Genomic DNA, 288,358 nt, shown 5'->3' with positions numbered 1-288,358 from the left:
GAGCAAATGTAAGCAGCACATTTCACCAGGAATGTGGAAAGCCTTATCACTTTGTTGAGTATGCTCTAATCTCTGTTTTACACAAAACAGGAAAGAATCAGTATGATTGTTTTTCTCCCTGGCCTGCTTCCCCGCCACAGGATCTGCTGGCTCAATGGCCCGCCAGACGGATATGCAAAGGTATCCGAAAATTATCAGCAAAGGAAAAACTCAATGATTTGCCTCAGAGACAGCGTCATTCTATACTTGCATCTGTGGACCTTTAGCAATTGGGCAATATCACATTATTAAAGAAAATAAATTTAAGTAAAAATGTGAAAAAAAGCTTTTCAGACAAGGTGCTATGGTTGACTGACTCAGTTCTAGCTCAAGCTTCAATGTGATATAACATTGTGAGAAGGTAACTTGCCTCAGGTCACACAGTCACTTATAAATATGGAGAATATAAAAGGTGAAGGTTGCTTTTATTATTACCTTTTTCTTTGACATCAGCACATATACATGTCTTTTCAACTCAATCCTAAGCTGTATCATTGCAGAATCTTGCTGTTAACTTTTCAACGACAACAAATTATATTTATATATTTCATGTTAGAAGGACATCCCAAGGTGGTGGACAGTTAACAGTTGCACCTGAGCTGGGGTTGGAATCAAAAGGGTTGGAGGGTAGGGGGAGTCTAGGTGGGAGTGTGGCCGAAGGCAAGATCAAACAGGAAGATCTTGAAGGAGGCGAGGGAAAGGGCTAGGCGGGAGGTTTGGGGATGGAGTTCCAGAGGTTGCAGGCAAGAAGCTGAAGGCCCAACCGCCAATGGTGGGATGGGCAGGGCAGGCAACAACAACAACAAAATTACATTTCTAGAGTGCCTTTCACATCGGGAGGACATCCCAAAGCGCTGAACAGTTAGGTGTCGGGGCCCGAGCATGGGGGATGGGTGGTGTAGGGGTGAGGGAAGGCAGAGAGGTGGGAGGGAAACCAAAGGCACGATCGAAGAGAGGGTCTTGAGACAGCCTTGAAGGAGGCAAGGGAGGAAGTGAGGCAAAGGGACCGTGGGATGGAGTTCCAGAGTGTGGGGCCAGAGAGGCTGAAAGCCCGACCACCAATGATAGGGCGGGTCGGGCGGGAGACATGGTGCAGACTGGAGCGTGATGAGAGGAGGGAGCGGGCAGGTTGGTAGGGAGTCAGCAGGTCAGAGAGGTAGGAGGGGGTAAGGTCATGGATGGCCTTGAAAGTGAGGACGAGGAGCTTGACATCAATCCTCTGGGGGATGGGGAGCTAGTGGAGTCAGGCGAGGGTGGGAGTGATGAGCCTGGTGCCTGAGAGTACACGAGCTGCAGAGTTTTGGATGAACTGCAGCTTGTGAAAGGAAGCGTTGGGAAAATGAATCAGGCTAGTGCCCGCCGAATGGAGGGAGTGGACAGCTTGATGTTAGTGGTTGCAGAAGTAGAGGGGAGCAAAACCATGGAGGGCTTTCAAAGTAAGGACAAGGATTTTAAACTCCATCCTCTGAGGGATGAGGAACAAATGGAGCCGGGGTGAGGATGGGGGTGATCAGTTCACGGAGTTTGGCATGGGAGAGAAGACTAGCTGCAGAGTTCTGGATAATCTGGAAAATGTAATAATTCTCCACAATTCTGTATGATCTTCTGTTTTAAGACAATTGTCTTAAGGCTAAATTCATGAGGCTCTGACTTAGACTATGTGAGGAATGGATGCAACATTTCTATTTAATTGCAATATCTGTCCAGGTTTGGCTACACTGGAGCATCCTATACACCCGGACATGGCTTTCCTTCTTTCACGAAACACCAAGTTCAAGGGAAGGCTTTGATTCAATGGTCTTGCTTTGAAGTATTGCACCTGGAATTATCCTGATTGTGTAAATATAGGAATTGATATTCCTCCACTCGCTAATTTTGCAACAAACTTGTTGAAATACATAAACAGAAGGAGAATGCTGGAAGATCGTGGATGTGAATGCTATAATAATAATAATAATAATAATAATAATGCTTGCACCTGACCTTATCATGTCATTGAGATGTCTCAAAAAATATATTGTAAAGTGGATTGAATGTGTATTTTGTGGACGAAATACACAGTTAAAATAGTAGGGTTAAGCCTGTTTTTAAACATTTGTAAAAAATCTTTTAAGGAGGAATTCTTTCAACACTGGGAAGTTAAAATTATATGTTTATAGCGACTTAATTTTTCCTTAGTTTGAGCTGGGGAGAAGTTAAATCATGAATGGAATTGTATAGCCAAATATGCTGCCTGACTACAGCAGAAATGTTGGGTGAATGTAATCAAGAAATTTGACATGACAATTTATTTTCACCATATCTGTACTAGACTAGGTGACCACAAATTTAGATTTGTCCAGATAAAATCCTGAATTATTTATATAATATTTTGTAGTTCAAAAATAAATGAATAAATAACCTTTGCATTCGATACAACACCTTTTAGGGGGACATCTCAAAGCACTTCACAAGATTTCCTGTAAATTGTAGTGATTACATTTTTTAAGTAAATACAGCAGCCAATTTGCGCGGAGCAATGTCTCACAAACAGTCAAGCTCAAAGTCACAAAGCCAAAAAGACTCTCACTACCTCAGTATTTCTCTTCATCTTCTGATAAATTAGTATCTAACCAATACCCAACAACTAAAATCACAAATAACAGGATCTAATTTGCAATATTTCATAATCGGAAGCTTTAATAAGAAATCCAAGTCAAGCATATGGAAATTCTTCCCACGTTGGAAATATGAGCAGCATGAACACCATTCTGATCCAATCTACTTCCAGAATGGAATTCCCAGGAGTTGACATTAACAGATATGACAGATTAGACACTGTTACAACCAGAATAAGCACCTTCAGTTTTAAAACATATACTATTCTAACACTCTAGGGGAGAAATTTCACCTGCATCGAGATTTACTCTATGAAACATCTTAGAGCTGTTCAGAAGCAGGCAAATGCAGTCTTAACCTTGAAGTTATTCTTCCTGTAGGTTTTAAAAGAATTTAAGAATTTGCCAATGTCTGTATGCTCTAAAGTGATATAGAAATAGAGTAAAGCTAGGCCCAAATAGCATTTCTCCCTTATTTTTAAACTGGCTGAAATAGATTGCAGACTGATTTCAAAGTATTTTATCAGTGGCCCCTGAGGCCACCGAAAGCCTCATACTCGCACTCATCACCTCAAGGCTCAACTACGGAAACTCCCTCCTTGTCGGCCTCACCAACTCTTCCCTCCACAAGCTGCAGATCATCCAGAACTTTGCAGCTCACATCCTCTCCCATACCAGGCTCTGTGACCGCATCCTTTGGAACTCTATTCCACAATCCCTTCACCTTGCTTCCTCTCTTGCCTCCTTCAAGGCATGACTCAAGACCCTCCTTTTCGACCATGCCTTCAGCTGCACTCCTATCTCTCTACCCTCCCTCATCCCATCCCTGCCCCCAGCCCCCCATGCTCGGGTCCTGATCCCTGACTGTTCAGCGCCTTGGGACATCCTCCCGACGTGAAAGGCGCTTTACAAATGTAATTTTGTTGCTGCTGTTGTTATTTAAAGGCTACCGTGTTTTGTACATTTGCTCTTTTACTTTTCCAGCAGCATGATGTTGAGGAGGTTAAATGTGGGCTTCAACCTGGGAAAGATTTACAGATAACAAGCTACGATAGCCCATATGCTAGGAAATTTAGCAGGAGGTCCTATTAGACTTGCACAACATTAAAGTCTTTAACAACTTTATTTACGGGAAAGAACAATTTTGGAGAATCGACAGTTTGGCTTTGTTAAATGTTTCCTTAATGTTTTACATTCAAAAACAACAATCGTCACATTGTATTCAAAATCCACTGAAGAAACCTAACTGGTGTACTTCTAGGGCATACAGAGGGTCTTCTATTGTTTTATTGAAAGTAGACTGGGGGCCAATATAATTTTCCAGAGATGGAAAATTATACATTTAGAAAGATCTGTAACTTAAATTTAACTTTGGTATCTTTAGAGAACTAAAAAAAAAGCTTGCATGTGGACACTATAAATATCCCTCAGATAAAATTGGTTATTCACTTTATGGCGGTTTGTGGGCCATTGTTGTGTGCAAATTGGCTGCTGTATTCACTTTCAAATTACACAGTATCTACACTTTACAATAAATCCTTTGAAGAACTTTGAGATATTGTTCCAATGTGAAATGCGCGATATAAAATGTGAAGATTAAAAAATTAAATATGGGATTTACAGTTATGATCTTAATGGACTTTCCATTTTACTTGAATTCTCAATTTACCTGTTTCTTATTTATTATTAATAATAATCTTTACTTTCGATATTTTATAATAATACTTGCATTTGATATAGCACTTTATCACATCTTCCAGACATCTCAAAGCACTTCACAGAATATGCTGTTAAGTGAATTGACTATATGTTTTGTGGGCAAAATACAGCAAATACAGCAAAAAATGCGCACAACAGTGTCCCACAAACAGTCGTGGATTAAGTGACCAATTTTTTTTAAGGGATTGTTGCCCCGGAAAAGCAATCCACCAATCGACTAACAACCAGGTTCCAACTTACTGCTAGGTAAACAGAGGCGTTTGGAGTAAGGAAACTTGCCCAACATTTCACCCTGCCCAGGTTCTCCAGCTTGTGAGGCAAGTGCTCTAACCACTAAGCTATAGGAATCCACAGTCATTATATCATCAAACATTTCTTTGGCATTTCACAAGTTTTACTGTAAAATGTAGTGACGTACATTTGCCGGCAAATGTTAAAGAAAATTGTCAAATTCCACAAATAAAGTTGCAGAATCAGCATTTAAATGTATTACTTTGAATCATTTGGAAATTCTAAACATAGAACTATCTAAACAACAGTTGAGATTATTGGGTTTTTTCTAAAAAAACCTCTCCGATCTCCTCGCACCACCGTTCGACTAAGCACCGACCTCCTGCTCGTCCCTCGTGCCCTCCGCTTCACAATTGGAGGTTGCACTTTCAGCCACTATGCCCCAAAACCGTGGAACACTCTTCCTCAATCCCTCTGCCTTGCCCCCTCTCTCCCCTTTTTCAAGTCCCACCTAAAGACCTTCCTGTTTGACGGTGCCTACAGTCACCTCCCCCCCATCCCCACCCAGCTCGGAGTCAGCCTCCGCCACTGTTAAGTGCTCCGAGATGCTACCCGGTGTGGAGGGCGTTGTTGTTGATGAGGTTGTTGTTGACTTGTTCAGAACAATCCAGGTGTGGGTGGCATCAGTAACTTTTTTTTCTTTATCAGTTAATCCAAATGGTATTGCGACTCTCAGCATATACTACTGGACAGTGGAAATGCAAGTCTGCTATACCGCAGTCTTGAAGTTATTTCAGGCTTCAGATAGAACAGAAAGGGCTTTATTTCACTTCAAGGAATAAGACATTTTACTATAATATTTTGCCACATTTGATTGGCACTTCTGGAATTTTACAGCTGGTGTCAGTTCTCAGCAAACTATTTGTTCTCTGGTGAGTGAGGCACACTTAGAAAAAATTACACACACATTATAGGGGAATATCCGAACCACTTTGTTCGGAAGAACAAAAGGAAGCTTAAATGAAAAACAGCGTTGTTTGAGCATTGCGGTATCTGTGCAGCTACTGTACAGGAAACCATTAGACAATCGGGCTCAATCCCTTCCTCCTGTGGCATTGAATGCAAGTTATCAGTCGTAGACTTGGACATCAGTGACCTCATGCGACCACGTATCCGGCCCATGTCCAGATCACAATACCTCCAGGCCACAAACAGCTGATGTGGCGAATGAATGCACTGAATGCAGGGGCAGGAAGGAAAAGTCTTCAGCATTCCTAATATATTACATATAGCACAAAGAAAGATAACATTGTATGTTTCATTTAAAAATACAAAACACTCAGTTAAGAAAGAATGTACCAACCTGCTTTGTAATAACTGAGGCGTCCGAGACAGCAAACGCCTCCCCTCTGCTGCCTCCCCTGAGCCTCTCCCCTCAGGACCATTCTGCCTTGTTGCCTTGTTGACTGACAGGGTCAGCTCCCGGCAGATAGAACAATTTGTAACCGATCCCCATCCCCACGGCTCACATTTTAAAATAACTTCTAGAAAAAAACATCCTACTTGATAACTCTCACACAATTTTACCAAATTGACTGGATTCTATGTTATATCTTGAGTCTATCCCTAAGTTTAATGTGCAGCCAGTGAACCTTGATTATTATAATAAATAATAACCAAAATCCTTGTATTTGATATAGCATATTATCGCGTTGTTGAGACGTGTAAAAGCACTTCCCAGAATATATTGTAAAGTGTTTTGACTGTGTATTTTGTGGTGAAATGTGGCAGCCAATTGCATATAGCTACGTCCCACAAACAATCACAGATTGAGTGAGTAAATTATTTGCTTATTTTTTTGAAGGGATTAATACCCCCAGGAAGCGATCCACAAATTGACTAACAAACGGGTTCTACTTATTGCTAGGTAAACAGAGGTGGAAACTTGCCTAAGGTTTCACCCTGCCCGGGAATCGAACTTGGGTCCTCTCGCTTGCGAGGTGAGCGCTCTAACCATTATGCTACAGGACTTCATTAAAATTAAACAACTCCCCTGAAAGGACTCTCATACTCGAATGGGAATTACAACATAACCTTTAAGTCTCTCTTTCAGCATTATGAGAAAGACTACATTCAAGGGCCCAAGGTAAAATATACAATTCCAGCACCTGGAGGTATTGGAAATACAGATGGGTTAAATTGCCACCAGCAATGTTAAACTCTAATAATGATAATCATCATCCTTTCATTTGGTATATCACCTTTCACATCCAGAGGACGTCTCAAAGCACTTCACAGGATATGCTGTAAGGAGGAGTGATAGTGTATTTTGTGGGCAAACTTGAGAGATTGTTGGTCTGAACCCCAGGAGAAACTTTTTGAAGAGAAGAGGAATGGGATCTTTAACATCCACCTAACGGGGGAGGAAGGACAGCTGGGTGTCGAACCGGGCAACGGGACCTCAGCTTAATCTCTCATTCGAAGAATGTTTCATTCAAGCAGTACACTTTCCCAGATTCTTTCACCTGAGCAGGGTTAGAGTGCTACTGCAACTCTGCTCTAAACCAACTACTGATCATATCACCTATAAGTTGGATGCTCGTCAAAATTCACTCCCAGTGAGGTGAGACTGAGCCTTATGAGCTGCCAATTCTATAAGATATCATTTTATCAGTGCAGTGTTGCTAAAGATACGGAGAGAGGAGCTTCTGAAGACTGCCCGCACTCCGAGACCAGGTGTGACGAATTGCAGGAAATGAAAGAAGTGTAGGAAAACCCAACCTTGAAAGAGAATGCTCTAGTAATTTTTAAGATTGTAAATCTACAAAGACCTTAGCCTCAAGTTACCTAGTGTCATTCAACAACAACAACTTGCACTTATATAGTGCCCTCCACTCAGGGTAGTGTCTCAGAGTGCTTAATTATGGCAGAGCCTGACTCCAAGCCGGGGGGGAGGTGGCCTTAAGCACGGTCGAAGAGGTAAGCTTTCAGGTGGGACTGAAAGAGGGGAGAGAGGGGGCAAGACAGAGGGATTGAGGGAGAGTGTTCCAGAGTTTTGGGGCGTAGAGGCTGAAAGTACGACCTCCGATGGTGGAGCGGAGGATGTGAGGGTTTGGGCTGCATTTGGGGTAAGGTACTGTAGCTCAGTGGTTAGAGCACTCGCTTTGCAAGTGAGAGACCTGAGTTCAATTCCAGGCAGGGCGAAACCTTGGGCAAGTTTCCTTACTCCACACAGAGCCTAATAATAATCCCTCCAAAACAAAACAATAATTAAATTGGTCATTTTCAATCTACGACTGTTTGTGGGACATTGCTGTGCGCAATTGGCTGCCGCGTTCGCCCACAAATATACAGTCAATTCACTTTACAGTGTGTTCTGTGAAGCGCTTTGGGACGTCCTCCCGACGTGAAAAGCGCTATATCAAATGCAAGGATTATTATTATTATTATTATTATAAGGTACGGTCGGAGGCGGGCAATGTGGCGGAGGTGGAAGAAGGTGGTCCTGGTCAGGGACCGGATGTGGGGCAGGAAGGACAGCTGGGGTTCAATCTGGACGCCTAGGTTGCGCACTGGGTTGGTGAGTCTGAGGGAGAGCCCAGTGTGTACAAATTTGTGGGCTGAAGTCCTGGTTGGCATTAAACATGGGTGATGTGTGATTTTTATGGGGGGAAATTCGATTATTGGACAACATTACCAAAACACAATGTGTAATGCTGAGTGGAATTTCAACCCAGTGGTGGGGTAAAGAGATATCCTATTCTGACTATGCGTACTGAGTACTCCATGGCCCCGAAATTTCATCCAGTCTTACCTTGAAGACCATTTTGTATTACAATTTAAGATTGTGCAGAAAAGTGTGGAAAATTTTCAATTCACTTTAAAATTTATATGAATTTGTGCATATGGATTTTTTTTGTCAAGCATGTCCCATAGAGGCTCTTCTGACCTTCCTATCCCCCCCCACCACCCCCGCCCCACCAAAGGCCTGGAGAAAAGGCGTGTAGAAGACATGAAGTGAACTGCATGATCAAATAAACTGGCAGAGCAGGCTCATCAGCTGGCTGTCCTCCTCCTGTTTTTACATTTCTAACTTAATCTTTGCAAAGCTGTGAATATACTGTTGAGTCCCAGAAGCAAAGAGAATTTAATATTAACCTTAAGCTGTGGTAAAGGTATACAGATCTCAGGGAGCGACAAGGGAAGGCATTAAGCTTCACTAATTTCACAGTGTTTTCTACAATGTAGAACACTTGTCTCATCAGTATGGGGGATTTCCACAGGGTGGCTCAGTGCAGCCCCGAATCCAATCCTTCTTCACTGACAATTGTAAAAGGGTCAGCAGTTGGCAGAGCTAGAAATTAGTTTGATAAGGAATTCTTCCCCTGGGGCACGAATGAGACTCAGAGATAAAAGCGTCTCACACTTCTTACCTCAAGGCCACAAAGAGGCCAAGTTCATTGCCAAGAACTGAAAAGCCTGCCAGTCACGAACGTCAGCACGGGCAGCACATACGCTCTGCCATTGTGTCCTTATTGACGTGCTCTTAAATAACACTGCTCATTTCTTTGGGCTGAGGTTATTCTGGAAGGTTGCCTGTGTTTGTTTGGCTCATTCAAACACTGCTTTAAAGAGATTGGATTAATTGTGTCTTTTTTAAGCAGACTTTACTCTGAAACCTGATGCCTCACCTGTTGTACCTTTTTTATTCATGGACTAGAGGTAGGTTCAGTTCTAATATTTGACCTACACAAGGAAGGGATGCTGTCTGTGAAGTAACACATGGGACGAGAGGTATTTGTCCTGGTTATGCGAGCACAGGGAGATGTCTCTGTACAATCCAGACTGTGCAGAATGTTGCTGTGTGATCTGATCGCCAACTGTGCAGTGTGGAATCACAGAGTCCAGCTGGATGTCCTCTGACTGATAGTATTGTTCACACTTAAAGATTTTTGGTCAGAGGGTGAAGCCAGCAAAGGTTACGGCAATAATAAGGCTCCAGACAGTCTATACTGGACTTGTTATCATTAAGTAACTTTATAATTATAATTTATAAATCAATAATAATTAAAGAATTGGAAGTGAATAAAGGGCACTTTATACATAACAATAATCCTTATTTGATACAATGCCTTACACGTCAGAAGGATGTCTCAAAAAGCCTGACAGGATATGCTATAAAGTGTAGTGATTGTGTATTTTGTAGGTGAACGTGGCAACTGAATAGTGCACAGCAATGTCCTACAAACAGTCATAAAGTAAATGACCAATTTAATTTGGTCAGAACACCTGGCCACATGGAAAATACACATCATAAGGTTGTAAGTGTTGGAATCCTGGAAATATGTGATCTCAGCCTATCAAGGAACCCTGACTGGTTTTATTCCCCCTGAGTCAGCCTAAGTGCCCCAGGTCAGGGGGAATAAAACCAGTTAGGGTTCCTTCGCCTGGTCCTGAAATCCTGTAACATTTAAGGTTACGGAGAACAGTGGACAATTGTAAAAGTCGTAATTTGGAAGCTGATGTTAGCCAGTTCTTTAAAAGAATGTCTTCCAAATTAAGCCTGAATTTAAGAATTTCCACCATTCAGTGCAGTCTTAAGGTAAAATGGCCTTCTAAGATAAGCCTGGGTGAAGTATCAAATAGCAGGACACTTATTGCTATGCTGAGATCATGGCTGTTAGAGTGAATGTTCAGTGAGGACAGGATTGTGCTGGCTGTGATGCCGTGTGTGGTCGAGTTGTCTAACAAAATTCAACATTCAACGTGAATGATGGAGACCTAGACGAGGGTGATCAGCACTTTGGAGCCGTAACCCAGTCAAACCTCTTGGTGGGCAGAGAAGGGGAAGGGAAAAAATTGTCATAAAAGTGTGCAGTAACAGAATTTCCAATGCAGTGCTGGGGTGCGTTGCATTGTCAGAGGTGCCATCCTTCGGATGAGATGTTAAATCATCAGATGTCTGCTTGTTCAGGTGGATGTTGAAGATCCCACGGCACGACTCAAAAAGTGAAGGGAGTTTCTCCCAGTATCATAACCAATAACTTCTCAGATAAAATTGATTACTCACTTCATGGCACTTTGCAGGACATTACTGTGCACTAACTGATTACTAGATTTGGCTGCAAATCCACAATCACTGCACTTCACAGTACAAAACAGCGAGGCACTTTGAGACGTTTTGACGATGTGAGAAGGGGCTTTATCAAATCCAAAGATTAATAATTACTGCAACAGCATCTTTCATGGTTACTGCATTCCATACCTTGCTCCCTATTCACACAATGCCCTCCAGTGGCCAAAACAGTGAGGCAAGTGATTGTAGCAAACTCCGAAATGTCTTATCTCAAGCCTGGCTGCTTTTATTTCCATTTGATTACACTAACAAATCTTGGAATCCCGCAATGGTGTAGCCAGTTGGATGAGTTACTGTGTTGTGAGTGTGGGAGAGCCTATGTGCTGCTATGAACTGGCACCAAGTAGAGACCAGACACCCTCCCAGAGCAGGTGAAAGGGGAATCAACTGAGGAGTCATTGGGGTGCTAAGGTATGAAAATAGTACTGATTTGGCAGCACATCACTCAGCACTCTCAGGCCTGGACAGACATAGATTAGAGGAAACTTTGGAGAGATCTCATCCCTCAAAACAACAACAACAACAAGATTGCATTTGCATAGTCGAGCCTGGAGGTGATGAAGGCATGAACAAGAGTTTCAGTGGCCTGAGGGGTGAGGTAGTGGTGGAGTCGGGCGATGTTATGGAGATGAGGGAAGGCAGAGCGGGTCATGGCTTGGATGTGAGGAAGAAAGGACAGTTGAGGATCGAACAAGACACCTAGGTTCCTGACTGGCTTGGTGAGTTGAAGTGTGCAACCATGGAGGTTGATGCTGCCGGAGCCTGAGGTGCTGAGGCGCTGGTGCAAGCCAATCAGGAGGGCTGAGGCACAATGTGCGAGATTTGCAAAGGAATATGTGAATCCCGCTGGTACCCAGTCTGTCATGTCAACCTGCATCCAACCAGGAGAGAGGGATCCCTGCATACCAGGCACAGGGACATATTGCTTATAAACTTTTTATAGTTTATCTTGGAGACTTTTAAGCCCAGTGATGGATTTCTGAGTGTGTCAGACACCCAGCTGACCAAAACAAAATGCCTCTGAGGCTGACCATCTGGAACCCCACTCAAACGCCAATTGAAGCCAATTTCCTGACAGCAAGAAAGCAGAATTCTGCAAGGATGACCTCAGACTTATCGAAGTTTCACTGTTCACAAATTTGTGGTGAATTTAGCAAATTGGACGCCAATATGGTTGGGAAAGTATTGGTTAAAGATAATTGGTTAGTTAATTGGAGGAAGATAAGAGTTTCCAAAATGACAGATACTGGTCCAGAACCAAACCTAAATGTCAAGTTATTCAGAAAGCACACCTTCCAGTCATCATTGGTGTCCTATCCAGACTAAGGTTGAACAACAAGGGAAGTGGACTTCAGCTGAATGTATTTGGGAGTTAGGGGTCCCACTATTGGACAACAATGGTACTGTAGCCTTGTGACCATAGCTCCTCCAGCTGTTTCGAAGACCCCTGCAACAGAGATCAAATGATCACAAGATGAACAGGAATGTGTGAAGTCGGTTGTCCAAAGCTGTTTGGGAAAGGACAAACAAATGCTGTATGAATTGATCCTGTATCGTCTATTTTAGGCACAAAAATTAAATATATGGTGCTATTAAGACATTTGGCCCTCTCCTCTTTAATATCTACATGCTCCCCTTGGTGACATCATTCGCAGACACGGGTTCAACTTCCATATGTATGCGGATGACACCAACTCTATCTTTCTGCCTCCACCCTCAACTCCAGGATCACTGCTGTCCTGACAGATTACCTGTCAGACATCAAGTCCTGGATGAGGGCAAATTTCCTACAGTTGAATGTGAACAAGACTGAGGCCCTCCTGATTGGCTCACACCAGTGCCTCAGCACCTCAGGCTCCATGGTTGCACACTTCAACTCACTAAGCCAGTCAGGAACCTGGGTGTCTTGTTCGACACTCAACTCTCTTTTCTTCCTCACATCCAAGCCATGACCCGCTCTGCCTTCCCTCACCTCCGTAACATTGCCCGACTCCACCACTACCTCACCCCTCAGACCACTGAAACGCTTGTTCATATATTCATCACCTCCAGGCTTGATTATGCAAACGCCCTGCTTGTCGGCCTTCCCAACTCCTCCCTCCACAGGCTGCAGATAGTCCAGAACTCTGCAGCCTCTCCCGCACCAAACTCCATGACCCCATCTCCCCCATTCTCCCCTGACTCCATTGACTCCTATCCTTCAGAGGATCCAGTTCAAGATCCTGGTCCTCACCTACAAAGCCCTCCATGGCCTCGCCCCACCCTACCTCTCCGACCTCTTAGCCCCCTACCAACCCGCCCACTCCCTCCGCTCAGCCGGCTCTGGCCTGCTCCACGTCCCCCGATCCACCCGCCCACCATTGGTGGGAGAGCCTTCAGCCACTCTGCCCCCAACCTCTGGAATTCCATCCCCCAATCACTCTGCCTCGCCCCTTCCTTAGCCTCCTTCAAGTCCCGCCTCAAAGCCCTCCTCTTCGACCATGCCATCGGTTACCCCCTTCCCCTCCCCTCCCTTCTCCCTCCCTGACCCCAGCTTGGGTCTGAAATGCAGTACACTGTCCAGCGCCTTGAGATGCCCTCCCAATGTGAAAGATGCTTTACAAATGTAATCTTGTTGTTGTTGTAATAACAACAATTATTGTTGTTATTACAACAACATTACAACAATTGGCTATTGAAGTCAATCCTACTACAATATAACAACAACAAAATTACATTTGTAAAGCGCCTTTCACGTCGGTATGATGTCCCAAGACGCTGGACACAGAGTTTCGGACCTGAGCTGGAGGTAGGGATCGGGGAGGGTGGAGGACAGAGAGCAGGGTAATCGAAAACACGATCGAAGAGGAGGGTCTTGAAATGGGTCTTGAAGGAGCCAAGGGAGGGGACGAGGTGAAGAGACTGTGGGATGGAGTTCCAGTGGTTGGGGGAAGAGTGGCAGAAGCCGAGTGAGGCGGGGGATGTGAAGCAGAGCAGGGCCCGCTGAGCAGAGGCAGCAGGCAGGATGGTAGGGGGTTAGGAGGTCTCAGAGGTAGGGAGCAGCAAGGCCATGGTGGGCTTTGAAGATGAGGACCAGGATCTTGAACTGTATCCTCTGTGTGATGGGAAGCCAGTGGAGTGGGCAAGGATAGGGGTGATAGGGTCACAAAGCCTGGTGCGGGTGGGTATGGGCTGCAGAGTTCTGGATGATCTGCAGCCTATGGAGGGAGGAGTTGGGGAGGCCGACAAGCAAGGAATTTGCAGTCAAGCCTTGATGTAATGAAAGTGTATAGCAATACATTATAATTTACATTTGTGTAGCATTTTCATATCTGGAAGATGTCCCAAAGTGCTTAACAGTACTAGTTGGGCACTTGAGCTGGAGGAGTGAGAGCCGAAGACGGTGGGGAGGGAACAGATGACCAAAAATGCAGACAAAGGGATAGGTCTTGAGGCAGCCTTTGAACGTGGGGAAGAAGGGGGAAAATTAACCTGGTAAACACTTAAAGATAGGTAAAGCTGTGTAGAATTGGTATTGAAATGAGATTAGAGCAGAGAGCGCCAGTGGGAAGTTATCATAACACAACAGAAAGGATGTACCAAATGACCTCCTGTTTTGAAATTTCCATGTCCTATGATTTTATGATAAAAGTCAAAGAACTCCCTGAAGTTGATTTCAGTTATATAACACTGGCGCCTGTGTGGATTCTTTCCTAAGGTGAGGCCCAGATTTATTCCCTCAGGAATACTTCAGTCTTTCTCCTGGTGCCTTTGAGTTTGACCCAGGTAAAATAGGTCCGACACTTCATGGCTGTTTGTAGGACACTGCTGTGCACAACTGGCTACCACGTTCGCCCACAAAATACACAATCAATCAGTATATTCTGTGAAGCTCTTTGAGACATCTTAACGACACGATAAGGCACTAAATTAAATGTTGAAATTTGCTTTTAAGTACCTATGGAGTCCTGTAGCGTATTGGTTAGAGCACTCGCCTCGCAAACAAAAGGATCCAGTTCAATTCCCAGGCAGGCCGAAACCTGAGGCAAGTTTCCATACTCTACACGCCTTTGTTTACTTAACAGTAAGTCGGAACCCGGTTATTAGTTGATTGACGGATTGCTTTCTGGTGATAATAATCCCTTAAAAAAAAAATGGTAATACTAATTTGGTCACTGAATCCACGACTGTTTGTGGGACACTGCTGTTGAGCAATTGGCTGCCAAGTTTCGCCCACAAAATATACAGTCAATTCACTTTACAATAGATTCTATCAACAACAACAACAACAACAAGATTCCATTTACAGAGTGCCTTTCATGTCGGGAGGACGTCCCAAAGCGCTGGACAGTTGGGTCAGGGCCCGAGCAGGGGGGCAATGGTCAGGGTGAGGGGAGGGAAGGAGGGAGTGAGGAGGGGGTAGAGAGTCGAGAGGGGAGCTGAAGGCACAGTCAAAGAGAAAGGTCTTGAGACCGGCCTTGAAGGAGGAAAGGGAGGAGGCGGCGAAGGCACTGGGGGATAGAGTTCCAGAGCCTAGGGGCTGAGAGGCTGAAGGCCCGGCCACCGATGGTAGGGCGGTTGGGGCGGGGGATGTGGAGCAGACCGGAGCCAGAGGAACAGAGGGTACGGGCAGGTAGGTAGGGGGATAGTAGGTCGAAGAGGTAGGAGGGAGCGAGGCCGTGAATGGCCTTGTAGGTGAGGGTGAGGATCTTGAATTCGATCCTCTGGGGGATGGGGAGCCAGTGGAGGCGAGCGAGGGTGGGAGTGATGTGGTCGTGAAGCCTGGTGCGGGACAGTACACGAGCTGCAGAGTTCTGAATGACCTGCAGCTTGTGGAGGGAGGTGCCGGGAAGGCCGGCGAGGAGAGAGTTCCCATAGTCCAGCCTTGAGATGATGAAGGCGTGGACCAGTGTTTCAGCCGCGTGAGGGGTGAGGTAGTGCCGTAGTCTGGCGATGGTTCGGAGGTGATGGAAGGCGGTGCCAGTTGTGGTGCGGATATGAGGAAGAAAGGACAGCTCAGGGTCGAACAGAACCCCGAGGTTCCTGATTGGCTTTGAGAGGTGGAGAGTGCAGCCTTGGATGCTGATGCTGTCAGCGCCTGAGGTGCAGAGGCGCTGACGTGAGCCAATCAGGAGGGCCTCAGTTTTACGCACGTTGAGCTGAAGAAAGTTGTCTCTCATCCAGGACTCAATGTCAGACAGGCAGCTGTCAGGACATCGGTGGGCGTGGAGTTGAGGGTAGAGGAGGAAAGGTAAAGTTCCATCAAGCGCTTTGAGACATCTCCTCAATGTGATAAGTCGTTTTATCAAATGCAAGAATTATTACCTGAAGTAGCACAATGTTACCATCGGATACAAATCTACAGTAAACAATATGCAAAATGCAAGGGTTAATATACTAGTAATGTCTTATCCAAAGGATGACACCCTAGAAGATGCATTATTCTCTCAGCTCTCCATTAGAGTGTCATCTTAGACTATGAGCTCAGAGTTTTGATGTGGGTCTTGGACCTTCTGACTCAGAGGAGACGGTGCTATTAACTGAGCCAAACTAATACCTAATAGGTCATTTGTTTTGCAAAATATATATATTATATTGAGAATAATACAGTATATACATATATTTTAGACACAACATATAATAAAACAACTTAACAAAACATTTACGCTGCTACAAAATTCATCGCCTGAGTCTGCAGTTCTTTATTCACGGCAAGTAGGTACATCCAGTCTATGGGGTCAAACCTAGCTCTGCTATGCTATTATTACACGCTGCAGTTTCTTTCTATAGTATTTTATGCACTGAGAATCTGATATGGTGAGGTTTTACCCTAGGTAAAGCAGAGGTGACTTGAGACTCTGACATAGATATGGCAGTCTGACTGCTGCTCATTGTAGCATGTGATGGCTTGTCTGTGAGGACAAACCTCGTTCCCAAAGTGGAACGTTTTGGTCTAATTTGGTTAATGGGAGTGAGCAGGCCTAACCTCGCTCAGCAATAAAAACATGTTTTTAAAATAAAAATGTGATTCAGTTCAATTCCAGGCAGAGAGCGAAACCTTGGGCAAGTTTCCTTACTCCACACAGAGCCTAATAATAATCCCTCCAAAACAAAACAATAACAAATTGGTCATTTTCAATCTACGACTGTTTGTGGGACATTGCTGTGCGCAATTGGCTGCCGCGTTCGCCCACAAATATACAGTCAATTCACTTTACAGTGTGTTCTGTGAAGCGCTTTGGGACGTCCTCCCGACGTGAAAAGCGCTATATCAAATGTAAGGATTATTATTATTATTAATGTGACATGCTAAATCTTTGTTAACCCCCTCCCACACATGTCACCCAACATTTCATAGCATTACACAGAATGATACAGCATGGAAAAAGGCCATTTGGAGTCCTGTAGCTCAGTGGTTAGAGCACTCGCTTTGCAAGTGAGAGACCTGGGTTCAATTCCAGGCAGGGCGAAACCTTGGGCAAGTTTCCTTACTCCACACAGAGCCTAATAATAATCCCTCCAAAACCAAAAAAAACAATAATAAATTGGTCATTTTCAATCTACGACTATTTGTGGGACATTGCTGTGCGCAATTGGCTGCCGCGTTCGCCCACAAATATACAGTCAATTCACTTTACAGTGTGTTCTGTGAAGCGCTTTGGGACGTCCTCCCGACGTGAAAAGCGCTATATCAAATGCAAGGATTATTATTATTATTATTATTATTTGTGCCAGTATTTATACTTCACACAAACCTCTATCCCATTCCCCCTCCTATAACGCTCTACTTCCTAATCACATCTCAATCTATGAAAACATTGCCACCAATAACATTGATATGGTATCTATAAATTCTAAGGCATGGCTGCCTTTCAGCAGCTGGTCTGCGATAGTCCAGCCAATACCCATACAATTTGAATTCTGTCAAGTAAGTTCTGCACTATTCATACTGCGTCAAAACAATGCAAACAATGACTTAAATTAGACTGCTTAGCACCTGGGAATGGAGCAATGAAGCAGATGTTTTACCCTGAGTTTTTTCTAAGTGGTTTATTGACATAAAAGAGGGAGATTTAGGCGAAGACAGGCGTTTGGCCCACTTGATCTGTTCCCTTCACAGTACTCAATCTACCAGTTCTCACTCAGTTCTCATTGCTACATCCAGTCTGCGCAGTAATAATGCCAAATACTGAACTATTGCTTGATGCCAGTAACCTGCCAGGCACAATGATACAAGGCTCTCAGTGACCTGGCCACAGTGCAGCAACACAAAACATATTTAACTTTATTGCACCAAGTACATTCAATTAATATTTAATATGATGTACATAACTGGCAGAAATACAGCTGCCCAAAAGTAAGTAAAGGCATCGTCTGAGCCACAGAGAAAAGAGGGCTATAGATCCAATCTTTGGGCAGCTTCAATTAGCCTCAATGCTCGGGAAGAGAAAATCCATGATGCCCACTCCTAATCACGATCCATTGACCCCTGCTGGAAGATGGACTTGGGATGTGGGATGAGGGCAGAATCAGATTTGAGCTGTGATCCCCACCCCCATCCACTGCCTCAGTTCCCATGTGAAAAATCTCTGGAATTTTATTGTGTAGGTGGGATACATGGAACTCTCAGTTTGGTTTGATCTTAAACATAGTGATGGGTTGCCACATGTGTCAGACCAAATAAAGCGTGAAAAATGGCCACTTGTGTGAGGTACTGGAGGGTGGTCAATGCTTCTAGAACTCTATGCTGGCAAAGAATCAACACCTTCAATGGAGGGAGGGAGAAAATTGGCAAAAATTTTCTAAGACTCCTACTGTGTGGAAATACAGTAGGAGTCTCAGCTGATTTGCAGGCGGTGGTCAAACAGTCAAATCATTGCACAGGTACTAGGTTCAGCTACCTCAACTGGGCTGTCCATTAAAATGAACACAGCAAAGTTTGGCACAAATCCCTTGGTGGCATTCCAAGCCTAAAGATAATATCTCCTCCATAAATCTACAGATTGAATGAAACAATTTGTCCCCTGAACACTGTGTTTTAAACTTTTGTTTAGAATCCCGATTAGGAGGGAGAAGGTATTAAGGTTTTCAGGTTATACAAATCTATCCATCAAAACATGCAATAACTCAATGTCGTTCGCCCCGGGTTGGACTCTGCAGGCTGCTGTTGAAACCATTCCATGGTAACAACAGCAGACTGTTTATACTCGCATACAGGAAACGATGAGAAGAAAACAGGATCTGCATGGCTCCGGCTTAGCTAACCCAAGAATTCTAGGAAGTTTTTGCACTTTTAAGTGGCCTTGTGGTCTGCTAGATGTCTGTAGCCTGTAAGGTCAAGTCATGTCTTGTTTCTATAGAAACATTTCAGAAAGAATGCAGGGTTTCATAATGGTAAGAAATGAAAGCTACATTGCTCAAACAGCAAATGCACAACCTAATGCAACTTTTCATCACTGCCCAGTGCTGCATTAAATGGTCCATTGTGCTGGTGCACAGAAAAGTTTGAATAATAATAATTCTTGCATTTGCTATAGAGTCTTTCACATTGGGAGTACGCTTCAAACTACTTCACAGGATGTACTGTAAAGTATAGTGACTGTGTATTTTGTCGAAGAACACAGCAGATAATTTGCACGCAGCAATATCCCACAAGCAGCCATAAAGTGCATGAATAATTTTATCTGAGGAATTGTTGGCCAGGACACCAGAAGAAACTTCCTTCTCTTTTCCAATAATACCATGTGATTAGTTATTAATCAAAAACTTGGCATCAACTTTCCGTGATTTCTTAACAACTTTCTTAATTAAGAAATACAAGTGTGACAGCTTTTTAATGAGACACATGTATCATGTCAATCTGAAAATATCCTGCACCAAAAGTAATAATAATAATTCTTGCATTTGGTATAGCACCTTATCACAACTTTGAGACGTCTCAAAGTTCTTCACAGAATATACTGTAAAGTGAATTGACTGTATATTTTGTTGGCAAAAGGTGGTAGCCAATTGCACACAACATGTTCCACAAACAGTCATGGATTGAGTGACCAAATTATTTCTTTATTTTTGAAAAGGTTATTACTCCAGAAAAGCAATCTGCCAATCAACTAACAACCGGGTTCCTACTTACTCCTAGGTAAACAGATGCGTGTGGAGTAAGGAAACTTACTCAATACTTCGCCCTGACTGGGAATCAAACCCATGTCCTGAGGTCCTTTCTGTGAAATCAGACCACGGTCAGTGGTCAGTAACACATAATAATTAGACTGGGTGCTCTCAGGGCTTGCTGGATAGAGGAGAGCACCTGTGTTCATTCATAGGTTGGTTTGTTTCTTTTCCTGAAGATAAATAAAAACTTTAATCGATTTTAATTAAAAAGGATGTTGTGACTGATACTGTGAGCCTGCTTCAAAACCTCAGTCTCTGTTCAATGTTGGCTGTTCATGGTGTCTAGTATCTTGCAAATGCTTGCATTTTTGTACTTCTAATGTATTCTGTTATATTAAAAGATTCTGTGTAACCAGAACTGGGTGGCCTGGCTCAGTTGATAGCATTCTTGTCTCTGAGGTGGAAGGTTGTGGGTTCAAACCTGACTTCAAGAAGTTGAGCTCATATTGTCTAAGTTCTAATGTAGTGCTGGGGAAGCTGTCGGAGATACTGCCATTTGGTTGAGACATTAAACTCAGATCCTGCCTGCTGGTTCAGATGAATGTTAAAAGATCCCATGGCTCTATTCTAAAAGTGAAATGAGTTTGTTCTGGCCAACAAACATCCACATAAAATTGGTCATTCATTTCATTAAGTGGAGTTCTGTAGCATATTGGTTAGAGAACTCGCCTCGCAAGCAGGAGGACCTGGGCTCAATTCCCAGGCAGGGCAAAATGATGAACAAGTTTCCTTACACCACACATCTCTGTTTATTTAGCAGTAAGTAGGAATCCAGTTGTTAGTTGATTGGTGGATCACTTTTCCTGGGGTAATAATCCCTTCAAAAATAAATAAATAAATTTTAAAAAATTAGGTCACTCAATCCATGACTGTGTGTGGGACACTGCTGTGCGCAATTGGCTGCCGCGTTTCGGCCACAAAATATACATCAATTCATTTTACAGTATATTCTGTGAAGAGCTTTGAGACATTATGAAGATGTGATAAGGTGCTACATCAAATGCAAGGTTTATTAACTGTTTGTGGGGTATTGCTTTTCCCAAATTGTGTTTGCATAAAAATACACAGAAACTATGTGAGGGTTTTGGAATACTATTGGTACTATATTAATTCCATTCATTATTATTTATTTATCACAACGGCAGTGAACACTGCTTGGCAGTAATCCTGTGGTGCCCAGGGGGATGCAGATAAAGCTCGACTGCTCAGATTTAAGCTGACAGATAATAATAATCCTTGCATTTGATATTGTGCCTTATCGGGGCATCTCAAAGCATTCTGCAGAAATTACTCTAAAGTGTAATGACTGTGCATTTGTAGGCAGAGCAAGTAGTCAATTTGCTCACAGCAATGTATCAGCTACTAAACGATTGATGCAAATACACTAATCCCTGAAATGAGAATCGTAGATAGTTTGCAGCATAAAACAAAATGAGCCCATTTGATCATTATGGCTCTGCTAGTTTTACCTTCACCACTGAACCTATCCACCATCATCTCATTTCCCTGTTCTTCTTCATATCTATACTTATTTTAACATTTTTTATTATTTACTTCAATCTCTTGTGGACTTCGACAGCTATTTGGCATTTCACATTGTAACATCCATCTGAGGAAACAAATTGTTCAAACTTCCCCCAATTTTTATCCTATTATAATCCTCTATTTATGCCCTCCCATTGCTGATTCGATGATTAATGGGAACAGACTCTCTTTTTTTTTTAACCATTCATGATATTACAAATCTTTATAAGATTTCCTCATAATCTGCTCCATCAAAAAGATTGCCATCTTTCAAGTCTCTCCATAGAATTGTATCTTCTTCTTTATGATATCATGTCCACTGTGCCCTCTCCAGGACCGTAAGGTCCTTCCCGCAAAGTGGTGTCTAAATCTGGACGCAATGTCCCAACTGTAGCCACATCAGTGTCATGCACAAAGTTAATGCTACTTTCTTTACCTTGTATTCAGGATTGATTAGGAGTGTTATACTGGCTTTGGCACAGTTAAAATTGATGTCTATATTAGGTCACACACTCCCTCAACTCTATTTAGAAGTACGTGTGTTGTGCTGGTGAACAGACTGATACTATTCAAATTAACATTCACCTTTCTGACATGGACATTTCATTACAAACCCTTGTTCCTGAAATTTCAGTGCTAGCCAAGAGCTGCAGTTTTCCTGCCAGTGTGAGAGTTGGACCATTTAAACAAGGCGTCATCAAGTCATTCTGCTTCATTGTTTCTGCCCTTAGACCATAGAGTGATGTCTCAAAGCACGTCAGGGGATATATTGTAAAGCGCAGTGACTATGTGTTTTGTGGACGAACTCAACAGTCAATTTGTACACAGCAATGTCAACAAACAGCCATGAAGTAAATGACCAATTTTACTTGAAGGATTGTTGGCCAGGATACCAGAAAAACTCTGTTCCCTTTTTGAATAGTGCCATGGGATCTTTAGTGTCCATCTGATGAGGCAGACATGGCCTTGGTTCAAGGTCTTATCTAAAAGAATATACAGGACCAGAAGAGACCACTGAAGTTAATTTAGCCCATCCCAAAGAAACAACTAATAACTCTACATTGCTCCATCTCTCATACTCAATCCAATTCTTCACAACTGCTCCTGCTGACCCATTTCCAAATGCCACCAGGTAAAATCATTCTCATATTCATGCTCAACAGTAAATCTACTTCCAGAACTCCCGTGGGTTGTCGAGAATTTCTAGAGATCACAAGAGAGGTTTGAATGAAGTCTGTTTGATCTTATCAATAATAAGGAATGCTGTTAGAAATCTTGCATTTTAGATCCCATAATACTCAGTTTCTAAAATATAGATGATAAGATATTATCTCTATATAAGGAATCAAACTAGATTAGGCTCAGTTTGTACCTTCTACTTCTGCATTCATGCTTGCAGCCTGAGGGTAATGTTATTGCAGTAAACCTGAATTCATTTTGTATGACCTAATAGTCTGGACCCAAGGAGGAAAAATGCACAGGAGAGCTGTGCAGGGGAGCTCGACTGCTGGAGTGAGCATTGGTTGTGGGGAGGGCATCAGAACAGGTATATGCAGTGACACAGCAATGTCAGGCATCAAGGAGCAATTTGGCACCGTATCTGGCTGTTGATTTTGTGATTAATAACCCACGAACAGACATTGTCTGCATTCTGGAACGTCTTTAACACCCAGGGAGTTGCATTCTTAGTGTAAGATTTCAGAAGCCATTAACACCTTATTGTGGAGATTCTGACCAGCAGCATCCTACAGCAGCTGATTCATAGCCTCCTCAGACCCAGCAAGGTGTCAGCTGCTATTATAAGGTTATCTGCAGCAGACCCTGTAGGTGAAGCTGATATTTCACCTTATTGTTTATTAAAATGAAACACCATGAAGATGTGAAGGTGTCCCATCTTATTACTTTTCCTGAGGCCCGAAATTCCACCTATACAAATTCTGAAATTCAGTCTGAATTTGAAGTTGATGCTTTTTAAAAGCTGTGGAAAATTGTTTTTAGAATTAATACTGAATCCAAACATTTTCAACAATTTTGCTCAATCTTAAAATTAAGATAAAATGATCTTATTAGCTAAAACAAGGTGGAATTTCAGGTCAATTTCTGAACTCCTCAAAAGGAGTTATAACAGCTATTTCAAAACACTGAGCAACTTTGAAGATGCATGTGCATACTGTTTTTGATTTGGAATGGGAAGCACGAAATTTGACTTTTGCCTTAGCAACAGCACATACAATTTAAGTTTGCTCACCACTGTCAAACAAACAGGTCATCACAACACACCCTCACTGGACACTGCTATCCCTATGCAAGCCATTAACCAGGATCACCTTCACCCATTTGTTTAACACAACAACATTCATCACTAAGGGGATAGAAGGGAGTGTTTAGCAGGTCAGGTATTTGTTAGCAATAACAATAATCATCCTTATGTTTAAGATATACCTTTCAGTTAGGAGGACTTAACAGGCTATGTTATAAAGTGGAATGAATGTTTTTTTTGTGAGCAAACAGAAAGGTCAGGGGAAAATGTAACATGGCTTAATTATCACCAACAAGATTTACAGAACAGTCCCAGCACAGAAGGTTGTAATTTGTTCCATTGGGTGTGTGCTGGTGCTAACTCCGCCACTGGTCCTATCTACCCTCTCCTGCTTTTTCCCTATATCTATGAATATTATTTCCTCTTTATCCATTTTAAAATTGTAATGGACTTGGATAGAAGTCATCTGTGGTAAGGCATCCCATATTTTAACATCCTTTTGTGTAAAATACATATTTCTTCATTATCATCAATTCATATCCTGTTAGTGATTTTACTCATCAGTAGACAATGTCTCTCTAATTTTACCCTATTTAAACCATTCATAGTTTGGAAAACCTCCATGGGTTCCTTTAACTCTCTCCACTCTGTTCCAGATTAACAAACTCCACTATATAGCTAAAGAAAGCTCTTGCTGCCTAGCAGAAGATCAGTTTCAATCAATTTGGGAACAGAATTCCAGAAGGCCAGTCTTTGACATGCCCAGGTGGCTGCAGGATTCTCTGGTTACAAATTAATTTCTGACGCTTGCAAATTAGTTGTTTGTGTTAAACATATTTTTAGAGAAGGTTTAACTGGTGGTATCAACCTGGCTCAGTTGGTCTCACTCTTGCCTCTGAGCCACAAGATTGTGGTTTCAAGCCCCACATCAGGACTTTGAACTCATATAGTCGACGCTAACACTCCGATGCAATGCTAGGAAATTGCTGTTTTGCTACAGGTGCCATCTTTTGGGGGCGATGTTAAACTGAGGTCCCATCTGCCTGTTAGGTGTCCATTAAACATCCCATGGTGCTATTTGAAAATAGGCGTGTTTCTCCCTGTGTTCTCGCCAACAATCATCAAATAAAATTTGTCATTCACTTAATGGCTGTCTGCAAATATGCTGCTGGATTTCCCAACAAATATAAAACAGTCACTACAATTTACGATAAATCCTGCGAAATGCTTTTCGCATTTCAATGAAGTGATAAAGCGCTATATCAAATGCATAGATAATTATCACTATGTTATTTCATCTACTAGAATAATGATTACATTCTGTTTCAAGATCTACCTCTTTAACCATGCTTTCGGTCTTCTTTCCCTTCTCCAGCCCCTTGACTCCCATCCCCAGCTCAGGTGCTAAGCCAGTACTATTAAGCATCTTGGGACATCCTCCCGACGTGAAAGGCTCTATCTAAATGTAAATTTGTAATATACGTTGATACGAACTCCACTGAACCTTCTCTTCTCCAATATGAGCATTCCCAGCTTCCATAACTTCTTCTCCTAACTTCAGGTGCCTAATTCCAGCTATCAATTTATTAATGGTAATAATGTGTAATACATTTACTAAAATAAAAGTTGCCTGCTTTAGAGGTCTTTGTGAAATCAGTGAATAAATAATATTCTGTGACAGAAACAAATGCAAATCTATGGATATATAGAATTCGCTCAGTTTGAATGGACACTGGGATCTTTATCAGAACGATTGGGAATCTCTTCAAATGTGCTTGTTGAGGTTTAAAGCCTGAGGAGAGGTGCGCTACTTTTCTGGCACACCTGTTGGCCTCTCTCAGCTCTAATTACATTGCCTTTGATTTGTTGCTGATTAACAATACGGCCGCAGTTGAAAGCTGACAAGCCGAACATTAAGAGCAATTCTCAGTCAGCCATTGGATCCACGTGCTTCTACCAATTTCATACAAATGGCTCACAACATGATTTAACATTGTCATTGGACCAAAGTTCAACATACAAAACAATGAAGGGAGAAGGAAAAGAAAGAATTCTTTGTTAAAAATAATCTTGGCGTCTGGCAATGGCTTTTTAGGGGGGTTGTATTGTGATGGTGACCAGGTTCAGCGTTGCAGTGGGTGAAGGGAACACTTACCAAAGATTAATAATTAACAGGATAAACCATTCTGTGATGTTTTAATGGAAATCTAACTGAATCCCACATGAACCTCTAGGATTCTGAAATATTGTTTGGGAAAAATACCATTCAAGAAAGGACTATCAGCCAATAATGACACATCTACAATGCTAAGTGTTTTCCTCTTCTTCAGCAACTGTTTAAGCTGCTGAAATTCAAATCTCTGTGAATAGAGGAGTGGCGTGTACAATTCAAAGTGAGAATGACTAACCGGCAAATCCAAAATAGCAGATTTTAGAATTAGGCTCTGTCAATCCTGTTAGATATGCTAATTGTGCATGTCAGGTTCCAACGGGCAAATAGGCCAACAAGCGATGTGGTCAGCCTTCTCACCTCAGGCGTTGACCACAGTGACCTCCAGGGATGCTCACTCCACATCATGAAGCTGGTCAGAAACTTGTTGACTCATTTGACTCCTCTAAATCTTTTATAAACCCCACATACCATCTTGCACTCAGTTAGTGTTCCATGATTTCCAAGACGATGCCCTCCTCTGCCGTTACTACTGTATCTAGACTTCCAAATCCACAGTTTGCCAAAGTACCTGAAAGACTCCTTCACAAACGGTGGTCACTGAGTATCGAGGGCAAAACAAAGCTCTGGATTCAGATTTGGCTGAAGGGAAGGAAGCAGAGCTTGTTAGGGGAGCTCGGTCAAAATAGGAGCTATGTTAAGTGAAGTTCTGGCAAGTGAAGTTTAATACTGATAAATGTAAGGTCTATACTTAAGGAAATAAGAATAGAAAACACATGTATTCAGTGGATCGGATAAACCTTCGCAAGGGGGAAGCTGAAAGTGATCTAGGGGTGTTGGTTGATTTGTCACTCACTATGGCAAAACAGTGCGAGGCAGCAATAAACATGACAACCAGTTAACTCAACAACAAATTACATTTCTATAGGTCTTTCACGTTGGGATCACATTCAAAGGCACTCACTATAATAATAATAATAAAATAATATTAATCCTTACATTTGGTATAGTGCCTTTCACATTGGGAAGATGTCCCAAAGTGCTGCACAGGATATATTATAAAGTGCAGTGACTGTGTGTTTTGTGAGCGAACGTGGCAGCCAATTTGCAAAGCAGTGTCCCACAAATAGCCAGGAAATGAATGTTTTTGTGGGGGGGAGCAATTGTTGGCCACGACACCAGGAGAAACTTCCTTCTTTGTTAGGCATGTTGAAAGTAGCAGGATTTGAGATAGGGCTTAAAGACAGAATAATAATAATAATAATAATAATATAATCCTTGCATTTGATATAGCGCCTTATCACATGTTCAAGACATCTCAATAATAATTATTATTATTATTGAGAGAAAAATAATAATATTTTAATAATAATCTCAGATAGGGAGCAAGACAGAATGATAGAACATCTAAAACATTGCTTGATGCTGTGATGGGAAGATAGTCTCATGGGTATTCTGGAAGGATGAGATCAAATGTGCTGAAGGGCCTTTTTATATCCAAAACAATTTTGTGATCTTGTGACATTTGGTATCCAAGCATCACAGAGTAAAGGGTTTAGCTAATTCCCTTTTGCTTCTGTTTGCCAGCTCTGCATTCCCCATTATTCTGTACACTGCCCAAAGCACCTCGTCACCATCCCTTACTTTTTCAGGGAATTAACAGCAGTCGTCGTAACATAATACATACATACTCCAATGTAGAGAGTGGTGCATTGCTGGAGATACCGTCCTTCAGATGAGATGTTAAACCAAGGTCCCATCTGCCTATCCACATGGAAGTTGAAGATTCCACGACACATTGTCATGTGCAAATTGACTACCATATTTGCCTACAAAATACATTTTATACTAAATCCTTTGAAGCAGTTTGATACATCCATTCAACACGAAAGGCACTATATCAAATAATAATAATAAATAATAATCCTTATATTTGATATAGAGCCTTATCACATCTTCAAGACGTCTCAAAGCGCTTCACAGAATATACTGTAGAGTGAATTTACTGTATTTTGTGGGCTAAATTCGGCAGCGAATTGCATACAGCAATGTCCCACAAACAGTCGTGGATTGGGTGACTAATTTTTTTTAAGGAATTATTACCCCCGGATAAGCGATCCGTCAATCGACTAACAGCCAGGCTCCTACTTACTGCTAGGTAAACAGAGGGGTGCGGAGTAAGGAAACTTGCCCAAAGTTTAGCCCTCCCAGATCTTTCACTTGCGAGTCAAGTGCTCTATCTGCTGAGCTATAGGACTCCACAGGATTATTATTAAATAACAGACCAAATTATGAGGCACTGGATGGACTCTCCATTCTCATACAAGTTGTATGCTCACATTTGTGCCAGTGAGAAATAAGATAATAATGAGGGTAAAGGTGGGATCCATGCAATGCTCAGCTGATTCCATTTGAAGAGATATGAGACGTGTTTCCTCTAGAAATATTGACCACAGTACAATCATAGCATTCAGGACTCTTCATTTCCTCCTTATATTACAATTGCCAATAATACGCTGAGGAGGCAATGACCTCTATTACAGTTATTATTGTTCTTAGGGTACGTTGACTCAGGGTCCGTTTCCCGGATCATTCCAGGCCTGTCCTGGCAGGACTTTGAGGTAATATAACAACATCCTTGAATTTCTCTCACAACACAACAAATACTTTGCCCTTACACACTCATTCATATTTGACTGATTAAAATTCTTTCCTGTTTTTCCAGTGTCGAGGTGCTGAACACGGAGGTATTTCTCATGTTGTTTCCTCTTCTGAGCTGTGTGATTAATGTTTGCCAATGAAATACCATTCAAAATAGGTAATAAATTAGGAGGAAGCTGATTTGCTTTCATGTGTGTAATCTGGGTATTATTTAGATAATGTAGCAACTTTACAATACAAGTGGTATGATTGTCTTTCAAAGAATGCTTCGGGGATTTGATTAGAATCTGAAAACAGCTAGTGACTAGCTAGTATTGAATGAGCATGAGGGTTTCCAAGGATTGTATTCTGTTACTTAAAAGCAATTTGGTCACTCAATCCATGACTGTTTGTGGGATATTGCTGTGCGCAATTGGCTGCCACATTTTGCCCATAAAATATAGAGTCAACTCACTTTATAGCATATTCCATGAAGCGCTTTGAGACACCTCAAAGGAGTGATAAGGTTCTATATCAAATGCAAGGATTATTATTATTATTACTTTAGACCTGCCACATCATAATCTCCGTGCCTTATTGGAACACTAACACTCACTGCTGAACACTGACTGACCAGTCGTGCGGCTTAATCTTATTTATTTCCCCCCATCAGTGAGGATATAAGACTGATGAGGGTCACTATGATGGTCAGAGAAAAGATAATCCCTGTTTGTACATTTCTCCCACAAATATACAGTCAATTCACTTTACAGTCTAGAAGACGTGAAAAGCACTATATCAAATGCAAGGATTATTATTGTTATTATGATTAAACCCCTAACTATAAAATTCACAAGCTCACTTGGCTGACCAAATTTCTTCAAGCCCATCTGATCTAATTCTTCCAGAACAATCACCTGACAATCTCACCATTATAGCTTCAAGCTTTTTTAAAAAAATATATCCGTTCCCGCCCTCCACCTGGTCCACTTCCTGGTAATCTGGTACAGTTGTTACTTACTTTTGTGTTAAGATATACTTCATGCATCTGACCTGAAATTGTCTTTCATAAACTTGAACCTGTGCCAACTTGATTTTTTTAAACAAAATATATATATTTATTGATATATATTTACGCTTATCTCAGACAGTATCAGTAACGGAGTCCTTTCGCTCAGTGATTACAGAACTCACCTGGTAAGCGAGAGACCTGGGTTCAATTCCCAGCAGGGTGAAACATTGGGCAAATGTCCTTACTCCACACGCCTGTTTACCTAGCAGTAAGTAGGACCCCAGTTGTTAGACGATTGGTAAATCACTTTTCTGGGGATGATAATTGTTTAAAATAAATAATAAATTGATCCCTAAATCCACGACTGTTTGTGGGACGATGCTGTGCACAATTGACTGCCATGTTTCGCCCACAGACTATACAGTCACTGCACTTTACAGTATATTCTATGAAGCGCTTTGAGACGTCTCAAAGATGTGATAAGGCGCTTTATCAAATGCAAGGATTATAATTATTATCAAACCCATTACAGAAAAGAATGCAGCATGTTATTGTTCTGCTACAGGACGCAACAGACTCGACCCCCTGTGGCGGGGGTGGCCTCTGTGCACTCCACTTTGGTGAAGGGGCCAAGACTTCTCCGCCTTGGGGTTCTGCCACCCTTTGTAAGGTGCAGTTACAATTGAGGTTCTTGTAAACCCCCCCCCCATCTCTCCCCTCTTAGTGGGGAGTGCGGACAGCTTCACAGCACACAGGTAATGCACACATATTTTTTCAGACTCTCCCTTTAAGACAGTCCGGAATTGCCCCTGCATGCTCTACATCCATGTGTTTTGAGAACCCTTATGGATTACCCGGTGAGCACACCCTGACATCTCCCTCTCACTGGTAGAGATCCTGGGGCATGGGGATGTGATGCCAATGTGAGCAAGACGGGCATAGGAGGAGCTACGGCTGGGGTCAGGCCCCATCCAGCCTTTACCACGGCTGAGCCGAGCTTCAGCGTATCCCTCAGTATATAGTCCCTGATCCTAGCATGTGCTAGCCTAAGGCAGGCCCTCTCCATTTCCTCATTCTGCTGCTCAAAGGCCAGATCTGGGCCACGTACAGTAACACCGAGAGCACCTCATACTTTATACCAGATTTTTCCCAGTGGTGGACAGCGAGTCCTGGTGCAACATCCTCAGTTTCTTCCTCACCATATCTAGACTCTCTTCCCAGTTTTTTGGCATGCCCTGGCCACCCCAAACCAGATGCTGAGGACCTTGATGTAGTCTGGCTTCACCGCAAATGGAATGCATCTACGGTCTTGCCAGTTCCCAAAATACATCACCTCGCTTTTCTGGCGGTTGACCCTGGCACCCGAGGCCTGTTCAAAACGGCCGCAGATGCCCTCTTGTTCTGCTACTTAGTGTATCTGAAAATATGTTTATAGGTGAGGCCAGTCCCATTGAGCATCTTATTCTATTCCTCCAAAGGACCCTCTAAGGCAATGTGCATTAACAACTACATAGGATAGATATCTTCACAAATACAATGGGGATCAATGAGCAGGGAATAAAGGAGGGGGAGCTTGAAGGTTTGAAGCATCTGTTTTCATGGCTGAAGATCTCAGTTTATTGTTCCTTGTAGCTCATCAGAAAATCCTTGCTGTAGATAAAAACGTAAACATTTTCAACACAGGAAGCCATTCAGCCCATTGTGTCTGTAGCACTGCTTTCCATCTGATTTTCTAAATCATCTCCTCTTGTTTGTCTATAAATTTGTAATCACTACACTTTACAGTAATAAACACTTTGAGACATTTTGACAATGTGATGAGGCAATGTATCAAATGCAACGATTATGATTATTATTATCACATTCCAGCTCATTCTCCATACCCCTTAATGTTTTTACTGCCAAAGTGTTTATCAAGTTCCCTTCTGAATGCTTCTGTTTATCCAAGACTCATCAGCCACTGGTGAGAATGAATTCCAAATGCTCATAACCCTCTGAGTGAAGGAATTTATTTTAATCTCTCCTCTGCTTTTTCCATTAATAACCCTGAGACCTATGCCCGGTTTCCCAAGCAAAGAAAAATTTATTAAAACCTAAAACAAGAAGAAATGAAGAAGGGTGGAAGGTTTTGATGTTTGGTGATGGAAAAACTCAACGATAATAAGAACAACAATTTGATATTTATATAGAGCCTTTCAAATCAGGAGGATATCTCAAAATGCTTCAACAAAGTACAGACTCAGTTGGAAAATCATTGACTTAGCAGATTTGAGCAGATTGTTATGAAGCTCGGTATAGGTGCTTCAACTCATCCAGTATTGCTGAAGAGGAGTTGGATAAATGTTTGTGAAAGAACCATTTCAACCATATTAGAGAGTAGCATATGGTGGTTTATCATCTTTGGACCAACCATTTTGACTGCAATGGTCTACACATTCAAATGTTGTTGTGCTCTCTGCCCATGAGGCTATGACTTGGTCTTTGGCTCCCTCTGGTGACTTCTAGCTTCCTACTCCTCATGAGATTATTTTGTGTACTTTCAGATATAGTTAAATGCATTTGTTGTGAGCTCGGACATTACAGGCAAGCTCCAATTGTTACATTAAGAATTGTCTCGACATTGCCCCATTCTCCAAACAATCCCTTACCATGTCTTGCTGAGTTCTCATTGAGACATTTCTGCGATGAGGTACACGTTACCATGGCTACCAACTTCACAAGCGTGGGATTGCAACAGGAGGATGCACCTCCTGAAACATGGCAGACATATGTAGTCTTACCTACATACACCAAGCACATTTTTTGGCTTGTATTTCGAGAGGGACAAAGGTAAAACTGAAATGTTGTCCAATTAATTTACTGTTTACTATGTCAATCTGGCTTAGATAATAATAATAATCAGTGCATTTGATGTAGTGCCTTATCACGTCTTCGAGACACCCCAAAGCGCTTCACAGAATATTCTGTAAAGTGAATTGACTGTACATTTTGTGGGCGAAAGATGGTAGCACTTTCAACTCTGTGTCCTAAGGTCGTAGATTCAAGCCACACGGAGTGACTTTGACCTCACAATCTTGGCTGACACTCCATTCCAGTAATGGGGAATCTGAAGTCCTTGGGATGAAATGAAAATCAAAATCCTGTCCACTTGGTTCATGTCCTACAACAACAACAACAAAATTACATTTATAGAGCTCTTTTCATATGGGGAGGACCTCCCAAACGGAGGGAGCGGGCAGTTTGGTGGGGAGTCAGCAGGTCAGAGAGGTAGGATGGGGCAAGGCCATGGATGGCCTTAAAGGTGAGGATGAGGATCTTGAACTTGATCCTCTGGGGGATGGGAAGCCAGTGGAGTCGGGCTAGGGTAGGAGTGAAGGGGTCACGGATCCTGGTGTGTGATAGTACACGAGCTGCAGAGTTTTGGATGATCTGCAGCTTGTGAAGGGAAGAGTTGGGAAGGCCGATGAGGAGGGAGTTCCCATAGTCGAGCCTTGATGTGACGAATGAGTTGGTGAGGGTTTCGGCAGCCTGGGTGTCTTGTTTGACCCTGAACTGTCCTTTCTCTCCCACATCCACGTTATGACCGGCACTGCCTACTGTCACCTCTGCAACATTGCCAGACTCCTCCACTACCTCATCCTTCAGGCTGCCAAAACCCTTATCCACGCATTCGTCATCTCAGGTTCAATTACGGAAACTTCCTCCTCATCGGCCTTCTCAACTCTTCCCTTCACAAGCTGCGGATAATCCAAAACTCTGCACTCGTGTGCTCTCGCGCACCAGGCTCCGCGACCCCATCACTTCCACCCTCGCCCGACTCCACTGGCTCCCTATCCCCCAGAGGATCGAGTTCAAGATCCTCGTCCTCACTTTCAAGGCCATCCATGATCTTGTCCCCTCCTAGCTCACTGATCTGCTGACTCCCTACCAACCTGCCTGCTCCATATCTCCCGCCCGATCTGCCCTACCATCGTTGGCCGGGCTTTCAGCCTCTCTGTCCCCACACTCTGGAACTCCATCCCACGGTCCCTTTGCCTCGCTTCCTCCCTTGCGTCCTTCAAGGCCGGTCTCAAGACCCTTCTCTTCGATCGTGCCTTTGGTCGCCCTCCCTCTGCCTTCCCTCAACCCTACATCTCCCCTCCCCATGCTCGGGCCCCGACACCTGACTGTTCGGCGCTTTGGGACATCCTCCCGACGTGAAAGGCGCTCTATAAATGTAATTTTGTTGTTGTTGTTGTTGATGTTGATTAAGTGGACAATAAAGATCCTCTGGCACATTCAAAATGAGAAGGGAGTTTCTTCTGGTGTCCCGGCCAACAATCTCCATGGCTGTTTGTTGAGCATTGCTGTGTGCAAGAAGACTGTCACATTTGTCTACAAATATACAGGCAGTAAATATTGTGAAGTCATTTGAGATATTTTAATGATATTATAAGGCAAGGATTATTATTATTATAATTATTATAATTCTCTCTCTCTCCCTCTGTGACTCTCGCTCCGTCTACCTCCTTGTCCTCCTGGTCTTCTCCGTTGCCTTTAACACAGTCATACTCCTCGACCGCCTCTCCTCCTTCATCCAATTTAGTTGGATTGCACTCTGCTGATTCAAGTCCCACTTAACCAACTGCCATCACTTTGTCTACGCAAAATTTTTCCTCCGCCCCCTTCATCCTTGGACCTCTCCTTTTCTACATTTACATGGTCCTTCTCGGTCATGTCATCCACAGACATGGGTTAATTTCCACATTTATGTGGACGACACCCAAATCTACTTCTCCTCCAGCTGCAACTCCAGCTCCACCGATAACCTGTCAGCTTGGTTGTCCGACATCAACTCCTGGATGAGTGCCAACTTTCTGCAGCAGGATGTTGATAAGATGGAAGCCATACTCCTTATTTCCATCAATGTCTTCTCACTTGTAGCTCCAATCTCCTTAACCTCCACAGCCTAACCCTCAGACGTACTGAACCTGTATGCACTTCTCACGCAGACAAAACCCTCATTCACACTTTCATCACCTCTCGCCTCAATTATTCCAATGTGTTTCTCACTGATCTCACCATTCATCAAATCCAATTGATTCAAAACTCCACTGCCTGTATACTCACCCACACCAAACTCAGTCCTTGCCAGGCTCCTCTGTCTCTCTATTGCAAAACATTACAAGATTACAAGATCCTCACACTCATATACAAATCACAAATATACAGTCAATTCACTTTACAGCATATTCCGTGAAGCACTTTGAGACATCTAGAAGACGTGAAAAGCATTGTATCAAATGCAAGGATTATTATTATTATTATTATTCATGTCCTGGAACCTCTCTACATCTCCAACCTGCTTACACTCTACTCTACTCCCACCACCTTTGCTCAGCTGGCTCCAGCCTCCTGTATGTCATTGGACTCTCCGTTTCACTATTGCCAGCCATCCTTTCTGTCACCGTATTCCAAAACTATGGTACTTTCTGCCTCAATCCCTTTGCTTTACCCTCTCTTTGCCTGTCTTCAGATCACATCTGAAGACCTTCCTCTTCGACCATGCTTACAGTCACCTCGCCTTCTCCCCGGCTCGATGTCAAGCTCTGCCATTATTAAGCGCTTCCCTGTGTGAAGGGCACTCTATAAATGCAAGTTATTATTGTATTATTCTTGGAGGGGGCGGGTCTTCTATCAAATCACAATCGATCTGGGACACTATTTATATTATTTACGTTTAACTATTTAAACCTGGAAATTTCATTTTGAAAATATAGTTGGTAACTGTGCACTTCTCTCAAGTAGCTCTGAGATTTCCTGCCTCGTTGTTCAAAAACCACTCGCTGATTGTAAGATCATTGCTCAGTCTCTGGCTCCCTCTGGTGACTTCTACCTCTCTTTACCTCATGGGACAATTTTATTTAGGTTGATATGGAGCAATAGACAGTTCAAAAAGTTTACTCAGATAATTTTCTCCACCTTGACCTCCTCTCCCAAACAACACCATGTTAATGGCCCTTCCGCCACCCCCAAATATTCAGCACAGCTTCCAGTCAAGAAATCCCCAGTGATAATTAAAAAATGAATGAGTTTGGGAATATCAGAATTTTAAACTCAATAAGTAATAAAACACCACCTTCAGATTTGATATAGAACCTTGGCACATCATCAAAATGTCTTCACAGAACTGTTTGCTGTGAAGTTTAGTGACTGAATTTTGTAGGTGAATGCAGCAGCCAATTTGCGCACAGCACCATCAGTCATGAAATGAATAATCAATGTTACCAAGAGGATTGTTAAACAGAGCACCAGAAGAAGTTGCCTTTTCTTTTCCTTTTTTAGTAGTACCTTGGGATCTTTAATCTCCACTTGAACAGGCAGTCTGGATCTCGGTTTAAGGTCTCATCGTCCACTATCAAAGTAATATGAAGTGAGGGAGGAGACAAAGGCATAACTCTATAATGTTTCAACAATTAAGTGGAAAAAGTGGCATTTCACAATGGGAATTAGAGACTCAGAGTTACTAATGAGAAGGCCAGATACTATCGATGAATGAAATTGCTTTTTTGCCTCCAGTATATTTTTAACCTTGTTAAACCTTTTAGAGGACATCAGAGAGATCCCATCTCAGATCTCTCTTGAATATTAGAAGGCAAATCATTCAGTTGATATCTGGCAGAGACCCACTATTACACAAGGGTTGTTTTATCTCATATAAATCATGCATAATACATGAGCTACAAAACATAGACTGTGCAGTCAGTGATAGCTCTATCTTAGAAAACTATCTCTTCTTACTAATCATCTGGCTATTTTGCTTTCCAGACATTTTTTCACTTTACCAGCAACTTGTGCATGTTACCTGAATCTTTACCAGTGTTAGTCTGGCTCATTTAAAAGTAACAAGTATAATATTGTACACAATATAAGGAAGGGCAGGGAATGGTGGTGAATGAACTTGCACTTTGAGACATCTCGAAGACATGATAATAATAATAATCCTTGCATTTGATAAGGCGCTAAATCAAATGCAAAAATGATTATTATTATTATTGTAACTCTGAGGCACAATACTTGTAAAGTGCACTGTATAAATGCAATTGTTGTTATTGTTGAATGTGTCCTGTAGCTCAGTGGTTGAGCACTCGCTTTGCAAGTGAGAGACCTGAGTTCAATTCCAGGCAGGGCGAAACCTTGGGCAAGTTTCCTTATGCCACACGCCTAATAATAATCCCTCCAAAAAAAAACAATAATAAATTGGTCATTTTCAATCCACGACTGTTTGTGGGACATTGCTGTGCGCAATTGGCTGCCGCGTTCGCCCACAAATATACAGTCAATTCACTTTACAGTCTATTCTGTGAAGCACTTTGGGACATCGAGAAGACGTGAAAAGCGCTATATCAAATGCAAGGATTGTTATTTTGTGGATGATACATAAATCTACTTTTCTACTTCCACTTTTGATTTTAGATCCAATGATGTTTAGTCCAATTTGTCGTCTGTTTTCAAAAGCCTCACTTTCTCCTAGTTTAACATGAATAGTGTTAATGACATAGCAAATTACCTCCTCGGCTCCCGCCAACATTTCCATGGTTGAACAGGTTTTACATATTTGGTGGAGGAAACAGGCTTGATGGGGTGAATTTTCCTATTTTTAATCTCCTTTTGCTCTCAATTGCAGTGCAAGCTATTTTAAGTACTGCACAAGATTGCAAGTGATTCAACAAACATTGCCTTGTATCACATTAGAGCATTCTTTGAAAATCTGTTTCAGACCAATGTACATTATTTTTAGACTCATTATCTGTAGCAAATTACAGGCCTCAGACACTTGTGCCCATGATATACGTTTAGCCCTGTCTTTAAAAAGCACATTGTCATGACAACATAATAAAAACTGAGAGTCATATACCTCTCCACTGAGAGCAGAGGAGAAGAATATACCTCTTCATTGAGAGGAGAAGAATATACCTCTCCACTGAGAGGAGAAGACAATGGCCATACTCTGACTTACAGATCTACCACTTGAAGGTATAATTCGGTTCAAGAATCTAACATGTATCATCTTGATATGGAATGCAAAGAAACCTGTATATTAAGATTTAGAACCCTGTTAGATTTCGATACATGGGGTCAATTATGAGTGATGTGTAATTCTAATTGCCTGTAATTGTGTAATGAAAGGATTTTGTGTTAATCACATAATACAGTGCAATATTACATTTGTAAATAGCCTTTCAGGCCGGAGGATATCCCAAGGCGCTGAACAGTCAGGGATTAGGATCTGAGTGGGGTAAGGGAGTGGGGGTATCAGAAGGAGTGGAGGGCAGAGAGGGTAGGAGGGTGGCCGAAGGCACGTTTGAAGAGGAGGGTCTTGAGGTGTGCCTTGAAGGAGGCAAGGGAGGGAGCGAAGTGAAGGGAATGTGGAGTTCGAGAGAGTGAGGGCATAGAGGCTAAAGGCCATACCGCCAATAGTGGGGTGGACCGGGCGGAGGACATGGAGCCTGCTGAGCAGAGGGAGTGGACAGGTTGGCAGGTCGGAGAGATAGGAGGGGGTAAGGCCATGGAGGGCCTTGAAGGTGTGGATGGGAATTTTGAACTCAATCCTCTGAGGGATGGGGAGCCAGTGGAGCTGGGCAAGGGTGGATGTGATGAGGTCTCAGTGCCTGGTGTGGGAGAGGACACAAGCTGCAAAGTTCTGGATGATCTGCAGCTTGTGGAGGGAAGAGTTGGGAAGGCTGACAAGCAGGGCATTGGCATAATCAAGCCTGGTTGAAATGAAGGCAAGTATGAGGGTTTGGGCAGCCTGAGGGTTGAGATAAAGGCGGTGTCGGGCAATGTTGTGGAGATGGGAGATGGCAGAGCGGGTCATGGCACAGATGTGAGGGAGAAAGGACAGTTGAGGGTCGAACAAGATGCCTGGGTTCCTGACTGCCTTGGTGAGTTGGAGTGTGTATCCTTGGGTGCTGATGCTGCCCATGCCTTAGGTGCGGAGGCGCTGGCGTGAGACAATCAGGAAGGCCTCAGTCTTGCTGACATTCAACTGTAGAAAGTTGGCTCTCATCCAGGACTTGATGTCTGACAGACATTCTGTCAGGACATCAATGGTCCTGGAATCGAGGGTGGAGGCAGAGAGATAGAGTTGGGTGCTTTCGATTGTGCTTTCGATCTCCCTGCTTCCCCCCCCTGCCCTCCCCCCTCCCAAACCTCAGCTCAGATCCAAAACTCTGACTGTCCAGCGCCTTGGGACGTCCTCCCAACGTAAAAAGCGCTATATAAGTGTAATTTTGTTGTTGTTGTAAATCAGATTTGAGCCAAGTGCGTTCATCGGCAAGCATCTGACCCTTGAGTGAGCGGAGGTGGCTGGTACCTGAACGGTACCTGTCATTCCCTTTGTTCATTGCATCATTAACATCTCTTTAACCCATCATCCCCTGTCCTCAATACATCTTCTCCTTTTGTCTTTCTTGCCCCCATCTCCCCTCTTTGTTAGTCCATAAAACCTCTCCCTCCCAACATCCCCCGGTTCTGACGAAGGGTCATGGTTCCGAAACGTTGACCCACTCTCCTTTTTCCATAGCTGCTGCCTGACCTGCTGAGTGTTCCCAGCGATCTCTGTTTTTGTTTCAGATTTTCAGCATCTGCAGTACTTTTTGCGACATGTGTCGCATAATGTATCTTATCGTGGCAGTCATGGTGGCAGCTGCCCTCAATTTCTTCAGCACAAAATCCATTTGAAGACATGTTTGGATCAGCCATGCTGTCTAAATGTATTATTCAACTTTCCAATCCACCTTTCAACAACCCTACAAAGTACAATACAATATAATTCACATTTAATTAGCACATTTTATGTTGGAAGGACATCTCAAGGCGCTTTACACTTCTAGCTGGGCCCCCAAGCCAGGGAGTGGAAGATAAAGGCTGGTGAGGGGAAAGATGACCGCAAGGGCAGTCAAATAGGTAAGTCTTGAGGCAGGCGGGAGGAAGAGAGCGAGTCAGAGCGAGTCCAATATGAAGTTCCAGAGAGCAGGGTCAGAATGTCTGAAAAGCCTGCATGCCAATACTGGGGTGGATAGGATGGGGATCATGAAGCAGGTTATTGTTCGTTGAGCCAAGGGAGTGGCTGGGTCATTAGGGTTGTAGAAGGTGGCAGAGGTAGGTTGGGACAACACTGTGGAGGAATTTGAATGCGGTCAAAATAGATAGATCAAATATCTCAATGAGGATTCAGAGCCAAGTTAATATCAATAATTTGAATTTGATTAATATCCTCATTTTATTTTGGTCAACAAGGTGTCTACCACACCCAAAATTATGGAACGCTCGTCCTCAATCTGTCCACCTTGCCTCCTCCTACCCCGTCTTTAGAACGATCACCTGAGGATGTTGCCCTGTCTTCAGATCACACCTGAAGACCTTCCTCTTCAACTGTGCCTACCATCACCTATCCTTCTCTCCAGTTCGACGTTAAGCTCCATCAATGTTAGTGCTTTGAGATGCAATATAAATACAAGTTGTTGTTGTTGCCATGCCATGATATCCCCCACCTTCATAAACCCATGCCGAATCCCTCTTGTAATCCTATAATTTCCAGGTGTTCCTTACTCCATCACTGCATTTACATTCGTTGAGAAGTTATTTATTCTGATCAAATTCCTGAATAAAGCATTTTCGCTTTACTTCAGCATTTGGTGCCATGAAAGATTCCCATCTGGTGAGTGTAAACACCTACGGTCAATTTTTTATGGATTTCTAGTTTAGATTAAAAGTCAGATAGCTGGTAATTTAATAAAACACTGTACATCTATTCCGAGTACAGCAAAATGATATATTTTAGCAGTAAAACATCATCATTCTGTCAGGCATTATTACAACTTCAATCTGCCATCCTAATTATAAAGTCTTTCTTCCTGCCCCACGCTGTGTATATGGCACAGTGAGAGAGAAACTATTGCAATATTCTAATCGCAGCCAGCTCGCTGCTCACCAAATTGACTTCAGAGCAAATCTTTCAAATGCTGACAATGTTTACCCCATCTTCTGCAAACATAATCCTCTTGATACCTTGAATGAAGTTTAAAAAGTAGCCATCAACATCTCTAAGGCTTTCAATAAATTATATTGTTTTCAATCTGGCTGTTGTGTTATAATAATAATAATAATAATAATAATCCTTGCCTTTGATATAGCGCTTTTCACGTCGGGAGGACGTCCCAAAGCGCTTCACAGAATATACTGTAAAGTGAGTTGACTGTATATTTGTGGGCGAACGCGGCAGCCAATTGCGCACAGCAATGTCCCACAAACAGTCATAGATTGAAAATGACCAATTTAATTATTGTTTTTGTTTTTTGGAGGGATTATTATTAGGCGTGTGGAGTAAGGAAACTTGCCCAAGGTTTCGCCCTGCCTGGAATTGAACTCAGGTCTCTCACTTGCAAAGCGAGTGCTCTAACCACTGAGCTACAGGACTCCACATGCCTGGTGAGCCTTTGCAATGGATATGTGACTTACTTGGAGGATACAAACCGTCTTAATAGGCATCCATTTTTCTATCTCCAATTTTCTTCCTTAATTCTCCCTCCCTAAATCTCTGCTAGCGCACTTATGCTCCGCCGCCCATATTGTCATCCACGCTAAACCCCATACCCCCATCATACCAGTCCTTGCCAACCTCCAGTGGCTCCCTATCACAGAATGGATTGATTTCAAGATCCTCTCACTTGTCTACATATCCCTTCACACCCTGGCACCTCCCTACCTTTCTGACCTGCTTTCTGCCTACTTCACTACCTGCCGCCTCCACTCAGCCGGGTCCTTTGTTTCCTCCGCTCCACCATCGGCGGCCACACTTTCAGCCACTATGCCCCTTAGCTTTGGGACTCTCTCTCCCAATCCCTCTACCTTGCCCCCTCCTTCCCCTCTTTTAGATCACTACTGAAGACCTTCCTCTTCAACCGTGCTTACGGTCAGCTCCTCCTTCCCCCTGGCTCGGCGTCAGGCTCTGCCACTGTTAAGCGCTCCGCGACACTGGCCCACATGGAGGTTGCTACATAAATGCAAGTTGTTGTTGTTGTTGTTGTGACCAGGGCTGTCTCTGTCTCCTCGACCTCTCAGCCACTTTCAATACTGTTGATTATTCTTCTCCATGACCTCTCCTCTCACCTGCACCTCAATGATTCTGTTCTTGCCTGGTTTCAATCCTACCTTTCCTACTGGCTACACTTCGTGGCCACCAACAGCTTCTCCTCTGGCACCCACAGTGTCAAGTGTGGTATCCCTCAAGGCTCTGTCCTTGGCCTCTCCTCTTCAATCTATATATGCTCCAACTTGGTGATGTCATCTGCAGTCACGGGGTCAATTTTCACATGGATGTATGAGGCTACCACCCAATCTGATCTAGCCGCCTCTACCCTCGATTCCAGGACCATTGATGTCCTGGCTAATTGTCTGTCTGACATGAAGTTTTGAACGAGAGCCAACTTCCTCCAGCTCAACGTTGGCAAGACAGAGGCTGTCCTGCTTGGCTCCCGGCAGTACCTCCTCACCTTAGCCGCTGACACTTTTACCATTCAAGGCTGCACTCATCACCTCACCAAGCCAATCCGATACCTCGGGGTCCTTTTTGACCCTCAGCTATTCTTCAAAGACCACATTCATGCCATAACCCATTCTACATTTCAACACCTAATCAACAATGCCCACCTCCGCCACTGCCTCTCACTACAGGCCGCCGAGACACTGATCCATGCTTTCATTGCGTTCCGGCTTGACTACACCAACTGCCTTCTTCAGGTCTCCTGCATTTCCCACCCCACCATTGCCAGTCAGGCATTCAGCATTTCTGCCCCCACACTCTGGAACTCTATCCCGCAATTCCTCCACCTCACCCCCTCTCTTGCCTCTTTCAAGTCCCGTCTGAAAACCTTCTTCGATCTTGCCTTCGGCCACCCTCCCACCATCACCCCTCCTGCTCTCCTCCCCTTCTGACCCCAACTCACAGCTCAGGTCCAAAACCACTGATTGTCCAGCGCCCTGGGACATCTTTCCAACGTGAACAGTGCTATACAAGTGAAATTTGTTGTTGTTTTTGTTGTATGCTGGTGTTTGCTTCCATGTGTACCAACAATCCCTCTGGGCCCTAGCGTAAGTGACCATTCTTTATCTGTGTCCCTGGACAGTAATTGCTGCCCACCTATGTTTGCATGGAGAACATTGTAACCAAAGCTGGTGCTGTCCTTAAATAATATATACTTTCCCACAAGCATCCAAAATGCTCATTATGTTCTCAGGCTTAATACCCCATTGTCTTAAAATTTAAAATTGTGAGCAATTTGCAAAACAGTTTTAAATTCAGTGTTCATTTGGAAGCTGATTTTTAGTGTTAATTTGGAACCACCGTTTACAAATTAAAACTGAATTTAAGACTTTTTCTAAAAAACTTCAATCGTAATACTCTTAACAATATGAGAGATGATGAGCTCCAGGAGCAGGAACACTAGCTGATTTCCACTTCCATAGTCAAGAATGGAGGTCAATTTTAATCCAATAGAAATTTACATTAAAATAGCATCAGGAGAACGTCTCAAAGTGCTGCATTTTTAATATCTCACCACCACCTGGAGATATGGGACAGGGTTGCTAAAGCTGCCTCCGCCAGGTAATAACCTAAGTAGCACCGCAAGAGTTACATGCAGTGGAGTTAATGACAGATTCACAAACTGCTTTTCAACATCTGTTTGTGTTCTGCGGCCCGTTCATAAATTAACACCAGAGAAGTTTCACACCCTTCTCTTGGCTGTGCAGGAATTGCTTTGAAGCAAGAGCTCTATTGAAGGGTCTTCTACTCCCTATACAACTCTCATAGATAGGGGGGTCTATCAGATGCCAATCATTTTGTTCCTTCTTTTTAGTGGGAAATCCCAATGCAAAGAGGTAATAAAAAAAAACCTATTTTTAGCAATGAGCCTATGATTGTCCCCAATAGGGCTACTTGTAACACTCTTCAAAGTAAATAAAATGCCAAGTATGCGATCACCTACTGGAGAAGGGTTGCTGGATCATGCAACACCAAAAACAACTGCATTTATACAGAACCTTTCATGTAAAAGGGACATCTTGAAGAGCTTTAGAAAATGCATTGAATGAAAGTTACAATATAGGCAACATGGCAGCAAACGATTATGCTGCAGGAAATCTGTAGCTTTCTCATTGGTATCCCTGAAGATTCCAAGTATTTTTTTGCTCTCAATGACAAATGTCCTTATCACATATTGCTCTAGCTACACACTTTATTCTACTACTAATAAACACAATAATTGTCTCATTGTTCTTCATGTCAAATGGTGTGACTGTAAGTTTTTCTAACTCAAACGGCTCCCTAAGTAAGTCTGATTTCAGTTTCATATCTCAAAATCTGACATAGGGTTGGGGGTTAATTTAGCAATGTATCCATTATTCATTACACTAAATATACTCAGATATGCCCAATTGCTAGTTTTTATTTCATTAACATGCAGCATGTTGCAGACTGAACTAAGGTAAGCTCACGTGTTAATATTTAGCTGTATTGTGTATAAAATACACAACTGATAAATATAATGCCTTGGATAGTTGGTGCTGGTGAATCTAGGATATCCTCTGAGCCCTTGACTGATGACACCTTCATGGCATCCTAGAACCCAAGTGGTGAACCCAATTGTTATTTTCATTGGTAGAATTATGTTAAACATTGCACATCCAGCTTGTGGATTGTATTCGATTGCTGATTGGTGGGATACTGGGTACTTTGAGATTTTTGTTTAGTAAAATGCTATAGAAATTTGCAAAGAAATTTATTGCACATAAGAAGGACATTCAGCCCAGCATGCCAGTTTTATATCTTTCTATTGCAGAATCTTTTGTGAGTAGCTCAATGATTAGAGCACTCGTCTCGCAAGCGAGAGACCTGGGTTTGATTCCCGGTAAGGTGAAACCTTGGGCAAGTTCCCTTATTCCATATGCCTGATAATAATCCCTCAAGAAAAAAAATAATAAAATTGGTCACTTCAATCCACAACTGTTTGTGGGACACTGCTGAGTGCAATTGGCTGCCGTGTTTCACCCACAAATATTCACTTTACAGTATATTCTGTGAAGAACTTTGAGATGTCTCGAAGACATGAAAAGCACTATATCAAATGCAAGGATTATTATTATTATAATCCAATCCAGTTTCCAGTTACAGTATGGGTAAGAGACTATAAAAGCTATTGTCGCAACAAGGACCCTTCCATTCCATTTCATTGTTGAAACTCATTGATACTTTAAGTACCAGAAACAATAAGATCATCCATTCAATCCCAAGGAACTGAAAAGATAAGACATGAATAATAAGGTTAGAAATTAAATTATGCAGTTCAGTGACGACTCTTGGGAAACTTTTCCTGCTCTGACTTGCTGGACTGTCTAGACTGTCTTCAAGAGGTGAGGCATTTAAAATCTAATCTTCATCCAAACTGCTGCCTTGCTCCATGGCAATGTTACGTGGTGCACAACAGGCTAGTATTATGCAGCCATTCTTTACACTCAGTCAAGGGTTCAGAGGATATCCTAGATCCACCAGTATCATCTATCCAAGGCATTATATCCATCAATATAGGAGTCAGGGTCCTACCAATTAAATTTGCCAATTTAAAAAAAAGGAAAACCCATTGGAAAAAGGGCTGGAGAAAACCTGACACAATATTACAAGAGCAATTCAGATGAAGGAAGCTTTTGGGCCCATTTATTCTTATCTTTCTAGAATATTCACTCTATCATCTTTCCGTTACATGAAATCCATTATAAATCTGTCCAACATCCTAGCCTCAACCACCCTTCCTGGTACTCTGTTCCACTCATTAATTACCCTTTGGGTAAAGGAATGCTTCCTGATATGTGTCCTCAAATTGGCCTTTGCAACTGTCTCAAAATTAAGACTGATTCTAGTGCCAACATTTAAAATACCAGACAATTTAAAGTCACCACAGTTACCAATGATGTGATCAATGAGACCATGAGGAATTTTGCCCAAGATTCCTTCAATAAATTCATCTCCATATATAATAATGCTAAATACTTTAAATTGACAGAAACTTGACAAGGTTTTTTTAAGCTTTCTTGTTCCACCAGCTTGTCTTACGTTCTTTTATTAACATATATCCTGCATTGCCGATTCTCTTTTGTTATCCATATTTTGAAGATATGACCCCTTGTTCTTGAATTTCATAAGGAAGTTGATGTAAGGTACTCTACAGAGAGTGTAGGTTTGTGAAAGATCAGCTAAGGTCAGCTGCAGTGAGTACTCTTCTTTGTTTCATGGATTATTTTCAAGATGGAAAAAGAAACTGCTAAATCCCAGTGTTGATTCCAAAGTTAAACATCTTCAGCAGAATTTATCAAACCAGGATGTTAATCAGAACTGGTTCACTCAATACAGGTACAAGGCATCTTCCTAAACTGAAAACTATTCTATAAATGAATGGATAAAGCCAGGCAGCAAAGCTTTTATAAACACACTACGGTTGTTGTAGAAATTAGGGCCAGACTTCAGAATAAGTAAATGATTTTGTAGCTGTGAATTATGACCTCTTAGGGTTGGATTAAGGACCAAGTCGGTTTTCTATTCAACAGACTAGTCGCTGGACGTTTTATATTCAACCACCTGAGGAGAGCAACAAGCATGATGAGTAAAATTCCACCTGGATCTAGATGTATTCTGTCATGTAACATTTCAGAGCAACCAGAATTTGACCAATTCTACAGTTTTCATTTTGAAGCATTTTTCTGTAAGTTTTTTTTTAGAACTACAGAAAAATAGCTTCAACGTTAAGGCTGAATTCAACAATATTCTAAATTCTGGGCCCTACAAAATAGATTAAAGTTAGACCCAGGTGGAAGGTTACCCCAATGGCTTAATGAGCCTTCTGTGACTAAGTTAGAAAAATAAAAATAAATATGAAGTGATTTAATTAGAGAAAATAAGATTGAGGGGGATACATGATCCACTTCTTTAAAATGTTAAGAAGCATAGATAATATTGATTATTGTATTTAACTTATCTTCATCTGGGAGCAGACTACATACTTAGAATCAAACTTCAACACAGATCCCGAGAGTGTCATGGATAAAAACATTCCCCCTCTCCCCCCACCCACCTCGCACACCAGAAAGATACAAATTTGAATCCTAGTCTGGGCTGAGTTAAGGGCAATGCAATTGGCCTCAGTCCCCTTTGGGAAAATTAGCTGGTGCTCTCATGCCTAACTGCTATTTAGAGCCCACAATGTGGATGCCAAGGGCCTCTTGGGCCTCTGAGACCTCTGGGTATCTGTGTCAAGTCAAATATGGCTGGAGTGCCAACTGGGAACCACCCAACCCCTCTCTTCCTTGTTCCTTTGTTCATGTATTTATTTCTATCAGAAATCCTTCAGGAGAGGAAGATATGAAAAATTGTCAGAGAGAGAAAAGATGAAATAAGAATTTCTCATTTGTCAAGGAATTATTTGTGCTGGGGAAGAGAGTGGTGGTGGGGGAAGGAGTTGATTGAATGCTTAAGTTACAGGCACCGAGTGAAAGCTACCCTAACCCGTTCCCTCCCTTTAGTATGGTAATAATTCCTTCAAAAATAATAATAATGTGATCACTCAATCCACGATTGTTTGTGGGACTCAATTGGCTGCCGCGTTTTGCCCACAAAATTTCAGTCGATTCACTTTACAGTGGAACGCTTTGAGACATCTCAAAGACGTGATAAGGCGTTATATCAAATGCATGATTATTATTATTATAAATATGCCGATGTATGGAACAGTTTTCTATGAAAAACAACTGATCAATAGCTGTGATGATCATGCCCATTAAAAAGGAACTGCATGAATATCAGGTTGGGAGGGGGATTTAAGATTAATGGAATAACATTCAGGCTGAACAATAATAATCCTTGCACTTGATATAGCGCCTTATTACTTCATCACGACGTCTCAAAGAGCTTCACAAGGTTTACTATAAAGTGATTTTTAATGTATTTTGTGGAAGAAATTCAACAGCAATTTGCCACAAACAACAATGGAAAGAGTGACCAATTTTATTTGTGGGATTATTAGCCAGGACACCGGGAGAAATTCCCTTCTCCTTTCAAATAGTGCCATGGGATCTCTAAGGTCCACCTGAATAAGGGAGCTCAATTTAACGTCTCATCTGAAGGACAGCACTTCCCAGCATTGCTTTATAAGTTTAGTGATTCTAAGTGATTTCAAAGACATAGTGAAGATGTTTCCACTTGTGGGAGAGACCAAATCGAGGGGCCATCAATATAAAATAGTCACAAAGAGATCAAATAGGGAAGTTAGAGGAAATGTCTTCACACACAGAGTAGTGGGAATCTGGAACACGCTACCACAAGGAGTTGTTGAGGCAAATAGCATAGATGTATTTAAGGGAAAGCTAGATAGGTACATGAGGGAGAAAGGAATAGAAGGTTATGCTTGAAGGCTTAGTTGAGGAAGGGCAGGAGGAGCTCATGTGAAGCATAAACACCGGCATAGACCAGTTGGGCCGAATAGCCTGTTTCTGTGCTGTATATTCTAATGTATTCTAATGCAAGTCTCGAGGTGGATCTTAAACCCACAACCTTCTGACCCAGAGGCAAGATTGCTACCACTGAGCCAGGATGACACTCTACAGCCTTACTTCTCTTTCTATTTAAAGATTGATGACCAAATATTGTATAGAACATGATGAATCCTAGATTTCTGACACAATGGACAGTGTTATCTATGGAGGGATTTAGAGAGATGAAGATGGATAGGTATTCTGAAGCTGCTTCGTTAGCTTTGGGGACCAATGTTTATGTAGAACCATTCATTTACATGGAGTATAGTTTGACAGGTTAGATTTGTGGAAGCATCAGATTTTCTCATTTCACACTTTCTTATGTTCTTGAAACATCAATTGTCTGGTATCTTTATTTAACGATTTATGAAAACTTCAAACTTCAAAGTCATCTATTCACTATTTAGCTCTGTAGAAAAAGGTATTATGCCAATCAAGTTATAAAAGAGAGCTCTTGCAGTTCATGCATCTGCCTAAAAGTGACTTTTGAAATGCAAGTAGTGTGCTGTATTTTAGTTAGATTCGTTTGTGTCCATTTATAGGAAAATGGCAAACTTTTCTATAAAAATTAAAAGTCTCAAATGTGGCACAGAAATCAAAAAACAGAAGAAATTCTACTGAGAACTCAACTGACAGAATAGTCTAAGCTGACATTCCAATGCAGTGCGGGGTGGTTGGGGGCCGGGTGTACATTGTCCAAGGTGCTGTCCTTCAGCTGAGATGTTAGTCCCATCTGCCTGTTCAAGTGAATGTTAAAGATCCCATGGCACTATTCAAAAACAAAACAGTTTCCCCCAATGTCCAGGCCAACAATCCCCCAGATACAATTGGTCATTAATGGCTGTTTGTTGGACATTGCTGTGTGCAAATTGGCTCCCTCATTCACCTACAAAATACACTGTCACTACATTTTGCTGTGAAGCACTTTATTTCTAATTGGTAATATTACTTGCAAGAAATGTAACTAAACAATGATGCATGTCTGGATATGCAAGGTGCTATATAAAATGCAAGTATTATTATTGTTATTATACAGAAAAATGGTTTCAAAATTAAGATTACAATTAGGAGTTTGACAAATTCTGCAAACTCTGAAGCATTAATATGTAATGTAAATCAGGTTCCCAGGAGGAACTGTATTTCTCCAAGATTTCTCATTCTTTATCACACACTTACAGCCTTTGTCTCAAAAGATAACAATTTACAGAATTTTGGAATACGATCTTATTTTGGAGCTAATTTATCTCAATAGTAAAAATAACTGCAGAAAATCAGCTTCCAAATTAAGACTCTTTCTGAAATTCCACATAATGTTAAATTTTAAGACAATGGTCTTAAGGTTGAGGTCATGAAGATTTTGATCCCCTAAAATCCCAAAACTATAAAGCCTGCTGTAATAAGAACTTGTACTCGTACAAAAATAATGACTCAAAGTATGAGAAATGTTGTGGTTCCTGCCAAGCAGTGAAATAAAAGGACTTAAGAGCACCAAAGGCACTTTCAAAGAGTTATGGTTATAAGAGATTTTCAAAGGCAGGTGGTTTTAGATCAGAGTTCTAGAGTTACTCCACACATCTCTGTTTACCAAGCAGTAAATAGAAACCTGGTGGTTAGTCGATTGGCAGATCGCTTTTTGGTGGTAATAATCCCTCAAAAAAATGTTTTCACTCAATTCACGACTGTTTGTGGGACACTGCTGTGCACAATTGACTGCTGTGTTTCATCCACAAAATATAGTCAATCCACTTTACAATATATTCAGTGAAGCGCTTTGAGAGGTCCCAACAATGTGATAAGATGCTATATCAAATACAAGGATTTTTATTATTATTCACTGATATGAAGACTCAGGTACAATAGTGGAGCAAATGGAGCTGGGAGAGAACGGTAGAGTTGGAAGAGGAAGAAAACATACTGGAGTATAAAGCTGAAGGATCGACTGATAAGTTGGAAAGTGCCCTTGTAGGAAATTCAAGTTAAGGACAAGGCTATTACAATGAATTTTCTGAGGTACTGGGAGAAAATGCAGCATGGTAAGGATGGATGTAGTGTAGAGTCTTGTAAAGAAGAGAAGTTGGTCAAACAGATTTGTCATCTTCAATAATAATAACAATTATAATAATCCTTGCGTTTGATATAGCGCCTTATCACATCTTCAAGACACCTTCAAAGTGCTTCACAGAATATACTGTAAAGTAAATTGACTACTTTTGTGGGTGAAATGCGGCAGCCAATTGCATACAGCAGTGTTCCACAAATAGTTGTGGATTGAAGTGACCAATTTATTTTTTATTTTTTTGAAGGAATTATTAACCCCAAAAAGGCGATCCACCAATTGATAACCCGATTCCTACTTTTTCATCCTTGACGTCTAATAGGATTTAATTTTCCGTCTCACACAGAATCTCACAGTGATTCATTTTATAGAAACAAGGCACAAAACTCTGTGAATGGCACTCTCTACCAGTAACCAGAACATTTTCTGTATAAGTAATGGTTTAATATTCATCTTACTGGGCCATTAATATTTGCCTTCACTTTATCCTCCAACTTACTTCAACCAGGATCAAATAAATTATTGGCAAAAATCATCTATTGTAGTCTCGTCAAAGCAGGATGTGCTGATTGATGAATGCTAAAGATTTGTATGATCTTTCATTGTTGCAAGGAGAGGTTAATAAATTGATGTAGAGATTATGTCTTTAAAATGTAATGTTTACTGTGCAGAAAATAAATCTCTGATTCTGAGAAATACATAGTTGTCCATTTCTTTTAATTGATGTAACTAGTCTTCTCACAGAATAACTATCACAAACACTGCTCCAACTGGTCTTGAATAGAGAAATAAACCAGGAGAAACAAATGACATGTTTGGTGCTCAACAATTTGGAAGGAATTATCCAATGTGCTGCCTGACAGAAAAACTATTCTTTTTAACTAAAACTGTCAGGCTAAAGAGACTGAAATTTCCACTACCCATCTCTTTTTTGTAATTAGCCTCCACTCTCACTGTAGTAATTCTTCTTTGAGGTTAGGGTTATGGTACATTGGGACAGAGTAGAGGTATGTTTGCTCTGTGTGTATATCACGCAATATCTCAACTGGAAATTTTTTAACATTCATGCTGAGCAATTATAACAATAATCCTTGCATTTGATATAGCACACCTTATCATGTCATTGAGCCGCCTCAAAGCACTTCACAGAATATACAGTAAAGTGAATTGACTGTAAATTTTGTGGGCGAAATGCGACAGCCAATTGCGCACAGCGGTGTCCCACAAACAGTTGTGGATTGAGTGATCAAATTCTTATTATATTTCTTTTGAAAGGAGGACATTCCAAGGTGTTATATGAATATTCATATTTATTAAAAAAAGGACCCAAAGTAATGCACCAGTACTGTTGGTTAATGCTTTAACAGCATTAAATATGCTGTTAAAGATTTGGCGATGAGCTGAACCAATGGAAAAGTAAGACCACAATTTTTTCGCAGAAACCGCTAGAAACCCGCAATACAGTGTGATTTCTGGCCCCAGGTCTCTTGAGTCTGTTTCTCTCCCTCCTCTGTATGTATGTGTTTGTGAGTGTATCTGTGTGCATCTCTTCTGTATGTGTACATGTTTATAACAATAATAATAATCCTTGCATTTGTTATAGCGCTTTTCATGTCTTCTAGACATCTCAAAGCGCTTCACAGAATAGACTGTAACGTGTATTGACTGTATATTTGTGGGCCAAACGTGGCAGCCAATTGCGCACAGCAGTGACCCACAAACAGTCATGGATTAAAGTGACCAATTTATTATTGGTTTTTTTCTTGAAGGATTATTATCAAGCATGTGGAGTAAGGAAACTTGCCCAAGCTTTCGCCCGGCCGGGAATCGAATCCAGGTCTCTCACTTGTGAGGCGTGTGCTCTAACCACTGAGCTACAGGACTCCAGTCCTGTATGCGTGTCTCTGTGTGAATGTGTATGTGTGTCTCTTTGTGTCTCTGAGTGTCTGTGTCTCTCTCTCTGAGAATGTGTGTCCTTCTGTGCCTGTGAGTTTGTGTGTCTCTCGCTCTGGGTGTCTGTGCCTGTGTGTGTCTCTCTCCGTGTCTGTGTATGTCTCTCCCTGTATCTGTGCCTGGTGTGTGGTGCTGGGCCCTGAGAGGCAGGAGGTGATGAGCTCCTGTAGCCCCTCAGTCAGGACACCGGTCCTGAGTATCTGTTTTTTGTCGGATCTCCAGTACCTTTGGGCCTGCGGTGGTGTGTGTCCGGCCCCCAACAATGGGCCACCTAGTCTTTGTTGAAGAAGAAATTAATAATTGTTTTTCAACAATCTAATATGTGTTATTTCCTCATGTTTAGTTTTCATCAGTTAAATGTACCTAATAGCACTGATCACCTCCACTGCCCCTTCCCCCCCCCACCTGCAATTTTCTGAAAAATTCATAAAATTGCCCTGCAGTTTTTGGCAAACATGTCCACAATTTTCTATTGGCCCTGTTGATGGGTGCTTTAAGGCAGGGTGGTCCAACCTTTTGGTTGACATGGGCCGGATTCCCTATTTGAGAAAGATCTGCAGGCCACATCCAGCACAGGCCAGCTGGCGGCCCGCGGGCCACAACTGTCACGGTCAACCCTTTTTTCTATGTCTATCTGTCATTTAAATATATTGAGTAGGGTTTTAAATACTTTTTTTTAATGCACATATAAGGGTGATAGAACCATCTTACATCCGGTTCAAGACCATTTACAACAATCCAACTTCCGCTCCCTCCATTCCTGGTGAACATCCTCCCAGGTTAACGCAGGAGCCAGTGGTTGGGAGGACACAGCGCAGAGAGTGAAAATAATACTGGATGTTACTGCAGTCTGTCATGAAGGCAAGCCTGTCTCTTACTAACCTTAGCAACTGCTGGTTCCTGCCACTGTAGATAGTGAACCACCCGGCTGATTGGGAGAGAGGGATTGAGAGGGTGGTGAGAGGGCAAGAGAAAGGAGGAAAGGGAAGGGGGTGTGAGAGAGGAAGGCAAGAGAGAGGAAGGGGTGAGAGGAGGAAAGAGAGAAGGGGGGGAGAGAAGAGGAGAGGGGGGGACAGAGAAGAGGAGGGGACATTCTCTCCTTCTCACACATACTCCCCCTCCCCTGTTCTCCCCCCCTTTCCTCTCTCCCTCTCCCACCCTCCCTCTCTCAATCCCTCTCTCTCCCAATCAGCCATGCAACAATCACTATCTGCAGAGGCAGGAGTAAGCAGCTGCTAAGGACACGGTTGGTAAAAGCCCGGCTTGACTTCCTGACAGACTCCAGTATTATTTCCACTCTCCACGCTGCATCCTCCCAACCGCCAGCTCCTGCCGCTGCCCTGGGGTGACATTCACCAGGGAGGGAGGAAGGGAGCGGAAGTTGGAATGTTGGAAATGGTCTCAGGCCGGATAAGATCACCCGCCGGGCCTGGTGTGACACGGAGGGTGATTTTATCCGGTCTGAGACCATCACCTGTTGGACCACGCTGCTTTGAGTATAATTAAGAAGAGATGAGATAGACAATCAAGAGTTGAACAGAGTTGAACTTCAGTTTTCATGATTGATGACTGTGGTCAGATTCCAAAACCAGTTGTCTTGACCCAGGAATCAATTACAAAAGAAGACATTAGTTGCACTCATGTTATGAAGCAATTCAACAACCTTGAATATCAATTGACAACCAGGACAGACAGCATACTTCAATGAGTCTCTGGTTATCTTCAGGAGTTCGATAAATACTGCTGCATACTTGAGAGCTGTGTCATCCTATCATCCAAAGAAGAGCAAAATATAAGCCTAATAGAGCACTAAAAGTCTCTTTTTTCCATACTAATCTCTTGATGTAATATAAAATCTGCTAACAAGCTTAATAAGAATGAAAAACAACAGCAACAGTACTATCAAGAGGAGAAAAAACATTCTCTACCCCCATTAGTCTTCTCTCTTTCGTTTCCCTTGTCTTACAAGCATTTTTTCTGTGAATAAATGTACAAATGACTAGCATTTTGGTTCCCCGTTGCCACTTCTCCAACCTGGGTGCATTAAATTAAATCGCTTGTCCATAGCTGACCAGATCAATCAGACATAAGGCAACATATCATTTTACTAAGCAATAAGGCCTCCGGAATTTAACAGGATTGGATCTATCAACCAGTGAGAGGATATTTATATATCCAGGCAGCTACATTCATTCTCTTCTTCAGAGCAACTAATAAATTGTTAGCTTTAATGAAATGGTAAAGTTAAACCTTCAGTCAACACTACGCACAGGATTTATGCACTTGTTGCATGGTGAATCTATGCCCTTGGTGGTGCTAGCAATGTTATTCACTGTTGAAGAATCTTCCTCCCTCCGGCTGTCCCAACTTCCCCCAGGATCCATCCAGTGGTGTAAGTGGTGACAGCAATAGGGAACGTAACTCACTAGATCCCACTTTACATCTATACACTAACACACGTTGAAGGTTGAGGGGTGATCCCATTGAGGTGTTTAAAATGATAAAGGGATTCAATAGGGTAGCTACAGTGAAACTATTTCATCTGGTGGAGGAAAACAGAACAAGAGGGCATCATTTTAAGATTAGAGCTACGCCATTTAAGAGTGAAATCAGGAAGCATTTATTTACACAAAGGGTAGTGGAAATCTGGAACTCTCCCCCAAAATGCTGTGGATGCAAGATCCATATAAATTTTCAAGACTGAGGTGGTTCGATTTTTGTTGGGTCAAGGTATCAAGGGATATGGGGTAAAGGCTGGTAATTGGACTTGAGGTACAGATCAATCATTATTTAATAGAATGTCAGAACAGGCTCGAGGGGCTGAATAGCTTACCCCTGTTCCTATGCTTCTAGGGCACATATCACAAAAGAAACTTGCTTCAAGCTATTCCTACCATAGATACACAAGAGCCTATTATTGAAGATTAGAGGAGATGAAATGGTGGACCTTAAGGTATAATATATGAGAATGCCTGAGAATATCTGAGTTGATGAAGTTTTTTAGCTCATAATGTCCTCATTGGTTGCTTGTAGATTTACATAATAAACTTTGTCAACATTGTAAAAGCTGTTGTACTGTTTTGAGAGAATAGTTGACAACAAATTGTTTCTACAGTGATTGGGAATATGAGTGGCATCTTTGAAACTTGGGGTTCAGAATGAAGGTGCAAAATCAATCTATTTTTCTCTCCCAGTGCTGTGTTTCTGTGTGTTTGTGTCTGTAATGGTTATTGTGGCTGCCACACAATATGTTTAGTAGTGTATGTTCTTGTGTCAGCCTGGTTTAGCTGGTAGCACTCTTGCTCTGAGTCAAAAAGTTGTAGGTTTAAGTCCCATGTTAGGACTTGGAGTTCATTTAGTCTAGGCTGACACTCCAATACAGTGCCTGGAGTACATTGCGATGTGGGAGGTGTCGTCCCTTAGATGAGATGTTGAGCCAAAATTCTGTCCTCCTGTTCAGGTAAACATTAAAGATCCCATCGCACTATTCAAAAAGAGAAGGGAGTTCTCTCAGTTTCTTGGCCAACAAACCGCGAAATAAAATTTGTGATTCACTTTATGGCTGTTTATGGGTCATTGCTGTGCGTAAATTGGTTGCCATGTTTGTCTACAAAAAAACACAGTCACTGCACTTTAAAGTATATTTTACTAAATTTTTTTAAAGTATAGTTTACTGTGTATCTTCTGTGTAGACACCTTTCCTCTCTAAAAGGCACAATATTAACTTCTAGTAATTTGTATGATTTATAGCTTCACCATGTAAATCTTTTATTTCTTGGGAAGAAATGTATGATGCTGGAAATGAGAAGGTGATCTCTACCATATATTCTGGTAATCTGTTACAGCCACTGATCAACCCCTGTGTAAAAAAATACTTACTGCTTATCTGTCCTGAAATTGCTCTTCTGAGCCCTCCCCCTGTGTAATGCTTGTCCTCTAGCTTTGACGAATCTGAAAGCATTAATTTCCTGAAGGTGCGTATTGGCCTTGAGTTACACAAATCTCCTTGTTCATTGATGATATCCAATTTTTGAAGAATCCAACTATTAATGCTCCTCCACTAGCAGAATTGATAATTAAGTTCTCAGCGTGTCATATTAAATGGGTCACACTGGAGATGTAACCAAAATCACACAATGTTTCCCTGGAGCTTTTTAATTCAGTAGCATCAGGAAGGTTTTATGGGTTCAGGATAAAGTCCTAATAACTCACTGCATATGATTTAAACTCAATTATCCCTCCAGTTCCAGCAACATTTAGCTGATCTACTAAGATATGAAGGCTTTTCACTTTCACTCTGGGGGAAGATGGATATCATTTAAAATATTGGTGTTAATTGGATTAGATTATCTCTCCCAGGAATATAACATTTTTGTGTTATATTGTTCACTCATCAAAGTAGAAGACAACTCTGTTGGGAAATGAAACACTGAAACTGGTCAAACTAATTTCACCTACAGTACTAGAAAGAAGATATGATTATTCCATGAGTCAGGGCTGGGCTCAGGTACAAATCCTTGAGGTAAAAGAACAGTGTACTAACCAAAGCATCCAGCAATTTCTGTTTTCAGAACATAGGGTGACGTTTGTAGTGTTTCATAATATTTTTCATGTCATCACAAGAAACATGTTATAAATTGTGCAAATTTCACCTTTTGAAAAAAATGGTGGATTTTGTTACTAGACTTAGAAAGTCCTCTTTTGTGGCAATGGTTGTAGAAGGTATTGGCATTTTTATGGGTCTGCTAAATGACTGACACATGCAAAAACCCATCACCAACCATGCTTAAGAGTATTCAAACTAAACTGAAAGTTAATCCTTGCATTTTGATATAGCACCTTATCACGTCTTCGGGACATCTCAAAGCGCTTCACAGAATGTACTGTAAAGTAAATTGACTGTATATTTTGCATGCATCCCACCTATATGTGGAAATTCATGTGACTAGAATGGAATGTGCACTCTCCCCCTTGAATGTCACACCCTCCTTACTTCATTCCAGAAAGTATTAGGTTCAGGCTGGCAAGAGCCAAGGCTTGGGGACCCCAGCGTATGAATTTGGGATGCTGGTGGGTGTACTAAAACTGTATAGCTTGCTATTGAAAACACAATCTGGCAAGCTTTCCCCCTGTTTGTCCAGTTAAGACCACACAACCTATTGGGGCTTTGACTTGCAGTGTTAACAGGCACTGAATGGAATAATTTCTGGCCTAGTGACTTGTTTGCTCCTCCAAGTCCTAACAATGAGATAGGCTGGTCTGTCATCAGCAACGCCCTGGAATGTTGCGGACCCTTGGCTAAGGAACTGTACTGAGACCACCACAGAGAGTCGACTCAATTTCATCAACCCCATGCTAAGGATGTCCTCCTTGGAGCCAGTTCAGCTCCAAGAAGATCCTGCTTATCCCCCACGCCCCGCCTTTCCCCCTCAACAGTTAGTCTGCATTGACATTTACGGGTATTCTGTAAATGAGGATTGACCTTTTATCTATAAATATAACAAGCACAGCCTAGCTGCCAATTGACTTGAGTTCACAAAGGGCATATCCAGTGGCAGACTATTAGGCCAGGGAGGTTATTTGTCCCATGCTGTTTCTATTTACTATCAAGATGGAATTCCAACCAGTTTTAAATCTCAAAATAGCTTGTGATCCCATCACAATAACCAATAGAAATGAACATCATGGATTATTGGATACCCAGTTGTGTGTGTGTGTGAGGCAAGGAGGGACATGTTTTAATTGTGATGTGCAGATAAATTGGGATCATTAGCGTCTTCACTTTTGCACAAATAGATATGGTAACATAAAGATAAGATTTCCACTTTTGCACCATGTAGGGTTAAAATCACATAGACATAGAGTAAAATACATATATAGAGAGAGAGCGACTCTAAGAGAGGGAAAGTCACATCGAGAAAAAACAAAGAGAAAGAGAGCAGTAGCTTTAAAAAGCATTAAGTTTCCAATGCAACAGCCAACAGAAATGGAGTGAAAGGAAACACTGTTTCTATTTGCATTTGCACAGAATTCCACCCCTTTTTGAGACTGGCCTTCAAAGAGAATGGGATATTAGACAAGATTTTGTTTTTTAGCATCCTCCTTATTGAAGGAAGGAGCATTCACTGGGTGGAAATACACTGCACTTATATATAGGTCATAGTTTGGGTTTCCTCTATCTAGAGCATAGAATTGGCATTGCAAATAGGCAGGAGGTTGGTGTCCATTCTGAAAGGACAAGAATGTTTTCAATCAGCAGACGGCAGACAGTATCTATCTCTTTAGGAGGAAATATTTTCATTTAGGCTTGCCCTTGAGTGTTTGAAACCTCTTGCAAAATAATTCCTTCAGAAGAAAGCAATTTTATAGCAAACATAAGTAGTACTTACAATGTAAGTCAAGGTAACGGTAAGAGCATAAGAACATAAGAATTTGCTAGGCAAAAAAAAGCCAAGGTTCATCCAGTTCACCTTCCACCATCCTGACATTCGCATGACATGTCTTGTCCCCAAACTATACATTGTATAGTACAGAACTTTTGTATTATGCAGACAAACTAATATGAGATATACGACCAGATGTTCATATTCCCTGAGGCAATCTCATTCATTCTTTGTCACCCAAAGCAAAAGACGTTACTTAGATCTTCAAATGAAGCTGCATAGGCTCAAACATCTGTATCACCTTCAAGGATATTTTTATTAATCTCTCCTGATAAAGGGGTTGTGTAGCATATTTGTAATTTTATTCAATTTAATTTATGAACATATCTTTTCCTTCAATAACTTGTAAAAATATTAAGAGGGCATTATTGGCACATGTATCGACTGTTTCTTTCAGCACTCCAAGACGCTGCCCAACGTGAAGCATGTTATATTAAGGCAAGTTGGTTTTTTTCCTATAAATTTCAAAAAGTCTTGTAAAAAATTGAACTGTCTGGTATCAAAATGCTTCCGAAGTACAATCTACTTCCTAGGGCTTTGGAAAACCTCAGCACAATGGTTGAATCCAGGCATTTCTTTGCTCCAGTGAGGCTCCCAATCATGGAGATTGTCATTTTAGTGCAGCAAAAAGAGGATAGCAACATAACTCAGTTGGGTATACCAGAACTTAGAGCAAATTTGAATGGTCAACATAAGATCACAAGTTTAGTTTAGTATGAAGAATGCCCTTCATCCCACCAGAATACCCACCACTCCATTGACCTCCCATCACAGCATTACATGTTTTTAAATGATTCTCGTGTCCTGGTTTCAACCACCCTTCCTGTAACCTGATCCAGTCATTAATTGCTTTAAAATGTGATGACTATATTTTGCAGGCAAAACCTTTCTTAAACAGCTGATTTTAACCCCAAAACTATAAATATCACATGTTGCATTGGACTGATCCAGGTCAAAGGCAATTTCATGTATCGCTGGTGAAAATAGAGTTACCTAACACAACCGAATGATGCTGCCTGAATTCATACAACAACAAAATCTGATTTGTGACAGCTGCCCTCTTTGGTCTTTATGTTGACAACCCACTCAAAACGCTCCTGAATGTTGTGGGTGGTGAGAGAAGTCACACATCTCGTAAGCATTCTGCATCCTGTCTAATTGGAGGGCAGTGTGGGGTCGGAATGGCACTCTGTGTTGTCAGGGTAACATCCCTTGGCCAGTTTTTACAAGATGATAGCAGGAAATGCGTATTATGTTATAATTTATTCATCAGGATTACAATTCAAACAATCCGAACTGTTTGCTCACACCGAGAACGTTGACTGAGATCAAAGGACCACAGTCAGTGATGGTCTGCTGTCACTAACACTCTGCCATTGATCCTCTTCTGTAAGTATGATTTTAATACAAGAGAAATTCTAATTAAAGGGAATAGCTTTTGAAATCCAGGTAGAACTTTAATTATCTTATATGTCTTCTTGTCCATTTACTGCAGCTTTTCCGATGGAAAAGCTTTAGATCTCACCAACAGAATAAAGATACTGTGTGTACTTACACCTAACATTGTTTTTAATTATTTAATATGTCAACGATCTGTGTGAAGCAGATCTCAGGGAGGATGGACTGATTTACCAGTAGCTCTGTTTGCAAGTCTTTCTTCAAGGAGTTTAACATTTGAGACATTTTCTGTAAGGGAGGTGGTTATTCACTGCTATATTTTGAACAGTCTGTTTTTGTCTGATCTAATTGGATGTCATTTTCCCAGGATAGAAGAAAGAAGAGGCTTAATTGTGCATTCAAGGCATACAATGAATCCGTGGATAACTGAATACATACTGGACAGAAAATGCTTGGAGCGCAGATTGTTCAGCCGAGGAGCAAAAGGTAACCCCATATCATCACTGCTCTTACTGTATTGTCATTCTTATAAAGCACATGATTACCAACATGTCTGTGTGTGTTTTCTATCATGTTCATAAGGAGCTTAGCAGCCAAAATTTGTATGGCAGAAGGAGAAGTAATTGTACTGCTGGTACTCAACCAGGTCCCTTCATTCTTGCAATTATATTATTGACTGCCTGAATTTAACAACAACAACTTGCATTTATATAATGCCCCACAGGTAGCACTCCAAATTGCTTGGTGGTGGCGGAGTACGATGACGAGCGGGAGGAGGGGGGGAGATACAGTTAAATAGTAAGGTCTTCAGGCGCGACCTGAAGATGGGGAAGGAAGGGGTAAGGCAGAGGGATAGAGCTAGAGTGTTTCACACTTTCGGGGCGTAGTGGCTGAAAGCGCAGCCACCAATGGTGGAGCGGATGGCACGAGGGTCATATAGGAACCCGGTGCCAGTCGAGTGGAGGCAACAGGTTGTGGGTTAGGAGGTAAGCAGGTTGGAAAGGTAGGGAGGTCCAGGGCATGAAGGGATTTGAAAATGAGTGAGGATCTTGAACTTGATCCGTTCAGCAATAGAGAGCCAGAGGAGCCTGGCTCCAACTAGTCTGATAGGAGTATGGAGTTTAGTGTGGGTGAGTATGTGGGCAGTGGAGTTTTGGATTAGCTGGATCTTGTGCATGGTGGAGCTGGGGAGAATTGCGAAGGAGGCATTTGAAAAGTCAGGAGTGACGGACATATGGACGAATGTTTCAGATGCATCTGGGTTAAGGTATAGTTGGAGGTGAGCAATGTGGCGGAGGTGGACGAAGGGGTCCTGGTCAGGGACTGGATGCGGGGGAATGAAGGACAGCTGTGGGTCAAACCTAATGCCTAAGTTGTGCACTAGTTCAGTGAGTCTGAGCAATAGGTCGGGGAGGTTGAGGAGGTCAGAGCCGAAGGACAGAAGACAATAACGGAAACCAAGGAGTATGACTTCTGTCTTGTCAACATTTAGTTGTAGGAAGTTTGCGCTCATCCAGGACCTGATGTCTGACAGACAAGCCGACAGAAAATCGGCAGACCTGGAGTCACAGCTGGAGGAGGAACAATAAGAACTTACATTTATATATAAAGCCCTTCACATAGGATAACATCTTGGTGCACTGTGAGGTTGTATGCCAAGGAAAGGAGAATGGTAGAGGGGAGATGACCGTAGGCATTGTCAAAGAGGTAGGTTTTTCAAGATTGATAAAGAGGGGTATGAAGCAAAGGAGTTAAGACAGGGATTTCTAGAAATTAGGGGTATAATGGCACAACCACAGATTATGGCGCAGAGGGGTTGGGGGACATGCAGCAGGTCTGTGTTAGCTGAGTGAAGGAGATGGGCATAAAAGTGAGGTACAAATAGATTAGAGAGCTAGGGTGGTGCTAGGGCATGAAAGGATTTGTATGTGAGGAGGAGGATCTTGAAGTCGATCTTGTTCAGAGTCAGGGAATCAGTGGAGCCTACTGAAAATTGGTGTGATGGGCGTGTGAAGTTTGGTGCAGTTGAAGTACAAAGAAGCTTGCCAAATAGTGCTCTCAATAACAAGATTTGCACTTTTAGCTGGTTAGATTCCATCAGTACCTGAGCAGGCACTCTGGAGACTCACCAACCTACAACTAATAGTCTCTGGATTTAGTTAAGCAGAGTGCAAGGTGAGATGCATTCTGCTTACCTAATTCCATTGCAGTCACAGGGAAATTTGCATGTGTATGTCGCTTACATGGAGCTTAGTGGTTAGAGCACTCGTCTCACGAGCGAGAGGATGTGGTTTGATTCCTGGCAGGGCGAAACGTTGGGCAAGTTTCCTTACTCCAAATGCCTCTGTTTACCCAGCAGTAAGTATGAGACTTGAATTATTCTGCAAATAAAAAATCAATTCTTGTCCTCCATGATTTTGTTTGCTTGTTAAATAAAATATAATAGACACTTAGCTTACATCTATTTATCCTCAGTGTAAGACTTCAAATAGAGAGCAGAAATGTGAGCTTTGTCCACATACAAACTGTGCCTCTTATTTCTGAAGCAACTGGAGTGAATAGAGTAAATGTGTACAGCAACACCTAGCAGCCCTTTGGTACCCAAAAAAACAAATATGTTGTGGATTCAACATTGAAAAAACATTGAAAGAGGGAAAAAAGAGGTGAGTCAAAGGGACTCCAGGATGGAATTCCAGAAAGTGGGGCAGAGTTCGCTGAAAGCCTGCCTGCTAATGGTGGGGGCGAGGATGGCGAGGATATAAAGCAGGTCGGTGCCCGCTGAGCAGCGGAAGTGGCCAGGTTGGTAGGGTTACAGGAAGTCCAGAGGGAAGACCAATGATTTACAAAAAATGTACAGCACAGAAACAGGCTACTTGGTCCAACTATCGCTTGCTGGTGTTTATACTCCACATTCCTTATTCCCTCTCATATCCTTCTATTCCCCTCTACCTTATATGAAAATCTGGTTCCTCTTAAATGCATCTATATTATCTGATTCAATCACAGCTTCAGGCAGCGAGTTCCACAATCTCACTATCTCTGAGTGAAGTAATATCTCCTAAATTGTCTTTGAGATCCCCTTGTCACTAATCTTATATTCATGTCCCCTGGATAACGGACTTCTAACCAGTAGAAACAGCCTTTTTATGACAACTTTATACACCCTTTTACAATTTTAAAGATTTCTTCCCCCCCTTAAATGTCTCTTCTTTAGTGAACAAAGAATCCAGTCTATGCTGACAGCAGTAACGTATGGAATTTTGTACTGAAATCATCTGCAGTGAATTTGTTACAGTACAACTTTCTGGGAATCTACCCTATGTGAGGGGCTATATAAATGCAAGTTTTGTTGTTATAAATGAAGCACATTGTGTGCATGGGATTACTTCTAAACATAGATAAAATAAAATAATTCAAGAATGAATTCTGGAAAATCATCAGAATTTTTCTTCTATCATTCTTTTTATTGTAAAATTAATTTAAAGCAACATTTTCAGTGAAATATTCACTGAGTGTCAAATGTGGTTATACTATCATAATGTAAAACACTGTACATGCAGGACAGGGATGGGTTATAATTGGAAATACAGTACAGCATATGACTTGTATCTTGTATCCAGGCTCGACCCGGCTCTGGCCTGCTCCACATCCCCCAAACCACCTGCCTCACCATTGGCGGGAGAACCTTCAGCCACTCTGCCCCCAATCTCTGGAATTCCATCCCCCAGTCACTCCGCCTCGCCCCCTCCTTAGCCTCCTTCAAATCCCGCCTCAAGACCCTCCTCTTTGACCATTCCATCGGCCACCCCGCTTCCCCTCCCCTCCCTTACCACCCAACCCCAGCTCGGGTCTAAAATGCTGTACTATGTCCAGAGCCTTGGGACGTCCTCCCGACATGAAAGGCGCTATACAAATGTAATCTTGTTGTTGTTTTTGTTGTTGTATCATTGTCTTGCTGCACTTGAATATATTACAGAACAAGTGGTTCTTTAGTTTTACAAAATTAATTTCATTGAATTAACAAGGCTTTTTACAAAGCCCAAGGTTTAGGTTAATACACTGTCAATGACAGAAAATTATATATGTAACACATATATTTAAAAATTCAGACCACAAAGAGAATGTTTTCTAAGGTTTAGAAGAAGAGATACAAGACAGAGGCTGAATTGTTGCTTAGTCCAATGAGTAATAAACTTTTCATGATGAAATATGTCACTGCATCAGAAGCATAGGCGTTTAAAGATTTGACTATTTAGTGACTAGGGCAGAGGTAAATAGGGTCTCCTTGTAGCTGAACTGTCTCCAAGGTGACGTGCTTGCCAACAGAACATCAGAATGGAGTCAATCCCCTGTGGTAGTCTTGGTAATCTAGTTTTTGAGCCAGGCAGGTCTGTAGTATTCCAGGGCACTGCTGATGACAGCTCAGCCAGTTTGACTCAGCAGCAGAACGTGGAGGGGCAGACCGGTCACTGGGCTCAGGGACTTTTTGCACTCAGCTACCATTAACCCTGAAAGTCAAAGCCCTAACTGGGTGGTTCTAGCTGAACAAGCAATGGGAAGCTTTCCAGACACTACTTTCAATCCCAAGCTTTTCCAAATCTAGCTGGTTAAACATCAGCAGTACCTTAGTGCAGACTCTAAGGTTTCCAAACCTTGGCTCTTGCCAACCTGTGCCTAACATGCTCCTGAATTATGTAAGTAAGGGGGCGTCCCTCTGAAAAGAGAGTACACATTCCAATCCAAACATGGGAATTTCCATATTAGGTAAATTTTCACATGACATTTTCTGACCAAAAAAAAGGAAACAACATTGATGGAAACAGATTCAATAACAGCTTTTATAAGAGAATTAGACAGGTACTTGAAAAGGAGAAATTTGCAAGGATATGGGAAAAGAGCAGGACTGATTCGGTATCACTTCCAAAGAACTGGCACAGGCAGGATGGGCTGTCCTCCTTCTGTACTGTAACATTCTATGATTCTACGATTCTATCAAGTGAACAAGCTGTGAAGTATTCATCTCAATCTACGTCTTCAACTAATGGGTTCAACTCCAGCCCAGTCAGATGCATTGAAAGTCTCTCCAATGTGCCAGACAGAGATGCCCCACACAAAATGGCTTTCAACAAACTCAACCACGTGCAACATAGAATTGCTCATTAATGATCTAATCTAATCTTTATCTTTGTAAGATCATAATGATGGCCGATGCAGGAAATGGAAGAATTCACTGGTGCATTAAGCATTAACTTTCTGATGTAAGGCAAAGATGCAATCTTTGAGCAGAATAGAGGAAACTTTATTCTGCATCTAGCCATGCTATGCCTGACCTGGATGTTGATATGTCGTGCTTAAAGTGGAAAAATGTTCCATTTCCCAGTACTGATGATCCTGATTTCACTGAACGATTTATCTTCAGAAGTAGCAGTTTCTTGTATTTGCCCCTATAGGGTCGAATAAATTAATAGTAAGAAGACAAATGAATTCTATGTGACATATGAGCACTAATCCAGTCCCACTTACTCCTTCACCCAAGATTTTATTGGTATTCTTTCACACCTATTTTCAAAATGTTTCAGTTTCATTCAGTAGGCTCAGCTCCATATATCTCCACCATGCATAACTCGTTGGAAACATAAATCAATACTTAACCATCAATTGTTAATTTTACTTGGTTCGGAATTATAGCATGTTTCTACCACATTCTCCCTTCTCTTCCACTGTCTCTCTTTTCTTTTGACTTCAGTCTCCATTCATCCCATTCTTTATCTCCTTGTCTTCTTAACTTTGACTTTGTACTTTTCCATTTCATTCCTCTTGGGGATTGTTGGCGAGGACACTGCGCTTAAATTCCCCTTCTCTTTTTGAATAGTATTATAAGATCTTTAACACCCACCTAAAAAGATAGATGTGACTTCAGGTTAACTGAAGTACAGTACCTCTGTCAATGCATCAATCTCCCAGCATTGCACTAGAGTCAGTGCAGATTGTAAGCTCAAAGTCCCAATGGGGCCTTGAACTCAAAATCTTTTAATTCAGAGGTGAGAGTGTTACCAAATGAGCCATATTAACACCAAGGTCCCTAAATTACAACCTAGCTAAAGCTGGAGTTTGGGCAATTTCTATCTTGACTCATCAGGGTGGTAGGGGGATAGGGATTCCCAGCTGAACATTTGCATGGAACATAAAAGACACAACAATATTGTATGACCTGAGATGGTGAATTAATGGATCCAGGCAACACAAATTGCTTGTGCCAGCCATAGGCCTAATCCACGTGGAAAGTGCACAGATGGAGCCAGTTTCACATAGAGGCTTGGGGCATGTGAGGTACCACAGGCGGTGTGGATGGCAGATATCAAGGATGAGCTGATTCTGTGCATGGACTATCTCAGGGATGCCAGAGAGAGGATGAATGTGGGAATTGCTCACTGGGTCCTCAGGAAGAGCAATTCCAAGTGGAAGCCCTCATAGTACTCCACTCTGCTCTCAATTTCTACCCACAGGGTAGAAATCAAATGCATCAAATGCAGGCCAATGACACCCAGATCAGAGAGAGTGCCCTGCTGGGAAATTCCATCTCATCATGGAACACAATGATGACTAACAAACATTTGGAGGATTGGGCGAGCCCTGTGGGAATTTGCCAGTCTGACCAACCTACAAGCTAGATCCTTCAGGGGAACCCTGACACAAAGGATACCAATCACCCAAGCTTTTTGTGGATATAACCATCAGGAACATCAGCAGAATCACAAGATGGGCATTATCCCCAGCGAGGTTCCCTCTGGAAAAATTTGAAAATGTCTAAAAGGCAGATAATACAGGAAAGTTGGAGCAAGAAGTTCTGTTCCATATATTTTGTCCAACTTTCTATCCATGTTACTATTTTAATTCCTGGCACCTTATTTTTTTCAATTAGCCTCCTATGCTGAACCTTATCAAATATTTTTTGAAAATCCAAAATTACAACATCCACTGCATTCTCTATACCAATACACTCTGTCATTTTCTCAAAGAGTTCTGTTAAATTTGTCGAGCAAGACTTGCTTTTTTCAAATATAAGCTGGCTATCTCTAGCTTCTTCGTGAGTCCAATGTTTGTCAAGTCTTCACAAAACTCGAGTGTTTATTGAATACATAGTAGAAAATGTGAGATTAGAAATTTCTTCAAGTAACATTTTGATTTTTTTAAAATAAAATCTGATTAAATTTAGAATTTTTAAATCTTTCTTTGTGTAGAATTGTTGATTTTCATTTTACTGTATTTGGCAAAAGTATTTTTTTGTTTCATAAATTGTGTACAGTTCACATGGTTTTAGTCTGAATTGCTCAAATGATGAGGGACAAGTATATTCCTCCTTTCAGAATTAATGTTAACATGTTTGACTAACTCCACAAGGAGATGTCTATGTGTATAATGGATGTCTTCGTTCAGAGGTCTAAGAATAAGAACTTGTTAAATCACAAATTTCAAACAGTCAATTAGCAACTCCAAAACAAGAATCTAATATTCTTTAGATCCTTTCAACCAAATACAGCTAGGAAGGTTATTAGAGAAATGAAGGTGGGATCAATGGATTGCGCCACTCGAAAAGGGAGCACAACTACACAAGAATGATCCCAAATCTTTCTTCCGCTGGCTGAAATCTGTCATCGGTCATGGCTGGATGGGCTACTCTGGGCTTGTGCCAATGTTGGACAAATCCAATGTTCTACAACAGAGCCATGAGCGGCTGGAGGGAGGATTATGTAGATTTGCCATCTGACAACATGCCATAGCATAGCATGGAGGTTGGAAGAGCTGCCGAGAGGTGTGAAACAGATTGATGGTCTTAATGACCCAATCCGTTGGGAGAAGGTAGACTCCACATGGTAGCCCCTTGCCAATGCCAAGACAGTAGGTGCAGACGGCATTAATGCTGAGTTTCTAAAAGCTGCTCTGTGGTGGGGGGTAGGGTCTGGAGAATGATGAGGATATTGTACAGATCCAAGCCAGAAACCTCCAACTGGTCAACAGGATTCTCTTTGAGGCATGCACTCCATCAGTATTCCAGAGTGCAATTGTAGTTTCTATCCATAAGAATGGTCACCCTAGTGAAAAATAGGGATCTCTGATGTTAGTGGCTCTTCCGGATGGTGGTGTTTCGGGTAGTTTTTGCACGCATATGCTACACATTGGAGGCTTCTAGTTTGATCAGGAAGGAGCAGGTTGGTTTCCATTCTCATGAGAATGTGGGGGACAGGTTGTAGCTTTGTATGAGATTGCAGAATGTCGTTTGGCTAAGGGGAGACCCACCTACGCTGTGTTCATCAAATTCCGAAAGGATTTTGATCTAATGCCTCATGAAGCACTCGTGATGAAGCTGGAATGACCAAATCTAGCATTTAATCAGGAATGTGGATTCCAGCTCCAAGATTTATGTAAGGGTTGACAGTGGACTCACTGAGTCCACTCCTCTTGAAAGGGGGGTAAGAGAAGGCTGCCCTTTGCTATCCACCCTATTTGATGTATTCATCAATGACATGTTCGATGGCACTGAGGAGGACGTACTTGATGTATTTGTTCCAGGCCTCTCTGAGGATTGCGGTATTTCTGTTTTTGCGGATGATATTGTGCTGTTGACACACTTCCCTGGGGACCTTCAGCGCTGGACCTGCCATCTTGAACACTGAGTCATCCGGTGTGACATACGGTGGGTACCTGAAATACAGAATCATGGTTCTGCATGACTGAAGAGAAGACATCAAGCATATTGATTGGAAAATATAAGCAGCATCAGTTGCATTTGTTGATTCTTTTTGATTTGATTCAAATTTGGAGTTGAGGTACAGATCACCATGATATCTAATAGAATGGCGGAACAGGCTCAAGGGGCTGAATGTCCTACTCCTATTCCAATGTTCCTATGTCTTAAAGAACAACAACAACAACTTGGATTTATATAGCGCCCTCCACGCCGGACGGTGTCTCAGAGCGCAAGAACCATGCAGAGAAGGGGAGAAGGGCACTCTGGTCATACTCGTATCTCTGCAAGGACAACAAGGTCCCAATGTAGGTCAAGCTTGTGGTATATAAGACCTGTGTGCTAACAGTCCTCCTTTATGGGCTTGAACTTCTGGGATGCAATTGAGGGATTGTTTGCAAAGTCCAGGATTGAAAAAGTCCAGGGGTTGAATGTGTGGCAAACACAGCAAGTGGCTGAAAGGAGGGAGGGCTCTGGCCTATGCAGACCTGTCACTAAGCACCCTGGAGGAAGAGGAGGCTACACATGAGGCACGTCTATTTGTCAAGGGATTCACATGAGGAAACTGGATTAAGCAGCTAGTACTGATTAAGCCTAGTACAAGGTATTAAACCTAGGCCTCGAGAACATCAAGTTGGCAAGCAAGTCATAAGCTGTCCTGCAACAGTCCTCCCACCAAACTGAAGGCAGATGCCTGCCAGAGACCTGATGAGGAAACTCCGAGGCTTGCGGCAACACCTGCTGGAAGGCGTTATCTGGAGTCCAAGTAGGTCAACAACATCTGGATAGGTTTGCAGAGAGATAAGCAGCTCAAGCTCTAGTCCTCCCACCAGTGGGATTATCACTCAATGGGAAGGGATGTGTGCCTGAGTTGTGGACAGGAAGATGGCAGTAATGATCTCATTACTGCTGAGGTGCGTTGCCCACCAGGAAGCTCGCAGGGAGTTCCTGTTACTACCATTCACCAATTGAGAGCTCAAACCCACACTTGGCGGATGTCAAATAACCAACTAGTGAATATCCTCTAGCGGTGGGGGCAGTCTCGGTAGTCCAGTTCCTGAGGCAGGCTGATCTACAGTACTCCATAAGAGTACAACATCTGTTTGCCTATGCCTGCCTGTTCACAGACAACTTGGCTCATCGGCAAGACTTGGAAGGACAGACCAGTCACTGGGGACATGAACTTTTCCCGTTAAGCTTGCAAGTCAAAACCCTAGCTGTACAAGCAGCAGAAAAGTTAGTCAGGCAGTGCTCTCAATGGCAAGCTATGTGATTTTAGCTGGTTAGTCTCTAGAAGTATCCTAATGCACACTCTGGGGACCTCAGGCCTTGGCTCTGAGCAACCTATGCCTAATATTTTCCGGAATTAGGTAAGCAGGATGCATCCCTGCAGAAAGAGAGTGCCCATTCTTTTGCTATGAACATCTCTGGAATTTCCATGTGTAGGTGGGATGCATGGAATTCTCGGTTTGGTTTGGATACTGCTAAGCATGGTGATGTGTTTCCGCACGTGTCAGACACCTGACTGACCAAACAAAAACTCTTCATTAAGCACATAATTCACTGAAACAATGCTTTGGGACATCCTCCCGACATGAAAAGCGCAATATGAATGTAATTTGTTGTTGTAGTACAGCATTATTATTTGTTTGAAATACACTATGCCCAAACAAAAATATTGATTAAAGTCACTATTTCGTTATAAAGTGATACGGAATTTTTTAAATATTTTTGACCCAGGAGCACAAGAGAACCGAACCAGATGAATTTGATCATTATTTGTACTTGTAACATTTCTTAGCACGCTTCCAAAACATACACCAGTAAAACCGTATTTTGAAAACAAACTAGAAACGAATCGAAAATGTGTTTAAAAATATGTTTTGGTGAATAGGCAAAACAAGCTTTAGCACCTGAGCCCAGGAGCCTGTTTAGTGAAGCTATATTTCATTATTTATTCCCCCCCAGAGTCAGAACATTGAATATTGTAAGAACTTCTCCATTCATTCAGCCATTTGCCTTCATTAGCGTTTGCTTTGATTCTTTCAAATAAATAAATTGAGTTATATCAGGTCAAACTTGTTTCGTGTGTGACCCTGAAAGTTTGCAGGTTCATTGCCCTTGAACAGTGTACCTGAGAGAAAGAATTAGATTCCGCAACTTACTGTAACTTGCTTTCCAGTTAATATTGTTCCCTTGTCTATGAAAGGATGGAATACAAACGAAACGAAAGAAAGTGATACAAAACATTGCAAAATTAAGTGACTTCCATGAATTGTAACCACTGTTAAGTGCAGATTGTCAGGTGTGTTATTGCTTACAACAAGTAAGCGATCTCCGACTGGAAACGCGGTTGCGAGTTTATTGCAGTCCATGTGTCCAGGGCTCAGTCAGTCAGTCAGACAGACAGGCAGAGAGTGGAGCCCGGGGCGGGGTGCCGGGCTGGGTGGGTGCCAGGGTGGGTGCTGAGTTGGGTGGGTGGGTGCCGGGTGGGGTGCCAGGGTGGGTAGGTGCCGGGTGGGTGGGTGCTGGGCGGGGTGCCGGGGTGGGTGGGTGCCGGGCGGGGTGACGGGGTGGGTGGCTGGGTGCCGGGGTGGGAGGGTGCGGGCGGGGTGCTGGATGGGTGCCGGGGTGGTGGTGCCGGGCGGGGTGCCGGGGTGGGTGGCTGGGTGCCGGGGTGGGAGGGTGCCGGGCGGGGTGCTGGGATGGGTGCCGGGGTGGTGGGTGCCGGGCGGGGTGCCGGGGTGGGTGGCTGGGTGCCGGGGTGGGTGCCGAGGTGGATGGGTGCCGGGCGGGGTGCCGGGGTGGGTGGGTGCCGAGGTGGGTGGGTGCCGGGCGGGATGCCGGGGTGGGTGGCTGGGTGCCGGGGGTGGGTGCGGAGGTGGCCGGGTGCCGGGGTGGGTGGGTGCCGGGTGGTGTGCGGGGGTGGGTGCGTGGGGTGGGTGCCGGGTGGGGTGCCGGGGTGGGTGGGTGCCGGGCAGGGTGGCTGGGTGCCGGGGTGGGCGGGTGCCGGGGTGGGCGGGTGCCGGGGGGGGGGGGTGCCGGGGTGGGGGTGCCTGGGGGGGGTGCCGGGTGGGGGGGGGGGTGCCGGAGTGGGTGGTGGATGCCGGGGGGGGGGGGGGGGGGGTGGGGGTGCCGGGGGGGGGTGCCGGGTGGGGGGGGGGGGGTGCAGACTGGTGTGGGGGGAGGGGGGCTGTGCTGGGTGTTTGGGGGGTGGGGGGAGGGGGTGTATTGTGTAGGGGGTGTGGGCGGGATTTCCTGCCATCCCCTCCAGTTTGTGTGTAACGCTGTCCCTGTCTCCCCCTCCCGCCCCCTCTCCCCCCTCCTCTCTGCCCTCCTCCCCTCCTCTCTCTCTGCTTCGCTCCCGCATCCTCGGTACGGTGTTGCCGGGGGCGGGGGCGGCGCGGTGCAGCTGCTGCCCGCCGGCCGACCCTCATCGCAGCCGATACATTAATGGCGGCCTCTTCGGGGGAGGAAGCAGATCGCCGGCCCATCCGAAGAGTCCGGTCCAAGAGCGACACCCCCTACCTCACCGAGGCGCGCATATCCCTCAACGTGGAGACAGGTAAGCGGGGCTCGGCTCGGGCTCGGGCTCGGCTCGGCTCGGGCTCGGGAAACCGCGGCTCTTTGTTCGGGTGAGTGAGCGCCGGGGAGAGCTCTGACAGGGGGTGTGGGGGGGGTGTGGGGGGGAGAGCTCTGACAGGGGGTGTGGGGGGAGAGCTCTGACGGGTGTGGGGGGGAGAGCTCTGACAGGGGGTGTGGGGGGGGTGTGGGGGGAGAGCTCTGACAGGGGTGTGGGGGGGGGGGGGGGAGAGCTCTGACAGGGGGTGTGGGGGGTGTGGGGGGGAGAGCTCTGACAGGGGGGTGTGGGGGGGAGAGCTCTGACAGGGGGTGTGGGGGGGAGAGCTCTGACAGGGGGTGTGGGGGGGAGAGCTCTGACAGGGGGTGTGGGGGGAGCTCTGACAGGGGGTGGGGGGGGGGGGGGGGGGAGAGCTCTGACAGGGGGTGTGGGGGGGTGTGGGGGGGAGAGCTCTGACAGGGGGTGTGGGGGGAGAGCTCTGACAGGGGGTGTGGGGGGGGAGAGCTCTGACAGGGGGTGTGGAGGGGGTGTGGGGGGAGAGCTCTGACAGGGGTGTGGGGGGGTGTGGGGGGGAGAGCTCTGACAGGGGGTGTGGGGGGGAGAGCTCTGACAGGGGGTGTGGGGGGGGTGTGGGGGGGAGAGCTCTGACAGGGGGTGTGGGGGGAGAGCTCTGACAGGGGTGTGGGGGGGGGTGGGGGGGAGAGCTCTGACAGGGGGTGTGGGGGGAGAGCTCTGACAGGGGGTGGGGGGGGTGTGGGGGGAGAGCTCTGACAGGGGGTGTGGGGGGAGAGCTCTGACAGGGGGTGTGGGGGGGAGAGCTCTGACAGGGTGTGGGGGGGGCAGTCAGTCTGACAGCGACCACGACCCCTCCCTCCCCAGACCGGACCAGGACCAGACCAGGACCCCCTGGAAATAACTCCGCGCGTTGCCTCCATCCGAACCGCTGGAATAGGTGCAATTTTTCACATCTGTGCAGCAATGTGCAGAGAGAGTGGGTCCGGGGGGGGGAGGGGGCGGTGGGGGCTCTGCTGTGTCAGTGCTCCGGTCTCAGTCCAGTTGTTTCCAGAAACCCAGACAGTTTGGGAGCCTCAGGTGCTGGGGGGGGGGGGGGCTGTGATTTCCAGCGCTGTTTAGAGGCAGCAGCTTTGCTTTATTTATGTCTGATATTATTGTTATTCCTTTGTTTATTTGCTTCCCTTGTTTTTCTTTCTCGGGGTGGGGGGGGGGGAGGGGGGAGTGGGGGGTCTCCACGGCGGCGAGTGCACCTGTTCGTCACCCCCCTCCCCCTCCCCCCCCCCCGCGGTGTGCAGACTGCAGCCGCCGTCTACTCTGAGCTCCTCAGACCTGCTCCAGCTCCTGCTCCTGCTCCAGCTCCAGCTCCTGCTCCAGCTCCTGCTCCTGCTCCTGCTCCTGCTCCAGCTCCTGCTCCTGCTCCTGCTCCTGCTCCAGCTCCTGCTCCAGCTCCTGCTCCAGCTCCTGCTCCTGCTCCAGCTCCTGCTCCTGCTCCTGCTCCTGCTCCAGCTCCTGCTCCAGCTCCTGCTCCTGCTCCAGCTCCTGCTCCAGCTCCAGCTCCTGCTCCTGCTCCAGCTCCTGCTCCTGCTCCAGCTCCTGCTCCAGCTCCTGCTCCAGCTCCAGCTCCTGCTCCAGCTCCTGCTCCTGCTCCAGCTCCTGCTCCAGCTCCAGCTCCTGCTCCTGCTCCAGCTCCTGCTCCAGCTCCTGCTCCAGCTCCTGCTCCTGCTCCTGCTCCAGCTCCTGCTCCAGCTCCAGCTCCTGCTCCAGCTCCCAGACAAAAACATGGGAATGTTTATCCAGTGCACAGTCATCTGGAAGATCTGAGTAAGAGGCAGTGATCTGTATGTGAACGATGATCTGTATACAAATGGTGCAATCTGGTTTGCAATCTTGAGAGGGATAAAAGATCCTTCTGATTTTAGTGAGACACCTTTTGGCCGAGGTGAGTTATATTGCTGTGGGTGAACATCACGGTAAGATAGGAAGTGCTTTATTGTTTAGCTTCGGATGATGCTCGGGTGTGGGTCCTCTAAGCTACTGTGCTGTATCTGAAAGCAGGGAGTCACTGTGGCTGGTAGTTTGGGTGGTGCTGCTCAGGAATCTGTATGATGGAGAACAGGCTGTTTCTGCTACATGTTTTGATGTCTGGCGACTGAAGGGCAAGGCAGGGCCAGAGATGTTTTTGAGAAATACAGTAAACCTCACACATCAATCGTACCAGTTGGGACCATACATTAAATACGACTTAGGCAAAGTATACCTTCTGAAACTTAGGAAATAATAGAAAATTCTACAATCAATGTGCACGGCACAATAAAACAGCAAAATAATGGCTCAGACTGATATGGTGATTGAAATACGGTGAAATGGTGACATTTAATTGTATTGCACCAGTCTGCATTTCCTCCAGTTCAGGGTCCAACCTTTAGGATTCCCTGTTTGAAAAAGGTCCGAGGGCCCCGTAAACAATATTTTGTGTTTCCCTACCAGAAACATAACAACATTGATGTAGCACCTTTTCCTTGTTGGAAGGTCAAAGTGCTTGACACTGCCGGCTGGGACCCTGAGCTGGGGCGTTGGAAGCCAAAAGAATTCGATCTTGAAGTGCCTTGAAAGAGAGGAGAGAGAAAACGAGTTGGAGGGGCACCAGGAATGGAGCTCCAGAGAGCGGGGGCAAAATGGCAGTGGTGAGGCAGATGGGGTGGGGGGACATGAAGCAACCCGGTGTTTGCTGGGCAAAGGGAACGGCCAGATTAGGAGATCGCAGGAGTAGCGGAGGGAGGGGGTGGAGTGGGATGAAGGACGTAAATAATTTTATTCGTGGGGAAAGAGGAAGCTTTCTGTGAGGAAATCAGTGGGTGTCTGTCCTCAGTCCCCACCGCAGCGACTGAGGGAGACTCTCACTCTTTTTATTTCTCTCTCTCCCCTCCCTCATGCTCTCTCTCCCTATTACTCTCTCTCTCATTCTCCCTCTTCCCTCTGACCCCCTCAATCACTCTTTCCCTCCCTCTCCTCTCTCTGATAATCACCCTCTCTCAATTTCCCCCCCTCTCTCTCTCTTTCTGATCTCTTACTCATACTCACACACACTCTCTCTCCCCTCCCTCAATCACTCTCTCCCCCCTCTCACACAGTCTCTCTCTCTCACTCCCCCTTTCTCACCTCTCTCTCACACACACCTCCACTCACACACTCCCCCTCTCTCCCACCTTTCACTCAATCCCTCTCTTTCACCCCCTCTCTTTACCCCTCTCCATCCCTCACTCTCACTCAATCCCTCTCTCTCCCCTTCTCCCTTCTTTCCCCCCTCTCTTCCCCCCACTCACCCCCCTCTCTCTCCCTGTCTCTCTCTCCCCCTCTCTCAATCCCTTTCTCTCTCAATCAGATGTACGGTTCTCTATCTGCAGTGGCAGGAGCCGGCGGTTGCTAAAGACACGGTGGATAAGGAGACACGCTTGCCTTCCCCTCAGCTCGGGAATACACTGTAATAATGGCCAGCGTTATTTCCACTGTCTGCGCTGCGTCCTCCTAGCCTCCAACTCCTGCCGCTGTCCTGGGAGGATGTTCACCAGGAAGAGAGCGGAAGTTGGAATGTAGGAAATGGTCTCGGACCCGATAAGATCACCCGCCAGGTCTGATGCGGTCTGCGGACTGTTTGTTGGGCCACACTGCTCTGGTTAAGCTGCTTTTCTGAACAACACTTTGAATACGTTAAAGTGGCACAATATCAATAAATCATTGTCGTTATTTCCTTGATACAATTGAAATTCTTTTAAACAATATTAAATCACTAACTGTCACAGAAACTCTACACCAATGCTTCTCAGCAGTTCATTACTGTATATTAACAATTATATTCTGTATGTAATTCATTTTCAAAGTGATCTCAATTGTTGTAATAATGATGTTGAGCTATTATTAGCAGAGCTAATATGAACAAACTACTGTAGGATACAGTACAAATTTACATCTCTATAGTGCCTTCCGTTCATGTTGGGAGGACTTAGTGTGGCATGTAAAAGTTGTTTACACAGTGTACAGAGAATGAATATCAATGAATATCAATCTGATTTCTTTGCTAAATGAGAAATGGTCTAAAGAAATACAACTATTTTGTTGTTAAAATGTCCTATTCCTTACAATTTTGTGGCTTTTTATTTCTTTTACAACAACAAAAACTAAAGAAAAGGGTCTCTTTGACAGTGGGGATGTGGGGGGGAGAAGTTATCCACATTTTAATTGGTAATGTTAGTCGATTAATTTGTTATGCTGAGCGCGTGCTCCATGCCCAGCAGCAGCTGAAGAAAATACTGATAATGTAATTGACCCTTTCCACAGTGTTTGCTGGGTTTTTTTTCATAGAGTTTCAATCAGCTGATTGTTGCATTGTGTAGCTTCAAACAGGAACTCGGGTGATTGCTTCCCCGTACCCAGCATCAGCATCCACTGCTGTCAAAAATAGTGTGTGTGTGTGCTGTGTGTGTTTATTTGTACGAAAACACTAGATGTTTTTAAAAGGCCAATAAATTGTCACAGTAAGGGGAATTTTACCCAGAAAATTTATTTCTCCTTTAAGCAATCTTGAACAGTCGGCATCAGTAATCTGGGCACATTCAAGCAGTTTTAATTTTTAATGTCATCAATCTGCCACAAGCGCATTGATTTGTTCAATAGTATTAAAGCAAATTAAATACTCTTGGGTATTGCTGTTGCTCACATGAAAGAGGATCTAGTGCTTTTAAACAATTTGATTTTGAAGGCAGCTACTTTCATATGACAAAATCTTTAGGGTAATCTGTTGCTGTTCTGGGTCTGAGATAGGGAACTCTTGTTTGTTGGTTCCTGCTTTAAAAAGCAAGTAGTTCCAAGGAATTATGAATAGGATTTATAGAGGAAAACAGTCATTGGGATTCTCCTCATCCAGCTCCTGTTAATCCTGTAAACCCAAAACCCCAATGGGCAGAGTGGTCCTAGCTGTGGAACACTTGCTTTTTAGCTGCTTTTAGCTTATTTAACTCCAGCAATACCCCCCAAACACAATGGAATCTCCAAGAGTTATCTCTTGCCAAGATACACCTAAGCTACCTGGATTTAGGTAAGCAGGGTAGGTCGCTCTGGGGAAACAGTGTACACTCCATACCAGATAAATGGAAATTTCCATATTAAATAATAAAAATAATCCTTGCATTTGATATAGCGCTTTTCACGTCTCCTTGACGTCTCAAAGCACTTCACAGAATGTACTGTAAAGTGAATGGACTATAATATACTTCCAGTAAAACTCTCAGTAGTTTAATTTGGAAACTCTAAAGCAACATAATAATCCTTTTCCTTTGTGTGTCAGAGGAACACACAAAGAACACACAAAGATATATTACTACTACTTGTTCTTTTTGGTCAGCTTTTTGGTAGTAGTAATGCACCTTTACACTGGTTTTATTAGTTGTTGTTTCCTTGTGCAGTTTGAATAATTTCATGTAAGTGAGTGCCACTGAGCACCTTTTCAAACTATGCGGAGAAATAAAACACAGCACTTTGTAGCGCTTTGTTCAGAGCTTTGTTTTCAGGCAAAGCAATTTGTGACCCACAAATAACATATGAGGATTTATAGCTAGACCAAAACTGAGAGTACAAAATAATGTGCCTGGTAAATTTGTAACATTTCTTAACAAATTTCTTAATTAAGAAATCCAAAAGTCTATGATGCTAAATCACAGGAAATGCAATCACACTCAATCTACATTTGGAACGGGATGCCCTTCAGTCAGAAATGCATGTGAGACATACATCTAATTATTGTTTGCATTGCATTCTAAATTAAGAAATCTGTGAATACAAAATTGACCCCAATAATAATCATCCTTACAAAGCACTATTTGAAAGAGAAAGGAGTTTCACCTGGTGCCTTGGCCAACAATCCTCCAAATAAGATTGGTCATTTACTTTATGGCTGTTTGTGGGACGCTGCTGTGCGCAATTGACTGTTGTGTTCACTTACAAAATACACAGTCACTACACTTTAGCACTTTGAGCACAATATCAAATGCAAGGATTATTATTATATTTGATGTTGTGACTAATATGTTGAATGTCTGAAAGTCCCTCATAAAGTTTTTTAAAAAGGGTAGGGACTGTGAATTTGTAGATGAATTGCAGTCAATTTGCAAGTAATCAAATGAAAATTGATTAGCACAGTGGTTCTCAAATTAAATGTTTTGGGTGGCCTCAGTGTGCGGTCACCAACACTTAATAGCGGCCACAGTGCGACTTTTCTGTAGCTCAGTGGTTAGAGCACTCGCTTTGCAAGCGAGAGACCTGAGTTCAATTCCAGACAGAGGGCGAAACCTTGGGCAAGTTTCCTTACTCCACACAGAGCCTAATAATCCCTCCAAAACCAAAAACCAAAAACAATGATTAATTGGTCATTTTCAATCAACGACTGTTTGTGGGACATTGCTGTGTGCAATTGGCTGCCGCGTTCGCCCACAAATATACAGTCAATTCACTTTACAGTGTGTTCTGTGAAGCGCTTTGGGACGTCCTCCCGACGTGGAAAGCGCTTTATCAAATGCAAGGATTATTATTATTTTCATAATCTGCATTACATAATAATAATAATCCTTGTATTTGAGATAGCGCTTTTCACATCTTATAGACATCTCAAAGCACTTCACAGAATATGCTGTAAAGTGAATCGACTGTATATTTGTGGTCGAAACGCGGCAGCCAATTGCACACAGCAGTGTCCAACAAACAGTCGCGGATTGAGTGACCAAATTATTATTGTGTTTTTTTTCTTGAGGGATTATTATCAGGCATGTGGAGTAAGAAAACTTGCCCAAGGTTTCACCCTGCTCACCCTATTTGCCCATTTAATCCATCTAACTAACTTCCCAAAAGATTCCTCCAGTGGATCCATCTGGCCATCTGATCACATTATTAGAAAACGTCATTTCACATTGAAGCCAGTTTGGTAATATCACAGAGAGCGGAGAAGCACAGTGAACCTTATTACACTGTGATTTTTTTGCAAAAAATGTTTGCTGCATACATAATATAAAAAGATATACCAAACATGCTGTGGACATCAGTGGTCCGAAATTCCGAAATTCCACCTCGTTTTAGCCTTCTTCCCTTCTCAAGCACGGGGCAGAGACAGAAAGAGAGGGAGGGAGAGAGCCTGCGCATGCAGGCTCAACTGCCCTTGTGGTATTCCCTGGCAGCTGTAGACCTTAGGGCTTATATTTGAATATTGTTAATGGTTGAGAAGTCACCTTAATTCTGGCTTTAAGGGACTTGTGTGAAATCATATTGGAAGTGTGAGTTTCGCAGTACAGACCCACACCACATACTATCCACAATTGACAGAAATGTACACTTAACTGGAAATCTTGCAGCATGATACAAATTATAGATGTCGTGGGAAGTGGAAAAAATCAAGTGTTATATGGATAGTTAATGCTGTAGCAGAAGAATAGGAGCATTACTCTGCATCTATCCCACATGTGCCTCCCTAGCAGTGTTTGATCACAATAAAGCTTTGTACAAAGAAGGTCCTTTGGCCCCTTTGATCTCATTCTTCCAGAATACCAACTTCACCATCCTCCTATCACACTATCAAGCTGATTTTTAAATGAGTCCAGCGTCCTGACCTCTACCACCCGTGCTAATAACCTGTTCCAGTCGTTAATTACCATTTTGGTAAATAAATATTTCCTGGTGTCTGTTTTGAAATTGCTCTTTCAACCCTAAATCTGTTCCCTTATAATCTGTCTCAGATGATTCTCAGTGCAGCAAAGTATTGTGGTGGGTTTATTTTCACAATACCATTTAAATTCTAGTACAGTAATACCCGCATAAGCCTTATCTGTATGAATCGTATAATCACCTAAGTCGTACATCCACAACAACAACAAATTACATTTGTATAGTGCCCTTCATGTCAGGAGGACTTCCCAATGTTCTGCACAGTCAGGGATCTGCACCTGAGCTGGTTGTTGGGATCAGGAGGGGTGAAGGCTAGGAGTAGGAGGGTGACTGAAGGCACGGTCGAAGAGGAGAGTCCTGAGACGTGTCTTGAAGGAGGCAAGGGAGAGACAGAGCGACTGTGGGATGGAATTCCAGAGGGTATGGGCAGAGAGGCTGAAAGCCCGCCTGCCAATGGTGGGGCTGGTAAGGTGGGGGGCGTGAAGCAAGCCAGAGCCCGCTGAACGGATGAAGCGGGCGGGTTACTAGGGGATTAGGCGGTCATAGAAGTAAGGAGGAGCGAAGCCGTTGAGGGCTTTGAAGGTGAGGACGCGGATGCACCCGAGTCCCGTTCAATTTCCTACTAAAACCACTTAAATTTATATGCAATAATTGCATAACTTGTAACTCCATTACTGCACTTGATGCTACCGATGTTACCGACTGCCAGGACAAAACTTTTTTTGGTTTTGTTTCCCCCACCTGCATCAAATGGAACACTGGATATGCACAATCCAACACTTTTGTTAATGTCACTAGCTAGTACAATAATTGTGAATTTTTTATGTGTTAGTCATAATAATAATAATCCTTGCATTTGATATGGAGCCTTATCCTGACTTTGAGATGTTCTCAAAGCGCTTCACAGAATATACTGTAAAGTGAATTGACTACATATTTCGGGAGGCAATTGTGCCCAGCAGTATCCCACAACCAGTTGTGGATTGAGTGAAATTACCAAATTATTATTATTATTCTTTTTTGAAGGGAATATTACCCCAAAAAAGTGATCTGTCAGTCGACTAACAACCGGGTTCCTACTCATTGCTAGGTAAAAAGAGGCATGTGGAGTAAGGAAACTTGCCTAAAGTTTTGCACTGCCTGGGAATTGAACCCAGGTCTTCTCGCTTGCGAGGCGAGTGCTCTAACCACCAAACCATAGGACTTATGCAAGTTTGCCATAACTCATACTTTGCATAAGTCATATTAAATGTTATGACTCCAACTAATACAGCTTAAATGAGTTTTACTGCACACAAGGTCCACTTGAGATGTTTCCTTTCAGAACCAAAGGGCCAAGCTTGTCTGATTGTTTCTCATAGTAGCTCAATCCTCTAACACTGGAATTTGTTTTTTAAAAATGGAAAGTGTTCTATTTCTGTACTTAACAAACATACAAACTTAATTAAAAGGCATGCATTTTATGAATGTGAATCGATAAGTTGTTTCAATGTCTTTGCTGCCACATTTAGCATGTTTCACTCAGACTCCCTAACCTCAACTCTAAAATTATCCTCTTGCTTTTCTCCCTTGATTTCCAATCCTTTCCTCAATCTTGGATTTGTCCTGTTTCTTTCAAGAAAATATCAGACAATTGACAATGCCAAATGAATTCTTTAGTCAGTCAGACGCTTCAACAGTGAAAATATCGGCAGGTGTGAAAGTGAAAGCCAACTGTGGCTCAAGCATCTCCACAGCTACCGCCGTTTTTTGACACATGCAAAAACAGCCTTCTACTCCAACATCATCTTGGAGGCTAAACACAACCCTAAAATCCTTTTTCCACCATCCCCTACCTCCTTCATGCCCCTCCTCAGGCCTCCTCAATCTTCATATCAAATGCCAAGTGCGAGGAGGTCATAGACTTCTTTTCATCTAAAATACATAACATCCGCCAGGCAGCCTCATCCTCCTGCCTCTTGTCACCCACCACCATGCCCCCTCTGTCCCCCTCCCTGTCCCCATCATCTGCCCCTACCACCACCCCCATCCTACATTCCTTCCTCCCCATCTCTCCCTCCTCCCTCTCACCCACCATCATCTCCATGAAACCCACCACCTGCTGCTTCGACCCCCTCCCCACCAACTTGCTGGTGACCCAGCTCCCCCTCCTCTGCCCACTACTGGCTGACGTCATTAACCAGGCCCTCTCCTCCGGATCAGTCCCTGCCCCCTCAAAACTACTGTCATCAACCCCCTCCTCAAAAAACCTTCCCTAGATCCCTCAGACCTACCACCCTAACCTGCCCTTCCTCGCAAAAGTCCTAGAACGTGTTGTTGCCAATCAACTCCACGCAAACCTCTCCTCCCACTCCCTCTTCAAACCCCTCCAGTCTGGTTTCCGCCCACAGTACAGAGACTGCGCTTGTGAAAGTCACAAACGACATCCTCTCTATCTGTGACCAGGGCACCATTGTTCATGATTTTCTGGGATTATCGTGTTTTGACATAGCAAAACTCTAAGCCTACATTTCAAATTCGTAAAAATTTCAAAAAGAACCCAGTTTCAGAAAAGACCACGCTGCTGAAATTTTCAGAAAGAATTCAGTGAGTAGTAGCTTTTAACGTGTAAGGGCTTTGAATATCTTAGAAGTATAGAAGGCTTATACCGAACACCTTTATACGTCTGCACTGACACATGGTAATATTTATTGTAAGAAGGGTAAAATAATTAGTTCAGCTAACAAAAGTGCACATACTAATAAAAGATTTTACAGGTCCAGAGAATATTGCAGAATAAGAATTGTTTTCCCAGAAGTTTTACATTATCAGTATATTGCACCTACAGGTGAAAATGTTCTAATGCAACGTTTATATTTCTGAAGTTCATTTGTATCATTGAGAAATTTGGTACACAATTTTGAAATAGTGTTCTAGTTTTAAATATAAACATAATTGGGTTGGTAAAGAAAAGCCACGTAATCTGTGTTAATTGGTTTGCACCAGAGGCCTCAATATGCTGTGTGAGCACACAAAACACTGGTACTTAGTTCTCACTATTTGTTAACTATCACATAGACTGTTTGGGGCATGGAACACAAAAGTAGCAGAAATTAATCTGTCATGTTGATGTAGTTTAACATATCTGTGGGTAATGATTCACAGTGCAATTACTGTGACACAAGATGGTATTTAAAAACAGGTAAATATTGAGTAGAATTTCTTTCAGTGGTGCAATAATATTTAACTACAGATTTCGAGAGCTACCTCCAATGCACACTTTTGCTGTGGGATTGCAATACACGATGACGGGCTCATTTAAGAAAGAGCTTGATGTTGCAATGGGAGTATAGTAGAGTGTCAGCCTGTCTTAATTAGTACCACTCTTGCCTCTGACTTGAATGGTTGTGGGTTAAAGCCACAGTCTGGTGGAGGGCTGCATTGTCTGAAGTGCCATCCTTCAGATGGTAAATCAAGGTTCCGTTTGCCTGTCCAGACAGACATTCAACATCTCATGATACTTTCAAAAAGTGAAGGAAGTTTCTCCTGGTATCCCTGGCCAACAATCCCCCAAATAAAATTGGTATTGGCTTTATGGCTGTTTATAGGAAGGACATTGCTGTGTGCAAATTGACTGCTACTTTTGCCTACAAATACAGTCATGCCACTTTTCAGTAAACCCTGTGAAATATTTTGGGACTGTTAATTGAAATAGTAATATTTGAGCAGTTGATCTGTGCATTTTGATCTTTTAGCGGCAGGCAACTTTGTTTTTTAATTGCCACATAGATAGGTGTTTGAAAGAGCAGGTTGTTAGGTTGCACAAGAACTATCTTTGCACGACACTGGAGAAACAAGAAGCATATTCATTAGAGGAATATATATTGCACTGAGAAAAACAATTGAATCAACCCGCTGTGAAAGCAATATCAAGTGAGCCAAAGAGTCTGAAAAACCTCAATACTGTGTTATGTAGATTGCTTTCTGTGCTTTCTCACTGATGTTGTAAGTAGAAACAAAAACTTTTCTTCTTGTGTCTATTATAATGCAAAGCAATAATAATAATCCTTGTATATGACATACCACCTTATCAAGACTTTGAGACATCTCAAAGCGGTTCACAGGATATACTGTAAAGTGGATTGACTGTTTTTTGTGGGCGAAACGGGGCAGCCAGTTGCGCACAGCGATGTCCCACAAACAGCCAAGGAGTGAATGACCAATTTCATATTGGAATATGTTGGCTCGGACACGAGAGAAACTCCCTTCCCTTTTTGAATCATCCCATGGGATCTTTAACATCCACCTGAACAGGCAGATAGGACCGCTGTTTAACATCTCATCGGAAGGATGGAACCTCTGACAATACAAAAGCCCCCAGCACGGTCATGTCCAAGTTCTGACGTATTTCTTGAAATCACAACCTTCTGACTCAGAGACGAGAGTGTTACCACAGGGCCAGGCTGACCAGATATAAGCAAGATGTAACCTATTCAACAATAACAACAACTGTTAGCATTTGTACAGTGCCCTTCATGTAGGATAACATCTTCACTTCACAGAGACAAGTCAGACACTGATCAAGGGTGAAGAGCAAAGGGGAAAGAGGGAGTGGGAAAGGGAGGGGACCATGGGCTCAGTCACAGATACATATTTAGGTGGAATTTAAAGACAGATTGGAGGGGTAGAGGGAGGGAGTTCCAGAGGTTATTGGCAAAGTAGCTGAAGACTTGGCCACTGATGTTCGTGTATAGGGTGGGGCATGAAAGGAGTTGAGGGTGTGGAGTTTGAAGTGAATAAAATAATAATTTACATTTATACAGCACCTTGCACGTCAGAAGGATGTCAGAAAGAGCTTCACAGCTTTAATGACTGCCTTATAACTATAATCACTCTGTCGTTTCCCTTTAATACAGAGAAGCGATTTGCATTTCCCCTTAATACACCATTTTTTAGGTTTTACAAACAGTAAAAGAAACACATTATACTTAAAGACTGAAGGGCAGTCTGCAGTTTCTCATTATAGTTGTCATTGTGAAAGTAACGGGTTAGAAGGTTAGACATGTGATATATAAAATTACCTGGTCATACTGTAATGAGCAAATCAGGTTTATGATATGCAGATCCATATTGAAGGCACTGCCGAGAGTGATATGATATTTCCTTTGTGCAAGCCTTGAGCAGTGCAAATGCAGAGATGGATTAATGCACATTGAGACATGGCCTTTCTAAAAATACACTGATACCTCAAGTCTGCTTTAACCCCTTTGTTGACAGATTAGCATATAACTGTTACAACAGCTCTCGGTAATGCAGAAATGTAATATGTCCTTGAATTTATAGTGTCCGTATCTTTATTGAATAAGAATGTTTGTGACATTATTTCTGATTTGAACTTAACTTGATGTACAGAGGTGAACTTATTTTATTATTGATACAAAATTAATCAGAAAGAAGGCAGATCTGCGGTAGCTCTCTGAGCTAACATAAAGTAAACATGGAATATTCTGACAAGTCTGAGCAAACCTGAGATTGAGCTTTGCATGGGTTGTGTGTGTGTGTGTGCGTGCGCAACTGTTTGTGTGAGTGTGAGTTAGACGGTGTGCAGATGCAACTGGGTATGTGTGTTTGTGTATGTGTGTGAGTTATAATAATAATCCTTACATTTTATACAGTGCGTCATCGCATAATTGAGACGTCTCAAAGAGCTTCACGGGATATATTGTAAAGTAGTGTGACTGTGTGTATTTTGTGAACGAACGTGAAAGCCAATTTGCACATTGCAATGTCCTAAAAACAGCCATGATGTGATTGGCCAATTTTATTTGGGTGATTGTTGGCCAGGACACTCCCTTCTCTTTTTGAATAGTGTCAGGGGATTCATGAAATGTATTCAATTTATGGCTGTTTATGGGGCATTACTCTTTGCAAGTTGCTGCAATGTTTGCCTATGAATACACAATCACTACACTTCATGATAAAATCCTTTGCGATGGCTCAATGATGTGGATAACGTGCTATATCAAATGCAAGAATTATTAATATTTCCAAAATAAGTCACCACCTCACCATACTTCCAACTTTACCTGTCATAACTGGTGTTCACTTTACTGGCTTTTTCCCTCTCTCCTTTAAGAATACTGCCACAAAAGAAAAGTCAAGCTGGCTAATTAATCAATAATTAAATATTGAACAGATCAACACATTAGTTGGAATATAACTCTTCAACTTAGAGTGGGTGGTTTTGTTTTGAATGCTTTTGATATTGTCATCCGAAATTTGCATTTTTGATGGATTGAATGTGTTTAGTATTAAAATACTTGATGGAGAAATGTTTGTTTTATGTATTCATCTTGGACCTGGACCAAATTTGGTCACTCAATCCATGACTGTTTGTAAGACATTACTGTGTCTTAAGTGGCTGCGTGATGAGGCACTGTATAAAATGTTCCGCCCACAAAATATACAGTCAATCCACTTTAAAATATATTCTGTGAAGAGTCTTGAGACGTCTCAATGACATTATAAGGAGCTATGTCAAATGCAAGGATTATTATTATTATTTGGATGATGTTGGCAACACTAGGATTTATTGTCCATCATGGTTGTCCTGAGATGGTTGTGAAGAACTTGCACTTCAAACCGCTGTAGTGATTGTGCTCCACAGTTGGAAGTTCCAGGATTTTGATTGGGTGAGGATGAAGATGGCTATGTGTCCCAAGGCACGATGGTGAGTCATTTCGAGGGGAACCTGGAGGTGGTGATGGTCCCATATTACCACTGTTCTTGTTTTCCTGGATGTGGAGAAATGCACTGTGAAAACTGCATTTCTTGTTCCACCTACAGTTGTGTTTTCACAGTGCTGTTTGCTTGTATGTGAAGATGAACTTTTCTCAGGAAAGGTTGAAAACCGGGGTTCGATGGCAGTGACTGAGCAAGTAGTGAACAATTGTTGCTGACGATTGTGATTTCTCATCTTAGCCAAGGGGCACAGTGTCCAAAAGAGTGTAACAATATATGTTAATTACATTTCTGTGTTTTATTTAGTCAGTGGTACATTAGAAGATGAAAATGTATTTTTATGTCTGCTTACTGTATAGCAAGGAAACTTCTGACAATATTGAACCATTGATCAAAGCCATTTGTCCTCACAACTACCTTATCACCATACGCCCATTCTGTTTAATATGCTTTGCAAATGACTGCAGCATTATGATTTGACATTTATTGCAGGTCAAATACGACAGGCCTACACTTGTAGTTGCTATGAACATTAGCCTTAACCAAAATGTTTGGTTCATCCACCATTATGTTACCTCCTTTTATAAGAGAAAATTTCTCAGGTATCCATAGCAAGCCCTTGAAGTTGCGAAATGCATCACCTCCTCTATTGTCATCCTTTTCAGAATCCCAGCATAGTGCTTTAAAAATCAGAAGCTATATCAATAACATGTCAGTGGTTATTGAAATAGATTCATCTCACCTCAAAAAATGGAATGCAAATCTATTACTGCATATACTTTGCAGTGGATTGTGGAGCAGTGAGTGGCTCCTTCATTGGATGAGGCTGAATAATGCTGGAGTTATTGATGCTGAGTCAACACCGAACGTTCTGAGACTCCATCCGGCATGAAGGTCGCTATATAAATGCAAGTTGTTGTTGATGTTGTTGAGTCAGTAGGATAGATGTTGCAAACAGATTGTCATTTGAGTTGAAACAAACAATTCAATGTATTCTTTCTCTTCTGCTACCACCAATGGATGAAGGAAGCAGCTGGGTTGCTAGGGTTTGAGGAGATTCGCAGGTGGCATGAGACCAGGAGGGATTTAAGAGTGACAACGAGGTTCTTGAACATGAACTTTTAGTTTACTCGCTTTCTAGAATCAGTGGGAGGGAGCTGCTGCTATTGCTTGGAGAAGGGGAGAATAATACAATGGGAGACATGTTGATATACACTAAAATCCCAGCTGGCTGGACTAATAGAGGGGTGGGGCGGGGGGAGAGAGAGAGATTTGGGAGAGCAAGCTGAAAGTTCCATTTAATGCCAGTACCAGCATTTAACATCATTTTTCCTTGTCCACTTTTTTCATTGCCGATAAATGCCTGATACCGAAAAGTCTGACTTTTCCAATGGTAAAATCAGTGATAAAGGAAAGAAAACATCAGATAGATGTGGTAATTTAACAAGACGCTTGTGTGTGTTGGCGTCTGAATAATTAATGGACCTATTGTGGGAGAACAGGGATATAAATCGTGACAGGCAGCACAATCCTACTGTTGCCAATTCGATAGAACCATAGAAATTTACAGCACAGAAGAAGGCCATTGAGCTCCTAGAATCCAGTTTCTACCCCATCCACAGCCTTGGGACTGCCTTAGTCAACAACACGAACAACAAAATTACATAGTAAAGCGCCTTTCATGTCGGGAGGACGTCCCAAGGCGCTGAACAACTGGGTTCAGGACCCGAGTGTTGGGGGGGTGGGGGGCAGGGTTGGGATGAGGGAGGACAGAAAGGTAGGAGGGCTGCTGAAGGCACGGTCAAAAAGGGTCTTGAGTCGTGCCTTGAAGGAGGCAAGGGAGGGAGCAAGGCAAAGGGAGTTCAAAAGGGTGGGGACAGAGAGGCTGAAGGCCCAGCTGCTGATGGTAGGGCAGGTCGGGCAGGAGACATGGAGCAGGCTGGAGTCTGCAGAGCAGAGGGAGCAGACAGGTTGATAGGGGGTCAGCAGGTCAGAGATGTAGGAGAAGGCAAGGCCGTGGCCAGCCTTGAAAGTGAGGATGAGGATTTTGAATTCTATCCTTTGAGGGATGGGGAGTCAGTGGAGCCGGACGAGGGTGGAGGTGATGGGGTCATGGAACCTGGTGCTGGAGAGGACACAAGCTGCAGAGTTCTGGATGATCTACAGCTTGTGGAGGGAAGCGTTGGGGAGGCCGACAAGGAGGGAGTTTCCGTACTCAAGCCTTGAAGTGATGAATGTGTGTATGAGGGTTTTGGCGACCTGAGGGGTGAGGTAATGGCGAAGTCGGGTAATGTTGCGGAGGTGGGGGAAGGCAGAGAGAGTCATGGCTTGGTGAGGTGGAGTGTGCTTCTGTGGACGCTGATGTTGCCAGTGCCTGAGGTGAGGATACACTGGCGTGAGCCAATCAAGAGGGCCTCGGTCTTGCTGACATTCAGCTGTAGAAAGTTGGCTTTCATCCAGGATTTGATATCTGACAGGATGTCAGTTGTCCTGGAATCGAGGTTGGAGGCATAGAGATAGACAAAACTCAAAATACAGCTGATGCTGGAAATCTGAAACAAAAGTAGAAGTCACTGGGAACACTCAGCAGGTCAGGCAGCAGCTATGGAGAAAGGAAAGTGAGTCAACGTTTCGGGTCCACATCCCTTCATCAGAACTGGGCCATGTTGAGAGGCTTTTAAGGGCTAACAGAGAAGGGAGAGGTAGGGCAAGGAAGACAAAGTAGAAAATGGGGTAGAGGATAGGGGATGATGAGTGAAAGAGGTGTTAATGATGCGAAGCAAAAGGGGGTATTGCAACAAAACAAGGGTAAAGAGGCATTAATACTGCAAAACCAAAGGGGGGAAAATTACACCAAAACAGGCAGACGAGAGAGAGAAAAGGTGTGTCTAGGACCTAGATGATGTGGTAATGTCACAGAAGAGGGGGAGGGGGAAGGTGAGGTGTTATGGTCTGGAATTATTGAGATCAGTATTGAAGACAGAGGGCTGTAAATTCCCTCGCAGATAAATGGGGTGCTGTTCCTTGAGCTTGTGCTGCGGTTTCATTGGAACAGCGAAGGAGATCATGGATGGAGAGGTCAGAGTGCAAGTGGGAGGGAGAGTTGAAGTGGCAAGAAACCGGAAGCTCAGGGTTGTGCTTGTGACAGAACAGAGGTGTTCGGCAAATCAGTCACCAATCTGCGTTTGGTCTCCCAATGTAGAGGAGTCTTTACAGGAGGTGGGGTGGGAGGAGGTGTAGTCCAGGCTTGTAAAAGGTATCTGTAGATAATCTATGCTCCGAGATGGAAATGGTGAAGTTGAGGAAGGGAAGAGTCGGAGATGGGCCATGTAAATGTTATGGAGGGGAGGAAGGGAAATTGATTAATTTTTCCAGCTCACTGCGAGAGTAGAAGCAGCCCCAACATAGTTGTCAATGTCTGAGGAACAGGTCAAGGAGTGGAGTGTTCCAGGTGGCCAACAAACAGGCGAGCATAGCTGGGACTATGCAGGTTCCCATAGAGACACCTTTTACTTGAGGAAGTGGTTGGAGTTGAAAGTGAAGTTGTTCAAGGTCAGAACAATTTCAGCCAGGCAGAGGAGGGTGGTGGTGGAGACTGGTTGGGCCTCTGTTCGAGGTGGAAGCAGAGGGCCTACAGACCATCCTTGTGGGGGATGTAAATAGGAGACGGTCAGGTACAGGATAGAGTTGGGTGTCATCCACGTACATGTGAAAAATGACCCCATGTCTGCGGATGATGTCACCAAGAGGGAGCATGTAGAGGTTGAAGAGGAGGGGATCGAGGACAGAGCCCTGAGGAACACTGCACAAGACTATGAGGGGGCTGGAAGAGAAACCGTTGGCGGAGACAAATTGGAGACTGTGTGAGAGATAAGACTTGAAGCATTCAAGGACAGAACCTTGAAGGTTGAGGTGAGAGGAGAGGTGGTGGAGGAGAATGGAGTAGTCAACGGTATCGAAGGCAGCAAAGAGGTCGAGGAGGACGAGGAGGTAGAGAGAGCCCTGGTCACAGATGGACAAGATGTTGTTTGTGATCTTGACCAGCGATGCAAGGAAACCCGATTGGATGGTAGGAGAAGAAGGAGGGAAGCTGGGAAGCAACGACTGTTTCAAGGACCTTGGAAAGAAAAAGGAGGTTGGAGATGGGCCTGTAGTTAGAAAGCAGAGATGGGTCCAGGGAAGGATTTTCCAGAATGGGGATGATTATAGCTGTATTTAGATGGAAGGGAATGGTGCCAGATGATAGGGAGAGATTGATGGTGTCGGAGAGAGAGGGGCGAGGAGGTGGAGCTGGGAGGTAAGGAGATGGGTGAGGATGGGGTCAAGAGAGCAGGTGTTGTGTTTCATGCTGGATATGGTGGTGCTGAGAGAGGAGGGGTAGACAGGTTTGAAAATATTTTGGACTTGAGGAAATCCAGCATCTCCTCACAGTCGGAGCTTGAGGAGAGAATGGTGAGGTGTGGGAGGGTGGACCGATGGTGGTGGAAAATAGGACCCTGGGATTGTACTTCGCCTCCAAAATTAACTTGGAGTAGAAGGATGATTTAGTGGAGGCGAGGGCTGAGCAATAAGTTTTGATGTACGTTCCGTTCCTTGAGGGAACGGAGGTGACTGGTGTACCAGGGTGAGGTGCATGAGTAGGAGGCAATTCAGGAGGTGAGGGGGACAAGTGAATCGAGAGTGGTGGAGAGGGAATTGTGGAGGAGTGTGAGCAAGGAGGATAAGTTAGTGCGGGAGGTAGGCCAGAGGGGGAGGAGTTCAGATGACTTCAGGACAGCGGAGAGGGATTGCGGGGAGATGTTTTTTCAGGGGCAGTAAGAGATGGGGATGGGTTTGGTGGCAGTGAGGAGGGGGATTGAGGAGTTAAAGGAGATGAAATGGTGATCGGAGATGGCTTTGTCTGTTATTTATGACTTGCATTAAATCAAGAAATATTAAATCAAGAAAAATATAGAAACAAAATATTGATTGAAAACAGACTCACCTAGACTAGTGCAAATGTTCGGTAGGCCCCTTCTTGATGTGCTGTAATATCTTGATGATGTTGTTTGTGAATTGCTAGAAGACATTGTCCTATGTAAAGAGTATTATATAAACACAAGTTGTTATTGTGAATGACAATTCCATTTCATTATGGTTTTAAAGTGAAAGCAAAAAGTATTGTAGCTTGAAAAAACCTAATTTTACAAATCCTTGCTTAGCAGTCTTTGCATGCCATGACACAGTCCACACAGAGGCCATGGAAATTGTTGAAGCAATGGATTCATATGACAATTAAATGCTTTTTGTTGAAATATAACTTTTGCGTAGCTGCTGAAGTCATTCACTGAGTTTGCAAAATCTTTCCCCCCTTCCTGCCATGCACTGTTTCCAGCAGAACAGGCAGATGGTGCAGTTGCTCGCACTTCTCCAAGCTCACTTTTGAAATTCATGTGTTTGTGCCAACGAGTGACTTTCCTATGTTCTTGTGGAGTGCTGTCTAGCTTTTATGCAGTACCTCCTCCTCAGGATGATATGGCTGAGATTGATAAAGATTTCATGGCCCTGCAACTTGATGGAGCAGTTTGTGGGTCTCCAATGCATGAGGGATCCTTTCTGAAGTCCACACACTGCAAAGCTTCCCTCGTCCAGATCACAACCTTAACCTTAGTGCTGAAGCAGATACTGTATTGGAAGTTCCCAGGTTTCGGTCTTTCTCTCTCCCTCCCTGTGGGAAAGTGTCTGGTCTATTATTTAGTACCTGGCTGTAGTGGCATGGTTGAGATTGGAAGTGTAAATGAGCATTCCTGAAATTATAAACAAAAATAGTTGCTATCAACAGAAAACAATTTCAGAATTGAAAATCATTTCTTAATTGATTAGTTTTCATAATTTTGAAATGGGGTATGTTGGGACTGTGCATTTTGGGTCAGGACCCGAGCAGGGGGGATATGGTCATGTGATAAATTATGTTTAGCATTTTATTAAGTTCAATAATAATAATAATAATCCTTGCATTTGATATAGCGCTTTTCACGTCAGGAGGACGTCCCAAAGCGCTTCACAGAACACACTGTAAAGTGAATTGACTGTATATTTGTGGGCGAACGCGGCAGCCAATTGCGCACAGCAATGTCCCACAAACAGCCGTGGATTGAAAATGACCAATTTATTATTATTTTTGGTTTTGGAGGGATTATTATTAGGCTCTGTGTGGAGTAAGGAAACTTGCCCAAGGTTTCGCCCTCTGCCTGGAATTGAACTCAGGTCTCTCACTTGCAAAGCGAGTGCTCTAACCACTGAGCTACAGGACTCCAATAAGGCAGTATTTTTATTCTTTGAAGAAACTCACAGGCTTGTTTTGAGTTGCTGATGTGACTGCAGCAGGATTGGACGTGTGAGAAGGAAGGGAATCTTACTCTTCCTGCTGCATTCTTAGTTTGATTCCCTGGTGAAAACCTGGAAGAAATGATTCTGCTCTTCTCCTACTTAGCCAATACTGTTGTCCATAAAACCCACATCATCTCATCNTTTTTTGAGGCTGAAGAGTCCTTGCTCATTCAGGTCGTTTTTCATAGCTCATCATCATCATCATCGTCCTCATTATTGCTGTTTTCTGCATTTTTCTAAGGGTTAGGTAGTTCTTGTATCCGGTGCCATCAGGTCTGCACATTGTAGGTGCACCTAGCACTGTACTGCTTGAGTACCTCATACACGTTTTCATTACATCGAGGCTTAACTATGCAAACTCCTTGCTTGTCGGTCTCCCCAACTCCTCCCTCCGTAGGCTGCAGATCATCCAGAACTCTGCAGTCTGTGTCCTTTCCTGCACCAGGCTCTGTGAACCTATCACCCCCATCCTCGCCCGACTCCACTGGCTTTCCATCACACAGAGGAAGAGGAAGGTACTCACCTTCAAAGCCCTCCAAGGTCTTGCTCCCCCCCTACCTCTGCGACCTCCTAACCCCCTACCGTCCTGCTCGCTCCCTCCATTCAGTAGCCTGCTTCACGTCCCCCACCTTGCTCACCCCACTATTGGCAGGCGGGCCTTCTGCCACTCTGCCCCCACACTCTGGAACTCCACCCCGCAGTTCCTCCACCTCACCTCCTCCCTCGCCACTCTCAAGACCCTCCTCTTCGACCGTGCTTTCGATTTCCCTGCTTCCCCCCCTACCCTCCCCGACGCCCAGCTCATGTCCGAAACTCTGACTGTCCAGCGCCTTGGGACGTCCTCCCGACGTGAAAGGCGCTATACAAATGTAATTTTGTTGTTGTTCTGAGAGTCTGAACTATCATGCCAAGCATCCTATTTGCCTTGTTTATTTCCCCTCACACTATTTGGACATGTTAACAGTAACCTCTTGCTGTTATTGTCCATTACATGAACTGATATAATGATTTTGGCCAATACATTCCCTTTGTCTGATGTTGACTCCAGTTATTCTTATCCTTTGTTGCCTTTTCCTACCTACCCTCTCTTTGGCCTCTCTGCCACCATGAAGGGCCTGCTCCCTTGCCCTGAGAGTGGGGAAGAGGACTCACTGCTTCGCCCCGGGCGGGGTGGGGGCACTCCCTCCTTTCTCATCAATTCACTAATTAACTACACTGCTCCCATTCCAGAATTAATAGGAGCAACATTGGCAGGACATGACCCAGGCTTTGTGTGAACTGTTCCTTGTTAATTTTTACATGGGGGTAAATTCTACATCTGTATGATTTTACATTAATTCCAAACTTTCACCTTAATTGACAATCTGAAAGCAATTATGCAGATTGGATGTTGGTGGTATGAAGATTTATCTGGGCCACATGCTTGGACTTTACTGGCGAATCATGATCCTTTACGTTTAGTCTAATATGAATTAGCAGTAGAAATAATCTGTTTTACAGTGCAATTATGTTTTTGGATAAATTCCTGAGTCTCATTCAAAACGTTCTATTTTAATCTGAATGAACTTGCACTGACTGTTCATTGTTGATTCATATGATGATGATTCCAATCTTCTTTTGAAGTGGTTTTACAGCCTGAAAGTTATAGATATTGTTTGAATAAGTAAAGGAACTCCAAGAAATGGAAATAGTATATATAGAGGACGTCTTTATGTTCCTGATGCTCTCGCCATTCATTTTATTTGAATGAAACATGGTGAACTTTTTTTTCATCAGCTCGGTGCGTAAATGTACGCCGCAACAACTTGCCATAAGATCTCTTGTCTCAGATGCTGAGAATTCACGGAAACAGAGTTTATATTTAGCAATTCTAGGCTGCAAAATATATTTTTCCTGAAGGGGGATCCCATGCGGCTTGTCTAAGCCCATGGGAATCACCATAGCTTATGCCAAGCTGGAAAGAGGTGACTGAAGGCGCAGTCGAAGAGGAAAGTCTTCAGGTGTGATTTGAAGATGGGATATCTATACTAAAGACAAAGCAACTCTTATAATAGAAAAATTGTTATACTTGATGTAGCACCTTATCACATTTGTCAACATGTTTCAAAGTGCTTTTACTGCCAAGTGTAGTGACTGTGTGTTTTGTGGGCAAACATGGCAGCTAATTGTGTGAATAGCAATGTCTCACAAACAACCATGAAGTGAATGACCAATTTTATTTGGGGGATCGTGGCCCAAATATGGAGTGCATATTTGGAGGAATCCCCTTCTCTTTTTGAATAGTGCCATGGAATCTTTAATGTCCACCTGAATAGGCACACGAGACGTCAGTTTAATGTCCCATCTTAAGGTCGGCACCTCTGACAATGCAGCACTCCTCCAACAACAACAGCTTGCATTTATCTTATGTCCTTCAGAAAGGATATCACCTCGGAACACTACAAACATAGGAATGGAGAGTCTTATTATTGTCCATAATTACCAAGGTATCTTAATTCAGTTAGTCAGTCAACAGAGACTTCGCCACACGAAATGTCAGCAACTTGCTGAAGAGTAAAGCCCAGATCCAAGATAAATTGATATTCTTGCATGTTGCTCCTTGGCAGCTTGCTTCCTACATTTGACCATTAGAACCATTAGGATCACAATAGTTGTTACCTTTCACCACTTCCAAAACATCACAGATGGTTATGCAGCTTACTTCAGAGTTTGTACTAAGAAGAAGCATTCGAAATCTGTCCAAGTATAGGCACTATATCAAATACAAGGATTAATGTTATAGGATTATTGTTACAAAAGAGACAGAATGCAAACTTCTATCCTGAAGAGCATTGTAATTCAGACCTTACACTATACTTAAGTACGGTCATCTTCAGAAGAGAAGATTTTGAATTCTTGATTGATGTGTAGCTGTGCAAGAAGATGTCACCTGTGTTCATAATCTTCAGACCCTGGATGTTGTAGGAGGGTCTGATCGATATGACAACATTTCTAAAAGAAGAGAGGCAAAACCCTGCATAATTCCTGACAATAAAGTGAAGGAATTTGAATTATTTCTGTTTGTATGAATTTTTTATGGTGCCTTGTGCAGAAATTCTAGATCTTTTGCTTAGAGTTGGACCATATTCAAATATAGACAATCTCAACTCAGAAAAATATTCAATTACCTTTTCCCTGACCAAGGAAAGTTATTTTGCTTTAATGTGTTTCAAGACTCACAAAATGACCTAGGTAAAAGTTTATAAGTGCAACTTCCTATAGAAATTAGATATCTATTGGAATTCAATCAATAAAACACTTTGTTAGACTTGTACCTTCATATCGTGGAATTTTCATTTCTTATCTGATGCATGAGAATTTGGAATTTGTGTAGCTGAATTAAAAATAATAATCTTTGCATTTGATGTAGCACTTTATCACGTCTTCGAAATGTCTCAAAGCGCTTCACACAATATACTGTGAAGTGAATTAACTGTATATTTAGTTGGTGAAACGTAACAAGAGAACGGGGTGGAGGGGGTTGGTGGGATGAAGGGAAGAGAGAATTTTCTTTGCATAGGTGCTTTGGATGCAATATTCTTCGCCACAAACAAACAAGAGATCTGGAGTATAAAAGGAGTTGCCAGCAACAACAACAACTTGGATTTATATAGCGCCCTCCACGCCGGACGGCGTCTCAGAGCGCTTTACAGTTTCGGATCCCGGGACTGAGCCAGGGGGAGGGGGGGGGGAAGGTGATCAAAGGCGCGGTCGAAAAGAAAGGTTTGCTACTCCAGTTATATAGTTTTCATTACATCGAGGCTGGACTATGGAAACTGCATTGGCAGGCGGGCCTTCTGCCACTCTGCCCCACCTTCTGGAACTCCATCCCGCAGTTCCTCCGCCTCACCCCGTCCCTTGCCTCCTTCAAGACCTATTTCAAAACCCTCCTCTTCAACCATGCTTTGGATCTCGCTGCTTCCCCCCCTGCCCTCCACCCTCCCCGACCCCGACCCCCAGCTTGGATCCGAAATTCTGACTGTCCAGCAACCTTGGGACGTCCTCCCGATGTAAAATAATAATAATAATAATATAAAAGGCGCTTTACAAATGTAATTTTGTTATTGTTGTAGTAGAGTGCTCGTCGGATCTCAGTTGGAGTATTGTGTTCAGTTTTGGTCATCTGATCCCAGCCTCGGAGGGTGTCCAGCGACTCTTCACTATGTTAATACCTGAGGTTAAGTGACTGAACCATGATGAAAGTCTGGTCACCCAGCGCCTTGGGATGTCCTCCCGACGTGAAAGGCGCTATCTGAATGTAATTTTGTTGCTGTTGTTATATTATATATACATATATACTGTGTATGTATATATAATAATAAAATACACAGTCAATTCACTTTACAGTATATTCTGTGATGCGCTTTAAGACATCTCAAAGCCATTATAAGATGCTATATCAGATGAATATATATATATATATATTTATTCCTTAGTGGTCGGAAGAAGTGACTTAAAAGGTATTTAATAATGAAAGGAAATGACAGGTTAGATAGTGGACAACTCTTCCCTCTAGCAGAGGCATCTGTAACGGTGGAAGGAGGGAAGGAAACAACAACAACAATAAAATTACATTTGTAAAGCGCTTTTCACGTTGGAAGGACGTCCCAAACCACTGGACAGACAGAGTTTTGAACCCGAGCTGGGGGTCGGGATCGGGGAGGGTGGAGGGCAGTGGGGGAAACAGGGTGATCAAAAGCACAGTTGAAGAGGAGAGTCTTGGGATGGGTCTTGAAGGAGGCAAGGGAGGGGGTGAGGTGGAGGGACTGTGGGATGGAGTTCCAGAGGGTGGGGGCAGAGTGGTAAAAGGTTCACCCGCCAATAGTGGGGCAAGCGAGGGGGGGACATGAAGCATGCCAGATCCCACTGAGCAGAGTGAGCAGAATGGTAGGGGGTTAGGAGGTCGCAGAGGTAGGGGGGGAGCAAGACCATGGAGGGCTTTGAAGATGAGGACCAGGATCTTGAACTGTATCCTCTTGAGTGATGGGAAGCCAGTGGAGCCAGGTGAGGATGGGGGTGATAGGGTCGCAGAGCCTGGAGTTGGAGAGGATCGTTGATCTGCAGTCTGTGGAGGGAGGAGTTTGCGTAGTCAAGCCTGGATGTGATGAATGCGTGGATGAGGTTCTCAGCAGCCTGCGGTGAGAGACAATGGCAGAGCGAGCATTGTTGCGAAGGTGGGGAAAGGGAGAGCCGGTCTTGGCACGGATGTGGGGGATGAAGGACAGTTGAGGATTGAAGAAAATGCCGAGGCTCCGTATTGGCTCCATGAGGTGTAGAGTGCATCCATGAAGGATGATGCTGTCAGTGCCCGAGGTACGGAGTGGATAAATTTACATGCAAAATTCCCATAGGCTGTTTGCATTGATTTTGTGGAAATACAACTATGTAGTCCAAACCTGGAAAGGGTCTCACATTTTCTCCTGTTCTGGGAGGTGTTTCTTAAAATAAGAAATTGTGTCATTTTGAGAGTACCATTAGTGCCACATAGATGCAGCTCTTTGGAGCAGTGTAAACTCTGGGTTCATTTGGTATTTTAGACTACAAGGTTTGGTATAAAGATATCTGCGGAGGAAGTACAAACATAAAACACAGAGAAAAGTTTAATGACTACAATTGACGCTCAAAATATTTGTTTAAGTATGATGAAAGAAATCTCTGTACATATTTATAACCCTACCAATGTCCCTATCATCAGTGAACTTTTCTGTGTGTTTCTTCGTCCTAGTTTCCAACTGCTGACTGCTCCTTGTGGGCTCAGTAACCTGACCGAGTGTGACCAATACCCTGTGTGAGGGAACAAGTGTACAGGCCCTCAAGGTGTGTCGTCAGGATAGAGAAAGGACACCCCCTTGACCACTCGCTGCTGCACACTGAATCACCTCTTCTGAAGGGGTCTCAGTGTGCTGCCACATTTCCCATCCTTTTTCTGCCTCACCTCTTTAGTGTTAAGTGCTCTGCCATTTACTGTCCCCTCATAAATCTTACCCTCTAAGGTGGCTTGACTGCAAGTGCCGTGTGGTTGTAATGTTTGATACAGCATAAGACTATTATTTAGTGTGAGGGGGTCATTGGAGGAGCATGGCACCACCATCCTTCTCCTTGTTCTCCTCCTTCTCTATGGGAATAATGGTGATAACTTTCAACTTGAAAATGTCACTCAAGCTTTCAGTGCTGGCTTAGCTGCTGGTTGGTCGGGTACCAAGAAAACCTTTCGGAACCTTTCAATACTCACAAACTGCAATGTTCCTGTGTTGCAATTTGGGCACTAAAAAAAAAGTCATCCTCCCGATGTAAAAGGTGCTATATAACATGCAAAGATTTATTTTACCTGTTTATTTTCTGAGGCAATGTTCTGTACAAAATATTGCCAGATTCTGGATGCTATCTTTATACATTTCCACTTTTCAAATCAAGCCTACTGCCTGCTTCCCGACACTCCGGATAACTCGTCAACTCTTCCCTTTGGAGTGATGTGAATTATTAGGAGTTTATTGTATACATTTGGTGGTAGCTATCGTAGGAGAGACTATCGTAACAAAAATATGCCATAGAGTGCTTTATGTAACACGTTATCTCGTTTTGTATAATTCAAAGTGAAAAACATTCAAAATTGTTATTAAATAAGGTACAATTCATTGAAACTTCAAGGTTGCAGACTGAGTATCTGTGGAATAACAAAGCTCTTGGTAAAGGTACAGCTTTACTAATAGAAAGCGCACTAGGAGCTCAGCGCAGCTGCCATTTCTAACACTTGCTATAATATTCAATGATGAACGTAGGATGTTCAAAGCAGTATTAATTGGTAGAAGAACAAAGAATTACACAAGGCATTTGTTTACCTGCAACAGAGCTGTTGATCTTCTTGATGTTTAAAGCCTAAAACAGAAGTACTTGAAGCAAGATGTAGGCTTTCTTCTGTGGACCTGTCTTGATTGCCAGATTTTTATTTGGATTGTAAGTCACATTTGCATGAACAAGTTTAATATGGTAAAAAATCATTTTTGTTACAAATCCTCAGTGACTGACAGCTTTGTGGTTTCAAATGTTTTGCATATGTAAATTAATGGTGAACAACAATGCTTTTTAATTCAAAAGGATAGACATTGATATATAAATGTATATTTCAGTTATCTTAAAATAATTAACTATAATGAATAAATGTGAACAAATAATGACGATTAATTGTGTTAAGTTTCATCCATTTTTAAAGACAGTGAAATGATCAATTTCACTTTTAGTTGAAAAGTCAACTCCCAACCGAACCATTGAAAGAAATTTTAAAGGTAAGAAGTGTGCTGAGAATTGCAATATTGAAACAATGCTCCTATTTCTTATTTCAGTGTTCATAATTTAAGTGTATGGGAAGTGAGCAGGAGAATGGGATTGGATTATTATTATTATCGGTGCATTTGATCACATCATCAAAACATCTCACTGTAATTGTAGCAACAGTAAATTTGTAGGTGAATGCGGCAGCCGATTTGGACACAGAAATTTCCCCAAAACTGACTCCATTTAGTGTCAGTTCAGAACATTGTGAGAACAACAAATTACATTTGTATAGTGCCTTTCACGTCAGGAGGGTGTTTAAAGGCGCTGGACAGTCAGGGATCTGTACCTGAGCTGGTGGTTGGGATCTGCAGGGCAGGGAGGGTAGGGGTAAGAGGTTGACCAAAGATGAGGGTCATGAGACAGGTCTTGAAGGAGGCAAGTGAGGGGTGAGGTGAAGGGAATGTGAGATGGATTTCCAGAGAGTCTGGGTGGGGCAGAGAGACTGAAGGTCCGCCCACCAATGGTGGGGCGAGCTAGACGCAGGACGTGAAGCAGGCCGGAGCCCGCTGAGTGGAGGGAGTGGACAGATTGGTAGGGGGTTAGGAGGTGACAGAGGTAGGGAGGGCCAATGCTGTGGAGAGCTTTGAAGGTGAGCACCAGAATCTTGGAACTATATCCTCTGAGTGATGTGGAGACAGTGGAACCTGGTGAGAATGGGGGTGATAGGGTCGTGGAGCCTGGTGCGGGAAAGGACACAGGCTGCAGAGTTCTGGGTGATCTGCAGCTTGTGGAGGGAGAAGTTAGGTCGACAAGCAGGGAGTTTGTACAGATGTGATGAACGCGTGTATGAGGGTCCTGGCAGCCTGCGGTGAGAAACAGTCGTGAAGCCCGGCAATATTGCAGAGTTAGGGAAAAGTGGAGCGGGTCATGGCACGGTTGTGGGAGGTGAAGGACAGCTGAGGGCTGAGGTTCCATATTGCCTCCATGAGGTGTAGAGTGCATCCATAGAGCACCCGAGGTACGGAGGCGCTGACGGGAGCCGAGCAGGAGGGCCTCGGTCATGTTTACATTCAACTTGAGAAAGTCAGCGCTCATCCAGGACTTGATGTCTGACAGACAGTCTGTGAGGACAGCAGTGGTCCTGGAGTCAAGGGTGGAGGCGGAGAAGTGGAGTTGGGTGTCATCTGCATACATGTGGAAGTTGACCCCATGTCTATGGATGATGTCGCAAAGTGGGGAGGATATAGATGTTGAAAAGGAGGGGACCAAGGACAGAGCCCTGAGGGACACCACACGTGATGGTATGGGGCCTGGAGGAGAAGCTGTTAGTGGAGACAAAGTAGAGACGGTGGGATAGGTAGGATTTAAACCAGGCAAGAGCAGGTCTATGAAAGTTGAGCTGAGAAGAGAGGCAGTGGAGGAGGATAGAATGGTCGACAGTGTCGAAGGAACCAGAGAGCTGGAGGAAGACAAGGAGCCAGAGAGAGGCCTGGTTACAAATGGACAGGATGTTGTTAGTGACTTTGACCAGGGCTGTTTCCATACTGTGGGCACACAGAAACCCGGTTGGAGGGGTTCATAGAGGGAATGGTGGGAGAGGAAAGAGCGGAGCAGGGATTTGACGAGTTGTTCCAGGGTCTTGGAGAGGAAAGGGAAGTTGGAGATGGTGTGATTGCTCCAGAGTAGTGATGGGTCCAGGGAAGGTTTTTTGAGGATGGGGGTGATGACAGATGTTTTTAGAAGGTGGGGAACAGTGCCAGTGGAGTCCTGTAGCTCAGTGGTTAGGCACTCGGCTCGCAAGCGAGAGACCTGGGTTTGATTCCCGGCAGAGCTAAATATTGTTTCCTTACTCCACACACCTCTATTTACCTAGCAGTAAGTAGCAACCCGATTGTTAGTCGATTGGAGGATCGCTTTTCCGGGAGTAATAAGTCCTTCAAAAAAAAAATAATAAATTGGTCACTTCAATCCACAACTGTTTGCAGGACACTGCTGTGCGCAATTGGCTGCCGCGTTTCGCCCACAATTTATACTGTCAATTCACTTTATAGTATATGCTGTGAAGCACTTTCAAATGTCTCGAAGATATGATATGGCACTATATTAAATGCAAGGATTATTATCATTTATTATTATAAGGATTGGTTGATGATATTGGTTAAAAGAGGGGCCAGATGGTGGAGCTGGGAGGTAAGAAGAGGGGTGGGAATAGGGTCGAGGGAGTAGGTGTTGGACTTCATTTTTGAGATGATGGAGGTGAGGGAAGGGGGGGGAGACAGGATTGAAGGGTGTAGGGAGGGATAGTTAGGGGCTGGATTATGAGGCGCAGGTGGGGAGGGGGTAGCGGAAGACGGGGAGAGGTAACCGAGCGAATACCCTTGAGTTTGGACTCAAGGAAGTCCAACATCTTCTTGCAGTTGGAATTAGAGGAGAGGATGGGCGAGGTGCAGGAAGGTGGACGGAGTAGGCGGTTTGTGGTGGAGAAGAGGAGCCTTGGCCTCCCAAGACTGTCTTGGAGATTTGACAGAGGCGAGGGCGGAGCAATAGGCCTTGGTATTGTCTAGCCAGATCTGCCGATGGACTGTCAGGTTTGATTTGGTGCAGGGGCGTTTGGTGGCACACACTTGTGCCTTGAGGGATCAGAGGTGGCTGGTGTACTGGGGGGATTTATGGGAGTAGGGCGGTAGAAGGTAGAGGTGGGTTGAGTGGGAAGGAGGGGGATGGAGGAATTAAGGGAGATGAAGTAGTGATCTAAAATGGCTTTGTCAGTGATGGGATATATTTTAAGATATGGAGTATATTGGACAAATCAAAACCTTTTAATTCATAACAATTGCCATGTTGAACATTAATATTCAATGGAGCACAGGATGACTGTAGTTATTGAAGTATAACTATAAAGACATTTTTCTATCTTAGTACCCAAGTTAAATATCAAATGTGGATGAATCTGCAGTGATGCATTTTTATTATGAGAATCATTTTTAGTGAGCTAAGGATATGGAACTATATTTTAGGAAAGACATGACCTTAGATTGAGTGCATATTTAAAGAGTTTATCCTAATATTTGATGCTAGTTTTATAGGCTTGGGCACTCAGCCTCTGGAGACTGACTAGAAGTATTTTGAAAATAAATTTGTATTTAGACGTGAGAATGTGAAAGGAAACTGTACAGCTGTCCAATAGCAGGCAAAGGATAGGGTTGGCAATGATTTGGGGGATCAAAGGAACAACAGCACATAGAAAGCCATTCATCCATCAATAGCCAATCAGGTGTGTCAGCCTGGCACAGTTAGTTGCACTCTCATCTCTGAGTCAGAAGGATATGGGTCCAAGCCCCATGTATTGTATTGTCTAAGCTGACACTACAGTGTAGTGCTGGTGATCTACTACATTGTTGGAAATGCCGTCCTTCAACATTAAACTGAGGCCCTATCTACTTTTTCAGGTGGACGTTATTATGGATGCAATTGATACATTTGCAGCTTCTATGATAGGATTACAACCACAACAACAACAAAATTACATTTGTATAGCGCCTTTCACGTCAGGAGGATGTCCCAAGGCACTGGACAGACAGAGTTTCGGACCCGAGCTGGGAGTCGGGATTCAGAAGGGTGGAGGGCAGGGGGGGGAGCAGGGAGATTGTAAGCACGGTCGAAGAGGAGGGTCTTGAGATGGGTCTTGAAGGAGGCAAGGGATGGGGCGAGGCAGAGGGACTGCGGGATGGAGTTCCAGAGGGTGGGGACAGAGTGGCAGAAGGCCTGCCCGTCAATAGTGAAGCGAGCAAGGTGGGGGACATGAAACAGGCTGGAGCCAGCTGAGCGGAGGGAGCGAGCAGGATGGTGGGAGTTAGGAGGTCATAGAGGTAGGGAGGAGCAAGGCCATGGAGGGCTTTGAAAGTGAGGACCAGGATCTTGAACTGTGTGACGGGAACTCTGTGAACTCTGTGTGATGGGAAGCCAGTGGAGTTGGGTGAGGATGGGGGTGATAGGGTCGCGGAGCCTGGTGCGGGAGAGGACATGGGCTGCAGAGTTCTGAATGATCTGCAGTCTATGGAGTGAGGAGATGGGGAGGCCGAAAAGCAAGGAGTTTGCATAGTCAAGTCTAGATGTAATGAAAGCATGTTTGAGGGTTTTGGCGGTCTGCGGTATGAAACATTGGCAGAGTCGAGCGATGTTGCGGAGGTGGGGGAAGGCAGAGCGGGTCATGGCACAGATGTGGAATAGAAAGTATAGTTGAGGGACAAGTAAGACGCCAAAGTTCCGGACTGGCTTAGTAAGGTGGAGTTTGCATCCTTGGATGATGATGCTGTCAGCGCCTGAGGTGAAGAGCCACTGACGGGAGCCAATCAGGAGAGCCTCAGTCTTGTTAATGTCCAACTGTAGAAAGTTAGTTCTCATCCAGGACTTGATGTCTGACAGACATTCTGTCAGGACAGCAGTGGTCCTGGAGTCAAGGGTGGAGGCAGAGAGGTAGAGTTGGGTGTCATCCGCATACATGTGGAAGTTGACTTCATGTCTTCGGATGATGTCACCAAGAGGGAGCATGTAGATATTGAAGTGGAGGGGACCAAGATTATTTTCTAATCTTAAAAACAAACCTTAATACCATTAGCATTGAATATCACACATTTATAATAATGGTGACAACATTTATTCCTTTGGAACTTATTTTTATTTTGTTGAAGTGCTTGTTGCTGAAATTTATCAAATGTTATGGTAATCCATGATTTTTATATCATTTGGAACCAACAAAATAATGTTGAAACTTTCAATCAGTGAACATGTTGGTGCATGAAAATGCATCTAATTTTAGTTTTCATGGCTTCATTACACACTTGTATTTTTAAGGTTCTTTGTGGTGATTATTCATGCATTAAATGTTTCCCTGCCGAATCAAGTAGTATTTAGTCATTCAGAATTGCAATCTTATTCTGTGATTTACAGATTATCTGCAAAACAATGGCCATAACATCAACAGATTGTTGGGTGGGTATCCGGTAGGTATCCTCCAGATGAATTTGCCATTTGCCTCATGGTTGTTGTTGAGATGTTGCTCTGTACAAACTTCCCCCCTCTCCGCAGTTCAACATCACGATCAGCCAATATTAAACACTCCAAGACGTCATCCCATGTGAAGGGCACCATATAAATTCATGTTATTGTGCATTCAACAAACACTGTTGATAATCCATCAAATATCAATGTGTGAGATAAGGGGGAGATTCGATGAAAGAACATAGAGTGAAGTCCTGTAGCTTGGTGGCTGGAGCACTTGCCTCGCAAGCGAGAGGATCCAGGATCAATTTTTGGGCAGGGCAAAACGTTGGCCAAGTTTCCTTACTCCACACACACCTCTGTTTAGCAGTAAACAGGAATCCGTTTGTTGGACGATTGGTGGATTGTTCTTCCAGGGGTAATAATCCCTTCAAAAAAAATAATAATAATTTGGTCACTCAATCCATGACTACTTGTCTGACACTGCTATGCTCAATTCGCTGCCGCGTTTTGCCCACAAAATATACAGCCAATTCACTTTACAATATATTCGGTGAAGCACTTTGAGATGTCTCGAAGACATGATAAGGAGCAAATATTTTGTCGTTCTGGCTCAGTCGGTAGCACTCTTGCCTCTGAGTCAGAAAGTGGTGGGTTCAAGCTTTACATCAGGCCTTGAACTCTAGTGATCTAAGCTGGTACTCTAATGCAATACTGGCAGGTGTTGCATTGTCAGAGTGCCGTCCTTCAGATGAAACATTTAACCAAAGCTCTATCTGTCTGTTCAAGTGGATGTTAAGGATCCCATGGCATGACTCGAAAAAAGAAGAGAGTTTCTCTGGTATCCAGGTCAAGAATACCCAAATAAAACTGGTCATTCACTTCATGCCTGTTTGTGGAAAATTGCTGTGTGCAATTGGACTGCCTCGTTTGCCCACAAAATACTCAGTCACTCCACTTAACAAATCCTATGAACCTCTTTGGGATGTCACCCTGTCATGAAAAGCAGGCGCTATATCAAATGCAAGGATCATCACTTATTATTATTTTATCACTTCTTAACTTTGTACACAGTCATTTCCCACCTCTTCTTCCTCCCTTGCCCAGTGTCCGACCCCTGTTCTTCTCACATGTACCAAGATGGTGTCCTACAAGCAGGCTGCTATATTAATCTAAATTTTTGATGCTGTGTTGAAGTGAAGACCATAGCACCATTTAAAGGAAATTGGATAAATATGCTGGACAGTCAAGGATTTGCACCCGAACTGAAGGTTGGGGGTCAGGGAGGGTAGGGTTAGGAGGGTGATCAAAGCGCGGTCGAAGAAGAGGGTCATGACACAGGCCTTGATGGAGGCAAGGGAGGGGGCGAGGCGAAGGGACTGTGGGATGAAGTTCCAAGGGGTGGGGGAAGAAAGGCTTGACAACAAAAGCAAAATTACATTTATAGAGCGCCTTTCACATCGGGAGGACGTCCCAAAGCGCTGGCCTGACCGCTGATGGTGGGGTGGGTCGGGCAGGGAACATGGAGCATGCCGGAGCCCCCTAGAGCCCCGGAGTGGAGGGAGTGGACTGGTCGATAAGAGCCTAGACTTGGAGATCCCAGAGTGTGTGTTGAGGCATTGCTGGATTTTACCAGCTAAAACCGCATAGTTTGTCGTTGAGAGTGCTGTCTGACAGCTTTCCTGCTGCTTGTCCAGCTAGTTTATAAAGTTCTGCTGATGAGCCAGACTGTCTGGTTTATAATCAGCATTGCCCTGGAGTACTGCGGACTGACCTGGCTCAGGATCAAGACTGCCGAGACCACTAAAGTCCATGCTGGTGTTTATACACATCTTCACCCATTCCTCACTCTCTCCCATACCCTTCTATTCCCCTCTCCCTCATGTGAAGATCTAAGAACTGTGGGATGGAGTTCTAAAGGGTGGGGGCAGAAAGGCTGAAGGCCCGACCATTGACCGTACATTGGCCCTTTTTTATACAGCCTTATCTACCTGCATAGATACTTATAGAGATTTGTGGATCTGAATCCCCAGGTGTCTTTACTTCTTCACTCCTCTTCAGTTCCTACCATCTAGAGTCTTCTAGACTATAGACCTCTTCTTTATTTTTCTGCCAAGCTTTACATTTTCATATATTGAACTTTATTTGCTGTTTGTCTGCCATTCTGCTAGCCTGTTTATGTATTGTTTATATCTGTTTATCCACCTCATTGTTTACCACACACCCCAGTTTGGTGTCATTTGCAAATTTTGACACCACCCCTATACCTGAATCCAAATCCTACATGTATATGGTGAACAGTACCGGTCCTAACTTGAATTCCTGATCCCAACATGGAACCATTTTCTACCTTTTGCCAGCTTGCAAAAATGCCCTTAAATCCTACTCTTTGCTTTTGTTTTTCCAACCATTCATGAATCCATTCTGCTACGTCTCTCATGATTCCAAATGCTCCTATTTTAGCCATGAGCTTTGTATGTGGTACTTTATCTTCTGGAAATCTGTTTTGAAAGCTGGTGTTTATAAATGTCTCTGTTTTGCATCAAGTAAATAATGAAATTTACAAAATTCTAGGCATGAAAAAAAAGCCTCAGCTTCCATTCCAAGTACAGCTCTCTGGTTTAGATGCAGTTTGTTGTTCCTTGACAAGTGTAATGAGGTGGTTTATAAGTAGAAAATAGTGATTCATATCACGACTCAATGAACAGATAGATGATGTTGTCTGGAACTGAAGTAATATTTTTAACAAAGCTCATTAAAACATTGAAGTATTTTATATAAACTTCTGTTATGTGAACTTGAAAGCTGACATTTGTTTCAGGAACTTTGTTGAAGCCTTGTGATAGTCTCTGCAGATTTAACTGTGGATTTGGATTGGGCAATGAGTCCCTGCTGTGCATTGACGTTTCTGTGATCTCTAGACCATAAACCTCTTTAACAAACATTAGATTGCTCTATAATATTGCAAAGCTGTCTTGTGGGGGGTGGGGGGTGTAGGGGAAAATCCAATTTAAGCAGGTGCTTTTACTATCTAATAAAGAAGCAATCAAAAAACCCAAAGGCACAGGTTAAGATATTATGGGAAGAAAATTGGTTTTGTTTGTTTTATTGGTTTTATGGTTATTCATTTAACAGCCATTTGGGAACTTTGGTTTAGTATAATTGGAACCAGAGAGGCATCTTGAAAGATAACTAGATGGATCTCTAGAATTATTTTCTTCTGGTCAGCAAGGTGTCTGACATGTGGAAACCGATCACCAGGGTAAAGAATATCCAAATCAAGCTGAGAGTTCCATGCATGCTACCTACACACGGATATTCCATTTGGAATGGAATACATCCTTATAAGAATAATCCTTGCATTTGATACAGCGCCTTATCACATCATTGAGTTGTCTCAAAGCGCTTCACAAAATATATTGTAAAGTGTATTGACTCTGTATTTTGTGGGCAAACTGCGGCAGCCAATTGCACACAACAGTGTCCCACAAACAGTTATGGAATGAATGACCTAAAAACATTTTTGAGGGATTATTACCCCCAGAAAGCAATCCAGCAATTGAAAACCAAGTTCCTACAGAGGCATGTGGAGTAAGGAAACTTGCTCAACATTTCGCCCTACCCGGGAATTGAACCCAGGGCACTCGCTTGTGAGGTGAGCGTGCTTCCCTAGGCTACGGGACTCCTTATCTAATTTCAGAGAATATTAGGTGCTGATTAAATGGCTGGATTTGTCTTGTCCCATTTCTAAAATATTCATAGAGAAAGTTGGACAAATTTATACCTGAAACTGCACAGAGCGTTTACTTTACATAGTTGACAAATACAACACTGTCAGCTCTCTATTATGGAGGGGAAACCACTGAGGAGGTGAAACCATTTAGATTCTGGTTTCGCTTTGAGTCTTAGAAAGATTATGCAGTTAATATTTTCCTACCAAATAGATCTCATTCAGGTCTTACAATCATGCTTTAATAAAGTTATCTCTAAAGCAATATTAAAAAATGCTTTAACAATGCAGTAATTTGGTCTTGCAGTAAGTGCGTACTTGGTGTAAAAACAGAAGTCGCTGGAAACACCCAGCATTTCAGGCAGCATCTACGGAGAAAGGAAAATGAGTTAACATTTCAGGTCGATAACCGTTTGTCAGAACTGGGGGATGTTGGAAGGGAGCAGATTATAAGGATAACAGAAAAGGGGGCGGGGAAAGAAAGACAAAGGAAAAATTTATGTGGGTGATGGCCCGCTCCCTTCTCTGCTTGTCCTTATAATCTGCTCCCTTCCAACATCCCCCAGTTCTAACGAAAGGTTATCGACCTGAAACATTAACTCATTTTCCTCACTTTATAGATGCTGCCTGACCTGCTGCGTGTTCCCAGTGACTTCTGTTTTTATTTCAGATTTCCAGCATCTGCACTATTTTGCCTTTTGTGTACTTGGTGGTTCTTGCTGCATAAAACATATTAAAGTTAATGAGGTGCAATGGAGATTGGAATGAGAGCAAGTGGCCTTCTGTCATGGGATTGTTAAAATTAACTTGGAGGATCCTACATCTTTTCTGCTGCATTATAGATTAAATTGACCTAAACTGTGAATTTAAGTACTCCTGCAGTAGCTATTCTGCTACTCTTTCCAGCAAACAGCAAGACAAATGTGTTTTGTGAGTTCACAGTTATGTGTTTGTGGATTTGTCAGTGGCTTTGGACTGTCAGCTCTTCTGTGACATTTTCTCTTCAAATGTATGCCCTGCAAATAACGGGTTGGCTCAATTTGTGGCCTGTGGGTTGGAAGGTTTTGGATTGAAGCCCCATGTCAGGACTTGTTTTAGTAGACAAATATAGTGTTCACTTTGCATGCAGGAAGGTCACACACGCCAGAATGAACAATTAATCTGCAGGACATCAGGACAAATTTACTTTGCTTTGGTCTCCCTCCCCCACACCCCCAACTTGTTATAGATCCCTGGATGGTGATGCTGTCAGTGCCTGAGGTGTGGAGGTGCTGACGGAGCCAATCAGGAGAGCTTCGGTCTTGTTGACGTTCAACTGTAGAAAGTTAGCTCTCATCCAGGACTTGATGTCTGACAGACATTCTGTCAGGATAGCAGTGGTCCTGGAGTCGAGGATGAACACAGAGAGATAGAGTTGAGTAGTGGAAGTTGACCCCATGCTGCAGATGATGTCACCAAGAGGGAGCTTGTAGATATTGAAGAGGAGGGGACCAAGGACCGAGCCCCGAGAAACGCCGCATGAGACGGTGCGGGGGCTGGAGGAGAAACCATTTGTGAAGATGAAGTGGAGACGGTATGAGAGGTGGGATCTGAACCAGTCAAGGACAGAACCGTGATGGTTGAGGTTAGAGGAGAGGCAGTGGAGGAGGATAGACTGGTCAACGGTATCGAAGGCAGCAGAGAGGTCAAATACAACGAGGAGACAGAGAGAGCCCTGGTCACAGATGGACAAAATGTCATTTGTCACTTTGACCAGAGCTGTTTCTATGCTGTGGGCGGCATGGAAACCTGATTGGAGGGGTTTGGGAAGGGAGTGGCGGACAGGAGAAGTGAAGCTGGGAAGCAACAACTTGTTCCAGGACCTTGGAAAGGAAAGGGAGGTTGGAGATGGGGTGGTAATTTGAGAGCAGGGATGGGTCCAGGGAGGGTTTTTTAAGGACAGGAGTGATAACAGCTGTTTTTAAAGGGGTGGGAATGGTGCCAGTGGACAGGTTTATGATGTCTGCGAGTAGGGGCAAGGAAGTGGAACTGGGAGGTAAGGAGTGGGGTAGGGATGGGGTCGAGGGAGCAGGTGGTCGATTTCATGTGGGTTAAATGGTGGTGAGAGAGGGGGCGACAGACAGGTTTGAAGGTGTGGAGGGAGGTATGTGTAGTGGTCGGGGTGTGAAGGGGAGATGGGGAGCGGGTAGTAGTTGAAAGGGGAGAAGTGGTTGAGCAGATTCCCTTGATTTTGGTTTCAAGGACATCCAGCATCTCCTCGCAGTTGGAGGAGAGCATGTACGAGGTGTGAGTGGGTTGGTAGAGGAGCCGGTTGGCAATGGAGAAGAGGAGCCTGGGGTTGTCCTTCGCGTCCAAGATTGACTTGGAGTAGAAGGATAATTTAGCAGAGGTGAGGGTGGAGCGGTAAGTTTTGATGAGGTCCAGCCAGATCTGCCGATGGATCGTTAAGTTAGATTTGAGCCAAGTGCTTTCGGCAGCACACACCTGTGCTTTGAGGAAGCAGAGGTGGCTGCTGTATCAGGGTAACTTCCGTGAACAGGAGGCGGTTTGGGAGGTGAGGGGGGCAAGGACATCGAGAGTGATGGAGAGGGAATTGTGGAGGAGCATGACCGAGGAGGATAGGTCAGTGCGGGAGAAAGCCCAGAGGGGGAGGAGTTCAGATGACTCCCAAGACAGCGGAGAGGGCCACGGGGGTGGAAGATTTTTTTCCAGGCACATTAGGAGATGGAGGTGGGTTGGGTGGCATTGGGGAGAGGAATTAAGGGGTTAAGGTAGATGAAGTAATGATCCAAGATGGCATTGTTGATGATGGTGAGGTCTGAGACTCTGAGGCCCTGGCTAATCACCAGGTCAAGAGGGTGGCCATGGACATGGCAGTGTGGATGGGGAGGGAGAGGTTGTGAAGGAGAGGAGAGAGAAGTCAGCGGAGATGGGGCAAGAGGAGGTGAAGTCCAGGTTGAATTCACCAAGAATGAGGAGTTCAGAGCAGAGGCAGGAGGGTGGAGATGTGAGAGAGAAAGGTGGGGGAGGGCAAGTGGGGACTTGGAGATGAGAGCCACACCACCACCACGGCTGGTTAGGTCATAGGGTATGGTGGAAGGTATAGCCGGGTGGTGTGGCCTCAGACAGGAGGAAGGTATCGCCTGGTGTCGCCTATTATTTACTGAATATTTAGCACTATTAGAGATCGGAATGTGGGAGTCATTTGTTAATAAATAATAATAATAATCCTTGCATTTGATATAGCGCCTTACAGAATATATTGTAAAGTGGATTGACTGTGTATTTTGTGGACGAAACACAGCAGTCAATTGTTTTCCAACAAATAGTTCTACTTCAGCTATAGAACAGCCAAATGTAAAGATTGCTATGCTTTCTCCCAAAGATACAGCAACAAATACAGATGGAGATGAACAAATGGGTTTGAATAGTAAATGGATGAATTGTTGAGTAGTTACTTGATCGCCTTTGTGGATCTTTACGCAATAGCTTTCCCTGGAGGTGGAGGGAGTGAGGGAAGCCTATGATTTGCAGGTTTTGCCTGGTATGTGGAAGGAGCAGCCAATTAGCCTTTTCTTGTTCTATCTTACATTGCAAAAATAAGTTTTCATCAATGTAGACTTTTTAAGGATATTTCAACTTCAAAATTAAGTTTTAAATGTGGTTTATACTCATTTTTAAAAAGATAAATTTATTGAAAATAAGCTCTGGTAAGAAGCAGACCTGATAAGATACTCTGAGGTGCAGGAGGAGATGATCTCATTTGGAGTGATTCCCCTAACGATCCAATTTTCTTAGATAAATGAAGCATGGAAATAAATGAATGAAATGTTTTCTGAAACTGATTGGAATCATTTAGCTGTTGCTTCTGTTTAACAATGCAGTGAATTGTGAAATGGAGATGTGCTTGATGAATTGTGAAAATATTTGCACTAATTTTTTGCTCACATGGAGTGATGCATGTATTTTAAATCAACGCTGCTCCTTGTTTTGATATCCTTAATGAAGGATGGCTCTGATCGAAGTTAGGGTTTTCACATTGTCTGTACTTATAATATTAAGAAATGTGTAATTGCTTTTATCTGAGGTAATGGCTGACATTTCTCAGTGATTGAATGCAATCCACATGCTGATCAAAAACTTAATAAACTAGCTGTCATTAGTTTTGGTCTATGTTTGTTTCCAACCTGTGTATAAACAAGAAAGATTAGTTTGGAGAACTACCTTCCTCAATATCCATCATACAATTAGAAGAATTTCTTTCCCATTCTTAAACATGTGGAAAAGACTCCTAACAAAAGGAGTTGATGCTCCATTAACAAACTCCTTTCAAACAATAATTTCAACAGGCTATTTTTCTTCCATTGAGAGAAGCTTGAGAGAAGAGCAGTTAGACATTTGGGAGGAAGATATCGAGGAAGATCCTGTAATCTTTAATGAGAGGAATCAGCAGCTATTACACATGTAGAAGCAACGTTTATTTCTTTTATACCTGTGACCAGAATATTTTGCATAAAATCCTTGAATACATTTTTGTCCACATCAAAACATGGTGTGATAGTGACAGTTAATTTAATTCCTCAAAGTTTCAAGCAACATACTAGCACCTCATTGCAGAAGTAAATTGAGATTGAGGATACAAAAGGGCTCATCATTATTACATCAAGCTTGTTCCTAACCCCAGCAGGGCAAGGCTAATTGAAAGGATTTGAATACTATTCTTGAAAGAAACCAAAATATCTTACAGGATCTTGCAGGCATGTTTGAACCACCTGGCATGGCCTGCTACAGCACACATGGCTCCCGTGCACTGGTAACTGATGTCTTTCTGTTGGATCTCCTGGCAGTGATGTGAAGGAAGCTCGGATGCTGAAATAAATTTCTGGTGTGAATGAGGTGAGGGTTTGATCTGTCTAATGCCAGTGGTTCCAATCCTGCCAGACAGTGAATATATATACGTGTAATCCAGAATAGGGAGCGATGCTTGAAATAGTTGATTGAGTGTCTTTGAATATTAATAAGTAAATCCCCTGTCAGATCCTAAACTCCATTTGAAAAAAAATCATTAATATTAAAAACATCTTGTTGCTTTTAAGTATGTCAAGGTAAGCCACTGGAGGATACATCGTAATAGACAGTGTTGTTCTTACATTTAAGGTGCTGTTCATTTGGAAACCCTGTCAGACCCTGGTGACTGAGATTTCACAATATTGGGTCTTGATGACTAAACTTTGATTCCTTCTGTTTCAGAGTAAATCCTGAGGCTTTGAATTTACAGGGGAAAGCTATGTTTGAACCGAGGGGAAAACAAGATCTGATGTGGCAGATTAATTAAATAAACCAGAGACCTGACAACCTGGACAATCACTGGAGCTATTGAAAGCAAATCCAGGCAGCATTGAAAATGTCATCCCATTTTTATAATTCTGTTGTGCGAGTCTATTCTATGTTTAACCATTCATTAGCAACTTACTTTGTTTAAAAAATCTGCTTCTCCAATATTTTTTCTGTTACTAATATCCTCCATCAGCGTGGTCCACCAGGAAGCCCCCTCCCCCCTCCCCCCTCCCTCCCTGAGCAACAGCGGGAGCAGCGGTCGGGCAGACGGAGCGCAGAGTGGAAACAATACTGACCATTACTGTGGTCGGTCAGGACGGCAAACACGTGTCTTACCAACCGCGGCCTCAGTAACCGCCAGCTTCTGCTGCAGAGAGTGACCCACGCGGCTGATTGGGAGAGAGGGGTTGAGAGGGGGAGAGACGAAGAGGGGAGAGAGAGAGGGGGGTTAGAGAGAGTGGGGTTTGGGGGGTTAGATGGGGGATTAATGAGTGGAGGGGTGGTTAATGAGGTGGGGGTTAATGAGGTGGGGGTTAATGAGGGTGGTTAATAAGGTTGATGAGCGGGGGATTAGAGGGAGGATGGAGAGAGAGTGTGTGTGAGAGAGGTAAAGGGAGTGAGAGAGAGACTGAGAGGTGAGAACACAGAGATTGAGTGTGAGGGGGAGAGAGTGTAAGGTGGGAACAGTGAATGTGAGGGAGAGGGAGAAACGGGGAGATTGAGAGAGGGTGTGTGAAGAGAGGCGAAGTGAGAGAGGAGGAGAGGGGGAGAGAGTGATTGAGAGGGGTAGGTGGAGTGTGAGAGAGAAGAGAGACTGTGAGAGGGTGTGAGATGGAGGAGGGGGTCTCATGAACTCTCTCACACACTCTCCTTTCACATACTTGCAATTACTTTCACTCCCCTTCTCACAGTCTCTCTTCCCTCTCACACTCCACCTCCCCCTCTGAATCACTCTCCCCCCTCTCCCCCACCCCCCTCTCTCACCCCCCCCCCTCTCTCACCCCCCTCCTCCTACCCCTCCCCCCTCCTCCCCACACCCTCCATTCCCTTCTTCCTTCCCGCCCCTCCTCTCCTCCCTTCCCGCCCCTCTCCTCCCACCCCACCTCTCCCTTCTACCTTTCTCCCCCTCCCCCTCCTCTCCTCCCCTCTCCCTCCATCTCCTCCCCTCTCTCCCTCCCCCCTCCTCTCCCCATCTCCTTCCCCAACAGCAGTAATGGCCGGTATTATTTTCACTCTCCACGCTGAGTCCTCCCAACCACCGGCTCCTGCCACAGAAGGGCGTTCACCAGGGAGAGAAGGAAAGGGTTGGAATGTTAGATTTGTTCAGTTACATGGTAATTGTGCCAAATGTTAACTCTGCGAGATTGTAGGTTCCTGAACCCATTTTGTTCAAAAGAACCCTTTCAGTGGCACCTGTACGCTCTAACTCCCGCTTTAGTAATACTCATATATTTAGTCATGTAGCTCAGTGGTTAGAGCACTTGCCTCGCAAGCGAGAGGACCTGGGTTCGATTCCTGGACAGGGCGAAATGTTGGGCAGTTTTCCTTACTCCACACGCCTCTGTTTACCTAGCAGGAAGTAGGAACCCAGTTGTTGGTCGATTGGCGGATCGCTTTTCTGGGGGTAATAATCCCTTTAAAAAAAATTTGGTCACTCAATCCAAGACTGTTTGTGAGACACTGCTGCCGTGTTTCGCCCACAAAATATACAGTCAATTCACTTTACAGTATATCACGTGTTTGAGATGTCTCAAAGACGCGATAAGGTGCTATATAAAATGCAAGGATTATTATTATATAGAACAATAAAAATGAGCGACAAATAAGGTGATGAGTTAGGTTACCTCAGCGGGTGGGTTTCACAATTGACCTTCACACCCAGTGTTGGAGAAAATCAGCCCCTGTTCCTGCTTCTGAGTATTGACCAGCAAATTTTTCTGGAGGGTACATAAGTTTTCAATATCACACAAGGACAAGGATATTAGGTGAGGATAAGATTGACCTTGGTGGGGATGCCCACGGTTGAATACTATCCCAACATATAACAGTGATATCTGTGAAGAGCTTTGACATATTTTGCCACTAAAGGAGCCTATGGTTGGCACTTGTGAACCATACCCGGGGGTGGGGAGGCAGAGTGTAGAGACAGGGGAGGATGGAAACAATGCAAGTGATTGTTGTTGTCTTCGAGATGTCTCAAAGCCCTTCACAGAATATACTGTAAAGTGAATTGACTATATTCTGTGGGTGAAACATGGCAGCCAATTGCGCACAACAGTGTCCCACAAACAGTCATGGATTGAGTGATCAATTTATTATTATTTAATTTAATTTTTTGAAGGAATTATTACACCCGGAAAAATAATCCACCAATTGACCAACAACCGGGTTCGTAACCACTGAGCTACAGGACTCCACATGGCATATAAAGTCTGGTTGGAGGCATGTACGGTCCCACTGGGGAGAGTGTATGTTTTCCATTGGGTGCTCTATAATAATAATGATAATAATAATTATGACCCTTGAATTTGATACTGTGTGTATCAAGTCAGGAGGGTGGTTCAAAATACTTCACAGTATTTACTGTTAGGTGAAGTAACTTTTTTTGTATTTTTGTAGGCGAATTGGCAGCAATGTATGGTCTCATTGGGGCAATTTAAATTCCACGCAACCATTCATTCAAGGGTGTTTTGATGTTTAATTTATGGAGGTAAGGTTTTTTTAAAAAAACTCTTCCCTAACTACAGTATTTGCTGGCCTTTATAGTAAGACTTTAAACGTAATCTTCACCAATATTATCTAAAATTGTTTACATCTGAATGAGTACCCACGGGCAGGCAGTACTCACTGAAAAGAATGGACTGGAGCAGTTTAAAAAGTACCCCTAGTTGTGAGTAATCCTCAAGGCTGGAGTCGTGTCCTTCCTAGGAAATATTATGCACTGACCAGAATGGTGGTTAAGGCCACATAAAACTAACCTCATTGCCACTCGAGTTTTAACACTGGAGAATGGGGAGTGGGTGGCAATTACAAGCTGCTCACGCCTGATTAATGCAGCTCCTCACATGCCCACGCATACTAGGATTTAGAATCTGGTGCCAATTGATATGCAAATATTCCGGAGGCAGATTTCATCATCATTTTTTTTAGGAAGAGATAAATGTCTTAAAACATTTGTTGTAGCAATCCTACGAAATGAGGAATAATTCAAAAATGCAATTGTTTTAACTTCTTTATAATTAGTTTAGACGTTTGTTTTTGGTTTTTCTTGAGCCAGAAAAGTGTTTTATCAAATTGATAAGACTCATTCACGTCTGCAAGAACAACAACAACAAGATTCCATTTATAGAGCGCCTTTCACGTCGGGGGGACGTCCCAAGGCGCTGTACAGTTGGGTCAGGATCCGAGCAGGGGGGAAATGGTCAGGGTGAAGGGAGGGAGCGAGGAGGGGGTAGAGAGTCGAGAGTGGAGCTAAAGGCACGATCAAAGAGAAAGGTCTTGAGACCGGCCTTGAAGGAGGAAAGGGAGGAGGCGGCGAAGGCACTGGGGGATGGAGTTCCAGAGCCTGGGGGCTGAGAGGCTGAAGGCCCGGCCACCGATGGTAGGGCGGTTGGGGCGGGGGATGTGGAGCAGACCGGAGCCGGAGGAACGGAGGGTACGGGCAGGTAGGTAGGGGATAGTAGGTTGGAGAGGTAGGAGGGAGCAAGGCCGTGAATGGCCTTGTAGGTGAGGATGAGGATCTTGAAATCAATCCTCTGGGGGATGGGGAGCCAGTGGAGGCGAGCGAGGGTGGGAGTGCTGTGGTCCCGAAGCCTGGTGCGGGACAGTACACGAGCTGCAGAGTTCTGAATGACCTGCAGCTTGTGGAGGGAGGTGCCGGGAAGGCCGACGAGGAGAGAGTTCCCATAGTCCAGCCTTGAGGTGATAAAGGCGTGAACCAGGGTTTCAGCCGCGTGAGGGGTGAGGTAGTGCCGTAGTCTGGCGACATTCCGGAGGTGATGGAAGGCGGTGCCAGTTGTGGTGCGGATATGGGGGAGAAAGGACAGCTCAGGGTCGAACAGAACCCCGAGGTTCCTGATTGGCTTTGAGAGGTGGAGAGTGCAGCCTTGGATGCTGATGGTGTCAGCGCCTGAGGTGCGGAGGCGCTGACGTGAGCCAATCAGGAGGGCCTTAGTTTTGCGCACGTTGAGCTGAAGAAAGTTGTCTCTCGTCCAGGACTCGATGTCGGACAGTCAGGCTGTCAGGACATCGGTGGTCGTGGAGTTGAGGGTAGAGGAGGAAAGGTAGAGTTGGGTGTCATCCGCATACATGTGGAAGTTAACCCCATGTCTGCGGATGATGTCACCACAGGGGGAGCATATAGAGGGTGAAGAGGAGAGGACCGAGGACAGAGCCCTGAGGGACACCGCACGAGTGCGGGGTCCGGAGGAAAAACCATTCGTGGAAACAAAGTGAAGACGGTGGGAGAGGTACGACCTAAACCACTCAAGGACAGGGCCTTGAAGGTTGAGGTGGGAGGACAAGCGGTGGAGGAGGATAGAGTGGTCGACCGTATTGAATGCGGCCGATAGGTCGAGGAGGACGAGGAGGCAGAGGGGGCCCTGGTCACAGATGGTCAAGATGTCATTGGTGACCTTGACCAGGGCAGTTTCTGTGCTATGGGCAGCACGGAAACCCGACTGAAGAGGTTCGAATAATGAATGGGTGGAGAGGAAAGAGCGCAGCTGGGAGGCGACAACTCGTTCCAGGACCTTGGACAGGAAGGGAGGTTGGAGATGGGCCGGTAGTGTGATAGCTGCGACGCATCAAGGGAGGGTTTTTTCAAGGTGGAAGTGATGGTGGCAGTTTTTAAGGGAATGGGAACAGAGCCAGAGGAGAGGGACAGGTTGACGATGTCTGTGATATGTGGGGCAAGGAGGTGGAGCTGGGAGATAAGGAGTGGAGTAGGGATGGGGTCAAGGGAGCAGGTGGTGGGTTTCAGGGATAGGATGAGTTTGGTGACAGAGGGTGGGGAAACGGGTACGGGTACAAATAAAGGCAAGTGCATTCCTGTAGCCAAACTTAGCTCTCTGTGCGAGGCCTGTCAACGGGGTTGGAAAGGAGTAAGACGTAGCCATTTTTTGAATGGCGAGTTTGTGATCCGTGTGACTAAACAAATGTCTAGCAGACCCATAACACAGGCCTTTTAGCCCTGTTGGGTTGGCTGCCCCAGCCCCGGCCTACGGGCTAATGCCATCCACCTGACCGCTCGCTCCCGGTCCCCGCGTGCGCATTATGGCTGGCGCTCTAACCCGAGCCCCCTCACCCCCTCCCTGGGAATCCTCCGCTGGGCTCACCGTGGCACTCCACACCGACTGCCCCATTCCCCACCACACTCACCAGCCACCCTGGACACAGGCCCAGGGAGCCAACCTCTCCTCCCTCATCCCTATCCCCCCACCCCTGCCTCACAACCTGGAACCCCCTCCCTCCCCACACACCCTTTTGTCAACCGCTCCCTCCACATCGGACTACAAAACGTCCATTCCGTCTGTAATAAGGCCCTGGTCATCAACGATCTCATCCTTGATGGGAGCGTTGACATCATGGCCTTAACGGAAACCTGGCTCGCCCCAGGCGACACCTTCCCCCTCACGGAGGTCACACCACCCAGCTACACCTCCCACCACATCCCTCGCCCCAACCGCCATGGCAGTGGTGTAGCCCTTATCTCAAGGACATCCTATCCCCCTATTCCTCTGGCTCTTTCCCCTCTTTTGAGCACCTCACCCTCTCCCACCCCTCCTATCTCTCACTCAAAATCCTCGTCTTCTACTGGCCCCCTAAAACCTCTCCCACCTTCATCTCCGATATCTCTACCCTACTAACATCTCTCTGCCTCTGCTCTGATCGCCTCATCATCCTGGGCGACTTCAACCTGCACTTCACCCCCTCCTGCTCCATCTCCTCGGACTTCTCCTCCCTGCTCTCCTCTCTCAACCTCTCCCTCCACATCAACTCCACCACTCACAGTCACGGCCACCCACTCGATTTGGTGATCACCCGGGGCCTCAGTGTCTCGGATGTCACCATTACCGACAAGGCCATCTCCGATCACCATTTCATCTCCTACATCACCTCCGCCCCCCTCCCCACCTCCACCAGACCCACCACCATCTTCTACCACCCTGGAAGAAGTAACCCCCACAATCCCTAACCGCTGCCTTGGAGTCCTCTGAACTCCTCTCCCTCTGGCCTTCATCCCTCACTGACCCCTCTTCTGTTCTCACCCTCCTCCACAACACCCTCTCCTCCACACTCGACACTCTTGCCCCCATCACCTCCCATACTGTCTCTTACTCTCGCTCTTCCCCCTGGTTCACCACCCACCTCCGCTCACTGAAGAGCCAGGTGCGGCCCGCTGAACGCACCTGCCTCAAATCTGGCCTAACGGTCCACCGACAAATCTGGCTGGACCTCCTCAAAATCTACCGCTCCACTTTAGCCTCAGCCAAGTTGTCCTTCTACTCCAGGATAATCCTGGAAGCGAAGAACAACCCCAGGCTTCTGTTCTCTACCACATCTACCACATACGCCTCGTCCACCCCGCCACCCCGCGCAGGTCATCTCCTCCAACCTTCACTGCGAGGAGATGCTGGATTTCCTGGAATCCAAAATCAAGGGAATCCGCTCCGCGCTCACTGCCCCTCCAACTTCCACCCAACCCCCACCCCTTCCCTCCCACACTCCGACTCCTACCCATCCTCCCCTACGCACTTTCGAACCCGTTTCCCCACCCTCTGTCACCAACCTTATCCTGTCCCTGAAACCCACCACCTGCTCCCTTGACCCCATCCCCACTCCACTCCTTATCTCCCAGCTCCACTTCCTTGCCCCACATATCATAGATCTCGTCAACCTGCACTCCAAAACTGTGCTCTTTCCTTTCCACCCATTCACTTTTCGAACCCCTTCAGTCAGGTTTCCGTGCTGCCCATAGCACAGAAACTGCCCTGGTCAAGGTCACCAATGATATCCTGACCATCTGTGACCAGGGCTCCCTCTGTCTCCTCGTCCTCCTCGACCTATCGGCAGCATTCGATACGGTCGACCACGCTATCCTACTCCACCGCTTGTCCTCCCACCTCAACCTTCAAGGCACTGTCCTTGAGTGGTTTAGGTCGTACCTTTCTCACCGTCTTCACTTTGTCTCGACGAATGGCTTCTCCTCCACCCCCCGTACTGTCTCATGTGGTGTCCCTCAGGGCTCTGTCCTCGGTCCCCTCCTCTTCACCCTCTATATGCTCCCCCTTGGTGACATCATCCGCAGACATGGAGTTAACTTCCACATGTATGCGGATGACACCCAACTCTACCTTTCCTCCTCTACCCTCAACTCCACGACCACCGATGTCCTGATAGCTGCCTGTCCGACATCGAGTCCTGGACGAGAGACAACTTTCTTCAGCTCAACGTGCGAAAAACCGAGGCCCTCCTGATTGGCTCACGTCAGCGCCTCCGCACCTCAGGCGCTGACACCATCAGCATCCAAGGCTGCACTCTCCACCTCTCAAAGCCAGTCAGGAACCTCGGCGTTTTGTTCGACCCTGAGCTGTCCTTTCTCCCTCACATCCGCACCACAACTGGCACCGCCTTCCATCACCTCCGGAATATCGCCAGACTACGCCATTACCTCACCCCTCACGCTGCTGAAACCCTGGTTCACGCCTTTGTCACCTCAAGGCTGGACTACGGGAACTCTCTCCTCGCCGGCCTTCCCGCCACCTCCCTCCACAAGCTGCAGGTCATTCAGAACTCTGCAGCTCGTGTACTGTCCCGCACCAGGCTTCACGACCACATCACTCCCACCCTCGCTCGCCTCCACTGGCTCCCCATCCCCCAGAGGATTGATTTCAAGATCCTCATCCTCACCTACAAGGCCATTCACGGCCTTGCTCCCTCCAACCTCTCCAACCTACTATCCCCCTACCTACCTGCCCGTACCCTCCGTTCCTCTGGCTCCGGTCTGCTCCACGTCCCCCTCCCCAACCGCCCTACCATCGGTGGTCGGGCCTTCAGCCTCTCAGCCCCCAGGCTCTGGAACTCCATCCCCCAGTGCCTTTGCCACCTCCTCCCTTTCCTCCTTCAAGGCCGGTCTCAAAACCTTTCTCTTTAACCGTGCCTTCAGCTCCCCTCTCGACTCTTTTCCCCCTCCTCGCTCCCTCCCTTCCCTCCCCTCACCCTGACCATTTCCCCCCTGCTCGGGTCATGACCCAACTGTGCAGCGCCTTGGGACGTCCTCCTGACGTGAAAGGCGCTTTATAAATGGAATCTTGTTGTTGTTGTTGTTGTCCCTCTCCTCTGGCTCTGTCCCAATTCCCCTAAAAACTGCCACCATCACTCTCACTTTGAAAAAATCCGCATCGCAGCTATCAAGCTACCGGCCCATCTCCAACCTCCCCTTCCTGTCCAAGGTCCTTGAAAGAGTCGTCGCCTCCCAGCTGCGCTCTTTCCTCTCCACCCATTCATTATTCGAACCCCTTCAGTCAGGTTTCCGTGCTGCCCATAGCACAGAAACTGCCCTGGTCAAGGTCACCAATGACATCTTGACCATCTGCGACCAGAGCTCCCTCTGCCTCCTCGTCCTCTTCGACCTATCGGCCGCATTCGATACGGTCGACCACTCTATCCTCCTCCACCGCTTGTCCTCCCACCTCAACCTTCAAGGCCCTGTCCTTGGGTGGTTTCGGTCGTACCTCTCCCACCGCCTTCATTTTGTTTCCACAAACAGCTTTTCCTCCAGCTCCCACACTGTCTCGTGCGGTGTCCCTCAGGGCTCTGTCCTCGGTCCCCTCCTCTTCACCCTCTATATGCTCCCCCTGTGGTGACATCATCCGCAGACATGGGGTTAACTTCCGCATGTCTGCGGATGACACCCAACTCTACCTTTCCTCCTCTACCCTCAACTCCACGACCACCGATGTCCTGACAGCTGCCTGTGCGACATCGAGTCCTGGACGAGAGACAACTTTCTTCAGCTCAATGTGCACAAAACTGAGGCCCTCCTGATTGGTTCGCGTCAGCGCCTCCGCACCTCAGGCGCTGACAGCATCAGCATCCAAGGCTGCACTCTCCACCTCTCAAAGCCAATCAGGAACCTCGGGGTTCTGTTCGACCCTGAGCTGTCCTTTCTCCCCCATATCCGCGCCACAACTGGCACCGCCTTCCATCACCTCCGGAATGTCGCCAGACTACGGCACTACCTCACCCCTCACGCTGCTGAAACCCTGGTTCACGCCTTTATCACCTCAAGGCTGGACTGTGGGAACTCTCTCCTCGTCGGCCTTCCCGGCACCTCCCTCCACAAGCTGCAGGTCATTCAGAACTCTGCAGCTCGTGTACTGTCCTGTACCAGGCTTCACGACCACATCACTCCCACCCTCGCTCGCCTCCACTGGCTCCCCATCCCCCAGAGGATCGAATTCAAGATCCTCATCCTCACTTACAAAGCCATTCACGGCCTTGCTCCCTCCTACCTCTCCGACCTACTATCCCCCTACCTACCTGCCCGTACCCTCCGTTCCTCTGGCTCCGGTTTGCTCCACATCCCCCGCCCTAACCGCCCTACCATCGGTGGCCGGGCCTTCAGCCTCTCAGCCCCTCGGCTCTGGAACTCCATCCCCCAGTGCCTTCGCCGCCTCCTCCCTTTCCTCCTTCAAGGCCGGTCTCAAGACCTTTCTCTTCGACCGTGCCTTCAGCTCGCATCTCGACTCTTTGCCCCCTCCTCGCTCCCTCCCTTCCCTCCCCTCACCCTGACCATTTCCCCCCTGCTCGGGTCCCGTCCCAACTGTCCAGCTCCTTGGAATGTCCTCCCGACGTAAAAGGCGCTCTATAAATGAAATCTTGTTGTTGTTGTTTTATGTCCTAGCCTGTCCAATGGGAGAATGACAGAACTGATGCCCTTAAAAGAAAATCTTGATTGTTCAAGAAATAAAAATAACTTGCATTGATGATGGCTAGAGAAACCAGTATCCCAACTGTTCATCCTGTCAGCTACATAACAAAGTTTGTGGGGTTGGATGACACCTGTGGAGAAAGCCTACGTCTGAGACTATCTGATATTCATTACCCACCCCTTCCCAGCTATTTTACACAAAGTGTTATTTGGACATGAAATAGGTTATTTCAATGGCTATTGAAGTCAATTCCAGGCTGACACTGCATTTCTTGGAGGGCCCTTCATTTTCAGAGTTAATGTCTGCCTGCTGAGATGAATGTTAAAGATGTTATTCAAAAAGGGAAGGTAGTTTCTTCCATTTCCTGACCAGTAACTCTTCAGATAAAATTTCAGTTGCAGGGATTCTCACCCTGAGTCAGAGGGTTGTGAGTTCAAGCCCCCCACTTTGGGACGTGGAACTCATATAGTCTAAGATCACACTTCAATGCAGTGCTGACGTATGCTGCATTGTTGGAAGTGTTGTCATACGGATGAGATGTTAAACGGAGATGCTATTTGCCTGTCAGGTGGATGTTTAAGATTCCATGGCACTATTTGTAAAGAGAAGGGAATTTCCTGGTGTCTTGGCTAACAATCCCCCAAATAAAATTGGTCATTCACTTCATGGCTGTTTGTTGGTCATCACGTTGGACAAATTGGCTGCTGCTTTCGACAACAAATATACATTCACTACATTTTACAAAAACTTTGCGAAGACTTTGAAACTATCCTGACATTAAAGGCACTCTATCAATTGCAAGTATTACTTTTTTCATTATTTATAAGTTAATCCTGACATTTGGAAAACAATTGATGAATGAGGAATAAAGCAGGTATGGCAAAAAAGGAGGGAAATTGCATGAAAACAGAAAATTCCTACAGGGGAGCTAATATGGCACAGGCATGATACGTATGTCAAATGATCTCCTATTCTGAAATTTCAGTGATGTACAGAGGCAGGAGATTTATCAAAGTGAAGCGGGAATAAATTGGGTTATGAGTTTCTGGCTATCAAATTACTGTTACAGCAATTTATTGAAGTGTGCTTCCACCTGAAGATTCCTACACATCCTCACTTCAGGCCTTTTGCCATTTTGAGAAAGCAGGGACTGTTCAGGGATTTGACCCATCCTGTTGTTATTAAACTGAAAGGCTTGGTTACATTTCAAGCAACGTCCTTGAAACATGCCCCTGTGTTCTTGTTGTGCTCACCATGGAACAAGTCATTAGCATTACCCATAGGTTGGTGCTCAGGTCAAAAAAATGTTCTTGACCATGAAGTTTTAAATTACTGTCTACTTCTAAAATGTAGGCATAATCTCAGTCAGTTGATCCCCTAGGATTGTGCTTCACTAGCTGCACAGGAGGTTGCCTCACTGTGCTATGAACTTCTCTGACACAGGTTCATGTACCAAGCTAATGAAAGCTGCTGTTGCTTGCCATTCTGTGACCCTGATCATTCGGTGTAAATAAGAGATTCTTTTTGTCCCTTACATTGTCTTAAGCGTTGAAGCTGAGGTTCAATAATATACGACCGAAGGGGATAATGACAGCAATTTGCCAAAGGTAGCAGACTTTGATGTAATACTTATTCAACTTCTTGATGTCTCTTTCTCTTCACTTGTACTTCCTCCCTCCTTTACAGATGTGGTTGCAACCCACTGCTCCTGTTCTGACGAAGGGTCAAGGCTCAAATGTTAACCAGTGTTTCTGTCTCAGACTTTGGTTGACCTGCACAGTTGATTTCGATAATTTTTCTGTTTGTTTCTTGTAGGCTTTTAGGTGATAAATGTGTTGTCTGGAAGACCTGGAGATCAATAGATACACAGCAGTTGACCACAGTTTATATTTTTCTGCCTGAACCTGTTATTTGCTCATACTCTTAAGCAAAGTCTATAAAGTCTAGAAATTCTACCTGAGTCTAGATTTACTCAATTTATGTAGCATTTCAGAACATCCAGAATTCGGCAAGTTCTTAAATATAGCCTTAATTTGGAAGTGGATTTTCAGTGAATTCTTTTGTGAATTACAAAAAAATGGGTTTCAAGTTTAAGACCAATATGCTACATTTTGGATGCTCTGAAATGCTAGATAGATCCAGGTGAAATGTCTAAAGTTATGCATGTATTCAATCTTCAATGTAAGTCTCAGCACTGTTCTCCATATGACATCAAATGCACATTTTATACTCTGCAGTAGCTACCAGAACTATGACATGCTGGATACTTTGATTATAAATTTGTGTCAGCCTGGCTCAGTTGATAGCACTCCAGCCCGGGATTCAAGCTGCGTGTCGAGACTTGGAGTCACATAGTCTAAAATGACAGTGCAGTGCTAGGGGAATGTTGCATTGTCAGAGGTGCCATCCTTCTCCTGACACATTAAACTGAGGTCCCTTCTGCTTGCAGAACATCCACGATTAGTTGAGTGCAATATTTCTGAAGTGGCATGATACCGTTGCTATTACTTTGGTGTAACAACATTAGATGTTCAAAATGGGGACAATAACTTGTTTTCTAGTACTGAGATTAACTGCAAAAGGTGCAGTGTCTGCATAGTTGACTGCTTCCTGAAATGCGAAAATTCAAATAAAATTGTGAAACAGCAAATTACTGCATCACTTCTAGTTGTTTAACCTTGTTCCACTGCAGCTTATTGCTTGATCTTGCTGCAATTCTCTTTGTTCACAAAACTTTGCGCTGCTGCTGGTCACTATATCTGGCTCCACTATTCATCACTATATCTTGTGCTGTTGTTCATCACTAAGCCTCCACGTTTCCTTTGGAAAATGGAAAGAATTCAAGACATTTCAGTGAAAGATATTTTTTGGATACTATTACCATGCTTAAAAATGTCCAAATTAGACTGAGTTTCACATATTTATGCCACCTGCATATGAAACTTTCCCTGTGTATAGGATGGAATGTACACTTTCTCTGAGATCTGTGTTCAACTTACCTAAGTTTGGAGAGTATCAAGTAAAGATTGGAAAGTACCCAGGCTTAGTAACCCCAGAGTGTGCATTGGGGGACTGTTGTTTAACCAGATGTAACCACACAGCTTGCCATTGAGAGCATTGTCTGGAAACCTTCTCGCTGTTGTCCATTTTAGGATTACCTAAACTGTATAGGCTTTGGCTTGCAGTGTTGATAGGAGCCTAATGGATAGAATACCTGCACCCAGTGACTGGTTTGGCCCTTCAAGTCCTGCCAATGAGCCAGGCTGTTTGGCCTGGAGTACTGTAGACCAGCCTGGCTCAGGAACTGGACAACCAAGACCACCACAGAGGGCTAGCTCGATTCTGATATTCCATTGCCAAGCATGTCACCTTTGAGTTAGTTCAGCTCCAAGGAGACCCCGCTGACCTCCTTTCCCCACCCCGACCCTGCCCCCCCACCCTCCCTGCTCCTCCCAACAAGTGTAGTCACTAGTGACTCTGTCAGCATGATGAAGGGGGCGAACCAGAGGACCTGGATTCCATTCCCGGCAGGGTGAAACGTTAGGCAAATTTCCTTACTCCGCACGTCACTGTTTACCTAGCAGTACGTAGGAACCCGGTTGTCAGTCGATTGGCGGATTGCTTTTCCGGGGGTAATATTCCCTTTTTAAAAAATTTTTTTAAAAATAATTTGGTCACTCAATTCACAACTGTTTGTAGAATGCTGCTGTGCGCAATTGGCTGCCACATTTCGCCCACAAAAAGTACATCACTACACTTCACACTATATTCTATGAAGCGCTTTGAGATGTCTCGAAGGTGTGATAACCCTACATCAAATGCACAGATTATTATTATTAAATTGAAAGACAAAAATATCGAGTGTTTCACAGTGATCAATATTCTGGATGTTTGGCAGGTGGGGTGGTTTAACTATTCTTTAACTATGTCACAGGGCACATCTAAAGAGCAGAAAGCAAACAAGAGTAGAGATCTTCCAGGATAAGGGCTACCCTAACTTATTACAGAGTTACTATTTTAACAAGCTGATCTTTGGGACTCAGTTGTGTGTTACAGTGTCCCAAAGTTCTGAACAGTTCAGGGTTTGTATCTTGAGCTGTGAGTGGGTGTGGGGAGCAACTGGGTTGGTAGGGTTTGAGGTCACAGGGTGGAGAAAAACCATGGAGGGATTTAAAGGTCAAGACAAAGATCTGTACTTTAAACGTTGGTGCTTAGGAAGACCTATATCATTTAGTGGTTGTGTTTCTTTTAAAGAAAGGCCCACAAAACAGCCTGTTAAATGCCCATCAGATTCTGTCATACTCAAGCTGTACAGTGCTTTGGTCAGGTGCACCTGGATTTTTTTTGTTCAGCTGTGTGTTTGACACATGCTGAAACTCATCACCATGCTTGAGAGTATTCAAACTAAACTGAGAATTACATGCATCCCAACTACACATGGAAATCCCAGGGCTAGATTGTTGGAATGGAATGTGCACTCTCTCCCTGGAGGGGATGCATCCTGCTTACCTAATTCTCGAAAGTATTAGGCCCAGGTTGTCAAGAGCCAAAGCTTCGGGACCCCAGAGTGTGCATGGGGAACTGCTGGAGTCTAACCAGCTAACAGTGCATAGCTTGCCATTGATATTGCGGTCTGCCAATATCAATGGCAAGCTGAATGCTGTGAGGGAGTTGCGTAGATGTACATATTTGATGCTGAATCATCCCCGGGTTTGTGACTGCAGCTCTAATAATAAACTTGCTCGGTAACAGTTGGTCTGAATGCATCATTTCGTGCCTCTGATAACAACAGCAGCACTCCCTGTGAAATAAATGAAATAAAATACAAAGAACCTATAGAATTTAACAACTTTTTTAAAAGAAAAAACACATAATTCTTTGCAGTAGTTTAATTTACTTGAAACCTGCTCAGTTGCTCTTCAAACTCATTCAATTGAATTCATTGAAGAGGCACAGAAAATACACATTCTGCATTTTATTCAAAATTTTTAGATACCACATAAAATGTATCATGACTAGTCATTACAGAAAGACAGACGTATGCAATTTGAGTGATCTTGGTGAAATACTGTATAACCGGTATTTCTTGTGGCTCCAATATTTTCTCTATATTTGCATTTGGAAATGTTTGAGCGAAATTTCGTGAGCCACAAAAAAATAAGTGAGTAAAATCGTACGAAGGCTATAATTGAATGGTGAAGTACAAAGCTCACCCATACCAAACTCCACACCCCCATCAGCCCAGTCCTAAACAGCCACAAACAAAGAGTTGGGGCATTGCACAAATAAACAGTTATATTGCAAACAAAGTGAACCGTGAATCAGAAGTTTGCAAAAGAGATTAGAAATATGGATTTTCTTGTGTATATTAATACACCTTAGAGAATGTGAGAAGCTCATGCAATGGGAAGAATGAAAGCGCTGATGTGCGTTACTTTAGGTGCGTCACTTTAGGTGCATTGCAGTAAGATTAGTGACTCACCAACAGTGTTAGTACTTATTGTATTCAGTAAACACTTACTGTTCTGCCCTCACAGATAGCCTCACTCAAAGATTTTTGGCTAAACACATTGATCTATCACAGGAGTGGGCAATTATTTCGGCTGGCGGGCCACTTCACGAGTTTTGGTAAGCTTCGCAGGTTACACACTTAATATAGATGCAAATGCTTAATAATAACTTAAAATCAAGTCTTACACTTGTACATGCATAAAATAAAGTATATATAATTGACATTTATTAAACTTAGGTTAAATAAAAACAACTCATTGAGCAGACATTTATTCAATATTTATTCATTCATTCACGTATTGATGAGAATGTGAGAAGCTCACTCAATGGGAAGAATGAAAGCGCTGATGTGCGTTAACCAGACAATTGAAGTCAGGCATTGTCTCCATTGTTGCAATGCGGAGTACTGCTGCAAGGTGGTCATCAGTCATCATAGATCTATGTTTTGATTTATTGAATTTCATCACAGAAAATGTCTCCTCGATAATGTATGTTGATCCAAACAGCACAAGCGGCACTGATTTGAATTGCTCCGCAAACAATGGATCACATTGCAGGTCAATAAGCTCGAGTTGGAGGTAAAATGGGACTTTGTCAACATCAAATGAGAAAGGTGAAGAGACCAAAGACAGGTCATTTTCGATCAAATTGAAATCCTGGAATTGGCGAGAAAATTTGGCATGTAAGGCAAGTAGTGACGAAATATACTTTTTAAGGCTTTGATCGCAAATAGTAATCTGCTGGAAAGTTGGAAAGTGGGCGAACAGCCTGTTTCCTATCTGACGCGATAAAAGAAATAATTTTGTCATAAATTACTTGACACTGCAATACAAATCGTGCACAAAGGCCCCCTTCCATTGCAGTTTTGAATTCAGTTCATTCATGTGGCCCATGATATCAATGGCAAATGTGAAATCAGAGAGCTAATTCGCATCATTCAGCTGTGGGAAATCTGAATCTTTTTTGTTTCATGCCCAAAAATCAATCAATCTCTGTTCTCAGTTCCCCCACTCTTTACAAGACCTTTCCTAAACGAAGCCATCTTACATTCTGTGATACAGAACATCCGTGTGCTCAGATTCCAGTTCCTCAAGCAGAGTTACAAATTGCCTGCGGTTTAATCCTCTTGCTCGAATGTAGTTGACCACTTTCGTAACTGTGTCCACGACATTGCTTAGTTTTAGATCACTCTTACAGAGGACCTCTTGGATAATAATGCACTGTAGAAAAACAATATTCTGTTCTGGATTTGTTTCTTTGACTTGATCTTGAATTCTTTTCAGTAACCCAACATTTTTGCCTGTCAAATTTGGGCTTCCATCAGTGGTCACATTCGCCAATTTTTTTCCACTCCACTCCTTATTTTTAAATTTTGAAAATTTGCCGATCCATATATTTCTGACATCAGCCTGATTCAGCACTTAAGGGAGTGTGCGCACAACTAAGCAGTGTGTTCGGCTGATGTTCCTGGTCGGATTCAAATGTGAAATTTGTGCGACTTTCTGGGACTGAACGTACTATAATTTTTTTCTATTGCTAAACAAATGATAGGCCAGATAGAATCATTTGGCTGGCTGGATATGGCCCGCGGGCCGTCTTTTGCCCACCCCTGATCTATAGCAATGTTTGGAAAAAGACTATTACAGTCCATCTGGGTGGTTGCAAAATAAAAAATAAATAAACAAATAAATAATTACACTCTACTATATCTCTAATGCCCTTCAATCAATATCTTTGCCAAATAGCTATCTAACTCACTCTTGAATTTGTTTGCAGTCTAGCTCCACCCTGGTTCGTCTGTTTCCACTGTTTTCACCACTCTCTGTGAAAAGTGATTACATCTGAACTGTCTTTTCACCTCTTCCTCTTCTACATTTGAGTCCATGTCCCTTTGTTTTAGATTTTGTTTTACCATATTAATAGGGAAAACACTGTTATAATACCATCAGCAGGGTTCAATCTATCACCAACTACAAGTCAGATGCAAAATAAAAGTCTGGCTTTTGGATTGCTAAAAGGCTTTAAAATGTTAATTTCTCAGTTTTTTCCCCCACAGATATATTTATATCTCTTACACTCTTACATCATTATAAGTTAGGTAGAATTTTGTTTCATTCTAAGTCCACTTTAATAACCAGGGAGTTTCTCTCTGGCCAACAGATAAAATCTATCATTCACTTCATGACTCTGTGAGACATTACTGTGCACAAATTGTTTGCTGTGTTTGCTTTTAAAATACAATCTTTCCGCTTTCCAGTAAATCTTGTGAACTTTTGATACGTCCTCCCAAGGTGAAAGGCAGAATAGCGAATGCAAGGATTATTAACTACGAAATTAGAAGTATACAAAATTGCTTGATCCAGGTAAAATACCTCTTTAATTTAGTAACAGAATGAAAACAACAGCTTGTACAGTAACTTTCATATAGCAACTTTCATATAGGATAATATCCCATAGCTGATGTGGATCACCGAGAGGAATGGGAAGAATAAGGAGCTTGTGAGTTTTGACTGAAGGCATAATAAATGAAATGAGGTTTTAGAAGGATTTTGAAGTCAGAACGAAAAAACAAAAATAGATTTGGGAAGCACGTTCTAGAGAGTGGATCATATTAGCTCAAAGCTCAGAAGTTGAGCAATCAGCAATAGCCTGAATTGGAGGACTAGTATACCTGAGGGTAATGCAAGATAGGATGTGTCAACAGCACAGAGAGATTCAAAAGTACATAACGAGGATTTTAAAGTCAATGCCCTGGATTATGAAACCATACTCAGTTGTCAGGTGGCTTTAGTTGGTAGCACTCTTGCCTTGAGTCAGAAGGTTATTGGTTTATATTGGGACTTTGAACTCATATAGTCTGGAGACTCTAGACTAACACTCCAGTTCAGTGCTGAAGGGTGCTGTCCTTCAGATGGACATTAAAACATCTATGGTACTGTTTGAAAAGAGAAGCGAGTTTCTCCCAGTATCTTGGCCAACAAGCCTCCAGATTAACTTGGTTACTCATTTTATGACTGTTTGTAGGACTGTTTGCCCTGTACAAATTGACTGCTGTATTTGCCCTCAAAATACACAATTACTGCATTTTACAATAAATTCTGTGAAGTGCTTTGAGATGTCTACCCGATATGAAAGGTGCTATATCAAATGTAAGGATTATTATTTTAGTTTCCTGGAGAAATGAGAAACATGATTTTTATGTGCATTTTATCTGCATTACATGAGGTGCATTGTGGTAAAATTAGTCAGTCATCAGCAGTATTAGTATTCAGCCAACACTTACGAACTGTCCTCGCAGAGAATAGTGAGCTCTATTGAGTACTGAATTTGATTGCTAAAATGACAAAGATACTGAACCAAGTTAGGGTAGTAGTAATAAGCATGTAGAATCTATTGTAGTGGAAGCTACGGGCTTCAGGGTTTAAGATGTATGGAGCTAGGGAGGCCAGGCTATTTATTTGACTGTCTTATACTGAGTTAAGACTTGTCAACTCCAACCCACTTTGTGTGTGAGTGGGGGGAGGGGGGAGGGTCCAGTGGCTCAAGTCTGATTTGAATTGTGTAATAGTTACCAAAGCAAAATCCTCCTATTAACTCAAATGGAGGTGGGGTGCACTTGAGATAAGAGATCACCACAACAACAACAACAGCAAAATTACATTTGTATTGCACCTTTCACAAGTGATTCAGTAATAGAATACTAGAATAGCCTGTTTGATAAAATAAATGGAACACTTTGCAACCAGACTATGAGTAGTCTAACAATGAACTCCTTTACTTTTAGATTATATGTTTTTTAGGAGGGGTAGCATTGTTATTAATGTGCCTTGACAACAAATGCTGATAAGGCACATCAGTAATAATCCTATCCCTCCTCATGCATTCTTGCAATTGATGTATTCCTTGTCTGCACTGTATGATTCTTTTTGTAGTTCTGATGGTATGATTGCAAAATATTCAAAGGTGCTTCCATTTTAACCCTGTAGTGGAGTCTTGCAGCTTAGTGGTCAGAGCACTCGCCTAAAAAGCGGGAGGACCTAGGTTTGGTTCCCGGGCAGGGTGAAACGTTGAACAAGTTTCCTTACTCCAACTGTTTACCAAGCAGTAAGTAAGAACCCAAGTGTTATTCGATTGGCAGATCACTTTTCTGTGGATAATAAACCCTTCAAAACAAAAATATATATTTTTTAAAAAATAATAATTTGGTCACGCAATCCATGACTTTTGGGAAACTGCCGTGTGCAATTGGCTATCGTGTTTCACCCACAAAATATACAGTCAATTCACTTTGCAATGTATTCTGTGAAGCATTCTCCCCACCTTCTACCCGCCCTCTCCCCCCCCTTCTACCCGTCCTCTCTCTCTCCCACCTCCTCTCTCTCTCACTCTCTGTCGCCCCCCCTCTCTCCCCCTTCCCCTCCCTCTCACCCTCCCTCCCTCTTCCCTTCCCTCTCACCCTCCCTCCCTCTCTCTCTTCCTCCTCTCTCTTTCTCCTCCCTCACTCCCCATCTTTCTCCCTCCTCCTCTCTCCTCCCCCTCACTCTCCCCCTCTCTCTGCCTCCCTCTCCCCCTCCCCTACCTCTTACCCCCCTCTCTCCCCCCTCTCTCTGCCTCCCTCTCCCCCCTCCCTCTCCCCTTCCCTCTCTCTCCCTCCCCCCTCTCCCCTTCCCTCTCTCTCCCTCCTCTCTTTCCCCCCCTGTCTTTTCCCTCTCTCTTTTCCCCCATCTCTCCCCCCCTCTCTCCCCCTTCTACCCGTCCTTGCTCTCTCCCCCTCCTCTCTCCCTCTCTCTGTCCCCCCTCCCTCTCACCCTCCCCTCTCTCCCTCCTAATAAGTGATGAGGACGTCATCAAAACAGTAAAGAGAAAGTTAAAAATCCATTGAATAATAATGCACTGCACTGCAATTTTAATATAACAAACCTCTCAAAGTAAAGAAAAGGCACGATGACAGTGGGTGTTTTAGTTAAAATAAATCCCCTTGTGTGCCCAAAGTGTTACTAAAAAATAAATATTCTGGTTATGACATAAGCTACCAATGTTGTGTACGAGGCAGGAATGTAACCTGATCAAATCACAGGATGGATAGTGTACAGGTTTACTGCATAACAAAGGATTGAATTGTTAACTTAATAAGCCTTAATAGTACTTATTGAGGATTATTGTGATTTTTTTAAGCAGTCCTGTCCACATTTATGCAGCAGGTGACGGGCATCAGACTCATCACAGTCTAGGTTAACACTGACATTAACTAGTATAATGCCATTGGTCCCGGTTGAATAAAAATAATTTGTAGTTCATCAGGAAAGTACAGCAACACAGAACTGTAACAAGATATTTAATGCAATGAAACCCTTATTAAACAGCCAGTGCTGGAAGCCTGGAACATTGAGCTGAGGTTGTTCTTTTAACCTGATAATCTTTCTGTCCCCATCCTCCCCACCACCATAAACATTCACACGTAAAGTTTACTGTGATTAACTCTTTGCAAACAGCTTTTTGGTGAGGTAGCATTATTCTAAAAACAGTGTGCACAGGATCTGAAGGCTAGGATATATTGTATTTAGCATTCAGAGTTTCTCAAATGGAGGACACATTTGTTGATTCTCTATGGAAGGATAGCTTCAAAGCTGTGGCCTTCAATGACTTTCTAAATGGTTCACTGGACTGTAACTCCACAAGACTTCCATTGCGCAGCAGCATGATCCAGACTAAACACAAAACACTACCTTTGAGTTTGGAAAGTTGTGTGCTGAATACTGTGTGAATTGCCAAGACTTTGGCAGCTGATCGTGCAATACGAACAGGATCTCAACATGAACTGCACCAGAGTCTTTTTTGTTGCCAGGAGCAGCAAATAGCTCAGCTAATTCAGAGGCCATGCAGAAACTACCTAGAAGTGAAGAAATAACAAACACAGATCATGTCAAATAACTTAATTTTAGGTAAGCACGTATGTATATATACATATATATATATAAGAACATAAGAATCAGGAGCAGGAGTAGGCCATTCGGCCCCTCGAGCCTGCCCCGCCATTCGATAAGATCATGGCTGATCTTCTGACCTAACTCTAATTACCTGCCCTATCCCCATATCCCCTAATCCCTCTGTTTAGTGAATTCCATAAATTCACTACCTTCTGAGTGAAGAAATGTTTCCTCAACTCTGTTCTAAAAGGCTGACCCATAATTTTAAGACTGTGACCCCTGATTATAGATTCTCCTACCAGGTGAAACAGTCCCTCAGTGTCTACTTTATCCAGCCTTTTAAGAATCTTATATGTTTCAATAAGATCTCCCCTAATTCTTCTGTACTCTAGAGAATATAGCCCTAGTTTATTCAGCCTATCCTCATAGGTCAGTCCCCTCATCCCAGGAACTAACCGAGTGAATCTACGCTGCACCCCCTCCAGGGCAAGTATGTCCTTTTTTAAATAAGGAGACCAAAACTGCACACAATACTCCAGGTGCGGTCTCACCAAGGCCCTATACAGTTGCAGCAAGACTTCCCTACTCTTGTACTCTAAACCTTTTGCAATGAACGCTAACATGCCGTTCGCCTTCTTAGTTGCTTGCTGCACCTGCAAACTAACTTTTTGAGACTGGTGTACAAGGACACCCAAATCCCTCTGAACACTAACACTATCTAATCTCTCCCCATCTAGAAAATAAGCTGTATTTCTATTTTTTCTACCTAGGTGAATAACTTCACACTTCCCCACATTAAATTCCATCTGCCACCTACTCGCCCACTCCCCTAGCCTATCTATATCCCATTGCAATCTTTTTGCATCATCCTCAGAGCTTACTCTCCCACCTAGTTTAGTGTCATCTGTGAATTTAGATAGGTTACATTCAATGTCCTCGTCTAGATCATTGATGTAAATTGTAAATAGCTGAGGCCCAAACACTGATCCTTGTGGCACTGCACTAGTCACATCCTGCCAATTCGAGAATGATCCGTTTATCCCTACTCTCTGTTTTCTACCCTTTAGCCATCTTCAATCCATGCTAATATGTTCCCATTAATCCCGTGGGCCTTAACCTTGTCTTTTGTGTGGCACTTTGTCAAATGCCTTTTTAAAATCTAAATATACTACATCTACTGGTTCCCCCCTATCTAACCTGCTAGATACATCTTCAAAAAACTCTAAAAGATTAGTTAAGCATGACTTCCCTTTTGTAAAGCCATGTTGTCTCTGCCTAATCTTGTTATGGTCTTCCAGGAATACCATAACGACATCCTTAATTAAGGACTCAAGAATTTTCCCGACCACTGATGTCAGACTAACTGATCTATAGTTCCCCATTTTATATATATATATATATATATTCAAGAAAGAACTTACTTTTTTATAGTGATTTATCATGTTGAAATGTCTCAAAGTGCCCACAGATAATTACTGTCAAGTGTAAGGACATCTTTTGTAGGCTTGTTTCATAGCTATTTGTGAGACATTGCTGTGCACAATTATTTTTAGCATTGTTTGCCTACAGTTACTCTATTACACAGTAAATCCTGTGAAGTACTTTGAGAGATCCTTTCAACAGGATAAGGCGCTATATCAAATTCAAAGATTATTATTATTCTTGTAATCAAATGTATGAAGAAGATGATTAGCCAGCACAATGAAAAAAGAACTATCTTCTCATTTTCAATAGTATCATGGGTCCAAAAGATAGTATATAATAATAATAATAATAATAATAATAATAATAATAATAATAATAATAATCCTTGCATTTGATAAAGCGCCTTATCACGTCTTCTAGACATCTCAAAGTGCTTCACAGAATATACTGTAAAGTAAATTGACTGTATATTTGTGGGAGAAACACGGCAGCCAATTGCGCACAGTAGTGTCTCACAAACACTAGGGTTGTGGAGTCCTGTAGCTCAGTGGTTAGAGCACTCGCTTTGCAAGCGAGAGACCTGAGTTCAATTCCAGGCAGAGAGCAAAAACCTTGGGCACGTTTCCTTACTCCACACGCCTAATAATAATCCCTCCAAAACCAAAAATAATGATAAATTGGTCATTTTCAATCCATGACTGTTTGTGGGCCATTTGCTGTGCGCAATTGGCTGCCGCGTTTGCCCACAAATATACAGTCAATTCACTTTACAGTGTGTTCTGTGAAGCACTTTGGGACGTCCTCCCGACGTGAAAAGCGCTATATCAAATGCAAGGATTATTATTATTATTATTAAACAGTCGTCGATTGAAGTGACAAATTATATCGTGTTTTTTCTTGAGGGATTATTATTAGACGTGTGGAGTAAGAAAATTTGCCCAAGGTTTTGCCCTACCAGGAATCAAACCTAGGTCTCTCCCTTGCAAGGCAAATGCTCTAACCACTGAGCTAATGAAGTTGTGCACAGACACGTCAACCCTAGACTATGAGGTCAAGTCCCAGCATGGGACCTGATAACATTTGAGGCGAAGGTGCTGACACCCAAAATACTTCAAACTTTAAAGTGACAACTTGTTAGACGGCATAATAATAATAATCCTTGCATTTGATATTGCGCCTTGTCACATCTTCGAGACATCTATTGGTGCTTCACAGAATATACTGTAAAATTAATTGACTATATATTTTGTGGGCGAAACACAGTAGCCAATTGCACACAGCAGTGTCCCACAAACAGTCGTGAATGAGTGGCAAAATTATTATTTTTTTGGAGGGATTATTATCCCCGGAAAGGCGATCCGCCAATCAACTAACAACCAGGTTCCTACTTATTGGTAAATAGAAGCATGTGGAGTAAGGAAGCTTGCCCAATATTTCACCCTGCTGGGAATCGATCCCAGGTCCTCTCGCTTGCAAATGGTCACAATGGGCTTTGCCTCTTCATTTTATAGTTACATCATAGTTAATAACTGTGGGTTAAAATCGAGCATCGTAGTCAGACCCTATCACAATACAGTCATTTAGCCCTTAAAATCAGAACCTTTGTTGTATTGGTCCCTGTTATACAGCAGCTGACTTAGAACCATTAGCATTTACAGCACAGAAGAAGGCCATTTAGCCCATCGTGTCTGTGCCAGCTCCCTCAAGAGCAAACCTTTCAATCTTATTTACCTGCTCTTTCTTTATACCTCTGTATCTGACTCTTTTTCAAGGTATTTGTCTAGTTCCCTCTTCAAGGCTAATATGGATTCTGCCTCAACCACCGCTCCTGGCAGGGCAATGTCAAACTAATCTTAAATTGATGCCCTTTAGTTACTGATTCACCGATTCACCGACCAATGGAAATAATTTCTCCCCATTGTCTCTATCAAACTCTTCATTATTTTAAAGACCTCGATCAGGCCACCCCTCAATCTTCTTTGTTACAGCAGAAAAAGACCTAGTTCCTCCAGTCTGCCCTTACCGGCCAAACCACTCATCTTCGGTATCATCCTAGTAAATCTCTGGACCGCCTCTTGATGTCTTTTCTAAAGGGAGGGTGGGCGGTGACTGATACTTGACATAATGTCTAACATACGATTTATATAAATTCACCACAACTTGTGGGTCTGCAAAGGCAGATAACATTACTGAACTTTTTCAGCAATTGCTGAGAGACCTTTACGCTGGAGTGCTATGTACCAAATGTTTACCGCACTTCAGTAACACTGTAGATCCACAGTGAACCCATGCCATAAACCAGTGGTGGCCAACCTTTATGGTCGACCAACAAGATACATTTTCCTGTTTGAATATTTCTTGATTGATCCCATTAATCAAGAAATATTCAATCTAGAAAAATCTGAAAACACACCACAGATTGAACACTGACTTACCTAGACCCGTGCAATGTTCGGGGGAGTGGGGGGCACTTCTTGACTGCTCCGCAGGTCACTTCCGGCTCGCGGACCACAAGTTTGCCATCGCTGCTATAAACGAACCTGTGTTATACCAAAGTGCATTATAATGTGGTGCAACAACTTGTGTTTAAATTATGCTAGTGTAAAGGCCACTGGATGGCAGTGCATCACTCTCAGAAGTGGTCTCATTTCAGACCTGAAACCCCACCATCTTTGATTCACCCTTGAGGTGAGACGTCTCATTGTAAACTGTAGCCCCTGGAGGGTCTCTAACCTACTATTTTAACAGTATTTTAAAAATTAAAATAACCCTTGCATTCAATATAGAGCCTTATCATGTAATCAAAGCATCTCAGGTCTTCACTGTGAAGTGTAGTGCCCGGGTATTTGTAAGTGAACATTGTATGACTGGTGTTTGTTGAACATTTTCTCTGGGTTATTTATTATAACATCTGTCCTATACAGTGATCATCCTTGAATCATGTTGGTTTGTGGGATGTAATAGTCAACAGTACAATGGGTATTGCCTTAATTTCTTCTTCCCCCTCCCCCGAGCCATAGCCTATTGCTTGTATTGTAGTTTCTGCCAATTATCATACACTAACTACAGTGTGTGTGAAATCTTCTCAAATAACCAGAGAGTAAACCATCCATTCACCCTCCACAATGGTCTTTTCTTCAGCAAGATGGTTGCGTGAAGGTTGAGTTACTTCATATTTCAATTACAGGTGCCAACAGCCCACAGACAAACCTAGAATAGAAACATTTTCAAGTCCTTGGATTCAAGTACTTTTGGCAGCAGTTTACTATCTGCCATCTGCTGATTTTATTTCTTGTGTAACTGTTGAATCCTTTGAGCTTACCTTTCCTCTGACCAGTGGTGTTAGCTGTTGCCACAAAGTTGGTTTAGAAGCACAGAAGCAAACACAGTATTGTTGTTCTGGGCTCTCTGGTGAGATCACCGATAACCCTACCCCACTGTTTCCAGCTCCAGTTAAAGGTAACACAATGTTAAAGTTGGTATTACTTACATTTGTCAATCACCTACAAGCACTCAATACAGCAAAAAAATGCAACATCTGACAACCTCTTAAGTATACTTTCACACCAGTGTGGTATCTGTACTGTACACACATTCACACCTGTGTCATATCTACTGTACAAACATTCATGTGGTATCTGTTATAGGTACAGAATTGCCCCTTGATTACCCCTTTTCTCAGATCAGTAGTTCAGCATACAGGAATAACAAGTTTAAATACAATAAACCTCCTGCTTGGAATTTGTGAAGCACTTTATTGGAAATTCAATGCATTGCACAAATATATTTCCTACAGAAATGTCTACTTTGAAGCACAACAACCATAAATAACTCTTAAAACACTGCTGCTTGTCACAGAGGGAAGTTGTGACACTATTCATATAACTACCAGCATAGTTACCAAACAGCTATGCAAACTTAAGGTAAATAAATCTCAGGGGCCAGTTACATTGTATCCAAGGATCCTTAAGGAACTAAGGGAGGACATTGCAGAAATGCTGGCACAAATCTTTCAGAAATCATTGAATCCTTGGAGAGGTGCCGGGGGACTGGAGAAAGGCAGATCTTACTCTTATAGATAGAAAGGTAAAAAAAGTGACCCAGGAAACTACAGACCAGTAAGTTTGATGTCCATTGTGGATAAAATTATGGAGAAATTAAGGATAAAATCACAGAGCACCTGGACAGAAATGAAGTCATAAATGATAGCCAATATAGGGTCATGAAGGGGAGATCTTACCAATAATAATAATAATAATAATAATAATCCTTGCATTTGATATAGCGCTTTTCACGTCGGGAGGACGTCCCAAAGCGCTTCACAGAATATACTGTAAAGTGAATTGACTGTATATTTGTGGGCGAACGCGGCAGCCAATTGCGCACAGCAATGTCCCACAAACAGTCGTAGATTGAAAATGACCAATTTATTATTGTTTTGGGTTTTTGGAGGATTATTATTAGGCGTGTGGAGTAAGGAAACTTGCCCAAGGTTTCGCCCTGCCTGGAATTGAACCCAGGTGTCTTGCTTGCAAAGCAAGTGCTCTAACCACTGAGCTACAGGACTCCACAAATCCAATTTACCATTTTTCTTTGACGGCGTGACAAGGGAGCTTGATGTAGGTAAGACTGTGGATAATAATAATACTTGTATTTGATATAGCGCCTTATGATGTCTTTGAGACATCTCAACATGCTTCACAGAATATACTGTAAAGTGAATTGACTGTATATTTTGTGGACGAAATACGGCAGCCAATTGTGCACAGCAGTATCCCACAAACAGTCGTGGATTGGAGTGATCAATTTATTATTATTATTATATTTTCAAGGAATTATTACTCCCGGAAAAGCGATCCGCCAATCGACTAACAACCGGGTTCCTACTTACTGCTAGGTAAACAGGCGTGTGGAGTATGGAAACTTGTCCAACATTTCGCCTTGCCGGTCATCAAACCCAGGTCTCTCGCTTGCGAGGCAAGTGCTCTAACCACTGAGCTACAGGACTCCACTACACAATGTTGTCTCTCTGGATCTTAGTCAGCCCTTTGATACAGTTCCTCTTGAGAGACTGGTACTGAAATTAAAGAAGGTGGGAATCAGTGGAAGTATGTTACAATGGATAAGTAACTGGTTGACCAGAAGCACCTAGAGGATGGTGGTACAGGGAATGTCATCAGACTGGGAAAATGTTATCAGTGGAGTTCCACAACGGTCTGTTTTGGGACCTCTTTTGTTTAATATGTTTATAAATGATCTGGAACTAGGATTGCAAGCACAGTGACTAAGTTTGCAGATGACACCATGCTGATGAAGGTGGTAGATTGCAAATGTGAACAAGATAAGTTACGGGAGGAGTAAAAACTTACTTGGGAATTGGGAAGATTGGTAGCAGATGAAATTCAACGTGGAGAAATGTAAAGTACTTCACAAGGAGACAAAAAATCCTGGAAGGGTCTATTATTTGAACGGAACGAAAATAATATGTATGGAAAATGAAAAAGGTCCTGGGGGTCCTGATTGACAATAATTTGAAGCTCTCACAACAATGCTCTGTGGCAGTGAGTAAAGCAAACCAGATGTTAGGATGTAGTGGGGTAATCCTGCCACTGTATAACTCATTTTGGTGAGACCTTACTAAAGTTCTGGTCACCGCAGTACAAAAAGGACACAAGAGAAATCAAGAGGATCCAAGGAAGGCAAGTGGAATGATTGAAGGAATGGAGGGACTGGTCTATGAGGCGAGAATAAATAAATTGGGCATGTTCACGCTGGAAAAGAGAAGATTGAGAGGAGGTATGATTGGTGTCTTTAAGATTCTAAATGGGCAAGACAATGTAGATCATGGCAGGCTGTTTCAACTTGTCCAGAATAGTAAAACCAAAGGACACAGCCTGCGATTAAAGGGTGGTAAATTCAGAACAAATCTATTCAAACACTATTTCAGAGCGAATAGTGAACCTGTGGAACAGGCTCCCAAGGGAGACAGTTGAAGCAGGAAATGTTGATTCTGTTGATGACAGATCAGATAGTTTTCTTTTTGGAAATAACATTATGGAATATAGTACATTGGTAGTTCGGGACATATGTGCATGTGACCGCCAGGAAGGTGGAAGGTGAACTAGATGGAACTTTTTTTGTCTAGCATTTCTTATGTTCTTGTGCTTGTCTGCCTGACCACATTACAACAGATCGCTAACACTGAGTGCAAGTAGTAGACAGTTAGGATCGATGGGTGCATGCAGTGTTTCATGATTCACCCATAGATATGTTATCCTAATACCTGAATCCTGAAATTTGCAAACTCAGCAAGGAGCTAACCACTTATGTGCTGAAATAACATGAATAGTTTAAAAAGTAAAGGAGTAATTTTCTTTATTATTTTGTAAATTGTGAAAGTAATACTGAAACTATTAGAATATACAGAAGATTGTCAGAAAATATTTGGGATTTATAAGTATCCTTTCTCTCCAGTAATGTTTTTGTTTGATACACAGTACTCTAATTGCAGGCAGCACCATTCATAGTCAAGGGTTTGTTTGTGCATTATACATCAGTATTTGTCACTGTGTCCCAAGATTAGTGCATCATTTGGGCTGCAACAAATCAACTCCATGGAGTTTTAAAAATTGATTGGCGATCTCAAAGAAGCTTCATTACACATTATTGTGCCCAGAGGGCAAAGCACACATGTCTCAGAATAAAGTACACGGTAACAAAGCTGGGTTTGCTATTAAGAACGAAGGCTGAGGAACGTGGGCTAAATTCCTGTATCAGAACATACGCCTAATCTTGCTGACGGTCTAGGTTTGAGAAATTTCTTCTCCTAAAAGTATATACTGTGAGGATAGGGACAATTAAAGCCATAGAGTCAGTCCAAATGAGAACAATAAGGCTCATCCCGATTATTAGAGAGCGATGAATTGTGAGCAACAGTAGAGAAATTAGACAAAACACAAAATACAGCAGATGCTGGAAATCTGAAAACAAAAACAGAAGTCGCTGGGAACACTCAGCAGGTCAGGCAGCAGCTATGGAGAAAGGAAAGTGAGTCAACATTTCGGGTCCACGACCCAAAACATTATTCTGACGAAGGGTCGTGGACCCGAAGCGATGACCTGCTGAGTGTTCCCAGCAACTCATGTTTTTGTTTTTTCTTAATAGAGAAATTAGGTTCAGCTTGAAAGAAGATATCTCAAAGGGAACATATTCTTTTATACTCTGCCTAGTTTCTGTATCATTCCTCGTAGCCCATGCTCTCCAATATATACTCTGTATATATAATATATTAAATGGACTTCAGTTACATTGATGCTTAGGTGAAGGTGATTGAGGCTCGTCAGGACCTCCTGTTTCTTACAGCAATAATTCTGGAAGTGGCAAGGTGGAGCTGATGTCATCATGGCACTTGTGAAAACTGGGTAAAACAACAGCAAGGGGAAGCATATAAATAAGAAATAGTAGAGGACTACGAATAGAGTACTAGGAATGTAACCATGCAACAGAGTCCTATTGCTGAAGATTCACATCTCCAACTGGAGGCATCATTGTTTGATGAGTTACAGTGGATGTCTTGACTGTGGTCTGCAGGATGGTAACAAATCACTCATAGACTTTGCTTGTAGTTACTCTCCATAATACTACTCCAGGAAGTTTCTGGTACCATCCACCTTTCTGGTGAGAGTTTAATTGCCTTCTTCAGCTGTCAAGTGACCAACTTATCACTATTCTTTGTGAGGGAGGGAGAGGTAAGCAAGTTTTCTCAGTAGTTGAGATGGTCCCATTGTGATATGCCTGGCAAAGGGGGAGTGAAGCTCAATCAGTGGAGCTCTGTGATAGATTCGGTGACCTGTGAGTCAGGTTGGTACCCAGCCCTCCAGAGCACTGATGAATCCAGCTTCCAAACTCACATCATTGGGATCTGGAGAAGTAGTTATTTCACTGATACCCATGTGAGCCAACAACTTAATGAGTAAATTAATTTTATCTGGATAAACAGCAGCAAGCTTACCAGTGCCACATATTGGTAAACTGCACAGATTTAGCTGATCCAATTTCAGCAGTACTGTATGCAGTTTACGTTTGGTTACTGTCAGCTTGGGTGTTCTCCAAGCATAGGGAGAGATTTTCCACTTCAGCAGCTGGAATTAGAGACTCTTTACACGAGTGGCAAGAGATTTTTGAGTGTGAGTCAGATTCCCAGCTGTCAAAGTCAAATTCTTCTCGTTTTTGGTCCTGGTCATAATCATATTTGACTCCATTGAAAAGGGGGTAATATGTGTAGTTTTTTGTAATAGGAGCACGTTTTAATAGGAGCTTTTACCCTGAATGGACTGCTCTGTGTGTGTGTGGGGGGCGGGGGGGGGGGGGTTTGTGGGGGAGCAATTGTGGGAAAAGATAGATAGAATACTTTTCTAATCAGGGTTCTCTCCTGAGGCTTGTTAATTCTGCAGTCCAAGATGTGTCGTTCTGTGATCACAGTTTAAATGTAATATCAATTCAATAATAAAAAACGACCCTGTGGAATTCCACTCATCACTGCCCGAAGCAGAGTCTTATTCAGTCATTATTGCCTTCAGCTTTCTAATGTCAAGTCAGGTTTCAATACTGCTGCCTAATTGCCATTCCTTTCATGGACTTTAATTATCTTTAAAAGGTTCAAATGCAAATCTTTAATCAAATTGCCTGAAAGGGTGGTGGAAGCTGATTCGATAACAACTTTTAAGAGAGTAGTAGATAATTATTTGGGGAGAACAAGTTTGCAGCACATTGGGAGAGCGCAGGGGAGTGGGATTGAATTGGATAGCTCTTTTCAAAGAGCTGGCACAGACACGATGGGCCGAATGGCCTCCTTCTGTGCTGTATAATTCTATGAATACCTTCTGAAGGTCAACCTCTTTTACACTTCTAGTTTGTCTCCAGAGAAAATAAGGAATGGTAAAAAAAAATGGTCCTCCTCGTTCTGATTCTGACTATATTGAGGGATCCAGAGTCCAAGAAGAGGGTAAGGGGTGACCTGATAGAGTTCTTTAAAATTATGAAACGTTTTGATAGAGTAGATATAGGGAAGATATTTCCACTTGTGGGGGAGACCAAAACCAGGGGCCATCAATATAAAATAGTCACAAATAGATAAAATAAGGAAGTTAGAAGAAATGTCTTCACATAGAGAGTAGTGGGAATGTGGTACCACAAGGAGTTGTTGAGGCAAATAGCATAGATGTATTCAAGGGAAAGCTAGATAGGTACATGAGGTAGAAAGGAATAGAAGGTTATGCTTGAAGGCTTAGTTGAGGAAGAGCAGGAGGAGCTCATGTGGAGCATAAACACTGGTATAGACCAGTTGGGCCGAATGGCCTGTTTCTGTGCTGTATATTCTAATGTATTCTAAGAATACACAGTAAGTGGCATGGTTCAGAACTCCAGGCATATTGACTTTGAAAGCATGTTGTTCTTGAAACCCATGAAGGTGGGTGCAAGGGCAGAGTGAGCAGAACAAGGGCGAAGAGGTGGAGTAAGCAGAGAGGGCGGAATGAGGGCAGAGTGAGCGCAGCACGAGCAAACTGAGAGTGGAATGAAGAGTAGAGCAACGGTGGAGCATGAGGGAAGAACAAGCAGCAGGGAAGAATTAAATTTCTACTTCTCCACATTCTCTGTGAATTGGGACTGGAAACAAAACAATCAAAGACCCAAATTTGTTCTGTGCAGAACCCTGAAATTGGCCGATTGTTTTTCAGTGTTACTGTAGAGCCTTTTGTTACATGTCTAATAAACCCATAACACAATGATTTTGTACAGAGGATATTGAGTGAGTTAATGTATTGAAGATGCAATGTCACTGTGGTAGAAGTGTTAGAAACTATGATGAACATAGCATTTCCCAAGGCTGTTCACTGGCAATTGTCAGAAACCAGTGAGACATCAGTGCCTTTTGATCGATGTTGCTGTCACTCCACCAAAGACTCTTTCATTGACCTATATTGTTTTATTTAAGTATATTTATTGCATTAGTTTGAAATATTGCAGCAATGTTTCATTTATTTGAATTATTGTGATCAGCTCCTGAGTTTGAGTTTTCACAGTCAATGTCCCTATTTGAATTTATTATTTAATGCAATTTATTGCAATAGTTAATTAGTTTGAATTATTGCAGTTCTGAGTTTTATCTGAATTTATTGCAGAAGCTTTTGTATTGCTACTGTTGTTTGTGGGCCAGCAGCGCATTGTTAACTGGAGTTTGAATTAATAGAGCTGACAAATGGGAATTGGATGCTACTACGTAATTAACTCTTACGAAATGTCCCTGTTTTAGTGCTATAGTTCTGTGCTGTAAATTTCAATGGTTCAATATGAATGAAGGTGCCAGTTGTGTTTTAGGAATAATTTCATTTTGCAGAAACTGTTGGTTCTCTAGATAGTGTTTAAAGAATGGATGTAACTGGCATAATGTAGTCCAAGACATCACCCTGGATCTGTGCTGAGGAGCCTAAAGGAGAAAAAGTCTTACTCACCTGCACTTTCAGTAATGATCATTGTCTATTAGCCAGCAGAGGAACAGGATTCCTGTTGGGATAAAGAATGGAATTCTTGCTGTTAAAGTACTGTAAGACAACACCTGGGAAATGTGCAATCCACACAACTGCAGCAGAGGTCCAGCTCCTGTTTGTTGATGGATTATTATGTCAGTGGAAATAGGGTTAACATTTATATTTTTAAAACCCTGCTCACACACCATCCATTTAGTCAATTGGTCTAGAGGCTGTGTTTTCACTACGCTAGGTAGATCCCATTTCAGAAAACGCATTACATTCTAATCTCCAAGACTAATGGTAGTAAACTGATTGGGCAAATGGCAGAGTTCCATTTGAACACTTGAAAAAAACAATTTATTTGAAAAAAAACTCAATTCATGACAAGCTTGCAATCATACTAGGTTATTGTGAACAAAAGATATAGTAACCATTGATGACAGAGCAGAAAATTTGTGGCGAATACTTAAAGGAGAAATAGATAGATGTGACATAAATTTCTTTTGATGTGAATAAAAGGCGTCTAAGCTGACTTGCACTAGCTGATGTGTTGGAGATCATGCAGTTCTTTATAATGTTTACTTGGTTTTTTGCAAAGATTGATATTCCAAAGAGCTAATTTAGTACACATTAACGATATTATACAAACACACTAAAATTGGATTCTTAATGTCTGAACCTCAGCCTTGAGGTACCATAAATTGGTACACTTTATTGCAGTAAGGCCACGTAAAAAGCTTTTCAAAACACAAGGATTTTGTTCCCCTACAAGTGGAGGTATGGAGTCCTGTAGCTCAGTGGTTAGAGCACTCGCCTTGAAAGCGAGAGTCCTGGGTTTGATTCCCGGCAGGGCAAAACCTTGGGCAAGTTTCCTTACTCCACACGCCTGATAATAATCCCTCAAAAAAACAACAATAAATTGGTCATTTCAATCCACGACTGTTTGTGGGACACTGCTGTGCGCAACTGGCTGCTGCATTTCGCCCACAAATATACAGTCAATTCACTTTACAGTCTATTCTGTGAAGCGTTTTGAGATGTCTAGAAGACGTGAAAAGCGCTATATCGAATGCAAGGATTATTATTATATTATAAGTGCTAGTGACAATGTACAGACAACAGTAAATAAGAAAGTATGGAACAAAAATAGGTCAAACCCACAATTCAACCCACAGTTTCTTCCACAATTCATACAAAGCCTGTCTTCAAGATTCAGGTGTTCTGTGTGGATACTTCCTGGATTGCAAATGAAAAAACAAAAATTCCTCACACTCAACTTTGGCCTCTTTCAGTCCACAGACGACTGCTCTTTACCCTTTGTGTCTCATGCATTATTTATTCATATTTGTCTGACATCTCTATTATCTGACATCTCTATAACAGGACAATTTTGTCAGAGCAGTTGAAATCCCATGTCATTCTCGAGCAGTACAGTGCTCTGGTCTGGTGGCACCTGGTCTAATGTAGACAAATCTGGATGCTGCAAAATGTAAAGGTTTGTCCTGACCCTAGAGGTAATGCAGAGGAAGGAGAACATTGAGGACGTCAGCGCCTTGTGACGTCCTCCCGACGTGAACGGTGCTCTATAAATGGAATCTTGTTGTTGTTCTTGATGATCTCAAGTGTTAGAGTGAGGAATGCTTTTGATGTGAATAAAAGATGCTTTTGATGTGAATAAAGAATGCTTCTTCAGTTATAGAACCATAAAAATTTAAGCACAGAAGAAGGTCATTCGGCCCAGCATGTCTGCGCTGACTATTTTAAAGAGCAATCCTTTCAGTCCCATTAACCCGCCCTTTTCCCCATACCCAATACTCCTTAGATATCTGTTTATTAGTGGCCATGAAATATATATGTTTCAGAGATGTTTCAGAGAGGACCTTTTCAAGTTATATAACATGCTAAATATGAGATAGGATGGGAGAGCAAACCCAGAAAAATACTTTCAGATACATCAAGGCATCAGGACAAGAGGGCACAAGTTCAGATTGTGAAGGGCAATTTCAGGCACCAGAAAGTATTAATGGTAATAATATTAACCTTGCATTTAATATAGTGCCTTATCACGTCGTTGAAGTCTCAATGCGTTCTCAGAATATATTGTACTGTGTATTTTATGGGCATATTATGGCAGTCAATTGTGCACAGCAGTGTCCCATGTTGTACAAGAGAAAATGCAAGCAGCAGAGTTCTGGATGATCTGTTGATCCTTGAGGTTAGAGCTGAGGAAGCCAGCAAGGTGGGCATTGAAGAAATCAAATCTAGAAATGATGAAGGCATGGGCGATGGTTTTGGCTGTGTTGGGGAGAAATAGAATAGGTGGAGGAGGCAGGCAATATTGCAGAGATGGAGGAAGAATTGTTGAAGCCATAATGCTGGATACGTTTAAGAAACAGCTTGATGCTGTAATGGCATGACATTAGAGTGGGTATTCTGGAAGGATGAGATCAAATGACCTAACTATTTTCTTCATCTGAACCTCTCTTGAGATCGTTCATTCCAATTTAAGTTGTAATGTACATGTGAGTTAGATCGCTCCCCTGGTGATCCCCGTAAAATTGCAATCCACTTAAATCCAAGAAATATTCAGCTGTAGCACTGTGTAGAAGTGTGGATGGAGTAGATTGACATGAGAGTGGCCTAAGTTATTTTTATTTAAAAATGATCTAGGCGGTAAGCGGAACTTCAACTGACAGTCTGTGTGTCAGAAGATAATAAGACAATGTTATGTAGTATGTGGTTGAAAATAGAAGTGACAATGTGAATTTAATGTTTTACATTTGAAATGGTCGTACAATGCAGCAGATTAGATTTATTAAGATAAGATTCCTTTAGAATACTGATGCCAACAGCAAACACAGTCCTTACGTTTGTGTTTTATAACGTGTCAGAAGGTGCAATTCGAGCTGTAGAATTGCAGAACTGCCTCCACATATGTTAATACAATTGTTATCCTCGTTTCAGAAGAGGTGATGGTAACAGTATATTCAGTCTCTATGTGACGCCTCATGTGTGTGCCTCAAAATAGTTTATTCGTAAGTGGACGCTTCCTGTACGTTGGCGGTTCTGGCTTCATATTCACAAGTGTGGATCCATATGTAAAAGGCGGGGAGGCCACAGGGCATTGGCATTGTTGGATGTGATGTCAGTGTCAGTGTCAGTGTCATGTCATTATAACTGTGCAAATAATTCCCTGCAGACAGAACTATGCTACCGCCCCCCCCCCCCCCCCCCACCACCACCACCACCACCACCCCCACCACCACCACACACACACGTTTCATTACAGTCTATAAGAGACAACTAGTGTTTAAAGCTACAGTCCAGTGTTTATCATGAATCACTTTGTCGAGGAGGTTGGATAGCCTCTTTCAGTGTGCTGATGTAGCAAGGCTTAAGCATCAATTCACTGTTTTCTCAGCCTCTACTCCCTCAGCCGTTGCCCACATTCAATGTTGTGCAAAATGAATGAACCCACGGAGGCCATCAAGAGAAGCATTTTCTGGTGGTGATGAGAGCAGTAAAGCTTCCTCGGGCTGTGCTGTCCTTTGCCCATTATTCCTGCTGTGGGAATGTGGACTTTTGATGAACTAAAACTGCAGCCTCCTGGAGGCTGGTTTATGTTGTACTGCATCAACTATTAGATCAGCCCTTTCAGTCTCTGGTTTATTTCCATTGGAACAAACTTCTCTTGCATTGTCTTTGTTAAATTTATAAATAAGTTCGAGTTTATAGTAAGATATATTAGCATGAGATGGTGCCTAGCACACAACCTATTGCATAGTCTGTTCTGATTGACAGTGTTGACATGAACATATGAGCAGCTGCCCCTCGGCATAGCATAACAGGGAAAATGTGTAGGACAAACAGAATGATGACTTTTAGTCTCTGCCATTGTGCCACCGTGTTCACGGTTTGATATGAAGCACATGTTGACACTGCACCGTGTTGTTGAGCATTTCTGCAGCTTGATTATTTTTAGAGTTAATTCACAAGCAGATTGTGACTCCCGAGTCCCTTGAAAGCTGCTTTTACAGCACCTCCCAGAGGCCGTCCTTCAACTGTTGACTGAATCAAGCCTTGCACACGCGCGAACCTCAGTCAGTTTCAATGGAAATGCAAGAAAGCACCTAACACTAGCCTCCTGGTCACTGAGGCCTAAACACAGAACCATCAGATTAGGCTGTATATCCTTCAGACACTTTGATCCCTACTACTGGGACCCAGGTCATTGAGCTCAGATGTCTCTCCAGACGTGTCCAAGTTGCCTCATTGAAAGTGACTGGATGAAGGGATAAGAGTAGAATGAAATGGGCATCACCAGAAGCAATAAAACATAGCACAATAAAAGTTCAGGTTGTAAAGTCCCTGACAGATCTGTCAGGCAGTGAGAGGTCACTGAACAATATCAGGGTCAGAAAAAACAACTTTGCAGCCGAGTTAGATGTAGGCTGTCTTGTGGTTGAGGTGCCCTTGTTCAAGTTGCTAACTATGGATTCACTTTGGTGCCTGAGGAAAAAATAGAGAAGCAATGGGGGAGGAGACGTTTGTTATCGTGTAAAATGGTCTGGTCAAAAGTGTGACTTTGCTGCAAATAGTCATTGTCTCTCTGGAATCATAAGGGGCTTTATGTCTAACACTATTTAGTTTTATTCTGCTCAGTTTTGTAGAATCTGAAAAATAGTGAATATACCGGTTAAGGCACTTCTGTTTAATTTTCTGAAAAGTTTGCAAAATAATATTTACCTCAGTGTGTGCAGTCTGTTTATGGTTTTAGAAGAGATGCGTGTACAGTAGTCAGTGATTCCACAAGAAGAGTCCATTTGAAGATTTGCTCTCACGGAAATGAAGATATTTGGTTATTTATAAAGCCTTAATTACTTAAATAGTTTTTTTATTAGGAAACTAAACGGCTTCACCTCTAATGTACAGTTCATAAGTCCATTTCAATACCAAATGGTTCTGTAATTCAACAAGCAAAACAGCAGAGGACTGAGGTGTAATGCATGAGTAATTGCTCACAGTTCATTTAACTATTCCGGCAACGTGTCTGCTCTCCTTGGTTCTCTCTCCAATCCTGAGCATCCTCGTGGGCTGCTCAATACTGCACTTCACCCCTGATTACAGTCGGCGCTTAATGACAGCACCACAGACGGTGGTCATGTGTTTATTGCATCGAGGGGAGAAGATTCCCTCAGGAAACACCATGGCTCGGAACCGCTTGGAGATCTGACCTACTGAAGAAGCTGGTCAGCTACTGTGCGGGTGGAGGAGACGTCTCAGTTGTAGATAGAGTTCGTGCAGTGTGTGTTCAGGTTACTGTGTGTGTGTGTGTGTGTTCAGGTTACTGTGTGTGTGTGTGTGTGTGTTCAGGTTACTGTGTGTGTGTGTTCAGGTTACTGTGTGTGTGTGTGTGTTCAGCTTACTGTGTGTGTGTGTGTGTGTGTGTTCAGCTTACTGTGTGTGTGTGTGTGTGTTCAGCTTACTGTGTGTGTGTGTGTGTTCAGGTTACTGTGTGTGTGTGTGTTCAGGTTGCTGTGTGTGTGTGTGTGTTCAGGTTACTGTGTGTGTGTGTGTGTTCAGGTTACTGTGTGTGTGTGTGTTCAGGTTACTGTGTGTGTGTGTGTGTGTGTTTGTGTGTGTGTGTGTGTGTGTGTGTTCAGGTTACTGTGTGTGTGTGTGTTCAGGTTACTGTGTGTGTGTGTGTGTGTTCAGCTTACTGTGTGTGTGTGTGTGTGTGTGTTCAGGTTACTGTGTGTGTGTGTGTTCAGGTTACTGTGTGTGTGTGTTCAGGTTACTGTGTGTGTGTGTGTGTTCAGCTTACTGTGTGTGTGTGTGTGTGTGTGTTCAGGTTACTGTGTGTGTGTGTGTGTGTGTGTGTTCAGGTTACTGTGTGTGTGTGTTCAGGTTACTGTGTGTGTGTGTGTTCAGGTTACTGTGTGTGTGTGTGTGTGTGGTTACTGTGTGTGTGTGTGTTCAGGTTACTGTGTGTGTGTGTGTGTTCAGGTTACTGTGTGTGTGTGTGTGTTCAGGTTACTGTGTGTGTGTGTGTGTGTTTAGCTTGTGTGTGTGTGTGTGTGTGTGTTTAGCTTGTGTGTGTGTGTTTAGCTTGTGTGTGTGTGTGTGTTTAGCTTGTGCGTGTGTGTCTGTGTGTGTGTTTAGCTTGTGTGTGTGTGTTTAGCTTGTGTGTGTGTGTGTGTTTAGCTTGTGTGTGTGTGTTTAGCTTGTGTGTGTGTGTGTGTTTAGCTTGTGTGTGTGTGTGTGTGTTTAGCTTGTGTGTGTGTGTTTAGCTTGTGTGTGTGTGTGTGTTTAGCTTGTGTGTGTGTGTGTGTGTTTAGCTTGTGTGTGTGTGTGTTTAGCTTGTGTGTGTGTGTTTAGCTTGTGTGTGTGTGTTTAGCTTGTGTGTGTGTGTTTAGCTTGTGTGTGTGTGTTTAGCTTGTGTGTGTGTGTGTGTTTAGCTTGTGTGTGTGTGTGTGTTTAGCTTGTGTGTGTGTGTGTGTGTGTGTGTGTTCAGGTTACTGTGTGTGTGTGTTCAGGTTACTGTCTGTGTGTGTGTGTGTGTGTTCAGCAGATTGTATTGGCGATTTGGAGTACAGTCAGGAAAGGTCACCAGAAATCAATGAGTATTGCTTCGCCTCATCTCTTTGTGCTGCTGTTTGGTGTTAATCCATTCGGCTGTTGATGGCGGACTCCGTACACACAGACCCACACGTGTTGTGTGCGTCCGGACACAGAGAAGGCTCAGTCCAAGACCACAGTGGGGGAAAGCCCCAAAAGAGAACCATTTACATTGTGAGGATGAAACCGCTGAAGGAACCTACAAACCACAACGTTTCTTTCATGATCCAGTGTCACATTGGCAAAGAGATTAAGCACATTTGCAGCAATTGTAGTCGCGGAGCAGCAGCCGGAGATGGTAAGGTTTTTGGGGGGAATTATTTTTGCAGCTCGTGTGTCCTTTTCAATTGTAGGAAATTGTTTCTAGAAATAATTCATTTAGTCCGAAGCTGAACTTGTCATCTCGTCAGAAACGGGACCTGGTGAGCAGCGCCCGACACCAATCCGGTGATGAATGGGGCAATGTTGTGGATTTCAGTAACACGGAGTCTTTTTACTAAAGATTCGATTGTTCCATTGATCATATCGGGTGGTCACTGCATATCTATTTGACGAGATCTGCTTTAACGCATATTATATCATTTTAGCCATAACGTTGCACAGGCAGTGCCTCGACTCACAGTACTGTTGATTTAATGCTCTGTTTGAGTGCGGTGTGTTACTGACTTGATAACACCGACTGCTCGGTTCACCGCATCACCATTCAAAAAGTACCGGAGCAGCAGAGAGAGGGGAGTCCCGCTCGGCGGAGTGAAAGCCCGGGTTCAGATTACCATCGGGCTCCAGTTTGTGGAAGCAAATCTATTTATGGCTTTTAATATTTGGTAAACAAAGAACATTATGATTATATTTGGGGGGGAATGTGTTGGGGATGGTGTGCAGATAGCTGTGTGCTTTGGCACAGCGCTGCAGTGGAGCAGCATTGCTGAATTTTTCAGTCTTTAAACAGCTGCACGATCGCAGTGTAGTAACCTGACTGGAGCACTCCCTCTCCGCTCTGTTCTTTCCTCGGTGCTAAGTTTGTTCATTCATCCATTCAACGCAGGAGCCTGGGCTGGGGGGCACCAGTCTGCTCTGAGGTCCTGGACAGTACCGGGGCCTGGAGTCCTGTATTGTCATTTGGATGTCATTCCGTCCTTCACTCTATTAACCACCTCGCAGCATCCACTCAGATCCCCCTTTGTGCTTATATTGTACTTTGCTTTTCACTATTTCTTTGATCTAAAAGTATAAACTAACTCTATGTCTGCGAGACAAGAGTCAAGAAGCCATTGGCAGCCTATAAATTGACTGGGGTTTAGTCTAGAAATAATGAGTTTATTAATTTTTCTTTTGACCACCAATTCACTTTACAGTGAAGGACTTTTAGACGTCTTGAAGACATGATAAGGCACTATATCAAATGCAAGGATTATTATTTATTCTCAAAAACTACCTTTTTGACATATGCCTGGACAGCAATGTGAAGCACTGTCCTTTCAATGTGAAAGGTGTTATATAAGTATATATTGTATTCCAGTATCTATATTCTTGACATAATGGATTTTATTCCAGTCTGTATAATGTAGATGTTCTGCATTTTGTTCTGGTGTCTATAATCTTGACATAATGAGTTTTGTTCCAGTGTTTGTAATCTGGATATACTGCAATGGGTTTTATTCCTGGTGTCTGTAATCGTGGTGTAATTGTTTTACTCTGGTGTCTATTATGTAGATGTAATGTATTTTATTCTGGAAGTAATAAATTTGCACAAGTATGTATAATCTGACACAATAAGGTTAATTGAGCGTTTTAACAAACCTTGAATATTGTCATGTGATCTTTGAAAAGCAAAGGGAGTTTCTCCTGGAGACCTGGCCCTGCAATACTGTACATAGTAATTGGTCATTCACCTTGTGACACCTTATAGTACCTGTAGTGAAGTATTATGCCCACAAATAATGCTATTGCACTTGGCAGTAATTGTTTGAAGTGCTTTATGACGTTTTAAAGCACTATAAAAATTCAAGACCTTCATTCAGCCGCATGTAATGGGATTTATTCTGGAGCACTTGTTTTGAGCCCTTTTCAACGTGGGTTTGAAAGAGATGATCTGACGTGTTCACCGTAACTGCAACCACCTGAATTGCGTGGGAAGTTTTGCAGTTGATACCAATGAATTAATTCGGATATCACTGACAAGTGGCTGCCTTTTTAACGTGAAGAAGTCAAGTTAATTAAAGCTCAATCATGGTTTGAGTTGGGAGCAAGAGGATACGTATTTTGAAATGATCAGAAATAGAATTAAACGAGAGGTTACAAAAAAAAATCTCTTGCTGCATAGGTTGGTCAGAATGTGGAAATCTCTTCCTCAAACCATAGTTGAAACAAATTTTAATAGGAATTAAATGATTAAAAAAGAGAAATATGAAAGGATTTTGGGGAGTGAGCAGGAGAGTGGGGTTGGACTGGAATGAGTCGTTGCGTCCCAGCTCCGCTCCTTTCTTTCTCGCCATTCCCTCTTTGAACCCCTCTAATCCGGCTTCCGCGCTGCCCATAGCATGGAAACAGCCCTGGTCAAAGTCACTAATGACATTCTGAACATCTGTGATCAGGGCTCCATCTGCTTCCTTGTCCTTCTCGACCTCTCTGCCGCCTTCGACACTGTCAACCACTCCATCCTCATACACCGCCTCTCCTCTTCACGGACCTGCCCTTGCCTGGTTCGATTCCTATCTCTCTCACCGTCTATACTTCGTTGCCTCTAACGATTTCTCCTCCAGCCCCCATACTGTCACGTCTGGCGTCCCCCAGGGCTCTGTCGTTGGCCCTCTCCTCTTTAATATCTACATGCTCCCCCTTGGTGACATCATCCACAAACATGGGGTCAACGGTATGCGGATGACACCCAACTCTATCTTCCGCCTCCAGCCTCAGCTCCAGGACCACTGCTGTCCTGACAGACTGCCTGTCGGACATCAAGTCCTGAATGAGGGCAAATTTCCTACAGTTGAATGTGAACAAGACTGAGGCCCTCCTGATTGGCTCACACCAGCGCCTCAGCACCTCAGGCTCTGGCAGCATCAACCTCCATGGTTGCACACTTCAACTCACCAAGCCATCACGAACCTGGGTGTCTTGTTCGATCCTCAACTGTCTTTTCTTCCCCACATCCAAGCCATGACCCGCTCTGCCTTCCCTCACCTCCGTAACATCGCCCAACTCCGCCACTACCTCACCCCTCAGGCCACTGAAACTCTTGTTCATGCCTTCATCACCTCCAGGCTCGACTATGCAAATGCCCTGCTTGTCGGCCTTCCCAACTCCTCCCTCTACAGGCTGCAGATAGTCCAGAACTCTGCAGCCCGTGTCCTCTCCTGCACCAAACTCCATGACCCCATCTCCCCTATTCTCGCCCGACTCTATTGACTCCCTATCCTTCTAAGGATCCAGTTCAAGATCCTGGTCCTCACTTACAAACCCCTCCATGGCCTCGCCCCACCCTACCTCTCCGACCACCTAACCCCCTACCAATCCCTCCGCTCAGCCGACTCCAGCCTGCTCCACGTCCCCCGACCCACCCGCCCAACCATTAGCAGGAGAACCTTCAGCCACTCTGCCCCCAACCTCTGGAATTCCATCCCCCAATCACTCCGCCTCATCCCTCCTTAGCCTCCTTCAAGTCCCGCCTCAAAACCCTCCTCTTCGACCATGCCATCGGTCACCCCCCTTCCCCTCCCTTCTCTCCCCCCGACTCCAACTCGGGTCTGAAATGCTGTACACTGTCCAGCGCCTTGGGACGTCCTCCCAACGTGCATGGTGCTATACAAATGTCATCTTGTTGTTGTTTAGGCTAGATGACTCATCTAATGAGAAACACCAACTTAGAGTTAATGTGCCAAATGGCTTGTGTCTATACTATTCACAGACACAAGACAATTCATTCATTCCTTCAAAATATTTTCTTTTTCAACCGGAAAAGTTTGAAGGAGGAAAAAAAATCTCTTTACAATCTATAAATAGAAACTTGCATTTTATTTTCAAATTGGCAATCTGGTATTTTTGTGAAACATTTTTCTGTTTATTTTTAGAATCAGCCTTTTCTGCACCACCATTCTCAGTCTTAAAGTGTGAGTGTAAAATAAATGACCGCTTGAAACGGCAGTGTTTTTCTTTAATTTTTTTAAGTGTATTTTCTGCTCATGGAGGTGGGAGATTTCAATTCTGGGAAATGGACATTTTGCACTTTCATTAACTGTGGTTTCAAGATCGTTCTTTTTGGCTTGACGTACTCTCTGCTCTGGATAACTTCAGGAGAGCACTTTCTCCTTCACTACTCTGATGTTTTCTCACCTTTTCACCTCCCATATCAGCTATTGTCTGAACTTGGTGACTCAGTTGCCAATTTAGTGCCATGATAAATCGGTTGAGATTGATCAGACACATTTGACATTTGGGATTCCTATATACAACAGAGAAGGGAGACTTTCAGACTTCCCTTCCGACAAAAAAAGTGTTACCCCTATGGAACTGCTGGCATCATAACAGTAACAACAGTTTACATTTATACAGTGCTTTTCGTGTCAGGAGGATGTATGGAAGTGCATCACAGAGCTCTGGTGGTTGTGGTGGTGTATGAAGATGGTAGAAGGGATGGATCTTAATGTAGGTTTTAAAGGCAGGGGAGGGGTAGACTCAAAAGTTTTCTCTCCACACTTGTGTCAGCTTTGAGAATGATCGATTGAAACCAGAGACAGAAAATGGACTCGGAAGAACAACAAATTACATTTGTATAGTGCCTTTCACGTCAGGAGGACATCCCAATACGCTGGAGTAATGGGCAGTGATGAGTCACATAGAGAGAATCTAGGAGGAACTCCTCACATGGGGTCGACATGAGGCAGAGAGAGAGTCAACATGTGACCAGAGGTAATAACTGTCAAAGGTAATATTGTGTGGGGTGCATTTGTGGAGTAATGGTCAACTATACAAAGCAGAAAGCTTCAGCAACTGGGGTGGGTGGGGTGGGGGAAGAGAAGGAAGCTGGCCAGGCCAAAATGTAGCAGAGGATGTGGATGTCAAACTAAGTGACCAATTTTTGGTCATTTAGTTTTGCTGGAACACTCAGCAGGTCAGGCAGCATGTATGGAGAGAAGAAAGTGAGTTAATATTTCAGGTCGATGACCTTTCGTCAGAATTTTTTTTACACTGATCTGTTGAGCACCAAACTTTTCTATTCTCCATGGTATGTAGTGTGTGTGGGTCTGAATCTGATCTGAGACGTGTGTTTGTCCTGATCCTTTGCTTTTAGTGTGACATGACCTTATCCTTAGCAATGTGTATCTGATCCCTAGCACTGTACGTTGTATACATGACCCAGCTATTTAATAGTGTTATGCACTTTTGATGTAGAGTAGATATTATTCTGCTTTTTGCATTGATTTTCCAAGCAACAAATGGATACGTTTCTGTAAAATGTAATAGTTTCTGGTAAAATTAATTTCCACCATGTTCAGTGAGTGGCCTTGCATACTGAGTTGCTTTATTGAAATCCAAGAGAACTGCAAAAACGAGTATGATAAATTGAATTTGTATCCAGTTCTATAAATTAATCCAGATTTATTAGAAGTTGCACACTCAATCAAATTGAGATTAATGACACCAGTACTTTTGAGATGACAGAACACAGTTTAATTTTACTACACTATTCTGTTTGACAGCATTATTAATGTTATAATCTGTATTGGATGCACAGTCTATGCATTTATTTCAATTTGCTGTACGTTTAAATGCACCATGGTTGTACTTTTCACACATTATTTCTTCCATTAATAAGAACTCTGAGTCACTCATTGGGGACTCCTTATGGTAATTGGAAGCGCATTTTTGTGGGTTTTTACCCTGTTAGGAATTACAAGTTAAACCCTATGATATATAGCCGAATCTTCAATAAAATACATGCTTTTGTGATGACTTTATATTAATAATAATGGTTTGATGTGCCTATTATGTCAAAACTTCTCAAAGCACTGCAAGTGGTATTACTGTGCATTTTGCTTACAAAAACATTCACTACACTTCACAGTAAAATCCCATGATACTCTTTGAAAAGAGAAGGGAGCTTTCCAAATATTCTGGAGAACATTCCTCTAGACAAAATTGATGGTACACGATGAGACCTTGTTGTATATAAATTGGCTACTAGGTATGCCTACAGATACGCAGCCACTTCACTTTACAGCAATTACTTATGTTCTAACTTGAGATGTTCAGATGTTATAGGTTTTCATCACATCTCCAAGATGGTGGTTGGGGGGGGTGGGCGGTGGTGGGGGAGTGGGGGGTAATGGGTCCTCTTGCTGCTGCCTCTAGGTGGGCTAATAGTTATTCTTCCTGTTTGAGGTTGACTAAATGCTCAACATGGAGTTCTGCAGCTCAGTGGTTAGAGCACTCGCCTTGCAAGCGAGAGTCCTGGGTTTGATTCCCGGCAGGGCAAAACCTTGGGCAAGTTTCCTTACTCCACACGCCTAATAATAATCCCTCAAGAAAAACAAGCAATAATAAATTGGTCACTTCAATCCAGCTGTGGGCAATTGGCTGCTGCATTTCGTCCACAAATACAGTCAATTGACTTTACAGTATATTCTGAAGTACTTTGAGATGTCTAGAAGACGTGAAAAGTACCATATCAAATGCAAGTATTATTATTTATTATTATTATTAACTTGCCACCTATAAGTGTAGTTAGAGTACTCGCCTCAGAAGTGAGAAGACCTGGGTTTGATTCCCGGATACGGTGAAATGTTAGGCAAGTTTCCTTACTCCACACACTTCTGTTTACCTAGCAGTAAATAAGAACCCAGTTGTAAATTGGTGGGTGGATCACTTATCCGGGGGTAATAATCCCTTCAAAAAAAAAATAATAATTTGGTCACTCAATCCATGACTGTTTGTGTAACACTGCTCTTCGCAATTGGCTGCAATGTTTCGCCCACAAAATATACAGTCAGTTCACTTTACAGTATATTCTATGAAGCACTTTGAGACGTCCCGAAGATGTGATAAGGCACTAATAATAATCACTATATCAAATGCAAGAATTATTATTGTATTATAAGCCTCTTTGGAACTTTTTGAGGAATGTCTTGGGTAGATGAGTGATGCTTCAGTTGTGTACAATGGACACATTCACACTTGTACATTTATTTCTATGTTATGGTCAGTGCTGTAGTTTTCGAGCTGGGAGCTTTTTTGTAGCCAGGATCTCAGCATCAGCAGCCACAAGATGCTTTAAGCAGTCTTGTATCAGAAATATCCTGCAGGATTAGTGGGAGTAGAAAACGGTGTTATAGACGATTGTAATTTAACTCACTACCTGCAGATCCCTTGTATTTGCCATCATATTTCTTGAGCTGTTCTCTCCCAGCTCTGTCATGTTTGTTATTGTTGGAACTTGGAATCCATGTAGTCTTGACACTACAATGCAGTGCTGGGAGAGTCCTACATTGTTGTAGATGCTGTCCTATCTGGCCTAGGCCTATCTGCCTTTTCAGGGGGACCTTAAAGATCCCATGGCACCTTTTGAAAAGTGAAGGGAGTTTTTATCTGGGTGTCCTAGCCCAAAATCCCTCCCCAAATATTTACAAGGAATTTACAACACAGAACCAGGCCACTCAACACAACTAGTCCGTGCTGGTGTTTGTACTCCACAAATCATCATTCATTTCTTATAAACATAATTGGTCATTCACTTCAAGGTTGACAAAACATGCAGTCACTACACTTTACAGTATAAAGGTAAGATCTGTACACTGTTATGGAGGCACTCAGTGTTCATCTTGTATAACTCTACTCTTAAGTATGAAGAGACTATGGAGTAGAAATTCTGGTAGATAAGTGATCAAACTCAAGACAGCAATCTGAGTGATGACTTCTTTCAGGAGGATGTCATCACCATCCTTCCCCTGGAGGAGGAATATAATAATAATAATCCTTGCATTTGATATAGCGTGTTTCACATCTTCTAGACGTCTCAAAGCGCTTCACAGAATATAAAGTGAATTGGGCAAAACATCCACAAATATGAGGGATGAACAGAGATGGAGACCGAAAGATAACATTCTGCCCCTCCCCCTTCCTCCCCCCAAAAATCCCTGGCCCCAGCAGAATATTCCAACTCAGCAGCAAGTAGTACAATTGCGATTCAGATCAAGATGCCTCAGAGGACAAGGTACCTACCGGGACAACACTAATCACTGTAGTGGTGGAGCATTAATCACTGCAGTGGTGAGGCAGACAGAGGGTGGGAAGTGTGGCTGCACAGCGAGGAACATTCAGAAAGGTGCGTCTAAAGGGTACAATGACATGTCTTCCTGTGTGATGGACTGAGGCTGTTGACCTCTGCTGCCTCCTTCCCTCTACCCTGGGACCCACACCATCCTGCTCTCTTTCCCTTTCATACAGGTATCCAACGCACAGTCAGTTTAGTGAGTTTACGTGGAGAGGTCAATGATTGGGAGCTCGGAAGAGAAAACAAACCAAATACTTCACTCATGACAGGGTTTTACATGGATAAATATTTTTTTAAAAGTTACTATTGTATTTAAGTAACTTTTGTCCTGAGCCTTTTCTTTATCTTATCTATTCATATTTTGCCCACAAATATACAGTCAATGCAGCGAGACATAGATAGGTCAGGTAATTGGGCAGGTAGGTGGCAGATGAAGTATAATGTAGGGAAGTGCGAAGTCATCCACCTCAGTAGCAAAAACAGTAGAGCGGGTTATTTTTTAGAAAGGGAGAGATTGGAATGTGTTAGCGTCCAGAGGGACTTGGGTGTCCTTGTACACCAATCACAGAACGTTAGTCTGCAGGTGCAGCAAGAAATTAGGAAGGCGAACGGTATGTTAGCATTCATTATGAAAGGATTAGAGTATAAGAGTAGGGAAGTCTTGCTGCAACTGTAAAGGGCCCTGGTGAGACCACACCTAGAATACTGTGTCCAGTTTTGGTCTCCTCATTTAAGGAAGGATGTACTTGCCTTGGAGGGGGTGCAGCGTAGATTTACTAGGTTAGTACCAGGGATGAAGGGTTGAGTTACGAGGATAGGCTGACCAATTTGGGCCTATATTCTCTAGAATATAAGAAGAATTAGAGGGGATCTTATAGAAACCTATAAGATCATCAAAGGGCATGATAGAGTAGATAGTGGGAGATTGTTTCCCCTGGTTGGAGAAACTAAAACCAGGGGTTACAACCTTAAAATCAGAGGCCAGCCCTTTCGCACTGAGTTGAGCAAGAACTATTCACTCAAAGGGCGGTGAATGTATGGAACTCACTACCCCAAAGGGCTGTTGACGTTCAGTCCTTGAACATATTCAAGACTGAGATAAGATAGATTTCTTATTGTAAAAGGGATTAAGGAATATGGGGATATGGCAGGGTTAATAATAATAATAATCCTTGCATTTGATATAGCGCTTTTCACGTCGGGAGGACGTCCCAAAGCGCTTCACAGAACACACTGTAAAGTGAATTGACTGTATATTTGTGGGCGAACGCGGCAGCCAATTGCGCACAGCAATGTCCCACAAACAGTCGTAGATTGAAAATGACCAATTTATTATTGTTTTTGGTTTTGGAGGGATTATTATTAGGCTCTGTGTGGAATAAGGAAACTTGCCCAAGGTTTCGCCCTGCCTGGAATTGAACTCAGGTCTCTCGCTTGCAAAGCGAGTGCTCTTAACCACTGAGCTACAGGACTCCAGTTAGGTTATTAGCTGGAGTTAGATTACAAGATCAGCCATGATTGAATGGCGGGGCAGGCTCGAAGGGCCGAATGGCCTTCTCCTACATGTTATATTATGTTAATTCACTTTACAGTCTATTATGTGAAGCGCTTTGAGACGTCTAGAGGATGTGAAAAGTGCTATATCAAACGCAAGGATTATTATTATCATTCTTGTATGGAAATATTTCTACTGACTATTGTGTAATGTGTATCACCATCACAAAGGAGAAGTGTGTATGTATTGATGTCCCAGGTAATGTAATATAATTTTCAATTTAAGAGAAAATGTCTGAAGAATCGATGAATGCAATATTCATTATCCCATCAGAGATCATTGCATACCCATATAGTCTGTACTGACATTCCAATGCAGTGTTTTGGGTGTGCTCCATTGTCAGAGGTGCCATCCTTTGCATGAGACATTAAACCAAACCATTCTGCCTATCTAGGTGGATGCCAAAGATCCCATGGCGGAATTCGAAAAGAGAAGGGAATTTATTCTGGGGACCATCAATCCTCCAAATAAAATTGGTTACTTTGCTCCATTGCTGTTTGTGCAACATTGCTCTGTGCAAATTGGCAGCTATGTTCACCCACAAAAATACACACACACACTCACCACTTTACCAGTATATCCTGTGAAGCACTTTGAAACATTTTGATGACTTGATAAGGTGCTATATCAAATGTAAGGATTGTTACTATTATTTATATACCTAAATTCACGCAAAGGAACATCGCAAATGTAAAAGTGGCTGAAGAGATAAGTCAGGGATTTTGAAGACAGGGATTTAATTACATGGATTCACAGCCAGTGGTTATATTTGGATTTATATCAAATTGGGGCAAGCTGTGAAATCAAAGGAGGCAGTTAAAGTCTTGCAAAAAAAATCTGATAAAGTATGCACAAGGGGTAAAGACTGGTACACTGGCAAGTGAAGTCAAAACAGTAAGTGCAAGGTACTGCATCTAGGAAGTAACAATAGGACATGCACATAATTCATGGATGTGATGGAACTTGTCAAAGAGAAAACTGAAAGAGATCTACGGGTGTTAGTTGACTCATTGCTTACCATGTCAAAACAGTGTGAGGTTGTAATAAACAAGGCAAAAGGACGCTGGGCTACGTTGCCAACTCAGTTGAGCTCAAATCTCCAGAAATAATGTTTAAGTTGTTCGATGGTCAGTACTGTCCTGGTTGTAGAGACATAAGGACTCTGCCAAGGTCCTAGAGGGACAACAACGAAGATCATCCTTGGTGTTAGATAAATGAACTATGAGCAATGATTAGACATTTACAGCTCCTCAGTCTTGAGAGAAGATAGTCAGAGAGGACCTTGTAGAAGTGTATAAAATTTTAAAAGGGTTTTAAAAAAATAAACTTTTTTTGTCAGCCGGGTGTCTGTCGCATGCAAAAACACATCGCCATGCTTAAGGATATCCAAATCAAGTTGAGAATTCCATGCATCCCACCTACACATGGAAATCCCAGAGATAAAATGTTGGAATGGAATGTGCACTCTCTGCTTGGAGGGATGCATTCTGCTTACATAATTTCGGAAAGTATTATGTGCAGGTTGGCAAGAGGCAAAGCTTGGACACCCCAGAGTGCACATTAGGGTACTGCTTGAGTCTAACCAGCTAAAACTGCAAACCATTGATATAATAATAATCCTTGTATTTGATATAGTGCCTTATCTCGTCTTCGAAACGTCACAAAGTGCTTCACAGAATTAACTGCATATTTTGTGGGCGAAATGCGGCAGCCAATTGTGCACAGCAGTGTCCCACAATCAGTCATGGATTGAGTGACCAAATTAGTATTATTTATTTTTTATTATTTTCTGGTGGAATTCTTACCCCTGGATAAGCCGTCCACCAATCGAATAACAGCCAGCTTCAATGCAGCATAAAGGAACCAATAGAGTCAGTCTGTAGACACAGTTCCATGGAATAATAGTACGACAAGGGAGGGATGTTATGATAACGTAATTTCCGGACAAAGCTGGAGTGGGAGAGTGGGGAGAGGCAGGGAGGGGTAGAGTGGGGAAAGGCGGGGAAAGGCAGGGAGTGGGGAGAGGCGGGGGGGAGTGGGGAGAGGCATCGGGGGGGAGTGGGGAGAGGCGGGGGGGGGGAGTGGGGAGAGGCGGGGGGGGGAGTGGGGAGAGGCAGGGGGGGGAGTGGGAGAGGCAGGGGGGGGAGTGGGGAGAGGCATCGGGGGGAGTGGGGAGAGGCAGGGGGGGGAGTGGGGAGAGGCGGGGTGGGGAGAGGCGGGGGGGGAGTGGGGAGAGGCAGGGGTGGGGAGAGGCAGTGGGGGGAGTGGGGAGAGGCAGGGAGAGTGGGGAGAGGCAGGGAGGGGGAGAGGCAGGGAGAGTGGGGAAAAGCAGGGAGAGGCAGTTGGTGGAAGGGGGGAGAGGCGGGGTGGGAGAGAGTGGGGAGAGGCAGGGGGGGGAGAGTGGGGAGAGGCAGGGGGGGGGGAGAGTGGGGAGAGGGAGAGAGGCAGGGGAGTGGGTAGAGGCAGGGGGAAAGGCGGGGAGAGGCAGGGGAAAAGGCGGGGAGAGGCAGGGGAGTGGGGAAAGGCGGGGAGAGGCAGGGGAGTGGGGAAAGGCAGGGAGGGGAGAGGCAGGGGGCGGGTAGAGTGGGGAAAGGCAGGGAGAGGCGGGGGGTGGGGGGAGAGTGGGGAAAAGCAGGGAGAGGCGGGGGGGAGAGTGGGGAAAGGCAGGGGGGCAGGGAGGGGGAGAGTGCGGAGAAGGAGGGTGGGAGAGTGGGGAGAAGGAGAGTGGGCGGAGGGTGGGGGAGTGGGGAGAAGGAGAGTGGGCGGAGGGTGTGAGAGTGGGGAGAAGGAGAGTGGGGGGAAGGTGGGAGAGGTGGGGAGTGGGGAGTGGGGAGAAGGAGAGTGGGCGGAGGGTGGGAGAGTGGGGAGAAGGAGAGTAGGGGGAGAGTGGGGGAGAAGGAGAGTGGGGAGTCGGGAGGAGAGTGGGGGAGTCGGGAGAAGGAGAGTGGGGCGAGGGTGCGGGAGTCGGGAGAAGGAGAGTGGGGGGAGGGTCCGGGAGTCGAGAGAAGGAAAGTGGGGGGAGGGTGCGGGAATCGGGAGAAGGAGAGTTGAGTGGGGAGTCGGGAGGAGAGTGGGGAGAGGGTGGGGGAGTGGGGAGAAGCAGAGTGGGGGGAGGGTGTGGGAGTGGGGAGAAGCAGAGTGGGGGGAGGGTGTGGGAGTGGGGAGAAGCAGAGTGGGGGGAGGGTGGGGGAGTGGGGAGAAGGAGAGTGGGGGAGTGGGGAGAAGCAGAGTGGGGCGAGGGTGGGGGAGAAGGAGAGTGGGGGGAGGGTGGGGTAGAAGGAGAGTAGGGGAGTGGGGAGAAGAAGAGTGGGGTGAGGGAGGGAGAGAGTGGGGTGAAGGAGGAAGGGAGGGGGAGAAGGAGGGAGGGAGGGAGTCAAAAGCAGCACACGTGATTTAACAACAATAACAACAAATAGATAGTATCTTTCACTGCGGGAGGATGTCCCATTTAATGTCTTCTGACCTGGGTGCTGCAAGATGAGCCTAACTGATCCCAGGCAGCAGTGCTGTAGGGGAGGTGTGCATGATAATAGTAATAATTCAGTAATAACTTAGGTGGAAATTATCTATTTGCATTTGGTACGGTTGATCACGCTATCCTCCTCCACCGCTTGTCCTCCTATCTCAACCTTCAAGGCACTGTCCTTGAGTGGTTTAAGTCGTACCTCTCCCACCGTCTTCACTATGTTTCCACGAATGGCTTTTCCTCCGGACCCCGCACTGTCTCATGCGGTGTCCCTCAGGGCTCTGTCCTCAGTCCCCTCCTCTTCACCCTCTATATGCTCCCCCTGTGGTGACATCATCCGCAGACATGGGGTTAACTTCCACATGTATGCGGATGACACCCAAATCTACCTTTCCTCCTCTACCCTCAACTCCACGACCACCGATGTCCTGACAGCCTGACTGTCCGACATCGAGTCCTGGACGAGAGACAACTTTCTTCAGCTTAAGAGCGCAAAACTAAGGCCCTCCTGATTGGCTCACGTCAGCGCCTCCGCACCTCAGGCGCTGACACCATCAGCATCCAAGGCTGCACTCTCCACCTCTCAAAGCCAGTCAGGAACCTCGGGGTTCTGTTCGACCCTGAGCTGTCCTTTCTCCCTCATATCCGCACCACAACTGGCACCGCCTTCCATCACCTCCGGAATGTCGCCAGACTACGGCACTACCTCACCCCTCACGCGGCTGAAACTCTGGTCCACGCCTTTATCACCTCAAGGCTGGACTATGGGAACTCTCTCCTCGTCGGCCTTCCCGCCACCTCCCTCCACAAGCTGCAGGTCATTCAGAACTCTGCAGCTCGTGTACTGTCCCGCACCAGGCTTCGGGACCACATCACTCCCACCCTCGCTCGCCTCCACTGGCTCCCCATCCCCCAGAGGATCGAATTCAAGATCCTCATCCTCACCTACAAGGCCATTCACGGCCTCGCTCCCTCCTACCTCTCCAACCTACTATCCCCCTACCTACCTGCCCGTACCCTCCGTTCCTCCGGCTCCGGTCTGCTCCACATCCCCCGCCCCAATCGCCCTACCATCGGTGGCCGGGCCTTCAGCCTCTCAGCCCCGAGGCTCCGGAACTCCATCCCCCAGTGCCTTCGCCGCCTCCTCCCTTTCCTCCTTCAAGGCCGGTCTCAAGACCTTTCTCTTTGACCGTGCCTTCAGCTCCCCTCTCGACTCTCTACCCCCTCCTCGCTCCCTCCCTTCCCTCCCCTCACCCTGACCATTTCCCCCCTCCTCGCTCCCTCCCTTCCCTCCCCTCACCCTGACCATTTCCCCCTTGCTCGGGTCCTGACCCAAATGTGTAGCGCCTTGTGACGTCCTCCTGACGTGAAAGGCGCTCTATAAATGGAATCTTGTTGTTGTTGTATCTACAATAGAATTGCTAATTGTGCTTTAATAGCAAACAATTTGCCCAAATGCTGCCTAATGTTTTAATCCTTACTTTTTTTTAAACCAAGTTAATAACGTACAGTTCAGTATTATGAAGCTGCAGGAGCTCTCTTGATGCTCCATCAGGGTCACTGCGCACTGTGGGTGGTTTCAATGAAATGATTCTATTCTCCATTAGCCTGATCCCAATTATCAACTCAAGTACTTCTATACCTGAAACAACACTGTTGGGTACCTAGCAGCACATCCATATTTCCATTTGTAAAAAAAATGTGATTTTGCACTTCCAGCTATAATGTGAAAATAAAGCAAACTGTGCCTTTGGATCTGTCTGGGTTGCTGATCTGATGCAGTTGTGCTGCTAGTTCAATTGTGGAGTCCTGTAGCTCAGTGGTTAGAGCACTCGCTTTGCAAGCGAGAGACCTGAGTTCAATTCCAGGCAGAGGGCGAAACCTTGGGCAAGTTTCCTTACTCCACACGCCTAATAATAATCCCTCCAAAAACCAAAAACAATATAATAAAATTGGTCATTTTCAATCTACGACTGTTTGTGGGACATTGCTGTGCGCAATTGGCTGCCGCGTTCGCCCACAAATATACAGTCAATTCACTTTACAGTATATTCTGTGAAGCGCTTTGGGACATCCTCCCGATGTGAAAAGCGCTATATCAAATGCAAGGATTATTATTATTATTATTATAAAAACAACACTGGCACCCAAATTCCATTGAAGGGAACTTGGGCACCAAGCAATTAATTTTATGTTTAACACAGATATTTAAGGAAATGTTATTTTGCAGAATAAAGGTAAATGCTCTGATAGTTTTCAGGAGGCAGCAGGACAATGGGAAAGCACCAACACTATTGAAGTTCCATATGTAAGGAAGCAATAGCATAGGATTGGATAGAGTTAAAGTAGCTGTGTGTGTGTGTGTGTGAGAGAGAGCGGTTGATTGAAACCACAAAGGGAACCTTCACTGTAAAGTGGCACCAATCCACAAGTAAGACCAAAAGACACTATACATGTTGCCCACTGAAGCAGGTTTTACTATTAAAATGTTCTAATCAAGGATTTATTTGGTTATGATAAACAATATATTTGTTGAAGTTTGCATTTTGCTTAAATTTTACATTAAAATACAAGTATTTGATATAACTGAAAGCACGCCATGTCACACATGGGCATTCTGCTATTTCACCTTCCATTTCTCTTCTCAATCCAGCTGAAGAAGTAGAGAGACTGGCTGCCATGCGTTCAGAATCGCTGGTCCCTGGGACTCACACTCCACCCATTAGGAGAAGAAGCAAGTTTGCAACGTTAGGGAGATTGTTTAAACCGTGGAAATGGAGGAAGAAGAAAAGTGAAAAGTTTAAACAGACGTCTGCAGGTAAATATTTCTTGCAAGTTTGAACCAGGATCCCTGAAATAAAGAAACCTTTTATATAACCAGAACTCAGATTCAGAGAAAAATGACTTGTATACAGGTGTGATGTACATCTCTGTTATAGAAATCTGTGGACAATGTGTGAGGTCAAGGTTGATATTGACACGTGAGATTGAACCTGCATACTGTTGTTTTGCAGTGTCACATGTGATGCTCCAATGTTCGGCATCTCTTAACACACAGAAACTGGTCATTTTGTGATTTTTTAAAAAAAACTGTTATTGAATGTTTCTAGTTTATGTCCAGATGTAATTTTGGAGTGAGGCCTTTCTGCCCCCATGACATAGAACTCCATCTCACATTCCCTTCGCCTCGCTTCTTCCCTGGCTTTATGGCGTAGAGATTTAGAAAGGTGGCCAAGTCTCCAACAGATCAGCGGTACTCCTGTACAGCATTACTTCTGATAACTTAAGTGTCATGTTTTTGAGGGCTCAATTGCATTGATTCTTAATAATTTATCACAATTTCCATTGCCTCTTTCCTCGACAGTTGCTTGTGATCAAACCTTACTACATATTTTTGATGCACAAAAAGGAGACTTGTTGGTTGGTAGCCAGTTCTGGTAAAGCCAAGTTAATGTTGTAAAAGCTGTAGTCTCAGTGGTTTTGTTATTCAACCCATGTGGGTGCTTACTGCCCCCTTTTATGTTAAGTAGAGCTGAAAAGGTAACGTTAACATGTGATCTTCGTATAAATCGGCTACCACTTTTACATTCACTAACAATAAGGTTTTCTTTTACATAAGGACATAGATAGATTAAGCAGATATGTGCAATAATGGCAGATGCAGTTCATTGTTACAAACATTTGAAGTGGTGCACTCTGGCGATAGGAATGGCAAAACAGAATTTTGCTAAATGAGGAGGCACTGGGAGGAATTTATGAATTTAGAGATCCAGGTACATAGTCATTAAAAGCAAGTTCAATACAATACAAATTACATTTGTATAGCGCCTTTCACGTCAGGAGGATATCCCAAGACACTGGACAGTCAGGGATTTGGACTTGAGCTGGGGATCAGGATCGGGGAGGAGGGTGGCCCAAGGCTCGGGTCAAAGAGGAGGGATTTGAGATGTGCATTGAAGGAGGCAAGGGAGGGAACAAGGTGAAGGGAATGTGAGATGGAGTTCTATATCGTGGGGGCAGAAAGGCTGAAGGCCTGGCCGCTGATGATAGAGCAGGCCGGACAGGGTAAGTGGAGCAGGCCAGAGCCTGCTGAGCAGAGGGAGCAGACAGGTTGATATGGCCTCAGCAGGTTGCAAATGTAGGGAGGAGCAATTCCGTGGAGAGCCTTGAAGGTGAGGACAAGGATTTTGAACTCTATTCTCTGGGGGATGGGGAGCCACTGAAGCTGGGTGGGGGTGATGGGTTCACAGAGCCTGGTGCAGGAGAGAACACAAGCTGCATCAGTTCTGGATGATCTGGAGCTTGTGGAGAGAAGAGATGGGAAGGCCAACAAACAGGGAGTTGACGTAGTCAAGCCTAGATGTGATGAATGAGTGGATGAGGGTTTTGGCAGCCTGAGGGATGAGGCAGTGACGGAGCCGGGCAATGTTGTGGAGGAACTGTATAAACCAAAAAGAAAGGCAAATGGAATACTGGGTTTGATCACAAGAGGTATAGAGAATAACCGTAAGGAATGTGTGTTGGATTTGATTTTCAGTAGTGCATCATGGTTTGGGGAAAATGTAAAGGCTTTGGAAGTGCATCCTGGATGCTCCAATTTAACTATGGTGCGAGACTGAGAAAATTGGAATTGTTTTCATCGGAGTTTAGGAATTGATAGGTGATCTGATTGAGGTGTTCAAAATGATGAAAGCCATTGATGCAAAGTATATAGGGAATGATTCTTTACTGTAAATAAATCCAGGATGACACGGCATAACCTTAACATTTGAGTTAAGTCGGCAGAGTCCAAAAAATATTCTTCTTTCCAAACTCTGTGGTGATTAAGAGTCGAATCTCTCATGGGAACATAGGAAAGTGGAGAACAGGAAAGGATCATAGAGCTGGTTCAAAAGTTTAGAAGATACAATGTATTTCCATTTAGGCAGAATATTGTAGTAATGAAGCTGCTCGGTTCTAGAAATCCGAGAAGCATTGTCATTCTTTCAATGTCACTCTGCCATTTACTTGTTCTCCACAAACAATCATTGTGGAGTCCTGTAGCTCAGTGGTTAGAGCACTCGCTTTGCAAGTGAGAGACCTGAGTTCAATTCCAAGCAGAGGGCGAAACCTTGGGCAAGTTTCCTTACTCCACACAGAGCCTAATAATAATCCCTCCAAAACCAAAAACAATAATAAATTGGTCATTTTCAATCTACAACTGTTTGTGGGACATTGCTGTGCGCAATTGGCTGCCGCGTTTCCCCACAAATATACAGTCAATTCACTTTACAGTGTGTTCTGTGAAGCGCTTTGGGACATCCTCCCGACGTGAAAAGCGCTATATCAAATGCAAGGATTATTATTATTATTTCCAGCCCACAAGCTGAGAGAAAAGGCTATACTTGGATAAGCAGCAGAGCTGAGCCCCGTCAAGTCTTAGTAAGCAAAAACTGCCAGATTTTAGTGTCTGCTAGCCCTGGCACTTGAAGTCTGACCTCCAGATTACTTTTTCTTACTGCTACACGAACAGGTTATGTGAAACTAGTTGTGTTTGACGTTGAGAATACTACAAAATAGATTGTGGTGTCTGTGTTATTTTGAACTACGATTGCTGCTGAAATATAGGTGGCTTTAAGCGGCAAAACAAATTCTCTCTAGTAATCACTTTCATATTACAATGTGATCTACTTGTGCTCTCGTATCTGTGAACAATAAATGTGTTGAAATAAAGAGAATATCCTAGTAAATGTCTAAGTCATTTTATGCAATTTGTTTTGCACTTACCAGGTATTCTCTTGTACTCAGTGAGCTAGTTGCTGTCCTAGGTACCAGCTTGGCTCAGTTAGTAGCATTCTCACTTTCGGGTCAGAAGACTATGGATCCTACCCCACTTAAACTCACAGTCAAGGCTGATATCTGTGTGCACTTCTGAGGTGAGAGGAAGAGCATTGGAGGTGCAGTCTTTTGGACCAGATATAAACAAAGGTCCCATCTGTCTGTTCTTCAGATAAACATTAAAGATCTGATTCATATATTAAAAAAGAGAAGGGAGTTTCTCTCCAATGTGTTGAACAACAATCCTCTTAATCGGCCCCTCACTTCATGACTGCTTTTGGGACTTCACCTGTACGAGAAACGGATGCCTTATTTGGCTACAGTAACTGTCACCACACTCAACGGTAACTATTTAAACTTTGTAAGAAATCATAAGGTGCTGGAAAATTTTAAGTTCTTTCTTATTGGCTTCAAGGCACAATAAGAGGAACATTCAGATTTTTTTAGGAGCTCAGTAGTATAGTTCCAGAATATAGTTGTAATGAGGAGATTACTAAAACAGCACCTTACATTTTTTAGCGCCCTTCACATGAATAATGCCCCGGAGTGTTTAACAGTGATGTGGTTTGATGCTGAGCTGGAGAGATATTAAAAAACTGTTAAGTGGGATAATGCCATCATTTTACATATCCTGTCTGAACTCTTTAGCTTTGCCTGCTCTCTCGTATGGTGTGTTATGAGCCCCATCTGTCCAATGTCCTAATATTATGTGCCCAATGAAAATTGGCCACTGCACAGTGATTCCGGATTGAAACTTCACGCTCGTGTGGGATTAATTGTGAAGTGTCAGGAAGGATTTACTTCCCCATTAGAAGGCAGCAGTGAGCACAGCTATTGTTCTGACCTAGTGTTGCAGAACAGCCGTTGGACAGACAGCAATATTTTCTTCCCTTCCTTCAGCACAGCAGGAGTTAACTGATTGTATAATAGTTCACTGAGTGAGTTGCAGCATCTTAAAACTGAATCAAAGAGTTGTATTCTGTGCACTATTCATAACTTTTGAAGATAAAATAAATACACCTGCAAAATGACATGACCTGGACCTGCATTGATATTGAAGAATTTCTGTGCTTTTGAACATCACACATGTTCTGTCATACAAATGTCACAGTTTCATTATGCCTGATTTTAAAAGTTACATTGATTTCCAGAATCATAACTCAATAACAGAATTATCTATTAATTGTTTTCTGATCTAAAATATGACATTTGAAAATTTCAGCAGACTCCCATTATAAGGCAGTGGCTAATCAGTGTTTCAGCCTCCATAGTGCAGGAGTGCAGAAAGCCATCTGGCTTCCCAAGCTAAAAATGGCTAACTTCTGGGTCACTAGGTCGCCGCCAACATCACTTCCTGCATACAACACATACAGCAAGTGACATCAGCATCAACTTGATAATCAGGACAGCCATTTTTCCAGCAAGCAGGAAGCTGGCAGGTCCACCGAGTACTTGCTCTTAAGCAGCGTTAAAGGGGTACCTTATAACAGGGTTCTACTGTAGTTAGTTCCAAGTCACAATTAGTAAGTACTGTAATAACTAGTAATACATCATTCTGAACCACAGGAGCGCTGCTTCAGAGATAGATTGTGTTGCACTATTTCGCACTGTCAATACTTTGACTTGGGAGTTGCTATTTGTCAAACAAATTGTAAATAACAAATTTTAAGCCATCAATAATTTTCCAATTTCTAATGGGCTGCAAATTACTTGTTCAACCTCAACCATTGGCATTGTACTGGTTAATTTCAGTGTTAACCTCCTACTACGTCAGTAATCTAGACATTGTGACAAGTTCTGACATCAGCCATTCACACTTACAGCTGGTGCTGCCCAGAAGTGAATACAACTGATTAAAAATCATACCCTAACTGGAAAGCATTCTATAAATTGTAAATAACAGGTACCAGTGAGGTTTATTATATAAATAATGCATTTGCTGTCTCTACCCTGCAGACCTGTTCACCTGATTACATTACTACATTTTACACAATGTATAACAACAACTTGTAATTATGTAGGGCCTTTCACACAGGAGAAAATCACACAGAGCTTTATAAAGACAGAATGGGAGCCCGGTTAGGAAGGAGATGAGGGCAAGGGGCAGTCACTGTGAAATGGCCAAAGGACAGTCAAAGAGAGAGGTTTCTAGGCAAGTTCTGCAAACAAGGAAGGATGAGGTAGAGGGACATAGGCAGTTCATATCACCACCATATGTTTATGTTGGAATAAGAAGAGTTTTCATTTTTTTAAACCACCCTTCTCTTAAAATGCTGTGCATATTTCATGACTTTAGTTTGCTTACGTTATTTCCCCAGTCCATTGGTTTATGTGAAGCTTGTTTGTGCTGTATGCCACTTGTAAAAGAAGGTGAATGTCCTGACTCTCTCGAGGAAAGAATCACGTCAGCTGTAACACAGGACAATACAGCATAGATTCAGTGTTGTGAAAGGTAATTTCTATGCTGGTCTATGCTGAGTTAGCAGAACTAGGTCTGAGCAGCAGTAGAGGTGCTACTTACTTAGCAATAAGTTGTTAGTCGATTGGCGGATCACTTTCTGAGGGTAATAATCCCTCAATTTTTTAAAAATAATAATTTGGTCATTCAATCCATGACTTTTATGGGACACTGCTGTCCGCAATAGGCTGCCACGTTTCACCCACAAAATACAGTCAATTCACTTTACAGTGTATGCTGTGAAGCGCTTTGAGACGTGATTAGGCACTGTATCAAATGCCAGGAATATTATTTATTTAGCGACCCTAGGCTGGGGAAAGAGAGAGAAAGAGTTCACCTTGTTCCTGATCACTATCCAATGACGTTGAAATGCAATGCTACATCTTATCTCCTACTACTAAATGGACATCAGTTAGTCTCCAGATAATCAGGCTCTTTCCATATAATGCTCCAATGGAGACTGTATTGCTTTAGCAGAAGAAAAACACTATTGTTTTTCCTACTGTATTATTAATCATAAAGCTAGAAGAGGGGTGTAATTTAAATGAGTCATTACTTTCATATAGCAGAGAAAACATGATTCTCAGCAGCTTCTCCTGCTGACTTATTAAAATGATATAAATCAGCGAGAAGTCCAAGTATGAGGAAAGATTATACCAGCTCTAGCTTTCTTTTTAAGTAAAATCATTGTCAACTTCCTTGAGCTGTGAAATTTAAGTGCTGTAGGTCAGGGCTGCCGGCCTGTACATCCAGGCACTAGGCAATAATAATAATAATCCTTGCATTTGATATAGCGCTTTTCACGTCAGGAGGATGTCCCAAAGCGCTTCACAGAACACACTGTAAAGTGAATTGACTGTATATTTGTGGGCGAACGCAGCAGCCAATTGCGCACAGCAATGTTCCACAGTCGTAGATTGAAAATAACCAATTTATTATTGTTTTTGGTTGTGGAGGGATTATTATTAGGCGTGTGGAGTAAGGAAACTTGCCCAAGGTTTCGCCCTCTGCCTGGAATTGAACTCAGGTCTCTCACTTGCAAAACGAGTGCTCTAACCACTGAGCTGCAGGACTCCACAAAGTGCTGTCAAAGAGAAAGGAAGGTCTTGAGGTGGGCCTTGAAAGAAACAAGGAAATGGGTAAGTTGTACAGACTGTAGGATTTCCTCAGCTTCCTATTAGCATCAAGATTCACCAAGGGAGGGGTTAAAAATAGGGAGCTATGGGGGAAAGGGCAGGTAACCAGGGCTGAAAGGTTTGTACTTGAGGGAGAAAATGGGCCAAGTGGCCTTCTTCTATGCTGTAAATGTTTACGGTTCCATGGTTATAATGAACATCCTTGCCTTATCACATCATTGAGACGTCTTCGTAGAATATACTGTCAAGTGAATGGACAATAATTTGTGCGCCAATTGTGCACAGCAGTGGATGGAATGGCCAAATTATTGTTATTTTTTAAAGGACTATTACCCCGGAAAGCGATTTGCCAATCAACCAACAACCGGGTTCCTACTTACTGCTAGGTAAACAGAGGTGTTTGGAGTAAGAAAAGTTGCCTAACATTTCGTCCTGCCCGAGAATCGAACCCAGGTCCTCTCGCTTGTGAGGCGAGGTCTCTAACCAATACACTACAGGACTCCACACTAGTTCTACAGCGATGGGACAAAGATTGTTTTAAAACATGATTATCTCCTATCTGGGAACAAATTTAAGGATGCGAAGCTTGGAGGGAACCCTTTACATTGAGTATTTTTGTTGCAGTATAACCACCCTGTGGATAATATCACCCCTCACACCTCAGCATAGCAATGTTGCTTTTAAGCAATTTTTTGACCAAAATTATTATTTGATCAATTATTGAAGTTAAAAAAATAAACATTTATCGAATGTGCTGTGTGCTTAATTACAGTTACAGATTGCAGAGATTGATCTCATGCATCAGTGATTTGAATTGAAGAACCAGCTTTACCAGTTAAAAGCAATTTATCTTCAGGATTTGATGGTTTGGCAGCAGAACTATTTATTCCAAGAGTGATTTACTTATTTAGATTATTTTTTCTCTTGGAAATCAAATGTCGCAAACACATGCTGTCTAAAGTTCATTATTGCCTTAATTATCTGCTACCTTTGGAAAGGGAATGTTTAAGGCTAGTTAGGCTCAGTGGACTGATGCTATAATTACCCTGCGTGACCAGTATCCATGAAGGTCACTGCAGTTAATAACTCCTGCACCACTTGCTCCTTCCAAGCACACTTATCCCAATAAAACTAAACTACTCACAGATATTCATAGTAGTGATGTGACACAAAATCAATGCAGGACACTTCCAAGCAATTATGAAACTGTTTGATTTAGTTACTCTTATGAAAGGCATATGAAAGAGAGGTGCTGGAAGGGCTGTGGAGATAAGGCAGGGTGGTGAAAGGGAATTGAATTGATCTCCTTGCTCTGTAAGCCGGGGCAGACGTGACAGGCCAAAAGGCCTCCTTCTACACTGTAGATTTCTAGGTTTTTATGCTTCCTTAGAAGAATGCTATCCATGGTCTTCCTGCCCCCTACCTCTGCGACCTGCTAACACCTTACCATCCAGCTCGCTTCCTCCGCTCAGCAGGCTACAGCCTGCTTCACGTCCCCCACCTCGCTCGCCCTACTATTGGTGGGCGGGCCTTCTGCTACTCTGCCTCTACCCTCTGGAACTCTATCCCACAGCCCCTTCACCTCACCACCTCCCTTGCCACCTTCAACAAACATCTCAAGACCCTCCTCTTTGACCGTGCTTTTGATCTCCCTGTTTCCCTCCTGCCCTCCACCCTTCCCAACCCCGAGCTCGGGTCTGAAACTCTATCTGTCCAGCACCTTGAAATGTCCTCCCAACGTGAAAGGCACTATACAAATGTAATTTTGTTGTTGTTCTTTAGCATGGTGATGGGTTTCTGCATGTGTGAGACACTTGGCTGACCAAAAGCACCATTTCAGCACTTTTGTAAACAATGGATGCTTACTTATGTTGATTGTTTAAAAAAGAGAGATTGTTAACAACTTCTTTATAAATGGAAATCTCATTACCAAAAAGATAACTATTTTTTGTGAACAATGCAAATAACCCCTCATATAAGTTGAGACCCAGAGCACTGCACAAAGTCATCATTAACCTCGATGGTGACCACTATAGGGTAGAAATTGTGTATAAAACATATTTATTTTGGTTGTTTAACATTTTGAGGTGTCCAGAATTTGGAAATTTTTTAAATTCTGCCTTGATTTTGAAACCGGTCTCATTAAGCTCTTTAAATAACTAGAAAAAATATTCAAAGTTAAGACTGAATTAAGCAATTTGTCAAATTCTGCATATTCTAAAATGTTATGTTAATAGAAGAGGACTTTTATCCCAATCACCAATCAAGGTGGGATTTAAATGACCGAACCTGGTGATCTATGAACCAATCTGATATTTATTTCTATTAAAAGAATGGCTCATATTAAACAAGGTGAATGAATTGTTTAAGGAGGCATTGTCTTCATTCAAATCCCCAAAACAATGAAGAAAACCTGCAGAAAACTCATCTTTGCATCATTTGTATGCAATATCACCATGGACATGACCAATCACTCTTCTGATTCCTCCGCCCTAAACAGAGTGCACTAAACTTTTTGATGAAGATGATCACAATTTACAAAAATGAAGGAGCATAAGAGCACAATTTAACAAGAAAAGTCGTGTTCCTGTAGATTTCCTCTGGTGCTGGTCCTCTGCTATCATCAACAGCTCATTGCAGCTTCTTGTGGCAAGGAAACGATCCAGTGTGGTCACCCCTTTAAAACCCTGCCTGGGTGTTTGTGATCCCTCAGGTAGAGCTATTGTAGTCCATACAGTACATTTCATATCTGAGGAATCTGATTTCATGGTGTCTGGTTTTGAAATCTTCATGTTCCCTGCCTCCTTCAGCTTCTGGATTTTTTTCATAAGAATGATGGCTTTGTAAGATGCTGTGACCTTCCTCCTCATCTGGAGATGGCTGGTTTCCCTGTGAGTGTTCCTGAGAGGATTCTTTTGCCCCATGTGTGGACAAAATCTGGCTGAACAGATGCTCTAGACTGTGACGTCGTCCGTATTGCAGTAGATTTTGGTCTGTGGGCGCAGCTGCATAACTGGCAGAGGTGCCAGCATTTCAAACAATGCGTGCCATATCTTGTACTGGAGAGCTGACTACCCTTTGATGGCCAGAGGGAAAGCTGCTTCTCATAACTTCCAAGCACGGGTAAAAGGTTGTGAAAGGTAATAATAATAATCATTCCATTTGGTATATATAGCGCCATATCACGTCTTCGAGACATCTCAAAGCGCTTCTCAGAATATACTTTTCGGTTGTGGATTGAGTGACCATTTGGTATAATAATAAGTAATAAATAAATAATATTTTTTTTTGGGTGGGGCTACTAAGTAGGATGTTAACGTTTTAGAGCAAATGATGTTTTGGAACCATGCGCTCATGAAATGTACAGTCAAATGAACACCAATGCACATTCTGTGAATGCTTTACAACATGGGATCTAATAACGCATAATCATATTGTGTCAGCATGGCTCAGTGGTAGCACTCTTGCCTCCGAGTCAGAATTTTCTGGGTTCAAGCCTGACATTGGGACTTGGAATCACATAATCTAAGATGACATTTCAATGCAGTGCTGGTGTGGAGGGGGTTGCATTGTCAGAGGTGCCATCCGTTGGATAAGAAGATACAACTGAGCTCCTGTCTGCCTGTTCAGGTGGTCGTCAAAGATCCCGTGGCACTATTCAAAAAGAGAAGGGAGTTTCTTCCAATGTTGTGGGCAACACATCCTCACTCCATTGAGTGACCAATTTTAGTTGGGGAATGTGTTACCTGATTGTGGAACACTGCTGTGTGCAAACTGGCTGCTGTGTTTCACACACAAAATACACAGTCAATCTGCTTTACAATACATTCAGTGAAGTGCTTTGAGATGTCTCAACAATGTGATGAGGCGCTATATCAAGTTCAAGGATTATTATTGTAAGGCTATTCAAACCAGCCAGCAGGTGCAAAATTTGGCTAATCGTAGTCTTTACATCCCTCTCCCTACTTTGCCTTTCTGCTAACACATTCCTGTACTGTATGGATCTTCAGTTTCATAACTTCTTTTGTGTCTATACTTAATTTATTTACTTGTTTATCAGTCCTGAAATTCATCTAAATGATGAGATTTTTATTATTGAGAGGAATCACTGCAATGTTGCCAGCAATCAGCCTGGCTCCTCAGTGAGCTCAGGGCTTGTTGGGAAACTCCTTGTCTTCTCTTTCTTGCTTCTATTATATCATTGAATCTCTCTGACACTCCCACTGATCCCTTGCAAGCGAGAGACCTGAGTTCAATTCCAGACAGGGCAAAACCTTGGGCAAGTTTCCTTACTCCACACGCCTAATAATAATCCCTCCAAAACAAAAAAAACAATAATAAATTCGTCATTTTCAATCTACGACTGTTTGTGGGACTTTGCTGTACGCAATTGGCTGCCGCGTTCGCCCACAAATATACAGTCAATTCACTTTACAGTATATTCTGTGAAGCGCTTTGAGACGTCTAGAAGACGTGAAAAGCGCTATATCAAATGCAAGGATTACAATAACTCATATATTGTTATTATGCTCTGTGAGATTTATAGGGTTCATTATCTCCTCCCAGGAAGCCCCTGTCTCCTTGGTCGAGGAAATTTTGTTTAATAGCCAATGAGGTTTTGCCTCACACCTTTCTTCACTAAGTTTCAATGCAGTGCTGGTGTGGGGGGTTTGCATTGTCAGAGGTTGAGCATTATTTGGCAGCTGATGTTTTTCCACTCCTCACCACCAATGTTACAGCCATTAAGCTCATTACTAAAGGACAAGCGGCTAATCTTCAGCACATTAGTGATTGATTTGCATTGTGCCTTCTTGTTGTACTTAGTGCATCTGCTGCTTCGCCTTTGAAGGCTAAATCTTCGAGGGCACATTAGAACTCAACGCTGAATTTAATCACAACATCTCATTGTTTTACTCATTACAAATACTGGAATATTTCACCAATCTACATCTGTCTCATTAATAGAAGTTCCAGCTGTGTGCACCGTGGACTTGTGTTCACAAGGAACACGAGTTCACTTCATTCCATCGGGGAGAACTCCTTTTAACATGTCTGCATTGAACTGAGTTCCTAAAAATACATTAGAATGGAGTTTACTTTCTTCTCCTTCCTCACCCCCCCACCACCCTCCCCCCTTTTCCAAATGAATGGAAGAAAGGGTGGGCTAGTTAATCACACTCACAACTTCTTTATTATGTACATAATGATGTTCCTCAGGAACACACACTGTTAGTACTGGAGTCATTTGAGGACTCTTTGTTAATGCGGAGTCCTGTAGCTCAGTGGTTAGAGCACTCGCTTTGTAAGTGAGAGACCTGGGTTCAATTCCAGTCAGGGCGAAACCTTGGGCAAGGTTCCTTACTCCACACAGAGCCTAATAATAATCCCTCCAAAAAACAACAATAATAAATTGGTCATTTTCAATCTACGACTGTTTGTGGGACATTGCTGTGCGCAATTGGCTGCCGCGTTCGCCCACAAATATACAGTCAATTCACTTTACAATGTGTTCTGTGAAGCGCTTTGGGACGTCCTCCCGACGTGAAAAGCGCTATATCAAATGCAAGGATTATTATTATTATTATTATAAAACGCACATTGAGTTCTCTACTTCACAAAATCAATGCAGAGAAAAACATTAAAATATATTCACATTTTTCAGCACACATTCTCACAGTAGGGAACTAATTAATATATAAAAATATCTAGTAGACATAAGACACTCTTGGGGAGAAATTCCACCTGGGTTTAGATTTACTGTATTTAGGTAGCATTTCCGATTATCCAGAATTTGGCAATATGTCGAATTTAGGCTTAACATTGATGATAGTTTTCTATGTTTCTTAAAAGCACTGACAAGAAACTGGCTTCAAGATTGAGAATTTACCAAATGCTGGATGCTTTGTATTGCTACATAAATAGAATAAATCTAGTCGCAAGTGAAATTTTTCCCTACCATGTGTAGTAAATCATCATGCAGTTAAATTGCAAAGTAATTAGATACATAATTGTCAGTGTTTTTATTGCAATAGGAAGTACTTTGATATTCATTGTGATTTTAATTATGGCAGGTTCAGCTGGGCTTTATTTGTAACTAGCTGTACCCATTGCAGTTACGCTTGCAACCAAAGGATTCAATGTGGAATGTAGATTCCATAGTTGGATGATTATGCATCCAACCTTTAAGCGAGCAACACATGGAAGAAACTTGTTTTGCCCATTTCATGGCTCCACAGTGAGCACATACGTTCGACATATTCCCAATATGATGGGCGCCATCTGATTCGTATTCTGCCTGGATCATAGTTGATTGCAGCTAAATGGAGTGACCTCTGCTGCTGGGCATCATTTTGCTGTGTTCTTGCATGCCTTTCTGTGTCCAAGTCCAACCGTGTTGTTCTTTGTTCTTCAGTTTCACTTCATTGTCCTCTCTTTCGTCTGGCACTTTTATATATCCTTGAAAGGCTTGATCTTCGCTTTTTAGGCATCTTAAGAAAATGTGCTATTAAACTCGTACAGACAGTGTTATATCTGATGTCATGTATTTCTCATATGTTACAGTAAAACATATTTTGGAATTATCTTGACACTCCCTCATGCAAGACCTTTCTGATGAGGTATAAATCATGTCTCTATGTCAATTTTGCCCACAAATATAACAGGCAATTCACTTTATGGTATATTCTGTGAAGCACTTTGAGACGTTCTAGAAGATGTGAAAGTGCTATATCAAATACAAGGATTATTATTATTAATTGGTTATTTCATTATTGTCGGACAGATATACAGATGGGCATTTTGTCTTTATTTGTACAGATGGATGGTGCAGTGATAAATGGACCAAATTATTGTAGATTATTTTCACAGAATCAGCAACATTAAATTCCTCCAGAAAAGGAAGCAGTTTGCAGTTATTCAGATTGTATTTTTTACTCCCACGAGTCAATTATATTTTCATTGAGGAATGGTTTGGTGGCTGGTGGATCACCAGGCTGCCAGCTGTGAAGCCAGATGTTCATTTGCACATGGAGGGCTTTATTCAGCTCCAACACTGGCCAGTGTGAGATGAGGTGGTTCAAACAGAGGAGACGTTATTCATTACTGTATGGTATTGTACAGCGCCTTGGGAAGTCCTCCCGATGTGAAAGGCACTATAAATGTAATTTGTATTGTATTGTGCCAAGCAAAGAAAGAGACACATCCAGTAGCAATTACCTTTGTTTACAACGTATTTATGGAGCTGCTGTCTCTACCAAACAGCATTGCCACAGTGAAACTCTCTACAGAATTACCCAAGGCTCTCATCCTCTCACCTTCTTGAATTTAGAGTGTTGTGATATCCTGGTGTTCTATAAAAAGAAACAGACAATTTAACTGAAATAGTATGTCTACTCCTTATCTGTGATATAGATTTCAATAACGTTTGAGAACTGATGAGGTTTTCACTCCACAGATGCTACCAGAATGTGAAATTGGTCACTGCAGCAAGTGGTATTAGGATTGCAACAACACAATATCAGAGGGTAAAACTAACCTGTGTCACAACAGTCTGAATCTAGCTCACGTTCCTTATGGGTGAACTATCCAACGCTTGGTGAATTCTGTTTCAAAATGATAAGACAAACCAAAATCAAAGGATTGAAAAGTAACATTGCTTTGAACATTTGGACACCACAAGCTAGTTATCCCTGTGCTAAGTTTGCAGACTTCTTCTTAAAACCCAAAAGATATTCTATTCCCTCCACGGTAACCCACTGTAACACCAGCCTTGTCTACTCAATTTCTCAACTCATTCCATGGTGACCCACTGTACACCAGCCTTGTCTTCTCAACCCTCTCCATAGTCATCCATTGTACACCAGCCTTGTCTTCCCAATTCTTTGCATATTCACCCACTGTTCAGCAGCCCTGTCTACTCATCTATGTAAATCAGAATGAAGAAAAGTAAGTGTTTCTCATTTTCATTATATGTTTTTATTTCGCCCACAAAATACACTTTACAATATATCCTGTGAAGCACATTGAGATATCTCAACAACATGATAAGGCGCTATATCAAATGCTAGGGTTATTTTTTATTATATATTTGTGGGCGAAACACGGCAGCCAATTGCGCACAGCAGTGTCCCACAAACAGTCATGGATTGAAGTGATAAATTTATTAATTTTTTTTAGGAATTATTAGTGTGGAAACTCTGTTTTGTGCTACAATGTTTTGAACTAGTGGAATATTTATGAGAAGCTGCTTGTCCTTCTTGTAGACTGTTTATAACTGCTGGTTACAAGCTGTGCACTTGATACTTCCTGTAATTTGTAATGGTTCAATAATGATGGCTCATCGGTTAGGACATTACCCTACTGAGCTGATCTGCAGGTGCTGCAGATGGAAATGCACTCTCAGTGGCATCAAGCCGCGACTCATTATATGGATAAACTGCACCCTAATCAATCCCTGAACAATATTCTGCTGACACTGGAGCTAGTTTTTAATGCATCTATCTGGTAAGCAGGGACAGGGTATCTGCATTGTCTGGCATCTTCTGAATTTGCTGAATAGTCTGAATGTTAATCTTAGCACTGACTGAGGTTCAGATTGACTTTACCACTTCTCAGGCAGTGCACCTGCTGGATCAAGCACTTCACTGCTGTCAGGTATACTATCTAAAGCAGACAGAAATTTGCCAGGACCATTCCACACTAGAGTGGGGATTGATAGTTGAGTAACAACAGTAAATGTATGCTGTGACTCTGTCAGTTGATATAAAATAGGCAAAATTCCACGTTCGAATCACTGGAGCCAGTACAAGAATGCGGTCTAATTTACGGACGTCAAAGGAGTTCTCGACCCTCTGGAACTCTGATCCGATTTCGCAAGATTACAAGATAGATTTGGACAAAGGCTCTTCCGCTCATCTGATCTCAAAATCGTAGAGTACCTAATCTACTGGCTTCCTATCACAGCATCAAGCAGTTTTCTAAATTAGTCCAGTCTTAGATCAGCAAACCTTCCTGTCCTGAAATTTCCCTTTGCAAATCTGCACCTATGTCATCTTGTTCAACAAATGGCAGTAGATCTCCTGCTTGTCCCTCGTGGCCTCCGTTCCACCATTAGTGGCCATGCTTTCAGTCACAGGAATGGTAAAGGAATGGTCCTGGCTGCGCTTTTAGCCATTACACCCTGAAACTCTGGAACACTCTTCCTCTATCCCACTGCCTTGCCCCTTCCTTCCCCATCTTCAGGCACACCAGAAGACCTTCATCTTTGACCGTGTCTGCGGTCACCTCCCCCCAGCTCGGCGTTGTGCTCTGCCACTGTCAAGCACTCTGGGACACTACCCTGTGTGAGGGATGTTATATCAATGAGGGATGTTGGTGGTGGTGCATCCTAAAGTATTGTTTTAAATTACATTTTTCAATCCTATTTAAAACGTTAATTGGGTTGCCGTAGATTTCACTCTTGAGACGTCTTCTCTCAAGACTGAAAAGCCCCAGCTTGTCTAATCATTCCTCATAGCCTGGACCAAGAAAAAAGGAATGTTTGCCCAAAAATTGCGGGGAGATTTGTGGAACATACAAGAAATTGTGGGGTTGGCAGATTTTGCAGAAATTTGCGGGGAGTTGATTGATGCTATTGAGGTACATTTTACTGTCAATCTACATTTTTTTCACTTTATTGATTAAAAACTAAACATGAGAAAATAACACATATTAGGTTGTTGCAAAAAAATGTTAATTGCTTCTTTAACAAAAACTGGGTGACCTTTTTTTGGGGGTGGGTACACCAGAACTCATAGAATCATAGAATCATACAGCACAGAAAGAGGCCATTCAGCCCATCGTGTCTGCGCCGACTTCGAAAAGAGTAATCCAACTCAATCCCACTGGCCCGCTTTCTCTCCATAGCCCTGCAATACTGTCCTCCCCAAATACCCATCTACTTCTCTCTTAAAAGTTGTTATTGAACCGGCTTCCACTACCCTTTCAGGTAATGCATTCCAGATCCAAACAACTCGCTGGGTGAATTTTTTTTTCCTAATTTCCCCTTTGTTTCTTTTAACAACTATCTTAAATCAGTGTCCTCGGGTTACTGACCCACATGCCAGTGGAAACAGTTTTTCCTGGTTCAACCTATCGGATCCTCTCATGATCTTGAAAACCTCTATTAAATCCCCTCTTAATCTTCTCTGCTGTAGGGAGAATAACCCTAGTTTCGCTAACCTCTCCTCATAACTAAGGTCCCTCATTCCTGGTACCATCCTGGTAAACCTCCTTTGCACCCTCTCCAATGCCCTAAAATCTTTCCTAAAGTGCGGTGCCCAGAACTGAACGGAGTACTCCAATTGAGGCCTAACCAGCATTTTATAAATATTACATAACCTCCTGACTTTTGAATTCTCTGCCCCTGTTTATAAAACCTAGTATCCAGTATGCTTTTTTTAGCAGCTTTATCTACCTGTCCTGCCACCTTCAGAGATTTGCTTATGTGGACCCCCAGGTCTCTCTGTTCATTTGCCCCTTTTAAGATTGTACCATCAGCTTATACTACATCCTCATTCTTCCTACCAAAATGCAACACTTCACATTTCTCCACATTAAACCTCATCTGCCACGTTTCTGCCCATTTTACCAATCTGTCTAACTCCTCTTGCAGTCTGGTGCTATCCTCCTCACCATTAACTACTTTTCCTAGCTTAGTATCGTCTGCAAATTTGGAAATTGTGCTCCCTATATCCAGGCCCAGATCATTAATATAGATCAGAAAGAGCAGTGGTCCCAATACCGGCCCCTGAGGGACACCATTACACACCTCTCTCCAGTCAGAAAAGCAACCGTTTACTACCACTCTCTGCTTTCTGTCTCCTAGCCAGTTCTGGATCCACGTTGCCACAGTCCCTTTAATACCATGGGTTTCTATTTTGTTTATAAGTCTCTTATGTGGTACTTTGTCAAATGCCTTTTGAAAATCTAGATAAACTACGTCCACTGCTCTACCTTCATCTACTCTCTCAAGTCATTTCATCAAAAAATTCTACTAGGTTTGTCAAACACGATCTGCCTTTAATAAATCTGTGTTGACTGTCCTTTATTAGACCATACTTTTCTAAGTGAGAAGTTATATTGTCCCGGATTATAGTCTCCAGAAGTTTCCCTACTACTGATGTTAGGCTGATTGACCAGTTTATCCTTCTGCCCCTTTTTGTACAGGGGAGTAACATTTGCAACCCTCCAGTCTTCTGGCACCACTCCAGTGTCCAAAGAGGATTGAAAGATTGTGGTCAGAGCCTCCGCTATTTCCACCCTTACTTCCCTCAGTAACCTAGGATGCATCCCGTCCTGACCAGGTGACTTATCTATGTTGAGCACCGACAGCCTTTTTAGTACTTCCTTTCCTTGATTTTGATCATATCCAATTTCTGTTCACACACTTGAGATATTGTGGCATTGGTTGCATTGTCTTCTTTTGTGAAAACAGTTGCAAAATACTTATTTAGTACATCAGCCATGCCCTCTGCCTCAACAAGAAGATTTCCACTAGGGTATCTAATTGGACCCACCCTACCTTTGACTAACCTTCTACTCTTGATATGCTTATAAAATACCTTAGTGTTCCGTTTTATGTTTCCTGCTAATCTTTTCTCGTACAATCTCTTCGCCCCTCCTATTTCCTTTTCGCTTCTCCTTTGTACTTCCTATATCCTATTTGATTATCCTGTGTGTTTTGAACCTGACATTTGTCATAAGCCTCCTTTTTCAGTTTTATTTTAATCCCAATTTCCTTAGTCATCCAAGGAGGTTTGACTATCCTATCTTTCCTCTTTGTGGGAATGTATTTGCTCTGTCCCCGAACTATCTCCTCCTTGAAGGCTTCCCATTGTTCGTTTGCTGTCTTACCTGCCAATCTTTCTTTCCAATCTATCTTGGCCAGGTTCCTTTTTAGCTCACTGAAATCAGCCCGCTTCCAGTTGAGGATCTTTACATTTGATTGATTGTTGTCCTTTTCCATAACTATTCTAAACCTAATGATGGTGTGATCACTGTTGTCCAAATGCTCTCCTACTGAAAGCTGCTCCACTTGCCCCACTTCATTTCCCAGAACTAAATCCAGCACTGCTTCCTTCCTCATTGGGCTGGAAACATACTGATCCAGAAAGTTCTCCTGCGCACATTTCAGGAATTCCTCCCCTTCCTTGCCCTTTACACTGTGTGTTTCCTAGTGTATGTTAGGATAATTGAAGTCCCTCATTATCACTACTCTATTGGTTTTGCATGCTTGCAGATTTGCTCATCTATCTCCTTCCCACTATTTGGAGGTCTATAGTAAATACCTAACAGAGTATCAGCTCCTTTTCTGCTCCTTAACTAATAGTTTCAGTTTTTGGACCCTCTAACACATCGTCCTTTTCCAAGACGGTGACCGTGTCCTTAATGAATATTGCCACCCTTCCTCCTTTTTTCCCTTCCCTATGCCTCCGGTTGTAGCCAAGAATGTTCAGCTCCCATTCCTGTCCTTGCTTGAGCCAAGTCGACGTAATTGCCACTACATCATAGCCCCATGTGGCAACTTGAGCCGCAGCTTACCAAGCTTATTGGTCACGCTCCGTGCATTTACATACATGCACTCCTGCTTTACATTTCTCCTCCGTCTCTTTCCACCTTTTGCTGGACTATTCTTTGTTTCATTTCTATTTCTCTCTCCTCATCCACTATGTAACTTGTTTCCCCTCCCTGATGCTACATTCTGATCCCCATCTCTCCTCGAAATCAGTTTAAACGCTTCCCCACTGCATTTGTTATCCTCGTTGCAATGACATTGGTCCCAGCCCTGCTCAGATGTAACCCATCCCTCGTGTACAGGTCCCATCTGCCCCAGAAGTGGTCCCAGTGGTTTAGAAGCCCTCCTTCCTGCACCATTTCTCTAGCCAGGCATTCATGTGTTTGATCCTCCCGGTTTGGTATTCACTTGCATAAGGCGTTGGGAGTAATCTTGAGATCACCACCAATTGAGGTCCTGCTCTTTAGCTTCTTCCCAAGTTTTTGATATTCTCCCTGTAGGGTCTCAGCCCTTTTATCACCACGTCAAGGATCCTGACATGGACCACACCTGCCGTATTTTCCCCTTCTCCCTGTAGTATATTTTGCACCCATTCCATGACGTCATGCACCCTGGCCCCAGGGAGACAGCAGACCATGTGCGAGTCCCGTCTTTTATGGCGGAAATGCCTGTCTATCCCTTTAACTGATGTATGCCCGATAACAACAGTGTTAGCATTTTCCCCTTTGTCCCCTGAACATCTATTGCTTTTGACCCTTCTCGCCAGAGGCGTCCTCACCGGTATCCAGTACCGAGAACCGGTTTGTGAGTACCACACTCTTAGGGGATTTCTGTACTGCCTGTTCTTTTTTTGCTCCACGTCGGATGGTCACCCTTCTTGTGAGCCCCCTGTGTAGCTGGGGTGACCACCTCCTGAACTCTCTGTGGCTGTGGGGTGACCACCTCCTGAAAAGTTCGACCCATAAATTCTTCAGCCTCCCGTATTCTATGTGGTGACTTAGCAACCCTGAGCTCAAGCTCAAGCAGCAGGAGGCATTTCCTACACACATGTTTGTCCAGAACACATGAACCATCCTGAAGTTCCCACATGGCACACAATGTGCATGAAATGGGTCTCAGCTACCCTGCCAGGTTTTCAGATATGGTTTGTAATAACTCTCAATACTGCACACAGACCCAGAGAGAGACACACACACTTAGAGAGACACAGAGAGAGAGACACAGTCATAGACATATAGAGAGACACACTCTCAGAGACACATAGAAAGACACAAACTCAGAGATACAGAGAGAGAGAGAGAGAGAGACGCACATACACAGACAGAGAGAGACAGACACAGAGAAAGAGAGAGAGAGACACACATACACACATAGAGAGAGACACATACACACATAGAGAGAGACACAAACACAGACACAAACTCACAGACACAGAGACACACATTCTCAGAGAAAGAGACTTACACGCGAGGCACACTCACAAACACACATGGGAGAGGGAGACACAGACACTCACAAACAGAGAGAATAGATACACACAAGGACACTTACAAATGGATATAAAGAGACATAATCACAGACTTTCAAACACACACACACAGAGAGACACAGACAATCAACAACATCCGAGTGAAGCCCATTAGCCGCTTGCATCGCACCGCGCATGCGCATCTGGAGCCGCCCGGTCCACAGTGACGTCAGGTAAACAGCCGGGAGGCCGGTGGGCCAGAAACTACATTTATAGCGGGTTTGTAACGGATGGCAGTGTTTGTGAGGGGTTCAGCCTGTCCCCTTCACTCAATGGATGCACACCATCATCCAATCACAATGCAACTTCGGCAGCCATGCCTTTGGTCACGCACCCCCAACCTCTGGAGCTGTCTGCCTCTACTCCTCCATCTCACCCCTTCTTTAGCCTTAAATCCCTCCTGAAGACTTACCTCTTCGACCATGCCTGTGGTCACCTCCCGCCACCAACCCAATGTCAGCTGCACTTCAAATTTGCTTGAAGGAACCTGTTGTTGTATCCAGTTATCTTTCCCCATTGGCAAAATTCTCTGTTTCTAATCCCTTTCTCTTGCTGAGGTTTGGTTTCATTGACACTGTTACCCCATCCAGTGTTCATATTTGAGCCTTGGCATTAGATGTTGGCAGGCCTTCTACAGTAGAGTGTGTCCTCTCCTCACCCGGCTGCGCACATGCACAGTATCAGTAGAGGGTGCTTCAGAGAGACCAAGAACAAATCTTGGCTGTCTTTGCCCTTTCCTAAATGTCATTTGTTTCAAGAAGAAATTACATAGATTTTTGCTAGAAAATAATATCTTGGGATACAGTAAATAGTTTGGGAAGTTTGTCATGTCAAGCGACTGCCAGGATGATGGAAGGTGATTTGATGGACCTTGGTTTTCTTTCGCCTAGCAAAATCTTATGTTCTCATGTTCTTGAACTCGTCACATACAAATCGGAAAACAACAACAATGACAACAATAAAATTACATTTGTATAGCGCCTTTCACGTCTGGAAGACATCCCAAGGCACGAGACAGTCAGTATTTCAGACCTGAGTTGGGGGGTCAGGATTGGGGAGGGTGGAGGGGAGGTGGAGAAGGAGGGTGATCAAAAGCACGGTCGAAGAGGAGAGTCTTGAGATGGGTCTTGAAGGGGTGAGGTGAAGGGACTGCAGAATGGAATTCCAGAAGGTGGGGCAGAGTGGCAGACGGCCGGCCGCCAATGGTGGGTGGGGGTGAGGCGTGGGATGTGAAGCAGGCCGGAGCCCGCTGAGTGGAGGGAGCGGGTAGGATGGTAGGGGGTTACGAGCTCGCAGAGGTAGTGGGGAGCGAGGCCATGGAGGACTTTGAAGGTGAGGACCAGGATCTTGAACTGTATCCTCTATGTGATGGGAAGCCAGTGGAGTCGGGCGAGGATGGGGATGATAGGGTCACGGAGCCTGGTGCGGGAGAGGACCTGGGCTGCAGAGTTCTGGATGATTCTGCAGCCTATGGAGGGAGGAGTTGTGGAAGAGAGTGGAAGTGTAAGATTTAAATAAAGAAATATTGAATCGAAACTGTGTTTTGGATTTAAAAATATTACAATTCACAGTATTGTAGATCGGAGTACTCAATCAAGTTTGCATTTCAGTATAAATAGGTTTTGATTGAATAGGTGAAGAGAGAGAGATTCCCACTGCCCTGCTGGGAATTGAAACAATGGTGTTTCTTGGAGTGGTATGATACAATCCATGACTATAGATCTCAGAACCACAAATTCGGCTCCCAAACATTAGTGAAAGCCTTTCCTTACATCTTTGTTCAGATTTCACCTGGCATTAGGGTAACCTTTGGGGGGTACTGATGCCAAATCAGACTCATACCAATCAAACAATAATTACCTCAACCTAAAAATATTGATTACTATTTTATCAGTAGGTGTTAGTTGCAAGATATTTCTTTTCATAGGACATACTAAATAGAAATGATTGGCTTGTCATAAGAAGACTTTCGCTGCTGAAAGCTCCATACATGCCTTACAGCTTCAACAAAGACGTTTGTGTCATTGATTACTGATCAATCAACAAATAGCAAGTGGCAGCCACACAATTTCCAGGAACACAATTCACTGAGTATCTGCCACCTACATGAGATCATCAATCTGACTCTGTCATTTCCATAACCTCAGCATTTTGTTCCACCCATAATTCTCCTTTAAACCTTTCATCTAGGCTTTGACCAATTTCCCCATTCCTCCATCACCCACCCATCCAAAACCCTTAGCATTGCCAGGAGCGCTCCGAGACACTATCCTGTGATGTTAAGGGCGCTATATAAATGCAAGTTGTTATCTCGAGACTTGACTTTACAACCTCCTGCTTACCAGCCTCCATAAGCTCCAGACCACCCAGAACACAACAGTCTGCCTCTTCTTCCACAAGTCTATCACCCATCCTTGCTCAGCCTCACTGGCTCCCCATCCACCAGGAGATCAACTTCAAGGTCCATGTCCTTGCCTTCAAAGTTCTCCATGAACTTACTACACTCTAACTGTGATTTCCTGCAACACTACTCACATCCCCATTCCTCCATTCCTCGAATGCTGGTCTGCTTCATACCCCACCCCACCATTGGTAGGTGAGTTTTCAGTCACTTTGCCCCTATCCTCCAGAACTCCTTTTTCATTCTGCCTCACCACCTCCCTCTTTGCTTTCAAAACCAGTCTAATGACTGTACCTCTATATCTATAGCCACCTACTACTATCTTTCTGGCCCCCACTTTCTCTTTGTAAAGCACTTTCAGATGTACTCCGTACATTAAATTGTTGTTGTCTGCCATGGGCCCTAAAATGCCCTTTCTTAGACTCTCGTCTCAGGACTGAAAAGCCTTAACTTGTCTAATTGTTGCCCATAGCCAGGGCCAATAGAAAATTATGGAAATATTTGCCCCAAATTGAGCAATTTTGATTAAATTTTGCAGAAAATTGTGGGGAGATGATTGGTGCTGTTGAAAGATACATTTTACTGCTAACCTACATTTTTTCACTTTATTGATAAAAACTAAAAATGAAGAAATAATACAAATTAGACTGTTGCAAAAAAAATTATTAATGCTTTCTTTAACAAAAACTGGGTGACCCACTCGGGAGGGAGGACACCTGCACAAGCCCAAAGGGCCGAATGGTCCGTTTCCACTCCACACTACATTTGAATGCCTGGAGATCCTCTGATCACCGGCATTACTCGCCAAGCTCACCAGTGCCCTGACTGCAGGGCTACAGGAGGTCACCACCATCTCGGGGTTACCACCACAAAGAGATACAGAGAGTGACACACACTCGTGTGTTCACACACACACTGACAGACACAGAGACACACACATTCACAAAAATAGAGAGAGACACACATTCACGGACAGCCACATACACACACTTACAAACATATAGAAAAACGCACTCACAGACACAGAGACACACACTCACAGACACACACTCACAGAAACAGAGACACACTCACAGACACAGAGAAACACACTGACAGACACAGAGAGAGACACAGACAAAAAGAGACGTGTAGCGGAGGGGGTTGTTTCTAGTGGATGGTTGTGGATAAAAGCTTGGATTTATCTATAATCAAACTTCATTTGTCAGTTATCAGCCAATGTGCATTCTCTAGCACACTGCTTTTGTAAGACATTTGCTGTATCCTCTGATTCTGTAGTTTCCTCTGCACTAGGTGTCATTGGCAAAACTGTGATGGTCTGTGAATCCACGTGATTAACATATCCGAGGAATGGGAAGGGTCCTTGTACAGATTCCAAAGGTACCTGCCTACTACCTACCCCTATTTTGACCTAGCTCCCCTAACAACAACCTTCTGCTTCCTTTACTTCAGACAATTCTCTATGTGGAACTTTTGTCAAATGCCTTTTGAAAGTCTAGCTACAGAACATCCCACATTTAATTTGAATGTCACTTCCTCAAAAAAGTCTACCTGTTCAGAGGCTGATCAGACAAAGATCTCTTCTGAACCTGTGTTCGATGTGTACAACAGAACTGACTTTACTTTCAAAGCCTCATAGACGTCACAACTGGAATAGCTGGGAAGCTCTTTAGGAATCTGTGACTGCATATCTCAGACACAACTAGATTTATTCTGAATGTGCCCCCTTCAGACATTGAAAAAATGTCGCCCCAAAGGCAGTGTACCATAGAGGCCTTTTCACTGAATGGTACTGGAGTTAACCATTTCATTCACTGGTTTCTCTTATTATCCAGCAAAGCCCTACACAGAACACACAGATGTCATTGTATAATGAATTCCGAATAGTGTGGTGACTGTTTCGGGGTCTGGTTTTCTTTTTTGGTCAGCCAGTGACATTCATGTGTTACTTTCCTTTTTCAGTCAGCTTCATTTTTAGTGAGACAGTCGTTAAATATTTTCTGCAAGTTACATATTTCGTTTTGGTGCCAGTACAGTAAAGAAAATTGCATTAAATGCATCTGCCACTGTAAAAACTGACACAATGTGGCTGCAGCAACCACAGAATATCTTGGCAGTTTTGACTTGTAGAAACAGAGGCCATTTGGCCCATTGTGTCTGTGCCACTGGTGATGCTCTTTACTATTTATCCTACTTTTCAGCTTTTTTCCAATTAATAATAATAATAACCCTTGCATTTGATGTAGTGCCTTGTAATAATAATACAATAATAATCCTTGTATTTGATGTAGCATCTTTCACGTTTTTCAGATGTCCCAAAGTGCTTTACGGTATTCTGTAAAGTGCAGTGACTGTCTATTTTCCAATTAATAATAATAATAAACCCTTGCATTTGATGTAGTGTCTTGTGTACACTACATTTGATGTAGTGTATTGTGGGCGAAACACAGAACCAGTTGCGCACAGAAATGTCCCACAAACAGCCGTGGAGTGAGTGAACAATTTTATTTGGAGATTATTAGCCAGGATACCGGAGAAACTCCTCTCTTTTTGAGTTGTACAATAGGATCTTGAACGTCCACCTCAACAAGCAGACGGGACCTCAGTTTAACGTCTCATGTAAAGGACGGAGCCTCCAATAATGTAACATCCCCCCCTAATACTGTATTGAAGTGTCAGGTTAGACCACGTGAGTTCAAGTCCCCACATAGGATTTGAACCCACAACCTTCTGACTCGGAGGCGAGAATGCTATCACTGAGCCAGGCTGACACACTCAATTAAGAAACAAAAGAAGAAAAAGAGGAGTGTTGAGAGCCTATTAAATAAACTAATAGGTATCATGAAGAAAAATGTTTTTTAAAATTGTCTTGAACTCACAACCAATTGAGTCAGGGTGACACTGACAATGATAAATAATGTAGTTTACAATTTATATAGAGCCTTTCACATCGAGAACATCTCAAAGCGCTTCACAGTGCTGGACCCGAGCTAGGGATCGGGAGGAGAAAGATGAGAAAGTGTGATCAAAAGAGATACATTTTGAGATGGGTTTTAAAAGAGCAAAGGGAGTTGGAGGGACTCCAAGATGGAATTTTAGTGAGTGGTGGCAGAATGGTGTGAGGAGTGCTATAAAAATGCAAGTTCTTGTTGTTGCTGATGAGGCGGATAAGGCAGGGGACATAAGCAGGCCGGTGTTTGCTGAGAGAAGGGAGTGGCTTAGTCATTCGGGTTGAAAGGATGAGAGGATATTTAAAGAGAATATAGGCTTGCTCAAGGATACAAATACTAATACTTCGTATTACAAATATTAAGTATTATGGGGAGCAATAAATAGTTTCTCTCCATCTGTATTTATGGTACTGGGAGATTGGCAGTTACTGGGCAAGGTAGAGATAGATGTAAAGGAATAGTTGTCAGGCATTAGACAAAAGGTTGATGGGATGTAAAGTGGACAACTCATTAAGACCGGATGGATTTCATGTGATAATGTTGAGGAAGCTTAAAACATCCCCTGGTCCTGTGGAGTTGAGCTAACCAGAAGTGCCATACAACTAATGTCCAGGACTAACTGGCCTACTCTCTGTGAATGGTGCAACAGTCACCTTGCAAAGGAAACAGTGCTTGACAGTAATATTGTTTCCCTATCTGAGTTTCTCTTGGCGTGTGTCAGAGCAGGTTTGTGTGTTTCTGTGTGTGAGAGAGCATGTTTGTGTATGTGTGTATCAGTATGTGAGAGAGCAGGTTTGTGTGTGTGTGTGTGAGAACAGGTGTGTGTGTGAGAGAGCAGGTGTGTGTGTGTATCTGTGTGTGAGAGCAGGTTTGTGTGTGTGTGTGTGAGAGCAGGTTTGTGTGTGTGTGTGTGTGTGAGAGCAGGTTTGTGTGTGTGTATCTGTGTGTGAGAGCAGGTGTGTGTGTGAGAGAGCAGGTGTGTGTGTGTGAGAGCAGGTTTGTGTGTGTGTGTGTGAGAACAGGTGTGTGTGTGAGAGAGCAGGTGTGTGTGTGTATCTGTGTGTGAGAGCAGGTGTGTGTGTGTATCTGTGTGTGAGAGCAGGTTTGTGTGTGTGTGTGTGAGAGCAGGTTTGTGTGTGTGTGTGTGTGTGTGAGAGCAGGTTTGTGTGTGTGTATCTGTGTGTGAGAGCAGGTTTGTGTGTGTGTGTGTGTGTGTGAGAGAGCAGGTTTGTGTGTGTGTGTATCTGTGTGTGAGAGCAGGTGTGTGTGTGAGAGAGCAGGTGTGTGTGTGTGAGAGAGCAGTCTGTGTGTGTGAGAGAGAGCAGTTGTGTGTGTGTGAGAGAGAGCAGGTGTGGCTGTGTGAGAGAGGTGTGTGTGTGTGTGTGTGAGGAGAGCAGGTGTGTGTGTGTGAGAGAGAGCAGGTGTGTGTGTGTGAGAGAGAGCAGGTGTGGCTGTGTGAGAGAGGTGTGTGTGTGTGTGAGGAGAGCAGGTGTGTGTGTGTGAGGAGAGCAGGTGTGTGTGTGTGAGAGAGAGCAGGTGTGTGTGTGTGAGAGAGAGCAGGTGTGGCTGTGTGAGAGAGGTGTGTGTGTGTGTGTGTGTGTGAGGAGAGCAGGTGTGTGTGTGTGAGGAGAGCAGGTGTGTGTGTGTGAGAGAGAGCAGGTGTGTGTGTGTGAGAGAGAGCAGGTGTGGCTGTGAGAGAGGTGTGTGTGTGTGTGAGGAGAGCAGGTGTGTGTGTGTGAGGAGAGCAGGTGTGTGTGTGTGAGGAGAGCAGGTGTGTGTGTGTGAGGAGAGCAGGTGTGTGTGTGAGAAAGCAGGTGTGTGTGTGAGGAGAGGTGTGTGTGTGGGTGTGTGTGAGGAGAGCAGGTGTGTGTGTGTGAGGAGAGCAGGTGTGTGTGTGAGAAAGCAGGTGTGTGTGTGAGGAGAGGTGTGTGTGTGAGGAGAGCAGTATGTATTTGTGAAAGAGGTGTATTTGCGCATTGAAGTGGATGTGTGCCAGAACACACGTGTGTATGTTGAAGTGTGGAAGTTGGAGCACTGATGAGTCTGATTATGTGCTTCAGAATGTGATCACCACCTCTGTGTCTTGCAGCTCTGGAAAGGAAGATATCAACCAGGCAAAGCAGAGAGGAGCTAATCAAAAGAGGAGTGCTGAAAGAGAACTTTGAAAAAGGCAAGTACTCTACTAACAGGAATTTGTTACCTCAAACTTTGGATCCATTCAATGTCCTCAGTTATTTTGTGGGTTTTTTAGAGATGCTTTTGATGATATTATTTAATAACTTCAAACAAGAGTGAAAACAATGACTTCAATATTCACGTTGGCTTTCTGTTGTGTGTAAATGTTCTAAATAAAGGTGAATTGTACATTACTGTGAATAGCCAGAATACTATATTTTTATTTCTGTCAATTGAAAGAACATTTATCGTCCATTCTTGATTTTTATTTTATCTACTGTTTGATCCTCCTTGTCCATTATCTTCCAGTCTGCTCCTGAGCAGCCTGTGTTATGAGCCGCTCTGAGACACTACCCAGCATGGAGGGCGCTATATAAGTGCAAGTTGTTGTGTCATGTTTTTAAGCGCTTTGGGATCTCCTCCCAACATTATATAAGGCACTATATAAAGCTAAATTTCTATTGTTCTATGTGGCGTGTAGAATATGACCTGTGTTACATAGCTTATGTTATAAGGTCTCTGATCTTCCTTGTTCAGTGAAGAAGGATTTCCAAAATGTTCCCAAACAGCCTATGCAAACATTACTCCTGTTTTCTATATGAAGTAGAATCATATTTTTACGGCCAAATCTCATGGTAGAATTTACTTTGTACTGTCAGCAGGAGAGGAAGGTGAAGGATTATTCCCACTGTTGGAAAATTGGTAACCAAGGAGCATAAATTTAGGATTCTCACCATAAGAAACAACATCTTGAATTTATATAATTATATAATTCAGTTCAAGCAGCATCTCAGAGCTCTTAAGAACTTAAGAAAAGGCTGTTCAGTGCAATACTGGGGAATAGCTGGATTGCAGTTACTTTAATGAGGAATTCCGTTAGAATTCCCACCTGGTTACAGGAACGGCACTTTGGATGTAGATTTCATCAGAGCAGTCCTTCTGCAAAGCCGTTAATGGAAGGAGTCTATCTACGTGAGTCTTGATCCCGTGTTACAAGTGAGGTTCAGATGAAGAAAGATATTAAGTCCATTTAAGCTCATCCTTCCCAGAATACTACCAATGTCGACTGGGACCACGTCAGCTTTAAATATTAAAACAGGAAGTGGAGATGGTGTGGGTGGAGAGTAATATTATTCTGAAGGTGGGATCCACTCCAACTGTTGTCAGCCGGTTAAACTATTGCATCATGCGGAGGAAAAGAAATCTGCTTTGGAATTACTCATCAGTCAAAAAATAAATCGCATTTCACACAATACACTTCAAAACTGAATAGAAAATGTGAGTTTTAAATATAAGCGGAGGGTTATACACGCGCGGGTGGCGTGTGTGCGCGAGTGTTGGCTGGCTGTACACGCGGATCAAAGACGCGTTGGGGTGCTGAACACATTACAGGAATGATTCTTGTAATATTTTACAATTTGCTGATGATAAATTGAAGCTATTCTAATCCTTCACAATTGAATATAGGTGAGCAGATTTGCACACCTATTCTCAAAAGAATATCTTTTTTAGGGTGTCAGCCGAGTGTCTGATGGATTAAGGAACCCATGACCGTGCTTAAGAGTATCCAAACCAAACTGAGAATTCCATGCATCCCATCTACACATGGAAATCCCAGTAATTTGCCAAATGCTACACATTTTTAAATACTACTTGAATAGAGTAAATCTCGGCCCAAGAGGAAGTTTAAAATTCAGTTTGTTGAGAAAGGAGAAATGATAATGCAGATTTTGTTTAGCTTAAACTGTAATTTAGCAACTAGAGGGCAAGAGTGTGGAATTAATGAGACTCCAGTGAGACCAGCATTGAGAAAGGTTTATTTTCCTCACATTTAGATAAGCAGGATAGATTGCCAACCAAATGTAGTTTTTTCTTTCTCTATTAAGAGCTGGATAAATATTTGGATAGAAATAGGACTGAAGGTTATATGGGCATATGTAGCCCTTTCTGATCGAATGGATCGTAGGGTGCTCAGTTTCCTGTGCTAAAAATTTATACATGGAACTGCAAATTAATTTTTGACTAATATGATACAACTTTGGTTACGTTAGTCAAAGAGAGGGGGCACAGGCTTTAAGTTTCTTGGAACTTTCACTGCTGTTAACTTCCTCAGAAGATTAAACCATTTTGTTTTGATGAGGGTCTCCTTGGAGCTGAACTGACTCCAAGGCAACATGCAGTGAAATGTTGCAATCGAATCAAACCTCTCTGGCCGTCTCCTGATAGTCCAGTTTCTGAGCCAGGCTTGTCCGCGCAGGACACTCAGGTTTTTTTTACAGCAATGCTCATGGTATTATTGTGTGAACTTATCATCGGGCGTGGCCTTTTTTGTGAGTGATGCAATTTTTAAAGTGGTTTCATGTTGAGTGGCTAGAATTATGTTATTGATAAACACATTCATCCTCCCATAACATTGTACTATAAATTGGGTTTAGTGAGCTGCTGTAAATGTAGTGCTACTACACAACCCTCCAGTCCACAGTCCACCTGCCCACCCGCTAGATCAGCTTCCAGGCACAGAGCAGCTAATTTCACTGTGATGCTCTTCCTGTTTTTATTGGCTAGAGTATTTTAAGAGAAGGGTGACCTGGCCAACAGTTCTCTAGATCCAAGGGTCTCGAAGCATGGGACCTGTCTCCCTGGGGAGGTGCGGACATGCTCCAGGAGAGGTGCCAGTTGCTTACATCCCGTTTTTTAAAAGAATCCTTACCTGTGAGCATAGGAATTAACTGGGCTGTCTGTACTCATGTGCCAACCTCGCAATAACAAGTTCTTGCATTAACCTTGAAAGACTGGCTCATGTGCGCCCAAAGTACAGCCGTTTTAAAAAAACGGGTTGGGAGATATTCAGTTGCAGGTCCTTTTTTAAAAAAAAGTTTGGTGATTTTGCAAACAAATGTTGTTAGAAAATTTTGCAAAAATTTAAAAGTAACAGAAAAACATACATCACAAGGCGAAGTGATGCCTGCAGCAGAGTTTCCAGCAAAACACAGCAGCTAAAAAATATTTTCTGAGGGGAGGCAAATCTCACCGACCCGATTCCCCCAAGGTCAATGCTGAGATGGGGTGGAGGGGCGTCAATGCTGAGATGGGGTGGGGGAGGTCAATGCTGAGGTGGGGTGGGGGGGGTCAGTGTTGAGGTGCGGTGGGGGGCTCAATGCTGGTGGGGTAGTTGGATCGATGGTGGGGTGGGGGGGTCAATGCTGAAACCACTGATGGGTTGCGTTTGAGGGGTCTCATCTGAACTGATTCCAGAAGTGGTTCTCGAGAATGATTTGACCCGATCGTTGTAAAACGGCTGCAGATTGGACAGGAACCAGTCTTAGGTAGCACACAATTAAACTTGCGTCAAGAAATTTGGACTTTGGACAGGCTAGAAATATTGAAGTGACAAGTCGCATGAGTGATGAAGACGCACTTCCCAATACCTTACATTGGCAAATGCAAGGGATTTAGTCACTAACCGTCAATCAGTCCTGCGGTCCAGGTTCAAACCCAATCTTGGTATTAATTAGACTGTGGTTCATGCTTATCCGCTCAACCATCCCGAAGATGACTTTGAAATTCCTGTGTTAGATCATCCCATATCTGTCATGTTGATTCCATCTTGTCCACTATATCATTAACTCTTGCCAGGATCATTAATCTTGGTCTTACCTCAAATGGAATGCTTCAAAACCAAACAGAATTGTTCTTCCTATTGCCACTGTATCAGTCAGAGCTGAAAAAAAGCAACGGTGAGGCAGCTTTGCAGCACCATCACAGCTTTTAATAATAATGAATATAATAAATAATCTGTGCGGTTAATATTGTGCCTTATCACATCATTGAGAACAAGCAGACAGCACCTCGGTTTAAAGTCTCATCTGAAGGACAGCACCTCCAACAATGCATCTAGTGTGGTCCAACAGGTGGCCCACGGGCAGCCAGCAGCCCAGAGGGTGATTTTATGCAGCACACGACCATTTCCACCATTTCAACTTCCACTGCCTCCCTCCCCGGTGAACGTCCTCCCAGAGCAGTGGCAGGAGCCGACGGTTGGGAGGACGCAGCACACAGAGCCTTTACTGCAGTCTGTCAGGAAGGCAAGTGCATCTCTTACCATCCACGTCCTGAGCAACTAACCACCAGGTCCTGCCACTGCAGATAGTGACCCGCGCTTGGCAGAAAGATGGGGGAGAGAGCTGGGGGGGGTAAGAGACGGGTGGGAGAGACAAGGGGGAGATGGGAGAGAGAGTGGGGGGAGAGAGCTCTGGTTTAGTGAACTGCACTGATCATTTTTTTTATATGAAAATATTCAATCTGATAAAATCCTGCTACTCAAAACAAATAGAAGACTGATGATGGCAAAAACAGCAGCATTTAAAACAGATACAGGAAAGTAGCCATTTCAAGGTCAAGTACAGCAGTTATCTCCTGTTTATCATCTCACTTTGACTAATTAATGGCATTCTTCATTGATAGTAACCTGCCTTCTTCATCCGCAGTGACTCCCAAGTTCACATACAATTTCGCACCAACAAAACTGAAATAATTTCCAGTCACTAATAATCCTGGTTGTTGAAGTGACGATCTTCAACATTAAGGTTCTGTTTAAGAATTTGCCAAATACTGGATGATCTGAAAAGCTACATAAATAGAGGAAACCAACACCTGGGTGGAATTTCCTTCTCCTGTTGCTCATCACACTCTGATATGTGTTTTATAGCCGCCTCTTCACTGATCTGATGTGGCTTGTGGTTTCAGATGGAAACCTGCCAGTGCATAATGAAGAGGTGGCAGTAGAGAACGGTCAGCTCCATCCGTCAGACCAGCCATCCCGTCCCGAGGAAGCAGAGCCCAACACGGAGTCCAGGGACCCTGCAGCTGTTGATGTGCTTCCATGTACAGAATCTTCGGACAGGCCAGGTGGGGCTTTTCTTGTAAAGGAATCTCTCGCTGCCTGTTACAGCGAGATATGTTGTCTTGTCAATATTACCTAACTCATAGTGCAGACATTTGTATAGAGTTAAGGGGAAGGCATTTTCATACAGAGTATTATTGGAATATGGAACACTTTAGTACAACAACAACAAAATTACATTTATAGAACAAGCTAAGAACACAAGATTTTATAAGTGAAACAGGGAAACGTTAAAGAGAAAGAATATACACAGAAACAGCTGGGATTTGGGATCTGAGTAATTGGTATTAATGGAGGAGCTAGCACCAGCATAGGCTCAATGGGGAAATAATGAACTCCTTTGTACTGCAATTTCTAATGTTTCTACATTACTGGGTTCAGATCTGTTGATCCAAGCAAAATAAAATCTTCACAAGTAGACTGCATTTGATTTTCTTTTGGATATATACAGCACTCGCTCCCCTGAATAGAGCATGTTTGGTACTATATATAATAATACTGCTTTACAAGGTGCACAGCAAGCATTCTGCCCATTTCTATCACACTGGTTTGATTTGAATGACTTTTATTTGTACCCAGCTCTACACTAGCTGGAGCAAAATGGGAACTGTTCACATCATTGATTTATTTTGTTTCAAAGTAGTGTTTATCCACATTAAATGGTCCAGGGCTTCCCTTTAATTTTGTCTTGTGGAGTTCTGTAGCTCAGTGGTTAGAGCACTCACCTTGCAAGCGAGAGACCTGGGTTCGATTCCTGGTAGGGTGAAACTTTGGGCAAGTTTCCTTGCTCCACATGCGTGATAATAATCCCTCGAGAAAAGAAACACGATAATAATTTGGTCACTCAATTCACAACTGTTAGTGGGACACTGCTGTGCGCAATTGGCTGCCACGTTTCACCCACAAATACACTTTACAGTATATTCTGTGAAGCGCTTTGAGACGTCTAGAAGACGTGAAAAGTGCTATATCAAATGTAAGGATTATTATTATCTCAAACAGTTTGAGGGCAAGTCAGAGTCATTCTGGACATTTTAATCCGAGAATTCACACAACATAATAGGACCTCAAATCACATCTCGTTTTAAGGATTTAAGACCATTTTGTCTAAAAATTTAAGTTTTTGTGCAAAATTGTGAAAAATTCTTAAATTTTATCTTAATTTGTATGCTGGTTTTCAATAGTTTTGAAAACTTGCAAATTAACACTGAAAATTTTCAACAATTCTGTGCAGTTTTTATTTTAGGCCAAATTAATCTCACTTGGTGGAATTTCTGGACTATAATGAGCTAACTTTTAGCCCGTTACAAAAATACAGCCCCCCCCCCCACCATACACACACACAAAACCTGAAAGCAGGAAGCTTAGAGGTAAGTACGTTCACAATAGAAATTTCTTACACAAGAAATGTGTGCACTATAATAGTGTCCAAAGCACAGAATCCATAGGAAGAAGTTACAGACAGTGATTCCTGATGCTAACCTGAAGTGTGTCATGTCTCTCTGCGGGAACTCCACACTGAAAGATGGCACTAAACTGGTATTCCCACCAGTTGATATAACAGTTGTGATCCGGAGGCACTTTTGGGGATTTTTTAATTTTTTAGACTTTTATGTAACAGGATGAATCAGCCTGTTTTTTTAGCGGATTTAGTAGAATAATCTTCTCTCCATCAGTTTTTCTTCTCGGGGGCAAACCTCTGGCATGTGGACCATATTTAAATAGAAGGAGGATAGAGTTCACATGTCTTTGGGAGAAAATAAAATTAGAAGAGACAAGTTGGTGAAAAAATGAGCGTCTGGTATTAGGATGGAGCAGAGTTGGACACGGAGGCATAAAGCAGATAGCCAGGCATATTTACTGCACAATATCTGGCATTTGCTGCTTTTTGATGTTTAGTTATATTAGAACGGTAATATAACCTGCAAAAGTTTTGGAAGAGAACCAGGACACGTATCCTAAACATGAGTTGTTTATTTTGGGAATCACAATCTGGAAGCAAATCACAAACAAGCGTGAATGTGACGTTGTTGATTGTTGATGTGTTTGAAGATTAAATCTGTCGGGATAGGCACTTTATGTGTGTCTGAGTCACTGCTAAACTGAAAGATTATTTTAGGTTTCTCCGCAAATATTGCAACAATTTTGAAAAAAAATCCTCCTGAAAATAATGAATCTAATAAGGAAAAGAAGAGAAACAGAAATGGAAACAGTGCCCTAAATCTCAACCTTCCAATACAAAACCCTTTTAGGGCACTTTTTGCAAACTCGAGCTTCATCTGAGCCAAAGTACTTCTAACAGACCCAGGCCAGCTATCCTTCACTTCCCTTTCTGCCAGTCCTGCTATTCTATGTCTTTCTAGGATTCAATTCATAGTCTGCCCTTAGGTGTGTTACAAAAGGTAGAACTCAACACTGTTTCCTCTCCTCCACTGTTGTCCAGTGAGAAAAAAGCAAAAGAATACTGAAAAAGGTAGAGTAATCCCAGCATCCCATAAAGCAAGTAAAAGTAGTGTGTTAATCTGAAGGTTTATATATATGATATATATATTATATATATAAACCACATATATAGAATATAACCATATATATATTTTATATGTGTGATATATATATATGGTTTATATATATTTTTCACTTTTTCTACCCAGCATTGCAGAGCAAGTATTGTATTTGACAAATGGTTACAGTGTCCTAAAATTGCTCAGTGGCTAAACAGTGTCCTGCTAGTTTTTAAAGTGTTACGAACTGTGGAAAAGCGGATTCCAAATTATAACAGATTTTAAATGTTTTCCCAAATTCTGCATGAGCTTAAAGTTCAAGACAAAGTGTTTCATTTGTCAAACAGTTAATGGAATAGTTCAAAGTGTTGGTGTCCATTCTCTGACCTGGTTTTAAAATTAGAAATATGGTGATTTCTCCTCAGAAGTGGTCCAATTTGCTCATTGCTACCTGTTTTTTTTAAATCGCCTTTTGAAAATTAAATCCACATTACAGCTCTCTCTCTCTGAATCTCTTGATGTTCTTTATTGCTAGGGAACAAACGTATGCAGTTCACTTTTAAATAATTATACTGGTCCAGCCTCAATAGCTGCATATGTTAAGAAATTACAAATGCAAAGAACCCTCTGATTGAAGAAAATCCTTCCTAATTTTTCTGCTAACCTTGTCACTGATTTGCAAACTAAAGGAAGTTGTTTTTCCCATTCTGCCCTGAAAGCCCTTTCAGCATCTTAAACATATGTTGATTTCCATTGATGATCCTTTGAAAAATGACCTTGTCACACTTAATGAGTGAGTGGGCGGGCAGGCGAGTTAGTGTTCAGGATTCATTTTCTACTGCAGAGACTTTTTTGTGTAGATCAAATCTCTAAACAAGATGTGATTCTTTAAATTGTAATACACATTTGACATACCATATGCAATACTATTACCTTACAATAGAAACACTTAATTGTATGACTGTTGCTCATTCCAGCCCCCAGTTCAAGATATGCAAGTATAATGTACAATGTAAAGCTGTAAATAAAAAAATTCTGCCTGCCACACTTATTGCCTTGAACATTCAGTTCTCGGAGATGGTTAGTGTTTAATAAATTCATGCATTCATTATTAATCCATCATTGTTTTAACAAAGAGACCAAGATGTATTCCCTATGTTACTAATATTCATCAGAAACGGTTTTCATATTATTGTAATTATACTTTCAGCAGGAACTGAATGTATAAACTGATGTAAAACAAACTGGCTTGTGGTATTGAACACAGGGTGAGCCAAATGGTTTGGGATATGGATTGCAATATTTTCATCTTGTTCTGAATTACAATTGCCAAACTGGAGAAAACAATACTTTCCGTTTAGAATCTGCCAGTGTTCTCAAATCTGAACTGAACTTCACTCCACTCTCAGATCCTATTCCACAATAATACTCCTTTTGCCCAGACATTAGACCGTCTGAGTGAAGAAGTTCCTCCTAAACTCTGTTAGATCTACTACAACAGAATAGATAGGATATATTTCCCTGTACAGTGTACATATTAGTCAAAGTTATTATTATCCCTCTAAAGTCTATGATATTCATGTATATCAGCCAGGAAAATATATCTCAATTTTCACTACTCACATAGTATCCAAATGGGAAATGAATATTTATTGTTGTCCTCTGGGACATACACTCTGGCAACCCCCTCACTCAAAATAAAAGTAAACTACATAATTGACTAAACCAAGCATGGTTAGCAAATTCTATACATCTTACTAAAACGGAGGCTACTTGGCTCACTCTTAGCTCACCCAGGACTTCAACCTGCAACCTTCTGACTCAGAGACAAGAATCTGACACCTTTATGGTAGAAAATTCATTTGCTAGTAAGTTGTTGATATCATAAAACAGCAATGTTTTGGAGATTTGATGCTTCATTTCAGGTGCCACAATAGAAAGTTGTTGGGAGTCTTCCTAGACATCAAAGATAAATTTCACTATTTACTCCTTAAATTGCTGCTACATCAGGCTATTTACAGACCTACCTATTGTGATATTTGAAAGATCTGCTTTGTCTATTTGTAATATCTCTAATCTTGCCTGTCTCCTTTAGCTGCTGAAAATAGTCACACAGATAATGAGAAGGAGCCTTCAGCAAAACCTCCTGTGCCACTGCCACCCAAAAAGTGTGTTGGTTTCCCAGCTGATCTTGAGGAAACCCTCGCAAAGCACCTCAAACAACCCCCAGCCCTACCTCCCAAGCCACTCACCAGGATTGCCAACCACATAGCTGGTAAGTTGTCTAGAGCTGTCTTTTCAGGTTTTCCTTCTGTATACAATTGGGATTATATCTTTTGATCGGGTTATAGCATGGCTAATATATCATGTTTTAGATGATAGCATGATTGGGACTATATTATAGCTAATTATATCATGAATGTGATGGTGTAATATATGGCATTATATCAATGCAAAGATTATATCATGGGTTTGCCATTATATTTCGGATGGCATTCTATAACAATAACAACTATGTTATTGTTATGTTGGATCAGATATTAAACCAAGATCCCGTCTGCCTGTACTCTGGTGGGTATCAAATATCCATAATACAGTGGAATCCGCTTTTGTCGGACAGGTAAATCGAACAAAATGCCCGGGTGATTCATTTGTATTCTTATCTGTTTTAAAAATGCCAGTTAATTGGACAAAAATCTGGTTAATTCAGGCAAAATGCCGTGCTGGTCACCACTGAATGTACTCACTCGGGCCTTCTCTGTGTCCATTGAACCGAGAGAGACTCCTGGATGTAGATGGGAGGAGTCAAATTGTGATTGACAGTGGACTCCAGCCATTCACAAGCAGCTGGAGTTGTGCTGTCATTCAGTGGAGGAACAGGGAAGAACAAGGGAGGGAATGGGAATCACATAGTGATTGATTGACAGCTGAGCCACCTGTCAATGGCCGAGTCCAAACATTCACAAGTGGCTTCAGTCTGTCAATCACCTCGAAGCCGCCACTAATTGGTCTCCTTCCCATCCAATGGGAACGGCAATGGGAGGGAGGAGGCGCCGCCACTCCTCTGGGGGCGGGAAAGTACTGTTTTGCTGCCAAATAAAGATAAATATATTTTACTGAAATCTGTGAGTATTTTAACTTTAACTGGTTAGTTAACGTTGCTTCAAGTGAAACAACATTATTACATCAGCGCCTTGGGACGTCCTCCTGACGTGAAAGGCGCTCTATAAATGGAATCTTGTTGTTGTTGCTGTTGTACATATTATACAGCGTCGGCAAGGCTCCTCTGTGGGCGGGAATGGTATTTTGGTTAATCTCAGACACCTTTTAAATTGGACAATATGTCAGTACGCACTTGACTGATGCATGCTACACTGAGTCTTTCTGTGGTAGAAAGTGAATCTTTTGTAAACTCCAGCTATTTGTATGTTCATGTAGCATGTAAATTCAATAACTTTTGTTTTACAGAAGTTGATATTCATAGTGTTGAAAGCTGTTAAATAAAAATATTAGAGAATATGAACTATGTGACTGCAGTAGCAGACAAAGTTCAGTGCTTTACATTGTGCATGCTAAACTATGTGGAAGAGGTAGCCTGGATCCTCTGTTGTGGAGGTTATTGTACATTTCACTGTGGATGTTTATTATTCCTTTAAGAAGCATTGAGAGAAGAATGATAGCACAGCAGTCCAACTGTGGGCCTTTGTCTAATCATTTGAGTCTTGATATTGTGGTGTAAAGAAAAGCCATAGTCCTTATCAGAAGAATTAATTTCTATGATAGCTTTGAAAGTGCTAATATAATGTTATCAAAATACTTCATTACACGTACAGATGTCATATTGTCAATTATTGTATTCATTGTTATCTATTTTTATTAACAGCCCAACATTTCTTCATTGAAGCCAATTTACGGTTACATAAGAACTAACAAACATGCAAATTGTACCTAATAAAAATAGTAATGAGCATAGTTTACCATCAGAAACTAACCAAGGGCTTTTCAGCTGTAAAACATAAAAAGTAGAAAATGTTAGCTTTTATTCAATGCGTACTGCATGTGACCACAGTTTGGCTGGACCTATTTAATAGGTTCATGCTTTTTAAACACGCCAGTGGGTCAAATTTGTGATTTTTATGTATCGAATGGACGTAGGCGGTGCCCTTCCCCAAGCTGTTCCTGCTGGGATTTTAGTGAGACATTAGCGCTTTAATAAACACAAACACTGCTGATATCCCGCAGTTAGACATCCAGTGCCAGAGGCCTGGTTTCTCCAACTCTTATCATTCAGAAAAGCCTTAAGCTGGTGGTGAGGACCTGCCTCCAGCCCATTTTGATGTAATAAATTTCACTTGAAGCGCAAATAGTATGTAAGAAATGCCAAGTGTTTGTCACACAAAGTGATGCCAAAGCCTTATCCACATTTTTGCTACCTCCTGCCTCTACCTCTCTAATGCATAGCTCGCAGGTCTCGCCAGTTCCACTATGCAGCTAATCTAAACTCCTCATTGGCACCAAACACCACATATTCATTCTGCCTGTCCTCACCAAGATCCACTGGTCTCTGGCTCCCAACAGATCGATTTCAAGGTCCACATCCTTAATCTCTCCCTCCTAGCCTCTCCATATCTCTCAGAATGTCTCATACCCCAATCTTGGCTTGCCCCCTCTGCTAAATTTACACCCAGAGGGGGTAAACAGAGATTGGGGTATGAGAAATGCATACCCCACTGCACCACCATCAGTGGCTGAGCCTTCAGTTACTATGCCCCTAATACCTGAAACTCCCTAACTCTATCCCTTGGCCTTGCACCCCCCCACTCTCTATCTTTAAATCCCACCTTAAAACCTAGTTCTTCAACCATCCCCATGGTCACCTCCCCTTCTCCTTACCTCAGCATCCAACCCTGTGGAGCATTCCAACAGGTTAGCCTGCATGGAAGATGCTATTATAAATACAGATAATAGTTGCGTATTTGCGAGGATATCAGGGAAATTTGGTGCCCCGCTGTTTAGTTACTGTGAACTCCAACTGTGGCTCAGATGCATTGTCAGTACCAAGAAAAAAGAATGGAATTGTAAAGTAGTCTTTAAGATAATGGTGTGTAACTAACGTCAATGAATCCTTGACAATAGAGATGTGGCAAATTGCTATTTTGCAGCTTGGCATTTCAACCGTCCTAAAACACAAAAATATCTTTGTAACCGCCTTTTTCCAGTCATGTTGCTAATGGTAGACATTTAGATATGTCTTGCACTTTACTGCCACTCAAGTCACTCAACAAGGAGCTAGGGCAGTTGTATATATGGGAAGTCACCAGTAATACACAACATCCATAAAAACAATTCAAATTATGTGTAATAAATTAGGGAGGCTGGATTCTGGAGAGTGAAATTATTCAGAGGCTGTACTCAAACTGAGGAGTTCAGATAACATCCTAAATTGGAAGAGCGAAGCTCGAATAATAATGGATACCATCAGAACCTTGTGACTCGTACCCGTTAGTTCAGTTAATTTATATAATTTTGCCTCTAGGGCCTGTACACAGAAGTCCAGTTGCAGACTAGAGTTTGTCCAGAGCATTGTACAACTTAAGCATGATGTCTGGGGATCCGAACTCAATTGATGTGCAGTGCAGTCTCACCATGTTTGCCTTGTATATTGCTGCCTCACACTGTTTGGACATAGATGCAATGAATCAATAAACACCATTAGGTTGCCTTCAACTTACCCCTTAGTATGTTCTATCCTACCCATGCAATACATGTGTCTCCTATTCCTACTTCCTAAATGCAGAACCTTGCATTGTTCTGTATTGAGCTTTATTTGCCAATGATCATTCCAGGAGCATATTTTGTTTCACTTTGAAGATCTCGGCAGCCTCCTCTAATTCCTCAGTCTCCCCTCCCCCATCGTTGTGTTGCTTGTACTTGGACTTTGTACATCATTTACATATTCAAAGAACAGAAGGCATCCCAGCACAGACACCTGAAGCACCCAACTCTCCCTATTTTGACTACATTTCTCTTAAACCTGCCCTCTTTTCCTTTCAGTCATTACTAATCCACATCCATGTTTTACCCTTGATATCTACAACAACAACAAGAAGATTTCATTTATAGAGCGCCTTTCACGTCGGGAGGACGTCCCAAGGCACTGGACAGTTGGGTCGGGACCCGAGCAGGGGGGAAATGGTCAGGGTGAGGGGAGGGAAGGGAGGGAGCGAAGAGGGGGTAGAGAGAGATGGGAGCTGAAGGCACGGTCAAAGAGAAAGGTCTTGAGACCGGCCTTGAAGGAGGAAAGGGAGGAGGCGGCGAAGGCACTGGGGGATGAAGTTCCAGAGCCGAGGGGCTGAGAGGCTGAAGGCCCGGCCACCGATGGTAGGACGGTTAGGGCGGGGGATGTGGAACAGACCGGAGCCAGAGGAACGGAGGGTACGGGCAAATAAGTAGGGATAGTAGGTCGGAGAGGTAGGAGGGAGCGAGGCCGTGAATGGCCTTGTAGGTGAGGATGAGGATCTTGAATTCGATCCTCTGGGGGATGGGGAGCCAGTGGAGGCGAGCGAGGGTGGGAGTGATGTGGTCCCGAAGCCTGGTGCGGGACAGTACACGAGCTGCAGAGTTCTGAATGACCTGCAGCTTGTGGAGGGAGGTGGCGGGAAGGCCGGCGACGAGAGAGTTCCCATAGTCCAGCCTTGAGGTGATAAAGGCATGGACCAGTGTTTCAGCAGCGTGAGGGGTGAGGTAGTGACGTAGTCTGGTGATCTTCCGGAGGTGATGGAAGGCGGTTCCAGTTGTGGCGCGGATATGAGGAAGAAAGGACAGCTCAGGGTCAAACAGAACGCCGAGGTTCCTGATTGGCTTTGAGAGGTGGAGAGTGCAGCCTTGGATGCTGATGCTATCATCTACTAATGAGTTTGTAAAATAGTCACTTCACCTGCTGCATTGCTGAAAACCTTTTGGTATACGTATACCATGTTGCGCTGTCACCTCTTCAGGTTGGTCAGGTAATATCTACCATTTAATTGAAGCCATGTTGACTGTAATTTACTTGATTATGCTTATACCTAATTTTCCATGTTGCCTCCAGTGATTGATTCCACTTTTTTTTAACTTGAAGTCAGGCAAATTGCATTGCTGGGTATGGCTTTATTCACTTTTTTGACAATGGGAATTACATTTGCTTGATCAAACTCTGGAGCCTATTCAGAACCTCTGCCTTCCTAATGTCAAACTCCCACAGTTTACCAATGTGTTAAGTATCCTCCCGGCTATAAACTTCCACCAGGCAGTCATTTGATATGTTTACCATCTGCTTGCCCTTGTTTTCAACTCCCCTTTGAGTCCCTTAGAATTTAACTTCCTCAATGACTTATCCTCTTGTGGTTATAATATTGTAAGAATATCTTGAAGCTTTGTTTTGCATCTGCTGCATTGTATGAATCCAGTTCTCTCCTGGCTCCCTTAATCNTTTTTTAACCTGCTCATGTACAATAAAACAACTGCAAACAACAGCCATTTGAGGATTCTATTGTTCTATAACTAAGATATAGCTCAGCAAAGAACATCCATCGTATAAATCCGGTTCATCAGCACTCCCAATCAGCAAGTGTCATTTTTGTGCATCTCTGCATGTAATAAATTGGTGACACATCACTCACAGCAGTCTGGAACAAGGCAGTGGAAAATTTAAAAATTATTATTTTTTGCATCTTAACCTTCATAAATAATCAACCAGAAACATTGCATGAGTCAGCATAAAATGTACAGGCGAAAAATAGCCAATTTTGTAAATATCTGTAACATAGCCCAGAGAAACCTCCATTCAAAAAAATTTGCATTTGAATAAAAAAAATAAAACAATGTTCTATATTTATACCAAAGAGACCACAATTCTGGGCAATAGGAGAACAGGAAAAAGACCGACAGCATGTGATCTCCCACATCACTAACATCCCCCATCTCTCACATTGCCCACAATTCTACATATCAGAGCTGTACATCAGCTTTACACAAATCACTCTTCATAGAATCATAGAATTATACAGCACAGAAGGAGGCCATTCAACCCATCATGTCTGTGTCACCTCTTTGAAAAGAGCTATCCAAATCAATCACACTACCCCCCCACCCTCCCCATAGCCTGAAAACTTGCCCTCCCCAAATAATTATCTACTCTCTCAAAAGTTGTTATCGAATTGGCTTCCACCAACCTTTCAGGCAATGCATTCCAGATCCGAACAACTCACAGTGTGAAAAAAAATCTCCTCGCCTCCCCTCTGGTTCTTTTAACTATTTTAAATCGGTGTCCTCGGGTTACCCACCCACCCACCAGTGGAAATAGTTTCTCCTTGTTCACCCTATTGAATCCCCTTATAATTTTGAAAACTTCTATTAAGTCTCCTCTTAACCTTCTCTGCTCTTAAGGAGAATAATCCTAGCTTCTCTATTCTCTCTTGATAACGGAAATCCCTCATTCATGGTACCATCCTGGTCAATCTCCTTTGCACCCTCTCCAATGCCTTGAGTCCTGTAGCTCAATGGTTAGAACACTCGCCTTGCAAGCGAGAGACCTGGGTTCGATTCCCGACAGGGTGAAACATTGGGCAAGTTTCCTTACTTCACACGCCTGATAATAATCCCTCAAAAAAAACAATAATAAATTGGTCATTTCAATCCACGACTGTTCATGGAACACTGCTGTGCGCAATTGGCTGCTGCATTTCGCCCACAAATATACAGTCAATTCACTTTACAGTCTATTCTGTGAAGTGCTTTGGGATGTCTAGAAGACGTGAAAAGCGCTATATCAAATGCAAGGAGTATTATTATTATTATTGACATTCTCCCTAAAGTGTGGTGCCCAGAACTGAACCCAATCTCTAGCTGAGGCCTAACCAGTGTTTTATAAAGGTTCATCATAACTTCCTGACTTTTGTATTCTATGCCCCTATTTATAAAGCCTAGTATCCCGTATGCTTTTTTAACAGCTTTATCTACCTGTCCTGCACCTTCAAAGATTTACTTATATGAACCCCCAGGTCTCTCTGTTCCTTCACCCCCTTTAAGATTGTACCATCAGCTTATATTGCCTCTCCTCATTCTTCCGCCCAAAATGCATCACTTCGCATTTCTCCACATTAAACTTCATCTGCCACGTTTTACCAGTCTATCTATGTCCTCTTGCAGTCTGCTACTATCCTCCTCACTGTTTACTACTTTTCCTAGCTTAGTATCATCTGAAAACTTGGAAATTGTACTCCTTATACCCAAGTCCAGGTCATTTATATAGATCAAAAACAGCAGTGGTCCCAATACCAACCTATGTGGGACAACACTGCACACTTTCCTCCAATCAAAAAAATAACCGTTCACCACCACTCTCTGCTTTCTGTCTCCCAGCCAGTTCTGTATCCATACTGTATCCATTTCTTTAATACCGTGGACTTCTATTTTGCTTACAAGTCACTTATGTGGCACTTTATCAAACGCCGTTTGAAAATCTATATAAACTACATCAACTGCACTACCTTCATCCACCCTCTCCATTACTTCATCAAAAAACTATCAGGTTTGTTAGACACGATTTGCCTTTTACCAGTCCATGTTGACTGTCCTTTATTAACCCATATTTTTCAAAGTGGGAATTTATTTTGTCTCGGGTTTTAGTCTCTAGAAGTTAGGCTGACTGGCCTATAGTTCCCAGATTTATCCTTCTGCCCCTATTTAACAGGAGAGTAACATTTGTAACCCTCCAGTCCTCTGGCACCTCCCGGTGTCCAAGGAGGATTGAAAGATTGTGGCCAGAGACTCTGTTATTTCTACCCTCACTTCCATCAGTAACCTAGGATGCATCCCATCCGGACTGGGAGACCTTGAGCACCGTTAACCTCTTTAGTACCTCCTCTCGGTTTATTCTTATCCAAAATCCCTACCCTTCCTCCTAAACTGTGGCATTGGCTGCATCCTCTTCTTTTGTGAAGACAGGTGCAAAGTGCTTATTCAGTACGTCAGCCTCCACAAGAAGATTTTGTCTTTGGTCCCTAATTGGACTCACCCTACCTTTGACTTATGGTTTATTCTTTATATGCTTATAAAATGTTAGGGATCCCTTTTATGTTACTCGCTAATCTTTTCTCATACTGTCTCTTTGCCCCTTTTATTTCCTTTATCAGTTCTCCTCTGTACTTTCTATATTCTATTTGATTATCTTCTGTATTTTGGACCTGACATTTATCATAAGTGTCCCTTTTTTGTTTTATTTTAATCCCAATTTCCTTATTGGTCCAGAGAGGTTTGGATGCCCTTTGTGGGAATGTATTTGTTCTGTCCCCAAACTATCTCTTCCTTGAAGGCTTCCCATTGCTCATTAGCTGGTTTACCTGCCAATCTTTCTTTCCAGTCCACCTTGGTTAGATCCCTTTTTAACTCACTGAAATTAACCCTCTTCCAGTTGAGTATCTTCACCTTTGATTTTTGCTTGTCCCTTTCCATAAGTACTCTAAACCTAATGATGTGTCCAGATGCTCTCCTACTGAAACCTGCTCCACTTGCCCCACTTCATTCCCCAGAACTAGATCCAGCACTGTTTTCTTTCTCGTTGAGCTGGAAACATACTGATCCAGACACTTAACCTGCACACATTTCAGGAATCCTTCCCCCTCCTGGCCCTTTACACTGTTATTTTGCCAGTCTAGGTTCGGATAATTGAAGTCCCCCATTACCATTACTCTATTGGTTTCACATCTTTCTGAAATCTGCTTGCAGGTTTGCTCGTCTATCTCCTTCTCACTATTTGGTGTTCTATAGTATACACCTAACAGAGTAACAGCTCCATTCCTGCTCCTTAACTCTAACCAAAGGCAGGGCGAAACCTTGGGCAAGTTTCCTTACTCCACACGCCTAATAATAATCCCTCCAAAAAAAAAAAAAACAATAATAAAATTGGCATTTTCAATCTACGACTGTTTGTGGGCCTTTGCTGTGCGCAATTGGCTGCCGCGTTCGCCCACAAATTTACAGTCAATTCACTTTACAGTGTGTTCTGTGAAGCGCTTTGGGACGTCCTTCCGACGTGAAAAGCGCTATATCAAATGCAAGGATTATTATTATTATTATTATAAATAGATTCTGCTTTTGGACCCTCAAGCACATCGTCCCTTTCCAGGGCCGTAACTGTGTCTTTAATCAACATTGCCAGCCCCTCCTTTTCTTCCTTCCTTAACCCTCCTGAATACATTGTAGCCAGGAATATTCAGTTCCTATTCCTGTCCTTATTTGAGCCAGGTCTCTGTTATTGCCACTACATCATAATTCCATGTGGCAACTTGAGTCTGCAGCTCACTAACCTTATTTGTCACACTCCGTGCATTTATACACATGCATTCCAAGACCGACTGAGTCTGCTCTGCATTTCTCCCCTGTCTAGTCCCTCCTTTTTTCTGGATTACTCCTTATTGCATTTCGTCTCTCCCAGCCCTCTATGTAACTTTTTTTTTCCTCTCTGAATCTACATCCTTCCCCCATCAAAATTAGTTTAAACCCTTCCCCACAGTACTAGTTAATCTCCCTGTGAGGACATTGGTCCCAACTCTGTTCAGGTGTAACTCATCTGCCTTGTACAGGTCCTACCTGCCCCAAAAGTAATCCTAAGGTTCCAGGAACCTGAAGCCCTCCTTTCTGCACGAGTTCTCCAGCCATGCATTCATGTGTTGGATCCTGCTGTTTTGATACTCGCTTGGACAAAGCACTGGGAGTAATCCAGAGATCACCATCTTTGAGGTCCTGCTCTTCAGATTTTTCCCAAGCTTCTGATACTCTCCCTGTCGGATCTCAGCCCTTTTTTCCCTACATCATGGATCCCAACATGGACCACGACTTCTGGATGTTTTCCTTCCCCCTATAGAATATTTTGCATCCGTTTTGTGATGTCTTCAACCCTGGCACCAGTGAGGCGACATACCATGTGAGAGTAACATCTTTGCCTTAAGATTTACGCTTCTCAGAGTCTGAAGTTCTGTGCTGTTTTGCTGAAACATCCCCTCATTTAGAAGACACTGATTAAAGAAACTCTGTAACAAGTCCCTACCTGAAGATGTTTGTTACATTTCTCACTTTGTCCTCTGTTCCATAGTTTAAACTTCCTTAATGTTGCAAACTCCTGATGGCCAGTCATAGCTTCTAAACACAGAACAACCGGTCTATGGATTTCTGCAGCATATCCAGCTGCTTCAATGATAAGATAGATTTAATGTATCTTGCAGAAGGAGTTAGCTTAAAAATAATGATAATAATTCCGTTTGATATCGTGCCTCATCATTTTGTCGAGGCATCTCAAAGTACTTCACAGGATTTACTATAAAGTGCAGTCATTGACTGTACAGGCGAATGTGACAGCCATTTGAACATTGTCTCATGAAGTGAATGACCAAATTTATCTTGCGGGATTTTCGACCAGCACACCTGGAGAAATCCACGTGAACAGGCAAATAGGACCTCGGTTTCAAGGTAACCTCTGAAGGACAGCGTCTCCAAGCAATGCAGTACTCTCCCAGCATTGCATCCAAGTATGGGATTTGACTCCACAATCTGCTGACTCGGAGGTGCGAGTGCTACCATTTAAGTCAGACTGACACCTTGAAAGACTGAATGGCTTTTCTCATTCCATAGTTTGTTTTACAACTGGGACCTTAGGAATTAATTCACTGTGTGTATCGCACAAAAACATGCATTGATGATGTTCCCGTTTGCCTTTGGTCACTGCCTTGCGGCAGTTTGAAAGGTGATGAGTGTTATCTTCAACCCCGTGGAATATTGACATTCTCCAGTGCACTAAGGCTCAAGTCTTCTGTCTGATGGAAACACATTGATTTCAACGTGACAGATCAGAGGGCTAAATCTCAGTGATGTCATAAGCTTTCAAGTAAGTGCAACCAAAAGGCAAAGAACATAAGATTGACTCTTTTCATTTTTAGATTGTAGTTGAAAATCGAGGCCTAGTAAGCCAGTTGTGCAAAAATTGTGTGGGCAGCAGGAGTTACAGATATCCTTAAAATAAAAGGATTATTGCTAATTTTATACACTATTTAAGAAATTATTATTGGTAGTTGTTAACTACAGAACAAATTGTTTTCAATGGTTAATTACAAATTCGCTCTGTACAGGTTGTTTACACAAAGTTTATACAGCCTGCATAATAGACGCCCAGTGTGAAGATTTGTTGTGCCTTCAAGTGTGATCTCTGATGTTTCTGTCTCAGTTTTCTTGTGGATATTTTCAGATACTTGCAATAGTTCAGGTATTGTTCATGTGATACTTTGTGCAGTTAAATGCAGCAGTATGAGATTTCAACAGTGATGTTGAGAAAATTCCGAAATAATAGACAGAACAGCACTTGTATCCTTGACAGGTTTCAGGAAGATTGTAAATAGGTTTTTGCAACTTAAATGTCCCATCAGATTTAATTAGAATTGTATGAGCATTTTGCTAATTGTGCCAGCACTTTTTATGGGCCATTATAATGACTGTGCTTTTCATAAGAGTAGAAGTCAGATTTTCCTTATTAAGAGAGACGCGGTTTTGTGGTTTACAGATGATTAGATGGGGAGAGGCAGGCTGACATTTTGGAAAGTGTCTAATTGGATGATAGGCACTTGTGTTGGTATCTTCAGGACAACAGTGCTTGTACGCTCCAGTTCCTTCAGTTTGAAAGCTGTTGTCATAAACGTCCAGAGCATTTTAGACTACAGTTAGTGTTATTTTACACTCTGCTTCTTATTCTTTTATTTCTGAGTTATCCCTACCCTTGTTAATGGTTCTGTCATCATTTATTTTAAATGTGTTGTCAAATTTATAATTGGCTGTTGCATTGAAATGAAGCCCTGCTGTACTACAGTATAATGCAGGGTGCAGAAAGCGCTTCTATTGCTGTGAACTGCTGGAGTGCAGCAAATTCAATATAGCACCTTTCGCATCGGGACAGTATCTCAAAGCATTTCATAGTGCTGGATGTGCACCCCGGCGAGAAGGAGGGGGTGATGTAGGAGACAAGGTGGAGGGGAAAGATGACTGAAAGTGCTTTGAAAGAGGTATATTTTAAATGTTTTGCCCATGTAGCAAATTTCAGACCATTGTTAAATCCAATTTTAAAAAAAACCTTTGTAACTAGATGCATGGAAATGTTTTCCTATATAGTGCAGTTCGTGAATATGAAGACAGATTTACCCTGTAGATTGATTTCTGTTAGTTACTGGATAGCAGCTACTCAAACAAACACATGCCAACTGAGACCTTAACATGTCACCAGAGAAGAGACTTTCATTGCATCTGCTTGGACAGGATTCAAGACACTGAAAGGACACTGTTTGATTATAGTCTCACTTTACATTTGATCGGTGTTCCTCATCCCTCCTATTCTGAACTCAGCGCTGTAGGGAAAGCGTAAACATGTTTCATAATTAATCATTTATTTTTACGAGCTGTTGCCTTGATCCATATTTCCGTCTGTTCTTCTTTTTAGACTCAGGCCAGCCTGTGAAGTTACCTTGCATGCCACCTATGAGGTTATCTCCGCCTCTACCACCAAAGAAAGTGATGATTTGCATTCCACATCAAGCCAGCGATCCTTCATTGACATCCTATTCTGCAGCACAGAAAGTCTCCCATCAGCCTCTGGGACAGCAACACCATCAATTACTCCCTTCCCAGCTCGCAGCTCATCAGCACCAGCTGCAGTACGGAGCTCCACACTCTTCAGCTCTATCCAGCGGACTATCTATCCACCCGACAGTACCTTCTAGTAAAGTGATAGAAGAGCTCAACAAGACTTTAGCAATGACAATGCAAAGGTTGGAAAGGTAATGTGCCATCCTTCATTTGTCCTTGATTTGCACAACTTTTGAGCTCGCACAGAGCAAGTGAAAACACAAACCCAAATGTGTAAGTACGAAAGACTGACAGGCGGACTATATAAGTATTATATGTGCTGAATATATTATTAAATCAGTATCAGAGAGAATAAGAGGAGCATTAGGTCCAGGGAATATAAGAATCCACACTTATGCAAAACGGAACTGGTTCCATTGAAGCAAAATTGGCAGAGTTGAACTTGATGTCTACAGTTCGAACATCTGAAAATATCTGGCAGAATTCAATGCAGGCTCATTCATACAAGAACTAAAGCTTGCTGGAGGCCAAAGGAAAACCAGCACATTCTCAGAATTGAGTGCTGCAGCAATCCTAAACACATACATAGCACTGATGGATGAGGACAAGATGAGGAGATGTGTACACACGAGTGGAGATAGCAACTGGGGAGAAAAGAGCAAATGAAAGTGAGCCAGCATCTAGGTCAGCTAAGGACAGATTATTTTATGTTGAAACAATAAGTACAAGGGTAATAGTAATAATCCTTGCATTTGATACAACGCCTTATCAAGTCTTTGAGATGTCTCAAAACGCCTCACAGAATAAACTGTAAAGTGGATTGACTGTATATTTTGTGGGCAAGAAGTGGCAGACAATATTGCCAAACAGGTAATAAGCATGTTAAACAAAGTAGCAGTTACTGTTACTGATAAATGACAGGTACTAATTTGTTAGTGTGACTGTTGGCTAGAGTGGCAGGGTAACAGCATAGTGTCGCTGACACTCTCTTTAAAGGCATTGAGTAAACTGCGGGATACATTTTGGGCCAGGAATAGGTTTTTTTGTCTGGCTTTTGCCAAATTTAAATTTGAGGAACTTTGGGTTCAGAAATTGCTTTAGTGCTCAACCTGGCAGAATTCAATGCATACAAGAACTAAAGGTTGCTGGAGACCAAAGGAAAACCAGCACATTCTCAGAATAGAGTGCTGAGGTGTACACTGGTTGGTGTTTCCCAGGTGTCTTTTCAGCAAGTTCTTCTGTGATAAAGTAGCTGTCCCTACGGCAATCGCATCAGCCTTGCTCCCACCACTTATTGCTATTTGTTGTGTTTTGGTAGTTCAGGACTGCATACTGGTGAAAGTGGAACCAAAGGCAGATCAAGCAACTCACCAGACATCCGACAAGTGCCGACAGTTGTAATTGAGTGTGATGATGACAAAGAAAATGTGCCTAATGAATCAGACTATGAAGAAAACTTCAGCATGGATAGGGATGAGGAGGATGACGATGACGATGGTGATAATGATGACGATGATGATGATAGCCTTTATACAAGTAAGAGCTGCGTTTTTGCTTGGAAACCTGTACTTTCACTGGAATTTATAATAATAATAATCCTTGCATTTGATATAGCGCCTTTTCACGTCATTGAGACAGTTCATAACTCTTCACAGAATAAACTGTAAAGTGAATTCACTGTATAGTTTGTAGGCAAAACATTTAAATGGGTCTAAATATATAAGCGCTCCAAGATGCTGCACCGCCTGAAGGGTACTATATAAATGCAAGTTGTTATTGTGTTACTGTATTTTCCTAGCATTTTGCAACTTCTTAAATGCAGTTTTATTTTTTAAGATGGTTTTCTGCTAGTTATTTTTAAGAACTGCTGTAAACCAGCTTCAAAGTTAAGACTGAATTCAGCAATTTTTCTAGACTCTGCACACCCTGAAATGCTAAGAAAATAGAGTAAATCTAGACACAGGTGGAATTTTTCCACCGATGGGTATAAAATGCAATATTCACACATTGGATTTGTCAGAATAATTGCAACTTCCAATTTGTGATTTACCTTTCTGGGATTCTTTAAATCAAAATCTGCCTTTTAAACCCCTGATATTGGTATTCACTACATTTTCGAGCATTTTGTTCACTGAAAACAGTTTGAAAGCAAAACACTGGACACAATTGCAAGTTTTGCAGAGCTTTGTTTGCAATATAATAATCCTTGCATTTGATATAGTGCTTTATTACGTTGTTGGGACATCTGAAAGTACTTCAGAGTAAACTATAAACNTTTTTTTAGTGGCCTACTCCACTGATTTTCTCTAATTTCTTTGTAGGCTCTCTGGCATTAAGAGTCTGTAGGAAAGATTCTTTGGCCATCAAATTGAGCAACAGGCCATCCAAACGTGAGCTTGAGGAAAAGAATATCATTCCGATGCAGACAGATGAAGAGAGACTCGAAATGAGGCAACAAATTGGAACCAAGCTGACAAGGTTAGTTATACAGCACAGCTCTTATTTGTTCGTATCATGTACTTTTACTTTTGGGAAGTATAAGTTTCTTAGTTCCTCACAATGTAATGCAAGAAGCAGGTATTCCTCAGAATGAAATTCATGTTTTAATACAACCAAAGTGATATTGATAAGTTGTTATATCATGCATACAACCGGGGATGCATAGTTCGGATTCAAAGGCGATCCAATCCTTCCTCCGTGAGAGGATGGTGACTGCTTTGTGTACGTCGATCTGCCCTCCTCCATCTGCCCTGGTGTCTTCCTCTCTCCGTCTCTGAGTCTCTTACACAGAGTCCTTTCCTCTCTTGAGTCACTTACACAGACAATCTAGGAGGAGTTTTTCTCTCCCCATCCCTATATAAAATGGCGGCCATCTCTTTCCACTTCACACAACACATTCTTCTCCTTCCCATGCGACCGCCTGACTCCCTGCTGCTGCGCCTGCTCCAACCCCTCACCAGGTGTCACCAGTGGTTTCACTGAAACCACTCCTGACCAGTTCACACTGGTTCTTTCTTTGTTTCCATATTTGCATTCCAGGCCTTCTCGATTGACACATTGACCAACACAACAAAGTCTCTCTCCCACGGAAACCATCCCGCCCGAGATGAGGAGACTTAATAGAAGTTTTCAAACTGATGAGGGGATTTGATAGGGTGAACAAGGAGAAACTATTTCCACTGGCGGGTGGATTAGTAACCTGAGGACACTGATTTAAAATAGTTGTTAAAAGAAACAGAGGGGAGGTGAGGAAAATTTTTTTCACACAGCGCGTTGTTGGGATCTGGAATGCATTATCTGAAAGGGCGGTGGGAGCCGATTCGATAACAACTTTTGAGAGAGAAGTAGATAACTATTTGGGGAGGAGAAGTTTCCAGGGCAATGGGCCAAGAGCAGGATAGTGGGATTGATTTGGATAGCTCTTTTCGAAGTGCCAGCACACTCGATGGGCCTGCTTCTATGTCCTGTATAATTCTATTAAACTATGACAACAAAGTCTCTCTCCCACGGAAACCAGACACCCGAGATGAGAGGGGGTGGCCGCAGTTGCGCTCTTTCTGCTAGGATCCATCAAGTGTGATCACCAAGCTCACCTAATCATCGGCTTACAGAAGTCCAGGCCAACATTCAAAATTTGCCAAGAAGAATATATAAATTGTTAATTTTATCTAATTGCCATTTCTGGACCATTGTCAGATTACGTGCTGTGTTTCCTACACAACAGTCACTACACTACACAAAAAATAACTCAATGTATAAAGAATTTGGAAACATTTCGATGTGGTAAGGCATAAAATCAAATTTAATATTATTATAGAGTATGGAGTCAGTGAGGTGATCTGGGGGAATTCAGCACTGAGGACTAATGAGTGCACTCATGCAACTGTTGTGACACAGCCTATTTAATTAGTACAAAACTCTCCTTGTATTTATGTTCATTTAGGTCTCCAGGCCTTCTCAGAAATGCCAGCCTCAGGTTAGACGAAGTGAGATGAATTAACATTGTGAGAGGTTGCCGTTCACACTCTCCTTGGTTCATGTGACTGTCTCTATAAAATATAGCTGACATAAAGGGGAATAATTAAAGAAGGTGTGCAGTGACAAAAAAACTATCCAGGCTATCAACTCTCTTCCTGCCCAGGCTATATATAATCTGCTACATGATGGTTTCCGCCCAGTAGCCTGCAGCAGATGTCCTTTCAACCGTCTCTATAATGCAAATTAGTAGATCAGTGAGTTGTTTTACAACTGAAGTCCTAAGTCACAGAATCATGCTTGTTGCTCTTTCTTTGATATATCATTCTTCATTGGAAAGCTGGAGAATGAAGAAATGTTACAATATTCTAAGATGAACACCTTTCAATGTCTCAAATGGCTAAAAGCATAACCACAAATAGTGGGATGGACAGGGTGGGTGATGTGAAGCAGGCCAGTGCCTGCATAGCGGAGGGAAAGGGTGGGTTGGTAAGCTTTTAGAATGTTTTGAAGGAAATGGGAACTGTACCAGCGGAGAGGGAGAGATTCACAATGTTCACTAGCAGGAGGTCAAGGAGCAGAGCTGGGTGGTCAGGAGAGGGTTGGGTTAATATCTGGTCAGGTCAGGAGGAGAAGATGCCCATACAGATTAGTTCTGTGTTCCCTTCTATTTGGTTATTCATAAATTATATGAAGCAATCATGTCCTCATCTGACATCTACAGATAGCACCCTCCAGCAGTGATCTCTGGATAATGAGACCATAGTCCCTGTTCCTAATCTAAGGATGCCAAGGCCAATATTTGGAAGGTCTCAGGGTTTATAATAATAATCCTTGCATTTGATATAGCGCTTTTCACGTTTCAAAGCACCTCACAGAATATACTGTTAAAGTGAATTGACTGTATATTTATGGACGAAACACAGCAGCCAATTGCACACAGCAGTGTCCCACAAACAGTCGCGGATTGAGTGACCAAATTATTACTTTATTTTTTTTCTTGAGGGATTATTATCAGGGGTGTGGAGAGTCCTGTAGCTCAGTGGTTAGAGCACTTGCTTTGCAAGCGAGAGACCTGAGTTCAATTCCAGGCAGGTCAGGGCGAAACCTTGGGCAAGTTTCCTTACTCCACACGCCTAATAATAATCGCTCCAAAAACAATAAGAAATTGGTCATTTTCAATCTACGACTGTTTGTGGGACATTGCTGTGCGCAATTGGCTGCCGCGTTCGCCCACAAATATACAGTCAATTCACTTTACAGTGTGTTCTGTGAAGCGCTTTGGGACGTCCTCCCGACGTGAAAAGCGTTATATCAAATGCAAGGATTATTATTATTATTATTAAGGCGACTGCTCTAACCACTGAGCTACCATATTCTGTACCGTAGTTATATCTGTACTCTGATTGTATTAGCTTTAAATCGGTCAAGCAGCGGGCCAGAACTGTGGCAAGGTACCTATGAATCTAGCAATGATTTGGAAAAATCCGATTAAACAAGATGGTAGTGAACAATCGTTTGCAGCCCCACTGGGATATAATGCTATCTTATGTACAGAACTTGATATATTACTGAGAGCTGCTGTCTGATTCTGATCAGCTTAGCTGTCTTGGTCCGTGTTCCTCATTCATTTTAATGGAATATGCCAGCTGAAAACAGCTGTGTACTGATTTTAATCCGCTCCTTGGGTGAATATATTCCTTGCTGAAGCTGATACCTTATTCTCCATCAGCCTGGCACAGTCAGGGTTGTACAGTAAACTAATCCATTTCAATAGCATTGCACAAGTGTTGTTCATTGCAGTTTGAAAGTTGGCAGGAGTCATGATCATATAAAAAACTGACTTATCCATAAGTGGCTGTTTTTTTTAAAAACAGCTATTGTTACCAGTTTCACGAGTACATAACATTGAATGCAGGCGCATACCCAATTTGATTCAAGGTCAATGCTTCATCAAGACTGTCCAAGCCACAACGTTTATTCCTTTGAACATCTTATCTTGACAATCTTAGGAAGCAACTGCTCCTTCTTCACCACCTCCTCAAGGCATAGCTCATCCCCACCAAAACAAACACAAGGATTATTAGTTGCCTATTAAATTATACTTTAGTTTGTTTAGCACATTAAAAAAGTTACAACACAGAAGTAGGTCACCCGGCTGATAGAGGTCTCTATTTAGTCGCATTCTCCTCCCTTTTCCTAATTTCTTTCAATGGAAGTCATTAAAAACGATTACGATTGTTCTTTAATTTGGGCCACCTCCGTTACTGAATGAGCACTCTGTGTGCATGTTCCTAACCCAAATTTGTTGCTTAATTTTCTGTTTTAAATGTTCTTGATTTCCCTACATTTCTAAATGAAATGCTTGACTTCCAAGCCCTAGATAACCTTACCTTCATGAACAATGCAACCCAAAAAATGTAGCACAATGATAAATATGGCAATTCTTTATTGCCAATGAGAAACATTGTTTTTCCTTTCTATTTACGCGTTGACATTTTGCAAGTCAAAATTAGAAAAAGTTTACAAGATATTTTATGTCAAACTACAGTATTCCATTCAGCCAGGTGATTTGGCTTGTAAATTTATATGTTGTACAACTTGTGTTAATTGTGAGGATAATTTGTTCTGTAGTGCTCAGCCAGTTATTCTGTGTTTTATAGCAACCTCATTGAAAACATTTCTTGTTAAAACAGGTTAATGGAAAACTCTGAGTGATTAGCCATTCATAGATATTGTCGTAAGATACACTGACTTACCCCTTTTGAAAACTCAATCACTCACTAAAATATTAACCAATAAAAGGAGCCTGAGAGAGAGACAGAGAGAGAGAAACTGAGTGATAGAGACTGAGAGAGAGAGTCAGAGACTGTGAGAGAGAATGAGAGACTAAGCTATAGAGAGGGAGACTATAGAGAGAGAGATTGAAAGTGAGAGAGACTGAGAGAGAGAAACTGAGAGAGATGCAGAGAGAGAGAGAGAAAGATCAGTTATTAACATATTGTTATGGTAATTATTGACAGTGAATCAGAGCTGTTTAGTAGTTCAAAGGTTAACATTATCAAACAAGACAGAAAGGTTAGAATTTTATCCTGCTTGCAAATACTTTGGATTGTTGGCCATCTGATTTCATTTCTTCCAAATTAATACAATAAGTTGGGTTCCAGACTCAACCATCCTTCCTTTTCTAGTCATTAATTACCCTCTCCATTTAGATAAATAAATACATCCTGATATCTGTCCTGAAATTGCCCTTTGCAACTATAAACCTGTGGCTTCTTGTCCTACCGTCTCGGTGCATACAAAAGTTATGTTCCGAATTTACTTTCTCATTCCCATTTAAAATTTTGTACCTCTATAAGTTCTCCACTGAGTTGTCTCTTTTCAAACTGAAGAGCCCGAGCTTGTCTAATCGCTGCTCATAGCCTGGGACAATAGAAAAGTGCTGCCGTAATTTTTCTGTGGAACCTGCTACAAACATCCCCCTCCATTAAAAACCTGTACAAACACTGTGAGCTCGGGGCTACAGGCCTCTGCGCGCGGCTCCCAGCTGATTACCCATTGTTACTGTGGGCGAAGAGGCTCCGGACGCACATGCGAGGTGCAGGCTGAGTGGGAAACAGGTTTCACTCACCCGAGGCCCCACTGTTGAGAATGTCTGTCTTCCTCTTCTATATGTGTCTGTGTATATTTCTGTTCATGTGAGTGTGTCTGTGAATGTGTCTCTTGTGTCTGAGTGTGTCTGTGAGCATGTCTCCTCTGTATGTGAGTCTCTCCTCTGTTTGTGAGTGTATGTCTCACTCCTCTGTATGTATGTGTATATGTCTCTCTCTGTGTCTCTGAGTGTCTGTGAGTGCATGCCTTTGTGTTTGTGTCTGTCTCTCTCTTTCTGGGTATGTGCGCGTGTGTCTTTCTGGGAGTGTGTGTATCTATGCGGTGGCTGGTCCGAGAGTGGGTTCCGAGAGGCAGGAGATAATTACTTCCTGGAGCCCTGTCCGAGTTACACCACCCAGGTTCGTTAAAGAAAACATAAATTTTTATTGCAATAATCTAACGTGGTATTTTTTCATGTTTAGTTTTCATCAATAAAGTGAAAAAATGTAGGTTAGCAGTAAAATGTACCTCTCAATAGCACCAATCAACTCCCTGCAATTTTCTGTCAAATTGCCCACAAATTTTAGAAAAGTGTAGAAAAATTTCCCCAAAAATGCGGGGAAATTTGAATTTTGCGGGAAGTTGCAGGGAAAGGTTTGACAAATTTTGCATAAATTTGCAAGGAGTTGATTGATGCTATTGAGGTACATTTGCTGCCAAACTAGAAATGCTTTGCGACATCTAGAAGACGTGATAAGCCGTTATATCAAGTGCAAGGATTATTATTATATAGAAGAGACACACTCACAAATGCATACATACAGAAGAGAGTGACACACAGACACACACATAGTGTTACGCTTACACACACGCACACGCGTGCGCACACACGCACAATCTTGCACACACACAAAGTTCAATCACAACAGCAGGGTCTTCAAACGAAGCCCATTTGCTGCTCGCACCACACATGTGCATCCGGAGCCGCCCAGCCCACAGTGACTTCAGGTGTACAGCGAGAGGCCTGGGATGGCTTTGTATACAATACTCTAGGTGGAGCCTGACCAGAGCACAGAAACCTTGAACATTACTTTTGGGGATCTGAAATGATTTGGCAGTATACGCTCCTCATCATATTTGCCTTATTTATTGCTGGCTCACAATGTTTCATGCTCATTGTACTTTTCAGATTATACTGTGAAGGTTTTGTGACGTCCTCTCAATGTGAAAGGTGCGATACCAAATGTAAAGATTATTATTTGCTGCTTCTTTGATTCCACAGTTTCCTCCAATTTGGCATCATTAATATAATAATAATATAATCATTGCATTTGATATCACATCATTGATATGTCTCAAAGCGCTTCACAGAATATACTGTAAAGTGGATTGACTGTATTTGTAAATATGTTGTCGCTGAAGAAATCCTGCAATGTATGAGAGGAACCACAGGTTTCCACATTTGATGTGCAAGTACTCGGGCTCAAGAAAATCAGGAAGCAAGCGGGGGAGGAAGGAAATGATGCAAAGTTTGCCAGACCGCACTTTCAGCAAATTCTGCAAGGATAACGTATTTTACTTTCTTCTGGAGACAACAGTAACCTCTGTTCTTGAACAGCATGTTTAGTATTTTACTCAGGCTGGTATACTGTGGCTGCTGTACTCCAGTGATAGAGGACAACGTTGGTCTTTAGCAGACGGTCACTTTTAGATCACTTATTTCCAGTAGATACTGGTGTTGATTGTGTATACACACTGCTGTGAAGTAAAATGGTTCAAAGACTGTTCCTGATCTTTCTTCGTAGGCGCCTAAGCCAGAGACCCACTGCAGAGGAGCTGGAACAGCGAAACATCCTCAAACGTAAGTAACACAGCTACTTTATCAGAATGTCAAAGGGATACACTGTAGTCTTCAGTACAATGGATCAAAGGGGTAAAAGCTGCTATTAAGGGAATGTGAGGATCTCTGAGGATTGCATATCTCTTGCTGTATAAATATGGCTTATGTTCCTTAATGTCTATTAAGTATTTCTAATCTGTTTGATTACTAATAAAGAAAAATAAAGTCTAGAGAATTATAGAAATAATGTTCATAGAAAAACACTAATTGTCCCACGTTTGTCATCAAATCTCAAAGGATTGAGAAGGCAAAATCTGTCTTGCATTAGATTCATCTCCAACATTCACGAGACACATATCCTATTAATTTATGTTCACATGGAATTTGATTAACATTTATCTGATTTATGAATATTATTGTAAATCACAGTATCATTTTGCAGGTGTCAATTATAACATTTAAGGCAAATTAAATTCCAAAAGTAAACTGTGTGTCAAATATGTTACATTGAACATTCTAGCTGTGAATGTAACTTTCCTGAGAGTAATTGAGGGAACAATTGTAAAGTAATTACTAAAATACTTCCCTCAAAGTAAACTTACTGAGCGAAAGCATTTCCTTTACCATTGCCAGTGAACCATTGCCTGCCTCAATTACAATACAGCACTACAGCCCTGAAAAACATTAATGGGTGCTACATGTCCTTCATTGACTAAATGAACCACATTGGGTTTAAAACCTGTTCTAGTGGTGCGCCCACCAGTAAAAGTACCTCCCAGTGTAAACAACTGGTTCTCCCAAGTAATCTGCTATGTATCATCCAGCGTCATGAGATCTTAGTTCGGACCAGAAACGTCATGAAGCAATGATATCTGGGGAGTCCAGCTCAGTGGGCTCTGGCCTGGTTTATGTGCCCTGTCCGTCCAACCATCGGTAATTGGGCCGTTGTGTCCCTGCCCTTTGGAGCTCCATCTCACAGTCACTTCACCTCACTCACTAGCTTCCTTCAAAGCCTGTCTCAAGACCCTCCTCTTCAACCATGCCTTCTGTCAACCTCCTACCCGTACCCTCTCTGTTTTCTAGTCCTCCTGATCCCAACCTCCAGCTCAGGTACAAATCCCTGACTGTCCAGCACCTTGGGACGTCCTCCTGACTTGAAAGGCGCTATACAATTGTAACTGGTTATTGTTGAGTCAGTGTGATGTTGAGAAGCTTCTCCGAGTAAAACACTAGTTTACATCAGGCGATGCTTTTGCTGGGGTCACGTAGCAATGACACAAATAGGCTGCTTTCTGAACCCCAATGTGTGATATTGGACTGCACTAATTCATTCCTGATCTGTCCTTACTGACCTGAGACCTAAAACTTCCCATGTGTTTTAGGCTTAAGTGTATATTCTTAAAATTTAACAAAATGTTAAACTAAATATTGGTGAACAGAATTTAATGCATTTTTAAGTTGAAAGCTGAATTTCCACAGTATTGCCCCAAAAAATGGAAATTAGTTTCCAAATTAGACCGTATTTAAGACTGTTTTCCAAACTTCTGCATAATCTTATAACTTTCAGACAATTTTCTTAAGTCTAAGAACATGAGGGCAAGATTGAGCTCAACTGGAATTCCTCCTGATGTCAAATTGATTGAGGACCTTTAATGTCAAGGCTCACATATTACAAATAACCTCTTGGGCAAGGCATGCAATGGTTGCCAACATGCAAACACTGTCTAAGAGGAGCAGTTAAAAGAAGAATTTAAGGCCAATTTAAGTGATGGCAGAAAATCAATGTGTAGATATGGCTATGGGATCAGCAGGAAATGAGATGAAGTGAGAAGCCATAAAACCTCAGAGGCTGATGAGCTGTAAGACAAATGTGTACTGAGGAACTTTTAATGTTAACCTCAAATCAAGCCTATGTGGAAACCCAGCAGCTGCAAAATTCCACAGTCAAGCAGGCCATGAATAGAGAGAGGATCAGAGCGGAAAATGAAAACTGTGGGGGTGGGGGGAGAACAGAACAGAAATGAAAAAGCAAAGGAAAGGAAGATCCACATGTTTAAAAGTCTGAAACATAGAAGAGAGGAGAAAAAACAGAATTCAACCCATCCCATTGTTTCCTCTTCCCCCTCTTTATACTATCTTTGAGAGGGTGAATTGGAGTCCCGCTCCTTCCCTTCCCCCACACCCTCACCAGTGTCACGCCTTGGGACAGCTTGACTGCTTTCAACCCTTGTTGCCATTAAGAAGTGCCTGACCTCTACTCAACAACCCTGCAAGGCCTCATAACTAAAACAAGCTGTGACTTATTAATGTCTTTTGGTCCATGACACAAAAGTAGCCATCATATAATAATAATAATAATAATAATCCTTGCATTTGATATAGCGCTTTTCACGTCGGGAGGAAGTCCCAAAGCGCTTCACAGAATATACTGTAAAGTGAATTGACTGTATATTTGTGGGCGAACGCGGCAGCCAATTGCGCACAGCAATGTCCCACAAACAGTCGTAGATTGAAAATGACCAATTTATTATTGTTTTGGGTTTTTTGGAGGGATTATTATTAGGCGTGTGGAGTAAGGAAACTTGCCCAAGGTTTCGCCCTGCCTGGAATTGAACCCAGGTGTCTTGCATAGCACAATGCTAAATTGTCAAAATAAAAACCATGGGAAATTAACCTGTCAACTAAAGTTAGGGTTAAAGGAAGTTGGTGGGGAAAGAGTAAAGAAGCTTTATTCTGCATCTTGCCCTTACTATTCGTGTCCTGAGTATGATTGACACCAACACAAATGTTAAATGCTGATAAATGTTATATTTTGTGTAAAGGACGTCCCTCGCTTTAGTGAACAGTTTTTTAAACTAAATTGGAGAACATCTCAAAGCATAGACATGAATTGGGAACGTAAGAAGGTATGGGAGATGGGGAAGTTGGCAGGAGCTACATTTTCAGGGAATATCAGCTGAATCAGTTAATAACATTACCGGTAGAATTCCCCATTACACGCTCATTATTTCTGAATCCCATTGAGAACCTCCATTTATTAAAACCAAATATCTCAAATGTATTTCTGTTCAGAACATAAAATCCCAGCGTCTTATTCCAGTTGATTCCCATTCTAATTATCTGATCCAGAAATTCTAAACAAATGTAGTGAATCATTTACCATGAAACATGCCGATTGCCTAGTTCAGCAGGTAGGCTACAGTCCTTAACAACAACAAAATTACATTTATATAGCGCCTTTCATGTCGGGAGGACATCCCAAGGCGCTGGATAGACAGAGTTACAGACCCGAGCTGAGGGTAAGGTTGGGGGAGCGTGGAGGGCAGGGGGAAAGAGGGAGATCAAAAGCACAGTCAAAGAGGAGGGTCTTGAGCTGGGTCTTGAAGGTGGCAAGGGAGGAGGCGAGACGGTGGGACTGTGGGATGAAGTTCCAAAGGGTGGGGGCAGAGTGGCAGAAGGCCCGCCCGCCAATAGTGGGGCAAGCAAGGCTGGGGACGTGAAGCAGGCCAGAGCTTGCTGAGCAGAGGGAGCAAACAGGATGGTAGGGGGTTAGGAGGTCGCAGAGGTAGTGGGGAGCAAGACCGTGGAGCGCTTTGAAGGTGAGGACCAGGTTTTTGAACTGTATCCTCTGTGTGATGGGAAGCCAGTGGAGTTGGACAAGGATAGGGGTGATAGGGTCACGGAGCCTAGTGCGGGAGAGGACACGGGCTGCAGAGTTCTGGATGATCTGCAGCCTGTGGAGGGAGGAGTTGGGGAGGCCGACAAGCTATGAGTTTGCATCGTCGAACCTCGATGTAATGAAAGCATGTATGAGGGTTTTAGCGACCTGCGATGTGAGGCAGTGTCATGGTGCAGATGTGGGGTAGAAAGGATAGTTGAGGATCAAACAAGAACAAAAGGTTCTGGACTGGCTTAACAAGTTGGAGTGTGCAACCATGGATGGAGATGCTGTCAGCACCTGAGGTGAGGAGGTGCTGAAGGGAACCAATCAGGAGAGGCTCTGTCTTGTTGACATTCAACTGAAGAAAGTTAGTTCTCATCCAGGACTTGATGTCCAAAAGACATTCTGTCAGGACAGCAGTGGTCCTGGATTCGAGGGTGAAGGCAGAGAGGTAGATTTGGGTGTCATCCGCATACGTGTGGAAGTTTACCCCATGTCTGTGGATGATGTCACCAAGAGGGAGCGTATAGATATTGAAGAGGAGGGGACCAAGGAGAGAGCCCTGAGGAACGCCGCATGAGACGGTCCAGGGGCTAGAGGAGAACCCATTTGAGGAGATGAAGTGCAGGCTGTGAGAGAGGTACAATCTGATCCAGTCAAGTACAGAGCCGTTGAGGTGGGAGGAGAGGCGGTGGATGAGGATAGAGTGGTCGACGGTGTCGAAAGCAGCAGAGAGGTCAAGGAGGACAAGGAGGCAGAGGAAGCCCTGGTCACAGATAGACAGAATGCCATTTGTCACTTGACCAGGGCTGTTTCCCAGAGCCTTGGGACTTTCTCCCGACGTGAAAGGCGCTATACAAATGCAATCTTTTTGTTGTTATTTCTGTGCTGTGGCCAGCACAGAAACCTAATTGGAGGGGTTCGAGAAGAGAGTGGCAGGAGAGGAAGGAGCGAAGCTGAGAAGCAACAACTCGTTCCAGGACCTTGGAGAGGAAGGGAAGGTTGGAGATGGGGCAGTAGTTAGGGAGTAGAGTAGGGTCCAGGGAGGATTTTTTTAAGAATAGGAGTGATGTAAGCAGTTTTTAATGGGGTGGGAACAGTACCAGAGGACAGGGAGAGAGTTAGGATGTCAGTGGGTAGAGGGGCAAGGAGGTGGAGCTGGAGGGTAGGGATAGGGTCAAGGAAGCAGGTGGTAGGTTTCATACGGTTATGGTGGTGATGAGAGAGAAGGGGGAGACGGGTTCAAAGGTGTGGAGGGAGGGATGGGTAGGGGCCAGGGTGGGAGGAGGAGATGGGGCGGGGGTAGCATATGCAGTGGCAACTGAACGGATTCTCTCGGCTTTGGATTCGAGGAAGTTCAGCATCGCCTCGCAGTTAAGCCCTGAGGAGTAACTGAGGATGTTCCCATTCAACTTCCCATTGAATTTGTGCAACCTCTTTTTGGTTGTCGATGTGTGTTCGGACTACAGCTTCCCTCAGCTTCATTTTGAATTAAGTGTCCAATAAGTATCATGAAACGTGCATATCAGGTTTCTGCCCATGTATTACAATGTGATATGGATTTTGGATTGAGCACAAGTTAAAGGCCAATAATAATGGGAACCTAACCACCGACAGTAATCATTTTACATAGTGAGTTAAAGGCCACAAGATAGCTGGAGTTACCAGTATTGAATTTGCAGTAGCAACATTTGCAAAGGGAGCAATGAATAATGATGGGCCAATTGATTCCTTTTTATTTTGAAAATCTGCAGTGATTTGGCAACTCTGTTAACAGTTTATTAATTTATCTCTTTAGCAAGAAATGAGCAGGAAGAAGAGGAGGAAAAGCGAGAGATTAAAAGAAGACTGACCCGAAAGGTGAGTGCTAACCATGGTAGATTGGGTATGATTGGAAGCTACGGGAATAGATAGCAGGGCACTATGTTTAATAGTATTGTAGGATGAGATTTCATTGTAACTAATACTGCAATAAAACATTTTTGACACTGACGTGTATTCCATGCTCCAGCAGCATGACCACTGGCAAAAATACCAGCAGCATAAACGTATTTTCTCCAGGGAATCCCCTGTATGACACGCATACACACTTGGCTTAATCTCAATTTCTCATTGGAGCTAAAGTCTTGTGATTCTTTGAGAGAATTCCCTGAAACAAACACTTTTTACTTTAACTTCACGGGTCCTTTTACTACTATAAAACAGCAGTAATACCACTGGACCCCTTTTTGGAGGTCAGTCTTTTGCACTTTGCTGTCATCATTCAACTGTGCAGCCACACAGATTTTGTTTTAGTCAGCCAGGTGTTTGGCACATGCAGAAGCCTATCATCATGCTTCAGAGTATCCAGAATAAACCTACACACACAAAATAAATTGGTCACTCAATCCATGACTGTTTGTCTGCTCTGCACAATTGGCTGCTGTGTTTTGGCCACAAAATATACAGTCAATCCACTTCACAATATATTCTGTTAAACGCTTTGAGTCGTCTCAACGGCGTGATAAGGCTTGATGAAATGCAAGGATTATTATTATTACGCATGTAAATTGCCCTATATGTGGCAATTCTTCCTGGAGGGAGGCAACCTGCTTAACTAATTTCATAGAGTATTAAGTGCATGTTGACAAGAGCCAAGGCATGGAGACCCCAGAGTGTGCACTGGGGTACTGCTGGAGTTTAACCAGCTAAAGCCAAATGGCTTGCCATTGTGAACATTGTTCCGCAAGCTTTTCACTGCTTGTGCTAGGACAACCTACTTGTAAGCGCTCTGAGACACTACCCTTTGTGGAGGGCGCTATATAAGTGCAAGTTGATGTTGTATGGACTTGTGGGGTTAACAGGAGCTGAGTGGGAAGAATCCCTGTTCCAGTGACTGGTCTGCCCCACCAAATCCTGTGTTGAGCCAGACTGGCTAGTCTGTCATCAACAGTCCCTTGGAATACTGCAGCCCCCCCCCCCCCCCCCCCGGCTCAGGAACCAGACTACTGTGGGAAAGGGGGAGAGATTCAAGCATCTGCTTTATAAGAACTGGATGTATATTAAGCATATATATATATATACGCTTTGCTATGCAATGTTTTGCACTTTTTAAAAACTCATAATGACCAGATAAAAACTGACCAGCCCAAAGCCCTACATATAACTTACATCTGAACAATGTGGAATTTCTGAACAAATTTAGGTGTGAATTTGGGTAGTGTGTGACGACACATTTTGCAAGAATAACAGGAATATTCATGGAGTAAGGCAAAATCTGTTTATTTTCACATTTTAGATTGATATCCAACTGCATAGCTTGTTATGCACAGTATTATATCTGTAGCAGTGACATTACAGTGCACTGCAGAAAAACCCTGCTTTCACCCTGATACCAAAAATATCAATTTGTGTCCAGTCTCTATTATCTAGTTATAAATTACCCAAGGTGTGTTGGGAATATTTGCATTCATATTGTGTGCCTAGGTCTATATTTATTTTATTGCAGTGACTCGTTCTTTCCCTCTTTATTTACACCCATCAAATTTTACAAGAAACAGGGCTGAAAAGACTGCTACTGCACAAATTTATTACAATCAATCTATCATTTGTCCAAAAGTTTTGTGATGTGAAATAGTATGAAACTTCCAAGGTGACGATGACAACAGTAATAATAACAATAGTCCTTGCATTCACTATCACACCTTACCACGTCATTGAGATTCACGTCACACTGAGTCTCAAAGCACTTTACAGAATATAGTGTGAAGTGAATTGACTGTGTATCTTATGGGGGAAAACAGCAGCCAATTGCACACAGTAGTGTTCCACAAACAGTCCTGGATTGAGTGACAATTTATTTTTTGCGGCGGGATTGTCACGTCCAAAAAGCGATCTTGTCAGTTGACGAGCAGCTCGTCTAGGTAAACAGAGGCATGTGGAGTAAGGACACTTGACTAAGGTTATTCCCTGATTATTGTTGTTATACACTTGTATCTCAACAAATATATATAGAAAACCGTCATCCGATCCCAATAAGGCACTTTACCTCTCTGTTTACTCAGTTCTCATATACCACCACTGAAGTATAGTGACAATGTTATAGTCCCAAAACACAAAATACTGCAGATGCTGGAAATCTGAAAACAAAAACAGAAGTCGCTGGGAACATTCAGCAGGTCAGGCAGCAGCTATGGAGAAAGGAAAGTCAGTCAACATTTTGGGTCCATGACCCTTCGGCAGAACTGAGTTCATGATACAGTCCCAACCCTGGCTTCCTGAGCATAGCCTGCAAGCAGTGAGGCTCAGTGATGTCAGCCCAGAAGTGCTGACTATAACCTGCTCGATTATAAGGTTCTTATTTTATAGATCCATATAGTGGCTTTCCACTAAAAGATATTTTTCCATCTAATGTCAACATTGAAGAGAAAAATGATAATTTAATAAGATCTATTCATTTCTGTTGTGGTTTTTGGCAATATTATAAAAGTGATCTGGTTTACACAATGAAGTGACTTCTTACAATTCACACATAAAACCCTACTAATCCTCAATTTTAATTCCTGGAAATTATTAAATGAATAATCTCTGCATCCTTACATGGTATTACATCCCTTTAATGATAATAATAATAATCCTTGTATTTGATGTAGCACTTTTCACATGTATATGTCTCAAAGTGCTTCACAGAATATACTGTACAGTGAATTGCTGTAGCTCAGTGGTTAGAGCACTCGTTTTGCAAGCAAGAGACCTGAGTTCAATTCCAGGCAGGGCGAAACCTTGGGCAAGTTTCCTTACTCCACACACCTAATAATAATCCCTCCAAAACAAAACAATACTAAATTGTTCATTTTCAATCTACGACTGTTTGTGGGACATTGCTGTGCGCAATTGGCTGCCGCGTTTCGCCCTCACATATACAGTCAATTCACTTTACAGTATATTCTGTGAAGCACTTTGAGACGTCTAGAAGATGTGAAAAGCGCTATATCAAATGCAAGGATTCTTATTATTATTTGTGGGAAAAACGCGGCAGCTAATTGCGCACAGCAGTGTCCCACAAACAGTCGTAGATTGAAGTGACCAAACTGTTATTTTATTTATTTCCTTGAGGGATTATTATCAGGCGTGTGGAGTAAGGAAACTTCCCCAAGCTTTTGCCCTGTCAGGAATCAAACCCAAGTCTCTCGCTTGCGAGGCGAGTGCTCTAACCACTGAGCTACAGGACTCTACATTTTAATCTTCAAACAAGACATCAACATTGTCAATGCAGACAAAAAAATCCACTCTTAAGAAACAGTTGGGTGCTTGCTCATGAATTGAAGGCACTGATCTAACCAAGAATTTCAGACAATGAATATAAGTAACTCAGCCCTCATACTGGTGGACTATTGCCTGACCTGAAGCCTGAATTCTTGGTTGTAAAATACTGATCAGATTTCATTCTCCTTTGAGTGATGGTTGGGTTCTGGTTGTACTTGTCTTTTCCATCAGCTCCAGTAATTATGTTTGGAATCTCTTTAATTTTATCCCAATTTGATGTCACGCAAATAGGTACCAACTGTTGCTGTTGTGTTCTGTACATATTGTACTGTCTGAGCACAGTAGCTTATGACCTGAGGTCAAATAGTATCTTTTGGAAAATCCCAGTGTATTCAACAACAACTAACTAGAGCAGTGGTTGATGTAATGGAATTAGCAACTGTTAAAAAAAAAGAGTTACTATACCAGCGGTGTCCTAAATCAAGGAGTCTTAAAAACTGAGGAACAAAACATTAACATTTTCCTAATGATAGTGTATGTTTTAATCTTAAAATATATAATCTTCAAGAAGACCTGTCCTGTCTCCCAAGAACAATATTTTTGGTCTTTATCTCGCAGTATCTCGTCTGCCACAGAGACACTGTTAATCTGTCAGTGAGTGGGTATGACTAATGTAGATATTCAAAGAAAAGGTTATGAAAAGACAATCTATAGCGTGTGACACACTGAGTTAAATGCGGCTGTCACCATTCAATATTTTGTTTAAATTGGGTGAGTTGTTAGTGTTGACAACAGTGGAAGCTAATTTGCAATACATGTTTGCAAAGGGATGGGAAGTACTAAGTATGATTTCTGAAAGCTGCCAAAATGTGAAACAAGGTGGGAAAGCAAGATATCGCCTCCCCAGGGCTGTCTGTTTCACATTTATCTGCTACAGTTTAGGTGCTAGGCACAATTTGGATACAATAGCAAGTCCATGATCAGTTAATTTAGCTTTGAGTATTTTGTATCTCTCAACCTGAAAGGCGTTATACAAGTGTAAATTATATTGTACTAGCTGTACCCGTTGCAGCTACCTTTGCAACCAGTTTCATTTAATCGACCATCTCTCTTTCGTCTGACATTTTTATTTGTCATTGAAAGGCTTTATCTTCGCTTCTTAGGCATCTTTATCCCTTACGATTAATAAAATGTGCTATTGAACTCGTTAGCATCCCTTATTCATATATTTGCACACATATCCTTTTGGGAGGACTCCTGCGGGAGGACTCAGTAGGAAGGCTCTTGTTGGGAGGACTCCTGGTTGGGAGGATTCTTTGTTGGAGTCCAAACATGTGTGATGAGCTTGTTTAGGTCACATTAGGAGATCCCCGAAAAAAAATATGCCCAGGACACCCCCACATGCAAGATCTTTCCGATGAGGTATAAATCATGTTTCTACATCAATTTCTACTTCCCCTCCCTCCCTCCCTGGTGAATGTCCTCGCATGGCAGCATAGCACAGGAATTGGGAGGACGCAGCGCGGAGAGTGGAAATAATATCAGCCGTTACTGCAGTCTTTGAGGAAAGTAAGCGCATCTTTTACCAACCGTGTCCTTGGCAACCTCCGGCTTCTGTCACTGCAGATAGTGATAGCCGTGCGGCTGATTAGGAGAGAGAGGGGAAGGGAGACACTGTCTCCTTTCCCCACTTTCTCTCTACCCCGTCTCTCTCACACACACTCTCTCTCAATTACTCTCTCTCACTCCATTTCTCAAACCCTCTTGCACTCTTTTCCCTCTCACACTCCACCCTTCTCCTCTCTCTTTCTCACACTCTCTCCCTCTCTCAATTACACTCTCTCACTCCCCTTCTCTCCCACACGTCATAAATAATGACTCTCTAACCCCTCTCAAAGTCTCTCAATCACCCTCAATAATAATAATAATACTTGCATTTAATATAGGAAATCTATATTTCTTACTTATCACGTCGTTGAGACGTCTCAAAGCACTTCACAGGATATATTGCAAAGTGAATTCACTGTATTTTGTGTGCAAACTGAATGTTTTTTTCTAGCTTAGCCAAAGGCCGACTGTGGAGGAGCTGAGGGAGAGAAAAATCCTGATTCGTTTCAGTGACTATGTAGAAGTAGCTGAGGCCCAGGACTATGACAGACGTGCAGATAAGCCGTGGACCAGGTTAACAGCAGCTGACAAAGTAAGACATCTCCTACTACTGAAGTGTTTAGAAGCATTGATGTGCTGGTCAATGTTAAGAATATCACTGTGCACTGTATGCTGAAAAGATTAGAGAACATAAGTGGTTGCTACACAGGAAAGAATACGATCACTATCAGTGTCTTATTTAATGTGGAAAATGTGTTATTGCAAAAACATCACAATGGCTAAAGTCATCAACAGTCGAATAAAGCAGTCTCAAACTTGTTCAAAATCCACAAGTTTTACTCGTGTAACGGTTTGGGAATTGACGCATGGCGTGTACTGTGTACAGTGTTTTTTAAGTGTTTGAGATGACACATCACAACCAAGAAACAAATCACAGCAAGAACAAACTTCCACAGTACATCAGCAGTTCCAAGCATACCAGGTCACAACAGCCAATAAGCTGGGTGGGAGATTAAATTTCATTCAAACAATCAAATTCAAGATAAGTGATGGTAACAGCTCTTTTTGCTAAAGATTCCTATAAACTACTGGTAGTGGAGTGCTGTAGCTTAGTTGCTAAAACACTCATTTCACAAGGGTTGAGACCTGGGTTTGAGTACCGGGCAGGACAAAATATTGGGGAAATTTCTTTACTCCACACCCCTCTGTGTACCTAGGAGTAAATTGGTTGTTAGTCGATTGGCGGATCGCTTTTCCGGGCATAATAATCCCTTAAAAAAATAATAACTTGATTACTCAATCCATGACTGTGGGACACTGCTGTGCACAACCGGTTACAGCAATGTATACAGTCAATTCACTTTACAGTATATTCTGTGAAGCACTTTGAGACGTCTCAAAGACGTGTTAAGGCGATATATAAACTGCAAGGATTATTATTATTGATTGCAAACTTAGAATATTTTTGTACTCGCTCTGCACTGCAGTGATGTGAATGTTTTCATTCCCACAACAAATAGGATTTCCTTAAGTGTGATTTCCAAATGGTGTTGAAACTGGACACATTTCTGATTATGGATGCATAATCACCAGATACTGTATTGAGATTATCCAGTTTTATGACTTTAAGGGGGATGTAATTCTGGAGACCGAAATGTTGGGAGAGGAAAGACCAGGGTAGACTTTATTTTTGTGCTTGGAGGTATAGCCCAGCTATTTTCTACATCTAGTAGTTTACTGACCGCAGCATTCAACAAATAGATAGCCACAGAACCGATCAGGAATGGAGTGGCCATAATAGCATGTACTCAGGCAAGAAGTTTTCAGCCATACCAGTGGCACAGAGGGGCCACAGCATCTACAGCAGGCTGGTGCTCTGAAAGATCGACAGAGCTGGGTACACCCACAATATGATATCTTGAGATCATACTTCGGGTTATTTTTTAACTTAATTGAAATTTTCACAAACTTGACCATTGTCTTAAAATTTTAGATTATGCAGAATTCACTCTGAATTTTTTTTAAAGACTAGGGAAATCTGGCTTCTAAATTAAGATTGAATTTAAGAATTTTCTGCATGGTCTTAAGGCTAATATCATGAAGATTTTATTGCATCTGATCCAGCAGAAATCTTCATAAACTCAAACCGATTCTTTTCAATTTCAGGCTGCTATCCGCAAAGAGCTGAATGAATTCAAGAGCACTGAAATGGAAGTGCATGAGTTAAGTAGGCACTTAACAAGGTAGGTATATCTAATAATTAATGGAATTTATTAATTATTTAGCTAACAGGGTGACAAATAATGTGTCCTAAAACTTTAATTACTGTTTTCCTTTCAGGTTTCACAGACCCTAGCTGTTTTGCTATATACAACTGCAGGGAGTCTTATCTAAGTGCTAGGACTGTACTGATGTCCATAAACCCCACCTAGGAGAGAATCTTCTGAATTGCCTTTGTGTGTCAGACACTGTACTGTATTGGGCACTTTCTACATCTACCATTCTACTGACCTTCAGGAGTCAACAGAGCATTCAAGAGTTTGGATCAAATGCGCCACTTCCAAACATCAATGGCTGTATCCAGGCTTTCAGTACTGTCATTCAGCATTGTCTTGGTCTGTCTTGTTATTTATTACTCTGAATGTTGCACAATGATGAAATCTCAATAAGTCTCTTTAACGTCATCACTTGCAGGATGGAGCTAAGACAGCAGTTTGTGCTCTAGAATTCCACAATCTCGTCAGTCAGTCACTGCACTCTCTCGCTTGTGACCTGAACTCTCAAATAACCAGCATCCAGGAAATGAGTGGCTGGTTATTTTGCACCTCTTTCATCTTAGTCATTGACTGCAGTTACACATGCGGGTATATGGAATGTATCTCCTGCTAAGCGTTCTTGTTCCGGGAGATTTGCTGGAAGGAGTAAACTGCACTGTATATTTTACAATAAATATCTGGTTATTTAGAGTAAAAAGAGATGATGCTTTAGATAACAATAAGCAGCAATTGGCCTAAATGTATCAATAACACACTATACTGCACTTAGCTAAACCTGCTCTGGGAAAGCCCTGATGGATGTGCAGGTTATCTGCAGTTGGTGTAAAAGTACTGCTGCACTGGTAATGAAAATGGCTTCTTTAATACACAAATTAAGCCTGAAGTTCCACTTTATTTTTATCCTTTAGGACTATTTTGTCCTAAAATTAAAGATCATCCAGAATTATGGAAAAATCTTGAAATTAGCCTTGATTTGGAAGTGTTTTTCAGTCCATGAGAAGATCTGGCAACAAAATTAAGACTGAATTTAAGCATTTTCCACGTCACCTTAAATTTTAAGATAAAATAGTCTTACAGGTTAGATGATATGGAGATTCAGCCAATAATATATGCCTTGAGCTCTGTGTATGTAAGAATATTTTCCTTCTCTTATAGGTTGTGTTAATATAGCATAATAAACACAGTTGCACTTACAAATAACTAACCTTAAAAAATAATAATTTAAGGATAACTGTGGACCTGTAACATTGTGTTGAGGTTCAATGTAAATTATTACCTTTATACTATGGCATAGTTTCATAAGGAAATGGGATTCTTTGCAGAGTTGACCACTGCAGGTGTATGGTAAAGTCCCAATTCTAAATTTAGAACCCTTTAGTAAACACTCCTTTACCCAAAGAACTGGGATATATAAAGACTATACAACATGATAGGTTGGATTTAGTGATAGCAAAGCATGTCTCTGTTGCTGGAAAAAATATTTGGGTAGGATATTGAAAAGAAGGGACCCACCTACAATATATTACTTACTCTAGCTGCACTTTGCAAGGATGACCCTTTATTTACAAGGAATGCCGTTTTGTACAGAGACAGTGAATGGTAGTGTGAATCTGAGCACACGTTTCAGTTGTAGTCATAAAGTGTTTACCAGCCCAGGCTGAACATTTGTGAGCAGGAGATGCAATAATCAAACAGTGCTGTCCTAAGACAAAATGTCCTATGATATGATCAATCCGCAGAACTTCATCAGCCAGCACATGTTCACTTAATTCAATTAGTTATGTTCGTGTCATGTTCAATTAGTTTAATAACTCGTCAATGTGCCAGTACCATAACTGATCTTGGACACAGTGGCTGTATCAGTTGAAATCCTTCATTCACCATGTTTGTGGGAGAGTCGGTTACAGAATTTAGAGTCCTTCAGAGGCACCCAACTCTGTTGCATAGTCTATATTTGGGTTTTATCACAAAGATAAACACTTGAATGGTTAATTCCCATTTCATGTCATTATTTAGTGAACCGGAATCTCTAGAATGACTGTATTAGAAATACAACTGGTGGAAGATTTACAAGTTGCTTGAAGTGGCCCTTGTTTAGGAGCCAAAATGTTAGCATACAGCTGGCTTAATTCATTCCTTTTCCATTTTAAGCAAACCTGTTGGTTCAACACCCTTGGAAATTGATGGTAATGACTCGGCTACTCCACAAGAGTTTAGCCAATTGTTTTCCATGTACATTTGTTAAACTGCTGTCCTGCTGAAACTGCACTTCACAGTATGTTTTCATCTCTGTCGTCCCCACTACTCTGGTCCTGCTCCGTGATTCTGAACAAACTGTGAATTCTCTTGAGGCTGAGTGTTTGTATATAGATGTCTTTGTAAAGGAGTGAATGTTGTGGCTGTCCTACCCTGTGCTCTTCCAGTATTGTACAATTTTTTTAATCGATGTATGAAAATTGTAAATAACCATAAAAACTATTGAGTCTTTAATTTTGTTGTTCTAAGCTTTGCCATTTGTACATACTAAAAGCTGCATGTATAACTTCAATTACTGTGTACAAGTTTGTCTCAAATGATGTATACAGTTTCTTAAAACTAAACCTTATTTAAGAAAAAAAAAGTTTTTTTTAGTGGTTGGTATTCAACAACTGTTTTTACACAAAAGGAGCTGAAATTTAGAGTTTGGTGAAATCTAATTTTTGCTACATAACTCAAGCTTTGGTCCATTAAAAGTGAAAACTTTAAACAAGACAAAATGGACTTACTTTATTTTGACCGTGATTTGATGTAAACTTCTCTAAAGCTTCATCCACGTAGGTAGTACAACCTTGTTTGTGGGATACCATGGTGTGCAATTGGCTAACGTGTTTCGCCAACAAAATATACAGTTAATTCACTTTACAATATATTCTGTGAAGTGCTTTGAGTCGTCTCTCAGAAGTGACAAGGCCCTATATGAAATGCAAGTATTATAAATTAAACACTGCAGTTGTATGGTGGGCTAATAGGTGGTAGAAGTGTTCAATGTGGATTGCTGACAAATAATCAGTGCAGTAACAAAGAACCAAAACAGGCCTTTACATTGTGATGATTGCAGGTTATTGTGGTCAAATATTAGGAAACTTGTCAGCTCACAGCCATTCACAGTAAAGTCATAAGGTCTAGGATCTAAGGTCTAAAGTGCCTGATTATTTTTGTTATAAAATAGTTGTGAATGTGAATGCATCCATATTTACGTTCACAAATTTGAGCATTTTCTGATGGCAACAACAACAACATTACATTTGTTTAGCACCTTTCACGTTGGGAGGACATCCCAAAGCTCTGGCCAATCAGTGTTTCGTACCCGAGCTGGGGGTTGGGATCGGGGAGGGTGGAGGGCAGGGCCATAAGGAGGGTGAACAAAGGCATGGTTGAAGAGGAGGGTCTTGAGATGGATCTTCAAGGAAGCAAGGGAGAGGGCGAGGAAGGAGGGATTGTGGGATGAAGTTCCAGAGGGTGGGTGTAGAGTGGCAAAAGGCCCACCCGCCAGTGGTGAGGTGGAGGACGTGAAGCAGGCCAGAGCACCCTGAGCGGAGGGAGCAAGCAGGATGATGGTGGGTTAGGAAGTCGCAGAGGTAGGGGGGAGCAAGGCCAAGGGGGACTTTGAAGGTGAGGACCAGGATATTGAACTGTATCCTCTGTGTGATGGGAAGCCAGTGGAGTCAGGGAGGATGGGGGTAATAGGGTTGCGGAGCAGGAGTGTGAGAGGACACGGGCTGCAGAGTTCTGGACGATCTGCAGCCTATGGAGGAAGGAGTTGAGGTTGATAAGCAGGGAGTTTGAGTATTTGAGCCTGGATGTTATGAATGCATGTATGAGGGCCTGTGGTGTGAGACAGTGGAGGAGCCGGGCGATGTTGCGGAGGTGGGGGAAAGCAGAGCGAGTCATGGCACGGATGTCGGGTAGAAAGGATAGTTAAGGGTCAAACAAGATACCAAGGTTCCGGACCGGCTTAGTAAGGTGAGTGTGCATCCTTGGATAGTGATGCTGTCAGTGCCTGAGGTGTGGAGGTGCTGACGGAGCCAATCAGGAGAGCCTCGGTTTTGTTGACGTTCAACTGCAGAAAGTTAGCTCTCAATCCAGGACGATTTCTGACAGACTTTCTGTCAGGACAGCAGTGGTCCTGGAGTTGAGGATGGAGGTAAGAGAGGTAGGGGTGTCACCCGCATACATGTGGAAGTTGACCCCATGTCTGCAGATGATGTCACCGAAAGGGAGCATAGATATTGAAGAGGAGGGGACCAAGGACAGAGCTCTGAGGTACTCCCCGAGGGCTAGAGGAGAAGTCGTTTGTGGAGATAAAGTGGAGACGATGTGAGAGGTGGGATCTGAAGCATTCAAGGACAGAACCATGAAGGTTGAGGTGAGAGGAGAGGCGGTGGAGGAGGATAGACTGGTCAGTGGTATCAAAGTCAGCAGAGAGGTCAAGGAGGACAAGGAGGCAGAGGGAGCCCTGGTCGCAGATGGACAAAATGTCATTTGTCCCTTTGACCAAAGCTGTTTCTGTGCTGTGGGCGGCACGGAAACCTGGTTGGAACGGTTCATGAAGGGAGTGGTGGGAGAGGAAGAAGCGAAGCTGGGAAGCAACGACTCTTTCCAGGACCTTCAAGGAAAGAGAGGTTGGAGATGGGGTAGTAGTTTGAGAACAGGAATGGGTCTAGGGAGGGATTTTTAAGAAAGGAGTGATGACAGCTGTTTTTACGGGGCTGGGAACTGTGCCAATGGAAAGGGAGAGGTTTATGATGTCTGAGTAGGGGGCAAGAAAGTGGAGCTGGGAGGTAAGGAGAGGATTGGGGATGGGGTCGAGGGAGCAAGTTATCAGTTTCATGTGGGTTACAGTGGTGGTGAGAGAGGGAGACACGTTCAAAGGTGTGAAGGGAGAGATTGGTAGGGGCCGGGGTGTCAGTAGGAGATGGGGAGGGGATAGTGGTCGGAAGGGCAGAGACAGCTGAGCAGGTCCCCTCTACTTTAGTTTCTAGGAAGTCGAGCCTCTCCTCGCAGTTGTCGTTGGAGGAGAGGATGGGCGAGGCGTGAAAGTGTGGGCAGAGGAGCTGGTTGGTGTTGGAGAAGAGGAGCCTGGGGTTATCCTTGGCCTCCAAGATTGTCTTGGCGTAGAAGGACGATTTAGTGGTGGTGTGGGCGGAATGGTAAGATTTGATAAGTTCCAGCCAGATCTGCCGAAGCACTGTTAAGTTGGATTTGAGCCAGTTGCAGTGGCACGTTCAGTGGCACTTGTTCAGTGGTACGAACCTGAACTTTAAGGGAGTGGAGGTGGCTGGTGTACCACAGTGACTTCCGTGAGTAGGAGACGGTTCAGGAAGTGAGGGTTCTAAGGGCATCGAGAGTGGTGGAGAGGGGTTGTGGAGGAGAGTGACCGAGGAGAATAGGCCATTGCGGGAGGAAGCCCAGAGGGGGAGGGGTTCAGATGACTCCAAGGCAGCGGAGAGATAGTAGGGGGAGATTTTTTTCAGGAGCGATAGGAGATGGAGTTGGGTTGGGTGGGCGATTGAGGGGTTAAGGGACCCATTTGAGGAGTTAAATGTTGATGTTAAGGCTGATAACTAATCCTGATTCGACACAAGTGCATCCAACCCATCACAAAGATTTCATAATTACTTATGAAGCAATAATTGCTCTGGTTTTTAAACTCTGAAAAATACATTTGCTCAAGGACATTGCAATACATTTAATTTAATACATTAAGGGAGTCATCTCAAGGACAAGTCTCTGTAACAAATCAGAACAAGTCAAAGCTTTACCTAAGCTGATTACCTCAAATCACCTCCTCTAACATTAGAGCAGCAAATTTCTGACTTTTCAGCCAATTTGGAAGAATTATATAGCCTAAGAAGTCCTGGTCAAGAACAACAACAACAAATTATACTTGTCTAGGGCCCTTCACGTCGGAAAGATATCCTAGAGCACTGGACAATTATGTTTTGGATCCGGGCTGGGAGTTGGGGTCAGGAGGGGTGGAGGGCATTGGGGGTGGGAGGGTCACCGAAGGAAGGCATGGTCGAGAAAGAAGATTTTCAGACGGGACTTGTCCGCTGAGTGGAGGGAGCGGACAGGCTGATATGGAGGTCACAGAGGCTTTGAAGGTGAGAATGAGAGCTTTGAATTGATTCTCTGCGGGATGGGGAGCCTGTGAAGCCAGAGAAGAACAGGAGTGATTGGTTTGCGGAGCCTGGTGCAGAAGAGTACACGAGCTGCGGAGTTCTGAGTCATCTGCAGCTTGTGAGGGTAAGAGTTGGGAAGTCCAGGAAGCAGGCAGTTGGCGTTGTCAAGCCAGGACATGATGAAAGCTGAGGGTCTCGGCAGCCTATGGTGAGAGGCAGTGGCAGAGGTGGGCAATGTTGCAGAGGGGGGGAAAGGTGGAACGAATCACAGCACAAATGTGGAGTTTAAAGGAAAGCTGAGGGTCAAACATGTTCCATAATGGCTCAGTAAGGTGAAGAGTGCACCCATGAGGTGAGGAGGCGCTGATAATAATAATAATAATAATAATAATAATAATAATAATAATAATAATCCTTGCATTTGAGATAGCGCTTTTCACGTCGGGAGGACGTCCCAAAGCGCTTCACAGAATATACTGTAAAGTGAATTGACTGTATATTTGTGGGCAAAAGCGGCAGCCAATTGCGCACAGCAATGTCCCACAAACAGTCATGGATTGAAAGTGACCAATTTATTATTGTTTTGTTTTGGGTGTTTTTGGAGGGATTATTATTAGGCTCTGTGTGGAGTAAGGAAACTTGCCCAAGGTTTCGCCCTCTGCCTAGAATTGAACTCAGATCTCTCACTTGCAAAGCGAGTGCTCTAACCACTGAGCTACAGGACTCCAGGACTGATGGGAGCCAAGCAGGTGGGCCTCTGTCTTGCCAACATTCAGACAGAGGAAGTTGGCTCTCGTCCAGGACTTGATGTCTGACAGATAATTTGCCAGAACAGCATTGGTCCTGGAGTTGAGGTGAAGGCAGCAAGATAGAGTTGGGTGTCATCCACATACATGTGGAAATTTACCCCATGACATCACTGAGCAAGAACTACTGAGATGGCGTTCAGAAGTACAACTTGTAATACACAAGTGGAATGGAGATACCAAGCAATATGCTTAGTTCTCATTTCATAATTATTGTTAAAGGATAGAACCAGGTTTATCACCATATTAAAAAAGCACTTGGTCTTTCACTTTACAGGTGACATACGTGTGTTCCGAGTTCTGCTCGAATTGTGATCCATTATAAACGTTTTTTTTCTCCTGGCAGGATAAGCCATTTTCAGAATCAAAGCTCACAACACAATCCTGTTTTCACATCATTTATGGAAAGCACATTTACTAGCATAACAATTAGGAATGGGAAGCCTGGCTGACTTCTTACTTCTTATCCAAAGGGTGTTACTGCCAAATGGACTCCCTTTACTTCTGCTTCCACTTGAGTTCAATTAATTCTTATGTATGGAAAACTCATCCCATTTGTTAATGTTAAGAATACCTCCAGAAAAAGAAACAATAGCTCAGTTGCTTCAATTAAAGCAGCCCTTTAAAATACAATACTATGTTAAATAATCCAGTGACTCATCCACTTTAAATAAATTGAGCAATTTCAACTGAATGACCAATTTATGTTTTATTTGGAAGGGCTGCACTGCCCTCTGGGGGTTCTAAAGTTTATTTGCAGAATTTTACAATCAATTTACCGCAACAAAAAAAGGAAAAAGTCAATTTTGCTATTTAACAAATGATCAAAGAATCAATTTGTTTTTCCTAATTCTTCATATGCAGAGAAATGGGGTTAACTTCTAAATCACAAAACTCTTGCTCAGCAGAAAGCAAAACAAGTGCGTTTTGTTCAGTTTATTTTAAGTATGGATGGCCAGCTCGGTTTTGTGAAATTGATTAGGACTGAGATTAAATTGGCATATATTAGATTAAACAATTTATCTCTGGGGAGCTTCTACTGCATTTGCACTCAGTTTTCAAAAAGTACAAACATTCAAACAATAAAATTCTCCAAGTGTAAGTTTCTCAGTGAGTTTATTCCTTTGCCTCCCAATCTGTACACCCAACACACAGTAATAAAAACAATTCTTGCATTTGATATAGTGCCTTTAAACCTGAGGGGATGTTTCAAAGCGCTTCACAGAATTTACTGTAAAATGTAGGCAAACTTGGCAGCCAATTTGCACACAGTAATGTTACACAAACAACCATGATGCAAATGACCAATTTTATTAGGGGAATTGATTGTTGGTCCGACACTCAAGAGAAACTTCTTATCTTTTTGAATAGTGTCACGGGATCTTTAACATCCACCTAACAGGCAGATGGATCCAATGTCTCATCCCAAGAACAGCACCTCCAACAAAGCTGCACACCCCCCAGCACAGCAGTGGAGTTTCAGTGTAGACTTAAAGTCCCAAGATGGGGCATGAAGCCACTCGCCTCTTGGAGACAAGAGTGCTACCAACCAAAAGGCTGATAACCAATCCTGATTTGCATCCATCACACAGATTTCATAATTACTTGTGAAGCAATAAACTCTAATAAACAAATTTGCTCCAGGACATTGCAACACATTTAAACTTTGTCTTAATTTGGAAGTCAGTTTACTGCAATTCTTACCACAACCTGTTGAAGCATGCTTATCACTATTCCAAACTGAGTATTTTCCAAATTTCTGCACAATTTTTTTTAAGATAATGGTCTTATGGATAAGACCATGAGAAAATTCAGGCACTGGACTCTTTCTGTGGAACTATGCATTATGAATTGCTGCAGGCTGGTTCTCAATCAAACCAAAATAGGTTTATTCATTTGGTACAACATATTATTCATAAATAAACACAGAAGTAACATACAGATTTTATAAGATTTTATAAGGGTTCAGAAGCAGACAGACCCATACGGGTGTGTACAATCAAGTTTTTTTATCAATCACCAAGCACAAAGTTAATATCCCCTTACATTAAAGCAATAGTACAAAATAAGTGATATGACCCGATCTTTTGGGAGAGTAGTTGACCCTCGGCTGGATATTCTTCGCCTCCTACTTTGCTTAAAACCCCTCCCCCTTTATGTACAAAAATGGTTCTGTTGTTGTGTCTATTAAGCTGGCATAAATCGACAACCTCACTAGAATTGTACAAATCATATAGCACCATAGGTTAAAGAACTAGCCTTAAAGATTAATTGATTCATTATTTGACCTACCTTTGATTCAAAAGCACATTATTTCTTGAAGATAATGGAATTAATTCATGGCCTTCCTAGACATAAAATGTAGTTTGTTTGAAACTCAAACTGCACAGTGTTAAAATTAAGTCCTTGATATTTAAAAATCCCTCTTTGATCAGCAGAAGGAGGCTTTCAAAGCCTTCAGAATATTGAGCCTCGCCCCCCCTACAACCAAACGCTTGGGTTAAACAACCATTAGGTTTCACAGAAATGTCCTGGAATGTTTAGATCACACCTAGGAACCCATTTTGGTTTCTCCTAAGAATTAATTTTATCAGTCTGGAGTTTTCTCTCCAGAAATGTGAGGGATGTATCTCGTAATCAACATACCTCCTTGAGAGTTGACCAATATGCAATATTGATGACAAAGTAGGAGACTGCAAAGGTATTGTGGAGGGGTAAATTCAAATGGAGCATTCTGAAGATTATTGTTAGTTTCTTCTTCACTTTGTGATTTCTCTATCTAACTTAGGAATATTATAAATATGAGGAATTCTAGACTGATGTTATTGTAAAAGGTGATCATGTTCTGTTGTCCATCTGTTTACTTGTATGCAGGAGTCAAAGGACCTCAATGCATGAACAATTATTTAGCTGTGAACGAATGGTGAAAAGTCAGATGGACAAAAATATGTTGTGTACAGGGAAATGACTACATGGGGAAGAATTATAAAATAATAATAATCCTTGCATTTCATATAGTGCCTTATCACGTCTTCGAGACGTCTCAAAGTGCTTCATAGAATATATTATAAAGTGATGTGACTGCATATTTTGTGGGCGAAACACAGCAGCCAATTGTGCACACAGCAGTGTCCCACAAACAGTCACGATTGAAGTGACCAATTTTTTTTAAAAAAAGGAATTATTACACCCGGCAAGGCGATCCGACAATCGACTAACAACCGGGTTCCTACTTACTGCTAGATAAACAGAGGTGTGTGGATTAAGGAAACTTGCCCAACTTTTCATCCTGCCGGGAATCAAACCCAGGTCCTCTTCATTGCGAGGAGAGTGCTCTAACCACTAAGATACAGGACTCCACTTGCATTTGTAGCTCAGGAAGAGGGGCCATGCCCACCCTGAATGCAATAGTGTGCATTAACTGTTTATAGCACCACTTACCAGCTAAGAAAGAGCCAACTGCTGTTTGTTAAATACCACAACAATTAGCAGCTTGGTACATCTTAGCAACAGCGGCTTGGTACATCTCAGCACAAGTGAAGAGAGTTTGGCAGAAAATGATGGGCAAGATTGAAACTGACTAAGATGAAGCTCAGCTCCACTGTATAGTTGAGGACCTGCACATGCAATAGCCAGACGTCTTCTGTGAGGCAAGTAAAATCTTTAAGCTGCCAGTGTGATCTGCAGCTGAACTCCACTGATGGTGATTTGGCTTACTAATATTACAGCAAACTTAACTGTCCAAATGTGTAACCCCACAATATTACTGCTTAGGTTCGGAAACATCTTAACATATAATCAGAACTATCCAATTGAAACAATACACCAACAAACATTCACACCACTTTTACCGTTTACCTACTCCAGTGGAAAACACAACCCAAATGTGAATGTCTGTCATTTGGCACATTAGATTGATCAGTTTACAAGACATTTTTTTGTTTGTAAAATCTACTTTAACAAATTAAATAACAATTCAACATGATTTTCAATTACACAGAGTGTGCAGGGGTCCCAACGTGCTTGTGCCACAAGTCAATGGCTTTGCTTATAATGGCATCCGTATTCTCCTGTGGAATCTAAATGAAAACACATAATTGTAAGAATAAGGATCGGAATTCAATATTATTAATAGCAGGCATTATAATTTCCAATTATATCTGTAACTTTATAATAGATATGTAGTTTCAAAGAATTTAGAAGTTAATAAAACCCTATTAATTATCTTTGCTGTTGTGTCGACATGTGGTTCTTGCAATACTTAGACAAAATTTAAGAAATGATTGAATACTGAAATTGGAAGATGTTTATTCTGGAAGTATGAGAGCAAATGGATTAAAAGATCTTATTCATCCTAACCTTATGTTCTTGTGATTTATGGTTATTATTCTATAATATAATAATCCTTGAATATGGTGTAGCGCCTTATTACGTCTTGGAGACATTTCAAAGCACTTAACAAGATTTTATTTGTAGGCTAATATGGTAGCTAATCTGCACACATTAATGTCCCACAAACAACCATGAAGTGAGTGCCCAATTTCATCAGTGTGAATGCTGGCCGGGAGAAACTCCCTTCGCTTTTTGAATAGTGCCAGAGGATCTTTAATGTCCACCTGAACAGACAGATGAGACCCCAGTTTAACGTCCCCTTTGAAGGACAGCACCTCAAACATTGCAGTACAACCCTAACACTGCATTGAAGTATCATCACATAGGCTTGAACCCACATCCTTCTGAGTCAGAAATGAGAGTGCCACCAGCTGATGAATTCTAAACACTAACCGACAGCAGAACTAAATTACAAAAAATGTGAGTAACCATTTTAGCTCTTGTGTGCAGTTTCTTGGATCTGTATATTCCTATATTCAGCTTTACAGTTAGCATTCAAAATATAGAGAGTATTGTTATATCATCATCAAGAAAAACTAGATGATGCAGTGAGTTAGTCATGTCCTATCCTCTTTTGGAACCTGAGTTCAACTGGATCGATAGAATGAAACCCTCTTTTTGTAGTGGGGCTCAAGATAATAATTTGGGAACACTCACAAAAAGGCCACAGGATGGCTGGTTGGGGAAATGGAAAATCTCACTGGTCCAGTAGAAGGTGCTTTCTGAGATCAGGGTCAAGGTATATTTACTAAAGCTCAACTTAGAAGTGTTAAAAATTTCTTAAATCATTTCATGGGACTTTGACATACATGGCTACTAATACACTTGACAATAATCAGGGACGGTAATGTCGGGTTAGTCTGCTAACTTGGATACAGTTCATGATCTTGCTTATTTTTTTCTGATTTCAATGGAATGCTAGGATTGTTTTAGAAAAAATACAGGCGCAGACATTAGCTATAGTAAATGGTAGCTGAAATTGGATTCTCATTAGAGCTGGATTTCTGCTCCAGAACAAGGCTAGAACATTTTAAAGTTATAGTTCTGCTGGTTTAAAAATGAATCCAGAAAACTTTTATCCAAGATGCTGTGAGAATGTGAACTATATTGTTCAGAAGGCCATACTTTAGATGCAGATTCAGTCGAGATATTAAATCTTCTGCCTCTAAGATCGATTGAAAATGTACAAAATGTACAGCTTGTAAAAATGCATTTATGTAAAAATATAGCAATAAATTTGAATTAAATTATATTGAAAATATAGAAAAATATAACAATTAATGCAGCATAATTGCACCATAATGTAACTAACTCACCTATGGCAAACCAACACCTAAAAAATGTATCATGTCACAATTGATATCCATACCTTTCAACAAGAACTTGCATTTATAAAGCGCCCTTCACGCCAGACAGCATCTCAAAGCTCTTTCACAAGCCAAACAGAAATAAACTGTTTTAAACTTTAAAGGCTAGAAAAAGATATACATACTTACATTCTCAAGGAACTGTGTAATATTCTCTGCTTTATTAATCGCCATTAATTTCATCTTAAACGTTAATAAAATCTCCAGAGCTACAAAGACCAAAATTTTGCAGGATCCACTTATGATTTTGTCCCACACCCTAAAAATTCAAAATAGCAAGATATATTAGGTAATCAATAAACAATAAATAAAACTGCTCTGCTCCTATAAAGAATAATCTGGTGCAGCACACTATACGAAAAAAACATTCCCATCAATAACTATAAACCAAGATACAATGAAAATAGACCACATTGCTCAAAATCATATAATTACTAGTAAATACAGCAAAGCCTAATAAAACAAATGTTAGAATCATTTGCTATTACCTTTTAGAAATCACAACCATTTGGTTGTGTTTTGATAGCCAACACCAAAAAGAATATATTAATCTTTTGTACCACATTTCACCAATTCTAATTGTCAGTATTTATTTGAGATTCCAGACAGCTATCAATGGCATTGATGTAGATTAGCATGATAAAACTCAAGCTACTCCTCCCAATTCAATCAAAGAAGAAATATGGTACCTCCAATTAAACGCCAAATTGTCTAAGAAACTAGTTTATATACAATTATATGCCAATGAGTGAAGGCTATCGATCTCACATGTAGTCTCACTTACTGGGCACATGGATAGAAGTGAAAGTAATTGAATTTCAAAATTATGTTTAATATGGACAAAAAAAGAACAAGGGGCACAAACCCAAGGTCATTTCTTTTCTGGTGGTAGTTTGAGCTGGGGAAGTTACTGGTGACCAATAACTCACTCACCTGTTCTTATATCTGCAATTTCTGCTGCTGAATTTACTCTAAAGTAACCTTTTCAGCAGAGGTTGCAGCATTACACAGAATCCTGGTGTGTTGTGACTGAATCTCAGTACATTTGCTACTGGCGAAATGACTTGCTTTTTAGAATTTGCATAACACTAATTTTTAAGTGAAAATTATTTTGTCAGATTAGCTGCTGTCAAGGGATTAGCTATTGAATAAAGAACTGCTGTGAATCTTGAAAGTTTATGTATTTGCAATGTTTTAATTTACCCCTCAATAAAGCAATCAATTGGAGATGGAAATTTAAGCATTACAAGTTAAACACTTTGTGTCTAATATGGACCATTTGCAACCATTAAAGCAATGATCTTATTTGGAATTCATTTGATTGTATCAATATTACAAGAACACTTGTGCACTTAATCTTGTTTATGTCAACAACAACTTACACTTATTTAGCCTCCGTCCACGCAGGGTAACGTCTCAGAGCGATTAACAGTGGCGAAAACTGATTCCGAGCAAGTGGGGAATGTCTGTAAGCATGGTTGAAAAGGAAGGTTTTCAGGGGGAGGGGGCAAGGTGGAGGGATGAAGGGAGTTTTTCCAGACTTTTAGGACATGGTGGCTGAATGAGGGTGTGAGGGACAAGCAGGAGGCCAGTGACGGTCCAGCAGAGGTGGTGGATTGGGGAATCAGAAAATCGGAGAGGTAGGGAGGTGTGTAAGGATCTTGAAGTCGATCCATTCGGTGATGGGGAGCCAGTGGACCCTGGTCAGAATTGGTGAGATGGGGGTACAGAGTTTGGTCCAAGTCAGTATGCAGGCGGCAGAGTTCTGAATGAGCTGGATTTTTGAATAATGGAGCTGGGGAGACCGACGAGGAGTGCGTTTAGGTAATCCAGGGGGGATACAAAGGGACTCAACCAAGTCAGAGTCAGCCACACAGACCTGTATTCCCAGTTAACTCCAATGCCTGTAACTGGACTGTCTAATCGGTGTCTGCTCGCACTAGCAGAACTCCAGTGTCGACAGCTACTCTCTGAAGTTTTTACTTCTTTTCCTGTTTTAGAATATTACAGAGACTCGAGGAAACATTCGCTAAAAACAACAGCTCTTTATTAAGACCTAGCAACCCTGGGCTACCTTGCATGTAAGGAATACAAGAATTTAAGATAAACAACAATGAGATCAAACATAACTATCACACATAGCTATATCAACTTGCAGCACAACACTACATTAGTACAATAATTTAAACCAACCCGACAGTACAGTAGTCCTGTACACGTCAGTACATACCGGATGATGACCATTAACTAGCGACCACGAGAAGAGTCGAGCAATGCTTTTTGTGGGCGTTTGGTTCCGCCCACCATATGATGCGAATGCGAGGACTTTTTTCCGCGCCAGCGTCCATGTGTTCTTTTACCCTGCGGGCTGCTTGTTAACTGACTGTCAATCAAACAGCCCAGGTCCTTTCCATTGTTGCAACTCGGGTACCTCATGTATGCTGTTTGCTAAGGCCTACCCATTTCCCTTAATTATAGTTATTCAATATATATATATATTATTTACTCATTACTACGGACTGCAAGAATAGGATAACCATGACATTTCCCCCCTCTCGATAATTAATATGTTCGGAAAATAATATCTTGGTTATCAATCTGTAGGAGGAAAGAACTCAAAAGTCCAACAAAGTGTCTGTCACAAAACTTTCTGTTCTGTCGTATCGCTCTCCAGATGCCTGCTGCTGTTCTCTCTCTGTAAACCGCATGCACTTCAAGTCAACTAGAAGACAGAAACTTACACACAGTATCTTGTTCTGAGATTTATGCCAGTTATTACTATAAAACACATGTATAACAGAGCCACTCATTATAACTCAATTTTGATGATAATCATTAGGTCAATCCCAGAATTTAGAATACCCTTTCCAGATGATCCCATTGAACATTTGACAACTGCATTTAACTTGTCACCTCCAGGTGTTTATACAGTCCAGTTTTTGAATGGCTCCTGCATTCTCGCATCCCTCAATATCTGAACCCGGAGAAAGGGGTTGGCTCGCACGCCATTATTTCCCCAACACTCGAATGGTTTGATAAACTTGTACTCATTTGACCTGGTCAACCAAAACTGTTATTTGTTTACCACTGGAAGTGAGGATTTTTATCGTTTTAGGAATTCCACAATTTTACTGGGTTTGTGGAATTTTTCTCGTAAAGTGCCAGACCTGTAATGTATCTTCCAAGTAACCAAATCTCCTTGCTTGTAGTTACAAGTGTTCTCATAATGGTGACCTGTATTATGCTGAGTTACGATATCAGCTAAAGACTCTTCAAAGTTCTCCAGCTGCGAAGTAGAGATTTCTGTTGGCATCTGTGTAAGCAGGGTAATCATTTGTCTTCCGTGGAAGAGGTAAAACCCTGGTCTGTCACTGAGGAGTAAAACCCTGGTCTATCACTGAGGGGTAAAACCCTGGTCTGCATCCTCTCTGGATATACGTCTTTTTAAGAGCATTTTTTTATGATCTTGATCTTGATCTTTCCGGAACCCCCTGGATGGTAAGGCACTTGTAAATTATGTAGATTATGGGTCACCAACTTTATTATGTCACCGTGAAATGGCTTCCACGGTCAGACTCGAGAATTTTCATAACCCTGTTTCTGAGAATAAACTGCTCTGTTATTGTCTGGAATATGGTTTTAGCCATGTACCTCTTAGAGGGGTAGGCTATAGTAAATCGAGTCATATAATCAACGAACATGAATAGATGGCGATTACCTCTGGCTGTTTTAGGCAAGGGTCTGATAAGATCTAAGTAAACCCTCTCCCAGATGCATCCCATTTGAACATACTCGGTTTGAGTATTCCGTTTCACTGAGTTTGGATTAATTCGAATGCACCGCATGCAATCCACCATGTAGTTTTAACTTCCCTCTTGATATTGGACCACCAGTATTCCCTTAGAATTTCCTTGGTCCCTTTTACTCCATTGTGGAGACTACTAGGTCCTCGTGGGCAGTTGTAATTAAATACCCCCTTACTCGTGTAGGTGGAATAAGTTGGTTTAAAGTCTCCCTTCACCAGTACAATTCCGATCTTTCCACCAGAACCTTTTTGCCTCTGGCCCAGAAAGGAAGTTTGTCCATTTGCCCCGACTCCAGGAATGACGCTAACTTAACTAACTCAGGGTCAGTAGTAAAATCACAGTTTACTGCCCCTGTCACTGATATCTTGGCAGCCTGTGGTGGCTCGTTTCAAGTAGCATGCAGAACAAGTGAGTAGGTCTGTGCAGCTATTGCAGAAGGAGCGGGAGGGGAGACCTGCAAGATGGCGTCTCGAAGAGTCTCTAGCTCCGGCTGCATGTGGTCAAGATCTACACTGCATTCTATCTTTTTGGTGTCCAATCATATGCCAAACGTGGATTAAAGGTTTCTGTTTTTTCTCCCTGTTTGTTCTCCTCCCAAATCTGTCAGCAATATTGCTTGTGGACTGAGGGTTTTCCCTTATGGTTTGTCCATAGCCCATTTAGTTAAGTCATCCATGTAGGCTCGACACGTATAGGCTGAATCACTAACAATATCCGTGTTTGCGTCCAACAGGAGGAGCTTAAGCGCCTCCAACAAAGCAGTTACCTCAGAAGCCTGTACTCAAATACCTTTGCAGGGGATAAAGAAGTTCTCCGTCTCTTGCCAACCCATTGTCGTCCATTTACTGATAGCAATCCGAGCACCAGCCAACACCCTTTTGACATCCTGCGAAGATCGCAATATAAAACCATTAACCCTTCCACCAGGTCCCAAAGAACCGCTTCCAATGGGGATCTGCTTTCAGACAGTAAGCTGTCTAACTCCAAATCTGCTTCTGACCGAGTGTGAAACTCTTCCATGGGGTCTTATAAAAGCCCTTCCCACAAAGCCCACCTTGGCCTTGAAGCCTTTTGGCTTTTTCCTCTGCCCTGCATTGCCAATCTGATGCCGATGCATGCAGTTGAAATTTTTATTTTCTTTGCATGCTGTGCGAAATTTCTAATTTTTGCTAAAATTGTAGTGGCAGCTGAGAGATTGTTTCCTCAAAGTTGAATTTGGTTTCAGCTCGAGATAATTGGAAGCTAATGTATTTTAGAGGAATCGATTCCCCCTCTTCACAGACCCTGGCTATTGCGGAGTCAACCCCCACTTGTATCGACACCAATAAGTCCTTACCAACGACTCTAAGTGCCAGTGGTATCTCACAGAGTCTCCAGCTCCGGCTGCACGTGGTCAAGATCTACACTGCCTTCTATCTCCCCTGCCTTCGTAAGCCTTTGATATAAAGGTCTTACCAGCACAGAATAGTTAAGCACATGATTACATAATTAATTATAATGTAACATTGCCCCCAAATTCCTTGTAATGGTTTCCTATTTTGAAAAGTCACAAGTTTTCTAATTCTATCTAGATAACCCTCCTAAAAACCTACCCCATCTTCTGAGACAGTGTGGCCAATCTACTTTATATCTGCTTATCTGGCTTTTCTAAAGGTTTATGTTGAACCCCAAAGAAGCGAGCGCTTTCAGCACTCAGGTGGGTGCTATAACCTGGTCTATTTTCTCTGGAAGCCCTTTTTCTCGTACAACCATTCACTTAATTTCGCTAAGTGCCATGATCAAACTATCCCACTCGGGGTTGATCAGGTCCCTCCAGCATTTGTTAACTATTGATTGCAAATAAATCTGCATGGCGGTTTTATTCTCTAAAACTACCAACTTTTCTATCGATATCGCTGAATCCAACCAGCTTTCAATTATTCTGAATTCAGGCATAGTCCCTGTCAAGGATTTAAGCCTTAGCACACTTGGTGTGTATGAGTGATTCTCCAGCTGTACGCCATTATCATTTGCCACATGCAATTCGCGCCCATCAAAACTCCCAGTCTCTCGTTTACGAGGCCCTTAGATCTCAACTGTGCTTTTAATTCTGTTATTTGGTACAGCTGCCCTGCCTCGTCTAACCTTAATTGGACTATAATTTCTTCTACTGGCAGAAGTTGATTAGACAAACTCAGCACCTCAGCCTGCATTTCTTGCAAAGCTATATTTATTTCAGTTACTTTATTTTCATATTTTTCTGAAAGCATTTGTTTCTGTGGCTTAAAAACCTGTGTTGCATTTTTTGCACTTTCTCTATATTTCTGAGTTAAATGTATTCTTGCTGTTAGCCCCGATGCCAAGGAGAAGATTGCTGCTCCCATTTCCGCCTTTAGGAGATAGTCTGCACCATTATTTAAATACAGAAACAGGTCTGCTTTTAATTTTGGAGCAGAACCAATTATCAGATGTTCCGCTGGTCCCTTTTTCCCTGGCTTTGAACTGAGTGAGTACTTTTGTGAGGTATCCCTCCCAATTTTGCTTTGTGGCCTCCTCCCATGTGGTCTCTACAACTATCCCCGCACACTCTTTCACTGCTGGTACTCTCGGTACCTCATACAAACTCTAAACTTTTTCTCTATTGATATCCCACACAGTGCGCCAAGGACCCTCCACATAGGATCTTCTTGTCTCTGAGCTAGCCGGTGATCCCCGTTCTCGAACCACAATAATGGGCTGTAAAGAGTCAGGTATAGTTTTGTCTGTACTGCTCACTCGGGTAGAGGTCAGTTTTAATTAGATTTTCTTATTTGGGTCGGTTAACCTTATGAGCTCTCTCAGCTGCAACAAAGCATTCACTCCCTCTCTACTTCTGTTACTGTAGTCAGAATTACCTCTTTGGGCCAATCCTAACATTTCAATTCCTTCAGTTCGGAGGCTCTGCCTATCCCAATCTCCATATTCCAAATATTCTATTCCTGGGTCAGACTCATTACGTTTTCTCACGCTATGACCCCGATTCTCTTCAGTTACTGAGTGTGTAGTAGCTACACCTTGTTCATATAGCCATTCCCCCATCGGAAGTGTTTCTCGGTGGGTTCGCCCTGTATGCTTCACGGAACGTGGAATGTTGCGTGTTAGTAATTTGTCCCGGTCGCTTGCTGCATCTACCATTATCTTATCCTTATACTCCAGTAGAAATAAATTCTGAAGTTCTACGTCAATGTCCTCGAGCCCCACGTTGTCACCAAGTGCGATGGTTCTCACTCCTTGTACTTGCAAATTTTAGTAACGTTTTTGTACTAAGTGGCCTCTACTCTCTCCTAACCCTCCCTGTCAGTGTGAGTTCCTGTTTCAAAGATGACTCAACCAAGTCAGAGTCACCCACACAGATCTGTATTCCCAGTTAACTCCAAAGCCTGGTAACTGGACTGTCTAATCAGAGTCTGCTCGCACTAGCAAAACTCTGGTGTCGACAGCTACTGTCTGAAATGTTTTCTCCTTTTCTTGTTTTGGAATATTACAGAGACTCGAGGAAACATTCGCTAAAAACAACAGCTGTTTATTAAGACCTAGCAACCCTGGGCTACCTTGCATGTAAGGAATACAAGAATTTAAGATAAACAACAATGAGATCAAACATAACTATCACACATAACTATATCAACTTGCAGCACAACACTACATTAGTAAAATAGATTTAAACCAACCCGACAGTACAGTAGTCCTGTACACATCAGTACGTACCGGATGATGACCATTAACTAGCGACCACGAGCATTGCTTTTTATAGGCTTTTCGTTCCGCCCACCGTATGATGCGAATGCGAGGACTTTTTCCCGCGCTAGCGTCCATGCGTTCTTTTACCCTGCGGGCTGCTTGTTAAGTGACTGTCAATCAAACAACCCGGGTCCAGCTGTTTGATATATATATATTATTTTCTCATTACTACAGACTGCAAGAATAGGATAATTGTGACAGGGAGGTGATAAACGCATGCACAAAGGTTTTGGTCGGAGGCAGGCAATGTGGTAGAGGTGGAGGAAGGCGGTCCTGGTCAGGCACCGGATGTGGGGAAGGAAGGACAGGTAGGTGTTGAATCCGACACCTAGATTGCCACTGGTTCGGTGAGTCTGAGGGAGAGCCCGGGGAGGTTGAGGAGTTCAGATCCGCAGGAGTGTGACGGGAGCCAAGGATGGGTTTCGTCTTGTCCACATCCAGCTGCAGGAAACTTGCACTCATCCAGGCCCTGATGTCTGTCAGACAAGCTGACAGAACATCAGCAGACCTGGAGTCCCATCAAACTCATTCATACTTTTTTCAATTCCATTCTGTTTCTCCCTTTGCTCAGTCTCTGCCCATTGACACCTGTGACTGCTCGGATCCCTTTTACTGTTGGGACAGTTTCAGATTTTCTGGGCACCAAAGTCTCCTTGGCATTATGGACGCTCAGTCCCTCTGCACTTTCATCCCTTAACCAAGATGGTCTACAATCCCTCAAGTGTCTTGCTATCAAGAAGAATTGTAATTTGTATCTATATTCAATTTTGCTTAAAATCACTTCTTAATTTTACCAGTAAAGCATACTGATCATGTCAAGGTTTTCCTTGCTGCTTGTAGATGGAGCAATGCACAAATGCATGCACATCCTGTGCACAGAGACCTCTTGTGAAAATGCACCCATCAAGCACTGGAAGTTGCAGTTTATGGATCGTGTAATTATACGCAACCACAATGAGTTTTAACACCTCTCAGTAACTAATGATTTCCATCTCAGATTTTCTCTCCTTATCCCTTCTATATATTCAAATGCAAGGATTATTGCTATTATTCTATTTTCTCCCAACTCCATGTTTTTAACCAGCTTCACTGATAATTCAATCACACTAACTCTGTGTCACTAACTTTGCTCTCATGCATCAGTAGACCATTATACCCAAATCTATGCTACATTGAGACATTCAAAACTAGCCCCAAGAATGAGACACAAGCATACTTGAAATCACACCATGCAACTAAGATACCTCTAGTCTTACCATATAATAGAGACCAAAAATGTTAGTATTAACTGCTCATACAATGAAGATAATAATTCTATATATTGTAATTATTGACTTGACAAACTCTTACCTACCTCTGAAGACTGGATTCAGGTAAACAACCTGCAAAGCAACACCTAAACCACAAGTCATAAGGGAGTTTATTCATGGCAGAGCATTTCTTCAAGTGGGTGTGAAGTTTGCTGTCTTCCAGGTTCAGATAATGTTCAAGACTCTTGGGCTATTTGGCAGGTTGGAAAGAATAAGAGAGACATCACTTGAAAGTAATATTGAAGGTTAAATCGTGGTCAGTAAACATGTCCACAAACAATTTTAAATAATTTTGAAGGACTCCCAATATATGTAAATGATCATCTAAGGTTAACAGATTCCACTTACATCAACCAAAGGGATCCCAGGGAAAGTGCCTGCTTCCCAATGCTGACATCCTTGCCAATTAGATAAAATGTTCAGAAAATCAAGTTAACTGATCTCAAATAAAGAGCATGCTGTATTTTATCTTCCTGTTCCTCATCTTTAGGGGTGGAGGAAACAAGAGAAAGGAAATGAACCAAGCTTTCACTTACATGATTTAAGACATATGTATACTACAAGCTATTGTTGGATTACTGAGGGCCAAGGCCTACCTGGCTTTGCTAGGCACATCTCCATCGAGTCAGTTCAGCCCAGGGAAAACTCCACTTACCTACCAACAGGAGCATCGTTTTGTAAAGGTTTCCAAGTGACCTTGAATGAGTGAAGGATTGCGTGGATTTGCTAAGAAATTAAACCCAGAACTTCCTGGTTTGAAATTCAACCAATTGAAAAATTTGAGAAAGCATTATATAACTAGCAGGTCAAACTCATTCTTAATACCAGATCTGGATGGCAAGTATAACAGGGATTATTAGTTATTGAGATGACAAACTAGTGTACACTGATAAAACAGCATATACCATATTAATTGGAGTACAGAACAACTGACTCACAAACAAATAGAGCAGTGCTGCTAGCCTGTAATAGTAGACCCTTGCAGAAACCATACAATGTTAACATGTTTTTAGTAGCATATTGCTTACCAAGTGAGGCACCGAATCTCCATATTTGGTGTTGAATTGGTTTACAAAGCACTTGACCAGCCAATAGGCATCAACATCATTTTCCACCATCTCTTCCATTGCTTCTGCTATAGCAATAAACACTTTATCCTCCGGTTCCTGGCACAAACAAAGAGCAATTTTAGCTGGCAACTTTCATTGGACCAGTATTACAAATAACCCTTATGAGGACAGCATGGAGGGATCGAGCATTGGTGTGTTAACACCTAGGACCACAGGCACAGATTTGGGTCCCACTGTCACTCAGTTCCTAATCTGAACCAGGCTAAAACGTACAATCCTAAAGAGAGGTTGCAGTGCCGCCAGTGATGGAAACAGGAAAAATGAAATTCACAGTCCTTGATGCCGCTTGGTAACCTAACAATGAGAGGTACTAATGTAGCTTGGAAGAAAACTGCACCTATCTCTTCATTCAATTGAGGACCAGATAGACAATAAAAAAGTGAACAGCCCATCCCATATATGAAATGAAAAGTCTTATAGTCACAAGATTAGTGAAAATATGAACTGATTTAAATCACACAAAGATCACAGGAGATCATAATAAATAATCCATATATTTGATACAGCACCTTTCATACAGCAGAGACATCTCAACAACAACAACAAGATTCCATTTATAAAGCGCCTTTCACGTCAGGAGGACGTCCCAAGGCGCTGGCACAAGATATACTATAAACTGCAGTGGTTTTGAAGGCAAATACATCAGCCAACTTGCACACAGCAATGTCCCAAACAGCCATGGATAATTTTATATGGGGGATTGTTGGTCAGGACACAGTAACTCCCTTCACTTTTGTAGAGCGCCATATACAGGCTTTGTTTAACTTTGCATCCTTCGTGCCTCAGCTCAACCTCCCACCTCCACCCCGTCACTTGATTCCAACCCTCAGTTCAGGTGCAAACCCTTGACTATCCAGCACTTTGGGATGTTCTCCTCAGTGAAAAGTGCTATATAAATCCAATTTGTTGTTGGCTCATCCAAAAGGTCACATCTGCATCAATGGAGTTCACCACCAACACTGCACTTAAGTTTCAGCCTCGACGTGAGCTCAAAGTCTAGATGTGGTGCTTGAACACACAATCTTTTAGAGTGCTACCAATTGGGATCGATTCACACTGTAGTATACAAAACCAGCAAGTCCAAATAACTGGATTATTTAATAAATTAGATGCCACTTCATCCAATTGTACTGACAAAACCCATTCCCACCCCAACCAAGATGTGGTTTCTCCATCAATAGAATCCAGGCTATTAATTTCATATTGCTAGAATTATTAGTTTTATATTGCTAGAATTTAGATTATACTATAATCCCAACTATTTACAGTCCCCACCTTTCACTCACTATGAAACAGTACCAGCAGCTAAGGTGAATACAACAAGAATACTTTACCGATAATATTTCAACACTAAATCGTCCTGTTACAGCTTTCATTTTGTTTAAGTCCACCATTAATTTTCCTTGGTATGAATCCTACTCTATCATGGGGTTTCAGTTAAATCACAATCAAAGTAGTTCCCATATGTCAGTGTTTGCATACAACATACACAATCACTTGACAGTGTACCCAGAGAAATAATTTGAGATGTCCTCCTGACCTGAATATCTCTATTAAGTTCTACTTTTTCTTGCTACATTCTTTTTGGGCTAAAAAAGGTATTTTAAATTGCCATTTTTGTCTTTTTTAATTGATACTAATGAAAGTTTCCTTCTTACCAAATAACTTGGGTGAACATTAAAATGAAAAGTAGTTCACAGGCCCTCATTCAAAAATATTACATGCAGATTTTTCCTAAGAGCACCACTCGTCAGTCATCCCGTCGATCAATTTCCTGGTCAAATGAATGTTCAGGATATATATTTCAGGATAGCCCAGTTGTTCACTCTGAATACATTCACTATAGTTTACAGTAAATCCTTGATGTAAAAAGCGCAAATTCAAATACAAGGATTTATTTGTTATAAAATAACGAAATTTCAATCGGTGTTAATGCCGTGAAATGTACACAAATCCAGCATCATAGCATTGTTTAATTACTAGTTTGTATCCCATCCATTCTCCTGGTCCAATTATCCCAGGTTCCTATCTCTCCTGCCTATAAGTCACATGCCCTTGTAAGCGCAGATGGCCTACCATCCATCCTCTAGATCCAGCTATCCTTATCTTCCCTGGCCATGGATCGCATTCCAGTGTACTCCTCCTAGCTCGGTACCTCTTTCTAGGACTGTGTGTGTGTGTGTGTCACATGGCAGTTTTTATTTCTTTAATTGATTCTACTTAATTCATCTATTCACAATATGATCAATACTAATGATTCTTATACTATAATCCCAACTACTTACAGTCCCCACCTTGAGAGTGAAGGAACCTTAAGGTTTCTGATCTCTCAAAAAAAAACTTTGGTTAGTAACACACATAAAAAAAATTGAATAGTAATATATTTCAAAAATTGGTTAGTAATACACATCTTGCTTTATCATGGATTATCTTCTTCTAATAAGTAAGACCAGATCCAAGTGGGATGACTGTTCTTGTAGACCGTGAACAAGAGAATGAACCCATCTTACTGCAATTATCAATGCAACGAGTATTACGATTTGAACAATAACGAACAATTGTGATAAAAGCCATAATATAGGGTGCTGTCCAACATTGTAAACTGTTCGCCACCATCTGGGTATTCCATGGTGCTTCTTGACAGAACAAGCGTAATATCTGTTATTATACAGTTTTCAACTGATTCATGTGATGCCAAAGGACATATTTCTTGGTTTTGCTATGGTATTGTAGTAAGTAAACTGAGGGGCTGGCTTTATCAATGATGGGAAAAGGCCCTTTGTACTTGGGACTGAATAGATGCTCCCTTTTCCCATAATCAAGTACCATTACTGAATCACCAATCTGGTACTCTGCTGGTTTAATTTTTTTGTCAAAGCATTGTTTCATGTTTGCCTTGGATCGTCTAATGTTTGTTGCAACAAATTGATTAGTAACCTGTATACAACCCCTCATTTTTATTACCCAGTTCTCAGTTAAGGCACTGGTTTGTATAGGTGTCTTCCTGAGAAATATCACTTCACCAGGTGATACCATGGCTCTCCTGTCATAGCCTGATGGGGAGAAATACCAATTGTGGAGTGAGTGGCATTTCTCAAAGCCATCAAACACCTAGGCAACATTTCAGGCCACTGCGCGGGGTGATCTGCAAGGAATTTCTTAATCAATGTCTTCAAGGTCTGATTTCCCCGCTCCACCACTCCTGAAGACTAGGGTTGGTGTGAGATGTGCAATTTCTGTTTGATTCCCAGCATGATTTGCATTTCTGAGAAAATTTGACCTGTAAAGTGCGATCCTTGGTCTGAGTCCACTTGTACAGGTATTCCCCACCTGCAGATCACTTCGCACAAGAGGATTCGTGCTGCTGTTAGCGCAGTGTTAATCCTAGTGGGAAAAGCCTCAATCCATTTTGTAAATTTGTCTACTATTACAAGACAGTGCCTAAAACCTCCTTTTGCCATTGGTAATAGACCAATGAAATCAATCTGCACATGGGTCCATGGACCATGGGGTGGGGGTGCCGATTTAAAGAACACTCACTGTCCTCGAGGAGGGGGATTATGCTGCAAACATACCAAACACCGGTGGGTGCGCTGCGCAATATCTTCTACCACATTTGGCTACCACATACTACAAAATTCTGGAGACTGGTCACAAAGGCAAAATTAATTGTGTCGTAACGGTTGCAGAATAGTGACCGGATATAGGGTGCATGTGAAATATTGTGAATACTTCCTCTTGCAGGCTTGGGGGTATGCACACAACTGGGTTTATGTCTGGGGTCGAGTACATTAAAATTGGTTCAGAAGTACAGTCTTTATTTGTCTGGGTTGTCACAGTCAAAGGGGCTCAGTCACAGTCAGCTGGAGGAGAAGGTTTGCCTTCTTTGTGCCATTGTAACACATCAACATTACGGTTCGTATGTTGACTGTAAAGTTTGAATGTCCAAAGCAGAAGGAGCCTTTTCCACCAATGCGACCTGGAGGGCCGAGGAAAGGGGTGGCCGCAAACTTTGCAGCTTTGCCTGCATCAGAATTCCCCTGGGTGTGGGGTGCCACTATCTTTGAATGTCCTTTAACTTTTCCCAGGTTCAAAGGAGTCTTTCGAGCAGAGAGCATTTCCCAAATGGTTTGCAACAGTGGCTGGTGTATAAATGGTTTACCATCAGTCTTCCGGAAGGAATTTGACCGATGAAGAGGTAACAGAGTGACAGTGTTGACCACATAGGCGCTGTCAGACCAAATGTTTGTGGATTTGTCTGCTGTTTGATTCAAAGCCTCCTGGAAGGCAGCTAGTTCTGCACACTGTGATGAGTGCAGCTGGCATTGGTACATGATTTGTTGGTTTGGTGGAAGGATGACAGCAAACCCTGTCTGGGGCTGTCCTTTTTCGTGGAAGGAAGATCCATCGATATACACATGCTGTCCCTCTGGAAGAGGTGTAAGGCTCAAGGATGTATGTTGAAACTTGGTGCGTGGGGCTAGACACTCGTGGGGGTTTCCGTCGTATAGCAGCATATGAGGGAGAAGTGTTGTTCGTTGTGAGGTAATCTCGTTGTCCCGCTGTCCCAGTACCAAGGCCCATCGGTTCAGTCTTTGAGAGGACGCCGAAGTATCTCCGGGGCTGAGCAACAATGTCAATGAAGTGTGCGGCGAACGTAGCACCACCTTCTGGAGACTGGTCACAAAGGTAAAATGTGTAAAGGCCCAGAATGTGGCCAGCAGGTGTCGTTCAGCTCTGGTCAGTCGCACCTACCTCCAGGTGAAAAGGAGAAATCAAAGCTGTGGCTTGTACGACTCCTTGTTTTAAAGCAGCCACAGCTGCAGTGTGAACATCAGTCCAAAATTCTAGCACAGAGTCCTCTTGTCCTTTCAACAATTTGTACAGCGGTTTGGCGAGCTCAGCAAAGGATGGAATGGACCACCTTTGATATCCCTCCAGACCCAAGAATGATCGCAGGGCTGTTTTTGTTTTAGGGAGCGGCAGCCGGGACAATATTTCGATCTTTTTATCATCTGGCATACGGCCACTAGGAGGCAGTTGTATTCCAAGAAAAGTTACAGTCTTTTGTAGTAGCTGAGCCTTCTTGGGGTTCATTTTCAGTCCTGCTTCAGCCAGTCAGTTCAGTATGTCTGAATTCAAGTGTCGTAGTCAGTGGTTGCAATTAAAATATCATCCACATACTAAAACACACACTCAGAATTGATGCACCCTTTAATAATAGCAGCCATTCATTTGTGAAAGATAGTCGGAGTGTTGTGGAACCCTTGGGGCATGCACATCCAGGTGTATTGCTGGTTATCAAATGTGAACGCGAATGGTGGTGAATGTACCTTTTCGAATGACACCCTTTTGCTTTAACGAGTTAATAGTATCAGCTACGTAGGGGTGGCTATCCCGTGGTATAGGATATTGCTTGCAGGGTTTGTTCGGTGGTCCGTTAATGGTCTCAGTAGCAGCTAACTTTTCACACTCATACTTGTGGAGAGACACCACTGAGGGTTGGCCAGCAAAGATTTTTGCCACTATATTATCTGGGAACTGTATGGGGGGGTAACTTTCACCCTTTTTAATTGCAAATACCGCATGACAGTCATCAACCCATTATGGATATGCGATCTCCCCACCTCCAGTGGGATCCCCTATCCACAGGCATTGATTTGAAAAATCAACTGTCACCGCATATTTTAAAAGAGCATCTGCTCCCAATATCCCTCTCTTCTGGATCATGTTGGTCACTGACGCACTCAGTACGTCTAACGTACACCACCCACTTTCCACCGGGAAGGTTAGTTTAACATGTGTCAATTGGACCGATAACACAGCGCTCCCGTCAAACCCACACAATTCCATACATTCGTTCGTAGCATGCAAATTTTCAGTCGGAGTGTCAGAGTGTATTATAGTAGCGTCAGATCCGGTGTCAATTAACATAAGTTGCGATGGGCCTCTATTCACCACCAGTTTAACATAAGGTCTGGCTCCTAATACAGGTTCAAATGATAGACATAGTTTGGGGGAAGTTAGTGGGAAGGCCGGGAACCGTCAATTGGCCATAGTGGGGGGGGGGGGGGGGGGGGGGTTGGATTTTGGAATGTAAATCCCTGCTATGGGACACATGGGTGAGACAGACTTTATCACATCTACTTGTCTTTGCTGTGTTACTTGTCTCTACTGTGGGCTGGACCATTGCTGTTATCAGCATTACTAGCCGATTGGTCAGTACCCAGTCCCCTTTGAAATTGTTTTGACCAGTTCACAAAGTCCTCACAGGTGGGACTGGCTGCTGATGCTTTAGGTCCCTCCCTTTGGGGTGGAGCATTACTGCTGTTGCACTTCTGAGGGCAGGTCTGCGCCCAATGCCCAGTCACCACAAACATGACAGGGTGAGTTGCTTGGATTTCTGCCGGTACTGTAAGGCACATTAGCTCTGCTTTCCCCTGGCTTTCTACCCTGCTTTCGTCCCGGGTCATTATACCTGGTTTTGGCCCTTCTACATAGCATACCTCCTTTCCCCCCTCCGATCGTGGTACCTGGTCTGAAGGCTTCTGACACCTTCCCATGCTTTAACTACCATTGCGAAAAGCTTGTTTCAATAATCCTCAGGTGTCACTAGCATCCCTAGTTTATTTAGCCTGGACTTTTGGGTGGAGTTTTGTCAAGAATTTTTGTTTAACATGACCTGCCTGTGGGGATCAGCATGGATACCGTTTACCTGGGACAGCGCGAAAAGCGCGGAGAGTTGCCTATCGAATGCGGTCAGGTGCTCTCTTAAATCCTGTACAGCATTAACGAATTCCTAATCAGTGTCAATTTGATTAATCCCTAATGCCTATTCTATTTGCTCACTCACATACACTGCACTTGTTCCCATTTTAAACAGATCTGTATGGAGCCTTTCCTGTAATTTAGGGTCAATGACTTTTACCCTAACCTGCTCAAAACTGTCCAGCTCGGGCTGTCTCTGCACAAAAGCAGTCCACTCTCGTCTGAAAGTCGAGGGATGCTTTCCTGGGGAAATTGTCCCTATCTCTTTCACCAGAGTGCTGCAGTCTGTGGCTGATAAAGGTGTCGTCTGGCAAAGCGGAACTCGTGGAGTAGGAATCGGACTATTACCACTGCTCTTTCTTTGACGGGGAAGCGGTGTCAGGGTGTATCGCCTTTGCGATTCTGGGTGTGATGAGGCTTCGGAAACGGTAGAGCGAGAGAACAGAGATCGTGCCCGTCAACCTCCTATCTCAGCCGAAACCAGTACAAAGCGAGGTGACACTAGATCAGAATATCTGGGTGTTGAGGTTGAGGGTAGATTGAACTGTGCAGGGTTTAGAAGGGGAGTATGGCAGGGGGGTTGCAGTTGGGGTGAAGTTTTGCTCAGGATGGCTACCTGAACTCTACGGTTCCTTGGTTTTGGCTGGGGGGGGGGGTTACCTTAGCAGGCTCATTCATGGGTTCGGTCTCGAGAAGCAGGGCAGTTGCCACTGTTACCTCCTCCCTTGGGGCCAAAGATTCGACTATCTGATCGCTCCGGGGTGCCGTTTTGATCATTGGATCGGTGGCAGCCGGCGCGATCTGGATAGCTGATACCAACGCCCTTTTAAGATCTAGTGCTGTCTGTAATTCAGCTATTTGTTTGGCACATTCTATGTGATCAGCGGCCAAATCTACCTTTTGTCTGTTTCTCCATTTCCTCTCTTAACGCTCCCCCTGCATCTTCTAACTGGCGCTGAATTTCCTTAAACGCAGCCTCGAGTTCCATTAATCATTTCGCACTTGAAAATGCATTCTGACCCATGCTGACATGGCTATTAGATGTTGCTGCTAACGGTGCCAGTTAAATGGGAAATTTGCTTTGCCTGCTCACAATTCATAGTTTGATGGTCATTGATCTGGTTCAAGACATACTCCTCTTGGTCCTCTAACTGTTTGAGGGACTCCCTAATTACCTTTGCTAATTCCATATTCCTGGTATCTGCTCTGTTTATTAATGACCATGGCACAGTAAATCGCGTATCGCAACACTCGCTCGGCTTGCTTTTGTGAGCGAATTGTTGTGACACCCAACCCTGACATTTCATCAGGCCAATCAACAGCTCCTTCTAGTGGACTTGCATGATTCTCCATGTTCTCATAGAACCCTTCTAACCCGCATGCAGTACTTGTTTCCCTATTTTATCAATATAGATGTCTAACATAGTTGGCCCTTTTTTTCCTAACTCTTGTTAGTCTTATTCCCCATCTCCTTCACTTATTGTTTGTGTGAATATATATGTGACTTGAGTATGATTCAGTCAAACACTTGAGGTCCCTTTTGTTCGGACAGACAATATTGCTATATTGGCTCTTAGTCTTATGACCAAGACACTTGTCAGTCCCTTCGTGGTCACCAAATTTGTGAAATTGGGTTCAAGCATTTGTCAGAAACCACACCAAGGATATTATTAAACGTTTTATTAGCAATTATAAAACCACACAAGCATAAGCATCACATTACACCCGACGCATTATCATTACCTGTCATGCTTAAATGACTACTAAAGTACTAAACTCTCCCCCCAAAAAAATAATAAATTGATCATTTTCAATCCACGACTGTCTGTGGGACATTGCTGTGCGCAATTGGCTGCCGCGTTTCGCCCACAAATATACAGTCAATTCACTTTACAGCATATTCTGTGAAACGCTTTGAGACGTCTAGAAGACATGAAAAGCGCTATATCAAATGCAAGGATTATTATTATCATCATCTTAATAATACACTCAATACTAAAATTCTGAACATATATAAAAAAACATTATGTGATATATGAAATGTGCCTAAATAATGTCTAACTGTTGGTATGTATATTGGGTATGTGTTTTAGTAAGTAGGAGAGATATTACCAAGCAGGCAGGAAGTCGTGACAAAGTTCTAAGGCTGGCACAAAAGTTAAACATTGTCTCTGGCTTGCTGCTGGATGCAAACATCTCTGGCTTGCTTCTAGCTGCAAACGTCTCTGGATGGTCCACTCCGGCAAGGCTGAACTTGTCCTCTTTGCAGTGCACTCCAGCGAGAGCTAGACTTTGTCCCCTTTCTCTCCTCAGAGGCTCCCCAGAGGCTCTCCAGAAGACTCCTCAGAGGCTCTTCCGAGGCTCCTCTAAAAAAACTAGTTTGGCCATCTGTGTTCTAACTTTTTTTTTTCATGACTTCTTTCCCGCTCTCTGCACTTTCCCAGGCATTCTTTCCCTATCTTCAAGTTGTTTCTCCTTGCACCAGCTAGGGTAGCTTCTGTAAAAGAACCATACTCCTCCTATTCCATCTTATCTAGCCTGACCAAACCACCTGACTCCATGTCCCTGAAGTTTCAATCCTTCTTTCTAACTCTGTCCATGTGACCCGTTCACTTAAGTTTTTTCTCAGTTTTAATCACTAGTTTGTATCCCATCCATTCTCCTGGTCCAATTATCCCAGGTTCCTATCTCTCTTGCCCGTAAGTCACATGCCCTTGTAAGCGCAGATGGCCTACCATCCATCCTCTAGATCCAGCTATCCTTATCTTCCCTGGCCATGGATCGCATTCCAGTGATCTCCTCCTAGCTCGGTACCTCTTTACTAGGACTGTGTGTGTGTGTCACATGACAGTTTTTATTTCTTTAATTCATTCTACTTAATTCATCTATTCACTTCGTGGTCAATAATAGTGATTCTTATACTATAATCCCAACTATTTACACTAACCACTAAAGCAAAGGAAAGAGAAGCACCTGTGAATTTAGGTGATGGGAGTAAAGGTAATACCCAAATTAGTTCCTGTGAATTGTGAAAGAAATCCAGGATTGTAATCTATTAAACTATTAAACAAGTGAAAGACAAAAACCTGACACAATCCAATCAAATCAAAATTACCACGATACAACCTTTTGCTGTTTAAAACATTACTGACCAGCTGGGTTGGGCGTCGCGGTAGAATTCCCGACTCTAACTGGAACATTCGGAGGTAAATCCAAATCTGTTGGGTGGAATCACGAATAAAGCGAATAACTTGCAATGCTTGCAGCAAGTCTTGGTACTGCTCTTCCCGAAACCCCATCACAACAGAGTGGGATTCATAGTGAGGAGGAAGAATGCCTGCAGGGATATTGGACAATTTCAGTCATCAACAAAATGATACAAATCACAATATTTATACCTTCAGCAGCTGAAGTATAACATTCCGTCATTTCCAATATCATACACTATCATAGACATTCCATATCTAGGATTTATCTTTAAAATGAGCTACAATTATAAATAAATCTGTCTACAGTATCTCATTGTCTGGGCTGACACTTCACCACAGTAATGGTGGCTTGCCATTTTCAGATAAAATATTAATAGATATTATTATCATATAAGACCTTCCATGTCAGGACGATACCTTAAAGCACTATGCATGATTTACTGTATTTTGTAGGGCTATCGGCGAACCAAGTTTCCATTTGTTCTTCAAGTGGATGTTAAGGATCCCATCGCACCTTCCGCTAGGTTAATTTGTTATTTACCACTTGGTTGTTTGCGGTCCAACACAAATGCCAATACGTAAAAGTACACTTGACAGTAATTTCCTGTAAAGCACCTCAAGACTTTTCAAAGTGATAAGATATCATAAAAATGCAAGGTTCATCTCTTAATAGAGACTATTTCAACATTTCTGCAATTTAAAACAATGATCGACCATTAATTGTGTTTATTGTCTGGTCATCATGAGTCTCACCCTGAATTGTGGGATTGGAAACTACTTTGTAAGAACTGCCTTCTGTTTGGTTGGAAGGAAACTCCAATGACTATTTTTCAGCCTCTCAAAGCCAAGACATAAGAAAGATAATCTACACAGCAACCAGGAAATTTTGATAATTTTTTCAAGATCACTAGCAGGAAGCATTTCCACTCTGATTGGCAGTCCTGGAAGAGTCAGTGGATAACTCAGCAGCTTTTTAAAGGCTTCATTAAAGGTTTTATATTGCCCTGAACTGACAAGGACTAGGCTGACACCCCAATGCAAGCACTACATTGTTGGATTTGCCATCCTTCGAATTAAATGCCTCTTCAGTAGGATGTTAAACGATTCCACGGCACTACTCAAAGAGAAAGGAGTTTATCCTGGTTTCCTGGTGAATAATCCCCCAAATAAAACTGGTCATTCACTATATGGCTGTACAAAAATTGGCTTCCAGTACACCTCCAAAATACACAGTCAGTCACTTCACGTTACAGTAAATCCTGTGAAGTGCTTTTGAGATATCTTCTCAATATGAAGCATTATATCAATTACAATGAATATCACGATTATGAAAAACATACTTTTTTTAAAAAAGTATAACTATAAATATATATACGCACACACTTACATAGCGCTCTTCATGCAGGATAGTGTTTCAGAGAATGATCAAACTAAATGTACCAATAATGCAGTTTTCACTAATTAACTTGGAAACAACTTGGAGGCAACAAAAGATCAATCAAATCTGAGTTGTTACTCAACAGGAGACCAGGACTTGCTGCAAGCGTTGCAAGACTTGGCTCGAGGCCAGCGGGCGAGCGCAGGATTTTAACAGGAGAACGGAGTAAGGGCACAAGTGAGATCAGCACGCTGCGGCTGAAGTGAGGCCAGCGGGTACCGACAGGGCTCTCTCTGCCGCCTCGTGCAGACACGAGCAGTGAGCGGCAAACGAAGACGGGAACAGCGAGCAGTAAGGCCACAGGAATAGCGAATGAGCGGGCAGTGACTGGCGCGAGCGGTTGTTCTAGGTGCGGAGACGTCATTTTTAAAATCTCCCACCTGAACCAACGGTCGGAACTCGCCACATTAAGTCACTTCCACAAGGCATTTTTCAAATAAACATAGGCTAAGTACAGTTTTTACCTCTGTTATTATCCCAATCTTCTTCCCCCCCTTTCCCATCCAGTCCATTATCTCTTCCCCTCTCTGGCTTTGGTGTAGCCATGATTCGCGTTCCCACCCCTCCTGTCAATCCTGCTTCCTCCCACCGCCCCCCATCCCGTAAACTGTCCCCACAGCATTGCCCTTCAAAATGTCCACCTCCTATCTAATAAAGCCCTCACTGTCCACAAACTCATTGTTGACGAAAACGTCAACATGCTTGCTCTCACTGAAACCTGGTTCAGCCAGGTGACACCTTCCCCCTACTGAGACCATGCGACCTGGCTATAGCTTCCATCATGCCCCATGTCCCAACCATCGTGGCATTGTTGCCCTCATCTCCAGGCCCTCCACTTACTCCTCTGGATCCTTCTCCTCATTCGAGCACCTTACTCTCTACCATCCCTCCAACCACTCCTTAAAAATCCTCATCTATCATCCCCCCAAACCCTGTCCACTTTCCTCTCTGAAATCTCCACCCTCCTATCTTTCCTCTGTGTCTGTTGTGAACGCCTCATCATTTTGGGCAACTTTAACCTTCACTTCACCCCTTCTTGCTCCACATCTGCTGACTTCTCCATCCTCTCCTCCAACAACCTCCCCCTCTACATCAACGCCGCTACCCACATCCATGCCACCCACTAGACCTGGTGATCACCTGGGGCCTTACCGTCTCTGACATCACCATCATTGACAAAGACATCTCAGATCATTATTTCATCTCCCTTAACTTCTCCATCCCCCTCTGTGCCACCCACCCTACTTGCATTTCCTATCCTCCCTGGAGAAAAATCCCCCTCCATGCCTTCTCCACTGCCCTGGAGGTTTCTGAACACCTACTCCTCTGGCCCTCCTCCTGCAAAAACCTATCCTCCTCGGTCACTATCCTAAACTCCCTCTCGGACATCCTCGATACTCTTGCCCCCGTCAACTCCCGCACTACCTCTTACTCACGCAAGTCCCCTGGTACATCAGAAACCTCCGCTCCCTCAAATCTCACGTGCGCTCCACCGAATGCATCTGGCGCAAAATCAATTGAACAGTTCATCAGCAATCTGGCAAGACTGCAGCAAGACCTACTGCTTTGCCTTCGCTTCAGCTAAGTCATCCTTTTACTCCAAAATCATCTTGTGAAGCTAAGGACAACACCAGACTTCCCTTTCTACTATTAACCAACTCCTCCAACCACCCTCCCATACCTCTGCCATCCACTCCTCCAACACCAAACGTGAGAAGATGATGGATTTCCTCGAGTCCAAAGTCAAGGGGATTTGCTCTGCCGCCTCTAGCCCCTCTACCTGTACTCTGTCCCCATCTCCCACTCCTCTTCCAGCCTGCGCCCCCATTCCTTCCTCCACACTTTTGACCCTGTCTCCCTCTCTTCGCTCACCTCCATCATTTCCCGTATGAAACCCACCACCTGCTCCTTTGAACCCATCCCTACTCCTCATCTCCCAACTCCACCTCCTTGTGCCCCTATTAACAGATATTGTTAACCACTCCCGGCCTACCTCCACCGTACCCATCTCTGCTCCCTAACTACCGTCCCATTTCAAACTTTCGTTTTCAAGGTCATGGGACGAGTCGTTGCTTCCCAGCTTCGCTCTTTCCTCTCCCAGCATTCCCGCTATGAACACTTCCAATCTGGGTTTTGAGCTGCTCACAGCACAGAGACAGCTCTGGTCAAAATGACAAATGACATTCTATCCACCTGCAACCAGTTCATCAGCAGATCTCGCAGGACTGCAACAAGACTAACCGCTCTGCCCTCACCTCTGTCTCCTCGTCCTCCTCGACCTCTCTGTCGCTTTCGATACTGTCGTCCACTCTACTCATCTCCACCGCCTCTCCTCACACCTCCACCTCAACAGTTCTGTCCCTGCCTGGTTCCAATCTTACCTTTCCCATTATCTGCACTTCATGCCCACTAACTGCTTCTTCTCTAGCCCTCGCATTATCACGTATGGCGTCCCTCAGGACTCTGTCCTCGGTCCCCTCCTCTTTAATCTATACTTGCTCCCGCTCAATGATGTCAGCTGCAAGCATTGGGTCAATTTCTACATGTATGTGGATAACACTGAACTCTATTCGTATATCCTGTGAAGCGCTTTGAGAAGATGTGAAAAGCTCTATATCAAGTGCAAGGATTATTCTTATAAATCATGAGTCAGAATATTATGGCCAGTATTGGTCACTTTAGGAAAGACATCAAGGCAATAGAGCGAGTGCAGAGGATAATACTGGGGATGAGTGGTTTGGCCTATGAGCAGAGACTGGAGGATTTGGGAGTTTTTCGACTGGAACAAAGAAGATTGAGAGGTGACCTGATAGAGGTCTTTAAATTTATGAGGGGTTTTGAAAGAATCAATAGGGAGAAATTATTTCCATTGATCGTTGAGTCAGTAACTAGAAGTATCAATCTAAAATGACATTGACAAAAGAACTTTAGCTACACATTTAAAAAGTAACTATAATAAGAAAGCACAGAAATATGGTCGACCACAGGCAGTCACTGCACTTTGCAGTATATCCTGTGAAGCACTTTGGGACATTTTTCCAATGTGAAAGGTGCACTAGCAAATGTAAGAATAATTATTATTACACACAATTAAGCATTTGAAATAATTGAAAATAGGTAAGTTTACAGACATACCGAGCAATACTTTCCACACAAGAGCACGGTACATGGAGGGAAGAGGAAAACGCTGAGCAAAAGTGCACAACTTCTCAACATCTGCAAGAAAAATTTAAAAAGTGTGCTGTAATGCTTTGGTTTAAAAACAAAACAAAACCAGGTACAACAAGTATGTGCAGACTATTTGTATGAGAGGTTATTTCTTAGTGCATCCAGACATCATAGATCACGCTGCCCATTATCACCACTGTGACCTTGGAGCACTATGTCGACCTTGGAGCTTTGTTATGTCTTGAGGTATTGCTGTATCAAAATGAGCTACATCTGTGAAAACTGGGATGGTTCCACGTAAAATTTCTCATCCTCCTGGTGACCTCAATTAAACCTGAAATACACCAAACCCAGAACATAGACAAGATCTCCCAAGACTCCACAATCTGGTGCTAAGGGACGATTTACAGAATATTGAGTGTGTAGCTCAGTACAGTACTGAGAAAAATCTGTAGCAGAGCATTACCTGTATTTTAAAACTAAAAAAGATTACAAATTTCCCATGTCCAAATTTCATACAAAATACCATATCTCATTCCAACTCATCCACAATACTAAATTGCACAGCAGAGGATTTCACTTACTGTATCATATAAACTTCTACTTTAACACCAATTTATCTCAGATACACTGAAACATGTAACATTGATTTACCCAATGGATCGTCCTTCAGCAGAATCTCCAGGGATTTCTTCTCTTCAACGCCACGAAACCCAACCTTTTCATAATAGTGGGAACGGAAGTTTCTCTGTGGGTCTTCTGCCATTTTCCAATGAGAAATAAATTGTGGTGTAGTGCTTCTTAGCTCTTAAATGCCCAGGGCTTCTTAAATTCCAAATGCACCACCACAGTGGGTTAGCAATCCAATTGATGCTCTGCAGAACAGTAATTAGGAGGATATTTTAGTAAGGGATATAAAATGGCAATTGTGCACACTTAGAGAGAAGGAAAAGCACCAAATACAATTCCTACCAATTGGAATAAATATTTTACATAACTATTTTGGAACCCACAAATTTCTTAAAATCCCACTCAAAGCCAGAAATCTGCCAACATAATCTGCTACGTATTGCAGTAAGGTTTTCATACGAGGGAGCAGTTAGGTCACTTCTGTTGGCATCAGCAGTCTGGGTTAGATTGGGAAACCATCCAGATACTCTATTGTCATCTAGTGACTGGTCGCATGTATAGATGTCAGGTGTGGACAGGATTGGAGTGGATGTAATATCTGCTTTCTTGAATATTCTGCCAAAAGTGACTGTCAAGGCTCAAATATGAATAATGTGGCTGCTTGCAAGAGATCCAGAGGGCACCCTGCAGAAGTGTTATAAATGGAAAAGGCAGAACCATAGAAATTTACAACACAGATCAAGGCCATTTTGCTTATCATGTTGAAGCAGAAAGCGTAGATTCCTTCAAACACAGATTAGATCATTTTCTTTTAGGAAATAACATTATGGGACATTATAGGTAGTTTTGGGACAAATGTGCATGCGACCGCCGGGCAGGTGGAAAGCGAACTAGATGGAACTTGTTCTTTTTTCCTCTAGCATTTCTTATGTTCTGATATACTTCCTGACTCACCGACCAATACAAATCATTTCTCACTATGGACTATCAAAACCCTTCATATGATCCCCTTAACTTCCTCTGTTCCAGGACAAAAAGCTCATCCCCAGAGAGTATATTCCTATTAAATCTCTTCTGCACCTTTTCTACAGCCTGTGACATTGTCACTGAAGTCGGGTCACCAAAACTGGACACATTACTCCCAACTGTGGTTTAACAAACAATTTATAAACGTTAGGCAGAGCAAGTCAATCTAATTGAAGTCATACATAATAACAAACCTTGCATTTGATATAGCGCCTTATCACTTTCTCTATTCCAGTACAAAAAACACTCATTTTCAGAGAGTATCATAGTAAATCTTTTCTGCACCCTCTTCAAGATGTTTCAAAGCGCTTCACAGATTATACTATAAAGTGAATTGACTGTGCATTTTGTGTAATGTAGCACAAACAGTCACGGATTGAGTGATCACATTTTTTTAAAAAAAGGATCATCACCAATCGATTAACAATTGGGTTCCTATTTACTGCTGGGTAAGCAGGCAGGTGGCTTCCTTGCCTAATGTTTCCCCCTCCCCGGATTTGAACCCCAGTCCTCCGGCTTGGCTTGTAAGGCGAGTGCTCTAACCAACAGGACTCCACCATACTGCTGCCATTTCAACAACTACAACACCACCCTTCATATGGTGAGTGTCTCAGAGCGCTCAGTGATAATGTTCAAGATCCTCATCCTCACCTACAAGGCCATTCACGGCCTCGCTCCCCCCTACCTCTCCGACCTACTGTCCCCCTACCTACCTGCCCGTACCCTCCGTTCCTCCGGCTCCGGTCTGCTCCACATCCCCCGCCCCAACCGCCCCACCATCAGTGGCCGGGCCTTCAGCCTCTCAGCCCCGAGGCTCTGGAACTCTATCCCCCAGTGCCTTCGCCGCCTCCTCCCTTTCCTCCTTCAAGGCCGGTCTCAAGACCTTTCTCTGTGACCGAGCCTTCAGCTCCCCTCTCGACTCTCTTCCTCCTCCTCGCTCCCTCCCTTCCCTCCCCTCACCCTAACCATTTCCCCCTCCTCGCTCCCTCCCTTCCCTCCCTCCCCTGACCATTTCCCCCCTCCTCGCTCCCTCCCTTCCCTCCCTCATCCTGACCATTTCCCCCAATGCTCGGGTCCTGACCCAACTGTGCAGCGCTTTGGGACGTCCTCCTGACGTGAAAGGCGCTCTATAAATGCAATCTTGTTGTTGTTGTTACCGCTGACACACAATCCACGAGAGATTATAAAAATTAGCGCTCCACCTGAAGCGAAGAGAGACTAAAAAAGTTTTGCCACCGCGAAAAGCTGCATAAGAAAGATCTGTTTGTAACAAACCTGTCTCCTGCCCCGGACTCACAGCTCGGGGCTGCGGGGGGGCTTTCAGGAGGGAATTGTCTTCACCAACATTTCAGGCCCCAATGATCACCTTAAATAATAATAACCCGAGCGGCGCTCACCAGGGCCCAGGTTCACGGTCAGTCAGTCAGTCACTGCCGTCCGCCCCTCCTCTAACAAAGCCAGTGCCCGCGCCGCGTCTGCAGGGCAGCCCGGGCCCTCCCTCCCCGGGCCCTCCCCCTCCCGCTCCCCCTCCCGCTCCCCGGGCCCTCCCCGCCCCCCTTCCTCCTCCCCGGGCCCTCCCTGCCTCCCTCCCTCCCCGGGCCCTCCCCCTCCCCCCCTCCCGCTCCCCGGGCCCTCCCCCTCCCTCCCCGGGCCCCCTCCCTCCTCCCTCTCCCTCCCTCCTCCCCGGGCCCTCCTCTCTCTCTCCCCTCCGTACCTCCCCCCCCCCCGGGCCCTCCCTCCTCCTCCTCCCCGGGCCCCCCGGGCCTCTCTCTCCGGGACCCCCCGGGGCCTCTCTCCGGGACCCCCCCCGGGGCCTCTCTCTCCGGACCCCCCCCCCGGGGCCTCTCTCCGGGACCCCCCCCCGGGGCCTCTCTGTCCGGACCCCCCCCCGTGGCCTCTCTCCGGGACCCCCCCCCGGGCCTCTGTCCGGGACCCCCCCCCGGGGCCTCTCTCCGGGACCCCCCCCCCGGGGCCTCTCTCCGGGACCCCCCCCCGGGGCCTCTCTCCGGGACCCCCCCCCGTGGCCTCTCTCCGGGACCCCCCCCCCCCCCCGGGGCCTCTCTCCGGGACCCCCCCCCGGGGCCTCTCTCCGGGACCCCCCCCCCCCCCCCCGGGGCCTCTCTCCGGGACCCCTCCCCCCGGGGCCTCTCTCCGGGACCCCCCCCGGGGCCTCTCTCCGGGACCCCCCGGGGCCTCTCTCCGGGACCCCCCCCCCCTGGGGCCTCTCTCCGGGACCCCCCCGGGGCCTCTCTCCGGGACCCCCCCCCCCGGGGCCTCTCTCCGGGACCCCCCCCCGGGGCCTCTCTCCGGGACCCCCCCCCCCGGGCCTCTCTCCGGGGCCCCCCCCCCCGGGCCTCTCTCCGGACCCCCCCCCCCGGGCCTCTCTCCGGGACCCCCCCCCGGGCCTCTCTCCGGGACCCCCCCCCGGGGCCTCTCTCCGGGACCCCCCCCCCCGGGGCCTCTCTCCGGGACCCCCCCCCCCCGGGGCCTCTCTCCGGGACCCCCCCCCCGGGGCCTCTCTCCGGGACCCCCCTCCCCCCGGGCCTCTCTCCGGGACCCCCCCCCCCGGGGCCTCTCTCCGGGACCCCCCCCGGGGCCTCTCTCCGGGACCCCCCCCCGGGGCCTCTCTCCGGGACCCCCCCCCCGGGGCCTCTCTCCGGGACCCCCCCCGGGGCCTCTCTCCGGGACCCCCCCCCGGGCCTCTCTCCGGGACCCCCCCCCGGGGCCTCTCTCCGGGACCCCCCCCCCCGGGGCCTCTCTCCGGGACCCCCCCCCCGGGGCCTCTCTCCGGGACCCCCCCCCCCGGGCCTCTCTCCGGGACCCCCCCCCCGGGGCCTCTCTCCGGGACCCCCCCCCCCGGGGCCTCTCTCCGGGACCCCCCCCGGGCCTCTCTCCGGGACCCCCCCGTTCACGTGTTTAAAGTGAAGTATCCGAACGGACGGGCAGTTTCAGTTATTAAAACGTGTGAAATTGCTGTGAAAATAAAGCCCATCCGTACCCTTTGATGCAGCATTACCGAGTGATTAGCAATGGACGGTCCTGCGATACGCTATATATAGTTCACCATGAAAACAAATGACGCAAACGTACAGAAAAATAAAGAGCAGCTACAGCTCATCCAGAAGCAGACCAGGAGAGTCTGAGGGCCAAGTGCCAGTCCCGGCAGGAAACAGCTGAGCAAAGGTGTCAGTCAGTGCGAGACGAGGCAGAGAAGAGATACCGGGAGATGGTACCGTGTGTGAGTTCCACGTTAAACAGCTGATCCCGAGACATGTCCGGCGGAGGGGAAAGAGAAGGTCGTTCAGCTGCGCCTCCAAGTACACAAATTGATGGATGATGGGCACTCAACAGCGCTCAGTGCAGAGGGCCACTCAACAGAGACAGGAGACCGCCGGCAAAGGGCAAAAATGTGACGACCTGTGTAAAGCTGGAATGTGGAGTCCTGTAGCTCAGTGGTTACAGCACTCGGTTTGCAAGTGAGAGACCTGAGTCCAATTCCAGGCAGAGGGCGAAACCTTGGGCAAGTTTCCTTACTCCACACAGAGCCTAATAATAATCGCTCCAAAACAAAAACAATAATAAATTGGTCATTTTCAATCTACGACTGTTTGTGGGACATTGCTGTGCGCAATTGGCTGCCGCGTTTGCCCACAAATATACAGTCAATTCACTTTACAGTGAAGCGCTTTGGGACGTCCTCCCGACGTGAAAAGCGCTATATCAAATGCAAGGATTATTATTATTATTAAATGTAAGTGATGCGAGATGCGCTCTGCGGGACGAGGTACAGAGAAATAAGCAAAACATGGGGGGGATGACCACAGCGAATGCCTCAGACAGACAGACAGCAGAGCTGCAAACCGCACTGGGTCACCAGCACACGTTTGTAGAGGCTATAGAAGAGATACTGGCAACGGGGGCCGCCACCTCGGTAATAACCAAAAAGCCTGAACCAGTAGTACTGCACGCGGCAGTTAAAGAAACCCATAAAATTGAGTGTCCGCAAGTAGAAGTAATTACCGTAATAACGTTGTTAGACCAGATTCCCGCAGGGAAGCACCCATTAGCCTTTCACCAGGACATGGATTCCTTTGTGCAGCACCATCCTGAATTAGAAAACAAGGATTTGAAGCGCATTTTACTAGGAGCAATAGAGCCAGGGCTGCACAGACAACTTCCCGAGGAAATGTTTCTATCCGGAGTTTCATTTTTAACATTGAGGGAAGCAGTCGAGGTGGCGCTGGGTATCAACTCAGTGGATGTAGAGCGAGAACAAGGCAAACCAGGATCTTAGAGAACACCCCTTGGTATTCGATAAAAGACTTGTCGAGCTATTTGATCTGTCACAAGCTTACACCCCAGACGATGATGAGACAGACCCACATTCCCTTCCAAAATATAACTAGAAGTATCTGGCTAAACTGCACCCTAAGGTCCAATCAGGCCACTCTGAGTGGAGTGGAGAGAGATCATCTCAAAAATGACCCAGGAGTGAGATATGTGTCGGATGGGGCATACAAACACAGAGGCTGGGAAGGAGATGTGCTTCGTAGAGGGAGCGTGCCCCAGACTAAACTCTTGAGGTCTCCACACCTTGTCGCGAGCAACCGCCGGTTCAGCTATGCAGGGACCAGGGCCAGCGACAAGCAGTCCCCCGGGGATACGCTGGTTCTGCTCTGTATGTGGCCAGGACGGTCACTAGGCTCGAGGCTGCCCCCAGGGGAAATGGATTGCCACCAAGCCCTTCACCCAGCCAACCAAACCGCGATCTGATCTAATCTGATCTTTCCCAAGCCCGGTCCTCTTCTCCTCCTCCGCTGCCCTATTCACACATAGATGTAAATAATGGTCAGTTATGGATGATTATGTTGTGTATGATCATGACTCATATCATTATGGGTAATGTACTCGCTGTTGTTTAATAAGGAAAATGGGCAATTGAATGACCTATGAAACCCCTGAAGTCAGCAGTAAATTGAACCTCGCGGTCAGCAGGCTGGTACAAACTGGTTTAGAGCTATCAAAGAAGTTAGACGAAGTTATATTTTCTAGAACAAAGAACCATGTCAGAAAACGGTTTCAAGGCCAGGACAGGGAGCCTGGGATGAGGAGATTAGGAGCCATGAGAAGATCATGGGGGGCAAAGGAATGCGTGAGGGGCACCGATACAATGAACACCATGAGCAGGTTAAGATGAGCAGATCTGAAGGAAGGTAACGGTCAAAAGGTGATGTGAGTGTAAGAGTTAGTACTTTCAGAAACTGAGTGAAGTTTTCTCAGACCAGAGAGAGAACAGAGGAGGAACTCCGGTCACTCTTGCAAAGGGTTGACCTCCACAGAAACTCAAGATTGAGAACGACTCCTCAGAGGACGAGCAGGAGGGCTGAAGGAGGGAGAACCACACGGACTCCGAGTTAAAACTCAGAGACCAGCAAACTGGCAGCTCTTCCAGTCGGTCACGCTGATCACTGGAGAACTCTGGACTGCGGACTTCAGGGGAAAGATTGACTGAGGCAGAATAGCACAGCCACTCCAGAGGGAGACAGGGTAGCAGAGAGAGAGAGAGAAAAGAAAGCCTTGTCACAGACTCCAGACACCAGTTGGATGTGACCGCTGACCCAGCCTCCTTTCCCAGCCAGCACGCTGCTTCTCCCTGAACAGGGTGATTGACTGCCAGTTACCGGTAGTATAGTTTTGCACTTCCACGCATCCATGCATAAACGCGCCCTCTTTCGCTGAAAACCTTTGCTATTATGTGATTCAAACTTATGATTTATCGAGCTGTATTCGGGATTAGTATGTGACCAACTACGGGACTGTATGTGATCTATTTAGTTTAAAGTCTAATGTTCATTTAATCCTGAAGGTGTAACCAATCACTAACCACTAACTTATCCATGTTCAGTTGGAGGAAATTTTGGCTCCTCCAGGCCTTGATGACTGACAGGCAAGAGTACAGAACATTAGAGGACCTGGAATCAATAGTAGAAGGAAAAGTAGAGCAATTGTTTTTCTTGAGGGATTATTATCCGGTATGTGGAGTAAGGAGTCCTGTAGCTCAGTGGTTAGAGCACTCGCTTTGCAAGCGAGAGACCTGAGTTCAATTCCAGGCAGAGGACGAAACCTTGGGCAAGTTTCCTTACTCTACACGCCTAATAATAATCCCTCCAAAACAATAATAAAATTGGTCATTTTCAATCCATGACTGTTTGTGGGACATTGCTGTGCGCAATTGGCTGCCGCGTTCGCCCACAAATATACAGTCAATTCACTTTACAGTGTGTTCTGTGAAGCGCTTTGGGACGTCCTCCCGACGTGAAAAGCGCTATATCAAATGCAAGGATTATTATTATTATTATAAGGAAACTTGCCCAGGGTTTCGCCCTGGCAGGAATCGAATTCAGGT

General features: G+C 43.2%; 2 protein-coding genes and 1 non-coding gene across 10 annotated transcripts; 2 read left to right on the top strand and 1 right to left on the bottom strand.

The window, feature by feature from the left end:
- Nucleotides 1–72,083: 72,083 nt before the first annotated feature.
- On the top strand, nucleotides 72,084–245,694 carry LOC103187041 (phosphatase and actin regulator 1). 2 transcript variants are annotated; one of them, XM_007906373.2, is made up of 13 exons: nucleotides 72,084–72,260; nucleotides 170,351–170,515; nucleotides 198,631–198,711; nucleotides 203,463–203,624; nucleotides 208,216–208,395; nucleotides 220,639–220,975; nucleotides 222,103–222,320; nucleotides 223,106–223,262; nucleotides 230,159–230,214; nucleotides 235,653–235,714; nucleotides 241,158–241,298; nucleotides 242,873–242,949; nucleotides 243,047–245,694. In XM_007906373.2, exons 1-13 carry the CDS (start codon nucleotides 72,149–72,151, stop codon nucleotides 243,060–243,062), a joined length of 1,764 nt encoding a protein of 587 aa, XP_007904564.1. In that variant the 5' UTR covers nucleotides 72,084–72,148; the 3' UTR covers nucleotides 243,063–245,694. The 2 variants fall into 2 exon arrangements, with proteins under 2 accessions (XP_007904564.1, XP_007904563.1); XM_007906372.2 differs by lacking the exon at nucleotides 72,084–72,260 and adding an exon at nucleotides 154,315–154,705.
- trnas-uga lies at nucleotides 148,573–148,644 on the top strand. Its single transcript has one exon. It is a non-coding gene; the product is annotated as a tRNA-Ser (tRNA).
- Nucleotides 245,695–253,268: 7,574 nt separating the features above from the next.
- On the bottom strand, nucleotides 253,269–285,007 carry tbc1d7 (TBC1 domain family, member 7). 7 transcript variants are annotated; one of them, XM_007906368.2, is made up of 8 exons: nucleotides 283,228–283,468; nucleotides 280,951–281,171; nucleotides 280,264–280,344; nucleotides 275,634–275,818; nucleotides 265,612–265,749; nucleotides 264,628–264,773; nucleotides 255,838–255,967; nucleotides 253,269–254,028 (listed from the first exon to the last, which is right to left on the bottom strand). In XM_007906368.2, exons 2-8 carry the CDS (start codon nucleotides 281,060–281,062, stop codon nucleotides 253,942–253,944), a joined length of 879 nt encoding a protein of 292 aa, XP_007904559.1. In that variant the 5' UTR covers nucleotides 281,063–281,171; nucleotides 283,228–283,468; the 3' UTR covers nucleotides 253,269–253,941. The 7 variants fall into 7 exon arrangements, with proteins under 7 accessions (XP_007904559.1, XP_007904561.1, XP_007904558.1 ...); XM_007906367.2 differs by lacking the exons at nucleotides 253,269–254,028; nucleotides 255,838–255,967; nucleotides 283,228–283,468 and adding exons at nucleotides 257,739–258,994; nucleotides 260,304–260,400; nucleotides 284,951–285,007; XM_007906364.2 differs by lacking the exons at nucleotides 253,269–254,028; nucleotides 255,838–255,967 and adding exons at nucleotides 257,739–258,994; nucleotides 260,304–260,400.
- Nucleotides 285,008–288,358: the final 3,351 nt, after the last annotated feature.

Source organism: Callorhinchus milii, unplaced genomic scaffold (genome assembly GCF_018977255.1).
Source record: "Callorhinchus milii isolate IMCB2004 unplaced genomic scaffold, IMCB_Cmil_1.0 Scaffold2, whole genome shotgun sequence".
Classification (NCBI taxonomy): domain Eukaryota; kingdom Metazoa; phylum Chordata; class Chondrichthyes; order Chimaeriformes; family Callorhinchidae; genus Callorhinchus; species Callorhinchus milii.
Note: the sequence above shows the minus strand (reverse complement) of the source record. Positions and strands in the feature narration are given on the sequence as shown.

Excerpts from the sequence above, each read along its gene's own strand:
- LOC103187041 (XM_007906372.2), top strand. The coding sequence starts at position 154,471 with ATGGCGGACTCCGTACACACAGACCCACACGTGTTGTGTGCGTCCGGA. Across the intron at positions 203,625-208,215 it reads AGAATCTTCGGACAGGCCAG|CTGCTGAAAATAGTCACACA; the intron begins GTGGGGCTTTTC and ends TGTCTCCTTTAG. Across the intron at positions 241,299-242,872 it reads GGTTAACAGCAGCTGACAAA|GCTGCTATCCGCAAAGAGCT; the intron begins GTAAGACATCTC and ends TTTCAATTTCAG.
- tbc1d7 (XM_007906367.2), bottom strand. The coding sequence starts at position 281,062 with ATGGCAGAAGACCCACAGAGAAACTTCCGTTCCCACTATTATGAAAAG. Across the intron at positions 280,345-280,950 it reads GCTGAAGGACGATCCATTGG|ATGTTGAGAAGTTGTGCACT; the intron begins GTAAATCAATGT and ends TTTTTCTTGCAG. Across the intron at positions 265,750-275,633 it reads CGCGACGCCCAACCCAGCTG|GAACCGGAGGATAAAGTGTT; the intron begins GTCAGTAATGTT and ends TGTTTGTGCCAG.